We start from the raw sequence: 261,332 nt of genomic DNA, 5'->3' as shown, positions 1-261,332 counted from the left end.
ATAAAAACCACATTGCTACATTTTCTAGCTCATTAGAAGGAAAAACAAATTCCAAATGCAAAACTGTATTTTACACAGGCTCAACTTCAGTCTTACAGAAAATCATAGATTAACAACACAAAGGAAAGATGGATTTGATTTTTTTATATTGTTACCTCATCAATTCCTAAATTAAGCCTTGATAGAGTCCCTTTAATAAACTTGATCATTTGAACTAATCTTTTAAAAGCAAGGAATGAAAAAAACAATGTTCTCCTATGAAATTTATATTCACAGAAAAAGTAATATATCAGGCTTCAAATTTCATTTTGTGTCTATCCTCTGGGACAGAAGTAATTGTGAAAATATTTACTCATATGAATATTCCTGCTGAATTTAATGCCTAGAATCTACTCAGATGTTTTCAACATGATGGTTTTCATTGGGATGTAAATGTATGCAAGTAAACCAAGATGCACTTTGTTCCTGTCTCAAGCAGCAGCCCTTTGCATGGAAATAGGCTGGAGCATTAACCAGAAAATGAAAGGGATGAGGGGAGGTGTGCAGCAGCTCCTGATGAGCCCAGGAGATTTTGTAAAGCCAATGAAATGAAATACTTCCAGACAAATTGACTAAAATCTTAACTGCTTATTCAATTATGGATAACTGAGAGTGTGCAGCAAACACTCAGGAGTTTCAGTGCATTTGCAGTTATTACCTTTAATTATGTCTCAGAAGTCTATTCCAGCACAATGAATTTCTGGAGAAAAAAATATTCCAAATCTCTCCCCCAGTACAAAAGCAGTTTGATCAACAGTTGATGTGCTGTGGAGGATTTGCTCCTTTTTGGATGTGTGTGCTTGGAATTTATGGAAGAAAAAATATTAGCAAAACAGTTCATTTTAATAGTAAAATAGTTCCGTTTACAGGTGTGAAAAAAGTCTGTTACTCTCCAGGAAGTTAAATTCTTATCTTTTTCTTTATGGTGCAAGATCTGCCTCAGTCAACAGTTACACTTCTAAGCAGTACCATGCTGAAAGAAAACCGATTTCCCATATGTTTTTGTAACAGAGATCAGATAAACCTAATTCCTTCTGTCAGAAGAATACATCATGGATTTCCAGGGATCAGCACCACTGTGGCTGAGGAGAGGAGGTAATCAGTCTTTCAGAAAATGAGGCAGTGACACAGTGAGGCGTTGTAATGGTTTTAAACTGAAAGAGGGTAGATTTAGATTAGATATTAGGAAGAAATCCTCCCCTGGGAGGGTGGGCAGGCCCTGGCACAGGTGCCCAGAGCAGCTGGGGCTGTCCCTGGATCCCTGGCAGTGCCCCAGGCCAGGCTGGACAGGGCTGGGAGCAGCTGGGACAGTGGCAGTGTCCCTGCCAGGGCAGGGGTGGCACTGGATGGGCTTTGAGGTCCCTTCCAACCCAAACCATTCCATGCATCTGTGACAAATGTCATGGTTTCTCTTCCCAGTCAAGGCTCTTCCACCTTCATTTAAAGGTAACTGCACTGCTGGTTAGAAATCAATGTCAGCTATGTATGTGATATTTGAAGTGAATGCCAACTTCAGCAAAACCACGAAATGAAAAGGAGAAAGGCAGACAAAAAATCCAGGGATGGGACAGAGTATTCTGTTAATGAGCAAACTAACAGAAGAAAAGGAGGAAACAAATGCTTGTAGCCAGCTCTCTCGCCTTCCTTCAACCTTTGCAGGGTTTCTTTGAGAGGCCAGCAGTGCCACAGATGTGCCACAGATGTGCCACAGATGTGCCACAGATGTGCCATTCCTGATGTCTGTGTACAAAGCAGCAGTGCTGGTGTGCACTCGTGCCTTTCAGCCTCAGTCACCTCCGCACAAGGCATCAGCTCCCCTTGTGTCGTCAGTTTTGTTGTGATAAAGTTGGGTCCTCCTTACGGTCTTCCTCATAAATTTACAATAAATTACAGTTTGTATTACACCGTAGATAAATCTACCACTGTATAAAACAAGAAAACAAAAGGTCTAGGCTAATATGAGTGAAATTCTTATGTGGTGTGGCCTGTGTTATTTCATGGTCTGTTAAGCAGGTAAGTGAAATATACGTTTAGGTTGTGCTATGGCTATTCTTTAGCACACAACTCCAACAGCAAATAGAAGCAGCTCTACAAAATCAGATAATCTCAGAAATCTGATATTCAGTAAAATGCTGGTTTTGAGGGATATGCCTCAAACAAAACCCACTGTCAGTTCAAACCCCAATGCAAGCACACCCATACATATGCAGAAGGAGTATAGGCATTTTCTCAGCATTGTTGAGAGCAGCTGCTGGTGTAGTTTTGTAGTGTAATTTAGTTGAGAGCAGCTGCTGGTGTACAGCCTGGTGTAGTTTTCCTTCTCTACAAAGCCTGCTCCTTGTTCTGAACTCTGCTCCTTGCCCAGCCCCACAGGTCACTCACCTTGGCAGTGCCAGCACCTTCTGCCAGGCAGAAAACACCAAAGTTAGGAAATGTTTTCCTTATGTCAATGTTAAAGTTGGGTAGTTCAATATCCAGAACATATCTAATAAAATATTAAATGGTATCTTATTCCTTCTTTTCTTGAACAACTCTGCTATCATCAATATTCAATTTTCCTCAGCTTCTAGGATATGGAAATGCCAATGCCAAGCTGGGCAGGTACTCACAGGTAGCCCCAGGGGTACCCCCATCCCTGCTCCAGGACCTCCTCCCACACGGGTGTGAGGGGCAGCCCCACCTGCAGCCCTCCTGCCAAGGGAGTGGGAAGTTCACAGCTCCCAGCCCAACGTCCCTGTGGAGATCCCAGCTCACCTCACGCCTCTGCCCAAGTCCGCGACCAGCCCGCCATGTCACTGCCTCCCTCACGGATCCGCGCCTCAGTCCAGGTGCGCCAGGGGCGCGGGGCTGGCGCCAGGGAGCTCATCTCACACCTGGCACTGAGTCCCTCAGCACTGCCCGAGCCCTGGCACTGAGTCCCTCAGCCCTGCCCGAGCCCTGGCACTGAGTGAGTCCCTCAGCCCTGCCCGAGCCCTGGCACTGAGTCCCTCAGCCCTGCCCGAGCCCTGGCACTGAGTGAGTCCCTCAGGCTGCCTGAGCCCTGGCACTGAGTGAGTCCCTCAGCCCTGCCCGAGCCCTGGCACTGAGTGAGTCCCTCAGCCCTGCCCGAGCCCTGGCACTGAGTGAGTCCCTCAGCCCTGCCCCGAGCCCTGGCACTGAGTCCCTCAGCCCTGCCCCGAGCCCTGGCACTGAGTCCCTCAGCCTGCCCGAGCCCTGGCACTGAGTCCCTCAGCCCTGCCCGAGCCCTGGCACTGAGTGAGTCCCTCAGCCCTGCCCGAGCCCTGGCACTGAGTGAGTCCCTCAGCCCTGCCCCGAGCCCTGGCACTGAGTGAGTCCCTCAGCCCTGCCCGAGCCCTGGCACTGAGTGAGTCCCTCAGCCCTGCCCGAGCCCTGGCACTGAGTGAGTCCCTCAGCCTGCCTGAGACCTGGCACTGAGTGAGTCCCTCAGCCTGCCCGAGCCCTGGCACTGAGTCCCTCAGCCCTGCCCCGAGCCCTGGCACTGAGTGAGTCCCTCAGCCTGCCTGAGACCTGGCACTGAGTGAGTCCCTCAGCCCTGCCCAAGCCCTGGCACTGAGTCCCTCAGCCCTGCCCGAGCCCTGGCACTGAGTGAGTCCCTCAGCCCTGCCCGAGCCCTGGCGCTGCCCATGGGTGCCCAGACCCCTGGTGGCCGAGGGGCCATGAGGGCCGTGCCCTGACAGGGCCTGGCGGGCGTGAGGGGTCACGGCCCAGGTACCCCCGGACAGCGGGATGGCCCCTCCGGTTTGCCTTCACCAGGTAACGATGCCCCGGCTGTGCTGGGTGGGCAGCAGGAAGGAATATTTTCTTTCATTTGACCTGCCAGGTGAGCAGGAGTGACGGGGCTGACCGTGTGCCCGTGTGAGGGGAAGCCAGTCCGGCGAGGCCGACATGGCGCCCGTCGGTGCCGGTCTGACCTTACCCTGCGAGGGCAAACCCTGCAATCAGCTCGTGCTGGGCTTCATTTCTCTTTAAAACGTCCTTTTGGCCTGTTGGTAGAGTCACGTTTTATGGGACTGGTTCTACTTCTTCTTTGCCGAAGTAGATTTCAATTAAAATGGGAATTAAATTATCATTTCTGTGGTTTTCCTTCTACTTTGACATTCCAAGAGCAGTTCTTACTGGTATGACCATTTCTTACTGGTATGCCAAGGCTTTCTTCCTGAGTAGCTGGTTCTGAGCAAGTTGTGAGATTTATTTTTAGTAAGATACAACGTAAGCATCCCAGAAGAGAATGCTGTACTTGAGTGGATGATGTTCAAATGGTGAAACTTCAAAGCTGTTCTCTTTTCTTCAAGTGTGTAAGAGCTCTGTGAGCTCTCTTAACAGACAGCCCTGACAGATATGGCTTGGTACTGCATGTACAATAGAAATAAATGCTCCAGCAGCCCTAGTGTTTGTTTTTAGACTGCTGGCATCACAGACAGTTTTTATGTATTGCACAACAGGAAAGTCTGGACTCAAAACTTAAGGTCTTCTACTAAATAAGCAATTTTAACCTGATTTGCAATCATGCTATTTAGTCATATGGTGGCTGTAAGTGGTAAATAAAAGATTCCCCACTGAGAGAACTTCCTGAGCGCAATCACCTCTAGGACAAAAAGTTCTCAGGCAGCCTTGGGATGCTGACCCTCTGATTCTAGATGTGCAACCTTAATTAATTCCTATTTCTGCTCAATAAGGTTTTTACAGCTGATAACTACCTAGTTAGTGTGCTGCTTGGCAGCACTGCAAATGAGCAAATTAAGCATAGTGCTTCTTCCTAAGTAATTGCCATTTAATCCTGATTTTAAAAGAAGCAGTAGTGATTGGAAAGCAGCTTTAATTTTCTTAATGCAAAATTATCTTTTGGGAAAATAAATCACACAGAACATGAAAGAGAGTAGGTTTAGATTAGATATTACGAAGAATTTTTTTACTGTGAGGGTGGGTAGGCCTGGCACAGGTGCCCAGAGCAGCTGGGGCTGCCCCTGGATCCCTGGCAGTGCCCAAGGCCAGGCTGGACAGGGCTGGGAGCAGCTGGGACAGTGGCAGGTGTCCCTGCCAGGGCAGGGGTGGCACTGGGTGGGCTTTAACCCTTCCAACCCAAGCAATTCTATAATTCTATAATGGTTTGCTTACTTTATGAACTTTTCTATATCTGCTTGGTAGTAAAGGACTAGTATGTTAACAAAAATTTAATCTATCTGCATTGAAACTGAGATCTGACCTGCTGTTCATCTGTTTGGGCTTAAGATTTCATCAGGAGAGTTTTTGGAAGGGGCTGACTGTCTGTAAAAGCAGCCAAACCATCTTGTCTGGTAAAATGTGCATCTGCAGTAAATGGAAGGCAGAAAATACCAAAGCTAGGAAATGCTTTCCTTATGCCAGTGTTAAAGTTGGGTAATCCAACATCCAGAAAATATCTAATAAAGTCTTAAATGGTTGTTTATTCCTCCTTTTCTGGAACAACTCTGCTATCATCAATATGCAATTTTCCCTCAGCTTCTAATATATGGAAATGTCAATAATGCCTCCTTCTCTAAAACACATCAGACACTTTGATATTGCATTTTGGTTCATAAAAGTGTGCTTGAGCTGATAAACAACAGCTGTAGAACAGGTTCTGTTAGATCTAAACAAAAGGTGATTTTTTTCTTATTGACCAAAAGTTATAAGAAATAGGCCTGGGCTTCTGAGACTTCATTTTTTGTCAACAAAGTTTTGAAAGCTGATTGTCATGGTAGTTCTTGTCTTTAAAGTTGTTTAGAGAAAGAATGGGTCTGTTCTTTAACTGATCTCTCTGTTCTGAAATGTTTTGCTGTTCTAGGGTAGGACAGATGAAGCATTTATCTTCCTCTTGTTCTTCCCCTGTGCTCAGTCCTGTTAGATTGCACAGAGTAGGATTAACTTCATCTTTAAAAGGAAAATGAACTATTCTTACCTTGCCTACTCTGCGCCTCTAAGACGGTGCTAAGAGGCTGTAGGTGAATTTTAAGATCTAATTTCCCCTAAATAAATAATGAAACCAGATATTTCAAGCTTATTCTGGCTTTATGGAGTTTAGCTCCAAGTCTGAGGACACAAGTTTTTCTTTTCCTAGGGATATCTTCTAAGAATAATACTTTCCTTTGTCTGAAGAAATATTTTTTGACATACAAGGGACTCCAGGGGAAAAAATACAGGAACAGTAAATGTTTTGTTCTTCATGTCCTAAAATAGCTTTGCACTTTCTTTTAAATACTTACTACAAGTTAGGAAGTCTTGACTATCTCAACAGTGTATTTCAAAATGAATAAATAATTAATCAGTGTATAAGCAGTGCATGGATTTGGTGTGGGAATGGGATATTTCCAGCAGGTTTTTTCTGGTTTTTATAAAGCAAGTTGATGCACACTGCTTGATTACCTAATAGTAGTGTGACCAGAGGAAGACTGAAAGTAATGAATACAATCTTAGTGTGCTTTGTTTGGACATGAATGGAAACAGTGCTGGGGCTGCCCTGTGATCACTGACCAGTGCAAGGCACAGAAAGAAGCTGAGTTCAGACACAAGGTTATCAGCTGAGCTATAAAATAGGAGCAGTGATAGCCTCCCGCGTAGCACGCAAGATGAACCATGATTTTTTATAGTTAGGAAAATTTAAGCAACTTTTTTCAATAAATTTAAGTCTCAGTTGTCAGGAACAAGTTTTTTGTATGTCCCAGCTTGCAAATTGGCAGTTCCAGATGAAAACAAATAGTTGGCATATTAATGATAAATATCCACAGGCAGCTTTTCATTACTGGAAAATAATGACATTTTTCACTATTGACTGCATCCTGCAGAGCAGGATCTATAAAACTTGTGATCCATCATTCTGCTTTTTATGTACATGTATGTTTCCATTATTAATAAACTGCACTCAAGTAACGACTCAAGTCTTCTCACAGTAGCACTGAAGGCTTTGTAGAAATCAGAACTGTATAATTTGGGGCAGACACTGCCGTTATATTGGATTTAAGTGGGTATAAGTAGTTACACCGAAGTGCAAAGCTCTGGTAAATCAAAAATGTAAGTTGATTTCCTTACTATGGAAAGCTGAGGGCTTACTCTTGGATTTCCCTTTGGAGAAGCTCTGTCCAATTTCTGCTACAATCCAATGTTGCAGATATGTCAGAGCCAAAAACCACCTGTTCTTTTAAGCTAATATGTGGGGGTCACCCAAAAGTGAGGGTCTGGGGGGGTGAAACTCCTGTGCCCAGCAGCTGACAGCTCAGCAGAGGGGTCAGTCAGACCTTGCTGTTCTCTGGCCCTGCTGCTTCCCACGTCCAAACACCAGCTCACAAAGAGCAGGAGCCTGCCCTGTCTGTGAGGTGAGGGCTGCGCCGGCTCTCCGGGGTTCCAACAGCTGCAGGTCAGAGTAACAGCGTGGGTGCAGACCCTGGGGTGCTACACTGAGCCCGTAAAGTCTGCTCTTGTTTACTGTGTGTGCAAGTTTATACTGCAGCGTTGCCAGTTATCTCTCACAAGCCTGTACCTCGTAAGCACTCACCTCTCAGCTGCTTTCAAATACCCTGAGAATATTCTCATGGACATGCTGGAAAACAGTGTTTGATATTAATGGTACAAGTTCAAGGATGAAGTAATGGTAAACAAATTAATTTTTAAAACCTACAATAATTGCCTAAGTCAATACTGTTTACTAATGCATTTATTTGGCTTTCTGATTAAAATGTCACATGAACTTTATTGCCTTTTATTTTAGCACACATTATATTATGTGGTAGAGTTTTCAATTATACAGATGTAGTCTTGTATTAATTTGGATATCTCACTTCAGTAATTAAAAGAAAGCTTCTTTTCTGTTTTCTATAATGGCCCTTCTGAGTCTGCCTTTATTTCTGGTGCAATTATTTTGGTTTCTGACATGCAGGGATCTGATTTTCCACTCCAGCCATTACAGCATTGCCTGGTTCTATATTCAGAGCTTTAAAAGGATATTTCATGCGAGAGCTGCCTTAAGTGCTGCTGTGTCATTTGGACGTTAGTGCTGCACCTCGAACAGCCCCGTGTGACTCACACAGATTTACTGTGCTGTAGCCAGTTGTATATTCATGACTCAGTAGCCAGTTGTATATTCATGACTCAGTAGCCAGTTGTATATTCATGAATCGAAGGCATTAAAAGGAGGCTGGGGAAAGGCAGGAATGCAGGGGAGCTCCAAAGCACATTCCTCTCTTAGCGGTGGGAAAGGGCAACTGTAAATACTGCTGACTGTGAGCCTCCTCCCTGCCCCTGGCAGGCCTCTAGCCCTGCTTTAAGATGCCTCTGACATCTAATCCCAAGTGTTTTGCACTGCTTTACAAGGAGTATTAACAAGTGGTAGCTATTTACTGCATGAAGTGTTTGTCACTCTGGTATCCAAAAAGTGTAATGGAGTAAACAGCAATATTCATGTGTGATTGCCAAGGGGAAAATCCTAATCACAAACTGGGAAACCAGAATAACCAGACTCAACTTGTGTCTGATACTGGGCAGCCTTGAGCAGGACAAAAAAGGGGCAACGTTTAAGTATTCTGAATATACATACACACTTTTTAAAAAATAGCAGGAGCTTGGTTTTTGTCAGAAAACTGGTGTAATGATTCTGGCCTGCCTTGCAAGGGTTTTATCCAAGGCTTTGAAAGACTTTTTAATATCAACTAGATTTGCAGTTGCAATGCCTCACTGGCTTTTTTTTTGAAACCAAAGAACTGCCCCTCAAAAATCATGGGAAAAAAAGAATGATGGGAGATTTACTTTCTCTGATCTGACAATTAAACTTATTTGAATATTGCCTTAAAAACATAAGAAGATATTAATATTTAACTTTTTTCTCTTATAGAACCACTTTTAGAAGTACAAGAGGAGTGAAGGAAAAATGTTTTCAAACTTCTGTGAAAAGGTAAGAGTAGCTTTTACCAAAAGGCTCTTTAGATATTAATTAAACAGATTTTGGAAATAGTCTTATGCTTTTAACGTGCTTAAATACCACATGCAGGAAACCAGAATTTGGATTGCCAATTCTTTGCCTAAAACCAATGCAGAACATCTGACAATTTTTGACCTTTAGCCTAAGAAGGTCTTTTGGGAGAGAGAAGAAAAAATCTGGGTTCCGTCATGTTGCCTATCACTTTTTCTCCTTGTAAAAATCCTCTTAATGGTGTTTTCAGAAATAACTTCTTAATGGTAAACAATATTTTGGAAATTCCAAGAAATGTTTACTTTTTCTACCAAACCAGCTGGGTGGTTGATTAAACAAATTTAATTATCTTTAAAGCCTTCTAGTTTTCTAATAAATATCTGCTTTCTTTTCTATTCATGATAAAAGCTAGAACACTGTGTTATTAGGAAAGAGCTATGCATGCAACATTTGTCACTCATTTTTTTGGGAAGCACAAAGCTTTGGCAGCACCCTAAATCATTGCTAAAATGAAGTTGCCTTGCACTTTATCAATTTATATAGCGATGGATTCTAGCAAACTTCTGTCACTGAAATTCACAGTTTCAAAGTCCAGCAGCATAGGAGGCAAAGGGAAAAAAGACTGAAGCAGATATTTGCTTTTTACCTGTCTGCAGGCTCTTGGCCTGTCTCTCAGTCCTAGAAGAATAGAACGATTATGGTGAATATTTGCTAAAAACGAAGTTATTATGGCAGGGCTTTGAGCAGTGCTCAGTACCTAAATCCCTGGAATGAAGGTAAAAAGGGCAAGTGAGAAGACTGAGAGTGCTGCTGTCTGGTGAGTGTGCAGACGGGCAGCAGAGCAGTGCCCCGAGTGCCGATGCTCCTGCCGAGGCTCCAATGAGCCTTGTGGAACGGTGGGCAAAGCATTATCAGCAAAACCCTCCTGGGCAGCAGCTGCTGAATTGCAGAGGGCAGCAGTCACTCCGCAGCTCTGCTCGGGGGACTGATGCCTTTCTCCTTCCCTGCTCCCCAGAGGAGCTGAGGCTGCTTCTGCTGCTGAGCGGGAGAAGAGCCGCTTCAGCACGGGGCCCGGCCGAGATCCAGATGTTCCCCAGGTGTGCTCCTGACATCTGAATCCTCGCCGAGTGCTGCCTGCACTGACCCTGCCTTTGCACGGCATCTTCTCTAGGATCTGCACTTGCAGGGGAGGTTTTCCCCTCGAAGCTGAGCTGGGGTTTTGCCTGATCATTCCATATGTTGTGTATTCTGGACCATCCCTGTCACAGATGTTTCTCTCCACACATTAAAACTGGGTTTCAGCTCGTTCGGCTTCAGCACTTGACTTTAAAAGCCAAACAAATCAAATCCTTTTCTTGAGGGTATAATGCATCATTTTCCCCTCTTTGACTGTGTATTATCTTCTTTTACATATGATCACATCATCAAAATCTAACTTCCTGCATCTGTGCTGGCTAATTAGTGCCTTGGCTTTAAACCTCCTCCCATCAAAAATATACACTTTTCAAACTAGTCAGTATTTTTATTTATTTTATACAAAGTGTTCTGGGCATATTTAATGAGAAGAGGAAGAGTGGGGGCTTCTCTAAATTGGACATGCCAAAGAAGAGTGAAAAGATTATGGGATGTAGAAACAAAGAAACCAGTGAGCTGGGGGGGAAAAAGAAAAAAAAAAAAAAAAGGAGTTGTAGATCATTGTTTCTGTGGCCAGAATATATTCAAATGTTGCAGGCTGGTGGCAGTGTTATAGACCATGCTGTTCTGGTGTCTGGGTAATTCCTTTTGAATGACTGCAGCTATGGCCATGAGGAAACCTGTGTTGCACTGATAAAAATCAGTGAGAGTTTTCATATGAAAAAAAGTCACAAGGATGGGTAAAGTGGAAGCAAAAAGCTATGATGAGGCAATGCATGTAAAGGAGATGGAGAATTCTAACAGTAGCAAAGCAGAGTTTTCCATGCATTACCTTTTTTTTGGTAAATAATGTGATATTACACCTAAGTTTGAAAGAGTTTGTTTAATTCACCAAACAGAACCTCCTGTGTACTTTACTTATTTTGCTACCTTCAATAGCAAAAATTCTATCCACTAAGCACATGTAAATGCACACTCATGCCTGAAAATCAACATGAGTTGTAATTTAAAGCATACATGCTATAAAATCATATCTAATTAATGGATTTTAATTAAAAGCAAAATAGTATCTCCTTCTGCTAGGATATCTCAAAGTACATTTACTTTGTGGTTTTGAACATGACCCTTTTGAGTACGTAAATATGTTACAATAGAATAATTTTTTCTAAATATCTGCCTGTGAAGCAATATGCACAAAATTATTTTGTAGAGTGTAAAAGACCAGACAGAACTTGATGCTTATATCCTGCTTGTCTTTTCTATCTGAGAAAACTGTACTTGTTCAGCAGTAGAATTGCTTAATTTCCAGTTTAATTTTTTGTTCCAGGATTTCTAGTAAGAATTGTTTGTTCTGGATGTAGGTGTAGATCCTAATGCTCAAATGCCCAGGTATCAGAAGGTTTGTACTGTACTCAAGACAGCCAAATGAAATTTCCATATTTACCCCTTTTTTGAAGCATTTTCAGGAAGTACTGCAGTCATTTTGACTATGATTGTTCTGGCTGTGGTTCTGAACTCACAGCTAACGGCAGGAGAAAGAAAGATCAGAAGAGGTCAAGAAGAAACAAGTGTTAGGATTTGGGTTTTCAAAGCCTCGTGGTGGAGCTAGGCTTTGTGGAAGTTAATGGGACATGGCAGATGGCCCAAATTCAAAAACTTTCTGTAAAGTGCCAGTGGCCTGTGTAATCCGGGAGTGCCTCTGGCTGAGCTGCAGGAGTGCACTGGTGATGGAGAACAGGATGGGAATGGGAAATCCAGTGTAAACAAGGCCTGCAGTTCCTCCCAGGCCCCTTTTGTGACCTTGGGGATAGCGAGAATCAACACTGGCAGAGCTGTGGCACCAAGAAAAGCCATGGTACCTTCTGCAAGGTAATCTTGCATTCATTTTGGGAGGAAATGTTCCATAACTCAGCCATGTCCCACCAGCCTACCAAGATGTCACTGCTCAGGTTCCTGCCTGAAAATGCAGTCTTTCTTAAATAACACAGCTGAAAGATAAATGAATGGGCCATAATTTAATGAGATTAAATGGACAGAACTTTGGACACTTGTCACAGCTTCTGCAATGCCTCATATCTGAGCAAGGAAGAATTGCTTGAGTTCAGAAATGCCAGGATCATTAATCAGCCCTTTGATGCTGAGGTGATGTGATATACAGTTCACAGCTTGTAGAATATAGGAATTCGTTTTGCCCCGATCTGCCAATCTATTTTATGTTGGGTTCGGCCCCAGTGTAAAATCCAGAGAACTAAAGTAACTGAATTCATTGATCTATGAATATGATTTCTGAAATACCACATAAAACAACATAACAGGAAAGGATATATCTGGCTGGAGCACTTTTCATGCAAGTTGCAGAGATAATTCCTCCTTTGGCATTGGCTGAGCTGGGGGTGTCTCTGCCACAGAAGCCCAAAGCTGCCGTAAGTCTTGGGGCCTGACCTGTTGTCCAGGGAAAACAGTTAGAGGTTGGAGGGCTCGCAGCTGACTGTGTGGAAGAATACAGTTTTGTTCCTAAAAAAATGGCAAATGCTGCCATAGCCTTGTTAGTGTGGGATCACATGAAATATTGTTGAATAAATCTGAGACCCCATCCTGTGTTGTACACAATCCCAGATATCCACCAATGAGTCAAAATTAGGACAAGGATCCTGCCTCCTTTTTAAGAAATACAGCAAGGAAAGACCTCAAGGAATTGGATATCTCTGTGAGCAATAAGAATATCCAGAGATGTCACATTTAAGTCAATCTTCATCCTTTGAATGACACAAGATTAATTTGGCGGCTGGAGAAGAGATCCCACAAATCTGGAATTTGATCACAGGCCACTGCCAGAGCTAGCTGAATAGTGACAATATGCAAACCACACATCTAATTCAGTTTGTCCGTTTGTTTCACTCTGCTCTGATGAAGCAAGAGAACTTGAATTTTACAGAATTTTTCTCATAAAAAATGAGGTGCAGTTATGAGTCAAGATACAAAATGAGATTTCTCACTCTGGCATTCGCAGGAAAGTGAGGATGTGACAGGACAGTGCAAAAGTGAGGATGTGACAGGACAGTGCCAAAGGTGTTAGCACCAGGAGAAACTCCTGCTTAAACTCAGCCCTGTCACCTCGTGAGAATGCAGCTGTTTAACCTCCCTGTCCCAAAGGCTCGGGCTGAGCACGACTGCTCCCCACACACACAACAAAACTGATTGATAAAACAGATCAGGGTGATGCGGGGACAGCAGGACTGGGGCAAAGCCAGAGTGTTCGCGAGTGGCATCCTCATCCTGTCCCGCCGAGGATGGAAGTGCTGGGAGAGGGGATGGAGAGTCGGGAGAGGGGATGGGAGAGCCGGGAGAGGGGATGGGAGAGGAGGGAGAGGGGATGGGAGAGGAGGGAGAGGGGATGGGAGAGGAGGGAGAGGGGATGGGAGAGGAGGGAGAGGGGATGGGAGAGCTGGGAGAGGGGATGGAGTGCCGGGAGAGGGGATGGAGTGCGGGGAGAGGGGATGGGAGAGCAGGGACAGGGAATGGAGTGCCAGGAGAGGGGATGGAAGTACCTGGAGAGGGAATGGAAGTACCGGGAGAGGGAATGGAAGTACCGGGAGAGGGGATGGAGTGCCGGGAGAGGGGATGGAGTGCGGGGAGAGGGGATGGGAGAGCCGGGAGAGGGGATGGAGTGCCGGGAGAGGGGATGGAGTGCGGGGAGAGGGGATGGAAGTACCGGGAGAGGGGATGGAGCGCCGGGAAGGGGAGTGGAAGTACCGGGAGAGGCGGCTGCTGACACCTACCGGCACTGGGCACCTGCGCTCTCCTCCAGCAGTGCTGGCCGGGGAGAGCCAGGATTTCAGCGCCTCAGCTGCGGAATAAGCCTTGCTTTTAAAACTGCAGCTCCTTCAGCCCCCACTCCTCACTTGCAGCAGCTCTGTAGTGCCCAGCTGTGCAATAATTCTCATATTTCTCTTTGTAACTCACCTCAACAGCCTGTGGTCTAAACACTCAGCAAAAGAAAATACTTCCACCTTTGTGTCAGTTCGGCGCGTTAATGTGGCGTCTGTCTAAACGGAATGCAGTAGAACAGCCTTTAAATGGTCATTAAATTGTTTTATGCAGGACCAGAATGGTGCTATAGAGACCACATACAAAGCTTTCAGCCCTGACCAATTGTCGGATCATTGTGTTTCAAGGTACTGAGGCAAAACCTTGAAATCCATTTCAGAATAGGATGTTAAGAATGCCCATTGTCTTGCCAAAAGCAATCCTGGCACTACATGAATTTGGTATTTTGTCAGCCAATAGTGCTAATACTTAAAAAGCGACTGGACAAAACCATGCAGGAAACAACTGCCAAGAACTGTTGAATTCAAGCACATTTACTGGTTTCAAAGATCCTGAGTCCGAAATGTTTGGGAGCTGGTGATGACTGAGGAGCATCACTATCCCTGTGCCTTGTCCTCCTGCTTTTGCTGGGGCTGTGAGCAGGCTGTGAGCTACTGCACCTTTGGTGTGACCTAGGGAATCACTCTCTAGGGTTTGGGGAATCATGTTTTATGGCTTTTTTGTTGTAACACCCTTAACTAAATATCACAACTATCTTTCCCCATTTTGTTGCTTTTAGTGAGCTGATTTGATTTGAATCACAATTTAGAGAGGTACTTTGCAACTCTATCTAATGAATAAAAATCTAAAAAGTGTCCCAGTATAGAGAAAGGCAAAAGATTGTGTTGCATTTGAAATGCCACATAAATCCATATTTCCTGGCACGCATGGGCTGCTGATTTCAAAATTGTGTCTGATGTGATTAAGTATTTTCTTCATCTGTATTCTATTGCTTGTATTATGTCTGTTTAATTTCCTTCTTTGGAAAGAAATCAATGGGGAAAGGAAATACAGAGAATGTTGAGATGCCCCCTTTAGCATTTAATGTTGTTGTGTGCAGGATCTCAGCTAGCTAAAGCTGAAAAAAACAATATTAAATACTGCAATGTTTTAGGGTCAAAAGGTGCCAAAAATCAGGCACCTCACCTCTACCTCTCTTTATTAGTCATATAATTTTGCCAGGATTTTAGATCTGTTGCTGCTCTATCAGAAGGGATGTCAGCCACCTGTATTCCTTGATGTTTAAAGAATTTAATCCGCTCTGCTATGCCCTGTTTCAGAGCAGGGACACCTCATCTTACAGCAGTCCTGTGTTTGGCAGCTTTTAGCAGTGTTTGCTGTGTTGTCTTCAAGCAAAATGAGTCATTATTTCTGTTGGTATGATTACATGGATCACTTCAGTTTTTCCAACTTGGATCTCAAATGCAACTGAACTGCATTTTTATTTGAAACTGGTTATAGTGAATAATCTAGGTCTGGAAAGTGCAAAATACTCTGTGACGTATTGTTGGAATAGGATGGTCTGAAAAAATTGTGGTTCAGGATTTTCAGCATACATAAAAGTTTTCTAAATGAGCTCTATCTTCTCTGTTGCTCAGCAGAGGGAAACAGTGTCTGAGCAGTGAGATTATGCGTATGTGCTCCTATTCCCTGTCAAAAATGGAATAACTCGATGCTGACATAAGAGACTGGGGTTCAGCAGTGACTGTGAAATGAGGCAGTGGGATGAGTAAGGGCTGCAAGGCCAGCCGGTGTTTTGGAGCAGCCCGGAGCTGGGATGGGTAAGGGCTGCAAGGCCAGCCGGTGTTGTGGAGCAGCCCGGAGCTGGGATGGGTAAGGGCTGCAAGGCCCGCCGGTGTTTTGGAGCAGCCCGGAGCTGGGATGGGTAAGGGCTGCAAGGCCCGCCGGTGTTTTGGAGCAGCCGGGAGCTGGGATGGGTAAGGGCTGCAAGGCCCGCCGGTGTTGTGGAGCAGCCCGGAGCTGGGATGGGTAAGGGCTGCAAGGCCAGCCGGTGTTTTGGAGCAGCCCGGAGCTGAGCGCGGCTCTCTGCGCTCCGCGGCCGGAGCAGCCCTTCCAGCGCGCTGCAGTGCGCAGCCGCGGCCGCGGGGCGGCGCTGCACACAACGGTTGGAGCGGGAGCCGCGGCCGGGGAGCGGGGCTGGAACGGCTGGAGCGGCACCGGGAGCGGGGAGCCGCGAGAGACCCCGAATTCATCCCGGAACTCAAATTGTGACAGTCTGGGACAGCATCGGCACCGGCCGCGAGAGACCCCGAATTCATCCCGGAACTCAAATTGTGACAGCCTGGGACAGCATCGGCACCGGCCGCGAGAGACCCCGAATTCATCCCGGACCTCAAATTGTGACAACCTGGGACAGCATCGGCACCGGCCGCGAGAGACCCCGAATTCATCCCGGACCTCAAATTCTGACAGCCTGGGACAGCATCGGCACCGGCCGCGAGAGACCCCGAATTCATCCCGGACCTCAAATTGTGACAGCCTGGGACAGCATCGGCACCGGCCGCGAGAGACCCCAAATTCATCCCGGACCTGCGACTGTGACAGCCTGGGACAGCCTGGGACCAATGCGGGACTCGGGCTCCGAGCGGGCACCGGCGGCGGTGAGAGATGCCAAATTCACCTGGAACCTGAAACACTGACAGCCTGGGAGGGCATCGGGAGCGGCTCCTGCCGGGCATCCACGGCAGTGCTCGCGTTAGCAGGGACATGCCATCTTCACTCGGACCTCAAACAGTGACACGCGTGAGCGGCATCTGCTCGCCAAAGCTGAACCGGCCTCCACTTTCCAAAAAGAATCTGCCTTTGGTCTTGATTGCCGGGCAGCGTGTAACAGGATAGGCAGTGTTTATTTGGCAAGGCAGCTCTGAATTAGTTGCTAGAGAATATGAAATGTCACACAAATATACTGTTCTTTTTCCTGCCGTCAGTGTAATGCATATGTAGCATTCCAGAGCAAGACATCTACACGGTTTGACAGCCTCTTACAGTAGTGCCCCTGAGAACATTCTCACGCAGAAGGTCAATAGCCTGATTTTTCATGGAAGCTGTGCACCTGTAACTTATTTGTGGTTGCACCCACAGATAAGTGTACTCGTGATAACTGAGAATTCTTTGTTAGTCTGAAATTGATGGATCCTGACAAAAAGTATGTGGTTGAGTGACCTGAAGTAGGTCAGAAGTTGTAGTGCTATTATTTCTTGCTATTTCACTAGAGGAATGAAGGGTTCTGTTCTAGGACTGCATGTAGTTACTCCAGATTAGGTCAAATTTAGATGCAACATGGACTGCCATTTTTTATTTCTTCATGTACCTACTTCTAGTTTCAGATGTTCTTCAGGATTTTCAAGTGGAAACAAACCAATAAATATATTTACTATTCTACATAGCATAAACCTTTGATACTGAATCACCCTCAATCTGTCCAGTGTCTGGCAGACTGGAAGTGCAGCCCACAGGTTTGGCAGTTGTAACCATTTTAGAGCACTAAAAATGCATTGAATAAACAGTGCTCAATTCCACTGCCAAGCAAATTGTGGGGAAGTGTGAGTTTTGCATATTTCTGTGCTTACTGAAGTTTTTATCAGAGCAGATTTTGGGATGGAAGAAAGGTTTCTCTGTTGTATGGGAGTGGTTGAAGAAACAATGTAGAATTATCTTGAGGTTAGGGAAAAATGGTGCACCTGACTTCTAAAATGCAAATGCTGCAGAGATTCTCTGATAAGAGAGCAGATGTAGTTTTGCTGTGGAACCAGAGCAGTGTGTGAGGAGTGCAGCGTGATGAGACTGACACAGCTCAGACACCAAAGGATCATCAAATACTTGAAAGATTGGCAAAGAGAAAGGGATTAGGCTCCTCTCTTTATCCCCTACAGACAGCATGAGCAGCAACAGGCGTGGGTTGCAGCACAAAGCATCCAAGTCAGACATTGAGAAACACTTTCTGATGGAAATAGAATAAGCGCTGGAACACATTTCCTGCGGTGAAACTGCAGTGTCTCCACCGCTGAAGGCCTTTAAGTGCAGGTAGATAAACATTTGTCTGCCTGGAGTGACCTACGCAGAGCTGATCTTGCACTGGAGCAAAGGGCCTGGATGACCCCTGGCGTTCCTTCCAGCCATAATATTTTATGGAGGGCTTTGTGCTCAGGTTCCAGATGGGCTTCACCTGATTAACTGGAAATGACCCTTTTTGTAACTTTGGTGTTCAGTTCCTTGAGAGTTTGTTCCATAATCACTTTCATATGCAAAGCAAGAAGTTCAAGGGCTTTTGTGGTTTCTCATCCCTCTTGCATTCCAAGCATTTGCTTGCCTTAAACTTGATGTACTTTGTCCCATCTTTCCCCTGCTTTCCCCTTCCCGCTCCTGTGAGTGTTAATGCTTTTCCCTCGCTCTATCTGGCACACACGGGTCCCTTTTATCAAAGGACTTTCACACCTGAGGCCTCCAGTCACATACTTGCAGTAAAGTAACAGCTTAAAAGCAAATCCTTTTAAATCCTGCGGCCAAACACCCTAACAAACATATCTTCCCAAGGGATCAGTTTCCAAATGCGCTTTTGAACCTAAGTCCCAGCAGGCATTTGGCTTTAAGTGTGTGATAGGACTTTATTTGTTTATTTATTTCTTTATTGCAGAGCCATTCCCCCCCTCCCTCATTGTTCCCATCTCAAGATGTGCTATTTAAACCTGTACCTCCGGTGAATTCTGCCATTGAAGTGCAGATGAGCAGAGTGCTGCTGGGTGGTGAAACATTGCAGGACGAAAGGACATATCAAAATAAAATCTTATGAGAAAGTGTCGCTTCCAGGGAAAATGTGCCTCTGGTTTCGGGAGGGAGAGGAAGGAGAAATCATGGGTTTGAATCAACGTTTCTTTGGAAATCTGCTGTATGTGGGGCAGGGCGCTCAGGCTGTGGCAGTTTGAAGGACACCTTAGAAATGTGAGTGAGCTTTGTGAAATATTGTGCAAGATGTGCCATAAACTACTGAAGGTGCTCTGCAGGTCTCTTGCAATGAGGTTACACCTGAGATATTTATAAATAGGAGTGCCTGGATTCTCAGTTTGCAAACTGGTACCTGCAAAATGTACAGCTTGCCTTGGGAGACAGCAGAGTTCATTGTGTAGAATTGTTTCCTGCACTTGCAGATTAACACTAGCACTCCCCAGGGCCTGCTCAGACACGCAGCTCTGCAGTTTGCAATTAGCTGATGATTTCTGTATTTTCAGTGGGTATTATTGCCTGGGATGTCCAGCCCTGTGTGAGCTCAATGGGTTGTTTATATAATATCACAGTGGTTTCAGTCCACGCCAAACTGTAAAACAAGATCAGCCTCACATTCGGGAGCTCAGTTCCCTGAGGACAGGGCCAGGTACGAGATAAGGCTTGATTTTAATCTCTCTCTTGTCATCTGGATCTGCTGACAGTTCATTTTCAGGTGACTACGTACTCCAACTCCATCACTCACCTTCCCTTCCTGGCTCTCAGTTAAGCTCAGGCACATTAGGTTGTTATTCTTGTTTGAGGAAAGATATCGAGTAATCATCATAATGTGAAGCCTTAAATAAAAAATGGCACCACAGCATCTTCTTTTTGGATCTTTTTAATTCCTTGTAAATCAGAGCCACTCCAGAACTTCAGTATCTGCTTACATTCTCTGATTCTAGTAAATCTATCTTTTCATTCATACTCTTTTTTCTTACTTGTAAAGGAGGGTTTGTTTTTTCATGCTGTGGGACTTAAAGTACTAAGCAATCTCAGTTCTCTCCCTTTCCCTGAAAATTCCTTTATTCTCATTTTACTGAGAAGAGAAAGGGGGATTGTCAGTGGAGACAAAAGTTAGAAAACCCAGTTCTGTAATTCCGTGTAAATCTATCCCTCCAAATACCACTTTTCCATTTGCCCTACAACCCTGTGACACTTTCCAGACCCCTGACACAATTTGGTTACTCTGTGTCCTGTTCCCCAGCTCGATGGAGGTGTCAGGTGAAAATCTGGGGCTTATCTTCAGTACACTGGAGCCCTTCAGATTTGTTTCTAACTCAGCTCTCATTCACACATGCAAATCTCCAGCCCCGTTTATCTGATGCTTTAAATTCAAGCTAGTTAGTGTGTTGGAGAGAGAAGTTGAAGCTTTGATTTCAACTGATGCTTGATGTAATTGGCTCTCAGCAATTCAAGTTACCCAGCTTATAAAATGTTAATTTAGCTTCTCTTTGCAGACCAATGCTTTTCGGTTTATTCTTACCCAAGATACAATACTTTGAAATATGTTATTTCAAGAAAGTAACTCACCTTTGCTGTAATAGGGGACAAAAGGGTATTAATGCATCCACACACTGAACTGAGGAAAAGCAGGCAATTCTAAAGACAAATATGAATTTTATTACGATGAATTAAAATTGCAAAGCCTTAGAAAGGTACTATGAACTTTTTTTCTAAGGAAGGCAAACAAAAACAGATGCTTAAAGCTAAATGTGCCACAGATAATGTGATGAGTCAGGACCCTGTCTAAATTTTTGCTATGCTGAAGGTTACCTCAATGAAGCATGTAAATAATAATTAAAAAAAAAAAAAAAAGTTTTAAAGTGATTATTTATTCCACATCTTCTGCACCAAAGGAGGGTGACTATAGTTCAATCCTTTCTTCTTAAGAATCAGAACCCCAAAGGCAATCTAATGTAGCCTAAAGCAAAAGATTTATAATTATATTAATAGCCATATGCTCCATTTCAGCTGAGCACCCCCCGGCAGTGTGGTAATCCTCCCTGATTCTGAAAGTTACATAGGAGTCTGCAGATATAAAAACGAATAGCAATTGAATCTGTAACAGAATAGAAGAGATTGTAAGTAAGTTGAAAGCACATCCTTTGGGCACAATCAGCAGAGGGGATGTCTGTGGGACATTGAGATGGAAATGAGCCGAAGCACACGAAGCCCATTGTGCCGTTCATTTGTTCCACGCAGTTCAGATCCATGTGTCGGCTCACACCGTGTCTGTGCTGCTCCATCCCCTCGGTGCAGGCTGCTCTGCTGAAATGGCTGCAGCTTCGGCTAGCCCTGGGTTCATTACCCTGCAGAGGGAACATTTTCCCCCGGAACAGCTCTGCCCGTGAGCGGCAGCCTTTGACCTCGCCCACACCGTAATTGCCATCAGCTCCAGCGCGGCTTGTGTCCCCATCTTGTGTCCTGTCCTAATAAACAGAGCCACGCTGTGCCATGGGAAATGTGCTCCTGCCCTGCCTCGTGTCAGGGATGTCACAAACACTGGGGATTTCCACTCCTTTGGTCTGTTCATTTCTATTCCTTTGGTCTTGTCAGGCAGCACGAGCATGTCCCCAGAGGAGAGATCTTCCCAGTGCCTCTTTCAAGTCGAACAGTTCCATTATTCCTCTTCTGCAGATTAAGATTTTTTTTGAAGTTGCAACTAAGAAGGGTAAATTTTGAGACAAGTTAAATGCCCAGCTCACTGAACTCTGTGGAAGAATAAAGCCTTCTATCTGCTAGTGGCTATCTTTCTCTGGAAAACATTAATCCTCAAAACGACCGGGGAAATGGGAGTAAATAAAATCACTCTGCAAATTGTACAGTCAGCTAAAAAGGGGGTTACACGTTCAAAGCTTTGCATTTCCAAAACTGCCAAAACCCCCTTTGGATTCTTGTAGCAGAAGACCCTCTGGAAAAGTGTATTTTCTTTCCAGGTCTTTAAACAGTCCCCATATTCTCAAACTTGCTGCACATTTGCAGGTCAATTCTGCAGCACACAGATATTTCTCTGCTCGTTCCAGTGGCCATTTCTGAATTTGAGATGTTTGACAAGCTTATACATTGCCTGTAAAAATACTGAAATTATCAGCAAACTTGCAGTTTATCTGCAAAAGTGATGGGATTGATGTGAGTGAACACAGGTACCCGAATGGTCTTCATCTTTGCACGCAGGAGTTCTGCCTTAATTTTCTCTATATTTCCACTCTTCCAACTGCCTGTACATATGAAAGGTACAAAATTCAGGATTTACTTTCAGAAATTTGTATGGAGACTGCATTTCCTTGGTCTATTCAGTGTTCAACAGAGAAGTAGGATTTCTAATAAGGCCTAAGACGTTTTCGAAAAGACACAGGACTGTATTTAAGAAGTGTTCACACTACTTTCAGCTCCCCTGATCAGCGTAAAGCACCTGAGATGAGTTTTCCCTCGCTGTTACCTCGCACGGAACGAAGGAAGCCGGGGCTGTTTAAACCATCTCTTTCTCGTGCTGCAGCGTGGCCTCAGAGGGGCGGTGTGAGCATCCCGACATTCCCTAACGCTGCACCACTTCTCCCTGGATCCTCTGCTGCATCCTGGCACACGGGTGCTTTTTGCAAGGTTGATTTAAAAACAACTATACAAAGATGTATATAGAATTGTTCCTTCCCTCACGTTTCTCGCTATCTACAGGAGCTAAACATACCTTGGAGAATTCCACCTGAGAGCACTCGAGCACTCCGAGGCCACTGCACTTAGGGGTAGGAATGCCAGGCTGACCCCGGGAAGTGAAATTGTGCTGCGTAAATTAAAAAGTGAAAGCTCCATCTCCTGTCAGTGAATTTGCAAATTCTCTCCTGTGGGGTGTCAGGGACACGATTTCAGATAAAGCTGATGTAAATTAGATATTTAATAATCCAGCCAAACCTGCCCTTAATCCATATTTTGTGTTGATAGGCCAGTTCACAGATTATTTTTTTAGAAATTAATAGCACAATCCTTTTAAAAAGGGAAGTTTTTATCATGTTCAGCTGTTTCTCTCATGGCTGTACCAGCCCTTCTGCCCCAAACTGTGGAGTTTAATGTCATTGTATTTATAACGATGCTCCCTGCCCTTCTCCCACGTTCCTTTTCCTGCTGTCCTTCCTTGGATGGAGCTCATTTTGTTGTCATACAGACTATATGCCAAATGTTCCTCCAGTGATTATTTAAGATCAGAGGTTATTTTCCATTGGCTTTGTTAAAAAAAGATAGTAGGGGAGTAATTTTTTTGTTGGTTCCACCACAAAAGTGGCTGCAAAGCAGTAAGAAGAGGGGGTTCCACAAATCATAGAACTTTATTTTTCTTCAGCTGCCCTTATCAATGACTCTAAAGACAAAGGCAGAGAGACAAATAGAAAAGAGAGGTTTATTGGTGGCTTTTAGTTGAAGTTGTTTTTTTTATTCTTTAATGAAGATGTGGTATGGCAAAATTAATTAATTAGTGGAAATGTTGGCAGGCATTTTTAAGCGCCCAGAAACTTGGTAGGGTTTGATTTTTTTAGACAGATTTTTTTTAAGTTTCTTTCAGGAATTTCGCCTCTTTCTTTGCTGGCATTTATGCTGTTCCACACTGACTTACTTTTTTTCTTTTAAATTGTCTGGTTGATTATCATAATTAGGTTAAACCTGTTTTAGCAGCTTTGTTGTCAGAACTGATGAAAGGACCACGGCCCTTACATATTTTCTAGTCAGCAGATCCAATCACAGATACTGCTCCCTGCAAAGCCTGTGTTCAGTGCTGGCTCCTGGGGATTACAGCCCGGGCAGAATTGGGAACAAGTCAGCAAGAACTTGCCTGTGAGAAAGCAGTGATACACGACTGCCTGTTTAGAAGTATCCATTTGTGTTACCTCTTTTTTCTATTGCATGTTTTAATGTTTGTTTATACGCCAATATTATAAACAAGCTCACCAGCTCACTGGCTTGTCCTGCCTGTCAAGCACAAACCTTTGCTGCAGGTGAGCCACGGTCTGGGAGCAGCCAGAGCGACACTGCCCCTCACCCGGCAGGGGAATGGATCCTGGGCTGCTGCTGCCACAGGAAGAAGGGCCAGCAACTCAGAGCTGCAGCTGCCGTGCTTGGGGCATGTGAAACCGTTTTAATAAGAGTATCCTCCCACATCCATTCAGCATCTGTGCCTCACTAAGTCCTAATGATGTGTAATAACAGTTTCAGCCAAGCACAAACAAGTGTTCTCTCCTTATAAAACACGAGCTCCATCTTCCCTGTATTTAGGACTTATATCCTATTATAACAAACAGGGAACGATCACCCCGCTTATCTGTAGTAAGAACATTTCCCATTTAAATTATAAATCTTTTAGAAACCTAGGAACAACTGAAACCAGGAAATCATTCCAGACTTAGGCGTACAATGAATCAGAACCTGCATTATGGTTCTGATTTGCAAAGCTGAACTGAAGTCACTGAGCTGTGTCTAGTCAGCATGATAAGAGCGTGGCTCAGAAATGGTCCTGGATTAATGCAGCCTCCCTGGCACAGGCTCAGTGATTACTGCCAATGGGCACTGTTGATATTCATATCAGCAGCTCCTCGCTGGGGACCAGGACACAGCACTGATCAGACACCTTGGAACAGATGGTTTGCTAAAGTACAGTTTCAGAATCTAATTTGAGACAAGATCAACCAAAAGAGAAATCAAATGCCTTTTTTGAAAATAACCCCATACTGCAGTAATGTGAAAGATGGAGGAGAAACTACAGAACCACAGTGCACAGCAAGCCTGCAGGAAAGGAAGATAGATCACTTACCTCTAGCTGCTGAATGGCATTAAGGTGTCACAATGCCTGTGGCTAGCTGCACAGAGCCAGGGAAAGGAGCAAGAAGCTTTGCCACCCTTTGATTTCTCCATTTGTTATATATCATCCATTTTTGTTAGTCCTGGCTTGCTTTGATTGGAATCAGAAGCTGCCTTGTGAATGGTGCAGATACATGTTTGGCTTTTCTGCACCCTTACAGCAGTATCTACATTCCCCAAGAAATCCTCTAATTCAGAGAAATGTGACAGTGACATCTAGACTTAGTAGAAAACACTTCACATCCTTTGAGGGTTTTTTACCTTCAGTCTCTAAAATAAATCTAATTTTAAACCTACATTTCAGCCACAGTTTCTTTGTACAAAACCTCTGTATGTGGAAAGCAAGGGTTAGGCTGATTGCACCCACTTCACACCTGTTTGATTTACTGAGCATCCCTCGGTGCTCTGCAGAGCCAAATAAAGGGCTAAATTATTACAGCTCCATTGTGGAAGGGCAGGAGACACACACACACAAAAATACCTGTGAAGAAAATCGGGCCAACTGAATTTCTGACCCCAGCTTTACTGCTTTCTTGATTTTTCACTTTTCTTTAAGTACAGCATCCGTCTTGTATTCCTTATCCTCTCTAATTTGGCATTCACAAGGATCCATGCAGTGTACGTAGTACTTGCTTTTAAGTTTTCTAGAACAACACAGAAGCAAAAAAATCAGCTAAGAGAGTAACATTTCTTGATGGGCTGCATTTTAAGCCCACTTTTTGTTGGAGTGTAGAATAAATGAAAAGTGAGAATATTCTGAGAAAGTCCCAGTTGTAACAATACTAAAATTCCCAAGCAATAACTTGAGCTATTCTTGCTCCCTTTCCCCCATTCCTCCTCCTCCAGGAGCACCAGTCTTCCAGCTGCCCGATGTTGTGTACAAAGCCAGGGTCACGTTGATGTCACATCTTTGCTCTGTTCCTCAGCTTCTTTGCACGCTCCTCGAGGTTGCTAGGGTTTGGCATTTGGATGTTACCGATGTGCTAATTACAGAGGAATTCGAGCATCTCCGGCAGCCGGCTTTCTGACCGATTTCATTGTTGTAGCTGTGCTCTGTAATCGTTGTAAGATTTACCTCCCAAAATCCATGAAGTCCATCTCTTTCTCACTCTGTATGCAATAACCTGAAATATGGCCTTTTAAAAGAAATTACCAACAGTGGAAACCTCCCCACCAGAAAATGGTGAAATCCTGAAAGCTGGGCTTTACATGAAATACTTTGGTGTGCCTGACCTGCTGTACAGATCTAATGGGTGGATCCAAACTGAGTCCCATGGCCACCTTCCAGCGTTTTAGCATGGAATGAGTCTTTTAGTGGCTTTGGTTCCATTCTCTCAGGCTGGGTTTTTGAAAACTCCACGGATGGATTTACGGAAAATGTTGGAAATTGCATTTGCTTAATTGAGATCTTAATCAAATGAGGTGCTTACAAGTGCAGTTGATAGGATTGCTGCCTTCACTTTCCTTGGGTTCTCCATCTTCTTGGTGTTCTTGTGGAATGAGCTGCGTGGAGAATTCCTTCAGCTCTCACACCCACTGAAGTCAGCCCTGCACACATCTCTTCATTCAGAGCTGGCTCTGGAGGTCTGCACAGGGAACAGACTGGAGCTGGGTGCCTGTGACTGCCCGGCCTTCCCACCAGAGCAGGATCCAGTGAAGCTTACTAAAAGCTGGGCTCAGTGGTTCTTAACCAGTTTAAACCACAGACAGGTTATTTCTAACTTCAGCACAGTGGCCTGCACAAATCCTCCCCAGTTCACTCCTCGTGTGGGGTTTCACTCTGCACTGCTGTCCTAGTTTAAGAGGATACACACAAAAATGTTTGCTATGATCACTCTAAAAAGCATTCTTGCTTAATTCAATGATAACTTGTTTTTTGCTTAACAGCCAATTTTCACCTTTTTACTTGTATTAAAGGAAGGATTGTATACAGCCCAGGAGGTTTTTCTAAAAGTGAGGTTTTTATTAACAGCCTTCAGCTCTGTAAAGCTTTCTGTGTGTGCTTCATTTAACTGGCAAGTGGCATCTCTGGTTTCAGGGTGATTACCCCCACCAGAGCTGCTCACTGCATGTCAGGTGCACAAATCTAAAACATTTCCTTAACTTGTTTATTCAATACACGAGAGACTGGAGGTTTCTCAAGAAAGGTTTTTCAGAAAACTTCCGCAGGCCAGGTTCCCATCTTTGCAGAAGCCCTGTGAAATTCCCAGTGCTCTGTTCTCCACCATCCCCAGCAGAGCTGCAGCAGCTCTGGGATCAGACTGCCAGCAGGAAGCCTTGCTGTCCCCCAGACACCTCTAGCAGCAGACTCTTCATGAAGGTACATGTCAGGAGATTAAATTTTCTTGGCAAGCAAGGTAGCCCAGGGTTAAAAACATCAGAACATCTGCATGCTGGTGTCCTTCAAGTTTTAGCATGCTATCTTCAGGATTCTGCCCCAGATTAAAGAGTTTTATTTTACCATCAAAGTTCTATAACGAGAATCTCTTGGAACAGGAAACATGATCTCTTCTGCTCACTGCTCTAGGGGCTTTCTTCATCTTTTCAGGAGTTTGAAAACTAATGTTCTTTGACATTCACTTTACACTGACACTTGATATCCAGTAAATCAAAATAAAAATATAAATTTGATCTCTGGAAATCAAGATAATTTTAATGTTTACTATCCTGATGCAAATTTGATTTCTCTTCCTGTCTACAGGGGGTCAGTTTAGAGGTAGTACAAAGGTTTGTGTTGACATCTGACTAACTGAAACAGTATTTTGGCTAACAAGAGACTGTTTATTTAATGCCTCTCATTTCATACATATAGCAGAGCTTCTGTGTATTGTTAGTTTAATTTGCCTTCTGTTTCACATGTGAAACTGCAAGATTTATATTTTTATGACAAAGCTTTTCCCCCTAGTGAGAAAAACACAATGTATGTTGATGTAGCTGATATGCCTTTCTTTAGTTAATGACTCCATAACTTAAATTTTCAGTGTAGCCAGAAGCAAAAATTTAAGACTGATATGTTACATATATATTTAATTTTTAAAATAAGATTAAGTATCTCTATTGTGATCTGAGAAAGTGTTGAAAATTTCCACAAGCAAGCTGTGGAAAGCCTGGCAAACTGTTGAACCTTTTCTCTGTACCTTCCCATGCCGTTCATCCTCTGCCTTCATCTCTCCACCAGCAGCCCCATTGTCCAGTGTGCAGAAGGGTGGAACCCCAGCACCGAGCTGCTGGGAGGACATTCCCAGTGCCTGGAGCATCAGAACCACTCAGAACACTGACAACATTTTTTAATTTTGATTTTTTAACATTTTATTTATCTGGCAGACTCCTCTGAAGTGAAACTTACTGTATGTTCTGGCAGTGGAGTAATCCAAGTACTCTACAAGTAATGATACAACAGGTCGCAAACATGGACCACTGTGCTATTCTAAGACAGCTCGTATTTTAGAAAGACATTTTTCATACATTTGCACTACAATTAAAATTATTAAAATCACTGTAAGAGCAGAATTCCTTGAGGGTAAACAAGTAAAACAGGACTTGCTTTGTTAATAAGGAGTGAAAAAAACCCCAAGCAACTTCAATTCAAAAGCAAAAGCACACACACACACACACAAAAAAAAAACCCAGAAACTCCAAAAACACCCCACCCAAAAAAAAAAAAAAAAAAAAAAAAAAAAAAAAAAAAAAAAAAGTAAAGAAAGAAAAAATATTGTGTGGTAAAAACTTCAGCAGCTTGTTGTGCTGTGAAAATGTTCTTGGAAGCACGCTCGTTTAAAAGCAGGCACATAAACATCCCGTCTGTGATGCACGCAGATATGCGAGTTTGTGCAGGGCATTTTGACATATTCCTGTTTCTGTGCTGGCACCAAAAAGACCATTTGTTGATCTTGATCTCAGACTATTTTAGAAAATGTGCAATTAAAAAGGGTGTGTGCTGGGGAGGAGGTAGGATTGCTGGAGAGGAATCACTGCTAGCCCGGCTGCTAACCTACTTTTGAAAGGTGGAGAGATCTACTGCTGTACCCTGGCCACCAGCTCGTTAATAAAACTGGACGAAAGGACTAAAAAGCTTCAGAAAAGATAACTCGGTGGAGTTCCTTGCCTGATCCCCGAAGTGAGGAGGAGCAATGCCTTGGGGCTGTGTGCAGCCTGTGCTGGGGCAGTACCCGAGTTCCAGCAGCACCACGGCCCCAGGGAAGGCTGCAGGCTGCGGGGCTGGCAATGTTTGCCCCGGACCATGCACACAAAGCGTTGCTTGTGGCTGTGCCCGTGCACAGGGCACAGTCTCGTGTCAGTGCCACCGTCCTTTCCTGACCACGCTGGCACAGAGCACAGCAGGGCAGGCTCCCTGCGAGGAGCCAGCTCTGCGTGGGGAGCTCCTGCGTGCTCTTCAGCAGGGGCCGCTGGGGCTCTGCGTTTGTGCCACGTCCTCAGCCTGCCGAGGACAAGGGCAGATTGAAAGGAACTTGGGAAAACCGGAAAGTAAATATGGAAACTTCTGGTATCTGAGTGAATCCATTGCTAAGGGCAAATACCCCACCAAAACCAGTCCCTGTCACCCCATATTTCATTCATCAAGCACAAGTTCTGTTGAAAACATTCTATACAGAACAATCCAATTAATGGACAGATTCCAATGCAGAGCAGCTACTGTTATTTTCTGTTACAGATTTTCAGTACCTCTTAACTTCTTACATTTTCCTTTGACAGTGATTTAAGAACTACAAACAAACAAATATGTAAAAAATTCTGTTGTGTGTGCAGAAAAACAAAAATACGGACTCAGAGAGACACTGATTTTTTTTTTAAATTGTGTGTGTGTATGTTTGGATAAATGTTCTTAAAGTGCTCTAGGATGCAGGTTCCCAGGCTTTGTTTCCTGTAAACCCTGTGTTGTGGGTGGGCAATTTCGGGGGTTATCACCTCTCCTTTTCCTGCTCTCCCCTAAGTGGGACTTCCTCTGCTGTGGGCAGTGCAACAGCTCTGCTCTGCTCTACTTGTCGTGTCCCATTTGCTGCCACCCAAATCAAAAGCAGGGCGTTTGGCACATCTCTGAGACAGCTTTTTTTTTTTTTTTTTCAAAAACAACCTTCCAAGGACATAACTCCACTCGGTGCCATTCCCGGGAACCAGGCTGCGTTTCTAAGCCCATTTGCTTTATGTGCTGCTTCCTGTTCTTTTCACATTCTCCTCTCTTTTGTCTTCTAAGCCTAAACTGAGGAGATTCTCAGGGCCAGATTAGAACTTTCCTTCCAGGTGAGATCAAAGACGATCTGTTAGAGGCCTGGTTGTCTCTTTTGCAGCTGGAAAAAAAAAAAAAAAAAATCCAACTTCCCAACATCTGCTGAAGCCAGCACAGATGTACATGCATTGTACTATGGTAGAGGATTTAAGGCAAATTTCTGAAGCTGTTCTCAACACCTTTCACTGCCCTTAATATTTTATTTGAAAGATCTAAATGCCAAATCTTAGTTTGTGGATTATAACAGAAGAATCAATTAGGTAGGCATAACTGCTTTCCTGAAAGTGTTATCCTATCTTGTCCACTTTCCATCACTTTATATTTCAAAATGCAGAGATTTTCAGTGTCAGGGTCAGCTCTTTTAGGAATAGGTAATGGATGTAGGATTTGCTCATGGTCAGAACCTCCACACCAAATTTCTCCTATTTACTATTTCTCATCTTTTCCCACTGCCATTTTCCTATTTTCCCCCTTTCCCTTTAGGATTTGTATGATCTATTTTGGGTCCACATGGGATAATTTCCTCCTCAGCCACCAGCTGTGCCCCACTGTCACACAAATGTCACACACCAACTGAATTTGTGGGGTTTGGGCCGAACAGGGGGAAGCAGAACCGTGCAGTTGGTGGTGCTGAAACAGGCTAGTGGCACTAAAACACACATTATGGCAATTATGCCAGTGGTTAAAAGGAAGGAAAATTACAGGAACAGCATAAGGAGAGCACTGCAGAGTCTGCAGATTGGTTTGGTACAGGAAAGAGGAACAGGGCATGACAAAACTCTGACCTTACTGTCAGTGTGAGAACTTAGCAGGAGACAAGGCATGGAGCCTGAGCTGAGATTAAGGGAGCCTTCAGGAGAGAGATTGGAGAAGCACAGAAAACATGAAGTAAGAGATGGAATTTTGCCCTCACCTACACAGAGCCTTGAACAAGTATTTGATTTTAGTGCCGAGGAAAATGCAATTGGATGAAAGGATTGGAGAAGGTGGGCAAAGACACAGTGAGAGCAGCAGGAGCTTAAGAAAGCAGCCACGTCTGCAGGTGGTTTGGGCTGAGGAGGGCAGAGGAGGTGGCAGCAGCTCTATATTTATTCCTTCCCTATCATTACAGGTCATGTGTGTGCATGTAATGGCATTTCTCTCACAGCTTTTTCAAACCATCATCCTTGGCTGGTAGCATTTGTGCAACTTCCACATAAGATCAATAAGAAAACCAAGTTCCTGCTGGACTTCATAAAATCTCAGGAATGTCTCCTTTGGAAGGGTCGAAACTCTGCTGGGAAAAGACAGGAGAGGGGTTTGCTTTAGGGTTTTCTTATAGTTCTGTTGTTACTCTGTGGGAGTGCAGCAGCATAAAGGATGTTGGTTGGGTGACTGAACTTCTGGAGATGGAAAGAGTTCTTCCTCCTATCTATGTTGTTCATTTGATAAATTTGTAATTTTTATCAGCATTTGCTTGGTTGCACACTTCCAGAGGGGCAAAGTGTAGATAGGGCCAGGAAATCTTAGGGAAATTCTAAGGAAATTCTTCTGATTCTGGAAAAAATTGTTACAGAGGCTGAAAGTCCCACAGGGTGGTGGTAACTGTGGGGTGAGTTAGTAAGGATATTCTCCAAACTCCTCCAGACTTTGTGGAGGGTACCAGGCTCCAGCCCTATGACAGACACAGTGCAGCAAGCCGTGGTGGCTGGGGTGCACGCTGGATACTCTGGGGTTTTTCCACTGTGTTACCAAAATGTTTATGACAAAAATGCAAATTACAGCTGCAAGGCTTGCAAATGTACACGATGCTTTGAAGGGAAGTGTACTGTGTGAATTCCCTGCTCCAATTTATGCTCCCTCTTTTCCCCCTCAGGTACGGACTCCTGCAATTCTTCATCTGCACCTTCAGCACATTGTACCTCAGACTGCAAAAGAAAGTTTCTTCAAAGTTTCCTTTTTGTGCACTGAACTAGATTTGTTTGTTTGTTCTGCAGCCAAATGCAAAACCTTCTCCAGCCAGGGCAAGTTTAACTGAGGCTCATCCTTCTGGACCTGCTGCCATCTGGGACTCTGACATTGTGCCCTGCTGTACATGGGGATAAGAGGTGAAACACAGGAGATGTTGTTACACACTGGGTTTTCTTGGCATCTGACAATAACTGGGTATTGCTTCATCAGTTTGAGTTAATCAGTGCATCCTTCAGTCTCCAATGGCCCAGGTCATGCTGTGCATGGTGGGAGTATCCTCAGCTGCAGTGTGTGCCCCACAGCTTCCCTGCAGACTGCCTGTGGTACCCACCTAAAGACACTCCTGGTAATGTTCAGTGAGCAGAGCAGGAAGCACCACTCTGTAAATCCTGGGAGAGTATGCAGAAAAGCCAGTGTCACCTGTCTTCTGGATGAAGCTGCTGGGATATAGCTGAATTTTGCTCAGTTTCTGAATTTCTCGGAATTCTTACGTGAATAAAGATAGTAAGAGTTACCCAACGTGTATCTGAGAACAAAACCTGGATTCATAATGATTTAGACACACCTCTAGACCTTTTCCCCTAGTATTAGTTTGTGGGATTGCTTTTCCCAGCCTTTCCAGCACGTTAGGTCTCCACAGGGCTGGTTATTAGTGAGAGGATTCAGAGGAGATGTCCCTGGGGAGCCTGAGATTTCTGAGTGGGTGGTCACAGTGGTTAGAAAGGAACAACTGTTGTTACCTGTCTGTGCTGCTGGCAGGTGAACAGAATCATTCAGGCACAGAAAACATCTCAGCACAGGTTCCCTGAGCCTGGGGTGCAGCCCTGGGACTTGTCACGTTGTCACCTCAGCAAGCACAGGAATTGTGCAGCCACTTCTGCCCTTTCCCTGTCTCTCTTGGGCCACGAGAGCAGGCACTCAGCTACAGCTGACTGGAAAGTGGCACTTGGCACGAGGCCACTGCAATGGGCTGTTCTTGCTGTCCTGCAAAAGAAAAAGTGTTATGGCAGCACTTTAGTACAACGAAAATTTATATTTATGCAAAACGTTGGATGTTACAGTCAGAAGAAAAGAAATCTGTATGAGGCTGTAAGTAAAGGAAAGGACTTATCAAAAGAAGCACAGTATGAAAGGAACTGTAATTTCAGTTGCCATTGATACTCATTGGTGATAAACTCATCTGTTAAGGAAATAAATGCCAATGTACTTTTGTAATTTAAATGAGAACTTGTAATATGGAAAATACGCTTCCTGTTCAGATCCTTGAAGGTTTGCTTTGAAATGGGAGTCCCCTGTGATGTCTGTTTCATTTTCTTTTATTGTTAAAGTGTTGTGTCACTGATGACATTTCTGCTGAATGCTGCCCAATTATAACATTGAACATCTGCACGGGGACATTATCTCCTCCCAGAGGGATTGTGGGAAACAAGCACATTGGTAAACACAAGGGTAACTGAAATTGTTTGTAGGAAATTTAGTCACTTTGCTGGCTGCCAAAGGTTGAGCTTTACTAACAAAACAGTTTTTGCCTTTTATAGTTAGATCAAACGTTAAGGGAAAGAAAGCTTTTATAATAACTATGAGGAAAAAGTTGTGGCTTGCACTGTACTTTTAAAAATAATTTTCATGGGTGAGTGGGTGTTGGGGGGCCAATTTGCTTTGATTTAAGGTATGTGTTTGTAATATCCTTACTACATCATTTAGGGCAAAATTTAATTTATTCTTTCTGTGAAGTAAATGAAAATCTACTAAAATGCCCAGGATCACATACAATAGTATATAGATGTAAATGTCATATATTCAGTCTAAAGTGAAACCATATTATCTTGGTGCCAAGGTTCTGGATTTTTAACAATTCAGTTGATGTTTTAATTCCAATTATGGTTTTTGTGGTCAGACAGTGAAATGATTATGCACAAAATTCCCATCCAAGTCGGTGGGAATCTCATGTGTGCAAGTTTTGCAGGCTTGGGGGCATAACCACACACAGGCTATTTCCAGTAGAGCTTTCACCAGAACCCTTTAACCCAGACCTTTGCAGGGGAGGAAGGGAGGAAACAGGTGGAGCCTCTGTGTCCCCTGCTCAGTGTCCTTGGGGGAAAGGCAGGAGAGAAGATGAGATGGGATTCATTCTTGCTTGGACATTAAAGTTGCCTTGAGGAACTCGAATCATACTTAGCTACAGTAAAAGCCAAGAATTAATGTCTCCATTCCTGTTTTTATTTTATCTTTATATGTTGGATTAAACAATAGCTTGTTCTGATCCTGGCAGTATTATAAATTTTGAATTATTCTCTTTAATTCCTTTCAATGACCACTGAAATGATCTGCAGCAATCATCCAAAATGCTCAATTTAAAGTGTTATTGCAGTGCTTAGGACTGTTGCTGTGGAATGTTGTCCCTTAATTCTTCCCTGTTAACTTTTATGCCGTTGAAATGGGTGGGAGGGATTCTGTCACACAGGAAGTATTCTATATTTTCTTAATGGGTAAATATCAAATGAATCCTTTGTTTTGATTTATCTCAACAATATATCTGTCTGCAGCTCCCCCTCCCTCCCCAGCCCAAAATGAACAGTCCTGCTGTTGAAATGAGAGAAAGAATGTTTCTACGTCTTGAAAATAGAACTAAAAATACCTGCTTGACCTGTGGGCTTGCAGAGAGCTCGCAGTGGTGGTTAACACGAGCCCCCTGCAGAGATCAAAGCCTGGCCCCATCCTGCCTGCAACACCGCCTCAGTACCTTGTTGTTAGGCAAAAAGTGAGAGACTGCTCCCCTCTGCTGTGGAAAAGCAATGTTTATTTGATCTTGGCCCTCTTCTGAATAATTTTGCTAAATCTAATTGCTCTTGATGTTTTACCCAGTACATCATGGGCTTTTTCAAAAGTAGCTCTTTCAATGGGTGAAGCTTCAGAATACAGTAAGGACCACTTCAAATATCTCTCATCAAGGCAAAGAACTCTAGATAGATTACTGCAGATCAATCTGTATAAACCCTGCAGAAATACTGAGGCTCTTTTAAGTTAAAATGTACTTTACAAAGCCCTTATGTTGTGAAAGGTGAAATACTCTGCAATTATTAAGAGAGTTATCATGTGAAAAGACCTAGAGAGGGCTGTTTAATTCACTGGTTCCTGTCAATTTATGATGAAACAAAACATAATATTAAATTATTTCCAGGGTATTTATTACTGTGCATTAAGATTTTATGTTACCACAATGTGAACTTCCTGCATGTCGAACGGCAGCCCTGGTTCTAACAGGAATGCTGCTGTTTCTGCCATGTCTTGCTGGAGTGGAATCAAGAAACTTCTACTGACAGTCGTGAAGGGCTTTGCAGTGGGCTGAGACCTTTGGCTGCTGCTCACACTTCTGTGCCATGCAGGTGGCTTAAAAGCCTTGCTGCACATCCCTAAGAGGTTTCCTGGTGATCCCATGGATGGGAATGATGGCTGGCAGGTGTTTTTCAAGTAGAAATCTCTGTAAACTGAAATTGTGCTTCACTGAAGAGTTCATAGTGTATGATCCCACAGCAGGTGATGAGCAGGGGTGATGGTAATGCCTCCCTTTCCTGTGAGACTGGAGCCTTTGGGAAATATGGGTCCTCTTCCGAAGTCCACTGCAGTTGTGGTGGCTGACATAACCTCTGCGTGTTTTCTGTCACAGAGTTATTGAAAATCTCTCCTTCCTGACCCTTAAACACCATGCTGGTATCCAGTATGACATTCCAGTGAACCCCTGTCTGGGTGCAGAGGGTGCTTTAGGCAGATTCAGAACACGCAGGTGACAGATTGTCTTCCCTGGGCAGGAGGACACCAGCTGCTCAAGCACCATTTGTTGCCTCCATTTCTTTAGGTGGTGTAGAGTTGATGTGGGGAGGAGAGTGATCAGGAGCCGTCTCTGCAGCAGCAGGAGCAGTTGTCAGCCCCATCCTTTAGCAGCTGCAGGAGTAAAACCACCATTAGGCAAGGAAGGGCTTTTGGTTCTGCCTCACCCCCTCGCCCTCCTAGAGCCAGAAGTGGCTGATCCCTGCCTTGGCTCAGAAGTGGCTCATCCTGTGTCCCCACATGCTCTCATTCCATGGAGATGCCCCTCTCTGCAGCCCCCAGCAGGTTATTAGCTGGCAATCACTCCCAGCTTTCCTGCTCGCTGAAGACAGTTCTACTGTACCTGTGGGGCTTCATCAATAAGAGGAAGTTTTTAATGTCTGTGTGAGCTGCTGCTGTGCCTGGAGAGAGGATTTCGTGCGGATGGGCACCGGGGCTCAGCTCTGCAGCAGCACAGCTGCCTGGGCTCTGGCTGTGCTCAGGGCTTGGAGCACAAGCAGATCTTTTGCTGCTTCCGACCTCTGGGGAAAAGAAAAACTCTTCCCTGCACTGAGCCTGTCTATTTAATGGGTAAAGGAATTCAGATCAATAAAAGAAAATAGCAGCAGATCTGGAGGAATTCCCTAGGGCCAGAGGGGGCATCTCACATCCTGGTACACTGCTTTGCTTCTGTGCACTTCCAGAAGAGCTTTTCCACTGCTGCTGGAGGCTGTTCTTCCTCTCCACTGCTCAGGGCACGAGCCCTCTCTGCGCTGGCCTCTCTACAGGACTGAGTTTTGTTCTGAGGTGATGAAGTGATCCCTCCTTTACACTCCTCAGACTTTCACCTTTCCACTTTGTTTGATGGGAGATTTATAAAGACAGAGCTCCTCTAGTCATCATCCTTGGCATTTATTTCAACATTAGATAGAATTTGTGATTAAAATCATGACTCTGGCACATTAAACCAAAGTTCAGTGTGAAAAAAGCAGCTTTATCTTATAAGTGTTATGATGAGTTCCTTTATTTCTAGGTTTTTCAAAGCTCCTCCCCCAAAAAAACTTCTTAGTTTAAAGACTTTAATTTCAAAACATTTATTAATAATGTAAAGGGCTGCCTGCCACTCAAAAGCTATAAAGAAACTCTAAAATCAAAGTGAAATAGTTTCTTCATCAAAGCAAAAAAAATTCCAACTACAACTTCGGTGGTGCTTTGCTGTGTTTTTCAGCCCACTTAATAAATCCTTACCAGAGCCAGTCCTCAACACACAAATTTGCAGTCTGTCTCAGCTGGTACAAAATACTACATTTTAAAATTTCTGGATTGTGTTTCTAGTTACATTATTGATTTGTATGTGAGTTTCAAGAAATCAATTATGCCCAGCTTTTTTAGAAGGCCTCAATTTCTGCTGCTTTAAAATACGAGTTACCTGGGGAGAAACACCTTCACTCACTGAAAACCTGCAGCTTCCAGAGGGTTCTTAAGGACCCTGAACACCTTGCTGGGTTTGGAACTGGTGCCTTTGAGAAGCACATTTGATCCATGTGTACAATATCTCTAAGCTGGTATTTGCTGAGTGGTTGGAGGGCCTGTGAGCAAGGTGAGCACTGATGGCACAGGGGAGCTCAGCCTCGTTAACACGAGCTGAGAGCCACGGGGGAGCTCCTGCGAGGAGCAGACTGCACGAAAACCAAGTTAAGGCAACCTCAGAAGAAAAGGTGGCTGACAAAATGCTTTCCCTTGGTGGAAACGAGCCTCAAATTACGTTTCACTACTATTTGTTTGCTTTGGAAAGGGGGCTAGGGATTTTCACCTTGTCCTTAGGGCAGCAATTTGCTCACCTTACACCTTCAAGTAACATTTGTTAGATTACTGTGTTTTCCTTTGATTTGTTCTCTTGTTTCTATAGAGGTTGTTTTTACGTAAAATCAAGCACAGTTATTGATACAATTTGTTGTGCACTATAGATTCTATCAATCTGCCATGGGACATACAGTAAAAAATTGGGGGTTTTATGTTGCCTGAGGTCCCTCTCCCAGGAACTTATTGGGAAGAGTTCTGGGATAAGAACAGCAACAAAAAAAACCAAACAAAATAACCCAAATGAAGCAAACACCCAGACCCTGCCAACACATATCATTTTACAACACTGCATATATAGCCAGAATTTGAGATTTAGGTTTTTTCCAGAATATCCTTATTATAGAAGAGTTTAGGCCGCATACTCTGCTGAATAAACTGGGTAGCAGAGAGAAATCTCCTGGCAGCATTTCAGTCACAGTCACCTCACTCTGAACTCATGGAAATACAGAACCAAGGCTGCTATGCTTATAACCACATTCAAGAAAGTACTAAAGATTTTGAAGTGGTTTTTTTAATATTTATTTTTTATATGCATTATGTCAGACATATCACTGGAAGCTTTTTATGTAATAACTAAATTAAAATGCTGGGACTTTTTTCACATAATTTGGTTGTGAATGGTGACATAAAATACCTTTCAGAATGGCCGAAACCATCTATTCTTTAGGTCCAGCAACAGTTAAACTCCTAGCTGGCACTTTGTGAAGACATTTTTAAATTTGTGACTCTCTTTGTGACCTGCAAGAAGAGTGGAAATCATCAGAATGAATTTCCAGCACCAGGCTTCCTGTTTACATTGTTCAGGGGTAGTTACAGCTTGTTAACATGGACTTGCTGTTCATGGCTAATGATACAATTGAGTCATCTCTGTGCAGTTCTCAGCCATTTAAAACTGTCGTAAAATAACCCAAATAACGGGATGATCAAAGCAGTGCAGCCGGCTCTGCATGAGAGTGTGACTGCAGCATTTGCAACCATTGCTATGGAGTACTGTAAATACATTCACAGTAGTACAAAAGAGATATTCAGGTTACAAAAACTACAGTTCAGACGGGATAGAATCATAAAATAAATATTCAGCTGTGCTTGAGGTCCTTGAATATTCCCCTAAATGCCTTTGGGTGACTGCTGTGATGTGCCTGCTTCCCAGTGAACAGGTACCCAGCACTTGTTTGAGAATGAGGATTCATTAAAGCATCTCAAATCAAGCATACGAAAAGGGAGATACAAAGAATGATTAGAAGCCTTTGCTGTGTTTTGTTGTTTTGGTCTTTTTTCTCCTTCCAGTTGGCTGCTTAAACCAGGTGATTTCAGCTTTCTTTGTGAGAGCTATGGTACATATGCTTTGCTGGCTCTGGATGAATTCAGAGAGTGTTCTATTTTCCACAAAAAGCTTTTGGTTGTCATTGCACAGAGTGTTGCATAAGTCAGTGATAAATCAAACTAATATATTTTAAAAACTAAGCATTAGGAGGTTTTATAGTTTAAAAGAAATCACAAAAAGCACAAGGGCTGACTTTATATCACCTCTCCTTTGAGACCTAGTTTATTTCATCACTGATGTGAAGCATGTAGTACAAAACAAGATGACCTGTTTTCATCCCTGCTATAATTCCACTCCAGTAAAAAGCCTTATGCCAGGAATGAATTTGTCCCTATGTAAAAAAGGTCTTCACTCCTCCCAGGAGGAGACTGAAACTGCATTCTGTCTGTTTTCATCAAGTCTCTTTATCTCACATCAAGGGGAGCTGATTGAACAGAAGGAATTCCTAATATGAGTCACTTGTCATTCAAGCTCTTCAGGTTGAGATACAGCGTTTCCAGCTTTGTTTGGCACAGCCAAATTCACCTCTTGCAGCCAGCCCAGCCACTGAGTGCAGGGCTGGCAGCTGAGCCTGATGGGCTCTGTTGCTGTGTGTGACAAACACTTCGGAAGGGCTTTGAGATGTGACTAGAAATGAACCTTCATTACTGTGGTTCCTTCTAAACACACTCGGTGTATTGGGATGGATCTTCCACGTTTCACTCAGCAAGCACTCCAAACTAGGCTGCAGCAGCATCCCAGGAATAAAGCAGTGAAAGCATGGCTTTTAGAATTCAGTGAGCGTTTAGATGGAGGGGTTTGGATTGGTATGTACTCCAGAACAGTAAAATGTAGATCTCTGTATAGGTCTCTCAGCAAAGAAATTACAGCTATTTTCTAGGCATCAAAGTCATGGGCACTAAAATGCTTCACTAGCTTTTATATATATTTTACAGCTATTTTACATTACTGGGGGGTTTGCTTCTCTAAGTAAGTGGAGTTCTTGTAGCTTTCTCTGGGTCTCATCACAAAAATTCTTTGCATGTAACTTACAGGTAGACTTTCAGTTTAACTTCTAGGCATCAGTAGGGGAAATGTTCCGTAGAGGCAGAGAGTGCCTTTTTTTTTTTTTAAATGAGTGTACAAGAGAAGCTAGAGCCAGGAAATATGTAACATGATTGCAGTCATTTTCCTTGTCACTTTTCCATTGTTTTCATTTCTTGGTGTAGTGAGAATCCTTCCTCTGAAAAAAGCTGCCACTGCTGTTGGCTAGAGTCAGACACTGTCAGTGTCTGAAAGGGACATTGCTTAAAGGTACTGGGTAAGAAGAACAACTAAAATGTTCAGTCCTGTAATTTATTTCAGGTTGAGTTCAGGAATTTAGAGGGAAAAAAAGTTATCTAAATCATGCTGGGGTGATAAATCCTGTAAGTTTGCAATAGATCTGAATATTTTTTGTGTTTTCCTTGAGAAGAGCATTGCAAAGTGCAGATGTGAGGGCTGTTATCTCAGTGACACTGCAGAAGTCTGGGCAGCCACAAAAGCTTTCTCACACAGTCAAACTGTCCTGGGAGAATCTAATTTGCTGCTGAGGTATAATACCAAACAAATGCTTTTCATTAAGGAGCTGCATGATACAGGATCAGTCTAAGAAGAGGACTGAGCCTTTGAAATGTAAACAAAGTGGCTCCTCAAGGTAACATCCTCTCCTTTAATTGGATCTGCCTTGAAAACAGCACTTTCCTTGGCAGAAGAAAACAAACTTTTACTGGCACACTGCTGCACCCCTCCAGCTCCTACCTGACCACATTGCTTGTAAGAAAATGAGTATTTTTTCCTAAGTGCAGTGAGCCATATGCTGCTGTCACAACGATTGAGCTCAGCTGAGAGGTGCCAAGATGTGAGCAGAGGGTCTGAACGGCAGCAGCTCTGTCTGAACATCCCTCGTGGCCTCTGCAGCATCACCTGCTCAGTGCAAGCTGAGCACATCCAGGGCCTTGCAGCTCATGCACGAGCACCAAACCCAAACCTCTGGGTAGTTCTGACTTCACAGCCCACGCCTGTGCCTCGGTTCAGCCCTGAGGTTGCTCCAGTGAGGAAGACACAGCAGGGCTGATGGGATTTTCCTGCTCTGTGATTGTCTGAGCCTTGACTATCAACAGGTATTCAATCCCTGATATAGGAATAGATATTCATGTGGGTTTTTCTGTACAATCACAGTTTTACAGATATAAAAGTAACCAAGCCCAAGTAGTTGCACAAAATTATTTTACAAGATTCTGTCTTTCTTATGACAAAGAAGTACGGATGTTAAAGATAGGATGAATTCAATTTTTTTTTCTCTGGAAACCAAAAGTTTAGTCTCATCAGCTGAAGTTCTCTCTTTTGTGGGGATTTTTATTCTGTGTGCAGTAAATGCTCCAAGCTCCAAGCCTTGGTGAAGAATGTGTTTTGACTAATTTCAGTTTTATGGGTGTCAGTTAAGAATACCATGTGTGTCTCAATGTCAGAAGCTGCTTCTTTGTAATTTGTGGCCTCATGGCTCACATCTTGTCAGAGCAGGGGTAGTTTTGTCTGTCTGAGCTATGTCTAATGTTTATTGGAGATTTTGCACCTGGACCGTGAAAGCTCCCCAACAAACAGGGGCTGACTTCAAGCACAACATCCTCAGAATTTCTGTTTGATTCTTAGGCTCCTGTGTAAGCAGCAGAAGGGCACATGCCAAACCTGACAATGAATTCAAAAAACCACCTAGAGCTAAACCCAAATCTCATACATGTAATGGGAAAGGATTTTCCCAGCATTTTCTTTCTGCTCACTGCCATGGTTTACATCCTGTTATGGATGGGAATGTGCTTTCCCTTTCCTTTAAGTATGCAAAGTCTTGGTAGCAATTTTCTACTTTTTGGTAGCTTCATACTAAACCCAAGAGCTTTTGTGAACAGACTGGGAAAACAATTTGGGAAATGTGATCTTCAGTTGAACCCTAAGCCGAGAGTGAAGCAGAATCCTTGCTGTGTGTTTCTTACAGTTGTATGCAAAGGGGCTCCCTTGGATCATTGCCGGTGTTCTGGGGGCATCTCTCTTTGGCTGGGAACTGAAACAGTGAGAGCCCACAGAAAACAGAAGGTTCTTAAAGGAAGGAAAGAGAGAAAATGCCTGAACATTCACAGCACTATGGGAAGCACTGCCCAGGAATCTCTGCCTCTCTGGGGGAGCAGGAGCAGACAGAAGCTGCACTCTGCTGAGAGCTGCTGTGTCTGTGAGGGGGAACTGAACCGGGGCAGGTCCTCAGTTGCTCTACCTGAGCAGTTTAGAGTGCTCAGGTATGTGCTCAGGTGCTCAGTGCTCAGGTTGGACTGATCACTTGTGCTTCCTTGTCCTGCACGTTGGGTGTCCGAGCAGGAGGGCAGCCCAGGAGGGCTTACACTGCACGTGTGAGCTCAGCTGATATCTGATATCAGGCTGATACCTGGCACTGGTATTGCCCCAGCCACCAGAATCAGCCCACAGTGAAGGCTCAAAGGCAGCATTTTGGTGTGGTGCTCCTGGAAGTGCTCCGTGGAACCCCAGTTCTGAACCAGAACACCTCCATGGTGTGCTCTGTGCACGCAGTGGGGGAAGGGGGATGATCAAAGGAGATGATGATCAAGGATCTTATTTCTCTGCCTTATCTAGTTCTTGTTGCTACATAAATAATGCAAATATAAGTGCAGTCACAGGGATCCCAGTCTTCCCTCAGCTATGAATATATTCTAATAGATTTAGTCAATTATAACAAAAATACAAAAAGACAGAAGTCTTTCTTCATTACAGCAGAGCTTCTACAACAATTAAACAGCTCCAGTAAACCTAAATTCTTCTTTGAAAGGTTTATTGTATGAACACTAAGCTTTGTACCGTTCTGGGACCTGAATTAAAACCATCCATTGGGCAGTGGCATTTCTGGATAGGAATGGGAACGTGGGCAGCTTGAAAAGAAAGAACAAAGTCCTGGTTCCAGTGGCTTTAATTTGTTAAAGATCTTGTTAGGGCTATAAAACTTTACCAGGTACTGTAGTTGCTTAGTTTAAGGAGGGAGGTCTGGTCTGGCTATTCATACCAAGAGGTTGTTTCAATTCTCAGCCTTGATGTTTATAGGCTGTCGTGTATTGAGCTGGTCCTGGGCCATGAGTTTATTGAATATTTTGAGAGTTTTAGGTTGCCTTTCCTTTCTGCCTTGGATTTTTAGTAACTACTGGAACTTGAAATAGTTCAATTGAATCCGTAGGAGCATTCTGTATATTCTTTTGGAAGAGAGAAAAGGTTTTGTTTTCTTTTTCTACCATGTAATAATTCAAAAGAACAAAGCAGTCAGGAAGCACAGCATTTTTTTTCCCCTTCTTCTAAGCACCATCTCCTTCTAATAACATGCTTAATATCTCTAGCATTCATCAAAGGATTATTTAAAAGAAACAGAGCCTGTAGGTGTGATACTAATTACATATGTGAAGATGGATGTTATGCCAGTGCTAAGTGTCTGGATTACTGGTGATGAATGGGAGAGGGTAAGGCAAAGCCAAGGCCACACCAGGAAAACTCTTCTGCACCTCAACTTGCTCTTTGGCAATTGCACTCCCAGAGTTCACAAACAGACATTTGTCACACTCTGAACTGGGCATTTAGAGGCTCTGAGCTGTGGACAGTTCAAGGAAATGAAGAGACCCTCATTTCAGCAGGCTTTGGACAAAGCCCAAAGGCACAAACCAGTACAGAGACAGGTACTGAGTCAAATTTCATAAAAACATAACATTTGCACAAGGGTGTGCTGAAAAACAGCCTGAAGGGGCTAGTTCCTCAGCAATTGACTTTTTTTGGATAAATTTTGCTGTTAAATGTCTCAAAAGGAGCATTCTCCTGAGAGCCATGCCCACAGCTGTAGTGCTGTGACCTGGTCCTGCCTGGTGGACAGGGCTGTGCTCCAGCTCCTCACAGCTCCCTGGCTGAGGAGACCTTACCTTGGCAATGAGTGTGCAAAATACAGCAAGTGCACTTAGCCAGGAGTTACCCTCTGCTTTCACAAGTGCAAGAGCTTGCAAGGTGCTTCTCATCCTGAGGAAAAAAATCCAACAAACTTTTTGAGTTTTCCAGGAACTCTTACAAGTTTTGAAATCAGTTCACAGGCAATTAGAGCAAATAGAAATATAAATCTCAGAAAGCTAATAAATAAATAAAAAAAAAAAAAAAGGCAACTTCAGAGAAGTTGTAGCCTTTGGAGTGCTTTCCTAAATTCATGCCTTCTGCAGCTACTCTGGCTTCAGGGAACTTACAGAAAAAGTTAGAGCCATTGTTTAGTACATCTTGCAGTGGCATCTTAAGCTGCCACTCTGGTTCTCTTATCACCTGTGTGTAAGGAATCTGACAGTCTGTATTTAAAGTATTATTAATAGGACTTTTAAATTACACTTGTGCCTGAATGAACTAAATGCTTCCACATGACAAATTGATATGAATGGTTTTAATAAACAGAAAATGAGAAGTAGGCTCATCTGTCCCTGGGGGCTTAGCTGGCTCCATTCATTCTTCTCATTAAATCTTGTCTGTAGGGCCCTGTTGTGTGCATTGATTGATTACCTGGCTCACCCATAAACTCGGGGCTCTCCTGTGCTACCCCTTCACAGGGCCAGGGGATCCCAGGCTCAAAGTATCTCCAATAATAAAACCCATTAACACATACTCCACGGACCAAAACCTTCCCTGGCTACACAAAACTGTTTCTCAAGGGAGACTGGACAGCAGCAGATGAGTCAGGAGTCTCACAGCTTAGACCATACTTTGTCAGGATAAAATGCTTCCAGCTCATTTATTTGGCAAGAGATTAGAAGCAAAACAAAATTAAGTCCACGCTTCTTTTCTTTCCCTCTTAAAGAACCTCAAATAACCTAAACACTGTAATGTAACAGTAATAAAATCAAATTGAACTATAGAAACGAGAGCAAGTATTCCTCTATCCTCCACTACTTAATAGCAAGCTTTTGTTTGGAATGAATGCTATAAAGCTTCTGACCTATGTCAGCAAACATTCATCATAAGACTGAAGAAGGGATGTGTCTGTCCTCTGCTTTACCTTTGACAGAGCATTTTATAAACATTTGTTCTAGAATTGAAAGAAAGATTCTGCAGGAGTACCTGGGGCAAGTAGAAATGGGGAGGTGATGGTAACTGCATTATTTCACTGCTTTGAAATGGCAAAGTAAAACTGAAATAAGTAACCAATCTGATGGTAAATCTGTATTTACTCCAATAACATAAGCTATCATCTAATTGAATTTCAAGTTGAATTTTTAATAAATCCAAAAACCCAAAGCCAAGGACAGTGAAAACATTAAAAGCAAATTCTACAGTCCATAACTGAACAAAATTAGGGTTGCTGGAGCAACTTCCCATTTATGTTGTGGGCTTTGAATGGCTGCTTTTTAATATATTCTGTTTTACAGACAGAATTTAAGAAGGACCCTTTTTCTTCTGGTGAAATTCTCCACTGTGCACCACTTTGGCATTACGTAAAAAGCCTAAGGGATTCCCAGGCCTCGTTGAGGAATGTGAATTTGCAGTAGGGGAGTTATGCCTGACCTCCAGTAGACAATTTTGGATAATGCATTGCATGACTTGGGTTCTCCTGTCACATCAGGATGGATGCACATCTGTGCCACTGCAGCAGAGCAGGAACTGTCCCACCCAGCTGAATGAAGCAATGCTGACTGCACAGGAGGCAGGTACACCCTAATGACCTCAGGTATTGATCCAAGTATTGATCCGATCAGTGACTGATGGTAACTATGGAAACTATTTTAATTCCTTAAATCTTATCCACAGATGAGGGTAGAGACACCACTTTTCCTACAGGTTGTCAGAGATAACCATCTATCCGAGCCCAAGCATCACAGACAGAGATTCTCGTGTGTGTCTAAGAAAGCTCCTCTGTGGCCTGGGAGGGGAGCTGCATGCCCTGCTTTGCTGGGTCTGTCACTCACCCTTGAGCTGTGCTGGCACTGTAGGCTCCAAAGCTGCATTTGAACACGACCTCTCCAGCTGCAAAGTGCTGACTGTGTAAGTCAGCAAGAGCTCTGATGTTGACTTCCATGGCAGCAGGTTTGGCCTTTTTTGTCTGAAAGGCATCCCAGTTCCTCAGAAGGCTCCTGCTCCTGGGGCTTGCAGTGCTTGGTTCACACTTCCTTTGGCTCTGCTCCTTCCTTATGCTTGGACAAAGAAAACGTCAAAGGCTATGAAGTCAGAGATTTAGTATTTTACACTCGTAACATTCTCATCATGTGTGGGAACACTTAATGAAGCAAGAGGCAAAAAGCAAGAGTATCAGGCAGACTGAAGATAAGTAGCTTGAAATAATAATCATTGGGAGTGAGTACTTTGATATTTGGGTGGTAGTTTGCCAACCAGTGCAGTGGAGTGTTACAATGGAAAAGATGACAACATCAAGATTGTTGTGACAACGTCTGATTGTTATTTGTGTGTAATTGAAGGAGTAACCTAATCTTCTGTGCTAACACACATCAAAAAACAAGGAATCAGTATTGCCAAAGAGGGCAGTTTTATAATTTCCAGACTGTCCTTCTTACAGTATAAACAGCCATTAATTCTTTGTATAAAGTGCAGGTTCAATACAGCTCATTTGCCTTCTCTTCCTGACTTTTCTCCACCAACCTTCTGTATATGCATTAGTTTCATGTAGTTTATCTGTGCATCACCAGTAGTTGACAGATGCCATGTGACACGATTTATTACACCCTTGTAAAGAGATGCACTTCAGTTAATACTTGGTGAGATAAATGAAACTGCACTTTCAGAGCTATGGCTGTGCAAAGCAGTGACCAACTGTTTTCAAAACATTGTCCTGCCCATTTAAAATTATATTTACCAGTCTAAAGCTGCAAACCACTTTAATAAGCATGACATAATCAATCCCAGACTAGCAAGAACTTCAAGTGTCTACAAGTAGCTCACCCTTACCAAAAGACCCTGTAGGCATTTCAGTGCCTGACACATGTGCACATAGGTATTTATTTATAAGACACACATGGCTGTACATATGTTATAGGCGTCTATGTTACAGTGTTTAGGTAAACAGTTAATTCAGTTAGCCTTTTTGCTGTTGATGTATAAACAAATCTGCATCCAAGAGCAGGCTTTCCATGGACAAGGGCTGAGCAGTTCACTTGGGGAGTTAAAAAAGAGCTGGAGAGGGCAGGCCTTGGTCTGAAGGGCTGAGCAGTTCACTTGTGGAGTTAAAAAAGAGCTGCAGAGGGCAGGCCTTGGTTTGAAGGGATGCCCAGTGTGTGTACACAGGCAGGGGGATGCTGCTGTGTTCCAAACAGAACCTGTACAGGTGTGGCACACGCTTGGCACACGCTGCTCTGGGCATCCACGCTGGCACCGTTTGGAACGCGCCGTCCCAGGAGCAGCAGCGGTGCTGCTGTGGCCCCTTGGTGCTGCGGGGGCGTGAGCAGGGTTCAGGTGATTGCTCAGGGGCTGCGGGAGCCTGGAGGAGCTGAGGGAGCGGGCACAGCTGGGCACAGCCGGGCACAGCCTGGCACAGCCTGGCACAGCCGGGCACAGCTGGGCACAGCCTGGCACAGCCGGGCACAGCCTGGCATAGCCTGGCACAGCTGGGCACAGCCTAACATAACCTGGCACAGCTGGGCACAGCCTAACATAACCTGGCACAGCCTAACACAGCCTGGCACAGCTGGGCACAGCCTAACACAGCCAGGCACAGCCTGGCATAGCCTGGCACAGCTGGGCACAGCCTAACATAACCTGGCACAGCTGGGCATAGCCTGGCATAGCCAGGCACAGCCGGGCACAGCCTAACATAACCTGGCACAGCCGGGCACAGCCAGGCACAGCTGGGCACAGCTGGGCACAGCCTAACACAACCTGGCACAGCTGGGCACAGCCGGGCACAGCCTAACACAGCCTGGCACAGCTGGGCACAGCCTAACATAACCTGGAATAGCCAGGCACAGCCAGGCACAGCCTAACATAACCTGGCACAGCCTGGCCCAGCCTGGCCCAGCCGGGCACAGCCTAACATAACCTGGCACAGCTGGGCACAGCCTAACACAGCCTGGCACAGCTGGGCACAGCCAGGCACAGCCTAACATAACCTGGCACAGCCGGGCACAGCCTGGCCCAGCCGGCCGGGCTCAGGGGCACTGGGCAGACTCCCCCAGGTGCAGCCCGGCAGGTACCCAGGGAGCCTGTGAAGAACGACCTTCCCTTTGCATCCCAGCAGGGAATTCGGGCATGGGCTGGCACACCTGGCAGGAGCAGAGCTGTGCCAGGCCTGTCAGCGCCCCGGGCCATTGGGGGAGAATGAAGGATTGAGAGCTGTGCTGCGGGGATGATTCATGTACCTGAGGCTGAGACCAGGTGCTCTGCAATTAACTGCGTTAACCTGCAGCTGGAGAGAGTTCAGAGCCAAGGTTAGCTATTCTCAGTTCCATTGGCTTGAAATCTGTACAGGGGATTATATTCAGTTATTTACATGGCTGGGGGTTTTTTGTTTGTTTTTTTGGCTCCTTTTCTGTCTGGTTCTGCTGAGAGGATAAAAAAAGGGCGTGCTGTCTGTATGTTCAGGTCTAATAATATTTAATGCAGAGTATACAGCAATTCTCCTTCTAAACTTAGAGGGAGGGCACAAAACGACATTTAAAGTTAGGATGACATTTATTTGGAATATCCACTGACTTGTGGTAGGTGGAGGGAGAAAGATGGCTTTGAAAAGCAGAATGCTTACAGGGATAACCCTTTTTCAGTTTTACAGAACATGGCAGGGTTTAAAAAATATGCCTGCCTTAGCACATGGACAGACTACATGATCTCTTTTGAAATCTGCACAGGATCTTTTTACCCGCTGGGTTTAATTTCAGAATCCAGTAGAGTCATTAAAGAAAATAAAATTATGTTTGTTCTTTCATCTGGAGCACAGAGCAGTATCAATTTTTCATTCCCTCCTCCTTTGCATTCCCACTTTCAAAAAAAAAGATGCATAGATGGAAGAATTCACCCTATAGCTCCCCTAAAATTTCTGGTCTCCAGCAGCTGCTTTGAATTGATTTTGTATACATGGTTGCCTAATGTGTGCAGCATGTAACAATGTTCCTGTGCTCTGGAACAGGAGATTGCCAAACTCAAATATATGTGTACAGAGCTGGCAGTGAATCTAGAAAGGCCTGGCAGTATCTTCCCAAATGTCCGAGTTTTCTGATCACCCTCTCGTGGAGTCATGGGGCATTCCAACACTGCTGTGTCCCAGCACTTCCTGTTCACCAAGCAGAACATTCTTCATTTAAAGACAGGGCAAACACAGTTAGACAAGGGGCTGGAGGACACAGAGACATTTCCAACACTAATATCTCATGATACTTTACCACGCTGTTGTCTGTGCATTCCCTGATACAAGTATTTCACACTGAGCAGGTCTTTCCTCCCGCTGTGTTTTAATCACTTCCATATAATAATAATAATTTAAATAGGAAAAAAGACCTCTGAACATCTAAGAGTGATCTAGATGTAACACCTCCTCCCCATATTTACAGTGGTGTAACTCCACTGTACAGCAAAGTCTCCTGGCAGTTTGTGGGTTTGAGCCAGGTGGATTCTCTGTCCAATCCTTTGACATTTCTATCCAGCTCCTGCTCTGGCATGGCAAGTGCAGCCTGGTCATGTTCTGTATGATGAGGGTAAGAGAAGAGATTGTGTTTGGTGGCCCTGGGCTGGGTGTAGGCTGTGAGTGAATGTGGGGCTCAAAAGCCAACAGCCACTCTGGCCCGAGCTCAGCCTGAGTGGTCTCCCTTGTCCTGCAGCCTGACACTGAAATTAGAGGTGCTGCCACCAGCTACAGTTCAGCTTTAGTGGCATCAGGTGAGGGAAAACCTGGACTAGAAACACACCAGCCACTTTTGGATAGAATCAACTTTTATATGTGACCTTTGTGCTGATTTTGAGAAATGTGACATGCCTGCTTTCACTGCTGGCTCAGTCCCTCCTGTGCCTCTCGCATGCAACGTACACAGAGCATCTCTTTTTTGTGATCTGGAAATAATAAATAGCATTCCAAACTGTGGCATTCCAATTTCTCACTCTTCATGCTTCCTTCAGAGAACGTGTGATTGCCATCAAACTCTTCAAATTCAAATGCCAGATGGAGAAAGTGCAAGGGCAACTTAGAGCAGTGATTAAACCCATATCAGGAATTCCTGCTACCTGAGAATGTAAAAAGGATCACCAGGTCAGGCCAGGATATCCTGTCTCTGCCAGTGCCCTCTAGCAGAGTGGAGAACATAAAGCTGTGGTGGGATTGGTACTTCCTCAGTATAGCATAGTAAACAATGGGGGAACAAGATATTCCTGTGGGGAATATCGTATACATATGGGAATCTTTTAACTGCTAAACTTTGGTTCAGATCTGAACTGTGTCAAGGATTCTTAAAGGTTAAAATTGATACTATTATTAAGCCATCAAAATTACCTCAAGACAGCAGTATAAGTTAGAGTGAGTGAGAAGAATGAGGGTTCACGTAGCCAGGTCTGGAATTTTAGCTTGTGTTCCAAATCATCTTAAACCCACTGGCTGGCCTTGATGATCTTAGAGGCCTTGCCAACCTTAACGATCCATGATCCTAGGATTCCAACAGATGCAGGGTCACCACCGTGTCAGCTTTCCTGCATGGCACTTTGGAGTTACTGACAAAACTAAAATTGCTCTCTTCTTCATGGGACACAGGCATTACCAAGTGAGGCACTGTAAAAGTGTAAATATTCTTCTGAAGTGACAAAGACCACAGAAATGCCAGCAAAGCAATGAATGGGTGTGGAAGGATAAAGGGAACTGACACATCTACTGCAGCCCAAGTCATGCTGCTGAACAGCTGATGAAGCACAACAGGAGCTCCTCACCACGTTTGTGCTCCAGACCCTTCTCTGGACTGGCTCCAGCCCCTCAGAGCCTTTCCTGTCCTGAGGAGCCCAAAACTGAGCGCAGGTTTGTGGTCCAGAGGGCCAGTCCCTGCCCTGGTGCTGCTCCGAACCACGGTGCCCTCGGCCTCCCTGGCACCCTCAGCCCTGGCAAGGAGACGCTCACCTGTGGCACAGTGGTTCAGTTCTTCCTGCCTCGGAGGCAGGGATGGGCAGAGAGCATTCCTGCTCCCCCTCTGCACCCAGCTGGTGCACAGGGACAGTAGTGCTCAGGAGTGGCAGCAAGAGCCCTGAGATCCCAGGGACAGCTGGCTCGGGGTCTGGCTGCTCCTGCACACTGCTGCCTGCCTCAGTTTGCATTTGTGAGCAGGTGCAGACTCAGACCCGCATGACAGAGGGCTTAAAAAACTGGTTTTACCTTGAAAAGGAGCAGTGGAGAAGTTCTGGATGGAACTAAGGGAGGAAATGACAACAAGAGAACTAATTAATCCTTGCTATCATCTGCAGTTTTCACTGTGTTTATGCCTTTACAAGCCTAGATTTGGCTGCAAGATATGCAAACAGTGCGTGCAGAAAGACTGGTGAATGAAGGTTGTCAAATGGTGTTTTAAGAAAAGAAAATCCACACAGATTTTCTTTTTCTACTGAGCCTGTTCTTGTTTTTAGTGTTTGTAGAACTTTCTGCTGTGACCTGTGCTTTAAAATTATAATATTCCTGTAATAGTAGAGTATAAGTGAAAAGGATATTCTCCTGCCTTTATGTAATTTTAGCACTATCAGGTTTATTTCTGACCAGTAATTTTTTTTTTTCTGCTTTGGCTTTAGTTTTGTTCATTGTTTTTGTTCCTAAGAGCAGAAAAATACTGTATCTTTAAATTAGGAGTAGCTGAATAATGAATCTTGGGCAGTGAAAAGGCTAATGTGCTGTGGAAGAGAAGGAGTTTAATCTAATTTAGTTGGAGGGTGTCTGTCTGTGGTGTTGTTTTCTGGACTGTGGGAATAGAGGAGGGAAGCTGCCCCAGTGAATGGTTCCTCCTGAGCCAGAAGCAGTGGGGAGTCCCTTAGATGCCACTGATCCGAAGCCAGGCCATGAAAAGGGGATTAAAGAAATGTTCTGATTTGCAATTCACACTAATGCACCCCGTCGAACCTTTGGTAATATTTCAAACCACATTTCAAGGGAAGTGCCCTTAAAATAGCCAGCTAAATTGTATTAGAGCAATACTATACAACCCACTCATCCATTTATGATTTGTTTTTGTTTTTAATTCTTTTAACTCTTGGTGGTGGTGGCTTTCTAAGGCAATTAAAACTTTTGTGCATTGTGCAGATTTGCACTTGCATGGGAATATTTCTCAGTGTGCCTGTCCTATTAGGCAGACATGTTTACTTAAATTTTGGAGGAAAACTGCTACGGAGATTCTGTAGCTAGGAAAAAATAAACCCATTTGGCTTGGAAAATAAACATTTCTCTGCATGCCATTTAATTTTATTAATATCTAGCGGAAATTCAGTAAAAAATACAGGCTTATAACATTGCTAGATTAGCTATCAGCTTTCTTTTTCTGTGTGTGATCCTTTCCTTTCACAGTTGTTATCTGTATGGCTAACATTTTTTTAAATATATGTGTTTTAATACCTGTGGTTTTAATATATAAATAGAATTCATTACTGGAATAAAACTTGTGAGTTAGAAAGTGAATGAATGTCTAAAAATATAGATGAGAATAGCATTATTGAATGGGATTAACATTAAACTGATCTCTCTTTTTTTTGTGTAATAAATGGCTGGCCAGAAATATTAAATCTGAAAATCAGTTATGGCTACAGACTTGTTAAATACAGGATTGTCAACATCAGTTCACGTTCTGTCGTGACACACCATTGTTCCTCATAAGTAATTTAGACTATTTTACTAAAAATCTTTAATGTACTAATTAACTCTTCAACTCCCCGAGCTGCTCATTTCATGTCTCTTTACTGCTGAAGTGTCAGAACATTTTCTCTCAAATGGATTATTTGGGTCTTCTTTAATCCCATTTCAGAAAACCTTGCCTGGCTCTGTAATTTCCAATGACTCTAACATGGATTGAATGGATGCAACTTTGATTTTCACCATCAGCCATATCAAAGTGTTTTATTCCACTGCCACTGTAATAGATTATCCAGCATGAAACTTTGCCATTGCAGGGACGAGGGCTGGTGGTTTTTTTTTTTTTTTTCCTGGCTCGTTTATGGTTTGCTTTACCTACAAAATATTTAGTTATGGTTTGAATTATCACATGACTTATTAAATATTCAAGTTTTAAAATCTTTTCCGTATGGGACAGAAGAAGAGCTGGACTTTAAGATAGAGATTATTCCTCTGCACATTTTTGGGAGGTGGGGAGATGGATAGCTAGAGGGAGAAATGCATCCTTCCTGTGAGTTGGCACATTATTTGAAATCATGTTTAATTATAAAGTTTCATTAAAAATCTTTTGCTTAAAATTTTAGAAGCCTAATAAGATTTCCATTAATTTAAACATATCACTATTCCCACAACGGCCCAAATGCTTTCTTTCTCCTCTTTCATCCATGGTTAAATATGTAAATAAAATGTCTAAAGTCATTCTTCAAAGAAGACAAAAGAAAAAAGAGCTGAGGGAAAAGACAGCCATAAAATTCCTCCCAATTCTCCATAACATTTGCCAGAGGGGGGCCAACTCCTAGCCAGGGCCTAGCAGCAGGGGTGCCTGGCTGCTCCATAGAATCACACATCTCAAATCCCACACACAGGAGAAAAAAATAAAATAAAATATCTTTTCAGCTGGAGCCTTCAAAAGGTTCTTTTAATTTATTAGTTACAGAGGTATCTTCCAGTTGCTGATTTCTCAGCGCTCTCATTTTTCTATAATAATGTTCTGTTTGTTACTCTCACTGACTCCAGCTCGTTGAATGGGTGATACGTGTAGATAGTCCTTAAAATGTAGAAAGTAAAAGAAATTATCTAAAGCAGGATGCACTGGCTAAAGGAATGGCTAGAAAAACAAGGCTGATTTAAATTGGCACATGAAAGATCAATTAAGAGAAACACAACTACAAAGGTTGGAGGTTCCCCCCCTTCTTTTTTCTCACTTTCATTTGTGTTTCTTTTCTGCCTCTTAGGAGAAAAAGGTTGCTATCAGTGTTACAGAAGAAAAAAGGCCATGTTTTATATCATGTATTTTTTCTAGATTGCTTTAATGTCAATGGTGATAGAATATGCTCTACAAAAATACTTATTGGAAAAAAAAAAAAAGAAAGAAAGAAAAGCAAGCTCCCAAACAATCCAGTTGGATAAAACAAACATTGAATATGTGCCTGTTATGCATTATTTAAATTCTACTTTTTTTTATTATTATTTAAATTCTACTTTTTAAAGCAGAATTTACTTGTCCCTTGAAAAAGCTTTCCCCACACTTCCCTGCCACCCCCAGCTGAGCTCTCTAGAAGAGGAATCAGGATGAATACAAACACTAAGAAAACAGGCTTAGATTAATGAAGAATGGAAATGCCCCAGCACACCCTCTCTCTCTCTCTCACACACAGACACACTAAAATAAATAAAGCTCTTTTTCTGCTCATAACACTGCCCGCTTTTTTGATCCCTGAGGAATCTGAAAGTGTCCAAGGAAAGGCCGGGCCCTAAGAGCAGTACTTTATAAATCTAATCTCCTCGATGCACTGAAAAGCCACAAAAAGGACCTCGCTTTTCAAGGCACATTTTTATGATGGCTTTTACTCCTTGGCAAGAGCTGGCCACATCTTCAGGGCTTTCAGAGACAAGCATTAGCCCTGGTTTGTTGTCCTTGCTTGGATCCATTTCACCCTTATCACAACTGAGGAAGCCAACGGTTTCCTTTCTAGAGCTGGTGGGGTATTAACTCTGACCCTGCGGGATTTGGGAGTTTCCAGGAGAATCCGTGTTCTTTTCGATAAGAAACAGGCACTAATGGAGAGGAGCCCGGTTTGTGTGGGTGAGCATGAATGAAATGAAAGGGAGATTTTCCTTCTTCATTAATATGTTCGCTAAAACTGAGCTCAAAGGGGGGTGGGGGGGCGGGGGAAGGGGGAGCTGAGCAGAGCTAATCTTTGACTTCTGTTCACTGTGCTCCTTTCCGTCTGTAAAACTGCGAGCTCTAGTTTGGCTGGGGATTTAACTTCCTCCGTCTCTAGCTCGGAGAGACCAATAAGCAAAATAAATCTCAAAGCTTAACTTTAAAAGTAAACACAACTCAGTTTAGAATGATTCCCGTCTCCAAAAATCTGTAAGTATTTTTTCTGTAGTGGATGAAGTAACTTCCCCAAGGGTATGTCTCCTGTCCTCTTAGCATTTCTTATTTAACGAAGGGGAAAAAGAAAACGAAAAAAAAAAAAAAAAAAGAAAAAAGCAAGCTACTTTTCGAGTGATGCCATACTGTGATTAAAACCATAATCAGGTACTTTTCCAGCAATCCTGCCTGTCCTGTTCATTTAGGAATTCGAGACAAAGCACGACATTTGAAAAAAGCTGAGACTCCAGGCTGAAAGCAACCATATTTTATGACCCTGGCAGCGAAGAGTTTATAGCACTCGCCATAAAATGCATCCTCCTCCCCACATCCTCCCTGCTAAAGCTTTGCCCCCCCTCCAATAAAGGCAGTCAAGGAGGCACCACCTTCAACCCTCTTATTAGGAGACACGAAGTCTGAAGCCTTCGCTCTCCCTGGCTTCCTACCTGAGCGAGGGAGGGCAGGCTGACGCCTTCTAGAGAAAAGATCTTGTTAAACTTTCAACAGAGGGCAACGGGAGGGAAGGCAGAAAGGAAGGAAAGAGAGAAGGAGAGAGAAACAAATGGGGCTTTTTCTAATCTGTGCCGATCAAGGAGAACCTGTAGGGGTCCTTAAGGAGGTTTCAAGGCGTTCCGAGTGATTGGAAAGTAATCACCGTGTCAGCTTCACCTTTCTCATGCAAAGTGGATGTCGTATGCGAGGCGGATCCTGCACAGGTTTTTTTGATTCTTCTTGGGTTTAGCTTTTTTTTTTTTTTTTTTTTTTTTTTTTTTTTTTTTTTTTTTTTTACTTTATTTTATCCTCGGATTCAGCCGCCCCCAAAAGCCCCAGCTGCTGCTGCCCCAGGAGCTGGGGAGGCGGGGGAGCGGAGCCGGCACAGCCACCACGCACACTCCAGCCCCGCTCGGCACGGCGCGGCGGAGCCGACCTATTGCAAACCCGGAGCAGAGGGCGGCGAGGAGGGGGGGATTCTTCAGGCCCCCCTCTTCAATGGCTTAGATATTTCCTCCCCCTCCTCCTCCTTTATTCCGCGCTCGGATAAACCAATCTCCACCTCTCGGCAAGAAAGTGAGGAGCTGCGACCCGTTGGAAGAGCGGAGAATCCCCGGAGGCAGCGGCGGCACCGAAAGGCGCCCGGGACATGTGCGAGGGGACGCGGTGACCGCGCGGCTGTGCCCGCACCGAGCTCCCCGGACATCGCTCGGCCGGGCAGCGGCGGCGGGGCGCAGGAAGGAGCGGAGGCAAGGGAGGCGGGCAGGCGGATCGCCAAAGTGGAAGCCCGGGGAGCGGAAAGTTGCCGGGCTGCCCGCAGTAAGTTCGGCGCTTCTGCGCGGCGGGGGCGCTTTCCCCTGCGCCGGCCGCCGCCCGGGCGCTCCCCGCGGGGCCGCAGCGGCCCGGGCGATGCTGCCCCGCTCCGCCGGCCCCGCGGCCCCGCCGCGCTCGGGGCCGATGCTGCGGCGGGCAGGGCCCGGCCGGCCGCTGCTCTGAGCGCCGCGGCGCCCGCCCCGCGCTCCGGCCGCACGCCAGCCGCCACGATGGGCCCGGCGGCCGGCGGCACGGCGCTGCTGCTCTGCTGGCTCAGCGGCTGCTGCGCGGCCATCAGCTCCATGGACATCGAGCGGCCCGGCGACGGCCGCTGCCAGCCCATAGAGATCCCCATGTGCAAGGACATCGGCTACAACATGACGAGGATGCCGAACCTGATGGGCCACGAAAACCAAAGGGAAGCTGCCATTCAGCTGCACGAGTTTGCCCCCTTAGTGGAGTACGGGTGCCACAGCCATCTGAAATTCTTCCTGTGCTCCCTCTATGCCCCGATGTGCACGGAGCAGGTTTCTACCCCGATCCCAGCCTGCAGGGTGATGTGCGAGCAGGCGAGGCTGAAGTGCTCCCCGATCATGGAGCAGTTCAACTTCAAGTGGCCGGACTCCTTGGACTGCAGCAAGCTGCCCAAAAAGAACGACCCCAATTACCTGTGCATGGAAGCCCCCAACAACGGGTCGGATGAGCCACCCAGGGGCTCCAGCATGCTGCCGCCCATGTTTCGTCCCCAGCGGCCCAGCAGCGGCCACGATCTGCAGCAGCACAAGGACAGCCTGAGCAGAGCGTCCTGTGAGAATCCTGGCAAGTTCCACCATGTGGAGAAGAGCGCTTCCTGCGCGCCGCTCTGCACGCCAGGGGTTGATGTTTACTGGAGCAGGGATGACAAACAGTTTGCTGTCATTTGGATTGCCATCTGGTCCATCCTGTGCTTCTTCTCCAGCGCTTTCACTGTGCTCACTTTTCTCATAGATCCTCAGCGTTTCAAGTACCCCGAGAGACCCATTATCTTCCTGTCCATGTGCTACTGCGTCTACTCGGTGGGGTACATCATCCGCCTCTTCTCAGGTGCTGAAAGCATTGCCTGTGACAGGGACAGCGGCCAGCTCTATGTCATCCAGGAGGGGCTGGAGAGCACTGGCTGCACCATTGTGTTCCTGGTTCTCTATTACTTTGGCATGGCCAGTTCCTTGTGGTGGGTGATCCTGACTTTGACTTGGTTTCTGGCGGCTGGGAAGAAGTGGGGGCACGAGGCAATCGAAGCCAACAGCAGCTACTTCCACCTGGCAGCGTGGGCCATCCCAGCTGTGAAGACCATCATGATCCTGGTGATGAGGAGGGTGGCTGGAGACGAGCTGACAGGGCTGTGCTACGTGGGCAGCATGGATGTGAACGCCTTGACGGGGTTTGTGCTCATTCCTTTGGCTTGTTATCTCATCATTGGCACTTCTTTTATTCTTTCTGGGTTTGTGGCCCTTTTTCATATCAGGAGGGTGATGAAAACAGGTGGAGAAAACACCGACAAGTTGGAGAAACTTATGGTCAGGATTGGTGTCTTCTCAGTCTTGTACACAGTGCCTGCAACTTGTGTGATAGCTTGCTATTTTTACGAGAGGCTGAACATGGATTATTGGAAAATTGTGGCAACTCAACAGAAGTGCAAGATGAACAATCAGACTAAAAATTTAGACTGCATGATGAATAACTCTATCCCAGCAGTAGAAATTTTTATGGTCAAAATTTTTATGTTATTAGTTGTGGGCATTACTAGTGGCATGTGGATCTGGACTTCCAAGACTCTTCAATCCTGGCAAAACGTTTGTAGTCGGAGATTAAAGAAGAGAAGTAGGAGAAAACCCGCAAGTGTTATTACGAGTAGTGGAATCTACAAAAAACCTCAACATCCACAGAAAACTCACCTTGCAAAATATGAATCAACATTACAACCGCCCACTTGTGTGTGACCAGGTTTTAGAAAAGACTGTATCTCACATCACAGACTTACAAATGTCCACAGTAGCAGTCAGAAATTAAAAAATGAATGGTGCTTTTTTTTTTTTTTTTGTCAGAACATTTTAATATCTCAAGGCACAAAAATGTATCATGCTGAATTCAGGACCTGGTGAAACACTGAAGGTAAATGTACTCATGGAAAGGTTTTATGTGAAAGAAATATTGTGAATTAAAACAGTCTGTTCTGTTACTAATTTGTAGTTAAGAATCACATCCATCCCTCAGATTAAAAAAAAAAAAAAAAAAAAAAATCCACCAGCATAAAAGCCAAACCAAACACAACAACCAACACTTATTTAACTTCTTCATGTAGCTGGGCTGGGTTTTCTTCAGCTCTCTGAGTAACAAGGTATAGCCAAGTTTTATGGAGCAATGGTTTGATTTTAGAAGTGCCCAAGTGAGCGTTGGCTCTCCAGGGACACGGAGGAGGCCCATGCTGAGCGAGGATGCTCTCTGGGAAAACAACCTCCGTGCTAACTTGAAAACTCTTCACAACTCCTCTCAGCCCACTGGGCTTGGAGTGCCTAAAAATAGGCTCAATCTATAATGCTCACCAATATTCTTTCACCAAAAGAGAAACTTCCTGCACCAGACACAAACTTCGTGAATAAGAATAATGTGCAATACATTTTTTTTCTTACCATGACATGAAAAGAGAAACAAGTATTTTGCTGTACATAAAGACAACAAAAGAAATCTCTTAACAAAAGAACTAAGAGGTCTAGTCCTCAGAAACCCTTTAGTGTTACATTTTGTGGCTTTTTAATGGAAATCAAGCCAATGTTATACACGTTTGGACTGATTTGTGCAAAAAAAAAGGGGGGGATCAATTCAAAGAGACCCAAAGGGCTTATTGACTCTTTCTATTGTTAAACAAATTCTCACTATGAATAGATCAAGAAGCACTAGATTCTGCAAAGGGAAGCTTTGTATAGAGTGATGCTCTTTACTGTGCTGGGGGTGCACAGTTCTGTGCTGTATATATTTGTAATATACAATTATTTTTCATGCTCCACTATTTTATTAAAAATAAAATATGTTCTTTAGTTTGATAATTTTGTGTGTTCTAAACTTTCTCTGATGTGCTTTGCAGTTAATAAACTTGTTTCATGGATCATTTGATAAAAGCACACTTTGAATATAATAATTGTTGTTATACTTGCCTGCAAGTATAAATAGAGAGAACAGTAATTTACTCGAAAGAAATCGCAGGGTGAAATTAAATAAATGGATTTTGAAGGTGCCTATTTCTGTGAGCCTCTGCAACTGAGAAAACGGAATGGGCTTCAGTGATGTAAAAAGCTGCAGCGGTGTAGAGCAGGACGGTGTTTACAAAGCGCTGGGATTACAGCAGCGATCCTCGGCTAACAGCGCTTGAAAATCTGCATAGGCCACGTTCAGCGTGTTAAATAAAGATCGCTGCCTCACCTCACACAGCCGGAACACAATTCCGTCTCTGCCCTTCAGGGAATTTCCCCCCTCTCTAACACCACGGAAAGTATCGCCATTTGTGGAAAGACTAGGGGAGACCGGGAAATACAAACGCAGGATCTGAATGCTCCTTCAGGGAAGTTATCTGACGAAGCTCGAATTGTAAATACATTTTTAAGACGTTTTTAGTGGAGTATGCTTTTGTGTGGACCTGAAGTTTCCCCTGCAGTTTTCCAGGGGATGGCCAGGCTGGGTGATCAGCTGCTGAGGCAGGGATAGAACCTCCCTTTCTCACCCAGGCTGCTCTAGAAAAGCCTTTGTCAGGGATCTCATCACAGGAAGGACAGGTCACTGCAAGAGTGGGGATCCTTGTGACAGTCATGTCGTGGCTGGGAATTTTCCAACAAAAGGTTCTTTAGGAGTGGTTTGGTTTTTCAGCTTATCTATGCAGTGTGACAGATAAATTCTTGCCTTTTTGTACTCTTTTGAAGTGTTCCCAGCGGTGATGAGGAACTTGAGTGGCAGAAGTGATCTTGCAGGTATTATCAATAATCTTCATGCCTAAAGTGCACATAGATAAAGCAGTTTTGATACAAAATTAATCTTTTGAGGAAGAGAAAAGACCTTTTTTTCTCTTTTTGTGCCATTGTGCCACTCTTTGACACAGGGCTTTGAGATGCCCTGGAAGTTAATCCTGTCAGAGGACACTGTGCTGCAGCCAAAGCAGGACATTGCACTAAACAAATCCACTTGTGAAACTGTGAAACTAATGCCTGTGCTCTGGCTAAACCAATGGCATCAGATCCTGAGAAACACAGAGTTTTCAAAGAACCTGTGTGTTGCAGATTGCTGCAGGAAGCCTTCAGGTGTGTGTCACCTCACGAGGTTCATGCCTGACAGAAGGGTCAGTGCTGGCCTCACCGGGACACGTTTGTTCAGGGAATGGTCCCAGGCTTCGCTCCAGCCTGCATCAGTCACTGAAATAAACATCTCACTCTTCTCTGGGCCATAGGAGATTATTTGCTTTCATTGCTATGATGAACTCTTACAGCCTGCTATCAGGATTCTGGAAGAAATAAAAGTGAAGATAGATGTTCAGCAGTGGCTGAGCTCCTGCTGCCACTCTGAGTTTATTCAGTTGTCAGCTTAGGCCCTTCATTGCCACCAGAGCAGAACTGCACCTTTTCCTATGAAAATGGCAAATGATGCTTGGCTGGAGGCGTCGTGTTACAAATAGATCCTTGCTAAACTGTAAACCAAGTATTCAGGTTTTATTTCATGTTTGCAGTTATTCAGGAATTATTGGGGGGGGGGGGTCACTGGTAAGCAAATGAGATTCCTCAAGTACATAAGGATGCAAATTCTTTTCATCAGGACGAGTACACTGTAAGTGCAGCAGAATGTGATGATTGCCTTTGAGGACATCTTAAGAATTAATTCATTCAGAAATTGTGCTTCTTGCTGTCCCATAGATCCTAACAGTCTTAACAGTTTAATACTGAAGTTGCTACTTAAGGAATTGGAAGCTTATTACTGTTAAAGGAAAGTGATATACTTATTTCCAAAACAATTAATTTAATGTAGTTAATAATTAAAACAGATTTGTATTCTTGTCTTAGAAGGCTGCAAATTAGTTAAATGATAATAATACTAAAAGTCATTAAGGCAACATCTCAAAAATATTAAACTTCTTTATTTTTCACAGTAATTTTATATTTTAGTAAAATCATGTTTGGGTTTTTATTTGTTGAATTTGATAGGATTTTTCTTTACTGCCAAGGCCCAATAGGTATTTGCTTATCTCAGACTTTTAGGAAAAGTGCCTGTATGTGGTTATTTTAACAATCCAGTCACCCCATGGGAAACTTATTGAGGAAGAAATGTCCAGTGGCATTTATCAGATAAAAGTTATAAAAGAAATGCATTCTGTTGGTGTGTACATACACCAAATCAAGAACCAGATGTTTGCCACAGGCTTGTGAATAGGTAAAAGAAAGGCAGAAAGTTCCTTTTTTGTGGCAAAGGTAGCTTGGTAGAACAGTGTGATTTACTGGGGAGAGATTAATGAGGTAAGAGTATGAGATCAGCGGGGGGAAATGGGATTCAGGGCAAAACCCCACAAAATTCTAATTACGACGCTAAAAGTCTTGTTTCCCCCTGAAATGCTGATGCTTCTCATAAACAGAAAATAATGAAGCTCAGCAGTTGCAGGGTTTAGACCTGACATGTTGGGACACTCCGAGCAGTGCAGTGCAGGCACCACGGCTGAGAGGATGTGAGGGGCTCAGCCCAGGAATGTTCAGATCCCTTATCAGGTTTTGCCCAAAGAGCATTTCATGTGTCTGTTATTACGCAGCCATTATTCACATCTGGCTGTCATCCCGTGGCTGCAGAGAGCATGAACAGCCCAGGAACAGCCGTGTCTGACACACACCCTGCTCCCCCCAGCCCTAAACACCCCTGGCTGCGAGGGGATGGCTCTCTAATGATGGGATATTCCTGCTCAGGTGGGCTTTTGATGGCAGGTGGTCTCCAGCAACAGATGGCCTCAAAGGACAAGCTCCAGTGCGTTTTAGTTTAAAACATTTACACATTTTTTTTTAAAAAAAAAATTTGAAATGTTATCCTCGTGTAATGTTTTTAAGTATTTCAGACAGAGTAGCCAAGTTATTAACAGTGACAGATGATAAATCAGGGCATCCTTTAAAAGGTGGGTGATGGTGATTATGTGGTCTTGGAGCTTGCTTTGATCAGAAGTGACAGCCCTGTAAGGTCTGTGCCACTCAATCCCCCCTGAAGGGAGATCAGCACCTGTTTGCACTTTGAGGCTCCTCTACCTCCCACTGCCTTCCAGCACTATTTCATCTTTTTTAACACACTTGATGTTGATTAGCTTTAAGCAAAGTCATTATTCATTTACAAAACACTCCTTGATGGAGCTGGCTCTGAACTGTATTTCAGTGGCAGTGTTTGTGCTGTAACAGTTCAGGAGCCCCATTACAGAAGCTTTATTTTCAGGGAGCCACAAGTTACAATCAGTCTCAGTGCTAGTATTAACCTGGTTTCCATTTTTTTTTTGCTCCAGACAATAGCACGTGTTGCCCTTGGATCTGTTCAGCTCTAGCCTGCGGTATCTTCACGGGTTTATCCAGCAGAAGCACAGGATCAGCTCTGGGAAACAAACAGGTCCTGCTGTGGTAGATCCGATTTTAGCTCAGTAAATACTGCTCCAAATTGCTTTAGGTCTTGCTTGGGAAGTGGAATGGATATTTCCAGAAAACAGCACACAGGGCTTTCACTTCACCAAGGGCTGTAGAGAATCACAGAAATGAGTGCCCATGGTTACTGCTCGTTGTAGAGCAGGATTTGGGACGGTGCAGATGTGAATTCCCAGGCAGGAGCTGGGTGGGATCAGGCAATCCCAGTGCCTAAGAACAGATGTGGGTCCTGGGGCCCAGCTCTGCCTTTCCTGTGGGAGCAAAGTTAAAGCTTTGGGGAGCTGTACATCAAAGGCGGGACGGAGCGAGCCTTGTGTATGTTTGTAGGGCATTGTTTAAAGAGGAATTCCTTCAGTTTGTTGTCACTAGTTTTTTCCTTCCATTCTTCAAGATCTCCTCCTAGATCTGCTCCACTCAAGTCAATGGGTGTCCAGCTAAATTCAGTATGCTTTGAATCAAGCTTCCTATCTCAGGGAAAGCATGAGCTACCAGAAAAGTCATTATTTTGATTTTTTTTTCCCCCACATCAGAGAATCTTTTGAAAATCCTGATGTGACATAAATTCGTGATATAGGAAAAAGTATCAGTGAATAAAATGATTTCAATTATATTTTCAAAATGTGCTGCTGTGTTAGAATGGACAAAGCCCAGTATGTTGCAAAAGCACCTGTCATTTCAAAATGAAATTCAGAAATACTGGGTGTTGATAACGTTGGAATGAATGTTTATTTTTGCATTTTGTTTTAGCATATTTTGGCTTTTTGCGAAAACATATTTCTTGCAAAATGCTCAGTATTAATCAATCTGCATCTCCTGCTGGCGAGGCAGCTCTGCAGAGGTGCTTCAGGCAGTTCCCCTCTTTGCTGCTGCCTCTGCCTCGGGGCTCAGACCTGCAGCATCCCCGGGAGCTAAGGAGGAGCTGCAGTCTGCACTGGAGCCACGCTGTGCCCCTGTTCCCTCCTTCCCTCGCTGAGCAGCACCTCCGTTCCCCTTCCCCTCTCCTCCGGTGCTGAGCAGCCTTTCATCATCGGCGTGTGCCTGGCTCCCCTTCCCCTCCTCTCCAGTGATGCCTCCCTTCAGTCTCTAATCTGCCCACACACAGCTCTCTGTGCTACTGGCCGGGACCTGCCACCGCTTTGAGCTTCTTTTGTTCCACAGAAACCAAAAGAGATTTCAAAACTTGCGTTTCATCTTTCTTTTTTTTTTTTTTTTTTTTTTTTTTTTTGGGTAAAGACTGTGGTAAGAAGCAGAGATTCAAAGTTCTGGGCTACCAAAGGTGCTGATGAACACAGGAGACTGTCAAGAAGAGACTGCCAGTTCTGAGCAGGTGCCTTAAACTTGAAAATGCTCTTTTGTGGAACACAGGCATTGTTTGCTTCTGTCTTGTATATTTGTTATTTTATAGTTCCTTTCTCTGAGACTAATGTCCGTGTGAAATAAAAAACAGGAAAGGGACAAAGAACATTTGGCCTGCTGATAAAATGGGGAAAACAGCCCCCACTTTTCACCCCAAAGCTCTCAGCCTGAGGAGAGCTCTGTGTGCCTCAGAGCTGGTGAGTTTTTCCCAGCTACAGCCAGCTGCTCTGGCAGGAACATTGCACCTGCCCTCACCTGGCTCCTCATCTCCTGAGCTGCTCCCAGCTCCAGCAGCGCTGCTCTGAGCATCACAAAGGAGGCACACTGTGACTCCTTACGCTTCTAGAAACAAATCCCACACCTGGCTCACGATCACCACAGTAATTTGATAACGTTAGAATCATGGCATTGACATCTGGGCCTTTGATACTCTCTCAGTTATGCCATTTTTCATCCTTTTAAGATTTTAGTGGTCAAAATATTTTTATTTCATATTGACAACATTTTGTCTTGTGAATGGATTTTTAAAGGACAGATTTCTATTGAGGTTTTGCACCTTTAAGTACTGTAGGTGTTGGGGTGGTTTTAATCATGTAATCTTTTTTTTCTTTTTAAAATTACGTTAAAGAACATTTTTGTTCTTTATGATCCCAATTTTAACAATGAGATATGACAGTTTCCTTAGACTTCTCATCCTTTTGCAACAATCTTGATGCAGCCTTCTTGTTTCTTCAATAAACCTTTCTTGTTTGACACAAGACATGTCAGTAACATTTTCATAAGTTATTCATTGACAATTAGTAGAGAATAAAAACCAAGCTACATATCTACATACACTTTTTATGCTAAATTAATGGATTCAATTTGAAACCAGGTAAAAAATGCTATTTAATCAAGTATAGGCATGGTGATAACTATAAAGGTAATTTTAGGGACAGAACACAGCACCAAATAAATCTGAATTGTGGGATCTGGGAGATCCAGTATCACTCTAGATTGTTTTGTGCTTGCAAATCCTTTTAGGTGTTTTTAGTGGTTTCCCTGTTAGCAGTTTTGCAGTTGAGTTGCAGGATAATACGAGCCCCGGGAGCAGGGTGCAGTAGGACCACTGGGTGTCTTCAAGGCAATTCCAGGCAAAGGTGCAGCCAGCTTGTGGAACTTGTGCTGAGGCTGGATTTTCATTCCCAGCTCAGCTCCCAGGTCAGCTCATCTTTACACCTTCCTTACGGTGGTGTAAAGTGGGGTTACCTCACACAGAGTGGCTCTTTCCAACATGGTCATGGCTGAGAAGGGACAGACAAAAACCTTCTCCTACAACTTAAAGCTGGCTCCAGGCAGGGTTTTTGGGGGGCTCTCTCAAACTTAGCTTGCTCTTTCCCCTGCCTCTTTTAGGCCTTTATATGAAGACACTCAGAGCTGAGCCCTGCATCCCAGGGGCCATGGAACAGAGCAGCAGATATGTTTTGTTAGGTCTCGGCCTGTCACAACCAGAGGATCACCCAGCTAATTTCCTTAGGAAGGGTGAGCCTGTGTTTCAGCCGACTTTCAGCTCAGCTAGTCCGGAGCAGCTCTTGAAATGCTTGAAAGCTTCACCGAAACACACAAATAAGACTTTCCAGGTGCAGTGGAAACATCACCCACGGACAGCACAAACTGCTGCTGCTCAGCATTTGGGAGGTGTCTGACTAAACAGAGGCTGTTGTGCTCTAGGGAGCAGTTTTGTGCTTTGTTTCGGTCTCGGTGCTGAGATAGGAACATCAAGAGTGCACCAAATTTTATGTTTCTTTTCACACTCTGTAATAGCTCTTCAAGGACCTGCTTTGCATATCTAACAAGGAGAACTGTGGGAAAGAGACTTCTGAATCCTGAATGCTGTAGGGTTGTCTTTGATAGCGAATTTCACAAGAAAGTAAACACTGACTGAGTGTGTCTACATGGAGTGAGGTGAAACTTTGCAATCCGTGAGCTCCTCCAGAAAAGACAGGAGAAGGAAAATTGAGCACAGGTAGTAAACAGGCTAAAGATCCTGAGAACAGAGCCAGAGGACAGGAGGAAGGAGGAAATGCCTCAAGGGAGTTGGCATTGTTTAAGTCCTAAGGCTAGAGATGCACAAACTCAACTGCTTATTTTTGCACATTAATCTAATCTGGTGCCCAGGTGTTTGGTTTCCATTGCACTGCTCTGAGCCCCTGCTCTCCTCACAGATACAGAAAGGCATTCAGGGTTTTGATTCCATGCTCTCCTGGTTATCCTGGGTAGCTGTATCAATATTTGCAGTGGAATCCGGTTATCTAGCTCTAGGCACAGTATCTTACACAATTAGAAGAATATTACAGTGTGACAACTTTTGATAAACTGAAGTTGCCAATGTATGGTTTTTTGAAACAAATTACAACGCAGTGGCAAGAGAAGGTTTGAAGAATAATCAAAATCAAGATTCCAGCCATTACTGGTTTTGTTAATTAACTTATCTGGGGCAACAGGTTCTTCTGCATATTTCTTTGAAAATTCCATCCTTGGAGCCCACAGAGTCTGGATTGTGGAGGGGTGTATTGCACAGCTCTTTGATCAGTTTTGAAAACTCCTCAAAGCCCTTCATTTGCAGGATATGATAAAACCGAATTTAAGGCGGAAGAAGCATGTCCTTGACTCTTTTTTTAACTTCCAAATTTCACACGGGCTGACTCCCAGAAGCAGTGGAGGCTTTAAATACCGGTGGTGGCAGTGCCAGCTTTTGGGTTTGTCTGTGTTTGGGGAGCAGTTGGAAGCGATCCTTGAGGCAGAAGCTGCCTCGGTTGGGCAGCCCCTGTTACTGTCCCTGTCCTGCGAGGGCCCTTTGCTGCTGGGGACTCATCAAAGAGCTGCTGTTTGAAATGCAGCCCTAAGCAAACTCTCCGCGTCTCCAGCACAGCTCGGGATGCGGGACACTGATGTTCTGCTTCCCTGTTTGATGTGTTTAACACAACAGACATATCCACGACTCGGCATTTAAAAACAGCAACAAAAACAAACAAGTTGGGGTCGTTTACATAACAAAAAGCTCCTTGGCCTCGCAGGAGGTTCCTTTGAAATGTACGATTGTTTCTGGCACTGACGGGAGAGGACCTGCCTGCTTTGGAGCTCAGCCTCCTGTTCCATACACACACCAAAACGGCAACTTTTCAGTAAATGAGATCTCTTCCTTCCACAACGTTTAAAAAGCCAGACCAAAACCAAACCCGAAGCTGCAGGGGCTCCACTGTTCTCTGTTTTTCCCTAAAGTAGTATTTTTTTAAGCACTAGTGCCAGCTTTGCAGCTGATTTTAACAAGTGCAGAATCTGCTTGTGACTGATGTAGAAGTGTACAATTCACACCACAGCTCCACAGTGACCCTGGGGCGCTGCAGTGAGTGCTTCATGGCTTGTTTTCTCATTTTATCTATTCAAAACCACTCAGGACTGAGTTGTAGTCTGTGAGTAGTGTTGTAAATGTAAATGATGAAGTATCCTTTTCTATCATCACAATCTGGCAATACATAAAATTCTCACCAGGTGAATATTGAGCACGTTGATATTTCAGGCCATTAAATCATATTTCAAGGCAGGCTTAATCTTTTAGATTTGTGCTTTAAATGTACAAGCAGCACTCCAAGAACCTGTGTAGTCAGGTGGTTTTTGGTTTTTTTGTTGTTGTTTTTTGGGTTTTTTTTGGGTTTTTTTTTTTACAGGGAAGATCTCTCCTTTTAATTTTGATTATTTACAGAAGCAATGTCTGAAGACAACAAAACCAACCAGCAAAACAAATTCCCACATTAATTAGAGCTGTTTGTGTTAGGAAAGGAATGGCTGATTTCTATTTGTTTTCCTGTGGGATGAGTGACATGTGATTAATGTGTTAGTGGTGTATCCCAGACCTCTGACGGAAAAGAAATTGAATACAGGGAAAGTGACAGTTGAGTAATCCCTTAAAATATATTGTGGCACTCTAGTGCAGAACAGAACAGATCCACAGATCAGTTACTAAAATAAATGCTCACAATTTCATGGGTTTGAGTCGGCTATCCTAGGCCTTTATATGGCTCCTGTTGGTGTAATATCTGATCCCCTCAAACCATGGGCTTTGTTAGCCCAAATGTTGGCACCAGAGCTGTACCAGCCTGTCACAGATGGTGTCCTGAAAGGCACTGGGGTGGGGAGAACTGTTCCCAGCTGGTGGGGCAGGAAGGTGCAGATACACCAACAGCTTTGGATGCAGCACAGCTTTGGATAGAACACAGCTTGGGATAGACCACAGCTTTGGATTCACCACAGCTTTGGATTCAGCACAGCTTTGGATTCACCACAGCTTTGGATTCACCACAGCTTTGGATTCAGCACAGTTTTGGATTCACCACAGCTTTGGGTAGAGCACAGCTTTGGATTCACCACAGCTTTGGATTCAGCACAGCTTTGGGTAGAGCACAGCTTTGGATTCACCACAGCTTTGGATGCAGCACAGCTTTGGATTCACCACAGCTTTGGATTCACCACAGCTTTGGATTCACCACAGCTTTGGATTCACCACAGCTTTGGATTCACCACAGCTTTGGGTAGAGCACAGCTTTGGGTAGAGCACAGCTTTGGATTCAGCACAGCTTTGGGTAGAGCACAGCTTTGGATTCAGCACAGCTTTGGGTAGAGCACAGCTTTGGGTAGAGCACAGCTTTGGATTCAGCACAGCTTTGGGTAGAGCACAGCCTGGGAGAGAGCACAGCTTTGGATAGACCACAGCTTTGGATTCACCACAGCTTTGGGTAGAGCACAGCTTTGGATTCACCACAGCTTTGGATTCAGCACAGCTTTGGGTAGAGCACAGCTTTGGATTCAGCACAGCTTTGGATTCAGCACAGCTTTGGGTAGAGCACAGCTTTGGATTCAGCACAGCTTTGGATTCACCACAGCTTTGGGTAGAGCACAGCTTTGGACAGAGCACAGCTTTGGATAGAGCACAGCTTCACATAGAGCACAGGTTTAGGGACAGCAGCAGCAGCAGCTCAGACCTGCATGGAGCACAGGTTCCCACAGGTGCTTTGGGAACACAGCAGGAGAGGTCCCTGTCTCTCAGGAACCAGTTGGAGCTCACTGGTGGGATCTGTGTGCTCCAGTGCCAGAACATTCATGAAGCCACTGGACTTGTTGGCTCTTGTGGAGCGAGCTGATATCTTGTGGGGCTCCCACATCTTCCTGGATTCCTATAGCTAGAGGAACCAGCTTTTTTTGTATAAGGGCAAGACTGTATCTCACCTCTGTGCTGGCTCTTTCATCTTCATAAAGTTGGTGAGAGCAAAACCTTGAATACCCAGTCTAAAATGGAGGGATATATCTAAGGCAGAGCCTCAGAGGGATGTGACTTTTGGAGGGGAGGTTGAATGGAAGGTGCTTGGAAGAGACTGGAGCTTGGGATGTCTAACATATGGGAATGCCTGGTGACTTTTGGAATTCTCCTGTTTTATAAAATACAACATGTCAGTGGGTAATCAGAATTTTATTTTCTTATTTTGCAATCATTCATAAAACAGGGTCTCTGATGAGGTTTGGGAGCAATCAAAACTTAGTATCATGGACAATAAAAATTACAGATATTGTCTGTGACAGTAGGATTGCAACATACATCCCCACTTTAGCATTTCATGGAACAATTATTGCACCATTATTGCAGCTTTAGATGTTACAGGACAACTTTTCTTTGTTGATCTTTCTTCTGCTAATGTATAGTTACTCTATAGTCCAGAGATTCTGCATTACAGTCACACCTTTTTGCTGGAGGAGTTTGATTCATCTGCCAAATCTAGCATTTTCCATAGATTATCTAAGAAATCTCCCTTAGGAATTTAAGTCTGTGCTCTGCCCAGCTCCTAAAAATCAGACAACTACAAAAGAGATTTGAGGCAGCTGATACCATCAGCACAGTAAATCATTCTCGTAAAGTAAATAATTAACTGTAAGACAACATTACAAATTCTATTCTATCTCTTGCTCCCCAAGTAGGAATCTTTAAAACATGTTGGAAATGAGGTGACCACAGTTTATTTGACTGAAATGCTGTGTGTTATTTGAGGTTATTTTAAAAAACTAAGTTCTTTTTGTTTGTGACCCTGGCACAACCTGTGATTGGTCACCATGTTTTGAGAGTGCCTGTGCCAGCCAGAAATGGGGCTGATGCAACTACTGGAAAAGCATCTTTTCCTGTCAGTTAGGAATTCTGTCAGTGAGAAAAAGGAAAAAATGGCCCATGCTTCTATTTTTTCCTTTAAACTGCTCCACCTATGAATTAGGCCACTGTCGTGGTTTGACATGGAAGTGAATTTTTTCCAGGAAGTGGGCACTTTTTTCCAATTTTTTCCAGCCTTGGTGGGCACAGCATGGACAAGAAAGACTGGGCTCAGTGATGTGAGTAAGTGCAAGAACCAGTGTGTCTGTCTTGCTTTGGCTCCCACAGAGGGACGTCCGTGGGCACAGAGCAGCCAGAGCAAGCTCAGCTCAGGAGGAGCAGGGTCTTATCTCCGGGATTTACCAGCTACTGCTGAGATGGAATTGCACAAGGGCAGGAGGGGAGCAATGCCCCTTTCCAGCCCATGGCAGCAGGGCTGGAGGAATTTCAGTCAGGGGTAATTAAAGCGTTGTAATAAGTGCAGCATGTGTCACCCTTGCCTGCAGCTTCGCCACCAGCTCGGCTCACACCCTTCCCCTCGCTTTCTGCTCCACCCAAGCTTTGGTTTCCTTCACCCACTCATTGCTTCTGTGCTGCATTTCCATTTGCCTCCCACCTTCTGCTGCCTTTCCTCCCAGTAACGACTGCTGTGTACATAATGACTGAATGAATCAGTTCCAGCTATAACCAATATTCTGACCTGTAACCAACTGACCGTGCAGGGAGGATAAAGGGCAGGCCCCAAGTGCATCCTGCAGGGTGAGCAAACCCAAAAGAGCTGGGCATGTCTGCAGTGAGGAAACCTGGGGCCACTGCTCTGGCTGCTGTGCTGAGTGGGGGTGTTAGAAGCAGGGGGTGTTTTCCATCCTGAAGCTAGAGAAGAGGTAAAATGAAACAAGTTCAGTAAGTGTATGGAAGAGACCATGGCTTAGGACGGGACCTTGAGGTGGGTTTTTCTGGGGTTTAGGATTTACAGCCCTCCCCAATGGGCTTGAAAAGCTGCTTGAACTCTTCTTCATTTAAAGTTTATTTTTTACAAACATCATGGTCTACGCATTCTCACTAACTGTAAGAGACAGAAAGGGTGTCTCCATTTTGATGTACATTTTGACTACTTTTTTGCCTCTAGGGTAATCAAAGCTCACTGAAAAACACATTGTTTGGTTATTATTATTTTTTCATTTGGACTGACTATTTTAAACCCATGAGTATTATTTTTTTGTTGTTGTTGTTTTGCTGTTTGGCGTGGGATTCTTAACTCTTACAAAAGAAATTCCCCGCCTATCAAAACTAAAATCTCATCACATCTCTGACAGCAGTTTGCTTAGAACCTCTGGTCCTTCCCTTTTCTGGAGATAGAGTGCAAATATTGTCATCTTCAGGGTGTACAAGGTGAACTCTGTTTTGTACCTTTTTTGTGGTCTCTAGTTCATCACAACTAAATCCTGTGGAAAGCCCAGAATTTCTTCTTGCATCTTTCTAAAGCCCCTTTTCTATCTCCTTCTGAAGCACTGGAGGTTGGCCACAGCTCCAGGGTGGATTTGGCAAGGGGTATTAAAACCATGCACATGCCTGGCTGATGAGTCTTGCTCCCACACCCAGAGTTAGGCTGATTGCCTGATTTGGGGTCAGGAAAGCAGGAATTTTCTCTGGTTAAACTGGCAGTTTTTTAGATTTTTTCCCCCTCCTGTGTGTTCAGCACACACTTGGAACCATCTAAAACACAGTGACTGGGAGAGGCACAAATGACCTGTATCAGACTCCATCTTTTCTATTCCCTCTCTGACAGGGACGTGTCCCTCAGGCCCAAGCTTCCCTGCGTGGCAGTGGGAAGTGTCTGGGAACGTAGGGAGTGGCAGTTCTGTGGGCCCTTCTTGGCTTTGGTGACTCTGGCACTCTTTTCTAGTGAAAAGCTCCTGTGAGACAACTGTTGCAACCAAATACTGATCATTTCACTGCTAGGAAACCAAACAATTGATCTGTTTCTCTTTGGATTATAAGGAGTTTTTTTTTGCAGATATAATCTGTTGGCTTTAAACTCAGATGATACAGAATTTAACAGGGCAGGGTGGAGAACCTGGGTCAGCACTAGGGTCTGTCCTGCAGTAGAAAGCTTCAGGACTCCTCTGTGGTGTCTGTGAACTTGGCAATCCCTGTCCCTGCACACGAGCAGTTCCCAGGTGGAAATCTCTAATTCCCTTCCCTGCTCTGTGGCACCACAGCAGCAGAGGTGACCCAGCCAGCACAAGGACAGCTCCAGGCCCTCTGTGCTCCCTTTCCTGACTGACTGCACTGACCGTCCAGGGCACCACGGGAAAAGCTCTCAGCACCACAAAAATGCAAGCTGAGGTACAAAGGTTCCCTAATTACATATGCAGGCAGGTAATTTAGTTGGTAACTGGGGCAATTACAAATTCAGATGTGAGCTTCTGGGAGAATGTTTGCATTTCTTTTCCTTGAAAACGCTGCACTCAGTGTTCAGCCCTGCAGACACCTGAGGTGCTGCTGACACCTTGGCACAGGTCCTGTCTTCTGTGAGACTTCTTCTGCTTCTGCACTTTTATAGCTCATTTCCCACCCATAATTATGTGCTTCAAAGTGCATTTTCTGGGCCTCCAAGAATGAACATTGACCTCATTCTAGGGAATATAACTTATGTTTTTCTATTCCCTTTCTGTAAAACATAGATTCGTTTTGGGCTTTGATGGATTAAGAGAGCAATATCTCTTCTTTTCATCATTCTTAATAATGAATAATGAAAATTCTCAACATCATCTATGTTCTAAGAAGCTGAGCACTTCACACAAGTATTTGTTAAACAAGATTTTTCTAGCAGGTAATTTTTTGTTGGTTTTATCTACATTAATATTTCATCTGCCAGGTGATTTCTCAATTAATGGGGCGTTATGCAGTCCACATAAATAATACTGGGTTTCAACTATATTGAGAAAAAAAAAGAGAACAGTAAAGAGGTAACCAAAGCTTATTCAACTGATGAAAAGCTTTATTGATTTTGTAGGAGATTCCCCAACTTTCATCACCTGAACATTTCACTCTAAAACATTTAAATTAATTTTTCATGTGGTTTACTTTGAAAGCAGACACTTACAAATTGCACAGAATCTTCTGCTTTTTTTTTTTTTTTTTTCCCTGGCTCACTGATTTCCACAATAAATGCACCAGTTGCACAGTTAAATAAATAATGTTTTTGTAACTGCCAGTCCTCCACATGTAGCTGGGGCTGTGAGAGGTGAGCAGGATGATTGTCTCCACTTGGTGCATCACCACTGTAATTAAAGCCTCAGTGCAAGACTGTCCTTTCAGTCATAGCCCTGTGTTACTTGATCCCATCAGCACCTGGAAGGTTCTTTTGCAATTAATGATTTTGCATAAGCATAAATAATTGTCCTGTGATGGACAGGAAGATGGCAGCTCTGGTTTGCTAAGGCTGGGTGGCTGAAACAGAAATCATCACCTGGTTCCATTTTCCATTTATTCTTTCTTTAACCAGAATGTTAATTTTTCAGTTGTTTTTTTTCTTTTTAGCTCTTACAAAGGAAGGTCCCCTCGTATCCAAGCTGAAATCTCCACACTGGTTTCTGATGATTGCCTGGAAACTTTGATGCTTCTTCTTTTTCTTTCATCCTTACCAACCTTTGGGTGAACAACCTGAATTTTATTTCTGCCTTGTTTTCCCTCCATGGACCATCACATCCAAGTTGCGTGTGGTGGGTTCCCCTTCTGCTCACAGAGCACAGCTACAATCCTTCTTTCCTGCCCTGGGTCATGGGTGAAATGCAGGTTCCTCAGATTCCTCATGTTGTGTCTTGGTAGGTAGAACCTCTTTGTGCCCACACCAGCAAATGCCACCTTGTCTCACGTTCCTGCAGGGGTTATCTCCCCGTTTCTGGCCTGGATTGTGTCGTGGCACCGTGTGCTCATGTCCTCCCTTTGCAAGGTGCCCCCTCTCCACCACCTCAAACACTCCCAAGGCTCTTTGTGGATTCTGTTCCCAACGCCCTTCACGCAGCAGCTGGGTGTCATAGCCACAACTGCTCCTTGGGATGGCACCTTTATCACCTAATTGTTAGTTTTCAGCTAAGCCCCTGTGGCTTTGTTTGTCTTACCTCTGTGAGCAGGTGGAGCATCTCTGAGACATCTCCTAAGTAATGCTTTGTAATCCCTGTCATCCTCTGAAAACCTCTCCTCTGCCCTGCTGTCTGCACAAAACCAGCATTAGAGAAACACCTGGGAGGGCCAGTATCAGTGGCCAGGTTTCATGTGGTTTTCCTGCCCATCATCTTCCAAACAGGCCCTGGGGAGAGAACCCTGGGGTTTCTTATGTGCTGGGTCACTGCTAGGTGGGCTCTGATCCATCACCAAGGCTCATGAGCACAGCTGCAGTGCAAATAATGCACCATTATAATTGTTTAGGGTGATTGTGTGACAAGTGCATTGTGTTTTTTAAGCTGGGCAATCAAATCTTCAGGTTCAGGGTATCAGCTGACTGCCCTTTGGTTGTGAAAGAATTATTGTATCACTTGTACCCAACCTTACAAAACCAGTCAGGTGCATCCTTTCCTTTTTGGCTCCCTCTAAAGCATTCGTTGTGTTTCTGAGTCATGGCCACACTCCATCACATTAAATGCTTTTTCAGGAGTGACAGCCTCTAATAGCTCTTCCCCTATTGTCCCAACCTGGGCCCCATTTGAATCTGTGAGTTTTAAAAACACTTTGAAAATCCCACCCTTTGCATGGGACTTTAATCCTGTTCACGTATGTGGAAACAAACCCTTAGATATGATTCAAATATGACCTACAAAAACCTGTAAAAATGCTCACAGCTGTGTGAGTCTTAAGGTTTTGTTCCCTCTTGATTAAATATTTGGGGTTTTTGCTTAACATTCATTAATGCCAAAAAAGCCTTTGATCTTTCTTCCATGAGGGTGTGGAATCTGCCTTTTGTTAGCCAGCACTGAGGCTAAACAGGTACTGAATTACTTTTGATTGCACAGCCAAACCTCTTTAGCAGAAGAAAGATATTTTGTTTACTTACCTAGATCTGCACTAACAGTCAGGTGCATTTTATTTATCAAGGCATAAACTTGAGACAGAGAGTGGTCAATGCAGCCTTCAAGGTGGCAGGATTAGCACCCTGAATAACGAGCTCCATAGGTGAGGGAGAGCCACTGATTTACTACGAGCAGAAAACAATTCAAGAAGACAATTCATAGGGAACTTCTCCTGCCTTTGTGGAGCCACAGATGTGCACTGGAAGGTTTTGAGTCAAGCTCTGTTTGAAACAAGCTCTTTCTCAAGTCCTGTAGGTAAGAACTGCTCCTTTTACTGCCTGGCTTAGCACATGTGACTTCATTTCTTTTTCCCCCTGTAGTTAAAATGGGGTTATTAATGCAGGGGTACCTCACTGATTCAACCAGAGTTAAAATCAGAAAAACCATAGCAGGACCTGTGAACTCTTCAGCCTCGCTTCTGGGAGAGCTCTGTGCTCCTGCAGTTCTGCTGGGCACGGGGCAGTTCCAGCTGCTCCCGGGCTGTTTGTTTGTGCAGGAGCGTGTGCAGGGAGGCAGAGCAGCCTCAGCTCAGCTGCACATCTGGGGAGTTTCCAGCAGGAGCCAGTTCCGGCACAGCTGTGCAGACAGAGGTGTCAGCCCTGGGACAGGAGCGGCACCTCCGGCTGTGCCTGCAGGGCTTTCGAGAGATGGAACTCGGGGAGCCACAGGAAACGGGAGAGGCTCAAAGCGCCTGTTTGGATGGGTGTTTAACAGGCTTCTGATCCTTACTGGCAAACATCACTTTATAAGGCTTTGATTAATCTGTTTCCTAAATCCCTCTAGCAATAGTCAGCAAGGTAGCCATGATGTACCTTGTGGGTGTGATAGCCCTGCCGAAAGCCCTGGCTGTCGTGCACAAACGTGTATTTCACACATGCCGCGGGGAGAGAACAAGCGAATGGACCCTTCTGAGAGCTGAGGTTTAAAGGGTTTTCTCCTTTAACTCTGCAGAGAACTTGGAAAGCGATTAAGGACCGGCCCCCTCTGGTACAGTCTGTCCCCAGGGGGATTAATCTGAGGTTTTCTGATCACACTCTGGAACGGGGGCAGAGTGATTCCCTCCTTGAAAATATTCCGAAAGTGCCGAGCGCCCGTCCTGTCCGCCCCACTTCAGGCACAAATCAGATGCTGCTCAGATATACGAGCTCTAAGGATTAAATGTTCCTTTGTCCAAAATCGTTAGCACAGAGAAGCGATACTGCTGCAGACAAATGCCTCTTTCCAACCCCTCTGCGCTGCTGGTCAGCATTTTCACAGCGTCCCCTGCAACACTCCCCAGGCCAGGAATGATGGCTGTTTGTGCTTATGTGCTCTGGGTTTGTTTGTGCTGCACGGGGGCTCCCTGCGTCAGGCCGGGAGAAATGCAGTCAGCCTGGAAGGGCTGAGTAGCCCCTACAATGGAAACCTCTCAAGGAGCTGAGATCATCCATCCTGCCGCAGCCACTCACACACGCACTTGAACAGGGAAAGGGATCTCGAGCTTCCCGGGAACAAAGGTCGGTATCACATCCAGCAGGCCCATTCAAAGCCCTAGAAGAGGATGCTATCTAAATTCCTGAGACTCAAGCTCGTTTGTTGAATGCTGTGCATGCAAACAGCCCTTTGATGATACAGTCCCTGCACCGAGGGAAGGGAACCGCAGCTCTTGAGTCACTTGCAAGTTCTTCAAACAAAGCTTTTTTTTTTTTTTTTTGTGCCTCTACACACTGTTACCCTGTGGCTCTGTGTCCTGTTAGAACAGATTGCAGAAATTCTCATTCCCTTATTCTTGGCCCCTTTATTATTTTCCTCTGAATCACTGCTTTATTTTGGTTGTGTCCCAAAGCAGAACTGTGACATTTTCTGGTTTAAAAATAGCAACTGAGGAAAAAAAAAAGTAGAAGCAAGGTTTGTTTTTCATTGGTTTTGCTTTCAAGATTGCTGCAAGGTCTGGTAGAGAGCACAGCCATGCAAACACTGAATCAGCAGAAGGGCACAGATGGTGATCCGTGACGAACACACAGAAATTAGTGGCTGCTGCAAGGGAAACCAGGAACCTCTCTTGCTGGACTTGGGGCTGGTGGAACAGAAATTCAGATGTATGCATGGCCTTGTGCTGCCATGTTTGGGGATTGTCCTCTTCAGGCTGCTTTGGAGCACCAGAGTTTTTGGGTAATGATTTTAAGAATTGTTTCAGGGGATCATTACCATTGGTACCTGCTGCTACGGTGAGTAGCTGTGAACAATACACCAAGAACTCAGCAGCAAGAACTTAAGGGTATAGAAAGGCTGAGGAAAGGGGTTATAGAAGGGAAGGTAAAGGAATAGGTGATGTCTGAAAAAATAAAAGGGGGTAGGGTGATTATGGATCAGAAATAAAGAGAGTAAAGAAACAGTTTCCCTTCACATTCCAGATACATTTACCTTCCCTGTTCTCTGTACAGGGGTATGGATATAAATATGTTTAATCTCCTGCTACCATTCACATTGCAGCAGCACCTCTGAGTTTCAGTTCTGTCTCAAGACATCTTGTGTGCTAACACAGACCAAAAAGACTCTCCCTGCCCTAAATAATTTTTTTTTTTCTGACTAGTACAATGTGATATTAGCAGGGCTTTGCAGCCACAAGAATCAGCTGTAAAAGGATGTTAAATCTAGGCCACTGCAAAAGAATCTAGTGAAATAAGGGGAGGGATAGAAAAGGAAGGAAAGTGAAACAGTCAGAATTATCACTGGGAAAATATGTCCCACTTTTGGGGGTTTTCTTCCTTGTACTCCACTCAGAAAAGGGCACAGGTGAGGATGAACCACAGCACAAAAAGTGGCACCAGGGCAGCATGAAAAACCTCAGGCAAAAGGTTTGTGAGAGCATCACTGTGGCAATGCTGTGACACGTCAGCGCTGCAGACAGAAGTGTTCACTGAGATCGGGGGTGATGAAAGGCAGAGTTTGTCCTGCCTGACAGAGGGAACAAAGTGCGAGTACCAAAACCTGCTGTCCTGATGGCAGGACAAAACACGACGTGGCAGCAGCAGCCTCTGCTGTGTGCGTTCCAGGGGTGTGGTGATGTGACAAACGCTGAGCGGAGCCGCTGGGCTGAGGCTGTGACAGATCCCCTCAGGCAGGGCAGACAAGGAGCTGATCCAGGCTCTCTCTGGGATCAGCTGCCGAGCTGGCGCTGGCACCTGAGCACGGAGAGGCTCCGTGGAGAATCCCAAATGTTTGAGAGGTGCCAGGTTTGTTTGCACAGCTCAGCCCAGCCCAGCCAGGCAGAGCTGGGGGTGGCCGGTGGAGTGGGTGTGCTCTGGGCTACAGGAGTGCGAGGAGAGCACGTCGTGGCATGCCACAAGTCACCACGTGTCACACAGAAAGCACAGAGTGGCAATCTGAATTGGCCAGGGGATGGGCAGGAGCATCCCGAGCTGCCAACCCTGCCCGGGGTGACAGTGTGACACCAGTGCCCAGCTGGCCACTGCCTGGCACAGCCACCCTGCACGGCTGCGTGGAGGTTCCCTGGCAGTGGCTGCAGCTGCTGCACACCTGGATCAGTCACGGAGCACGGCTGTAAAGTGCCAGCATTCGTTTCTGATCCGGCTCAGATCCAGCTCTGCTCTGCTGGGAAATCCCGTGCAGCCTGGGGGAGCGAGTGGGGTGCTGTCAGTAAGGAACGAAGCTTTGAGAACTCAGCTGAAGCAGAATATTTCTATATTCAGCAGATTTTGCACCAGGATTTTTCCAGGTAGGAACCGGAGATTCCAGGCGAGCTGAAGAGGAGCTGGTTGGCCCTCGAGCACAGCCTTGCTTGCCTCCAGCTGTCCCGAGTGGTTCAGCAGGGCCAGTTCCACCTCCCGACCCAGCAGCTCTGCCCACAGGCCCTGCAGAGCCCCGCGGCTGCTGCAGGAGTGGGAGCAGATGCTGGGAAAGTTATTAAGTGTCACTTTCAATTCAGCCTGACAAGAATGAGTTAATGGAGGAGCCCCGTTACAATGGCAGACAGGAAAATAAAAGCCACACTGAATCCACTTTCCTTGTCTCCCTTGTTTTCAAAGACAGTGCTCCTGGCATAACACAGAATGCCCTGTTCATTCATTTGCTGATAATGCTGCTCCCTCCGGGGTGAGACACAGCTCCTTCATGGATATAGAGTAACTTATTCAACCACAAAGGGAAACCTCTTCCTTCCTTTAAATTGTTCACAGACTCCCAAAGCAGCTACTGACGATGACCTACATATTGCTGGCTACTTTTCTCCTAATAGCATTGAAAAACCGAGATAACAATCTTGTTTTTTCAAGTGCTTAAGATCTTATTGCTTCCATCCTTGTTTCTGCCAACTAAAACTAGGGGTTATATTGTACTGTGTGAGTCTACACCAGGGAATTTTAGAAAGTGCTCGACCTGGGTTGTGATCTCTATATTTATAGTTATAAATACAAATTAGCAGGTTTAATAAGCCAGACAGGGAGCATCAGACAAAGCTGGTCTTCAGTTTTATCAATGGGAATATAGAAATCTTGGACTCAGACCAAGAAGTTCACTGCAAAATGGAATAGCTGAGAGTAGGCTTTCACCTTCTAGTCAAGCTTGGATGAAATTGTAGGGTTTTCTTGTCATTTGTTGTGCTGATTTTAGATCACATAGACCCATGTCGTTGATTTGCAGGTTCCTGTCTTACTCTTTCCCAAAGTTCAGCCCCAGATTGTACCGAGAAGTGCTTGATTGTACTCTGAAGTGCTTGAGGAGTGGCTGTGTCTCGGACCACTGTCCTGCAAAAGTGCCTGTGTACATTATTTATTTAATATTTAACTAGTACTTCAAGAGACTTGAGAGAATTCTGTACATTTTTTTTTTTTTATTTAAAATTGAGTACATGCGCAAGAATTTGGAAGTGTGTGTGTGTGTTTATTGTCATATGCACGTTTTCTTTCTGCACCCCAGGGGTTTTATGTTTTAAAGTGAGAGTCTAGACCATCTACAGATTTCTACAGATCCTCAGATTTAGCTGGAATTGCAGCATGGCCAATGGCAGCATAATGCAGGAACAAGTATGTCTTGCTCTGGAAGTTTTCCTCATTCCTCGTACTCCAAAGCTTTCTTTGAAAGATGATTTGCTTAATGGCTGCCACTTCCACAGAGGTGCTGCTGAAGCGTTAGGAGTGCACACCGGGGCACTGGGCAGCATCAGACACAGCAGGCTCATCTCCCTGCTCTGCTCCTGTGTGTTCCAGGAACAGCTGCCAGGATCTTTCTCCACTACTGCAGTACTGGGGCACCTTGACACCAGCTTCTCTTCTCTGGTATTTCACAGATCAGGAAAAACCCTGGGAAGATCGCCACCCTCTTTGACCTTTTCTTGATTATGTCCCGTCCTTTGAGCTGACGTCCCCTAAGGACGGTGTTTTTATGTCTCTGAGCCTTTCTGGCTCTCTGTCTGAAGGAGCTGCACCCGTGCACATCTGCTGAGCCATGAAGGCAGCATCATGCACAGTGTTACAAGTACCACCTACACCGGTTGCTGCAGGTGGTTCTTAAATTTCAAAGACTGCCTGACGGGACTTCTTAACAACTGCCCTTCAGTTTCCAGCTAAAACTCATTTTCATCTCGTAGTTCATTCAGAGGCTCAGCTCACTGGAGGTTTTTTCTGGGGGCGATGTGCATTCAAAACCCTGAAAAAAAGTGAATTCTTTTGAAAGCAGCAACACCCCTCATCTCCCTTAGAAGTAAGTACATATAGATTCAAAGCCATGTGCTTTTAAAACTCTCTTTAGTCCCATTCTTCCCTTCCAAGTTGCCCTTGATTTTGCCTCTTTGTTGCTGATTCCTCCCCGCTCCCTTTAGCACTGTCCCTGATTTATGTGTCAGTGCTGAGTGCATCTGATCAAAACATGGCAAAGTTGCTGGTTCAGCACTCGCAGCAGGGGATGCAGAAATGGGCTGTGTCTAATCCCACTTTGTGCTCCTGCCACAGCCCCGTGAGCTGCCAGTTGGCAAAGGGAGCCGCAGCAGAGTTTGGGAGAGATAATGACAGGTGCTCAGAGCACATCCAGGACAGCACGGCATGCAAAACAAGCTCCTCACCCAGCCTGCTTAGACTTTAAAATGAAAAGTGCATTGGTTTCAAGCAACAAGCTGTATTAAAGTGTGCACAGTACTGCAGGGAAAGCGAGCAGGCTCCAGAGCCACGTCTGGGGATGTGATTGTACTAAATTATATCTATATTCACTTCTGCTTAGAATGAAGGAGCTCTAAGAAGCTGAACTAGGTAGGGTGGTGGTTTTTTTTTTTAACTTCAGCCCAAGAAAATTTTGTGGGAGGAGTCACTTTGGAAAGGTGGGAAAGCCTTTACCCTCAGGTTGCCTCAGTAAGAAGCTCCCGCTGTGATACTTGAAAGCCCAATAGACATGTCTGAATTTATAATACACTCTTGAAGTATTCATTCATAATCCTGTAGGGATTTTCAAAGCCACAAAGAGGATGTATTTCTTTTAACTGGCTACAGGGAAAATATTAGTTCCTGCTGTAATAAACAAATAGTCTATTTTGGTGCAAGAGGAAAAATTTGAAGAGTCAGAGCAATGAAAGGGGAACAGTTCTGACATCTTGGAAGTTCCTGTTTTTCTAAAATACATGATACACCATGAACTATTTTCCCCTCTTTCTTTTCTCCTTGAAACCTCACTGTTATAACCTGGTGCTCCACCAGTGTGAATTCAAGTCACTGCATTCCTACAGGTAAACTCTTTAGCCAGATGACTGTGCAATTAAAGACAACACAGAGATAGAAAAAAGAAAAATGGAACAGAAGGACTATTTTGCCCTTGTAAGGTTTGTTTCCCAGTCTCCAGGCACATCACAAAGGAGGATTTGTGGCATTGCACCTATTCTTCATGCAGCCACTTGTGTTTGGCTCCCCAGCTTTGTCTGGGCTTGTGCAGAGCAGTAAGTGTGGTCAGCAAACACAGCCTGCAAGCATAGGGCCAGAATGGTGGTGGGCAGAGGCTGGGAGCAGCAGAGTCCTTATACAAAGGGATTCTGTTACCATCAGGTCAAAACTGAGCTTTTGTTACTGAAAAAAAAAGAATAAAGTAGTAGTAATTTCTAATCAGTCATTCAGTTCCCAACCCTTGTCAGCACAGAGCTCCTGCAGACTTTTACCTCTCTTGCAGCATGCTGAGACAAGCCCTTAATGTACCCCGTGGATGTTGGAATTTCAGCACTATCCATCCTTTGTGCCTCATGTGCACATGAAGTGAATTTCATAAACAAGCACAGACCCTTGCTAGCAGCTGAGCTGCTTGCAAACACTTTACCCCCAGCTCACACTGTCATTCTGAAAGAAGGGCCCTATCCCACCCTCTCTGTTGTTGTTGTTGTGAATGATGAGATTTGTTTTAGAAACAAATTTCAATTTGTTCTTAAACTTCTCTTCTTTGTCTTTTCCATACCATCTCATATACTTCTTATTCTGTACTTCAGATGAGGCACACTGGCTGCTTAAATTCAGCAGCCACAGCAGCCAGGGGAGGAAACGAGAAAGAACAGTTCAGCTGAGGGCAGCCAAAGGAAGCTTAAAGCAGGCACAGTGTAAATTCACCCATTTTGGTGAGGAGAACCCAAAAAGCTCCACTCAGAAGAGTGTGCAGCACCGTGTTCCTGCTGGAAGCACCAGCGAATCCTCTGATGAGGGTAAGTGCTCAGGACCGAGCTGAACCTGTTACGGCCCCACATTTCCTGCAGCACAAGCTGGTTTTGCTAGAAGTCTGTTAATCCATTGTGGAGTCAATCCAGTTTTGTTAAGCTTGTGAAATCAGAGCCTGAGGTGGAATAGATGCAGATCATCCTATGTGCCCACATCAGAGATCCTTCCCAAGATACCTATCTAAGAGAAGATACTGGAGAGAGAATTACCCTGCCTGAATAACTACCGGGTTTAGCTACTCTGAATTACAAAAGCCTTCCCTGCAAAAGGGAACTCAAGTTTCCCTGGATGGCCATGCTTTAATTATACACAGAACAGGGCCAGCATTCTTATTGTTGTGTTGTAATTCCACATTGTGTCAGGCTTGATGAATTAACGTGCACTGCTGCCAGTGTGAGGGAGCACAAACAAAGATATTGTAGTCACCAAAATAAACGTGACATTAGAAAAGCTTGGGGCGGCACAGGGGAGATTGGTGGACTAAGCTGAGCACTGAAACTCCTTATCAACAGAGGGCAAGGTTTGTTAAATTTCCAGTAAATAACAAAGCCCCCAGAAAGCAGGTGAAGGCTGCACTGCAGACTGCAGCGTAAGCACTTCAAATTTCAAACGCACCACGGCAAATTCCCTCTGCCATCTGAACTCCCACCGCCCAGTCTGACTCACCTGATTCGGGAGCTGAGGAACAGCAGGGTCTTATCTTGGGAAGTCACTCTCAGCTCAGCTGGGAGCAGCACACTGAAGCAGCATTTTCCTCTATAAACACATTAATTGGAGCCCGTTTCCCTGCTCTACATGTGCAGAACTTGCAGTGCTAATGGGAGCTCTGCAGGCTTGTCAGCCTGCTGCAAACATCCCTTCCTGGGGTCACTGCCAGCTCAGCTGCCTTTCCTCATGTACACACTCATCAACAGCTTTTTCTCCCGGAAAATAATGTTCTTACTTCTCCTGTGGTAATGCAGGGATTGAGATGAAACCTGGTCTGTCAGGTCCAGGTTCAAAATGTCCAAAATGTCATTGCTGGCTGTTACAAAAGACAGAAGCAGGCACTTGGCCGTTGAGAGATTCTCGTATTTGCAGCACTGAACTTAATGAATTAGAGTGGTCAATGAGGAAGATAGGATTTTGGTTAGAAGACAGTAGAGGTCAGTACATATTTTATATATTGCAGAAATCAGTGCTTTTGCAGTGACGTTATAAACGAATGTACTTGGACTTCATTCTGGATTTTACAGTGTTTTGGATGAGTAGCAGGTTGAAAAGGGCCATGGAAATACAGATACAGGAAATCTACAGCAGATATACTGGTATTTATTCTGCTGCAGGTTTTTTTCCCAAACCCAGCTGAAAGAGAAGCTGGTGACTATGCAGAGTCCCAGACAAATCTGCATATACCAGCCTAGCTTTATTTTAGGAGATACAAAGACATTTTACAGCTGTGAATTTCACCTTGGCACGTTTTTCTAGACTTTATAAACTGGCACTTTTCCTGAATACCCAAATATTTAAGCTGTTTCTTAACTGCTGAAAGTCAGAAAGTTAGTAGTAAATTGTCCTTGTTTGTGAGCAACTTCAATTGTCATGCATATTTCATGTAATCATTTTCCATCTTAGTGAACTTCAGTCCACATTGAAATCCTCTAATATGAATTCTGCTATTTAATCTTCATCAGGGAGTCTTTTTTTTTTCTCTCTGCTTTAATCCACTGTGCATTAAAATAATTACTTTTGTTTAATAGGTGATCAGAGAGTCACCTGGCCTGTCTCTGCAAGCGCTTTGACAACGCCCAGGTCAGCGTTTGCCCCAGTGAGAAAGCTCCTTGTGCAGCTCCCCTGGAAGCTGTGCAGAGCCCGTGCCCCAGCTAAGAACGAGATCGGCTCTGCCATTTGTCACGTACAACTTCCGTGGTGCTTGAGTGGTGCAGGGAATTCCTGCCAGCGGGAAATGAACGAAGCAGAAAGGATGGACACTTCAAAAGACAAAGGTTTTCTCTGTCACAGCTGCCATGAGCTAATCGGACCCCATTGAGAAAGGGGGCAAATATCACTCGGGGAAGTTGGAGCCAGATTACAAAGGGAAAGCAAACTGAAATTTGAAAGGGAAAAAACAGCCTATAGATGTGGCAGGCACAGGTGCAGATGGGAGCTGCAGATCTGCTTCCAGGAATGCAACTCACCCTGTGGGTTCAAGGGCTGGCACCATGGGCAGGGCTGGCTCTGCAACCCATTATTAAAGGTGATCAGCATCAGCCCTGCTGTGATCTGTGCTAAGAAATGTGATCATGTTTACTTTGAAACGCTCTGGAGACTTTGTTCTTTGGAGTGAGAACTTGAAATCTGGCAGGAGGATGTTCTGCACCTCCCCTGTGGGGCAGCAGGGCCGGTCCCTGCTCCTGCACCTCCCTGTGCTGCTGCTGGGGCTGGGGTCACCACTGCCATGGCAATGGTCCACAGCCCTGTGCCATCACCCCTGGGACACTGCACAACTGGATCCAAATGTGCTGACCGTGGCTCTCAGTATTAGCTGGGAAACCACAGAAATGCACGACTGAAAGGCTTGACATGTCATCTTAGGTTTCCTTCTTCAGTCCTCAGTTCACTCTCTTCTGAGTGCTGTAATACCTTTTCCTTTGGCTCAGTTCCTTCCTGCCTTTAGAAAAATGATGCTCACAAAAACAATCTTCCTCTCCTCCTCCAAAATAGTAGAAAATCATGAGGTAGAACTTTGAACCAGGAGAGTGAGAAATGTTTTAGGACAGACATTGTAAATATGAGAGCCATGGCCCCCAAGGGTGATGACTAAAATAAAGTGTCACAGAGTTAAGAGCAACCTGCCATATCCATCCTCCAGGAGACAAGGTTATATGTAAAAAAACCCCAAACTTTAGAGCCACAGCAATGGGAGAAGCTAACCAATCACTCAAACAGACATGATATGGATAAAAAATAGCACCCGCCTTAAAAGGGGGTTGTGTTTGAAACATTTGTCCAGTTCTTACCTTTTTCTGTTTTGCATTATCAACTCTTACTGCTCTCAGTCACCCTTCCTAAGGCCTTTGTGCAGCCCAGCACATTCTGGCTGCACCTTTTGAAAGAGCTTTGCTTCAGGATGATGAGATCCCTCTTACCCTCACTGCAAGAGCAGCCTGTACCCTGTGCATGCCCAAGTGAGCAAATGGGATTGTGGGGAGTCCCCTCAAGTGGTAAACCCAGCCAAAGGGGGAACGTTGGGGCTGCTGACACTTTGTGCCCAGCCTGGTTTATATTCCTTGTGCCTGGAATCCCCCATTAATGCAGGGCATGACTCAAGGGCGACTGTGGAGGGACAGATGGTGCTGGTCTGACTGTGATTTAAATGAGACATCCGTGGAATGGGAGCCTTTTTGCTATTTCTGTACTCCAGGGTAATGACAGTCTCCTAGGGAAATTACATTTGGGACTCGCTGCTCCTGTCCTTTCCTGATTTCCAGGTGTTCCCTGTCAGATTAATGGTAGAGGAGGCTGCAGGTTGGGTCTTGTGCCCGTGTGATTCGGTATCACAGCGTGGCACTTTGAAGCAGCTTTCCACATGAAGGTATCCACGTCACATCTCTGGCTGCTGCCAGGTCAGTGATAAGTGTGAGGATCTTCTGTGCTGAGATAAGGGTGCTGTGCTGAGCAGGCTGCCACAGCAGTGAGCAGGAGGGAAGCCCGAGCTCTGAGATGAAGGAGTGCCAGCAGAGCTAACCCAGCGTTCACCGTGGGCTTCGCTCACCCCTGCACAACGAGGTGTTCCACAGCACGGGAATGTTTCCTGGGAAAAAGCAACAGGAGCAGAAGTGCTGACTGCTTTTGGCTTCTGGTCTCCTTTCTGTCTTGCCCCTAATGAACATTTAATTGGCTCAAGCTCTGATTATCCCTACGGTGAGCTGGCAAACCCAGATGACTGTGGAGATCCTTAGATGATATAAATAGGCACAGTTCCAGCGAGCGGAAGGGAGAAATGCTGATTTACCCAGCTGAAAGCTTGGCCTGTTAATTCAGTGTTTTCATTTTTTATTCATTTTTTCCATGTGGAGCTGTATTCCCAACTGCATGCAGATGCTTCCTAGCCCTCAGCTTTAGGATGGCAGCCTGCATCTACCTGATGTGTCTTCTTCCATCCTGCAGCATTTTAGAAGACAAAAGGAAAGAGGATTTCTTCTAGTTAGATATTTTCTAATAATCTTGTGACAGCGGGAAATCCCTATAGCTACAAGTTTGATCTCTATGTCTATGTGTATAAACTTCTAGGGAATAGATGAGAGAGCAGCAAATGCTATTCAAAAATAAATACTATAATTCCTGGGGATTCAGTTCTAGCAGAACTAGTTGTGTATTGGAAGCAGCTTTTTCTGATAGCACTTAGACACCCAGGTAATCTCAAGCTTCCTGCCAAATACACAGTCTTCTGCAAAAGATTTCTTTAGGGATACCAGTCTATATCCAAAAGTCTCTGCATGCATTGACTAATATTGGAAATTACTGACTTGGTTGCAAATACATGTGGATGCCTGTGAGTAGAATTTGATTCTCTTTTGATTTTTTGCCTTTAGATTTTTCAGTTGAAGAAAACCAAAATAAAACCCAACCCAAAAAAAGCACCATATCAAGTGAAGAGAAAGCAACGTTTGTTACTGTTCCTTTCCTCGTGTGTGTAAGAACAGCCCTGCCTGAGCAGTGAGCTGCAGGTTTCTGCAGAGGAGGCAGGGAGGCAGTCACAGGCTGTCCCAGAACCAAGGTGCTCGACTTTATGCACACTGGAGAAAAGCCTCCAAGGGAAGATTCTTGGTGGTGGGAGCCCAAAGCTTTTTGGAGGGGCAGTAAGCATTTCAAATGCTGTTACTGCGGTGTGTGCAGGAGGTTTGGCTGCTCGGAGGTGTCTGGGGAAGGAGCAGAGAGCTGCCCCTGCTGAGCAGGGACCTTTGCAGCCCGTGGCTGTGGCTGGGAGGCTCGGGGCTCAGGAAATGATCCTGCCGGCGCTTTCGCTGCCGCTGCGGCCGGGGAGCTCCCGGGGCAATTCCCTGCAGGAATTCCCTGGCCCCAGCCAGGGCCGGAGCCGGGCCTGGGGCTCACCTGGGATGGGAGAGGAGCTGCCCGGCAGGGAGCAGCTCTGCTCACGCAGCCCAGGCGCACTCAGGGAAGGCACGGAGCTGTTTCCAGTCCCGAGCACCTCCAGCAATCCCACTTTTCCAATCTGCACCCTGTCACTTCCCGGACTAATCCTCTCCTTAGCTGCCTTCAGTTAACAGCTCTTTATTTCAGAAATTGCCTTTTTTTAGATTTATACTCCACTAATTGGCTTTTCCACCTTCTGAACCCTTTCTGCTTCCTCCTGCATGCACCGCAGCCCCTTTCACCACCTAATCCCCTCTTTCCACACTTCAATCCCACCATTCTCTTTTCCCTTCTTTTTATTTCCTCCCCAAATGAGCTCGTACTCTTTTGCTACAACCCCTGAGGCTCTGGTGCTAAAAATCTCAGACTTATGTTTTGGTGTTAAAAAACTCTGACTTTCCCTGACTTTCATTACCTGACACTTGTAAAATAGGCTCTGATCCTATGAACGTGTATGGACACGCCAAGCTTGGTCTGGATGCAGTCAGACCCGTGCCTGTGTTACAGTTTTTATGGTTTTAGCGAGAGTTGCACGATGTTTATGTTTCTGTTTCTGAAAATCACAATTTAAGGAGCCCATGTTAGAAAGGTTCTGCTTCCCATAAGGAGAAAAAAAAAAAAAAAAAAGCAATAATTTCTAGTCCTCCTACTTGTAGAAGCAGATAGGAAGTGTAAATCATATAAATCTGAGAGTCAGAGGGAAAAATAAAAATAACTCAATTGTCTCTCTATATATTTCAAATCTCTTCCCTGTAATCTCATAATCTTATTGAAGCTGATCCAAATTTTGAATACCTGCAGTTGGCAATGCTGAGCATGCAGTTAAACACGTTTGGGATTATTTGCACTCACTTATTAAGTTATCACTGGCTTTTCCTAAACTGAAACCAAGTAAGTCAGAAAGATGGATTGCCTATACAGTAACAGAACAATGCTGCACCCAGTGCAGACAAAAGACTCAAAGAAAGGAAAACAGGGCACCAAAGCTGTGCTGTTCCAAAGGGATATTTTAGGAACATCTGGTCTCTACTGGAAGAAGCATTTCTCCAAAAATGGAGAAAAAAATCAAACAAAAAAGTAAAATCTTTACATGTATTCAAAAGCAAAACTTTAACGAACAGGCTTTGATCTGCAAATGTAATTAGCATTAGAATTAGAGATGGAATGGAGATTTGTCTAAAAGCATTAATTCAAATCCCACGCCTGATATTTTCTTATCACTGCTGTAATTCTAACAGTGCCTGTGGCAGATTCAGAAATCAGAAGAAAGGGACAAGGGCAGTAGGTCTCCCACTAGCAAAAAAAAAAGGGGGGGTGGTGGGAGTGAGGAAAAAGAGTGTGAGATGGAATTAATCTGTAATATCCCCAACCCAACTCTATTTCCAATGTATGAATTATTTATCTCCCAATCTCCAAACGCCAATATCTGCGTGCACCATTGCTTTGATCTCCTGCTGCTCCCCAGCCCTGCAGAGTGTGGGAGCCCAGGGGCTGCAGGTGGGGTTCCCTTTGCAGCACCCCAAACGCCAGCTCTGGAAAGCTCTGGGATGGCCTCTTTTCCTGAGGCTGCCCTGCTGGCTCTCTGCGGGCACCGTGTGCCCCTCGGAGGCCGGGGTGTGCTCGGGTCACACCTGCACGAGCCTGGCTGCCCCCAGGTGCCAGCTCGGTGCCAGAGCTCACCGGCCTGGCAGCTGGCAGGGCAGGGGGGCAAAGGGTCCCTCCCCCGGTGCTGTGGGGTGCTTTGTGCCAGGAGAGCTGAGCACTGCTGGAAGGGATGTTGGGCTTTGGGATGTTTGGGATTAACCGCGGGCGAGCCCCGCGAGCCAGCGAGGGTGGCACCAGGGCTGCTGTCACCCACAGGAGAGGTGGCACCAGGGCTGCTGTCACCCACAGGAGAGGGTGGCACCGGGGCTGCTGTCACCCACAGGAGAGGGTGGCACCAGGGCTGCTGTCACCCACAGGAGAGGTGGCACCGGGGCTGCTGTCACCCACAGGAGAGGTGGCACCGGGGCTGCTGTCACCCACAGGAGAGGGTGGCACTGGGGCTGCTGTCACCCACAGGAGAGGTGGCACCGGGGCTCCTGTCACCCACAGGAGAAGGTGGCACCGGGGCTGCTGTCACCCACAGGAGAAGGTGGCACCGGGGCTGCTGTCACCCACAGGAGAGGGTGGCACCGGGGCTGCTGTCACCCATAGGAGAGGTGGCACCGGGGCTGCTGTCACCCACAGCATCCAGGGGTGGCACCAGGGCTGCTGTCACCCACAGGAGAGGGTGGCACCGGGGCTGCTGTCACCCAGAGGAGAGGGTGGCACCGGGGCTGCTGTCACCCACAGGAGAGGGTGGCACCGGGGCTGCTGTCACCCATAGGAGAGGTGGCACCGGGGCTGCTGTCACCCACAGGAGAGGGTGGCACCGGGGCTGCTGTCACCCACAGGAGAGGGTGGCACCAGGGCTGCTGTCACCCACAGGAGAGGGTGGCACCGGGGCTGCTGTCACCCACAGGAGAGGGTGGCACCAGGGCTGCTGTCACCCACAGGAGAGGGTGGCACCGGGGCTGCTGTCACCCAGAGGAGAGGTGGCACCAGGGCTGCTGTCACCCACAGGAGAGGTGGCACCGGGGCTCCTGTCACCCACAGCCTCCAGGGGTGGCACCAGGGCTGCTGTCACCCACAGGAGAGGGTGGCACCAGGGCTGCTGTCACCCACAGCAGAGGCTCAGAACCTGCCCAGCCAGTGCCATCCATGAACTGTCCCAGGTTATATTCGCTCTGGAAGAGGTGGCCAGGCTGCTGCTCCCAGCCAGGGGCAGAGCTCATGATCAGACACCTCTCAAACTCCTTTCTGGCCAGTCCTTTCTGTAAATTGTGCTCTCTTTGAAACTGGAAGAAGACACATGGGGATTATGCACTTGTCAGAGGGATTTGACCAAGCATTTATAGTTTTCAAGTCATTTTACTTTTCAAGTATTTTAATTGTTACTACTATTATTAAAATTGCAGTTTTGCTTGATCTTGTTACAGTTTTTACCTTTTTTAAATTCCCTAAGAAAGAAAATAACTTTAGCAGGAACAAAGGCTGAGAGGCTGAGCAAAAGGCAGCCATAAGAGTCTTATCAAAGCCCCAACAGAGTGGGAATAATTATTCACACTCTGTTGGGGGTTCTAGAAAGACCATCTGAGGAAAAGGATCACTCAGTCTTTTCAACATGTGAAATTAAAGAAAACCACTAGAAATTCAGTACAGGCTTGGGAGGGGGAAGTCAAACAGGGGCAGCTGAGAGGAAGATGTGGCTGCTCCTCTGGCACTTGGCTCCTGCATCAGCTGCCCAGTGGCCGAGCAGTGCTGGGCAGTGCCAGCACAGCAGCTCTGCCACAGAGCTCTGGCAGAGCTTTAGGGAGAGCAAAAGGGCAGAGCTGCACACACCCCTGCATTATGAACCACATTTCCCTGGTGGGCTCTGTTCACTGGCTCCCACTGTCGTGCTAGTTGTTTATTCTGCATATGTACAAAAAATCTAAGCTTTACCTAATCAACCTGTTTGTTTAATTTCAAACACCTTTCTCCCACACTGGCCTTCATTCTTTAAAGAATCATGTCTTAAATATTCATGGTACAGCCTTACATTGCACTGCTGAAAACTTCCATTTTTACCTATTTGGCTTCTGCTTTTTGAAGATATAATTGGCCATGATTAATATTGTTTCATTATTTAGCTGGACTCCCCCATCTGTCTGTATCCATTTCTTATTTCACATGGATGCTCTCTGAGAACAAGTCCCTCATTTTCTTATGTTTTGCATAAACCCTCCCTCTGTGGAATCCTGACACATCTTCATGGACTTGTCACACACAGACTGTCACAGACAAAGAGCACTGTGCTCACCGTGTCCCCAGGAGTTAGGGAACTAATTTTATCTCCATTACATAAATGGGAGACTGAGGCAGAGTGGTGTGAAATGATTAACAGGGTCACACACAAGGTTTGAGCAGAGAAGAAAAACAAGTACAGCTTTTACAAACCCAGAGCTTATATACTGACCACAATGTCAACTTTGGGTTTATTAAAATAATAATTATATGTATGTATTATTAAAACTACTCAAAATCTGTAATTAGGGTTGACATTTAAAATGATGCCAAGAATTGGATCAGCTCTAGTCTCTCGTAAAGCAGGGTTACCTAACTGACTGGAGATAGCCTTTGGCACATCAGAGCCCTACTCAAACAACTGGGGAGTGTTTCTGCTCCTGAATTACCTCTCTGCAGTTCACCTCAGGGTAAAGCAACAAAATGCCCCACTGGGCAAGGCTGTGGTTTGTGTGAGAGCTCCCACAGCTGCCGTGCTGAGAGCCCTGTGCCTGTGGCTGCCATCCCTCTGCCAGTGCCCTGCAAGGAGAGAGGTGATAGAATGTCAGGATGGGCACGGAAGGGATGGGTTTGGGATCTGAGTGGGCATGGAATGGTGATAGAATGTCAGGATGGGCACAGAAAGGAAGGGTTTGTGATCTGAGTGGGCATGGAACGGTGATAGAATGTCAGGATGGGCACGGAAGGGATGGGTTTGGGATCTGAGTGGGCATGGAGAGGTGACGGCAGTGATGTCAGAATGGAATGGAGAGGCTGGTTTGGGATCTGAGTGGGCACAGAATGGAGGCTGGGTTTGGGATCTGAGTGGGCACAGAATGGAGGCTGGGTTTGGGATCTGAGTGGGCACAGAATGGAGAGGCTGGTTTGGGATCTGAGTGGGCACAGAATGGAGAGGCTGGTTTGGGATCTGAGTGGGCACAGAATGGAGAGGCTGGTTTGGGATCTGAGTGGGCACAGGATGGAGAGGCTGGTTTGGGATCTGAGTGGGCACAGGATGGAGAGGCTGGTTTGGGATCTGCTGAAGGGAAGTGCTCGCACAGGCTGGGCTGAACGCTCCACACCAGCCATGCCAGCAGCTCACACTTTGCTGGCTCAGCACATTGCTTCACTCAGGTTTATGTTTAGGAATTATTAATGAGGGGCTTGTAAGGCTTGCTTTATTTTAATGCACGGTTCAAGTCAACACTGGCAGCGTTCAGGTCTCCGTTCGGAATGAGAACTTGTGATTGGCTCCTGTTTGCTTGGCAGGAGGTTTTACAGGAGCTTTGCAGCAGGATTTGGGTTTGAGATGAGGCTGGTTCCTGCCCAGGTGACACGTCACCTGCAACTACAGCCACACCAAAGGCTGCTCTTGCTCAAACACCTTCTGACTGCAGTGGCCTTCGAACAAGCAGATGTAAAATTAAAGGTGATCTGTCTGTCCTTTGGGTCTCCAGTCTGTGTCTCCTTCTTGAATGTGTTAAGCAAAAGACACTGCACACTCTTCTGGCCTGGAGTTTTGAGACATTTGTTGAGAAGCAAGTTTAAAAAGTGCAGATTAAGTTCACAGATAAAGTACTGACCAGCTCTCTGAGTCACTGCTTCATCTCTGGCCAGCTCCTGGAGATAAAGGATCCTTGTTATTCTTCAGGAACAACAGGCCTTCACCAGTCTGAATTCATGAAAAAGAAGCCAGACCAGAGCCTAAAACCAGTCCTGCACTGGCCAAAAGCAGTGAAAGAGGTGATGTAATGAAATTCCCTACCTGTCCACATTTAGCAACCCCAAGAACAAACAGAATCTAAACCCTTCACTGATCTGTGTCTCATGGTACAGAATATTTTGCCGTTTCACTCTGTGCATTTTGCTGGTGGCTGGCTGCTCTGCTGTGCTTGCCAAGGTAGTGACAAATGGCAGGAGACAAAAGCAGAGGTTTGGGAAGAGTTTGTGGAGGTGGAGGCTGGAGGAGGAGAGCCCAGCCTGCCTCCCTAGCTAAACATCAACTGCCTTTGCCACTGTATGGACTAAGTCGTGTTGGGTTTGTGTTGGGAAAATTGCAGATCCCCAGCACAAAATTTTACCCGCAGGGCTAGCTGAGCTGTGTTATAAATGTGCTGTATACCAAGGGAAAAGTATTCTCGGGTGTCAAAAAATTGTTGGTGCTGCTTTGATTATTTTTTTAAAAAATACTTTCAAAGTGAAAAAGAGGATTTTTTTTTAATCTTAAAGGGAATAAAAAGCAGCAGGGAGTTGCTTTCCTTAGTCTATATGCCCTTTAAAATCCAGCACAGAATACCCCATTAATTTATCTCCTCTTTCCCAGCACCACGTTTTGAAAAACGCCCATCACACTGCAGCTGTGCTGACTTGTTATCAGAGCGATGCTGGAGGAACGAGGGACATTTGCCCCGAGCCCCCAGCAGCAGCTGGGCTGAGCACCTGGCAGGAGCCGTGCAGGGGGGAGCTGAGGCAGGGCAGGTCCGTGCCCGTTCCCGTTCCCATTCCCGTTCCCATTCCCATTCCCGTGCTCATTCCCGTTCCCATTCCCGTTCCCATTCCCATGCCCATTCCCGTTCCTGTTCCCATTCCCATTCCCGTGCTCATTCCCGTTCCCATTCCCATTCCCATTCCCGTTCCCATTCCCATTCCCGTTCCCATTCCCGTTCCCATTCCCGTTTCCGTTCCCATTCCCGTGCCCATTCCCGTTCCCATTCCCGTTCCCATTCCCGTTTCCGTTCCCATTCCCGTGCCCGTTCCCATTCCCATTCCCGTTCCCATTCCCGTGCCCATTCCCGTTCCCATTTCCGTTCCCATTCCCATTTCCGTTCCCATTCCCATTCCCATTCCCATTCCCATTCCCGTTCCCATTCCCATTCCCATTCCCATTCCCGTTCCCGTTCCCATTCCCATTCCCGTTCCCATTCCCGTTCCCATTCCCGTTCCCGTTCCCATTCCCATTCCCGTTCCCGTTCCCGTTCCCATTCCCATTCCCGTTCCCATTCCCGTTCCCATTCCCGTGCCCGTTCCCGTTCCCATTCCCGTTCCCATTCCCGTTCCCATTCCCGTTCCCATTCCTGTTCCCATTCCCGTTCCCATTCCCGTTCCCATTCCCGTTCCCGTTCCCGTGCCCGTTCCCGTTCCCATTCCCATTCCCATTCCCGTTCCCATTCCCATTCCCATTCCCGTTCCCATTCCTGTTCCCGTGCCCGTTCCCATTCCCGTGCCTGTTCCCATTCCCGTTCCTGTTCCCATTCCCGTTCCCATTCCCGTTCCCGTTCCCATTCCCATTCCCGTTCCTGTTCCCATTCCCATTCCCGTTCCCGTTCCCATTCCCATTCCCATTCCCATTCCCATTCCCATTCCCGTTCCCATTCCCGTTCCCATTCCCATGCCCATTCCCATTCCTGTTCCCATTCCCATTCCCATTCCCGTTCCCATTCCCGTTCCCGTTCCCATTCCCATTCCCGTTCCCATTCCCATTCCCATTCCCGTTCCCGTTCCCGTTCCCATTCCCATTCCCGTTCCCATTCCCATTCCCATGCCCGTTCCCGTGCCCGTTCCCGTGCCCGCCACACGCCGCGGGACACGCTGCCATCTCCCCGCGCCACGGCCGCCGCGAGCGGGTGGAAGGCCCGAGTGTCACCGGAGCCGCTGCCGCGGGCTCCAGCCCCTCCTCTGGCTGGAGCGCTCCTCGTGCCGCGCCGCCTTCACCTCTGGCCTCGCCACCCTCTCGGCTCCGCGCCTCAAAGGCTCCTGCTCGCGCAGAAAATGCCTGATTGCAGGAATGGCCAGAGCTGCACAATTATTTCAGAAAAACTCCACATTGTGTTTCAGCTGGGGACAGGAGAACTGGCCAAAGTCTGAATCTCTTTCAAGATTCAGATCTAAATCCTGAGGTTTAGAAATATGAAAGTCAAAACTACAATAGTCCAAACACACAGAGCCTATTCTTTGCACCTTGAAATGTGGAAAATTAAAGACCTGCTCTCAGTTTGACTACTCACCTTTCCATTTTCTGAGGCACCCAACAAAGTTCCCTCTGCTAATGAATACAGGTTTTGATTGTTGGATTACACAGATTATTTTCTGTCATCTTCAAGTCCTTTAAACAATTGCTGCCTTTGAAATCCCTTATGCAAGAAGCATATGACCTTACAACACTCCTATTCCTCTTTTGTGTTTAACATCACAGCCCTCTCTGTGGTTACACACAATGTGGGGAAAGCCGCAGGTCAGGGCTGTGAGGTGATAGCTGAAAACGCAGGGCGCCCAGCTATTGAAGCTGACACAAAATACACAGAAGAAAAGAGGCTGCATGGAAAAGGGTTTAAAAGTAAACATTATTTTTTATATCACATTTTGTTGCAGTTCCTAAAACCAAGGAACAGATGGTTGTACACAGGACAGGATATAAATCAAGGGACAACAGAAAATTAAATGGAATGTAAACTCGAGTGCTGAAGCAATCTCAAATTAAAACTCGCTTGAAGTGTGGTCAAGAATATCCAAACTGGGTGGAATTTATATGAGAACACCATTCCTGCCCCCCAGTCTTTCTCTTTGCCTCTCTCTCTTTTCTCTGTTCCCTGCCATGCTCTCCTGCTTGTGCACTGACACCAATCTCTCATGAATCTTCCATAAGCATTTCAGATTTCCACAATATCTTCCCTTTAACACAATACTGAAGGTCACAAGTAGAATTATCGGGTTTGGGATGTCTGTAGGCAGAGATAGGCAACACTCAGAGAAACTGAGGCACTGCTGATAAACACCAAGAAATGTCAAGTGCCTGTTAGGAGCTGAGGAGCGCTCTCAATTCCCTCAGAAGCCACAGACATGGTTTAAACACAAGGAAACTTTCACAGATAGTGGTGGATGGTGGATCCTTTTGTGAATGTTTATTGTGAGGTTTGTTGTGCAGCACAATTCCTAGACTGGGATTTGAATGCAGAAAATGCTGTGGGCACAACAGGCTTGAAACAATAAACTCAACCTAACTTTGTCCAACTCAGCATTTAGAAATTTTATTGGCAGAGACTTGCAGAAAGGAGCGAGAAATCATAATTCAGCAAATTCCTTCTATCACTGCTCAACTTTCCGTCCTCGTGGTAAATTATTCACCTCAGCAATGTCTCAGTTAGCAGAAGATTAAAGGCTGGATCCTGGCACCCTTGCTGTTCTTGGTGAGAGCGAGGAGCGCCCTGTTGAACGCTACAAACACGTTCCTGAGGGTGGCACAGCTCTGTGCCAGGAGAGCAGCTGGTGTTTGTGCCCAGAGCCCAGCCCAGGACACCCCCAGAGCCTTCGGTCACAGCTTTGTGTCACTGAGAGCTGGAATGTCCCCAGGCAGTCCCCGAGGAGACAGGGCACGGCTCCAGGCAGGCAGTGCCACCACAGCCAGGTCAGTCCTGGCACACGCCAGTCCTGGCCTGGCACACCTCTGTCCTGGCCTGGCACACCCCTGTCCTGGCCTGGCACACCCCAGTCCTGGCCTGGCACACCCCTGTCCTGGCCTGGCACACGCCTGTCCTGGCCTGGCACACGCCTGTCCTGGCCTGGCACACCTCTGTCCTGGCCTGGCACACGCCTGTCCTGGCCTGGCACACGCCTGTCCTGGCCTGGCACACCTCTGTCCTGGCCTGGCACACCCCATTCCTGGCCTGGCACACCCCAGTCCTGGCCTGGCACACGCCTGTCCTGGCCTGGCACACCCCATTCCTGGCCTGGCACACCTCTGTCCTGGCCTGGCACACGCCAGTCCTGGCCTGGCACACGCCTGTCCTGGCCTGGCACACCTCTGTCCTGGCCTGGCACACGCCTGTCCTGGCCTGGCACACCCCAGTCCTGGCCTGGCACACCCCTGTCCTGGCCTGGCACACCCCAGTCCTGGCCTGGCACACCCCTGTCCTGGCCTGGCACACCTCTGTCCTGGCCTGGCACACCCCATTCCTGGCCTGGCACACCTCTGTCCTGGCCTGGCACACGCCTGTCCTGGCCTGGCACACCTCTGTCCTGGCCTGGCACATGCCTGTCCTGGCCTGGCACACCCCAGTCCTGGCCTGGCACACCTCTGTCCTGGCCTGGCACACCCCAGTCCTGGCCTGGCACATGCCTGTCCTGGCCTGGCACACCTCTGTCCTGGCCTGGCACATGCCTGTCCTGGCCTGGCACACCTCTGTCCTGGCCTGGCACACCCCAGTCCTGGCCTGGCACACCCCAGTCCTGGCCTGGCACACGCCTGTCCTGGCCTGGCACAGGGATGTCCTGGCCTGGCACACGCCTGTCCTGGCCTGGCACAGGGATGTCCTGGCCTGGCACACCCCTGTCCTGGCCTGGCACACGCCAGTCCTGGCCTGGCACACCCTTGTCCTGGCCTGGCACACCCCAGTCCCCGCCTGGCACACCCCAGTCCTGGCCTGGCACAGGGATGTCCTGGCCTGGCACACCCCAGTCCTGGCCTGGCACAGGGATGTCCTGGCCTGGCACACACCTGTCCGGGCCTGGCACACCCCAGTCCTGGCCTGGCACACCTCTGTCCTGGCCTGGCACACGCCTGTCCTGGCCTGGCACAGGGATGTCCCTTGTCCCACAGCGCTGCTCTCACCCTGGCTCTGCCCTCTCAGCTGCTTTAGGCTCTGGTGGCTTTAGCAGTGCAGCTGTGCCCTGTCGTGACAGCACTTCTGGGGCTGTTTCCTGAGTTTTACCGAGCAGCAAAATCCCCTTAGCAGACAAAAGGGCTTTGCCTTGTTACTCCCAGGATCAAAGCTATCTGCAAAATGCAAAAATGTGACCCTTCCTCTGTCAATAGAAAGGCAAAAATGATATTTCAGTAGAATCAGCCAGGTGCAAGTCTCCTACTAAATAAATAAACCTCATGAACTACAGTTATGACTCTAAATGCATTTGACTCCACAAGCCTTTCATGAACTGGATACCTGTTTAAACTGATAATTCTCTGCATGGAAAATTTCAGGAATAATATTTTTTTTTCCTGCTAACAAGGCCTGAAAAAACAGCATGGAACTGATATTCTGTCACTGTACCCAGATCTGCAAAATTCAACAGGTGAAAGTTAGTGTGATAAAATTCCCACAGAATATTTTGGAATTCAGAACTGTCAGGCAAGTGACAGAAAACAACCCATATGCATGTAGGCACTGATGTTTCATCTCTCACTTCTCTCAGCTGCCCTGAGCTGAGAGTTATCATTTCAGCTTACTGGAAAGCACTTGATGCAGCCAGTTCCTTTTAAAATATATTTTGTTGGAAGTTGTTAGAAAATTCAATAAAGAGACTTTGATCATGATCCATTCATTGACTTTCTTGGACTAACTTTTATATGGGATTTAAAGTGGATTTGAAGCTTCTGTTTCAAAAGCAAAGCATATTTTCCAAATTCCTGCAGTGCCTCATGGCATCAGCTTTGCTTTTGAAATAGAGAATGAGGATGCAGAGATATTAAAGCTAAGCTCAGAGAAACATGATTTTCACCCCCTCTAGAAAAACAGGAAAGGAACATCCCTACTCTTCCTTTGAATACATAATTAGTGCTAATTGCAGACACATGCCAGAAACGTATGCAGCAGGCCAGAGTACAGAATGCAGAGCATAGAGTTTTCCTACCAGTGCCAGGGACAAGCAAATGAAAAGCTGCAATTTTTCCTCTTCCCGGATCCTCCTGCCACAGGCAAGACCTACAAGTGGCCAGCACAGAGGTCTCGAGGTGCTCTCCTGCCCCAGGCTGGGGTCACCCCCCAGCACTGCCTCGTCCTGTGCCTGACTCCCCCACTCAGGAAGAGAAGAAAATTGCATAACACAGAACTCCCATTCAGCTTTTCACATTTTCCAGCTGTTAAGCAATTCCCCGGAGCCAAATCAAAGTCTGCAGATGCTCTGGGGGTAGAATCTCTACTGGAGGAATAGCACTGGATGGAATTGCATTATGGAGAGCACTGATGCTCCACGAGTTTGCCTGAATGTGGATCAGCTGCTCCTGACTCAGTCACTTGCTACAGAGCCCTGTCCTTAGGTCCTTCCTGTCCCTGTTTTTGCTGGTATGTTGTGCTCCTATGGCTTATTTTGAAATTCCTGCGTCTCCTTCCGTCCCCCTCAGAGTGACAGCAAAACAGAAGAAGCTGGAAGGACACCAAAGGCCAGGAGGGGTTGTGGCCTGAAGGGGCAGGAGGCCAGCGGGGGTGGCTCCTCCTTGCACCCCCAGGCTGCTTTTATCAGCTGTGTCGTGGATTAAAGCAGTGCCCAGGCTTTCCTCAGGTAAATCTGGTAAATCAGCTGTGTCTGTGTGCCGACGGCGCGTCTGAACAGCATCCTGAGCTTGGGAAATCTTGTGTAGGTCTTCCTTACTATGGTGATAGCATTTTTACATTTAGGTTCTATACAAGTAATGATTGAAAACTGAATGCAGCCCTGAATTCTGGCTGGCACAGAGCAAGCATTGTTACAGAGCTGGCAGTCGTGGTTGTGGATGCCTCTCAGGGCTCCTTCTTAAGCCCAACAAGAAAGTGTGGAACATAAATCCAAATATTTATTCCCATTAACGTATGTTTTGCCCCAGCTCTGCCTTCACATGTTTAGACTGACTAATTCCATTCTTCTTTTGCCATTTGAAACCTCTCCCACCACAGAATTAGGCCATGCTGCCAGAAGACAAGGTAGGACTGAACCGTGGGTGAAAAAGCCCAGCTCCTTTTGCAGGGCTGGTGTTTCCTCTCAGGAAGGGTCTCTGGGAGGGGCTCACACGGGGGGCTCCTGTGCCTCTGGGGGCTCTGCAGATCCTGCAGCTCCAGGGGACGGGCTGTGCTTGCAGGGAGGGAAGTTGTGTCCTACATTGCAATGCCCAGGAGTCCTCAGAGCTCTGCAGTGTGTTTTATAACTGTTTGTGCTACCCAGCTAAAAAATTAACAAAACAAAACAAAAAGCTGGTAAAAGAGACAATTAAACGACTTAGGTTGAGATGCTCCATAATTTATTGCAGCTCTATGAGAGAACACTTGTAGAACCCATTTAATTCATTTAATAGTAATGCAAACATTGATATAAATTAAAACTCCAGAACGCTTTCTCACATCTTTTCTCTCCCCATGAGAGGTGAATGAAAATGATTTATTACCCATAGATTATAATTGCTTAAAATAGGTTATGATGTAAGAAAAAAATCTAATCCCTTCTACCAGGCAGGAGCAAAATTCTACAGACAGAGAAATTACATCTAACGCCAGTGCGTTAAGGAAGAAACATTCTTCTTCTCCCTTTGGGGAAACTCTAAGAACATCTTTTTAGAACTGTCAAAATTCACAAGCTGTAATAAATTATTCTTTTTCATTACCCATTTATTAAGCAGGCTGTTTGGTATAATAGCAGAAAAATTCTGTCTAATTTTTACAGCATTATGCTACTGTGATTTCTCATTGGAAACAGACGAGTTATCAAGAGCAGTGATGTGTTTTATTCCCTACTTTGGGACCATCTTGCCTCTGAATTCTGATGAAGACAACTTGTGAAGTGTGTCAGGCTCTGCTGTCAGAGGGCTCTGTGTCAGGAGGGCGCTGGCACTGCCAGGTGGGCACCTCCAGGATTAACACCAAAAATTCAGGAATGTTGTAAATGCTGGCTACAAGGTGCTGCAGGGATCTCATTAACTGCAATGCTAACGTGAAATTCTGAAACTTTGTGCTGGATAAATGGATAAAATCCTGGTTATGGAGATGAGAAATCTGGAACAGGGTTCTGGCTCTCTCACCAAGCTGTGTATGATTCTGAGAGAGTAATTTATTGAATATAGTCAATATATATTTAATATATCATAAGTATTTATATACTATAATGATATGGCTATGATTTCTATTTTATATGTGTGATTTTGTGTAAAGGTGCACTCAGGGCAAATCTGCCTCAGTCCTGGTGGTGAAACACCAATGACCTTGCTTTCATAAAATGAAAGTAAAAATACATATTCTTTTTCTTCTTCTGGTTTGCTGAAGCTGTAGTGAAAATGCACACTCTGCCCTGGGCTTATTGTGTGTAGAGGAATCCGAAGTTATAAACCACACTGTACGTGGCGATTATAATAGCTTTATTCAGAGCATCATTATTATTATTATTATTATTATTATTATTATTATTATCATTATTATCATTATGCTCAATTGTCATGGTCCTCATTGGATTCATCCTCCCCATAATCAAAATCCAAATCTGAGCTATAACACCAAAAATTGCAACTGCACTTCCACTTTTGATGCTGAGCAGGCTCAGGGGTGTGTCTGGCCAGGTCCTCAGCTGGCCAAAGGAAACTCTTGCAGGTCCCCCAATATCCCAGTGCTCCCCCGAGCTCACCACGTGGCTCACCTGGGGCTGCACACCTGGAACTACACAGCGCAGCCCAAAACCAGGGAAACAGGAGCAGAGGGAACAGATGGCTGCAATCGCATTTTTAGGAGGCATTTGTGAGCCCTGCTGTCCCCAAAAGGGACATGCAGTGAAAACAGAAAGAGAAAATAAAAGGAAATATCTCCTACACCCTGAATGGTGACGGCAAGGCAGGAATGCTGCCTTGTTGGCTCTGGCTGGAAATATATAAAAAAAGGGTGGTTCTAAACCCCACATTGTATCTGCACAGCCAGCAGCGACGTAAAGCTGCTTTCTTCAGCTAGGAAGTGGATTACATTTTTATAACTAATCCACAGCTCTTTGACTGAAAAGATTTGCTAAGTCCCCCTCGCTACTTTTTCTTTTAGGTCTGTGCACTCCAAAAGCTTCCTCCCACCTTCTTCCTCCTGCTTCCCAAAAGCAAATGCATGGCTATTTTTTTGAACTTACAGTTCGTAACTTTGTTTGTGCCTTGCATTGTTAAACAGGATTCACAGACGGGATGGGGGGGGAACCCAACACCCAAACAACTCAGTGCTTCACTGATCCATAAAATCATTATAGGCAACATTTCAGTTTCAACAAGTGCCAAAAATTCTCCCCCCTCCCCGAATATAAAAATAAAACAGAAACAAAAATAACAAGGCTATTAATCTTTCATTAAGTTAAAGGGATGAAAAGGAATCGCTTAAAGTATCATTCTTTACTTGCACCACAAGATTGGATGCCCCCTGCTAACTTCAAAGGCTCTAAAAGAAGCTGGTTAATATTGTTGGCACAGAACCAGATTGTGGTTTATTTTAGTTTTTCTGATTTTTTTTTCAACAAAAGAAAACATTAAGGCTTGGACACTGATTGCTGAGGAACAGCTATTGAGAGAGGGGGCCTTTTGTGCTGCTACCAGTAATATGTCAATTTTCAGACATGCAAAAGCTGCTCAAAAAATCGCTTCAGTCTCTGCACGAGGGTTGAAGTCTGTAACACTGCTCCTGTTTGCTCTGTGCTTTCAGCTCAGATACAAATCACTGCTTTCCCTGTGTGCCAGAGGGCTTGGACCAGCAGTAGCTCTGGTGAAATATGGACTTTATGCATCCCAAGAGAAGTAATAGATCCCCCACAAGCCACAAAGTCCCTCACCTGCTGCCCCGCACTATTGCTGCTCCGTTTCCATTCCTCCCAGCCCCGAAGTTTGTGTGCATTGCGAACAAAGCCAGCTGCTGCTGAGTGCCACCTTTCTGTGCTCAGGTCTCTTAGTGCAGGGGTTTGTGCACGCTGTGAGCTGCAGGCTGAGGCTGCCCTGCCTGGCAGAGGCACAGCGAGGAGCGGGCAGGGCACGGGGGGTGCCTGGCGTGGGCTGATGATGTGCTGAGAGCTCGGCGGGGCAGCCCCTGCAAATCCCTGCTCGGTGCGTGTGGCACAGGCAGGACGCGCTGCCCGGGTTTTCCTGCCTTTGCAGAGAAAGAAAGAGCTCAGGGCCCATCACACAGACAGCTCCAGCCTTGGCCCTCAGGGGCAGAGGGAGGAAATGCAGGCATGGCCATGCCAAGTGGAGTAATTCCTCGGGCTGGAGCACCTCAGATCCTCGGGCTGGAGCACCTCAATTCCCCAGGCTGGAGCACCTCAATTCCCCAGGCTGGAGCACCTCAATTCCTCGGGCTGGAGCACCTCAATTCCCCAGGCTGGAGCACCTCAATTCCCCAGGCTGGAGCACCTCAATTCCTCGGGCTGGAGCACCTCAATTCCCCAGGCTGGAGCACCTCAATTCCCCAGGCTGGAGCACCTCAATTCCTCGGGCTGGAGCACCTCAATTCCCCAGGCTGGAGCACCTCAATTCCCCAGGCTGGAGCACCTCAATTCCTCGGGCTGGAGCACCTCAATTCCCCAGGCTGGAGCACCTCAATTCCTCGGGCTGGAGCACCTCACTTCCTTGAGTTGCTATAGTAAAAAAGGGCACCCCCGACTGGGAAGAAATGCTGATGTCTGCTCCAGACCAGAAGGCTGAAGGACAGCTGTATTAAAACTGCACTATATTACATTATTATACTATTTAAAGAGATACTGTGCTATTCTACACACTCACTGCTTACTCACCCATCTAACTCAAACTGTGACTCTGCTGAGAGCCCAGCACAGCTGGATCCCACTGGGCACTGAGCCCAAACAACCTTCACCAGAATCCAGCCCAGCAATCCCTGCAGGTGAACAATCTCCACACCACATTCCACATGGGCAAAGCAAAGGGGCAGAGAGAAAGATTGTTTTCTCTTCTTCTCTCTGTGCTGCTCCTGAGAGACAGAATTGTGTCTCTCTGTCCAGGGAATGTGAATGTCACAGGTTGGAGCACTTCAATTCCTTGGCTTTCAGCTCCTCAATTCCTTGGGTTGGAGCACCCCAATTCCTTGGGTTGGAGACCTCAATTCCTTGTGTTGGAGCACCTCAGCTCCTCAGGCCTCAGCGTGGCTCGTTCTAGGCAGAGTAGCTGCAGGTCCAAGGAGCCTTCCCACATGCAGGGTTGCAGCTGCAGCAGAGCTGGAGCCGTGTGAGCCGGGCTGGACTCAGCACAGGTGAGACCCTCCTGGAGCAGGTGTGGGGCTGCCTGGCCGTGCCCTGGGGAGCAGAGCCCGAGCCCCCCGAGCCCCTGCCCGGCCCGGGGACAGCAGCCCTGGCACACAGAACCACAAACAGCCACGGCTGCGGGGCTGCAGGGGCTGCAGGGGCTGCAGGGGCTGCAGGGGCTGCAGGGTTCCATTGCTGCAGGGGCTGCAGGGTTCCATTGCTGCAGAAGTTGCAGAGGCTGCAGGGTTCGGTTGCTGCAGGGACTGCAGAGGCTGCAGGGTTCCATTGCTGCAGGGGCTGCAGGGTTCCATTGCTGCAGAAGTTGCAGGGTTCTGTGCTGCAGGGGCTGCAGAAGTTGCAGGGGCTGCAGAAGTTGCAGGGGCTGCAGGATTCTGGTCCTGCACAGGCAGAGCCCTCCCAGCCCCAGCCCTTCCCAGCAGTGCCTCTGGTGCTGCCTCCAGCAGGGCTCCAGGTCCTGCCACCTGCTCTCCCTGTCCTGGCTATGGGAAAGCACCAGCTGAGAATTTTATTGGGGAAATATTCAGTGCATCTAAAAGGAGCAGGTATTTTTAAAATGCAAACTGTACAAACACAGGGTAATTGGAACTATCTGTTTCATTTGATCCATTGTCATTTAGTCCCCTAAGGCAGCACTACTGGATTTGCCCTTTCCAATCCGTATTACCAAATAAAACAGATATATCCCATTTGTCCCTGGGAAGTTTTTTTCTTCTTACATCAGGCATAACAACTGCAAATAAATTTGGCTACATTCCCCAAAGTGTATTTTGCCCAACATCTCCCTGTCATGCTTCTATCCATTATCTCTCCCAACTCTTCCCTCTGGGCCACATTCAACATTCATCACAAAATTTACATGTAATCCACCAGTGTTTGCATAAGGTGTATGTACATTCCTGCATATGCCAAATATGACAGATGTCTTAAATTCCTCCTTAAAAACCCTTTTCAGGAGAAGTCTATCATACTGCTGCTGTGATGGATAATGTCCCCCTGACTTCTAATAAGCTATGTATTTTATTTGTCTGAGCTAGTCCATACATTTCTGGGGCAGGAGGAAAGGGCATGACCATTATCCTTTTTGGGTGCTTTTCAAGAGGAAGCACACGTTTCCTGACAAAGCAGCAAATGGAGCCAGCTGCACTGTCGGCAAGGCAGGTTGCCCAATGCCTCCTGTCATGAGGCACCTTTCAGTTGCTCATAGTTCTGCCAAACTGTGTCTCTTTGTCCTGAAATGTGTGATCTCTGCCAACTGCTTCAGTCATCTCTGGGACTAAGATGAAGGATCAAAAAAATTCTGGCAAACAAAGTGGCAATAATGCTGTTGTTTGTCTTCACAGAGCCTGCAAGTGTGAGCTGTGAGTTTAGAGTAAGTGATAAGTGCTGCAGGAAGGTTCTTCAGGGAAGGAATAATCCTGTCTCAAAGCCTGTCAGAGGTGTCCATGAAGTGGGAGGAACACAGGAGATACAGGGAGGCCCTGAACCACTGAGGGAGGTCTGGCTTCTCTGAAAAAAAATGCACTTATGTAATGAAAAACTCTGCCATAATGTATAGTAACAGCAGGAAGCTAATGCTGCTCCACCAGCAACCCAGCTCCTGGCATTTTCTTGGTTTTGAGTGCCTGAGTTCAACCTGAATAGTTTTCTTCTAATGTGTTCCTCTGTGTGTGTGATAAATAATGGCAACTGATGCAAGCAGTCCAAAATGCAATGATTCCATTTGGGCAGCTGTGTGAACTGCATCTGTCTCAGGTGGAACGGCTCGTACATAACAAAAGGAACTCCTGCCCTGAAAAATGAATCTGCTCCATCTCTCAGACCTTCTGGTGGAGTTCCCAGTTGGACAGGACAGGGAACAAATTCTCCAGCAGTGTCTCTGCCAGAACCTGAGCAGGCCTGCAGGAACAAGAGCATGCCCTGGTGTCCGTCCTGGACACGGGGTTTGTCCAATGGCATCAGCAGGGAATTTATTCTGGGTTTTGTCAGCAAACTTCCCTGGCAGAGGGACAGCTGCAGCCCCCAGCTGGCTCCAGGGCCCTCGGGACCAGCCCCTGGCCAGGAGGATTTCAGCCTCCTCTCTGCTCTGGCTGCATCCCTGTGACTCTCACTGAATTCATGCTTCACTTTGTGCAATGTTTATCTTGAAAAGAAGGGGTTTAAGCTTGGCAAAGCAAAAAGGCTTTTCAGGAGGGGAATGGCAGGTTCAGCTTGAGACAGCTGCCTGTTAAATGTTCTATTAATGATAAGATCCCAAAAGAGCTGGTCAGGGGTGAGCAATCTTGCTTTCCTTTCTTACACTATCTCTGCTGAAGTTTCTTTTCCGCTTATAGAGAAGGGGAACAGTTTTATTTTACTTTCTTTTTTCTTTTTTTTTCTTCTTTTTTTATCATCAACTTCAACCACAGGGTCAGCTTTGATTTGGGTGAGTCAGAAACATATTTATCTCTGAAATTCTCCTTCTGTGCCTGGGAATGAAGTGTTTCTCCTCATCTCGGAAGAAAGAGACGCACTTTCAATAATAGCAGTGCCAAAAAAGAAAATAAAAGATAATAATAGCTTTTGTTTTACTTGCTAGCTGGTAGGCCTGATTTATATGTTGCTGGTACATATATGATTTTAAGAGACTTCTTCAGTTTCTCCGTGACAATGTTTATAGTTTGTTTATAGAGAGAGATCTGTCCTCCAGACTTTGTTCTACACTCTGCTCAGCTCAAACAGTTGTTACAGCAGATAGACTTGACCCAGTCCTCACCCTGTTTAAGATGTGTTTTATTTTTGCAGGCATTCCATATTTGCAGGAAGCACTCAAGCCTTAATCTGGACCACTTGTTGGGTAGTGAAAGGAGAAAAACAACTTTAGGAACAATCCTCCTGGAAAGCCATCCCTGGGAGGCTCAGCAGGGCATGGGTTTTAGGGAGGGCTCAGAGTGCCAGGGTCTCAGGGAGGCTCAGCAGCCCCTGGGTCTCAGGGAGGCTCAGCAGCCCCTGGGTTTTAGGGAGGCTCAGCAGCCCCTGGGTTTTAGGGAGGCTCAGCAGCCCCTGGGTCTCAGGGAGGCTCAGCAGCCCCTGGGTTTTAGGGAGGCTCAGCAGCCCCTGGGTTTTAGGGAGGCTCAGCAGCCCCTGGGTCTCAGGGAGGCTCAGCAGCCCCTGGGTCTCAGGGAGGCTCAGCAGCCCCTGGGTTTTAGGGAGGCTCAGCAGCCCCTGGGTTTTAGGGAGGCTCAGCAGCCCCTGGGTTTTAGGGAGGCTCAGCAGCCCCTGGGTCTCAGGGAGGCTCAGCAGTCCAAGCAGGGGCTTGGAGCATCCTTGGCTTCTGTGCCCATAGAGTCTGGGCACTGCCAGGGCAGGAAATCCTCTGTGAATCTCGTATGGGCAGCCTGGGGGGAAACTCTCAACATTCCAAATCTTGGAGCCAGCAGCGTTTGCCTCATCTTTGTGTAGCAGCTAAACCACCAGTTCTGTTCGACACACTGTAGCTGCGTTCGCAGGAATCCGCGTAAACACTTCCTTTTTTCTGCAATACGTTTCCTCTTATTTGTTTGTCCATTTGGGGGCTGCCGAGCTCTCACTAAACATCCCTCCAGAGCACGAACATGCCAGTGCTCACAGAGCTGTCCCTTGCCGAGCCCTGCTTTCATTTAGAGGCACAGCAGAATTCCACACTCCCCGGCTGCTGCCGGAGCCGCCCCGTCTGTCCCAGGAGGGCTGCGAGCAGCTGCTGATGGGGAGAGAAAGGAATGCTGCAGCTCCCAGCCCAGGGTGACCTGCCTGGGGCAGAGATTTCTGCCCAAGCCACAACACTTGGGGCCTGAGCTATGCCCTGAAGTAGAAAGCTTCACATCCCTTCCAAAACTGCCATTCAAAAAAATAAACCCAGAACTATCGTGATTTCACAAAACTTTTAGTGAACTATCCATTTCTTCACAGAGTCCCATTAAGTTCTTGCCTGCACAGTTTGCGTGGTGACAATGACTTCAATAAGTCAGTTTTGCTCAGTTCTGAAATAGATTTCCCTCTGTCACTTTTCTGTTGGATTGATTTCAATTTAATTAAGTGGTCAAAATTTAAAGTATATTTTTTCCACCTTGAAAAAGAAATCCTTTATTGTAACTTTACAGAAAATTGTCTAGCTAGGTCTTTATTTTTCATTTGGAATAAGTCTGAGATTTTACGCACCTGAGAGATTGTTTAAGGCATCATCTCACTTACCTGCTGTAAAAACAATATTCTAAAGATGCAATTTTCTGTGAAAGAAGCTGGTTCAACATGTAACTCTTTTCTGTCCTTGATGGATCATTTGCTCAGACATAATGAATGCTGCTGGATCTGATAACTTTATTGCTCATGAAGTAATCACAGTGAAATAATGAGTTACTCTATCATCATTTCTGCTTTGTTTCTCATTGCTTGCCTTTTACACTTGAAAAAAGTCCTTGAGTTCTTGATTAGTCTTCTTGGCTTAAAGGACCTGTCTTTTGCCAGGCTGAAAGAAAAAATTATTCAGATTCTTCACTTTTGATTCACCACTGCTCTGAAATAATGAATGGTATCCTTCCTTATAATGACCCAAAACATCAAGGGTGGCTTCCTACTCAGTATGGAAAGACACAGGTCCAGCTTTTTCATTGGGATAGAGAACTTGTTAATAAAATCAGCACAGTGGCTCAGACGCGTTCCCCTGTTAGACCTCCGACAGCAGAGGCACAGATCTTAAGAAGAAGAAGAAAGGGAAGGAGAAACAGAGATTCATGGGAGAAAAAAAGGGGGGAAAATGTGATTTCAGATGGTATCAAATGAAAGAAAAGAATGTTACCCTCAGTCCTCTCCCACCAAATTTGCCTCTGCCCAGTTCAATGCTGGGCACTGCTCAGGTCAGGAATTCATTAAAATGCAATAAAGTGACAATATTTCTGAAAACACGGAGCCATGGTGGAGATACTTGAAGAATTCTCCTTAAAGGAACTGGTTCAAACCCAACCAGGATCTTCTGCACTGATTTCAAGAGGCTTTCAATTACACCAGAACCCTGCGGGGTTGAAACAAATGCTGAGCAGGTTGTTGGCAGTGTGTGTGAGGGAAGGCAACACTGCTGCTGCTCTAACAGAGTTTATCCTGGAAAGGAACACACCAGCACTGCTCTGACAGAGTTTGTCACTGACAGGAACACACCAGCACTGCTCTAACAGAGTTTGTCACACACAGGAACACACCAGCACTGCTCTGACAGAGTTTGTCACTGATGGGAACACACCAGCGCTGCTCTGACAGAGTTTGTCACACACAGGAACACACCAGCACTGCTGTAACAGAGTTTGTCACACACAGGAACACACCAGCACTGCTGTAACAGAGTTTGTCACACACAGGAACACACCAGCACTGCTCTGACAGAGTTTGTCACTGATGGGAACACACCAGCGCTGCTCTGACAGAGTTTGTCACACACAGGAACACACCAGCACTGCTCTAACAGAGTTTGTCACACACAGGAACACACCAGCACTGCTCTAACAGAGTTTGTCACACACAGGAACACACCAGCACTGCTCTGGCAGAGTTTGTCACACACAGGAACACACCAGCACTGCTCTGACAGAGTTTGTCACACACAGGAACACACCAGCACTGCTCTGACAGAGTTTGTCACACACAGGAACACACCAGCACTGCTCTGACAGAGTTTGTCATGGAAAGGAGCACACCAGCACTGCTCTGACAGAGTTTGTCACACACAGGAACACACCAGCACTGCTGTAACAGAGTTTGTCACACACAGGAACACACCAGCACTGCTCTGACAGAGTTTGTCACTGACAGGAACACACCAGCACTGCTCTGACAGAGTTTGTCACACACAGGGACACACCAGCACTGCTGTAACAGAGTTTATCCTGGAAAGGAACACACCAGCACTGCTCTGACAGAGTTTGTCACACACAGGAACACACCAGCACTGCTCTGACAGAGTTTGTCACACACAGGAACACACCAGCACTGCTGTAACAGAGTTTGTCACACACAGGAACACACCAGCACTGCTCTAACAGAGTTTATCACTGATGGGAACACACCAGCTCTGCACTCACTGCCACAGGATCAGCACCTTCTGCCCAGGAACTCTGTGCAAGGGAAACTGGCACGGGCCTGAGCTTTGTGAAATGCTTGAAGAGTTAAAATTCTTCACAATACTTCTCACCCAGTACATTTTACAAATGTAAATTCCAATGCCAAATGCCCTTGCACGTCCTATTCCCAGCACTGACCTCTGCTGTCTCTGCTGGACTTGGCTATTATTTTATACTAAAATGAGATCTCTTTAATCAGCTTTCAAACATTGTGAACTGAAACTGCTCTTATTTAAAAGTTTAACTTTACTTTCATCAATTTATAATCAGAGTTCCTCTGGTATGTTTGATTCCTGACAAACAAGGATAAAAGTCTTGTGCCCCCATTGCTAATGAGATGATAAAACAGCAGGGATCAAGTTTTTAATTACTACAGGCTATGCACTGGAGAGGTACCAGTGATATTTTCTATTGCATGTCTAAGTTGTAACTTCAGGCTTATGACAGTCATGCTGTGTTCCTCTGCCTTTGATGATCACTCATCTTTGTCTCCTGAGAACATACAAAAATTTCTGAGCTGGGCTCCTGGGGGCTTGCAATTATTGCTGTAACCTGGCACAGGTTCCAGGGCTGCTCAGCGAGGATCCCAGTCTGAGCCGAGGAGAGCTCACACACAACATGGGCAACTTTCCTTCTCACACAATCTAGATCCTCAATCTAGTTGTTCCTTTAATAATTATGCTTTTAATTAAGTGGGAGAATAATTTAATATTGTTCCCGTTTTTCCTTTTAGAAGCACAATCCATTACCTTCTCATGCATAAAGCATCAGGGCCACAGGCACACAGCAGTGCACGTTTTTGGCACTAGGGGACCCAGGTCTTGCAAAATCAGCAACACAAGCATGTTTTTGGAAATTATCATCATTCTTACCCGTGTTTATAAGCTTGTTGAGTGAGTTGTGTTTCCTTGGATAAAATTAATATTGATGCAAGAGATTAAAATGGATTTCTAAGTAGCAAATAGTTTCGTTACTGGGCAGAGAGCTGAGGCTGACAATGTTGCTGTCCTGCCCTCCCCTCCCCAGTGCTGCAGATCCTGAGCACACTGATCAGCCTGCACGGCTTTGGCCACCACTGTGGCCATTCCAGTGCTTCCTTCCTGGCTGCTGCACAGCACTGTGCCCCAAAGGAGGGAGGATTTCCCTGGCTGCAGAGCAAGGCAGGCGGGGAGGAGCCCTCAGTGGTGCAGGGCACTGCAGTCACCTCTCCCAGCTGCCCGGGGCCACAGCTCTGCTCAGACCACCAGAAACTGTGGGGAGGAAAAAACCTGAGCAAAAGCACTCCAGGTATCTCCTCACTGAACCTCTCTGAGTTTTTTTTTTCTCTGAATATGAAGTTTATCTTCTCATGAAGGACTTTGTGAAATCTGAGCATGAGCCCATCAGGATTTTCAAATCAAGCAAAGGCTGTTTCCACTCAGGCCACGTACCCCCAAAGCTTCCTCTGAACCCACCTCTGCTTTTCTTCTGCCACAGCTGCACAGCTCTGCCACTGTTCCATGGCATCCTACAGACATCATTTCCTTTAAATTCCTTTATGCTCAGAGAGCACTCTGTGAAAAATTATTTCATCCCTATTTCGCGTTGCCTTTTCTGTTTAATCTCTGCTTGATGTGAGAGATAGGTATGTCTCAGACTTTTATCCAACTAAAATGAAGCTGCCATTCCTTTTCTTAGTTCCTTCAGTTCAGACTTCCTCTCTGCAGCTAAATCCCAGCCCAGGAGAGACTTTTCCCTCTGGGGAAGGAGTGAGGACCACAGAAGCAGGGACATCTCCAGTGCATTCAGCAAGGGGAAAGATGAGCCTGGATTCAGGAGCAGGAGGCCCTCCTTGAGTGCTGAAATACAAAAAATAAGAAACTACTTTTTCTCTGCCTGAACTAAGATTGTACAGTGGTGTCATTTGTGTAAAGGTAAAATGCCAAAGGACGTGCTCATATTGCAAAATACTCGGTGTAAGCAACCCCTAAGTAATATATTCATTTCTGTAAGAACTGGGAGCTGTGATCTGACTTGGGCTCTCCAGGGACTGCATGTCAGACAGATGCTGCAGAAATCAAGAGCCCAGCTGACCCACTTCTCTCTAGCTTGAGGAAAAAACCCCACTGCTTTGGTAGCCCCATGCAGCCTGGCTGTAAATAATCATTCCTAAGGAAAACACGGGGGTAACACTCACTTCAAAAGGTACTTCACAAATCTGAAACTTCTATTAAGTAACCAACCATGATTAATGCACTTGGCTGTAGAAATCAATTATGTTTTAAAAGCAAATCATGAAGGAGACTTCATCCTTGTTTTCTCTTACAACTGATATGACAGATCAAAAATGCTAACGCTACAAATACTGCACTGACTGGGACCCAAATACAGCTGAAATGAGCTGATTTATTTTACAAATGTAGGACACCCAAGTACCAGACTCTTGTTGTGTGGAGGCAATCAATGGCACTTCAGAACTTACAGCTCATATCAACTCCAACCACTGCATAAACAGAATCAAGAGACATTTACTACGCTGCATAATAGGACTTGAAATGAAGTTGACCATAAAATGTGTGTAATCTAAACTGCAGAAATCCCTCCACTCTGATGATCTGTTCCCTAAAAAGAAAAATTTAAAGTCTTTAAAAGATTTAGGAAAATCTGTGCATAGATTGAATAAATCATCATGGGTATCAATTATATCTTAAAAATGGTGTACAGCTCTTATAACATCAAGGACTGGTGTTAATTATGGCCTCAGTGTAATTAATATTTTCTTAATTTTAATGACGGTCGTCCTATTATAGGATTAACTTTTGATGAAGCTGAAGAAGCCAAAATAATTTTCAATTAAAAGAATTGCAAAGACATTTGACAGGTACACCAATAAGAGCAGATTGTTTTGAAGTACGTTGGATTTTGGCCCAAATGCTGTTCCACTTTCTGCCTCAGGAGTCATCCCCTGGGAGTATGGCAGGTGAGACTGGGCCTTTTTTCCAGAAGTGCAGAAAGGAAATATTGCAATGGGCTGCAAGGGCAAAGCTGTAGTAAACTCCTGTCTGTACATGAGATGATGCAAATACCTCACTGCAGTTCTTACTAGGGAGGCACAGCAGTGACTGCAGCTCCTGCAGGTTCCTGTGCTCAGCTGTGCCTCTGCTCAGCTGTATTTACACTCAGTGTGAGCCACTCTGAGGGCACTGATGGAGCAGCAGCACTCCAGCAGCAAGGCAAGGTGTGCACTGAAATATTGTGTAAAGCTCAAAGAACCACCTGAAGGGCTCCTGAATCAAGAACAAAACAAAACAAAAAAAAACCTGACTTTGCACTTATCATAATTTCAAAGCATTTAAATGTTTTATTATTGAGGAGGGATAGAACTTAGGGAGCTGCAGCCAGGGCAGAGAACCAGGGGGCTGAGAAGTGCCAAGAGCCCATTTGTGGGCACTCAGTGTCCCCTCCTTGCCTGGCTTACCCAAAGGTGACCACAGTCAACTACCTGCTGTGCATGATCAGGATTTTTATGTGGGTCCATTCTTAGGCTACTGCTCATGAATGAGCTCTAATGTGGGACAAAAAGAAGCTGGAGTTTATGATCCACACACAACTTGAGGGCAGCAGCTGGGTTTGTGTAAACACATGAAGTGCTAGTGCAGAGATTAGGAGTCATCACTCAGCCTGGAAAATGGGCTTGGAATACAGGAGAAGCAACTTCACATTGCTTTTATTCTAGAACTCTGCTGCTATTAAATTCAAGTAAGAGTTCCGAACCGAAATATTCATGTTCTCAGAGAAATGAATGCAGTTCTTGAGGCTACACTCACCTCAAGCCTCATGATTTCTGCGTGCTACAGACAGAAACATTTGCATTTGGCATCTCACTTTTCTTCAGCAAATTTATTTCCTGTGACTCTTTCATTAGAAGAGCTGTAATGTGTATCAAGAACATTATTTTGCTTATACAAAAGGAAAACTGGATAATAGGTGCTTTTTATGTCTCCTGCTGCTGGAGAGCCATAATATTTAAGTCATAAATGGGCAAATGTCAAAGCAGGTCTCCCTCTGTGCCTGACTCCCTCTAATAATTAGGTGCTGGTTTATTGTTCTGTGACTGAGTTGTGAGTCCAGCTGTCAGCTGACATAACTGGTCATGGAAGGACCACATTCCTCACAACCAGACAACTCCCTTCAAAATCCACAGCACATTTACAGCCCTCAGATTTGCAGGATCAGGTTTCAGGCTATAGCTGTGCTCAGCAAAATAATATCTCAGCCTATGTGACTGCACTTTTAAATGCATGGATTTGACTGCAAGAATTTCTAGTCCTACAAAATAAGGAGGAGCAGACCTTCCACCCAGCTATGAGTGGGCCTTGCCTTTTGCTCCCCCATCCGTGGAATCAGAAAGAAGCCCCATGGAAAGAGGGCCTCTGTGGTTCCCAGCCACCACAGTAAGACATTTGCAGCAGCAACCCACTAAAACAATTCAGCAGCTTGCCAAAAAAGCAAGAGAAAAATGGGAAAAGTCAGCTGCAAGGTTGTTGGGAGCACACCAGGCTCTGGTTTGTGTTTGCTAAAGGAAAACAAACCAGCCATTTGTGCCTCATGTGTGTTGGAAAGGTGTTCCACATCCTGCCCCCCCGTCAGGCTCCTGTGAAGCTGCAAAGGGCAAAACCTTTCTCTTGGGGCTGGAGAACCTTCCCACCCCGAGCTGCCCGTCCTTGCAGGGCCAGGCAGCAGCAGCAGCTCAGCGCCTGCTGGAGAAGCTGCTCTGGCAGAGAGGTCTCCTGCTGAAGGGAAAAGGGGTTGGGATCCTGGGAATGAGGGGTTGGGATCCTGGGAATGAGGGGTTGGGATCCCTGGGATGAGGGGATGGGATCCTGGGAATGAGGGGTTGGGATCCCATGGGAATGAGGGGTTGGGATCCTGGGAATGAGGGGTTGGGATCCCATGGGAATGAGGGGATGGGATCCCATGGGAATGAGGGGTTGGGATCCCATGGGAATGAGGGGATGGGATCCCATGGGAATGAGGGGTTGGGATCCCATGGGAATGAGGGGTTGGGATCCCAGGAATGAGGGGTTGGGATCCCGGGAATGAGAGGTTGGGATCCCATGGGAATGAGGGGTTGGTGTCCTGGCATGGCATTCTATTGGATATAGAAATTATATTTTAAAAGTTAACTGAAAAGAAAGGCAATCACTAAATCAGTAAATTCTAGGGGTTTGCTAACAGCCATGTATTGACCCTAGTGAAGATGTTAATTCACTTTAGTGGTTATACAATTAGGGAAAAAGCACTGTGAAAAAAAAAAAAAAGAGGAAAAAAGAGGAAACAAGGTAAGATATTTTTCTGCTTTCTAAACACTAACTGATCAATCAGCCGAGTTTTTGCTAGATAAGAAAGTTCCAGTGGTGGCTATTTGTAAGATACTTAATGCACAGAGACTTTTTTCTAAAATTATTTTTGCCCAGGAGACAAATGTGTAACCATGTGATTTTTCCCCCTGCTATGTTAAAAATGCATTTATATTTTTTTCAAGCACACCCCGATTAAAGAGGGCACATCTGTTTTAAGTCCTTCTTTATGAAAATTACTGAGCTTCCTCTGAAAGCTTATCTTTTAATTTCAAAATTCTTTGTAGCAATAACTTAGATAATAACCAACCATATTTCTGTCTTCTTTAGAGGAGGAAAAAAAAAAAAAAGAGAGAGAGAGAGAGAGAAAGAAAGAAAGAACCATTTTGAGCTTTGAACTCCCCCTCCCTCCCCTCGCTGGGTCTCCTTTGAAAAGGCCCCCCTCATTTGCGTTTAAAATGGATGTTTCATACTGGTTGATTAGTGTTCGTGTGGGATAGCAGCCGCTCGGAGCGCGGGGCTCAGCTTGAGCCCTGCGGATTATTCATCAGCCTCCCCGGCAGGGGGGACCTGCCTCTCTCCCGCTCGGCACCGAGGGGCTCGGCTCTGCTTTTTAACAGGGCCTTTTTCTCCTTTTCACAAAGTTGTTTCTTTTTTTTTTTTTTGAGTTTTTTTCTCCTCCCCCCCAGTCCTTGTCCCCCATGACGGGGTCACCTGAGCGTGCACAACGCCAGGTCACCTCCCGAGGGCTCCCGGCCGCTCTTAGCATTGTCTGTCTGTCTGTCTGTCTGCTTCCAGCCATTGTGCGAGGCAAAGATCATTTAAATACGTAAACTGGGACCTGGGGAGGCGCTCGGCTTTAGCGTCATGGCCATATTATGGCATCTCCTGTTTCTTGTCCCCTCGGTCTCACGGGTGCTGTGTTTACCCTTTATTCAGTGAGCAAAGCCGTAGAGGACGTTAGGCTGTGTCTGTATCAGCAGTATTTCAATAACTTTTGTCGTGGTCGCTGTCAGCACTTGGAACACCAAGTCTAAGCCAGCTCTGAGCAGACTTCTACAAAACTGTTACTTGGCCTTAGCTACCTGTGCCTGTTTGTGATGTTTGGGTGCCGTTATTCATCATCCCTGCTGAGGTGATGCCTCAGAACCAGTGAAAAGGGTTTGCCCTTGTGCAGAACAAAAATAAATAGCAGGCAGTGTTGTGTGCCTGAGGTGTAGCCCCGTTTTGTGACCTCTGAGCTCACCACAGAGGAGCTCCTGCAGTCCTGGGCTCTCCCCTGGGCTCTCCGTGAGCCACGGGGGATGCAGGAGTCCCAGTGCCCCGGGAAGAGCTTGCCTGGACACGGGTGGGTGACACATTTCCCTGTGCTCCTTTGTCCCCAGGGAGCTGCCAAAGGCAGCCCTCCCTCCTGGAACACGGTGACTACACAGGAAATTGTCACATCTCCAGAAAGGCAGAACGACTGTCTTAGCTCTGCCCATCTAAGGCAGGCAGGAACTTTGACAATTGGTTTTGAAGAATCTGTTGTTGATGGAAAGAAACCAGCACCTGCAGAATGTGGCCATCCACAGCAACACTTGCACAGGAAAAGAATGTCCTGTACTTATGGTGTGTCCTGTTCCCATTGATGGAACACAGAAAGCTGGTCGGGATCAAGCTCCTAGATTTCAGTCAGCAGAGACTGGGTGACAATCTTCACTCTTACTAAGGCACAGGATGCTTTGGTGCAATGCTCACAATCATTAATCCTTCTTAAAATTAACAGCTACCACGAGCTGAATTGTATTTTTTATTTCCTTCTGCCATCCCTGAAAGTTCTGAAAAAGAGCTTTATCTGCTTTGTTACTTCTAGTGAACTGTACTTCTCCTTTGGGACATCTTTAATCTGCTTACAAGGAGGTTAGTGGGAGTAAAAGACACAGAACAGCACTAAGCAGACTTTGAAAACAAGAACTTCTTTACACCCACGTGGCACCCACAGCTCCCTCTTCCTTCGGAATGCAAATTAATGATACATTTTCTCTCTTTGTTACCTCAATTTTTGGTTTTGAGCCTCTACCTCCTGACTGAGCTGTCTCCCCATGACACCAGTGCACGTAAAAGAGGTGGTGTTTTAAAACACCTCACCCTGTGCCAAGCTCAGGGCTCGTGGTGTGTACCCAGATGCTGCTCCAGGAGCTGGTGCTTGGGTGCTCCAGAGGGCTCTGACAGCTGTGTGCAGAGCACCTCTGTCAGCACAGACCTGTGAGCATCTGGAAACTCAGTGGTCAAAGAATGGTTTGGGGTCTGGACAAATGCTAAAGAAATCACGCAGCCTGAAGTTGAGGATTGAGGTGGTTAAATCTCTCAGAAAGTTGTCTGGAGCACAGGAATGTTTCCTCAGAGAGCCCCCAGTGCCTCCTTACTCCTCAGTTTTGTGTCTGCCCCAGAGCACAGCAGCACTGAGCGCCAGCCAGAAGAGCCTCGTGTGAATTCTGCCTTTCTTCCTTTTCCCAGGAGGAACGCGTGTGACAAGCAGAGGAATTTAAATACATCCATGGGCAGACACCCCTGACTGTGCCTGGGCACCAGTGGAACCAGTAAGGGCTGGTGGCTCTGCAGGCAGGGCCAGAGGCTGTGCCCAGCACAGGAGCCCCGAGGAGGTGGGGATGCAGCAGGGCTGGGTGCCAGGAGATGGGAGACACACCTTGCAGGGGCTGCTGCTCCACAGGGCTGCACCCTCAGCACAGAGCCCGGGAATGTCCCCAGGGTGTCCCGGGAGTGCCCCTGTGCTGGGATTTCCCGGGGCCAGCTCAGCAGGGAGCTGTGAGGGGCTGGGCAAGCACAGCAGACACCAGAGAGAGCCCAGGAGCCCTCGGGGGTGTCACTGAGCTGTGCCCAGGCACCGGGACACTCCAGCCAGCCCCGGGGACAGGGCTGAAGCCCCTGGTGCCAGACTCCCCCAGATGGGATCTGCCACCTCAGTCCCTGCCAGCGCAGCCAGGCACATCCTCTGCCCGAGGGGAGAAATAGATTCTAATATTCAATATATCTGATAGCACACCTATCACAGGCACATGCCAGGGTGGCAGCACGGCTCAGAATCCAGGTCAGAACAGATTTTAAATAAAATGCAGTTATTGCATCTTGAGATTACTGTTCCTTTCACCAGGATCTTCACCACCATAACCACCACCCTTTCTCACAGGAGTCCATGTGCAAACCCATTCAGCAGGACCCTTTGTAACATGGGCCATCAGGCATTTGACATTTAGAAGTTAAACAAAAGAGAATTTTTAAAGTCAGTATCCACTGACAAATATTCCAAGGGAAGCAAGTGAAAAGGTGACAGATGTTCTGCATGTAAGCAAACACAAACTTGAGCACAACATAAAATGTGTGAGAATGACTTAAACTCAATTGCAAAATTAATTATTGGAGGTTTAAAATTGTGAAGCGCCATTTGGGCTTTAAAGAATGTTCAAAATAAAGAAAATAACTCAGGTATTTATTGTTTTGCTTCAATTTACATTGATGCTATAAATAGCTGACAAGAAATGATGACAAATCAGCTATTGTAACCCTCTGGGAGTTTATTAGGTCATTTGTGAGAGGTCTGAATAGAGTCATTTGTTGCCCTCAGGTGTTTGAGAGTCTCTTTACCCTTGGGAAAGGAATTTAACAAAGGAGTGTATTTCAAAGCAAGCACTCTGTGTTTTCCACCCTTTTTCTGAAGTGTTTTCAAACACACTCCAAGCTAAAAATTCTCAGAAGTGAGAAAAGGAGGTGTATATCAGATGACCCCTGAGGCAGCTGACAATCCCGGGGAGCAGGAGATAGGGTCACATTTCAGATGCTTGAATCCCAAATGCATTTTCACTATAGGAGGCCCTGATTTATTTTTGCCCCACCCACTGGGTGCAAACTTTGAAATGCACAATCCAAAAGTGTCAGACTAATGCCCTACTTGCATTTTTTTTTTATTTGGCTGAAATGTGACATGTCTTATTTCTTGTCTGCTTCCAAAAACACTGGGCAGGCCCTTTGTTACAGAAAGACATTGCATCTGCCTTCATCTACACATCTCCCCAACCAGAGGGAGCGTGAGCATTTGTTCAGGCTAGAATGGAACAGGCAGTAGCAGTACAGCCATCAAAATGAACCTGCCAAAACAGCTCTGGGAAAAACAACGACAGGTTGGATTGCCCAGGGAGCATCCAGGTAACCTCTGCTCCAAAAGCAGCGGCCCAGCCAGGCCCCTCACGGGATGAAGGAGAAAGGAAAAATGGAAGTTCATCTGTGTCTGTGGCTTTTTCCAGCGCAGTTTTGTTCATGGGTCCCAGAGTAAACAGTTTAACGTCGCCCATCTGGTCTGCAGCTCAGGAGTCGGAATGCAGAGGGCATTTCTGACCCTGGGAGCTGAGCACTGCCTGTCTGTGCACAACTCCTGCCAAAACTGTCTGTGCCCTCCCTGCTGGGGGAGGCATTTGTGCATTCCCAGCACCCTCCAGAGCTGGTTACAGAGCTTCCAGGTGATCCCAGAGATCTGGCTGCTGTACAACTCTTCTGCCACAGGAAGACCCAGTTGCAGCAGTTCAGGGCTGCAGCAGAAACGGACCAGGTACCACAGACACTGCGCCCCACTTCAGGCTCTCAGTGCAGTGAAGATGGCTGGGTGCTGGACTGAGCTGCCCTGCACAGTCAGTGAGACTCAGGAGGAGTCCCAGACCGGCCAGCCTCACACCTTGCAGGGCTGGAATCCCCGTGTCCCCATCCCATTCCTGGATGGATGCAGGCTGGCGCTGCAGGGAGGCTCTGCAGAGCAGCACTGCCTCAGGCCAGGGGCTGCACGAGGCTCCAGTCCTGCTGCCACTGCTCTCAAAATGATTTCCTGCCCTTCTTCAGGCCTTCAAGAGCTGACTGTCATCCACTTGGACTCCACTTGAACCCTCTGTCAAGTGAATGCCCTGCAGCTCTTCTCTTCAAACGGTGGTGTCCATCCTTTTTGATCATCCAAGGCGTGCAGATTTTTCAAAGGCAGAGCTGATGCTCACGGCCCCTCTCCTCTCCTGCTTGCTGATTTCTTGGCTGGACTCACTGTGCATTCAGTTCACAAGCCATTCATGCAAATAAGGCACTGCATACTCAGAAGGTCCAAGATGAGCAACAGCTGTGATCAGACTGCCCCTATTGGAATAATTCATGTAGCCCACGTATTTTTTGCTTAGGCTGAATCTGAGCGCATACAAAAACTTGTTTGTCAATAGGCAAATATTTTAACTGTGACTACAGCTTATTCTGGCTGCACTCGTTCCTGCTTACTCTGTCTCTTTGTGGGGCTTTCCATAGCTTGCCCATATTGTGCTGGATGTACCCACAGACCACATCCATGCAGCTTGGAGAGACTTACAGACTCCTAAGCAGCCTCTGGTGCAAAGAACCTGAGGACTTTTGTCAAGACAGTTTTTGTGCTGGAAATGTACAGAAGAGTAACTTGGAGTGCCTGAGGAAATCTATAACCAAAAGGTTCAGTGCATTTGAAACGAGGCACCTTCCAGAACAGAGAGCACCTGAGCAGGAGGTTCCAGCATCAGCTTGGTACTCAGTTCAAATGACAAATGTGACTTCACATTTGGAAATAGGAGGAAGAAATCAGGAACTTTTAAATGTCTTTGACACACTGCAGCGGAGTCTCTGAAAGCAACCAACCCTCAGAGGAAGTCAACAACTGCTGGCCAGGATCTCAGAGCATCCATCAGTCTGGAATCCCACAGAACGGAGGGTGGGTCAGCAGAGAATTAAATGTCCAGCCCTGTTTTGGTATCGCTGTAGCAGGGAATTCACAGGTACCTGAACTAAATCCTGCTGCCTTTACAGGCAGCCTGGGACAGACTGTGCACTGTGACAGCACACGGTGTCTCTGCTTGTGCAGGCTGCAGGAAGCAGCACCTCTGCCTGCTCCCCACCCAGCAGCTGCTCTGGGAAGTGCAGCCTTGTACCTGCTGCACGAGTAGCCCAGAATGCCAAGTTTGCAGGAGTACCACAGTCTGTCTTAGGAACTGAACTGTCTCTGCATCCCTTGTGAATGGAGCAGCAGGACGTGAGTAAATTCGGCCACGGGGGAAGAAGTACAGCTTCAAATGCAAATTCCTCTGGAAAAGGTCAGGGAGTATCAAGCGCTGGGATTTTATTTCCCTCCTAAATACAACAGCAGTTGCCTTGGTGCAAGGAAATGTTCAGATTAAATGAGCTGCTATGGAAACCCAGCAGAGGGTGTGTGGTTTGGCCAGTGCAGGTAACCAGGTGTACAGAGCGTGCAGAAACGTGTCTGACTGAGCTGAGCTCCTCCACCTTCTCAGCCCCACACCCCACACTCCAGAGCCAGCAGCAAAGTGCCTTTTCTAACACTTTACTACTAGCAGAGGAATTCCCTCTGCCTTTTGTGACTCAGGATATCACTCCTGGATTCGTGCTCTTGGTTGTCACGGGTGTGTGCTTGTCAGAACCTGACCCATCTTCCAGAAGCAGCGCTGGGAATGCTGAGGCTGTGGGTGCCCCTGCTCAGGCTCCCTCTGGGTGCTGGCTGTGGGTCTGAGCACAGAGCTGTGCCCTGCCAGTGTCCCCAGCACTGTGCCATGCACGGCCTCAGTGCCACCAGGCCGCTCGTTCTCACGCACGGCGCTGACACAGCTTTCCATGAAAACATTGCAAAAATGATTTTGCAGCTTAAGAAAACATACTTCAGCAATTACCATTTCCTTTACCATGAAACCAAATTCACTGTACATTACAGCTTTAAAGCTGAGATCTAAGGTTCAGATCAACTCTTTAATCCTGACTGTGGCTTCGGGTACTTCCTGATATTTATGAGAAATGCTCCAGGCCTGCAGCTGGGCTTTGAACAAAAAAATAATGAACTTTGTTGACTGTGAACAAAGTTCTACACTATTTTAAAGAAAGTTAAGCTGTGACATTTTTTAATCCAATACTAAATCACATAACCCAAATTCTCTGCATAATTCAGGAATGTTCACAGCAATAAAAAGACAATTAAATCTAACTGGGTTGCTAAATGAGCTGAAATCAATCTATCGACACTTGATAATTCTTGTTAGACTCTCTCCTGAAACACTCCCATTTTACTGTATAATATCTGAATATACACCAGCTCTCCATCTCCCTTCGCTGGTTAATATAGGTAATAAAGGATATCTTGGAGAATACACACCTTACAGAATTCAATATTATTTATTGAATATGGTTTACAGTATTAACTTCTGGAGGCCTTGTTCCCGTCTGTATAATGTGACCTCTCCATCTAATACAGCTCTTATTGAGAACTTTTGCCAAATCACTTCTTGCTCACTTCATGCAGGATTTGCACACAAAATAAATGTCAACTAGGCCTGATCTGAATTTTTAATATAGCAGGGAATGACAAAGTTTGAAACCTTTCTTTTCTCTCTTCTTGAGAGAAAGTACTTCCATTATATTTATGCAGTTGTGTAATATCTCCTTAGTGGCAATTTTTTTTCTGTCACATGCCTTTTTCTTTCTGCTTTGGGATGTAAATCCTGCCTTGCCTGTCCCCACACTCCGGCCAGGGCAGGCACGTTGGTTCCTCCATCCCAAGCTTCATTAGAGGAAATGAAATGTGGCACCCAAAACTTGCACTGGGAAGAAGCAAGGCTGTTAGCTCATGGTAGTATTTCAGATACCACACAGCCTTTAAAACTTTGCCTCTCTCACTTCAGGAAAAAACTAATTCAGAGTGTAAAAACACTGTGCTCCAGACTCACAGCTAGTTAATACCTACCCCAGGAACGTGAATTCCAATGCTTGTATTTGAGAAAATCCCATTTGAAAATTTCTTAACAAATATTTAATGAGATTCAGGTGCACCATGTTGGGCCTCTAAGAACCGAGCCCTGCATGCAAATTACTGAGTTCTGTTCTGGAGGACTCCTTGTTTCCTCTTGCTTCAGCACAGCAAATAATGGGCTTTACTCTTCTGCCTTGAGATAGTGCCTTTGCTGGGGTTAGGACTGAGAGAACTGGTGATACCTGGTCATGGTGCTGCAAGAAATACACGAAGGTAAGAGCTCAGCCTTCATTGTGAGGCATTTGTAACACACCCAAACATTACACTGAAGGCAGTGGAGGGTTTTCCTCACTGTGTGCACTGGAGTTTCTTATTTATTTGCCATTCAGGGTCCCAAAGTGCTGCTCACCACGCAGCTGTCTGCTGGTACAGTTCCTGCCTCCTACCTCCTCAGGCATCTTTTTCCTGTTTATACTTGTACATCAAATGGGCCTTTGGAAAAATCCCTGGTTTTCTTTTGTTCTGTGTTCTTTGTTCTGTTTCCATGCGGTCCTTTCCCCTTTGGAGATGACATGGATGGGAAATGGCTCATTGTAGCAACAGGAGACAGAAGGCAAAAACAATTGCATCACGGGTATAGCAAACATCAAAGCAGAGTCCAGGCCAAAGAGCTGGGGAAAGAAATTCATATATGATATTCTGAAATTCTGATATTCATATGAGTTGAAGTCTAGTTTGGGAGGGTTTTTGGCAACACAAAAAATGAAGTGCAAATCTTCCAAACCTTGTTTGTCTTGGTGTTTTGTGAACCAGCCTGGGCTAAGGACACGATGGGCCTGCTGCCTTTTCCACATTCCCTCTGACTGTGACAATCCTCTAAGGCCACCTGCACAGCCAGTTTTAACTGGATTGAATTGTTTAAAAAAAAGCAGGTCTGAAAGACTGTGAACCAAACTGGAACCTGTCTTTCACTAAGTACTAATTAACTGTCTGACAGCCCACGTATAAAAATTAGAGTGCTTATTGTTGATGTTTATTTTCACTTTAATAAGGAATTGCTGTAGGTAGCCAGCCTGATTAAGTACCTTTAACAACTCCCTTCTGAAGGTAATTAAGTTCTGCAGTGAAATGTAAGGAATTTGGCATTAAAAAAACCATTAAGCAGGCAGATATTTTAAATGAATAAACAAACATAACTCTTTCCAACACACACATTCTGCTTTCTCATGATTTACATAACGCAAATGACTTTGACAACATCTTTATATTCTGTTTATCTTAAAATACTGCTGAGCCAAAAAAATCTGCATATTGTGTTTCTGCAGCTTCAAACCTCTGACCTGCTGGAGAGTTCTGCAGGCTACAGACAATAAAAGTTGCCACTGTGGGTGAAGAGCCCATAGCAAGGAGTAATCACTGCTCTTAAAAGCACTGAGCATGCCCCATCTAAGTGTATGCATTGAGTTTGTTAAATATTTATCCAGATTTATATGTGAATAATGGAAATCACATGCTAAAAGTACTTCAGCTGTCTTTAAGCAGCAACATCCACACTTCCATAGTTTGAAAGCTCTGCTTTTTAACTTCTGAAAGAGAATCTGGATTCTTGAGTGGGTTGCTGTGCTGACATAGTAAGCACAAGAAAACTGGCTTTGAGGACAGACTGGCAATATAAATGAAACAAAAAGAGATATTCCTAATATTTAACTATTAACATCAACAGTATCACCCACTTCTGCCTGGAATAGCAGGGAACAAGGAAAAGGAACCTTGTTCACTGCAGGTACCTCAAAAATCGTAAATGACCTCACAAGGCCTGAGTGGTCTTTCATGAAGGTGAGTATTTATTAATTAGGGAATTTCTCTCTCGTCCCTTGAAGTCAGTGTCTCCAAACACATCCCGGCCATTTAACCTTTGAGCAAAGGCACACTTGCAAACAGAAATGGTGCATGTGAGCCCTGGTGCCATCTTTTTCATGGAAAAGCTTGCTGGAGAGTTAATTCCCACTTCAGACCACTTCCCCCCGAGTCTAGGATGTTCTGGTTCTGTTGTGAAGCCCAAAATACAAGTTGTGGTTCTCTGTCAGAGCCACGGCAATGGGGTCAGCCTCAGCACCCAGAAAAAGGAGCTTTTCCCCTCTGTGTGATTGCTGCTCTGCACGTCCCCCTGGGCAGGAGGTCACTCAGCGGGTTCGAGTGCTGATGCTGCAGCAGGCTGTGGCACATCACCCCTGCTGACAGCTTGCACCACGCTCAGCAGGGCCAGCAGGGTCTGTACCTCCGTGGCAGCGAGGAAGAGGTTATGCTTACTTTTGTTTATCATTTAATGAAGTCAAAGTAAAAATGTGTTTTAATAGATCAGGGTTGTGTTTCATTGTTTCATGGTCCCACGTCAGCTTGATTAGTCAGTTAAAAAGCCACAATTTCTAAGGACTGATATTTATTTTACTCCTGTGAGACAGAGAGCATTAAACACAAGCAAGTTATGTGCATTAATTGGAAGCACTTTAAAATGCTTTAAATGCATCAACAGCTTTCCACGTACCGTATCGGATTGATTCTAAATTTCCCAAAATGTATTCATTTGGTAAATATAGACGCTATCCACAGCAAGAAACCCAGGGCTGCCAGAAGGTGACCGGGAGCTGCGGGAGTGTGTGAACTGCAGGGCAGCGCAGCCTGGCCCTGGCAGTGCAGCCTGGCCCGGGCAGCGCAGCCTGGCCCTGGCAGCGCAGCCTGGCCCGGGCAGTGCAGCCAGCGCAGCCTGGCCCTGGCAGTGCAGCCTGGCCCTGGCAGTGCAGCCTGGCCCTGGCAGCGCAGCCTGGCCCTGGCAGTGCAGCCTGGCTCTGGCAGTGCAGCCTGGCCCGGGCAGTGCAGCCTGGCCCTGGCAGTGCAGCCTGGCCTGGGCAGTGCAGCCTGGCCCTGGCAGTGCAGCCTGGCCCTGGCAGAGCAGCCTGGCCCTGGCAGTGCAGCCTGGCTCTGGCAGTGCAGCCTGGCCCTGGCAGTGCAGCCTGGCCTGGGCAGTGCAGCCTGGCTCTGGCAGCGCAGCCTGGCCCTGGCAGTGCAGCCTGGCCCTGGCAGTGCAGCCTGGCCCGGGTAGTGCAGCCTGGCCCGGGCAGTGCAGCCTGGCCTGGGTAGTGCAGCCTGGCCCGGGCAGTGCAGCCTGGCCCGGGTAGTGCAGCCTGGCCCGGGCAGTGCAGCCTGGCCCGGGCAGTGCAGCCTGGCCCGGGTAGTGCAGCCTGGCCCGGGCAGTGCAGCCTGGCCCGGGCAGTGCAGCCTGGCCCGGGCAGTGCAGCCTGGCCCTGGCAGTGCAGCCTGGCCCGGGCAGTGCAGCCTGGCTCGGGCAGTGCAGCCTGGCCCTGGCAGTGCAGCCTGGCCCTGGCAGTGCAGGCTGGTCCGGGCAGTGCAGCCTGGCCCTGGCAGTGCAGCCTGGCCCTGGCAGCTCCTATTTCTTGTCGGACTGCTCCACCTCCCGGTGAGCTGAAACGCTCACCAGGGAAACGGCTCGGCAGAGCTTCCCAGCCGCGGCCGGGACACGGGATCTGAGAGGAAATGTGCCTTCCATCACCGGGACAGGGGATCTGAGCGGAAATGTGCCTTCCCAGCCCCCGCTATCCCGGTTCACTCCCGCTATCCCGGTACACCCCGCTATCCCGGTTCACCCCGCTATCCCGGATCACTCCCGCTATCCCGGTTCATTCCCGCTATCCCGGATCACTCCCGCTATCCCGGTACACCCCGCTATCCCGGATCACTCCGCTATCCCGGTTCACTCCCGCTATCCCGGATCATTCCCGCTATCCCGGTTCACTCCCGCTATCCCGGTTCACTCCCGCTATCCCGGTTCATTCCCGCTATCCCGGTTCACTCCCGCTATCCCGGATCATTCCCGCTATCCCGGTTCACTCCCGCTATCCCGGTTCACTCCCGCCGTCCCGGTACACCCCGCTATCCCGGTTCACTCCCGCTATCCCGGATCATTCCCGCTATCCCGGTTCACTCCCGCTATCCCGGATCATTCCCGCTATCCCGGTTCACTCCCGCTATCCCGGTTCACTCCCGCCGTCCCGGTACACCCCGCTATCCCGGTTCACTCCCGCTATCCCGGTTCACTCCCGCCGTCCCGGTACACCCCGCTATCCCGGTTCACTCCCGCTATCCCGGTTCACTCCCGCTGTCCCGGTACACCCCGCTATCCCGGTTCACTCCCGCTATCCCGGTTCACTCCCGCTATCCCGGTTCACTCCCGCCCTCCCGGTACACCCCGCTATCCCGGTTCACTCCCGCTATCCCGGATCACTCCCGCTATCCCGGATCATTCCCGCTATCCCGGTTCACTCCCGCTATCCCGGATCATTCCCGCTATCCCGGTACACCCCGCTATCCCGGTTCACTCCCGCTATCCCGGATCACTCCCGCTATCCCGGATCATTCCCGCTATCCCGGTTCACTCCCGCTATCCCGGATCATTCCCGCTATCCCGGATCACTCCCGCTATCCCGGATCATTCCCGCTATCCCGGTTCACTCCCGCTATCCCGGATCACTCCCGCTATCCCGGATCATTCCCGCTATCCCGGTTCACTCCCGCTATCCCGGTTCACTCCCGCTATCCCGGATCACTCCCGCTATCCCGGATCATTCCCGCTATCCCGGTTCACTCCCGCTATCCCGGTGCAGGCCCCGCCTGAGGCGGGCACGGCCGCAAGAGGCGGTGCCGTGAGGGCGGGGCAAGCACTGCCCTTCGGCTCCCTTCGGCACTCTCCGGCAGCGCTCGGCAGCCAATCGGCGCAGCGGGCGCCTTCCCGCCTCGCCGCGCTGTCGCGTGCCGTGCGGGCTCCGCGCTGAGGGCGCGGCGGGGACAGAACCGTGCGGGGAGAGCGGCTGTCTGTGTGTGTGTCTGTCTGTGTCTGTCTGTCTGTCTGTGTCTGTCTGTCTGTGTCTGCACGCGGCTAGGCGCAGTGTCCCCGCGCGGCCCCAGGGCAGGCGAAGGAGAGGCCGAGGGCAGGTGCGGCTCTGGGTGGGGATTTTGGCCCCACGAGCGGCAGCAGGGAAGCCGGGCCCGGGCCGGGGGCTGTGAGTGCAGGGGACGGGCAGGGCTGGGCGGGAATGAGCAGGCCGCGGCGCTGGCCCGTGCTCCGGAGAAGCGTGCTCTGCTCCCGGTGTAAGCTGACGAATCGGGCTGGGCCGAGCCTCCAGTGAAGCCTGAGAGCACCGTCGGAAGGCGCTGGGTTGCGCTCGGCTGAGGCCGCAGCTCCTGCCGTGCTCTCCGCTCTGCTTGACTCAGCAGCTTCAGCTTTGCGGCGGCCTGTGCCAGCCCCTGCAAACCTGACGCAAGGGCCTTGCCCACGCTCCCCCTACGGCTCTGTCGCTGTGGAGATCCCGAGCAGCGAATTCTGCAGGGATGGCTGTGTTCTGCTGAGCCAGTTGAAATTAAAGCAGGGCAAACGCGCTAGTGCTGCTCGTGGTATTTACTGGGATAAGGCTGGGAAGGAGAAGATAGAACACTAATGCTGTAGGTCGCTTGTTTTAGAAGATGACTGGAAGAGCCAGAGCCAGAGGAAGACCTCCCAGACAGGCATCTGCTGTAGGAGATGCACCTGTAAGTTGGTTTTCTTCTTAATGAGTGCAACCAGGATTTGAGATTCATGCCTCACCTACTTCCTATTTTAATATCAGGCAGATGTGTTATGTGTTTTATGTGAGTATGCATATATTCTGCTGGGTACACCCAGAGAATATGCAGAACTTTACATTATAGCTGTGTATATTATAGCTCTGTTTTATTAAGGGTATTTTACTAAGTTTCCAGTAACATGAAACACTGAATTGTGGGATTGCTCATGGCTTAAGGTTGCTGTTCTTCCAGCCATGACACTTTTTAATGTCACTTATTCACTAGACACTAAAATTACAAAAGATGTTTTTATAGAATAACTGGTCAGTTACTTGAGGTATCAGAGGGACTGTAGAAAATGAGAACTCCATAAATTTTAGTTACAGCTTGGAAAGAGGGGATTTGCATTAGCTATTAGTTAAATGAATAATAACTTTAAACATTTCCACACTCCAGTGATGTTGAGTTGCAGGTGTGGAATAGTCACTCTGCTAGTCAGTATAGGAAAGAAGGGGTTTGGGCGTAGCCAGCTCTTGCACTGGAGTGCGTGGCTGTGCTCTCCTCGTGTGCTCTGCTGAAGTGGCTGTTTGTTCCCAGCAGTGGCAGGTGCAGCAGGGCATGCCCGGCCCTCTGCGTGGCCAGCGGCAGCCCCAGCAGCCCCAGCAGCCCCAGCAGCCCCAGCAGCCCCAGCCCCAGCAGCCCCAGCAGCTCCACGCTCCTCCAGCACAGGCAGAAGAGCCCGGGGGCCACGGGCACCTGCGCGGCTGCGAGAACCCCCTGCAGGAGAGGAGGCCAGAAGGTCAGAAAGGTTGGGAAATCAGTGTCCGCAAGAGATGTTTTGAAGAGAATACAATTAAGGCATCCTTTAGACTGTGTTTGTCTTTTTTTCTTTTCAAAATCAGATTTGTTACTAAGATTTGGAAGATGTTTGCTACATAGCAAAAGCTGAAACTTAACATTTTGTGATTACTCTTAAATTTGTCTTAATGCCTTTCAAGATTTAATTGCGTTATGTATTTTTATTTGTTAATATATGATAGGATATACGTTATATATTATTTGATTGTGATTCTTGAATTTTAAACAATAGGGTTACAGGTTTCCTCAGGACTCCAGGATTTGTCTTTAAGAGATAGGGGTGGACGTCGCAGAGATTTCCATGATCTTGGGGTAAACACTCGGCAAGCCATGGTGCACGTTCAGGAATCCAAAACCGGTATGTTTAAATTAGACTCCAGACATATAAGCAATTGGAAATGGAAGATAGTTTCCTTTATTTCTGCTCTTAATTTCCTCTAAAGAGCCAAGTAAAAAAAATCTTTAGATTGTCTTAGAAAAAGATAAGAAGTTGTCGCTGGTACCTGAAGAGGAACATGGAGAGTTGTCCTGGCAGCTGAAGGCTTTACAGAAAGCTCCAGAGGGCAGATGAGTGTCTGATAACAGCGAGCGGGGTTAGAACAGATGAGGAGCACCACTGACCTCTAATCTTTGTCTGGCTGCCATAGCTTAAAGAGATGTCCCAGCGCTGTGGAATGACTGTGAAGGGGTAACAGCCTGTAACCACGTTTGCTCTCGCTATTTCAGGTTTTTCAGGAAAGGTGATAAAGCTGACCACCAACCACTTCCGGCTGACGTCGCGCCCGCAGTGGGCTCTGTACCAGTACCACGTTGGCTACAGCCCCGAGATGGAGGCGCGGCGCCTGCGCTCGGCTCTGCTCTTCCAGCACGAGGAGACCATTGGCAAGACCCATGCCTTCGACGGGTCAATACTATTCCTGCCAAAGAAACTCGAGAACAAGGTGTGACACCAGAATGCCGCTTTAGTTTTTATCGTGACTTGCATTTTCTTCTTGTTTCTTGCTAGCTAGGCCAAGTTAGGGAATTGATGTCCCACAAGCAGTGTTTAGATGGATTGAATAGATCAGTATAAGCTAATTTGTGCAGAGAAATTTGGTAATAAACTTCTGGTTCTAATGCTTAATTTCTGCAGGCTAGAATCACCTTCTGCACAGAAGTGATAATACAGACGACAGTCTTTCTCCTTTAGTTTCCTTTGTACTTACATCTTTTCATACCTTCTGTATTTTAACGCCCCACAGAATTGAAAGGGTGGATGAGTTGGGTGTATGTGGCAAGGTTTTGGTAGCTGGAGGAGTCAGGGTGCTCCTACAGGAAGGAGCTCAAGTTGCACACAGTCATTGCCAGCCAGCTTCAGAATGGACCCATCACAGGCTGAAGCCAAGCCCATCAGCAAAGTTGTTGGCACCTCTGTGTATTTAAAAAGCAGGGAAAAATTGCAGGGCAAAGAAAAATCTGAGAAGAAAGGAGCACAGAGAGGGAAAGGGGGAAAACACCTCTGTGCTGGTGGTAGTCCCTGCCCCGTGTGTCTTGTGCCACTCCTTGCTTCACTGCAGGGACTGGGTGTAACCAGTACTGTTCATAGAGGGGCCACAGGAGTCTGGAGTGAAGCTGAGTTTGGAAAAGGGAGCAGGGAAGTTGTTTTCACTGTGGGTGCCAATCTTCATCTTTTTGCTTCCCAGTACCTGAATCAGTAATTAAATATATATTAGTTGGCAATATGTTAAGTTTATTTCCTCAAGCTGAGTCTTTTTCCTGTCATGGTAATAGGTAACTTATGTCCCTGCCTTCATCTCGAGTTCAGCTGCTTTGGGGCTAGCCCCATGCTACCCCTGAGTAGGGTGAGTTGTCTTCACCCTGATGAGCAGAGTCTTTCAGGTTGTAGTTTACAGTCCTAGTGGGAGATGGACTCCACATTTCAGTTAGTCTTGAATTATTACTGAGAATAAAAATGGCTAAGTTTGGTATTACTGGAACGAAATCCAGGGACAGCCCTGTTTGCTGTGGTTTTGTTATCCTCATTTCTCTTTCTCAGGTTACTGAGCTGTTCAGTAGGACTCGAAACGGGGAGGATGTGAAGATAACAGTCACACTCACTAATGAGTTGCCACCCACTTCACCTACTTGCCTGCAGTTTTACAACATCATTTTTAGAAGGTTTGCTGTACAAGTTATGTCTTTATAAGAAGTTACTCTAAAAATATCTGAAGTAAGTTTTTCCATTCCGAGGAATAGGCTACAACAAATAAGTATTATAAATGTAAATTTTTAAGCCTTTCTGGCTACTGTTACTGTGGGGCTAACCACATCTGGCAATACTGTAATGTGCAGTTGTGTGTATTTCTGGGCCATGTCAGTGTGAAAGGAGTTCATGCTGTTGTAGGCAGTTGCAACACCCTACCCTCCTCTGTGTGTGTGGGTTTGCCTCTTAAAGCAAATAACAGAGCAGGACATGGAGCTGGCCATTTCCTTCTTTGTGACTGTAGTCTTTCCTCTTGCCCTTGGTACCTGGCCTGTGTGGTTCACCTGAGACGTAGCCTCTTTGGACTGCTACCTTCAGCTGGTTGCTGAAGGGTGGAGTTGGACGTGAACTTCTCACCTGATGGTTGTTAATAAGTGTCCATGACCTTTAGAAATTGAGTTTAATGGGAAGTTCACATTTTACCTAGTCAGATGAACAATGAGTTTGTGCACAGGGATTGGACCATGCATGATGTGATGATGATAATAATAGTAATAAGGCTAAAAAACATCCATTTTTCTCTTTTCAGGCTTTTGAAGATGCTGAATTTGCAGCAGATTGGACGTAATTATTACAACCCCAGTGATCCAGTCAGCATCCCTAACCACAGGTGAGGCAGAAAGCCTTGGCTTTCAGAGGGGTGCTGGGGCAAGGGCTGCTGGCTGTCAGGGCTGCCCTTGTTCCCTGCAGGATCCCTGCAGGGTGCCTGGTGCTCCTGGCTGCCCTGGGCCTGCTGTACAAGCTGGTAGGCCTGAGTTTGCTGGGGGCCATCATGTGGCTGTGGTGCACTCCCTGCTGCTAATCTAACCTGCACAGCCTGGCTGGTGGAAGGAACTAGGCAGTGTCCTGCTGGATAAACTGCTGCTCTTTTTCTTCTAAAAGTGTCCTGAATACCTACACACTTTGTCTGTGAGATACCTAATAGCATGAAATGGATTTCCTACCTGACTAAAGACAGCTACCTGTAAATTATTTTTGATTTTGTTAACCTTCAAGAGCTTGTTTATGTTTGGATAATGGCTTCATTGTGCCATCACTGCTCTCTGGTGTGTGTGACTGTGGGCAGGAATAAGGGGTGAGACTAAAGATGCTCTAAAGCACACTAAGATTTTGTGTGTTCTCTTTTGCCAGGCTGATGGTGTGGCTGGGCTTCACAAGTTCCATCCTGCAGTATGAGGAGAACATCATGCTGTGTGCAGACGTGAGCCATAAGGTTCTCCGTGGGGAGACAGTGCTGGACACTATGCACAGCCTTCACTCCCAGGTTGGAGAGGAGAGATTCAGAGACGCCTGTGCTAAAGAGCTCATTGGTTTAATTGTTCTCACAAAGTAAGTCTTCTTGGACTCTTGTTGTCTAGGAGAGCTCTTTATACTCCATGTCCTGAAGTAAGCAATAAAGCATCAGAAAGGCTGAAAATGCTGTCGTTGTCAAGCTAGCAAACTGATCAAGGTGACAGCATTTGCAAAAGCAGGAAGTACACATTGGTTTTCTTTGATTTTATTACAGTTCAGCTTGTGGTAGAATTGAGAGCCTATTACAGTTGAAAACTTGAAGTTATTACTTCTGAAAGGAGCAAAACTTCCAACTTGCATGAGTACTGACAGTAACTTTGTCATCCCAGTGTATTTCTTTTTTATTTGAGTTAAGATTTAAATAAAAAGTGATGAAACGTTTCTGTAGGTACAATAACAGAACGTACAGAATTGATGACATCGACTGGGATAACAATCCAAAGAGTACCTTTAGAAAATCAGATGGTTCTGAGATGAGCTTTGTGGACTACTACAAAAAGGTATGAAAATGTAACTCTGTGTTTTATGCTTGGAATATTCAGTCATTGTTACAGGTCTACTTAGGATGCATGGATTTGTAGTTCATAGTATTTTTAACAGAATTTTGTTTAAAGGGCACTGTGTAATCTGAGATCAGTAACTAACCTGCACAGCATGGTTTGGTGGGAGTAGTCCATCCCAGGGAGTAGTTGGTCAAGCAGAAAGGCCAGGAGGGCTTCGTGGATGAGCAAGGAGCTCTTGGGAAAGCTCAAAAAGGAAGCTTTGGGAAGGTGGAAGCAGGGACAGGTAAGGTGTGAGGAATACAGATACATTGTCACGGCGTGCAGAACTGAGGCTGGAGAGCCAGAGCACCTCTGCATTGAGTGTGTCTGTCACAGCTTGACCATTGAGGCCTCCCACTGCAATTGTCAGGTCTTCATGCATACCAGCTTCAACGGGAACAGGATGGAACTTAAGGTTATGGGAAGGTTAAATTTCAGAAACTTCACTTGGCAATCTTGTTTGATTCTTGTGATTTCTTAAATTAAATTGCTCTGTAGGGCAGGAACTTTGTCCATTGCTGAACTGGAAGGAGCATGCCAATTCTGAGTTAGATACCCAGATGATGATGCCTCAAGCAAGGCACAGGCTTTGTTTCTGTTGTCTCTTACACATCAGTAGTTTGATGGCATCAGTTGAGAGAATAGCCTTTGCCTTTTCTGACAAAACCAGTTCTTCTGAGATGTGCTAATTGAAAAAGGTTGCTAGTTGCTTTTGTTTGTTTTAGGAACAATGCTTGTTTTCCAAAGTGAGCATTATTATTCAGAAATAATAATGTTTGTTATGAGTAACTTGTTTGTTATGAGTAAATTAACATGCAGTCTGTATTTCTGATACAGCAATATAACATAGAAATTAGTGATTGGATGCAGCCCGTTCTGATCAGTCAGATGAAGAGGAAGAGAGGGAACATACAAGGATCTGTGGCTCTGATTCCAGAGCTGTGCTCCCTAACAGGTACTGTAGTATTTTTCCATGTCAAAGCATCTATCAAACCATAATGCCTACTGAAAGAGGTATTCTGACAGCAGCTTTCTGCAGAGTTGAGGAAAACTGGTTTGTTTGTATAAATGTGAGTTCAGGAACACATTTTGTAGCTAAAAGATTGGCTATTTAAATGGGACTGGAAAGTTTGATGGGGTTTGTTGTTGCATGGTGTTTAGCTATGGTGTTCAACATCAGCACTCTGATATCAAACTTGTAGAGAGTTTTGGTGGTAGAACTTCTGTTGAAAAAGAGCAATTTACTAGAAATGGATGATAATTTCATAAGATACATAAATACATGTTTTGCTCCGAGATACTCACTTTGCACTAGCAGTATCTGAACATCTCAACACTGTTTGTTTTGATTTGAAAATGAAACTGAAGAGCTGCAGTGCCTTGTGTGGTTTGCTCTCAAGTGCAAAAATCCAGGATTTTTTTCTGTGCCAGTGGGGATGTATGTACAGGAAGCAACTGAAAACTTTGGCTACTACTGCCACCACTTCCTGTGTCTGCAGGACATGCATCACTAATCTGCACGAGCTGCAAGTTTAATTTTCATAGTCCTTCATCTTAGCTTGGACTCAGGAAAGGCTTTGCTGTTGGCAGGACTGACGGACAAGATGCGCAGCGATTTCAATATGATGAAAGACCTGGCCATCCACACACGGCTGCCGCCTGAGCAGAGGCAGCGTGAGCTTGGGAGGCTTCTGAACTACATCCAAAAGTATGGCACCTTCCTGTCCTCTCTATTTCTGTCTCATGAAAGATGTGTATAACAAACTTCTCGCAGCAAAGCTTCTGAAATCTTACTAGCTTTAAAAAAGTCAGCAGGAACAAATTTCTCACGTTTTTAATTCAAATCTTGTTTTTAAACAGAGATGACAATGTTCAGAAGGAGCTCCGAAACTGGGGTTTAAGCTTTGATTATAAATCAGTGTCCTTTACAGGAAGAGTTGTTCAAGGAGAAAAGATCTTTCAGTCAGGAACCATGGTAAATAATAAATCAACTTCTAAAATCTTCTGGGTGCCTCACTGATGAAACAAGTTCTTAAGGAAGGAAATAGTACTTTTTGGTTTATAAGTGAAGGATAAAGACTGAAAATGTTACACACAAGTCTTTGTCCAAGCAGGAGAGTTGGAAATTTCTTAAGTTGTTCCCAAGCTGTGGTTGGAAACCCTTGAAGGCACTCCATCACAACAGGGTTGTCCCTGCAGAGCAGTGCTTCTGGTCAGGTACACGGTCTAGGACACCAGAGGTGTTTCTCATTCGTTTCCATCTATGAAAAAGGTACGAGGCTTTCAGGTGAAAAGCCCCACATGATTTCAGTTGGGTAGCTAGAACACAGGCAGTGTGTTCAGTCACAGGTAGAGTGGCCCATGTGAGCAGTGGAGGTGTGAATTAAGTCAGAGGTTGTTGTCAGACTCCAGCTCTTTGCTCTGCAGTTCGATTACAACCCTCAGTTCGCCGACTGGACCAAGGAGACGCGCGGCTTGCCCCTGATCCGCTCGGTGCCCATGGACAGCTGGCTGCTCATCTACACCCGCCGCAACTACGACGTGGCCAACACCCTGCTGCAGAGCCTCTTCAAGGTCACCCCGTCCATGGGCATCCACATGAACAGGCCAAGCATGTGAGTGTCCTCGCTAAGCTGAGGAAAAATTGTCACCGTGTTAGGGCTGTTCCGTGAGGGGAGGGTGCAGTGCCGATGTCTGGGAGATTTGTAATAAAGCAAAGTTGCTTTTGGTATGCAGATTGTTCCATTTTCTCTTGTGATTCAATTTCCTTACTCATACTTTTATTTCTGAGAGCTTTTCATATGCCAAAACTAAGAAGTATCAGACAGACAGTCATTGAGCAAACCCTTCTCTAACGAGTATTTTCTGCTGACTTAGGGTGTATTCTGATTCTGATCTCTTCTCCTTGCAAATATCCTCCCTTGAGTACCGTACTTGCCTTTAATTTTGAATTTCATTGTGTTTGGAAGCCTAAGTTTGGAGGTGATTCCTTTTAATCTTCAGATGTGTGAAAGTGGTTTGTTAATAGGTGTAAATGTGACATTTCATACACTATTGATGCTAGTGAGCTTTTATGCTTTTGCTGAAGTTTCAATAGGTGTTAGTTGTTCTTTTTCTGTAAGTATTTTCTCTCTCTCTTTTCAGGATTGAAGTAGATGACAGAACAGAAGCATATTTAAGGGTTTTACAGCAAAGGGTTACCCCTGACATAAACATAGTATGTATCTGAATCCGTAATTTCAAATCCTGTTTATCTCTGTAACTGGTGTTTAGTGGGATTTGTTCTCAGAAATGCAACTCTGGGTTCCTGAGAATCCACTACGTACCTGCTAATCCTGCTGTGCAAACCTAACACTGACCATGGGTATCCTTCTGGATAAGAGCCTTTGGTTCTGAAGTACAGACACTGACACTCTGCAGTTCTTTCTTTCACTGTGAACATTAGAATATTTCTCTTGAGCATAAGAAGTTTTTCCTGAAAAACTCTTTAAGTGCTGTATAACTCTGAGAATGCAGCTTCTTACAGAGATTCTTTTTTCTTCAAAGGTAGTTTGTATCTTGTCTAGTTCCCGGAAGGATAAATATGATGCCATCAAGAAATACCTGTGTACAGAGTGCCCCATCCCCAGCCAGTGTGTGCTGGCTCGCACTTTGAGTAAGCCGCAGACTATCATGACGGTAGCCACAAAAATTGCCTTGCAAATGAACTGTAAAATGGGTGGAGAACTCTGGAGTGTTGAGATCCCCGTAAGTATTTCTTTACAAATGGTAACTCCTCTTTGTGAGGCTTTATTTAAAAAGCGTGGTTCGTGCTGTGTGTGATTGCTTTGCAGCTGAAGAAGGTGATGATTGTGGGCATTGATTGTTACCATGACACCGTCTCTGGGAAGCAGTCGATTGCGGGCTTTGTCGCCAGCCTGAATCAAACAGTCACACGGTAAGATCAGCGTGCCAAAGGTAAAAATCCCCCAAAACAGTAAAAATGACCTTTCCTTGGGACTGAAAACCAGCTTCCATGTGGTGGTCCATCAAGAAAATTCAAGATTAGTTTGCTGTAGTGGTTGATATGAAATGTATTGTGAATTTTTCCCACTCCTTGAAGGAGTGGCCTTGTCCCACGTTGCTTAAGAGAGGGGTCAAGTGGTGGGATGAACAGAGAGCATGAGGGTGACAGGGTCTTTCCCCTTTTGACTAGTGTGAAAGGCTTTTCTTGGTTGCAAAGAATTTTAAGTCATGCTACGGCACCTCTACCACAGGGGGAATATTTTCATAAAACCCCAGCTCTTCCTTGGCTGCATTGACCCACAACACCCCTAAAGACTAAGTGGCCGTGGGCATTTAAAAATAACTTCATTGCAGTAAGCCTGGGAAATGCTTTGAAGGCCTCTTTCATTTTGTTCTTCACAGGTGGTTCTCCCGCTGCGTTGTTCAGAGTCGTGGGCAGGAACTTGTGGATGGAATCAAAACCTGCTTGCAAAGTAAGGGAAGGAAAGGAAAGTTCTGCTCTTGTGCAGCCAGATCTAAGAACTGACAACTCAGCTTCCTCAAAACCCTCCTCTCCTGCTGCCCTGAGGGGAGGCTTTACCAACCTGCACTTGGATAACAACAGATTAAACATTCTGTTGTAAATATTGCTGAAAATGAGTAGCGTCTTGTGTAAATCTTTCACTGATTCCCACATTCTGTTGCAATAATTAAAAACTACTGAGCGGTGCACTTCCAAGAGTGCTTTAAGGGAGTCTGATTTCAAAGAGGACAGCTCCTGCTGTGAGAGAGGCCAGCAGAGCAGGTGTGTCCTTGGGTCCTTTCTGGTTTTGGGTGCACAGGCAAACCAGAGCTCTTCCCTGCAGGTATGTTTGTGTAGCATGATGCTGACCCATTTCACTGGGTTAGTGTAGGATTGAGGGCCTTAGTTTTCCAACTTACTGCTGTTTTTTCTAGGAATAAAAATCCATTTTTGTTTTGGAATGAATTGTCATTACAACTAATGGCTTTTTCTCTTGTTTTTCTAAGCTGCTCTCAGGAACTGGTCGAAATGGAATAAGTGTTTGCCCTCTCGTATTTTTGTGTATCGTGATGGTGTTGGAGATGGACAGCTCAACACTTTGGTTAATTATGAAGTGCCTCAATTTCTGGATTGCTTGAAGAGTATTGGTACTGACTACAGGTAAATCTCTTTGTACCAACCCTCTTCTTTACACTGCCAGAGAAATAAACACTGGGATACAAAATGAGGCTATGGATGAAGACTGTTGTCTTTCCATCTGAGCTGATTTTCTGACCTGAGCTCAGATAGCTGCTTTTCTGATGATTATTTACATGATTTCAGATACTTGACTTGTAATATAATAGGAAAATTCTTTGCACATGCACCACATGACTGCCATGCACATGTGGGCACATCCACTCTTTGGGCATTCTTGATGGATGTGATAATTTACTTTTGCCCCATTGGTTGGTCATAGCCTGACTGTTATGTGTCTGCCAAGGCCATTTTTTTTCCTCTCCACTTCTTAAAGGAAGTTGTCCAGCCACTTACATTTTCAACTTTCTGCTTTGAAACTTATCAGCTGCAGTGACTTAATCTGCTCTGAAAAATAAAAATATTTCCTTACACTGCAGGCAAGCAGAGCAATTGAAATGCTCAATTCTTCTGTTCAGGTTTGTTAATGGCTTTACCAAAAATACTGTTAAGACACAGTGTTTTGTATAGGAAACAATGGGGTAGAGAGTAGAAATCCAGTTTTTATTTAGAAGATCCCTTTTTGATCCATTTTTTTCTCCATGAAGTTAAAGGAAAGTTGGATTGGTGAAAAATAATGTGAATGTTGTACCTCAACTAAAAATCTGAAGTTTTGAACAATGTCTTATTTAATCTGAATCAGTAAAGACTCACATGTGAAATGAATGCCCTGGAGCTCCAGCACATCTGCTCCTGAAATACTCCTGGTGCAGTTTTCTAGGACAGTACTGTTTGTTCCCTTTTCCTTTCTTTTAGCCCGAGACTCACTGTGATTGTGGTGAAGAAACGAGTGGGGGCCAGGTTCTTTGCAGAGATTGGGGGAGGACTCAAAAACCCTCCCCCTGGGACTGTTGTTGATACGGTGGTGACCAGACCAGAGTGGTGAGTTCCTGCAGAGGTGACACTGCTCCTGCCAGCAGCCTGGTCAGAAAGGAAATAGATCCAGCAGTGCAGGGACTGTAGGATCCAGTGTAAAAATACTTCCCACACTTCTGTGGCTCAGGGGCTGGAGAAAATGAGCAGTGTAAGCTAAGTGCATGTGCAGGGTGGTTATCAGGAGGAAAATGGGATAGAACAAGCAGTTAAGGTTGTCATGGTCTCAAGACCTGGTCCATGTAATAAGATTATTCACGTTCCTCCGGGTCTCCTTCCTTTCAGACACAGAGGGAGCTTTTGTGGCCAGAGCCTAGGCTTCCTCCTGGGGTTTACTCAGTAAGCATGAAGTGACTCTGAGAAAACAAGACAAGTAGACGGGGACTTGCATTTTCCCAAGGCCCTCGTGTAACAGAGTGCTGGGCGCGCTTTCCCCGCGGCAGGTACGACTTCTTCATCGTGAGCCAGACGGTGAAGAACGGCTGCGTTGCGCCCACTCACTACAACGTCGTCTACGACACCAGCCAGCTGAAACCCGACCACGTGCAGCGCCTCACCTACAAGCTGTGCCACATGTACTACAACTGGTCGGTGAGTGCTCCCTGCAGGGACAGCCTGCACTGGGCACCTACAGCCTGCAGGAGGCTTTGAAACCCCCTGCAGCTGCAAAGAGCTGCAAGGAAGCCTTGGCACCTAGAGCCGTGTGAGGACGGGATGGTTTATAGTTACCTGATCTCTCTGAAGGTTACAGCAATCTGTATTCTCCCTAGCACATACTTGTTGTGAGTATTGTTCCCAAATTCTGTGTCAGAAGCAAAACTGAAATAATTTCTCACCTGCAGAAGTATCCACTCCTGTATGTGGAGGTGGAACTGTGTTGCTGCACACCCAGCTCAGCTCATGCCTGAGGTGTGCTTCAGCTGTGTCACTTTAGCAGCCAGAAATATCAGACACCACTGAGTCCCACCTTCTGCACGGCCCAGCACTGAATGCAAACCTGTGTAAGAGGTGTCAGGAGGGCACTGGAGTTGGGAAGTTTGGGGTTTTTTGCATCTGTTCTTCTGTTGTGTTGGGTGTATGTAAAGTTACTTTCACAAATCAGCATAAACAACAGGGCACACAAATTTTACAAGTATGCAGACTTCGGAGGTCCAGGGGTCTTTGTTACAGTGACTGCATGCTTATTTAAATTACCTGAAATAATTGCCTTTTTTTTTTCTTTTTTCTCCTTTCTGCAGGGTATTATCAGAGTACCTGCTCCTTGCCAGTACGCTCATAAATTGGCTTTCCTCGTGGGTCAGAGTATTCACAGAGAGCCAAACCTGATGCTTTCAGACAAACTGTACTACCTCTGAAGCTGAGTTACCAGCCAAACAGAAGAGAGCAGTTCCTCTCTAGGGAATGTAGAATTGTCTGGGCTTTTGGTTCAGTTTTGGTTTTTCGTGAGAGACGTGCACAGGATATGTGCAGTTGTGGAAATTATTTTATTTTCATTGTACCAAGGAAAAGCTTGAGATTTGCATTTTGACCAGGTGTCTGCTTGCTAGAATAACTACACAAATTTTTATGATTTTTGATACTTATTTACTAAAGTTTTTCTCTGATTATTCCCAAAAGTTTATTGGTTGTTCTTATTTACATTTTGAGAAGTCTTACACAGAATTACTTCTTGCATGGGAGACAGAGAGTTACGCAGACCAGAATCCAAACTCTTCGGCTAGTATTTACCCTTCTAATTTTCAAAATGCTTCAATATTGTTGATTTCCTGTTTTCTTGGTTAAAACGAGGGCCAAATTTGCCTCCTGAACTGTGTCATACTGTAAGAGGAGGTGACCAGAAGCTCTTGGTTACCAGGGCTTTGTTTGAAGGCTGTACAGCGACGCAGAGCCTTGGAAGGGTTTTTAAGAGTTCCTTGCGAGGGATTTGCCAACGGAGCACGAACCCTGGTGCTGCCAGGGAGCAGAGGGGAGCGAGGGGCTGGGGGCAGTGCTGCGTGTGCCAGTTCACCCTTGGCTCAGCTGCTGCCCAGGCCTCCCCACAGCAGTGAGGGCTTGGGCTGCTGCAGCGGCTGGGGGGACAGGGACTGTCCTGGGCCCTGCTCCTGCTTTGTAACTCCGGGCTCACTGCCGGGTGGGAGGAGAGGGCTGGAGGCAGCATCACTGCACGTTCAGCCCTGGGAGGAGCTGAACTGCTGGGCTGCTCCTGCTTCACACAGGCTTCTTCACTGAGAAATGCCATTTCCATCAGGGAGTATCAGTGCGCTGCCAGGCTCGGGGTTTTTGGTTTTGTAGTTCCAAGCAGTGGGGAGCAGCCCTGGTTTGTTCGTGTCTGAGGTTTTCACTGGTCACGGCTGTGCAGCCCGTTTTGTGAAACTAACAGCAGGTGTGGGGATGGAGGTGGATTTCAGATTTTTGCAGTAGCACTGGCAAACTATTGCACATGGAGAAATTCAGATTAGTGCTGGGTTTCTTAACCACCTTGTTGTGAACCTTGTTGCTTTTCTTTGTGAGATTTAAATAAAGTTGTTGCTGTAATCCTTGCCCGTTTGAGCCTGTCCTGTGTATTTTGTACTTCACCACTGGGCTTTGGGCACAGATGGGACAATTGCTGGAGTAACTTTGCAACCTTTTTTTACCTCTGGGGAGCTCCTGCAGTCGTGCAGATAGAGGAGCCTTTCTTTATTCTGCAGTAAACTTCAGCGGCCATGGACAGTTCTGAAAAAAGGCTGACACAAGAAGCCAGCAGCTGACACAGTGGATTTATGAAACATACTGCACTCTACAAAATATCAAATTATTTATTTATATAAAATATAATACACAACGACTGTACACATGCACACACCCACACAGTACTTTACCACAAACGTAGGCCAGGTATTTTCTTTAATTAAATGTTATAATCTAGCACACAGTATTTTACAGTAATTTACATTGTTATCTGAAGACACAATGGGGAAGCTTTGATCATTCATTTATAAACCTTCCATAAATTACAAAAAGAAAGGCAGTCTGAAAAGTATGTATAAACAGTAAAAACAATTTACAAATGGACAAGAATTACAAAATAGTAACAGCCAATGACTGCCATCAGTGTGTGGGATTGTTTTTTGTGATATGCCAATGTTGGATTCTGATTTGATCAGAGCCTGGAGCAGCCCGCTGGGGCTGGGGCTGGAACCCAGTTTGTCCTTGCACTGTAGATGGACTCGAGCCTCAAGCTGACAGCAGCAGTATGAAAATGCCTTTTAACCTAGGACTGAACCTCCACAGGGAAAAAAACTGGGGCAGTAAAAAGAGGGTTTGGTGTGGAGTTGGTTTTTCCCCAGCAGCTTAGAACAGGGAACCAGGAACCCCAGGACTGGAGGTTGGAGGGTTGAAACGGGGTGAGGTTCTGAGTAACTTACGCTGCCTGGTCCCAGGGGAGTGAGAATGACAAACCAGGACAAGGTTTTGGTTTTCACTGGGGGAGCAAAAACGGAAAAGCGTTTAGCACAGCACTTCCACACTCCCAGGAGTCACCAGACATGGGTGGGGTCAGCAACAGTACTCATCTGGAATTAGGTGGTGGAGGGAGGATGGAGACAGCCGAATACACAGTACATACAAAGGATACGCTGCATATTTATTAGACAGTACAAATCATTGTGCATTAATAAGGCAAACATCAAGGCTGATTTAACTAGGAGTTTCAAGACCATTTTTGTTAATGACTGGACACAGTGGGGTGATCTCTCTGAACTAGCAATCAGTGAAGAGAGTTTTCTCCCCTCACTCATGGTTAAAGGAGGCTAAAGGCTGAGATTTTTCCAATGCAGTTGCAGGTGTTGAGATGATTTCAAATAAAACCGTGTTCTTCTGGTCTTAATCCCACAATTTTTTTTTCTTTTTTTTTTTTTTTTACTTTTTAGAAAATGTTTTTGCAACAATAAATCCATTTCCCTTTTTCCTTGCTGTTTTGATTAAGCAATTGGCATGATTCTATTGATGTCAAAAACGCAAAGGTCTGGTAAAGTACTGCATAGTCATGAAAGCCCTAGTTTTGACTTTAAAAAAAAAAAAAAAAAAAGAAAGTACACAGACTGGAAGCTTTACAAGTTGTCCAGGAGCACATGACTCATTTCACTGCACCAAGCTTTTTCAGCAGTTTCTTGCCTTTGGAAAGCAGCCCCTTTTTCTTTTTCGAGGCCATATCCCTGCCTCTCCCGGGACTACCAGAGCCCATCACAGGTGACGGAGGTGACCCGGAATGGAGATGAACTGTGGGGGATGGTGCTCTCCGGGGTGTACCTGTATTCTCAGGAGGAACCTAGTAGGTACATTGTTATCATTTATTCAATCTTTGAAAGCTTCAAAGCCGTCAGCAGCAAGAAACTTGGTAACATCACTTCTCCCATTACCCACTTAAACAAAAGGGCTGGTTCCTTTCTTCTCTCTGGCTTAAAATACTGCGTGGGCTTATGGAAAATACATCAATTTAGAGAAAAAAAAAATAGAAATAGAGAACCCACCAATAAAGCCCTGTTTTGGTTATACCTTTTTAAAGGAAAAGTTGGATACACTTGCTTTGCCAGAATTCTGGCCACAAAAGCCACAAAACTGGCTTTGGTTTTTCATTTCAGTACTCTGATAGTACTAAAATGGAGAGGGATACTTTCAGCTATAGATTTAAGAAAAATAAATATGTTAATTACTACAGATTAGCAATCTATAGAAGCCAAACTCTTTTCAGAAGAAATTACTTAAAATGCTATATGATCACTTACTTTTTAATGTCCTTTAAATGCCTTTTCTTTAAAATTGGCTAGCAAACTTTATGTACAGATTAGAGAAGATGGCACACTGGCTTAAAAAAAAAAAAAAAAGTAAAAAGAAAAAGCTAAAATGAACCTTAATTGCAATCAAAGAAAGCTTAAAGACCCTGAGTGCTTGATGTGTATGCTGCAGCTATGAGGTTGTTAGATGACAGCATTCCTAAATATTTTGAACAGCTTTTTTTTTTTTTTCCAGTCATCAAAAGCACTTGGATGAAAATGCTAAAATTACATATACTCAGCCTATCCTAACTACAGTGCCCAGCTGGCAAAATGGTTACTATCAATTAAGATGATATTTTCGTAGTAGAATCCATGCTGTAGGGAGGCCTGCTAGCTTGCAGTTCAAGTTAAAACATCAGCAATTTACTGGCTTGTTGTGCAACAGTGAGTTAAGCAAAGGGGCTTCAAGCCTACTTTGATTTTAAATCAAGGTCTAATTCTAATGAAAAAAAAAAAAAAAAACCAAACCAAAACAACTTGGTAAAGCACCCCAACGTACACCTGAAGATACCAGATATCGAGTCTAATGCATTCCTTCAGTGAGCTGCATGTTTCAGGTCAGACTCTTATTGCATTGGTAAACCAAACAGTTGCTAATGTTGCAAATGTACACTCGCTAGGAAAATCCCAGTAAATTGTACCACGGGGAGGGATTTTTTTCAGAAGTGTTGAATAGTTGGTCTTAGGCAAACTGGGGTATAATCGATTGTGGAAAACACATTTTAAGGCAGACAATTTAAGTAGCTGTGTTTGAGTGTAGTGAGTTTCAGAACCAACTATCCCCTTGTAAACTACCGTCCGTGCCAGCGGCACTGCTGGTTCTGCAAGGGCTGCAGCTGTTGTGCTTTTCTCTTGACACAGGAGCTTGGAATTTTTACATCCCAGCTTGGCTAGCAATGCAATATGCAGCTTTGTTTGTAGGGTAGTTAGACATCAAACTCTCCTCTCTATGTAAACATAAACACTGAGCTCGGGAAGAAATATGTTCCAAACGCTGACCTTCGTAAAGGAGGGCCGATGGATTTCAGAGGGTTCCTGTTTTAAAGGATTTGTCTCCCAAGAAAGGAGTGGCCTTGACTAGGTACAGCAAAGGCATACAGCCTGTTCTTCTGTGGCCAAGGGGTTTGGAGACATATTTCTTTTCTTTTCCCCCACAATTAAGTTTCAAGACTTGCATTAGATAGCCAGGTAGCTTTAATTGAAATCTCTATTGGTATCTTCAGTTGCTCACTTACGTGAAGGCTACATTGCCTTATTAAGGTGTGAAATGAACACTCTTCTTCTGTTTCCAAGCAGATGAGCAAAGAAATAAAAATATATATAAAATATATAATATATAAAAATATTGCAGTGATGAAACAAAACCAAAAATGAGATACTCTAAACATGATTATTTCTTTCATGAAAGAGAAGTCTCTGAGCAATTAATTATCGCCAGTTGGAACAGGAAGTTGTAAGGATTAAGAGACGAGCACTGTCAGTCCATCAGCTGCAGTTACAGTTTGTATTTAGAGGAACACTGGTACCAGTCTTTTGTGCACAAGAACTTGCTTAGTAAGAGCAATTTAGAAGCTTTGGGAAATAACTATGGCCAGGAAGGAGCTGCTGAAGCTCAGGTTATGAAGGACGGTACGGTGATGACTGCAATCAGTCAATTTAGTTTCTCCATTTACAAATGTAACGAGCTAACGAAGGCTAAAGTCATTTTCCCTCACGTTTTATTTTATATATTTGAAAGATAACTTTAAATGGGCAAATGAATTTAAAAGTAATGTTAAAAGTAATGTCTAAATTATACATGAGACAGAATGAAATGGAAAATGAAAATTCAAGTGTTTCTTAGTGGGTTGCTTACCCTTTTTGCCTTGGATCTCATGGGCGTGTCATGGGCGTAGCGCGAGGGTGCGTCGGAGAGAAAGACTTCAACATCGTCAGGCACTTCTTCGAGGAAGTTGGAAGGAACCAGCCCCTTCTGTCCATTGAGCTCTCCCTGTGAGAGAGGGAGGCTCAGTGAGTGCTTTCATCTCACCACATTTATTCCCAAGGGGGCAGGGACATATTTTTCACAGAATCACAAGGTTGGAAGAGACCTTCAAGATCATCAAGTCCAGCCCCAACACCTCAACTCAACCCTGGCACCCAGTGCCACACCCAGGCTTTGTTAAACACAAACCCAGGGATGGTGACTGCACCACCTCCCCGGGCAGCCATTCCAGAACTTTATCACCCTTTATCACCAATTCCAGTACTTTATCACCCCTTTTGGCCTATTTCAAAGCTGGCAAGGAAGAGGAAATTCCTGGGGACGCTGAGAGCTCACACAATTCCACATCCCCTCCCCAGGCTGGTGTTTGGTAGCTGGTGAAGCTGGGAGCAGTTTGGGGTGAGCCAGCAGACCCAACTTACATAGTAAAATCCATCTTCATCGATCTCACCAAAGACAGTGATGATGTCCCCAGTGCAGAACGTCAGCTCGGCCTGCAGGGAAGGAGCAGGGACAGGCAGCTCTTAGGCACAGTTCAGCCTTTTTTTTCTCAGTAGGGAATCCATTCAGATTTCTCCCCACTCCTTCATGTTAAGACACTGGTGAAACCAAATTGATCTTTGAGAGCCAAACCTCTTGTTTTTTCCCTTGGGGTTTTTTCCTCAGCTTGCTAAGCCTGGCCCCTGTCCCGCTGGGTGTGGACACCCCCGGGGCTCCCTGTGACCAACACCCGACACATTCAGGCCGTGAAGAACCTGCACAAGCTTTGAAGCTTTGAACTGCAGCTTCCAAGGGCCCCTAAATCCATCCTGGTGGAGGGGGAACAGCTCAGGGGTGGGACATGCTCAGCCCTGCCCTGTGTGAGTGCCAGCACTGAGGTGCAGAAGAGCTCAGGGGGTGCTCAGGGCTGCGAGGCACCTCTGGACATCATCCAGCCCAAGCCCTGAGGCACAACGTTCCTGCACTGGATTCTCTTCAGCAAAACCTTCACAATGGGCAGCTCCACTCTCATCAGCACACAGTGCACTGGGCTCTTCTAATTGTCTGTGGCTTAAATGTAATTAGGGCAGGGCTTTTAAATTATGTTTAATTTCCTGTGGTCATGGGAGAGAGAACAAATAAAATCTTTGCAATACATCAGCACAATTTATTTGATTTGTTGGCCAAACTACTTTGAAACACCATAATTTAGAAAAAGATTTGGTTCAGTAAGAAACAGAAAACAACCCAGGCTGTGTTTTAAAGCACTAAGTCCCACATATACCAAAATTCACTTTCTCGTTTAAAAAAATCCCGGTTAAAAACACCGGTTAAAAACACAGCCAAGCAACATTTTAAAGGATGGCCGAGGAAGCTCCCAGGTTCCGTGCCCCCGGGGTGCCCCCAGCCCCAGCCCCTCAGTTCTGCCCCTACCTCCACGTCCACGTTGGGGGAGCTCTCCCTGGGGTCGTAGTCATAGAGGGCCACCATCCTCCGGGTGGTCAGCGGCTGCTGCCGGCCACCGCGCCGGCCGCGCTCTGCTCCGGCCGGGGCAGCAAGGCAAGGACAGAGAGTTACTGCCACGGGCACTGGGGCTGCTGCTGAAATTACTGCAGTTATTGGTACTGCAGTTCCTGCTGAAATTACTGCAGTTACTGCTAAAATTACTGCAGTTATTGGTACTGCAGTTCCTGCTGAAATTACTGCAGTTACTGCTAAAAGCACTGGGGCTGCTGCTAAAATTACTGCAGATATTGGTACTGCAGTTCCTGCTGAAATTACTGCAGTTACTGCTAAAATTACTGCAGTTATTGGTACTGCAGTTCCTGCTGAAATTACTGCAGTTACTGCTACAGGCACTGGGGCTGCTGCTAAAATTACTGCAGATATTGGTACTGCAGTTCCTGCTGAAATTACTGCAGATATTGGTACTGCAGTTCCTGCTGAAATTACTGCAGATATTGGTACTGCAGCTTCTGCTGAAATTACTGCAGTTACTGCTACAGGCACTGGGGCTGCTGCTAAGGGCACTGGGGTTACTGCTAAAATTACTGCAGATATTGGTACTGCAGTTCCTGCTGAAATTACTGCAGTTACTGCTACAGGCACTGGGGCTGCTGCTAAGGGCACTGGGGTTACTGCTAAAATTACTGCAGTTATTGGTACTGCAGTTCCTGCTGAAATTACTGCAGTTACTGCTACAGGCACTGGGGCTGCTGCTAAGGGCACTGGGGTTACTGCTAAAATTACTGCAGTTATTGGTACTGCAGTTCCTGCTAAAATTACTGCAGTTATTGGTACTGCAGTTCCTGCTAAAATTACTGCAGTTCCTGCTAAAATTACTGCAGTTATTGGTACTGCAGCTCCTGCTGAAATTACTGCAGCTCCTGCTAAAATTACTGCAGTTATTGGTACTGCAGTTGCTGCCAAAGCACAGCCCTGCTGCAGCTGCTGCTCAGGGCCTCCTCCTGCAGACGGCAGAGCAGGAGCAGTCTGGGCTCTGCTGTGGCACAGGGGAAAGCCACAGTGGCCACAGCAGGCCAGGCAAGGGCGTGCAGCCCCGCTCGGCTCGCCAGCACTGACTAACAGGGCTCTGGCTCCTCTGCTCCGAGGCACAGAATCCCCACTCACTGTGCACAGCAGACTCCACAGCTCAGGGACTGTGTTCTGCACCCAGAAATATTTCAGGACACAAAACCCACTTTTTTTTTTTTTTTTTTTTTTTTTTTTTTTAATCCGAAAAGAAAGCAACAAGTGGAGTGGTGAAGCTGCAGGTCCCCATTTGCAGCAAAAGCTATCACCAAGATTAAATATTAGTTGTATAAAGTCATGCAGACACTGACACAGAATGCATCCCCTGGGGCAGCAAATGACTGCAAAATGTAGATGCATCTGCACAAAAACAAGAGGCAAAGTGGAGGCAGCCAAGCTGAGAGACCCAAGAGTGTGAAGTCTGTATTTTCCCTTACCAATTTTCTCAATTGGAGTGTTCAAAGGAAGGAAACCTTGTTTAAGGAGCTGATCCATCATCTCTTCATCATCTGCTTGTATCTCAGAGACCATATTACATGGGATAAGGCCAACTCTTGCACAGGTTTCTCCACGGTAAAATCCATCAGCATCTTTGTCCCCATAAACCTGATATTCAAAGAAAGATAATATTGGTCAAAAAGGTTTTAGCATTTAGGAACTTCAGTGCAGGCTAAGGGTTACTAAAGCATAGATGACAACTGCGGTTTAGATGTCAAATTATATTAATTTTGGACCTCTCTGACTTGGGTTATAAAACTGGAATTCTTATAGTTATTTGATTTGTGACTTCAGATACATAAGCAGAATTTGGACCTTTTTTTTTGTTGTTGTCAGTGAAAGGGACAAAAAAGTACATTAAAAGCCATCAGTTTCTCACTGTGCTGAGCCAGATGTTTACTTGATGTTTATGGAATTATTATGGCACTATATTCAAAATGAAACATTTGCAAAATTGTGCCAAAATATTATTATTTTGATTCAAACGACTTTTATATGATCAAAAATGCTTATTTCATACACAATGTACTTAAGCTCTGCTATTGTCTTTTGATTTAATTTAAAAACTTGACTTAATATATTAAAAAAAACCTGAATGAAATGCACGTCCTTGCAGAGGAAAAGAAACTCTTAAACTCCTAAAGTTCTTTTTCTTTGGCATAAACCACTTAACACGTGAGGTAAGCAAAACACTGAAGGAAGTATTTAACAGCACAAAGACTGTGAGTTAGGTGCAGACATTTGTGTTAGGACCCAGCCCAACACAGCGGAAGGCATTTTAACAGTTCTAATTACAATTTAATCTCTGAAACGGGTGATGTCCAAAGGACTGGGTATTTTTCGGGGTCCTGCCCCAGTTGCCCTGGGCTGGCAGCACCCTGCCCTGCGGTGGTGGCCAGCAGAGCAGCTCCCAGGCTGCAGCAGAACCCGCTGCTCCCCGGGCACAGCGGGACAGCTGGGCTGGAGGGAGCTGCACCCTGAGAGAGCCCAGCTGCCCCAGCCCTGCCCCAGCCCTGCCCCAGCCCTGCCCCAGCCCTGGCAGAGGCAGCCGTGGTGTTTCACACCCAGCTGTCAGGAAAGGGAACAGAGACACCCGGCCCAGGGCTTGAATTCACCTGGAGTGTAGGAGAGCTCAGCATCCACACAACGCAGCTGCCCTGGTGTGGCACAGCCCCAGCACTTCTGGGGCTCCTCTCAGCAAAGACCCTCTCTGAAGCAGCTCTTCCTGCAGGGTTTGTGGCACTGGACATAGGGAGCTTCAGAGTCACAATTCTGGCCTTAACCTAAATCTTTAATACAGACTGGCCCTAACTCTCTCCAGCGACTTCGAGATTTTTGCCCATTCTGTGATTATTTTTAAGCCATTAGCACTAGATATTAATTACCAGGCCCGGTGAGACTTACAGACTGAACCTCTGAAGGAAAAGCCCCTGGACTCTGATCACACAGGCAGCTTTCCCCCAGAGCACAGAGGAGAGCCTGTTTGTAGAAGTGTCATTGCTTCCTTTGCTTTCAGACCTCACCTTGATGATCTGTCCTTCCTTAAACGGCAGCTCCTCCTCTGCAGCATCGGGGTTTGGGGACATCGTCAGTGGATCGTAGTCAAAAAGTGCAACAAATATTCGAGTAGAGAGATCTTCTGTGCCAGGATCTGTTTCAGATTCCTCATAAATGTCTGGAGAAAGATGGTCACGACCACCGTAGCCGTCTGTGAAAGCAAATTCAGAAAAGAACAATTCAGTAACACAAGCTGGCCTCATCACCCAACTCTCCCAGTTAATATTTGAAACATGATTGGCATTTCAGTGAAAATAACCCCAGACCTCACTGCATGTCCCATAAAGCTTGGTGGGTTTTTTGAGTTTTTTTTTTTTTTAGCAAGTCGCTATTTAAAAAAAAAAGCTTATAAATCCTGCAGGGGAAGTTGGGCTGATTTCCTGTACCAGACTGACATTTGCACAGCTCACGTAGGAAAGCCATTTTTGTTAGGTTTGCAAGAGTTTGCCATGAATTAATGATAAAAGTAGCCAAGAGAATGGCAAGTGAACACAACATGATGGCTGATGAAGGGCAGGATGCATGGCTGGATGGATGCCTGGACGGCCACACTGATTTCACTGACCATAAAGTAACCTGCCAGCAGGTTTCCTCTGAGGTGAGATCCAGCTGTACCTAAGCTTTAGCGAGCTTAAACACTCTCAACAGCCACTAAAGGAATGAAAAGGCTCCCAGCAGTGCCACGACTGCTGACTCACGGCCCTGGGAAGCCCCAGCACACTCATTTCAGCAGAGCTGTCTGCAGCCCGTCTCACCCCCTTCAAACCAGGAGCAGCCTGGCTCCAGACAAGCCTGCTGCTCGTTTTTAAGGATTTCCTTCCCAACTCTGAGGCTGCAAAGAACAGGAATGCACGGATCTGTCCAACTAACCAATGGAAGGGACCAACAGGGGCCGAGACCTTTGTGGCACTGCACTGCCATGGGAGGACCTTCGTCCTGCATGCTCCACCCTGTCAGGCCGTCCTGCAGAGGCTGGGTTACCTAAAAGCTAAAAAACAACAACAGAAAGAACAGGGTTGTCAGTTCCATGCATAGCAACATCGTGGTTACACGGCTGGACATTAATCAGGTCAATCACAATTGGAAGCATAAGCTCTAAAGGCAACTAAACTTAGTTTTTAACTGAAAGGTTAGCTGAAAAGTGAGCACTGCTGCCTGGCAAACCTGCAAAAGAAAAAAAATGGTTCCCTGATTTATGGCAGAGCTTTGTAAACCAGCAGTCACACACCAGAACAAAAAAGAAAAGAAAAGAATAATTTTGGAAATATTCTTTTGCCTTTGTTGTTGCGGCTAAGGTGGCGTTTGAGGGTCCCGGAGAGTGGCGCGGGCAGGCTGAGAGCTGCGCAGGGCAGGGCAGGGCACTGCCAGCTCTGGAGGTGCCTCCCGTGCAGCAGGAGCCCGGGCAGTCCTGGTGGCCCGGGCTCGGGTCCTAGCTGGCCGCGGCTGGCACGCCTGCGGGGTGAGGGCAGTGCCGGAGGGCTGCAGGCTCCGTCTGGCACAGCTGGCTCTGCTCAGCACAGCTGCTGCCCGGGGCGGTGCTGCAGGGGCCGTGCCAGCTCTCCAGAGCTTCTCCTCCTGGCACTGGCACGGCCTGGTCACCGCTGGTGCTGGCAGGATTGCAGGGGGGCATTCCAGCCCGAGCTGGGAGGCTCCAGGAGCAGCGGCCGACCTCTGCTCCCGTGTGGAACGCGCCAGAACGGGGTTTGCACCCTGGGCTGCTGCAGGCAGAGGTACAGAACTGGCTCTGGTCTCTGGGGCGCGTCCCTCACGCCTGGAGGCTCCTCTGGACATTACTGGACAGAAATGCAAACAGGCAAGGTCGTGCAGAGCATCCCTGGCAGATGTGAATGGCCCTGGGCTCCCCTTGGAAGCGGCTCTGTGCCTGCATTCTCCTGCAGAGATGCAGTCTGCAACTTCAAAGGCAAGAGGAGATGGTCTAACAGGGACGCAGCGTGGTGACAGTGCAGAGATAAGGCAGAAAATGAAAATGATGAAGCTGTGACTCCACAAATCTGGGTCACTGTCACACTGGGGGACAATCTTGATTCTTGTCTTGAGATGTTCCATGATAAAGAGCATATCCTGAAAATTCTGGGAATGAGATGGATAAAAACAACACGATGAAATGAATTCCTTGACAATAATAATAATAAAAAAAAAAAAAAAAGGATGAAACATTTCTCCAGTTAAAAATGCAGCTTTTTTTTTTTTTTGCTTTTTTTTTTTTTTTTTGCAACATTCAGATGGGCAAAATAAAGAAAAGCAATCTTTTGGAAAAATTATAGTTCAGCTAACCCTTAATTAAAATTTAGATTCAGTTGTCCTTTAATAAAAGCAGCCATCATTGTAATTTGTTTGGGGGGAAAATCATTGCAAAGCAAATTAATCTGATTTCAGCATGACACAAAAGAGGACCATAAATGAAAATGCAGAGTAATAAACCAAAATGAATGGGGAAGAAAAAAAATGGGGGGAAAATGTAGCAGATGGGTCCAAAGGACAGACTTTAAAAATCAATTTGGGAAAAAAAAATAAAAAATAAGAAAAAAATATAAAAACAACAACAACAACAACTAAAAAAGAGAATAAAGAAAACAGACTGATTTGGCAAGCAGATGTTAGAAGGAAGATACTTCACACACCAGAGAGTCTTCTGCATCTCTGTGGGCTGGCTTTGCAAGGACAGCAGCTGCCCTAGGCTCTGCAGGTTTAGGGTCGCTCTTCCAGCCCCCCTGCGGCTCTGGCTCAGCCGAGCGATCGGCGCCGCGGCCCCGCGGAGCCTCCGGCCGCCTCCCGCCGCCGGGCCCGGCCTCCCCGAGGGCTCCCGGCTCCCCGAAATCCTCCTCGATGCTGCTCTGCCGGGTCAGGGTCCTCCTGCGGGCCAGCAGCGGCCGCGGGCCCCTCCGGCAGGGACAGGGCTCTGGGTCCTGCTGGGCTCGGACAGCGAGCCGGGACCGCTCTTCATCACTGCCCCGCTGGGATCTGACACTGTGCCGGGGCTCCTCTTCCTCACTGCCCCGCTGGGATCTGACACCGAGCCGGGACCGCTCTTCATCGCCGCCCCGCTGGGCTCGGACACCGAGCCGGGGCTCCTCTTCCTCACTGCCCCATTGAGATCTGACACCGTGCCGGGACCGCTCTTCATCACTGCCCCATTGAGATCTGACACTGAGCCGGGACCGCTCTTCATCGCCGCCCCGCTGGGATCTGACACCGAGCCGGGGCTCCTCTTCCTCACTGCCCCATTGAGATCTGACACCGTGCCGGGACCGCTCTTCATCACTGCCCCATTGAGATCTGACACTGAGCCGGGACCGCTCTTCATCGCCGCCCCGCTGGGATCTGACACCGAGCCGGGGCTCCTCTTCCTCACTGCCCCTCCTGTGTCTGACACCGAGCCGGGGCTCCTCTTCCTCACTGCCCCATTGAGATCTGACACCGAGCCGGGGCTCCTCTTCCTCACTGCCCCTCCTGTGCCTGACACCGAGCCGGGACCGCTCTTCATCACCGCCCCGCTGGGCTCGGACACTGTGCCGGGGCTCCTCTTCCTCACTGCCCCACTGGGATCTGACACCGAACCGGGGCTCCTCTTCCTCACTGCCCCTCCTGTGTCTGACACCGTGCCGGGACCGCTCTTCATCACTGCCCCTTTGGGATCTGACACTGTGCCGGGGCTCCTCTTCCTCACTGCCCCTCCTGTGCCTGACACCGAGCCGGGGCTCCTCTTCCTCACTGCCCCTCCTGTGCCTGACACCGAGCCGGGGCTCCTCTTCCTCACTGCCCCTCCTGTGCCTGACACCGAGCCGGGGCTCCTCTTCCTCACTGCCCCTCCTGTGCCTGACACTGTGCCGGGGCTCCTCTTCCTCACTGCCCCTCCTGTGCCTGACACCGTGCCAGGACTCCTCTCCACGGCTGCCCCACTGGGCTCTGCCGCCGAACCAGGACTGCTCTTCATCGCTGCCCCACTGGGCTCTGCCGCCGTGCCGGGGCTCCTCCTCCTCGCTGCCGCAGTCCAGCCCGCTGTCGGGGCTGCGGGACAGGGACTGCCGGCCTTTGCATCCTCGCTCGTCCGGGGCGAGCTCCTCCAGCCCCGGCACCGCCCTGGGCTCGGCCGGGTACCAGGGGCTGTGCTGCTGCTCTTGATTGCAGGGCCTGCGAGCTCTAGGGCCTCTAGCTACTCTGGGGTTCTTTTTATAGGGCATACCTAAACCCTGCTTGTACAGCAGTTCAGAGTATTCACCGTCCTCTTCAGCCACTTCTGGAATACTGAAAAGCCTTTTACTGTGGTGTGTCTGCTGGGGAAAGCCAGGCTGTTCCAAAAAAGTGGCTTCAGTGGTCTTATTCTTATCGTACTCCTTAAGAGCATGTAATGTTAAAAACCAGACAGGGAACAAAGAGTGTGTGACAAAAATAAAATGGGAGGGAAAAGGGAGAAAAGAAAAATAAAGACAGAATTAGTTTTAGAGCAATGGCAAATGTAAGACATGCAGCTTATATTATGAAAAGGATGTCATGCTTTGAATGAGGATCTGTGAAAAATAAAGACGTGATTAAGAAGTTGCTGGGTGCCAGGTACAACATGAGAGGCCAGTACAAACTACTGAGTGATGCTCTTAACAAGAATAAACTCATGCATTTGAAATGGAGTAATGAAAGCCACATACAGGCTCCAGCATGGTGGATGAGAATGGCATTAACACTCCTTCCTTGCCCCGTGCCAAACTGCCATCTGATTTTCTTTGTAACCAGAACCCATATCTGAGAATGACAGCTCTGCCCTAGCAGGCTTGCCTGCTTTGCATCTCTTAAAGCTTCCCATATAAGTACTAAATATCTTCAGTCTCCTGTCAGAGGAGAGCTATTCCACAGCCATCATTAAAGGAGTTCTGGTTTCCTTTCCAAAATTCTAAAAAAACCTGCACCACTTTTAAAGCTTGGCTTCCAGGGAAAGCCCCCTGGCACACAGGCTGCTCTCTGATGTCACTTGGTCTGCACTGCCATCAAATCTCTCATCATGATCTTGTACCTGCTTCATAAAACCTGTGCTTGAAAATCAACCTATGAGCAGAAGTAAAAGTCTCTGTTTGTGCCAGAAGCAGGTAAAAACTATCCCAGCCTGGGTAAAACAAGCATTCTGGACATGCCAGATACATTTAGCAATTTTCCTATTCCATTTCCACGAGGCACAGGCTGGTCTGACAAAGAACCCTGGGGGTGCCTTGGCTGGGCTCTGGAAGAGGGAAGGGAGCACAGGGCAGGAGATGCTGGCTCTGACTCCAGGATTATTGGTTCTGCATCAGAGATCATCTCTCCTTGTGCCTCATGCCCGGGTCAGGGGCACCTCTGGGCTCAACAGCCCCCCGAAATAACAACAGGTCCTCCAGGAGATCAGCAGCATCTCCCTCCCAGCATCTCAACTTAGCTGCTCTTTGGACGTTGTCCCCTTCCAGGCAGAGGGAACTTTCTAAATTACTTTAGACTGTTTCACCTATTTTCCTTTGTTTTTAAAATGTGTGTAACACCTGTGAAACTTGAGATAAAGCACCACAGAAGTGGAAAAAAGATCAGTAAGCATGAACTACATCAAGAGAAGCCTGCAAACCTTAGCAGGTCAAAAACTATTTCCTACACCAGTTAAGGCTCTGGAACTTTCTCACTATCAACACTGGTAATACTAATTTAAATCCAAGAAGTAAGTACACCTTCTGATGCATAAAGAACAAGAAGTCTGGGGATTATTATTTTTCCAGGGGAAGGGGATACAATGAGCACGCAGAAGGATTTTGGTTTCAACCTTCATGTTGGTGCAGTGTCATGGTTGGACACAAACACTGACAATTTCTTCTTTTGAAAAAGTACCTGTCTCACTGCAGAGAGTACCAGAATAAAAGGACTGAATTTACAGCACATGAAAGCAGTCATAAGAATGGTCAGAATTCTTGTATGCATGACAAAATAGTATTGATTTTAGTTGAGTATCAATCTACTGGAGAAAAAGTTAATCTGTGGGATTGTGCTTTCTAAGAAAACACAATTTGTGTAATTACTGCACACATAAAGAAGCAAATACAATTTACATGTCCAAATACAATATGGCAAATATATATTTAGTATTGGGTGTGTTTAGTGTTCTACATATGCTTTAGCTGTTCACTGAATTTTCTTTCTTGATGAATATTCCTGTATTAAAGCAATATTTCTGGAACATATTTCCTACTCTCTCTGGTGATTCCCTAAAATTCAGAGCTCAAGGAGCTCTGACGAAGCACTGATCAAACAAAGCTGAAACCACTCCCTTTCTTACAGGAACGCTTTAAGCCCGTGGAAGGGAGGGGCCTAGCACTGGGTACACGGACAAATCACTCAGACAGGAAAAACATAAGTTGTTTTATAAGTTTTTACAAATCTTGCTCAGAAACAACTCATCTTTTGGGGTAGCACATGCAGTATATCTTCACAGAGACAGGGGAAGGGCCCCAGATGCAGAACAGAAATTGCAAGTGCAACAGTCACATATAGGAAAGTGGTCTGTTAGTCAGAAGTCTATCTGTCAAACAATGGAACCCAACAAGGTAACAGATGCATCAAAGCAGCCCAGCTCCAGTTCCCTAGCACAGAGCGAGCTGTGATGCCTGCAGGCTCTCGGGGGGGCTGAAGGAGGCCCTGGGGGCAGCACCCACCTGGGTGCCCGAGCCCTCACCTTGAGCGCGCCGTGCGAGGTGAGGCTCAGGCGCCGCCGGCCGCCCTCCTCCAGCTGCATCTCCGAGTAGAGCTCCTCCTCATCCTCCTCCAGGATGTCCGACAGGTCCGAGCCACGGCTGCTCTCCGTGTGGTACTCATCCCCCAGGCAGTAGTGAGCCTGGGAGAAGGGCAGCAGAAAGATCACTGCTAAAGCTGCTAATCCTGCCTGACCTGGGCATCTCCTGGGCTGCAACGGCACCAGGAGCCACAGGGAGTTACATCAGGGCTGGGCCCTGCTCTGCTGGACTGTCACGTGGAAATTCTGGTTTATGATCGCAATTCAAGAAATCCAGTCTCAATCCCAGGTGATATAATAAAGAATATCTCCTTTCACAGCACCAAAACTAGTTTTAGTCTTGATTAAATTCCCCGTATTAAAGAGGTCCTTCATGCATCAATGGACTTGCTGACCAAATTGTAAAAGCCTTAGGATAATTCACATATCATCTGTTCTTTGCAGCTGTTTGTTACATCACATTATAATTTAAAAGTGATCAGCATTTAATTCTTGCAGCATATTACCACCATTGTGGACCTTCAACACAGGAAGCCAAGTCTTTGACTAACATTTTTTAAACTATGCCAAGACATAAAAAACCCATCTCTTTTCTAGAATTCACATCTCTCTCAAAATAAATTATTTAATATTTGTTTTCACTGGGATCAGACTAAAAGCTGTGCAGTTGTGCAAAATTCTTCTGCCAGCATCATTCTATTCCTTGGAGGCAATCCTACACCACGCTTGTTTGCTGTCATTAGGGTGTAAGGTTACAGGGGATGCCCTTATGGCACACAGCAATCCTTCCCAGCCAGGAGCAGGCTCTCACATGCAGCAGGGACTCCTCACACAGAAAAGGCCCAGAGCCCAAACAGGACAGTCCAGTCACATTTTCTTCATTCTTTGCCATCTTCATGTTTTCAGTTTCCAGTGCCTGGGGCTGCTGGAAGGGAGGATGCTCAGGAGATCCCTGTGCCAAGCACAGGGACAGGGCCAGGAGCATCCCTGCCCACGGCTCAGCCTCACCTGTGCCACCTGTGCCACAGCCTGTGCCACAGCCTGTGTCACAACTTGTGTCACCTGTGTCACAATCTGTGCCACCTGTGTCACAGCCTGTGTCACAACTTGTGCCACAATCTGTGTCACCTGTGTCACAGCCTGTGTCACCTGTGTCACAGCCTGTGTCACAACCTGTGTCACAATCTGTGCCACCTGTGTCACAGCCTGTGTCACAACCTGTGTCACAACTTGTGTCACCTGTGTCACAATCTGTGCCACCTGTGTCACAGCCTGTGTCACAACCTGTGTCACAACCTGTGCCACCTGTGTCACAACCTGTCACAACCTGTGTCACCTGTGTCACAATTTGTGTCACCTGTGTCACAACCTGTGTCACCTGTGTCCCAACCTGTGTCACCTGTGTCACAATCTGTGCCACCTGTGTCACAGCCTGTGTCGCCTGTGTCACCAGCACAGCCAGAGCCCTCAGAGTGACCTGACAGAAAACACCTGGCTCCTGCCGAGCACCTGGTACAACAACAAAGCCAGGCTACTCACTTGCTTTCCAAGCTCTGACTCTTTCAGGAAATCATCAACCGAGGCTCCCCTTCGCTTGACCTTGGGCGAGTCGTAGCCATCCTCCTCCTCGTCCGAGTACGGGGCCGCGCTGCTCCTCTCGCTGAAAACGCTCCTCCTCTCCACCTGGGGGAGGAACAAAGCCAGGAGCTGTGGGGGACACTGCCCCTGCACCAGGGACACAAATGCAATGTAAACACTCCTCCTCTCCATCCCACAGACTGCAAAGCCAGGAGCTGTGGGGGACACTGCCCCTGCACCAGGGACACAAATGCAATGTAAACACTCCTCCTCTCCATCCCACAGACTGCAAAGCCAGGAGCTGTGAGGGACACTGCCCCTGCACCAGGGACACAAATGCAATGTAAACACTCCTCCTCTCCACCTGGGGGAGGAACAAAGCCAGGAGCTGTGGGGGACACTGCCCCTGCACCAGGGACACAAACACAAATACAGAGACTCGAGCACGCCACATTTACATGTACTCATGGTTTAAAGCACTGTTAGTTCCCCCCGGCTGGAACCTTTGAGGAGCTTTTCAAGAAGTTTCTGCCTGTTTTATAACCTCACTCTTAAACAATTACCTGGTTCTATGTGCTTATCAGATGAGCTGCCAGCTCTCCTCCCTGTGCCACCTACCAAAATTCTCAGTATTCTGCAGTCAGAGGCTGCCAGCAAAGACACTCCTTTCCCCTTGGCAGAGGTAGTGGGTGATCAAGCCACAACAGCATTTGTGACCTCAATACACAAAAAGCCCCCGAAGGAGGCTGTGGGCTCTTGCTGTGCTCTGAGGAGCCTCTCGGCCTCAGCAATTCCTGCTGGCTCTGGTGACAGTGCCCAGCAGCCACCAAGAGGCAGGGGCAGGCACACAGCTCCTTCTGCAGCACTTACCATGAGTGAGGAATTCACACCACAGGGGACTAAACATGACAAATATCCCTGGCAGGATTTGATTTAATTTAGAATTAATTTGTCTATAAACTTCTATCCAGAGTCCTGAATAAAACATTTCAAGCGTCACTTAAACTAATGTAATCAAACATGGTTCAGAGCACATGTTAGGTCAGCAATTTTCCAAACCAGAGAAAGCATTTCTGTTCTCTTTCCTCTATGGTTCTTAAATCAACTTTCACCTCACAGGGCCAAAAAAACCAATTGCCTCTTCTCCCTCTATTACATTCCAGTCTTATTTTTAAACAAAAGGACGATAGATACAGATTCATACATATGTATTTATCAGACCTTATTGATCCAGAGTTATTCAGGTTCTCAAAAGCTGGCTCGATTCACCCACTGTATCAAGTGCATCCCAAAACAGGAACAGTCAATAAGCTGGGGTATTAAGGCATGTGTGAACTGTCAAAATTAATGCAGTTATTTTGGAGATACAATGGGAGACTAAAAACTGGACATAACTGATGACTGCCAGATGAAGCACCAAGAAAATCTATGGCATAAGTGACACCTCGGCTTGTGAGAAGTTACAGTTGTGAGCAGCTTGTGATGAGAAAGGAACTGCCCAGGGCACTGGGAGTATTTAAATATTGCATATTTGTGTGGAAAACCCACAGCACGTTGTCGGGATGCATCCACATCAGCTGCACTGACCCCAGAGCCCCAAATGTGGGATTTAAATCAACTGGCAAAGATCTGAGTCAGTGCAGCAGCCATGGGTCATGGTGGTTCCACAGGGGTGGCCTTGGGCAGCAACACTGCTGGCAGCTCCAGGAGGAGCTGGAGTGAGAAGCAGCTGCAAATGTGTGTGAAAAGGCAGCACTGAGAAGGACAAATGTGCAAAATTCCCTGTGGATCCACGACAGCAGACACAGGAGGGCTTTATCAGCCCAGAATTTCAGCACTCTGCTTCTCAAGCTATGGCTCTTCAGAGCTTAGGAATGATTACCCGCTCCCTGAGCACACGAGGAGCAATCTTTGACGGCAAGTGTCACCATGAACCAGCCCAAAAAAGCCCTGGGAAGGAGTTTGCCTTTACCCTGTTGCTCTCTGCCACTCTTTGTGCAGCTTCTCTTGCCATGGCTTTTGCGACGGTGTTGGGGACTGGAGTGCCTTGGGGCTGGGGCAGGATCCTGTTGGGGGATGGAGACCTCCTGCCCTGGAGCGGGCCGTGGAAGCTGGGTGGCTCCAGCATGTGTCCGTGGACAGGGGACACCGAACGAGTCTGCTCCCACGACTCATCCCTTTTCAAATGCGGGCCTAGGTGCTCTTCTTTGGTTTCTGGGGCTCCGGCACTTGCTAATGGCTTAGATTTGGGAGCAGTTCTGGGGTGAGGGGTTGGAGGCACCAGGAGGTCGGATGGAATGGCAGCAAGAGGAGAGTCCACGGACTCGCCCTGCGCAGAGAGCGTCCGCACCGTCACCTCGCGGGCGTCCAGGCCACGCAGCCGCAGCAGCTCCACCGGCGTGCCCTCTGCTGCTGGGAACGTCACCTCGGCCACCTGCGGGCACAGAAGCCACCTGTGACACCCGGCCAGCCGCTGGCCTCCCCTCAGCCCGCCGGGCACAGCCCCCGGGCGGTTCGGAGCCAGCTGCTGCCGGCACGTGGGGCTCCCCACCAGGGCTGGCCTTCATCCCTCCAGCCCCTCCGGCCAAAAGGGCTCCCAGAGAGGAGCAGGTTACGCCCAAACACAGGACAGGCTCCACCTGCGGCTAAGGAGCCCCTGCAGGGCCGTGCCAGCCGGAGCTCCGGCAGAGGGGGCCAGGAGGGGACTCACCCGCTGCCCTTTGGCATAGACACCGTAACCCGTGACGCTGGCACCGTGGGACGTCCCCGTCGCCGACAGAGCCGGGGGCTTCCAGGACACCTGCACGGTCCCTGGCGTGGGCCCCGCCCGGACAGACACGTCCTGAGGTGGAGCTGGAGGACCTAAGAGAGATGGCAGCGGTCACTCGGGAGCCTCGGGCCAGGAGCAGTGAGCTGAGGTGCAGCGTGGGCTGCAGGCTGCAACTGCAACCTTTTCCAGCAGCTGAATAAACACAGCTGGGCCCGCGGTCCTTCCTCTGCACTGAGTCAAAAAACACACCCAGTAACCTCCTAAGGCATTTACAGTGTGTTAGTGTAACAGCACACCACATACCTCCTTAATTAAAAATCATTACCCTGCTATAAATAGCTCTACTTTGGCCAGAAAGCCAAAGTAAAAATATCACAGAGATTATTAGTTCATAAATTTTTCAAGCATCCTGTCGTGCTAATTGAACCAGCAAACCCTGAGCGGAGGCTGCTGCTAAAGCGTGTCAGACGCAGGGCTGGGCTGCAGCCGCCTCTGCAGAGCAGAGCACAGACCTGGCTGCTGTGAGATTGCTTCTCCCAGCGAACTAAACACAGCCTGATCCTCTTCATCTACCAAAAAGGCTACAAACACTTCAGCTGTGCTTGACACGTGTGCAAATATCACACGGACCACTGGCAAACTGCCAGTGCATTTCACTGGCTTGCTGCCACTGAATTTTGTCCTCTAGTGGGCACGGAAATGAAATCGTGGTCATGTTCAGGACAGTAGAGGCATGACAGGAAGGTTTTGCTCATACCATCTATACCATGTTTTGCTCAAATACATCTATAAAGTATTTTTATCTTGCAAGTTGAGAGTATGCAAATTGACCTAATACTATTCTTGGCCAAGAGAGATTTTGGTTCAGGATTGAATTTCAGCTTTCCTGGTCATCCTATTTTATTGACAGCCAGCACTCCCAATTCAGCAAGGCTGCTCAGCTTACAAGGAAGAATGCATCTGATCTAACCCAGCATCTCGCCAACGACAATGCCATTAATCTGCTCCTGCAGAAGTCACCCTCCTTTCATTCTCCCACACCGAAGCAATCCCCAGGTGTCTGTCTCGACCTTCACAGGCTGTGCAGAGACAGGTTTAACAAACTGCAACGCCCGAGGCTCAGCATGGCTCCTGTTTCCCCCCATCATCAAGTGGGAAATTATTCCTGATGATTTTCCATGGTCTTGGTCATCAACATAAATGTTTGTTTGGGGATTCTGCTACACTTTGCTCCTCATGGGGTTTTTTACATGCATTAGCTCCACAAACTGCAGCAGCCCCATTGGTCCTGATCCTGTACTTATTTCTATTTTTAGATCTGAGTGCCCAAGAGAGGAACACTTCTATTTTTATGTGAGCAGCTCCATTGCTTTGATGAATGAAGATGAGTTCAATGGCATGACACTCTGTGATGGTAACTCCCATCGCTGACTCCGAATTCATCCTTTTCCTCTGCTCCAATGACTCTGAAACCAGGCATCAGCCTCTAACCACGCCAACAGCTGCTGCTTTGTTTTCCCTACGCAACAGTGAAAAGTTGGCTTGTGTTTCTAGAAGTGCTCCCAGTGGAACGAAGCAGTGGGGAAGATTCTGGGAGCTCTGGCTCCAAAAGCTGAGGCTTCACTGCACCTCAGCTCCTCGGCAGAGAGCAGCTCTGCATTGCTCAGCAGACTTCACAGCCAGAGGGGATTCAGCATGGGCAGTGCCAATTCACCACCTTATTTCTGCTCTAGTTTTCAGCGCTGCTTCAATGTTCTTGAATCACGGCAAATGGCTGACAACACTTACCAGCACTCCTAATGTAAAAGCCAGGTGGGGAAAAAGCTCAGACTTTCCAAAACACAACGAATCTGTTGACTTTACAAATTCAGATTGTACAATAAAGTTGATTGCACCATCACAACCAGAATGAACTCACATTCCCTAAACGCTGTGTGGGTTAAAGTATTTTATCTGGTATTTTCAGAGAAATTTAACTGAAGAGTTTTGGGGTAGGGAGGAAAATATCAAACCTGCTGGCAATGTAGAAAATTCCACAAAGGCTTCCTTTTTTTCTCTTTGTTCCAAGGGAAGCTGCCAGGGCATCTGGTGGGGCTTTGCCATGACCTTCACCTTGTAGGCCATATTGGGCTTCAAATTAAAAAAATGGTACTTGTAGCTAGCAGCCTTGACAATGTCAAATTCCTCCTCGTTCAGGAAGATGACATGACTGTAATTACTGTTTGTAGGGAGCCAGGAGAGCTCAGCAGAAATCTGGGTTATGTTGTCCACGCGGAGGTTGGAGGGGGCCACGATGACGTCCTTGCCCACCAGCAAGGTGCACTGCAGCTCGTCGGAGTTGCCCTTGTTGGTGATGCTCTGGATGGAAATCCGGTACGTGCAGGTGGAGGTGTTGAGCTTTTCTATCAGGGCTTTCGTCCTGCTGCCCAGGGCTATGTTCATCCTGACCTCCTTGTCCACCAGGACGTTGTAGCTGCTGACGGTTCCCCAGCCGGGCGGCACCACCGGTGGCTCCCAGCCCACAATAACACTTTTGGCTAGTTGTTTGATGAGGGTGATTTTTCTAGGATAAGGCACAATGTCTTCTCCGATCTCGTCGATGTTGACGTCCAGGCTCCCCGCGCCGTTGCTGACCACGCTGGAGTCGATGTGGCTCGGGGGGCTGATCTCCAGCTCTCCTTCCAGGGCAGGCCCCGAGCGGTTGAGGAAGTTCTGGTCCTGCTCGCTGCTCAGCGCGCTCGACAGCCGCGCCTCGTTGTCCTGAACAAAATCCACAAAGTTGGAAGGGACGAGCCCTCTCTGTCCATCCAGCAGCTCTCCTGCAGAGACAGAGCAATGCCATTAAAACCCCCGAAGGGGAATTTCCTCGTCCCTGGCAGTGCCTGAGAGTGGACAAGATAAGGGCCGAGGGATGAGTGAAAGCAATAAAAAACATCCCCAGCTTGGGAACACGAAGGCTTATTAAGGGAAATACCAGAACTGCCAGTAAGCTTTTTTGTCAACTTAAATCTTGCCAGTAGGAAAAGCTGACACTATAAAATATTTTATAATTAGCTCTGCCTGCAAGGAGCGGCTTTGCTGGTGCAGAAACTCTTTTAATTAACACCACGATGATAAAGCTAAATTTAGCAACCGATTTAGGAGCAGACGAAGGAAAGAGTTCGGAGCGTCTTTGACAGACAAACTGATTTCAATCTGCATGAATTAGCACGAGTTCACGGATTAAATAAGAAATACCTTCATAGAAGCCATCCTCGTCCATGTCTCCGTACACATAAAGGTACTTTCCTGCCGTGAGAGGGAGCTCTGCCTCCGGGTTCTCGTTTGGTCCATCGAAGGGGTTGTAGCTGCGGGGGAACGCAGAGTGCAGCTCAGGAGGGGGCTGCAGCCCCACGGAGGGCAATTTCCCCGGGCAGTGTCTTTGCATCCCTTCTGAGACACCCGGCTCGGTCTGTGAGGTCCCCTCTGCCCCTAAACCCACGTCCTTTCCTGCAGCATTTACTTAGACACTTCTCACTTAGGGCTCTTGAAAAACACTGGCCAAAATTCTCTTTATTTTTTAGAGTGAATTAAAGCAAACTCAGTTGTGGAGGGTCTTTTCCAGTTGCTGTATTCAATTTTAGGTTCCCTTTATACAAATTCATCAAACTTCTACAGAGGCAAGGTAAAAGAAGCCAAAAACAGTGAGCTACATCTAAGAGAAGCTACTGAGAGACAGAAAGTACTTATTAAATACTTAAATCTATATCCATCCTGAAAGAAACTGTTAGCCACTGAAATTTTTATCATGACAGTCCTTCATGCCTGAAATTTTAATGTGCAAAGCAGTGCTGGACTTCAAATCTTCTCTTGCTTGAAGAAGTAATTGGAAAGAACAGACTGAGACCTCCCCTCTGGAGCAGGAGGTACCTGTTTAATCTGATTTAGACACTGGGGACAGGAATGCAGGGGCTGGGAGAGCTCAGCTCCCTCTGCCAGCTCGGGCACATGGACAGGCCCTGCTCTGCAGCCAGTGCAGACTGCACAGGCCCTCCAGAACATTCTTTCCATGTAATAATTCAGTGCAGGAAAGAAGCGGGGCCAAACCTGATGCTGAATATTACAGCTGTGTGTGATGTCTGTAACCAGATGGGTGCTTTACCTGTAACGGGCAATGCAAAGATGGACTTTCCCAGAATATCTCTGCTTTGAGGTATTGGAATTCTGATCATTATCCATCTGTGGGGAAGGGAGAAAAAAGATAATGTGATTACAAATAAAGAAGAATGAACAGTCTTCCTGACAGGTGATATGAAGCAGTGAACACACAATATCAAGGAAAAAAATTAAATTCTAACATGGAGCACTACTGATTAATTTTACTTAGAAGGGCAGAATCCACTGTCTAAGCACTTAAAACAAATGCTGAGTTTAGAACTGGTGCAAGTGTCAACCTCCAAACACCTGGAAACCACGAGTACCACACAAAACAAACCCCTTGCCAATCCATCCAACCCAACCCAATCCACAGCATCAGCATCTCTTGAACGTCATCCTTTCCACTGACTGAAGGAAATAACATATTTTACTCTGAATTTCACATCACATTTAATTCAATCCTGCAAAGCCACACGTTTATTCTATTACAAATCTGGTCTACAAATCCTGGAGATTTAATGGTGGTGTTGAATCAACACAGACTCTGCCTATTCTAGCTCTGCACGAGGTCTCTCACTGGTAAAACAGCAATTTCAGCTGTGCTTTGAGCTAGTAGAGGTTTTAAAGTGAGGGATGAACTTCCCTGCACTCATTGTACAGTCTGCTGTGAGCCATTTCAGAAAAAATTACCAACTTTTTGCCTGAGCTTGAGGAAACTTTAATTAAGGTAGAAATGCTGGGTTAACAGTGGGATCAAATAAAATAAACTGTCCAAAAACTGAGCAAAATTTTACAGCCTAGACAGAGTGAACACTGAACTGCAGCTGCCAGGTCTACACCAGTCCCTGCCAGGAGCACACCAGGAAAACTCTCAGTGAAGTCCCTTTTCCTCTGAATTGACTCCTGAGGGTGGCTTAGCCCAGCACACACTGCTCTGCCAGAGTATCCCTGATTGATTGGTTGATTGATTGGTTGATTGATTGGTTGATTGATTGACTGATTGATTGGTTGATTGATTTCAGACTACCCCATGTTATGTTTCATTTTTTAGATTTTATTCATACACCTCCTTTGGGTCTGGGTGCCTCTAAAGAGGAATGGAGCTGAATTTCTGTGAGCTTGCATAATGTGAGAGTGTATCACATAATTACACTCTAGAAGGCACAAAACGCACAGTTCTGCAAAAGAGGGCTTGACATCCTCAGTGAGAGATAACTCAAAAATAATAGAAAAGGGGAATTAAATCTGACATTTGCTTCTCCTGTTCCTTGCTGTTAGTTCTGCTTCCCTAAGTCTCCTTGCTAAGCTGCTTTTTCTGTGGCCTCTTCAAAGAGCAGTGAATGTTTCCACTTTTCAATAATGCTGCTACACAAATATACACAAATATTTCCTCTGGATAATCCTCAGATATGCCCATGGAATTCCCACTATACAAGAATCCAGTATTTTGTGGAATGCCCTCAGACTTGTGATCCATTTAGAAACATTTTGATTCCATCAATTTTCACATTTTCATATCAATTAATATAACATAGATAGAAAATATGCACACGCTTGCAACTTATCTACTCCTGTAAAGATTAGGAAGGGGATTTCCTGAAATGAGGGGTAAAATCTGAAGATCATTTCCTCATGGCTATCTATCTGCCCATATAAACCAGGGTATTTAATAGAAAATAATACCCTTCTGCAGAGTTTCCAAGATTTGTTCTACACAGTTTTTATATTTAATATTTGTCCTAACTATTAAAAATCAACTTGTTATGGCACCTTTGAACAATTCTTCTGAGCTTCCCATTGGGTTTCTACTGGAATTCCACCAAAAAGCAGAAAAGCTTCCCAAGGAAGGAGGAACAGAACCCTTCAAAAGCATGACTGAGTACAAAATGTGGAGCTGCATTACTTTAGTGACAGCATCCTGCCATTTCACTCCCATTTTCCAGGCTCAGAATCCCCTGGGAGAGGCTGGTGGTGCCTGCCCTGCTGCAGGGAAGGTCACACAGCACAGCAGCCAGGCAGAGAGCGAGTCCTGCAAAATGACCCCAGCGTTTTCTGTGCCAGGGCAGGCACGGAGCTCCTGCTGCTGTGCCCAGCCTGCAGCAGTCCCCTTCTGGAACACAGCTCTGCCTGCCCCAGCCCTGCCCCAGAGCAGAAATGCTGCTGTGCCCTCACCCAGACACGCTCTGCGTGCATCACCGACACCTTCAGAGAAGCTGGAGTTCCTCACACAGCTGGTTTTCATCCCGTGTAACTGGGACATCAGCTGCAGCTCCTTTGAAAATGTCACTTAAATTCCCACTGATCATGTTCCCAAGTCGCCTCAGAAAATGAGAACATCCATGTCTTGACTTCTTAAAAGCAGGTGGATCAACCTGCAACTGCCTGCTGGAGCAGAGGAGCCTCAGCCCCAAATCACTTTTTCAGTAAAAAATTCAAAAGGACTCACGTCTGAATCAAATCTGCATCTTGGGGTACCAGATCTTGACTTGGACAGGAATGTGGGTTTGACAGACAGTTGTTCTGGTTTGTCTCCAGATATCTGAAGGGGTCGGATAAACTCTGAGATCACACAGCGACTTCCAGAAGGGCTTTCATGACCTGGCAGTGAACAGAGCACACACGAGGATCAGGAATGGCTCCCAAGCAGAAACACTGCCAGGGCACAGCAGAAGGTTCCTTTCCTCTCCTGTCAGAAGTCATTCAAGAAGAAGGCTGTGGTGGGTTGGCTGCAGAGCGTGGACGTAGCTCAGCCTGCCAGCTCCCAGACTTTGGTAAATTGCTCAAGTCAACAACATGTAACAAAACATTACAGGAGTTACAGGCAGAAAGTGAAGGCATTTTCATTCAAAGAACTCAAGGTAAAGTTTCCCCCAGTGAAAAGAAGCCACCTTTGTCCTGAGCCCCTGGGTGTGTCTGGGGAAGCTGAGGCACGCTGTGTAACACACCTGCCACTGCAGAGCTGCTGCTGGAGCCTGCATTTCTTCTGGGGACTCTGTCATAATCTGGAAATCAGAAGCAAGTCATACATTTGTGTTCCAAAAAAGAGACTGGAATGCTAATGATGCAGTTGGCAGGATATTCATTTTGCAATGAAGCTGTTTGACTTTTGGCAGGCAGGAAGTGCCAGCAGCACCTGCCTTGTATTTCCAAGGAGTTCCTCACTGACACCAGCACTAAACCACATTAATTTGATCCCAGGGCCATCCCTGCAGTTTCTAAAACATGAAAACTCAGACTGTGCAGAAGGAAAAATCTCCAAAACTCCTTCTGGAGTATTTTTACTGTGCTTTTTAAAAAGAGTTTAGAAGAAAGGAAAAGAGAGATCACGCTGCACATTGAGTAGCCTCAGGAGAGGCTGAACGCTGTCCTCCCCTCCTGGCTCAGGTGAAAACCAGAGGTGAGACAAGAACAACGTGGACCAGGCTGCAAGAGAGACTAACAAAGCTGAGTGAAAGCCACGTGTACATTTTGCCTTTACTGCTGGCTTGGTCCCCAGAGCAGGAATTGTGAACGCTGGGTTTTACCTGCAGCAGAGCAGGAGCTGCAGCGGAGCACAGCGAGCTGCTGCTGACACGTTCAGATGTGCAGAGTGCATTCTGCCTCTCATCAACATAATGAGCCTGTGCTCTAATTTTTCAGCCCCTGAATATGTGTAGGTTCAGCATTTCCTCTCCTGTTCTGCCAGAAGTCTGGTCACCAATGTTTTGCTACTGAATTTCAAGATTCCCAGTCCAGGTCACCAGGAATTATCAGAGGAACCTCTTTGTTCTCACTGCACAGGAGAAAAAGCTCCAATAATACCATCAGAGGGTTTTCTGGTGTGCTCATTAGTCCAATATGATTAATTTTCTCTGCATCACTGTAATTTACAGCAGGCCAACTTCAGCACATTGACAGCAGGGAAATATACAACTCACCACACAAAAGATTAATTACAACCAGCCTCACTTAGAGCAATCCCCAGGCTGGGAAAGGGCACATTTTTTATTCTTGGAACCTTTCTCACATCTATAACAGAGAAGTCCTCCCCGTTCAGGAACCTTTAGCCAATTTAGCTCCTTCTGTTTGCTGTTAATGTGTTTGCCATCTCAGCCTGCCAGTGCCAAGCTATAAATAATTGGGCCAACTGTGATTATTCATTCAAAGGAAGCCTCTGGTTGGGCTCAGACCTCCTGCATTCTCCAGGCTTTGTTTTCACAGCACTGGCAGTAGGTACAGAATGTGGAGGAAGGTTCTGGGGCAATGCAGCCCTTGCTCTGCATCCACACAGGACAATACCAGCACAGGAACACACGTTATCAGGAACTCCAGGAATATCAAGATGCTGGAAGATATGGGCCTGTCTTATGTTTTTCACTTGGAAAATCAGGTACATAAAATTTACCCTGAGTCCTTAACACACAGGAGAGAAAGGTGTGTGGTGGCTGTGAGTGCAGGAAGGGCCCGGGCTCATCCCTGGCCCCAGGTAATCACACCCCTGCTCTGAAGAGCCTGCTGTACTCCACATCGTTATTGCCCAAGGGCTGATTTCAATAATTAGTGCTGCTAACTCCACGCACACACCTCCCTGCCCAGCAGGGGCCCTGAATATCCAACAGCAAGAGGGAAGAACAGATCTTTGTGCCAGAAATGTGCCCCATGAAACAACTTCAGCAGTGAGCTCCTGTGGATTCTGCAGAGGAGCCGTTCGAAAAGGCTATGAGACAAATATTCTGTGTAAACTCAGGTGGTTCTATCTATACAAAGCCACAGCTGGACTGAAAAATAAACACAAGCATCATCCAGTAATGCCTCTGCAAAACAAAAAAACCAAACCAAAACTGAGATTCAGAGTGCAGGATGCACATTCCTCCTGAGTATCTGGGACCTCCTGATCCCTCCTGCAGAGGATTTCTGCTCCTGCAGGTTGGGAACACAGGAGTACAAAAAAAAAAAAAAAAAAGGCTGCATTCAAAAACTGGCCTAAGTTTGCCTCCAAAAAAGGAACTGATTAAACCTGGCTCTCTCATTCACCCAAGGCAATTACACTGAGGGCCCTGGGCTTGAGCAGCAGAATGAGGGGAATCAGATCTGCAGACTGGTTTAAAGCTTGTTAACTGGAAACCTACAGAAATGAAAACAAACAACAACAACAACAACAAAAAACCAAAACCAAAACCAAAACCAAACAAAAAAACAAAACAGTAAAACACCTTTCCTTTTATATTTCCCCTCTGGAAAAAAACAGAGTTAAAAAGAAAATATACAAGAGGTCAGCTCATAAGAACACACAGCAGCATCTAGAATTGTCTTTTTCTTTTCCATTAAATACCAGAGAAGAATCCTATAAAGCCACAGGAATTTTGTCTATGAAGTCCTTTTAAATCTATATATGCTTTATATGGCCTTTATTTTCCTGACTGACAACTATTTGTTGATGAAGTCTGAAGAGCACCCTATCAAGGAAAAGGGAGAGCACCAGATCTAATTGAAATGTTTCAGGAGAATTAAATCTGTCCATACTTGCATTACAATTAGACTCTCCATTTTATTTATTGCAATTGCTGATTCCATATGGACTACCTAAATCATCTAGAAGGACCATTTAAATGAGCCTCTTAACTGATGGATAACAAATCTTAAGGCTTCTACATCTGATTGTGACATTATTGTAGGTTTAAAGTGAACTTTTTATGCTGTAATCCACCCTGGCTAGGTTTATTTCCTCTCCTGATACATTCAAACATCACCAATTAAGGCAAAGCAGCTGGCCATAAACTGATCTCATTTCCATCATTTGCTCTGCTTTGAAAGCCATTCCTGTGTTCCCTCTGATGTTCTTTCTTCCTCACACATAATAAAAATAATTACACTTCTGGTTTGAAGAACTTGCTGTACTCCACCATCATTCTAGAGAGGGGGCTGATTTCAGTAATTAGAAATCCTGCCCACTGGCTCAAACACAACTTTATTGTCATCCCTGCATTCACACTGAGGATCAATGTTGTCCAAGCACTTCTGATGTTTAGACACAAGTGCTGCAGGCCCTGAATTCCAAGTCCCACAAAAATCAATAGGTTTTGAGAAAAGGCTCAGAGAGGATGGCCCTTAAATGCCCTGGGTGCAGACCTGGCTGTGGCTGCTGTGGTTTCACTCAAGGGTTACCGGGGAGATTTCTGTTTGGCACGTTTTGAAGTTTTTAAAAAGGTTTTTCCATTAGCATAAGAATCAGTATAAATTAGCTTGGAGAGTTTGACTGGGTACCTAAAAGATGCTCAGCTGATTTTCATTTTTCATTAAATCAATTGCAGTGATACAGGCTGGACCACCTCTTCTGCCTAAAGGACAGTCCAATACTTAATTACCTTTCCTTTTAAATTAATTGTTGCTTTGAGAATCCAGTCCTGAGAGACACGAGGAGCTGTTGCTGTTGGTATTTAGGAAATTTCTACTAAATCCTTGTGTCTGTCAGGAAATGCCCTGGGGATTCTGCATTAGTGCCTTTAGCATCCCCTGAGGGCAGAGCTGCAGCACAGAGGGCATGGCCAGCAGCCCCAGCCCTGCCCAGGAAGCCCAGGCACACAGATATTGGGGAAGGTGAAACAGGAAAGCCTTATAAATATGATTGCCTGGCAAAAGATTTTGAGAATATGGGAGCTATGAGCGAGATTGAAATGAAAGCAAAGTTTGAGATGCCAAGCCTTGGTTACTGAACAACTGGAAAACAATGGCATGGCTGGCTGAAGGTATCCCCCTTTGATTAAACAACACCCTCTGCTTGCAGACAGCTCCAGGGGTCAGAGCAGACCCTGCCAGCTTGGCAGAAGGGGTCCAAAGAGAAGTTTTTAGGGTTTAAAATGTACCACAGTATGGTAATGTCACGATTCTTCTAGGCTGTGGGTAAATGCTGTAGGATTTGCATCTTGTACTAGATTGGTTAGTGAAAATTAGAACATTCAGCACAGAAGATTTATGGTATTGTAATGGGAACTTCCCTCTCTTGCTCGTTGGGGTCTCTCTGGCTCTTTCAGGTCCCTCTTTGGGGTCTCTCTCTCAGACTTGCTCCGAGCTGTGGCTGGCAGCCCCAAGCAGGGCCCTGCTCCCTTTGCAATAAACACAATTTCCAAGCCCTGGCTGCAGAGATCTCTGTCAAACTCTGCCCTACCCACCGTCACTGCCACGCACAGATCCGAGCCAGGGCTGCAGGGACACGGGGACACAGGGATGTCACCTCAGCTGCCCCTGCCCCGGCGTCACACCCAGCTCAGCACCCTCCTCTGCCAGTAACTGCTCGTCTGCAGCAGCAGGGAAATCATTTCTGATCTGCTGCCCCCTGGGCATCAGGGCTTCTCTGCTGGCTCAGGAAAAAAGGGCAAGACCATTTAACTTTTCCTGTTCCATTTTAACCTATTTCCAAACGACTCTGGGGGAATTTGTAAGTAATGAGAGTGACCTGACAACTGTTTCTTTGCAGGACAATTGAAGTGATCCAGCCTGGGTGATGCTGATCACACTCCTCACATGGGATAACACACAATGTAGCACGGGATTCACATGGGATAACACACAATGTAGCACGGGATTCACATGGGATAACACACAATGTAACACGGGATTCACATGGGATAACACACAATGTAACACGGGATTCACATGGGATAACACACAATGTAGCACGGGATTCACATGGGATAACACACAATGTAACACGGGATTCACATGGGATAACACACAATGTAACACGGGATTCACATGGGATAACACACAATGTAACACGGGATTCACATGGGATAACACACAATGTAACACGGGATTCACATGGAATAACACACAGTGTAGCACGGGATTCACATGGGATAACACACAATGTAACACGGGATTCACATGGGATAACACACAATGTAACACGGGATTCACATGGAATAACACACAATATAAAGTGTGATTCACGTGGAATAACACAATCAAACGTGTGATTCACATGGAATAACACACAGTCCAGCGTGTGATTGACATGGAAGCTGTTTTTAAATGTCCTCAGGTAACCTCTTGCCTCGAGCTTTGTCATTTTCCTATGAATAATGGGTCGTTTACAAAGCTCAGCACTTGGAGAGCCGTTGCCTCTGGCAACAGGAGATGACCTGGTGAAAGTTCAGCACAGATCTTGGATAAACACACACTGTTGACTGTAAATGTAAGAACATCAATACAGATATAATTTTTTAAATTACTTTATGTTCTCCATTTCTCCTGAGACTATTTTTTGCTTTTTGAAAAGTTTTACTTTCAAACTTTCATGGAGAAGTGCATAATTTCTGTTGCACAAAAGAAACGGAGCCCAAGCCATTTTGCTGTCTCTCAAAATACTCCATTCAGTTTCCCCATTTTGTACCCAGCTCTGTTTAAATGTTTTTTTTATGTAATGGCCCATGCAGTGTGTGGGGTCTCTGTGCTTCCTTTCCCCATTAACTCCTCCAACAAGAGAGCAGACCTGCTCCTGTCCCTGGGACAGGGGAGGGTTTCCAACAAAGCCTGGACATGCAGACAGGTGCATTTTTACATGAAGAATTTTAACTCTGAACTCTTCTTATCTCTACACTCAATAACAATTAGAGAGAATTTTGCTCACAGTGACGCCTGGAGAGGCTCCCTGGAACAGAGGCTGGACAGAGTTAAAGGAATAAAGCAGGGATTTACTAAAAGGCCTTCAAAGGATGCACCTGGGGCAGTGCAAGAGCCCAGCCATGGCTCCACCCAAGGTGGATGGCATGTCATGAGTTTTCACACTTTTATAAGTTTTGGTCCATTTCTATATATTATATGTTATTTTTTGGTCCATTTCAATATATTATTGTGGTTAATTGTCCAATCCCAGCTCCAGGTTGTGCAGTCCCACCCTCCCAGGTTGCTCTCCTCCATCCCCTGCTGTTTGCACTTTTTGGGCTGAAGCTGTCACAGTGTCCTTGGTTCTGGGGCTGGAAAAGGATTGTTCAGTGTGCCTGAGCTGTGAGGAGAGCTGCTGGCACTTTGTATGGAGCTCAGAGTCACACAGCAATGCAGTGCAGAGTCTGGAAAACTGGATGAGAGCTCAAACTGAAGGCACCAACAGCAGCACCCAGATGAAACTGGAGGGGGCTCAGAGGAGGGACAGGGATGCTCTGCAGGGTGAAGGTGACCCCAGACAGACCCAGGGCTCCGCGCTCCCTCTGCCCATCACGGGCTGGCAGCGGGCAGCAGCCCTGCCGCTCCTTACCTTTGCCTATGGAGGTGGCTATCCCGTTCATCAGCTGGGCCAGGGATTTCCCGGGGGGCCCGGGGAGCCCCGGGGCTGCCAGGGAGGTGCCGCTCAGGAGGTCGATCTTGCCCGCCTGCTGCCGGAACCGCTCCAGCTCCCGCGACAGCAGGTTAAACTGCTCGCTCTGCGTCCGGCATTTCTCCTCCAGCTCCCGCACCTTGGCCTGCAGGACAGCACGGCATGAGACACGGCAGCTGGCCGGCTCCTGGGGCCAGGGAGCCAGGGCAGACTCGGCATTTGGGATGGGCAGACCCGGCATTTGGGATGGGGAACCTCCCCCGCGCTCGGAACACGACCCGCGGGCAGCCCTGCCCCACCGAGGGGATTCCTGTAGGTTGCCCCACCGAGGGGATTCCTGCTTTCCCCACCGCCTTCCCCAGGGGAAACCCCTCATCCTGTACTCTGGCAGCGCTAAAGGAATCGCTGCCCAGAACACCTGCAGGGAGACCCTGCAGGGCCGTGACTCCTTCGCACACCTGGACGTGGGTTCTGGGTGCTTTTCCAGCCTCTCTAGAAGGCAGGTGCATCTCTGAGGTTTGCCCATCTTCTGCTATTAAGTTGAAGCCTCCTAAACTGCTACGTTAACAGCTGTGTATTAAAACCCCACAAGAACAAGGAAATCCCCAGTGACTCCTGCAGGACTTGGGCCCAGCCACTGGCTGAACTGCCCTAAGAACAATGCTGCTCACCATAAAGCCAAAGCACACCGAGGTGCTCCAGGCACCAGCCAAGAGGGGCTCTTGTTAGCCTGGAGAAGTACCAAAACATAACATTTTGTTTGGATGCTGAGGCATGAGGCTTTAACAAAACAGAACCTAAAAGGGAAGCGTGTGTTGTGAACGTGCCCACACGGGATGAACGATGAATTAATGATGAGCTGCTGGTGTGATGGGGGGATGTCAGACACGACCCCTGGCTGCCAGCAGAGACAAAGGGCACAGGGAGCTCTGGGCTTTCTCAGCTTTGACTCCAAACACATAAAGAGTAGTGAAGACACTTCAGCATGAAACCCCCTTTTATACAAATCTGCACATTCACTGGACCAGCTAAATTAAAGCTATAATAATGTATCCCAGGCTGGTGCTTTATGGTGAGCAAACATCACCTTCCTTCGTTAAAAACCCCTCTTGTGCTTAGGTGAGCAGCTGTACTAACAAAGGAAGTCTGGATAGCAAATAAATTCGTTCAACTGAACTGGGTTTTTTTAAAGGAAAAAACATTCCCTGTTCGTGCAAGAAAAACTGTACATTTTATATATCAAGAAAACAACACCTATTATGTACCATCTATAAAAAGATCCTAGCTGAAGGAAAATGCTTACAGACCCCAGAAGAACCCAAAAATCCAAATACAATATACAAGGTGGCACTGTTTGCTCCTTTTCTTGTAACAAATACTTTTTTAAAGTTATAGTGAATTTTAAAGATATCATTTCCTTCCATTCACAGCACACAAATTAATTTGTTTCTGCCAAAGAAGTCTCAGGGCATCCATCTGATTGATTATGGAAGGAAGAACAGCAAGAATCAGACATCGTGGGAGTTTTACACAAACATGAAATGCTCGGGCTTTTTGTCTTTCATTTTTTTGCTGTGGTTTTGAGCAAATGAACTGTCAGACTTTGCTACTTGTTAATTTGCTGCATGAAAATGGCATCTATGCAGTTCCAAAAGGACATTAAGCAAACAAAGAAGAAAACTGGGTTATTTGGTTCCCACTTTCCAATGGAAAGCTTAAGGATGAGCCATTCAACTCTCTAAGAATATTACTGACCTTTCCACAGGCACTTATGGAAACTCTAGCACAAAATAAAAAATAAAAGCATCACAATCCAGACCTCAACAGGAAGCTAAGGCTGCCTTTAAAGTATTTTTGGAAAAGCATTATTTAATAACTTAGACATTATTTGTATTGCAGTAAATGCCTTGTCTTCTGAGCATGCAGAGATTTCAAGTTCTCTCATGACAGTAGGAAGTCTGGAAGAAAAAAGCCTTTACTGCTGTATTTTTAGTGGGGGTGTGAGTTAGAAGTGAGCACGAAGCTGGCACTTTATAAAGAAAATTTGCCTTAAGGGCCACGATGGAGCCACCAGGAGGCATCCCCATGCTCATCCCTGCTCCTTGACTCCTGGCATGGGCTTTGCTGTCAGCCAGCCAGCCTCACCTCACTGCAGAAAATCCACAAATTTGGGTCTGACCCTGCAGAGCAAGACAGGCTCACAGGCTCAGAATTGTGGATTTTTACCCTGTGCCATGGTCCCTGCCATTTGATCTGTGCTCACAGGCTCAGAATTGTGAATTTCCCCTCGTGCCATGGTCCCTGCCATTTGATCTGTGCTCACAGGCTCAGAATTGTGAATTTTCCCTCGTGCCATGGTCCCTGCCATTTGATCTGTGCTCACAGGCTCAGAATTGTGGATTTTTACCCTGTGCCATGGTCCCTGCCATTTGATCTGTGCTCACAGGCTCAGAATTGTGAATTTCCCCTCGTGCCATGGTCCCTGCCATTTGATCTGTGCTCACAGGCTCAGAATTGTGGATTTCCCCTCGTGCCATGGTCCCTGCCATTTGATCTGTGCTCACAGGCTCAGAATTGTGGATTTTCCCTCGTGCCATGGTCCCTGCCGTTTGATCTGTGCTCACAGGCTCAGAATTGTGGATTTCCCCTCGTGCCATGGTCCCTGCCGTTGAGCCTGTCCTGAGCAGGCTGGCACAGGGGTGTCCCAGGTCTCCCTGGAGCTGGAGCTGTGCTCAGGGGCTGGAGATGAGACATTGCTGCTCAGAGCAGACTGAATGTCTGCTGCTGGCACTGCCCAGCTCCTCACACAGCCCCGGGCACTGCTGCTGAAATTCAAGTGGCTCCAGGGATGGGAAGTGAAGCAGAGCCCACCCATCACAGACAGAGACTGCACACAGGACAGGTGAGGGGAGGAGCAGCTTTCCAGGTGGGCAGGTCTGAATTCAGAGCAGTAATGAGCACCTTCTGCTGTGCAGGTGTCATCTCACAGCCCCACTGCTTACAGAGCAGCCGTGGCTCCCACTGGGCAGCTCAGAGCAGCCTCAGGTGTAAATATCACATCAAACAGCCTCTGCATTAGCAAAGGAACAGTCTGAATTCAGACAAAATCCACAGTCAGAAAGTTACAGCCTCGAGGAAACCACCAAACCATTCCTACTGGGCATGCTCGTGAGGAAGTGACTCTGGAAACCAGGATCCAAGCTCTGTTAAACCACGCCAGGATTCATTTCTTGTAGAAGTTTCCTGATTTGGATGCTTTGGTATTAGGCCAATGAATGCAAAGCATGCTTGCATAGCAATGGTTCTAGCACGCATCCCATGCAGGGGGAGGCAGGGCTCTGGGACTCCTTTCCAAGGGAGAAGTGCAGGATTCAGGACAGGGAAAGGAGAATTTATGCCCTAAAATACCTGCATGCTGTCCAAGGTGTTCTGGGTGAAGTGCAAAGCAACAAATCCCAAACAAGACACAGTAAACAAAGAGATGTGAAATAAACAAAGAAATAAAAACAGTTTTGAATCATTTTTTTACATTTCACAGCAGTCTCTTAGAACAGCTACACGTGTAAAAACATGCATCAACACAAACAACACTATAGAAATCAACACTGCTGCTGATCTGAAACTGCAAAAGGCACGCTAAATAAAATGCTAAAAAAATAAATGTGCTTGTGGCAATAAAAAGCAAAAGCTTTGGAAATCTCTGCGAATCAGAGGTTGCAGACAAATCAGCTAAATAAGAATTGTGCTCAGCTTGAGGGGGGTAAATAATCTCCTCCTTGTCTTGTTTCTGTTTTCCTGTGTCATACACTTTCCACCAGGCATTAAATAATGACTTCAGCTTAGAGTCTGGAAGCTAAAACAAACTTAATATATATGATGCTAATGAAAGCCTATGAGTAAAAAACTCTGTGGGAACATTAACTTTTATAGGTAATAATAAACAAATGCCTTAATTTATTTCTTTTTCAAGTTGATCAATGCACCAGGAAAAATCCACCTTTCACCTGGCATGGCCAGCAAGTACCTATAGAAATACTGTGGGAAGGTAAAAAGACTGGAAATTACCTTTAGATGAAAGCAGATTTCTAAATGAAGTATTGACAGTGCACTTGCTATTAGCTATCATATTTTTGCACGTTCTTTAGGATATATACTTTAACACTTAAAAAACCATTTAATGCCTTTTCCTCAGGCAGAAAAATGAAAAATGAAGTGTTCTGTTTCCAGCACGCCCTTTGACGGTTTTTGAATTCTTTCCTTAGGTCTACAGTTTCTGCTTCTTTGACACGTTGCTTTATGTTTAGACAGTATTTAATTAGACAGTATTTAATTAGGAACCCTAAGGTAACTGATTGGTATTTGCTGCTGTATTTCCAGCCTAATAAATCAAAATTCTCATCATTAATCACTCCCTTTAATAGTATTTTACAAAAAAATGGTACCAAAAGAGAAACATACATCACTTCCAACAGCTCAGCTTAATGCTCTCCTAACTGAATTATAAATCTTAAAGGATGCAATTATATCAGAAGAGGAAAAAAAAAAAAAAAACCATTTGCCTACATATTCCTTGCAATGCCCACAAGTGGTGATACTGCAAATGATCCTGTTCAGAAGGGACCTGAATTAGCCGAGGGAACCCAGAGGATCTTACCTCTAGCAACTGAACTGCTCCTTCATGTTCCTTCTTAGCTTCAACCTGAGCCTTGTTTTTGTGGAAAAAGGAAAAAGGAAAAAAGAGGGAAAAGGAGGAAGGAGGCAAATGAATTAGTCATGCCACATACAGTCTGCTCCAAGCACACAAACCCGGAGTTCCCATCCAGCAGGGGTGGCTGTGCCAGCTCTGCTCCGGCACTCCCAGCCCGGGAATAAATGTTTATTTTGGGAGGCTGGACCTCAGCGAGGCTTCAGAGCAGGGCTGCTGTGCTGGACCAGCAGGAGCACGCTCACCACGCTGCAGCAGCAACTCCAGCCCTCCCTGGAGCCCTCCAAACCCCAGCTGAAGTGCAGTTTGTTGTGTACATTGCAGGGCTGGTGGTGCAGGAGCCTCCCAGAGCAGCTGGGAGAAAGCAGCGCAAAAATTAAGCTCATTCTTCTAATGAAGCAACAGGATCTATCACCAAAGTAAACAGCTCACAAAAAAAGGCAACCACAAGACTGGCTGTTTAAAGAGGAGAGCAACATTTTAGGTCCAATCAGCTGAGTTAAAGACAAAAGAGATAATAAATAAGGGCAGTGAAGTGTCTTTTATTCACTTTTATTCATTATTTACCAAATTTTGGTTGGGAAAAGTCTAAACCTTAAAACCAAATAAATAGCACTCAGTAACATTGAGTTACCTTCATTTTATTTCTATTTACATTTTCACTGTCTCCTTCATTGAAGCTGGCCCAAGATAAGCAGAAACTTTGTTAACCACAGTTCATTCTGCACATTCCTCACCAGAGAAAAGTCATAAATCCTCCTGCTTAGTGGAGGACAACACCCCACAGACTGTCTAATTTCATGTGCCAGACAGTCCCAGCATGGGCACGGATGCAGCTCTGTTTAACTCCATGGCTCAGGGCTGCCCTAAGCCTTCACTGGGACCTGGGTCAGGCCATAAAGTCACCATCAAAACCAGGGACCCAAATCCACAAACCCAAATCCACGGCCCCAAACCCACAGCCCCAAATCCACAAACCCAAAACCACAGGCCCAAATCCACAGGCCCAAATCCACAAACCCAAAACCACAGCCCCAAATCCACAAACCCAAACCCACAGCCCCAAATCCACAGGCCCAAATCCACAGGCCCAAATCCACAAACCCAAAACCACAGACCAAAACCACAGACCAGAACCACAAACCAAAACCACAGCCCCAAATCCACTGACCCAAACCCACAGACTAAAAATCACAGCCCAAAACCACAGACCCAAAACCACACCCCCAAACCCACAGCCCCAAACTCACAGACTCAAATCCACAAACCCAAACCCACAAACCCAAACCCACAAACCCAAAACCAGAGACCCAGACCAACAACCCCAAACCCACAGCCCCAAGCCCACAGACTCAAACCCACAATCCCAAACCCACAGCCCCAAACCCACAGCCCCAGACCCACAGCCCCCTGCCCTGCCCGGGGGTGGCAGAGCCCCCAGCCCTGCAGTAGCCCAGCCCTGTCCCTGCAGTAGCCCAGCCCCGTCCCTGCAGTAGCCCAGCCCTGTCCCTGCAGTAGCCCAGCCCTGTCCCTGCAGTAGCCCAGCCCCGTCCCTGCAGTAGCCCAGCCCTGTCCCTGCAGTAGCCCAGCCCCGTCCCTGCAGTAGCCCAGCCCTGTCCCTGCAGTAGCCCAGCCCCAGCCCTGCAGTAGCCCAGCTCCAGCCCTGCAGTAGCCCAGCCCCGTCCCTGCAGTAGCCCAGCCCTGTCCCTGCAGTAGCCCAGCTCCAGCCCTGCAGTAGCCCAGCCCCAGCCCTGCAGTAGCCCAGCCCTGTCCCTGCAGTAGCCCAGCTCCAGCCCTGCAGTAGCCCAGCCCCAGCCCTGCAGTAGCCCAGCCCTGTCCCTGCAGTAGCCCAGCCCCAGCCCTGCAGTAGCCCAGCCCCGTCCCTGCAGTAGCCCAGCCCTGTCCCTGCAGTAGCCCAGCCCCAGCCCTGCAGTAGCCCAGCTCCAGCCCTGCAGTAGCCCAGCCCTGTCCCTGCAGTAGCCCAGCCCTGTCCCTGCAGTAGCCCAGCCCCGTCCCTGCAGTAGCCCAGCCCTGTCCCTGCAGTAGCCCAGCCCCGTCCCTGCAGTAGCCCAGCCCCGTCCCTGCAGTAGCCCAGCCCTGTCCCTGCAGTAGCCCAGCCCCGTCCCTGCAGTAGCCCAGCCCCGTCCCTGCAGTAGCCCAGCCCTGTCCCTGCAGTAGCCCAGCCCCGTCCCTGCAGTAGCCCAGCAGTAGCCCGGGCTGAGGGGGCACAGCCAACACGTGCCAGCAGCTAACAGAGCCCAGAGCCATCCAGCAGGACACGTTGAAGAAAACCCCCCAGAGCTCTGGTGAACGATGGCAGAACCTGCATCAACAGCTATCTCTGCTGAACATCAAACTGCCTTGTGTTAATGTTATCTCAAAGGAAAAGGCTGAGTCCCCATCAGCACAGAGCCTCGATGGAATATTGTGTTCTTCCTTCTAGGCTGAGAAATCTGATCAGTCTGTGCATGTATTAAAAAGAGAATGAACTTTTAAAAAGAGTATTAAAAAGAGAATGAGCTCTCATTTCCACTCAGAACGTGACAGCACAGGCAAGGGGCTGTAGCAGGGACTGGCTCTGCTCTGAAGTGCCCGGTTTGGTGGTTCACCAGCCCTTTGCAAGGGACCAGGGTGTGCTGTCAATGCCATCCTGTCACTGCCCACACTTCCTACCTCCCTTTGGAAATACTTCTTCAAGTAAAGACATCTCCAGTAAAAAAAAACAAAAGGGAAGAAAGAATTTAACACACACGTACTGGGTCCATTGGGAGGCCAGCTCTGGATGAAATGTGAGCCAGCAGCTCCTGTTAAAGCTGGCAGTGATGTGTTATAGCTCCTTAGATAGCAGAATTATTTAAAATATTTATCTGCTGAGCTTGTTGCACTGGGTGAAACACCAAATCCAACCTGGGCTGTGCCCAGTGCCTGTCACTGCAGCTCAGCACAGGGGCTGCAGAAAGAGGAGCACACAGATTTGCCTCCTGCTGCCAGCCCAAAGGAGGATTTATTAGAAGAATGTTACAAAAATTAGCAAGAAATGCTGTATTTCTTTGATTTACATAGATTTCTTTCCTTTGCCAGGAAATTTAAGCCCAAAATTTATGAGGCAGTTCTAATAATAACAGCTGAATATAACTAGAAATGGCATTTTGCAACGTGCCTAAGTACACTTACTGAGAAAGACTAAAAGAAAATTAACTGGAAGATTTCATTTGGTCAACTACAGCGTTCTATTTCAAGCAACTATATTAGATACATCTTTTATTCTGCTGAGAAGGTCCCTCCATGCCAATTCTCTACCAAATTATCATTAGCAGCATTATTCCTGTGTTTTAATCTAGTCCAGCAATTGGAAAAATCAACATTAGCCCTGAGACAATTGCAGCTTGAAGTGACTTTGGCAAAACTGAAACTCAGCATCATGGTTTTTGTATTATAATGAATACTGAGAAATTGCAGTGTGAAAAAAAAAAAGGCTTGAAGTGATTTGTGAATTAGAGAATGACCTTGGAAGTGAGGTGTTTAAGCAACTGTTCAGTTTCTGTGGTGGGCTGGTGCTGGCTGGACACCAAAGCCTTGCCACACAGACGTGACCCATTCTTGAAAAGGAAGATCAACTGTGATGTGTCAGTACCCTGACAAGACTTTCTTTTTCCTAATTTACTGGAGAAATGTAGCAAGAATTGCATGTCTGGAAGAGGAGGCCAAAGAAATCCTACCAAGCATGGACGTGTCAGTGAGAACGTTAACAGCATGCTGGAGATGGCAGAGACCTCGGATTCGGAGTGTCAAGAAATTGAGATTGGATTCCTTTGTGACACTGAAGAAATGCACCAAGCCAAACAGGGAGGGAAGCAGTGGAAATGCAAAGGAAATCCATGAGACCGTGCCACTCCTATCCCTGCTGGGAGCAGGAGAGCTGGGGCACAGCGGGTCGGGTTCCAGGAGCATTTATCAGCCCTGCAGCACAGGCAGCAGCGCCTGCTCCAGTGCAACCTCCAGGGCAGGGACCAGCAGGGAGCTGGCTGGGAACTCCTTCAGTCCAGGGCATCCCACCAATTCCTCTGTCCCTGCAGCCCGTGGTCCCACCTGCCTGTCCCTGCCCTGTCCCTGCCCTGTCCCCGTCCCCACGCAGCTGCTGCAGCAGCTCAGTCTCCTGCCTGCCCTGTCCCTGTCTGTCCCTGTCCTGTCCCTGTCTGTCCCTGTCCTGTCCCCGTCCCTGCCCTGTCCCTGTCCCCACACACCTTCTGCAGCAGCTCGATCTCCTGCTGTTTGGCGTTGAGGACAGCCAAGGCTTGCTCATGCTCCAGCTCCAGCTGTTGCCGCCGCTCCGCAGCCTCTCGCATGTGCTGTGCAGGGAGAAAGAGAAAGGAGAAAGGAGAAAGGAGAAAGGAGAAAGGAGAAAGGAGAAAGGAGAAAGGAGAAAGGAGAAAGGAGAAAGGAGAAAGGAGAAAGGAGAAAGGAGAAAGGAGAAAGGAGAAAGGAGAAAGGAGAAAGGGGAGCTGTCAGGCACTGGGACAATCCAGCTGCAGCCACACGAGCCACCACAGCCAGGGATGCTCTGTTCCCCCCAGAGGAACCTGCCTGGCATCCCTGCGAGGCAGGAGGGAAACCTGGTGAGGTTTGAGTTTGGTCAGGGCTTCAGCCAAAGGTAACTCAGGTACTTGGACATCAGCCCCTGCCAGGACCCAGGCTGTGACCCTGCCAGGACCCAGGCTGTGACCCTGCCAGGGTGCACAGGTGAGCAGGAGCCATTTCACCCAGCAGGCACACATTCTTGGGAGCATTTTGCTGACAAACCAAAGCCTGGATAAAAATTACCTTGCCAATTCCCCAGGTGCCCCTTTATGTGGGATGTGCTGCTGTGATTTGTTTTGCAAATGCTGACCCAAAAGAAACAGCTTACCTTTGCTGATCTCTGCCTGTTATCTACAGAAAATGAGGCAGAACAGAACCAACACAGGTGGGTTTGGACCAAAGGGACTACACAGAACTCACAGACAGCTTCTGAAGTGTGTTTGATGCTAATGACTCCAAGCAATATGAGAAAGGTTCCTGGGAAGAGCACAAGCTGCACAGTGGCAAGACACCCTTTGCAGATAGAAATCTTTTTCATTACAGGTTAATATTACTCCCCAGCATCACTGTAACTTTCAAACACCCTCATAATAAATGGGAGTTAAGAAAGATCTCTTTCTAGATTCTGATCTCTTCCCTGGTGAACGTAGTATTAAAGATTTTTATTTTCCAAATTACATACTGTTCCCATAATAGTCTCAGAGCAGAGGCACAATGCCTTATCTGCAGCATGGAGTTATTACACACAAACCTGCTAGAAACCAGCACTTGGGAAAACAAATGCATGGAGAAAATGGACAAGAACAGCCCAAAGCATCTCTTCTTGTCTACAAGAGAGAAATTAATCAAGCACATTTCTAACCTGTAATGAGCAGTCATTACCTGCTGCACATTACCCACAGCACAGAGGGACAGCCAGGGATTTATTCACTTTTTGTTTGATTATAAACAACATTTCCCACTTTGTAAGTTTTCACCCTCAGGCTTGTTTCCTAGGGGTTTTGGGAGGGTTTGATGTTTGCCTGTAGACATTTCTGCACTGCGTGCTGTACAAAAGTTCATGGGGAATGTCTGTTCTCAGAATTTTATAATGACCAAGAAGAATGGCTCTGATTCTCATCTCACCTGAATGAACATCACCCATTTTACCACCCAGTCTTCCTTGTGATTTAAATTATCAGGAAAAAACCTCTCATTTCACTCTGTCAAGATCTAGGATCAGATCTGGTACAGCATATTTTGACACTGTTGAGCTCTTGCTATTTTACACAAGCTACTACAGAGCATTTCTAGCTTTGAACTTCCTAATGTGTAAAAAAAGAGAGGAAAAGGGAACAAATCATGTTTTCCACAAGAACTGATGCAATTATTGTCAACCTCAGGATCTTTTTCGGTGCACGGATTTTGCTTTTCCCTTCCTCTCAGTTCTTTATGACAAAACTACTAAACAACGGATTTTCAGAATCTATTAAATCTGCACTTCCCTCTTGCACCCTTTCCAGAGCTCCTAATAACGCTGTTCCAGCACCAGAAGGGAAACCCACAACTAAAAGAGCATAGAAAAAATGCAGCAGGGACTCGCCACCTCAGGGCAGTTGTCAGAGAATGCTCTGTGCTCCAAAGAGAGCGTGCAGAACTCGCCCTGGCTCAGAGGGGCAGAGGCACGAGTCCTGCTGTGCAGCAGAGAAGGAACAGGGCACGTCCTGCATTTATCAGCTTTCTTCCAGACTCTGGAGAGAGCGCTGTGGGTGCAAGCTGCTGCTGGAAGAGCACCTAAGAGCCTGCAGCAGTGGCTCTCTTTGCCCTGAGTGGGTCTGGCAGCCCGGCCCAGCCTGGCTGCAGCTGCAGGAGGAGCCCCATCCCCGCCAGGGCAGGGAGAGCACAGCCCCAGAGGAGCAGGGCTGGGGCCAGGACAGAGGCACAAGGCCCCAGAGCCCAGCCCTGGGTGCAGGGCAGAGCTCACAGCAGGGCTGCAGCAGGGCCAGGTCAGTCCCTGCAGGGCTCTCATCACAGCCCTGCAGCTGTGCTGGCAGCTGGGTGAGCAGCAGCACGGAGTGAAGGAGCTGCCTGCACACGTCAGGAAATCAGAGCCCTCCACAGCACAGGCACTGCCAACGCTTGCAGAACCAGCCAGTTCAGCACTTCTCCAAATTCCCTTTTGTGCTTTGCTGATAGAGCCCGAATCTCTCAAAAGACAAACGGAACTGCTTTGCAGACAGGGAAACCAGGCTAAATATTTCTCAAAACTTTTCTGCAGTGGCTGGAAAGCTGCAAGCCATTTTTCCAAACTACTGACTTGCCGAGCATATGAGGACACACACGAAATACACCACGAGCTGCATCTGTTGGGCATGGCTTAGTGCTAGAAAGGAGCTGTAGGGCCTCAAGGTGCTCTGCCAGCTCACAAGGGCTCTGCTCAGGGGAGAAAAGCTCTGAACATGAAAAGCCAGGATCTCTGTGTGCACCAGAAAATGTTGGTTTCAGCGAAGGAAAATTTTTGAAGTTCTTAAGCAGAACAGTGAGAGGTACAGAATGTAAAGGCCACAGTAATATTCTGCAGCCAGTTGGAGTGGCAGACACGGCTCTCTGAAGTCAAATATCTGGGCAGTTTGTTCCTGCTCTCATCCTCTCTTTCTCATTTTGACTTAAATAAGTGTACAGTGCAAGGTACACACAAGTGCCTATAAAGTGCCAGATAAAGGTCTCTGAGTGCCTCTGTGCTGGTTTGAGACCCCTGTCAGTGCCTGGTGCTCTCATTCCAGAGCCCTGATCTGAGCTGAGAGGGGCATTCAGTGCCCAGGTTTGCAGTGCACCCCTGGCTGAGCATCAGGAACCACGGAGGAGCAGGGGAAGGGCTGGACTGATGGGGTTTGGGATGTATACACACCTTTAGGACCTGCTCTAAGTTCTCCAGCTTGGCTTGGAGCTGGTGTTCTCCCCTCACAGCCAAATCTCGTTCTTTGGTCACTCTGAGAAGGGTTTCTCGAAGATGGTCATAGTCTGGTTTTACCTAGGAAAAATATAACAAACAATTGTTTGGGTTATTGCCCCAACTGCAGTGAACGCAGGCAAAAGCACACCCGACACAAATCCCTCTGCATGTCAAAGTGAAGGGAGGAAAAGGTTCAGAGGGAACAGGGAAGAAGCACAGAAGCTCAGAAGGGAAAGCTGACTGAGGACGCTGTGCCTGTCTCATACACACAGAGCTTTCTCTCAGCAGGGACTGCAGTCTGGCAACCAAAGTGGAGCTACACACAAGTCATGTCAATTTAAACAAATACACTCTATCATGCACAGAATGAATGACAATCCAAACATTTCTAAATTCTCTGCATCTCAGGGGCCTCAGAGATGGGTGTGCTATACAAAGAGGCAGACATCTAACATATATATATTTATTTATGTAACAAAACTCAAATTTGCATTTCTTCTGGACTTCTTTAAGTGTAAACTGACTTCAGAATAAACTCAAATACACATGAACAGCCTGTGTTAACACTTGAAATCAGTGTACCTGCAAGTCAAAAATCAGTATTCTTCTGCAATAAACCCCTTGCTCTCCCTTAAACATTTCTATACAGGAGATATCTAAAGGATCAGATACTCATAACATAAGATTTGTTTTATGATTTAATTCATTTGGTCCTATGTTAACCAGTTCAGTAGGATCAAGTCTTTTTATACAGGATTTTGTGAATCATCAGTGGCAGTGACTGCTTCATAAACAGACACAGAAAACAAGAAAATACATTGAATTACTTTACACTGCCACAGAAAAGTCCTTTCTTTAAATCAGATCAGCTGAAAATTTGATTTCTTAGCCCTGATCACTCTATGAGCTTGAGATCTGTATTGCTGCATAACAGGATTATTACAGCTTGGATCATACCAGAAACTGCATCTTTTACATGAAGAAAAAATCAAGCAGGAATAAACACCTGGGTAAAAAACCCAATATTATTTTCACATACGTTGCCACTTTCCTGCAGAGTGTGCAGCAGGTGAGGAGGCAATAACATTTCTGGTGAGCAGCACCTGATTTCCCTGCAGCACTGCAGGGTCCAGCCCGGGCTCAGCTGTCACTGGGCTGGCTCCACCCGAGGCACTGCCAAGTTCCTTCCCCCTTCCCAGTTTAATGACTGGGGCTTTTTGTTTGTGTTTGGTTGCTTTTGGTTTTGTTTGGTTGGTTTTAGGTTTGTTTTTTGGTTTTTTTGTTTGCCATTTTCTAATGCAATGTTTTGGAAGCTGATTCAGCCTCTTTATTTGCCTTCGGGCTGCAGTTTGTTAACTTGCAAATTTTGCCATGGACCAAACAATCTAAATGGTCGCAGCCAGCCCTTGCACTCAGCCCTGCAGAAGGGCTCTTTGGAGTGCAGTGGACTAGAAAAAAAGAGAGGAAAAGGGAACAAAACATGTTTTCCACAAGAACTGATGCAATTATTGTCAACCTCAGGATTTTTTTGTGTGCACAGATTTTGCTTTTCCCTTCCTCTCAGTTCTTTATGACAAAGAAAACTATTAAGCAATGGATTTTCAGAATTTATTAACTCTTGCATCCTTCATATTGCATTGCACTGCTCAGACCAGTCAGTGGATATTGCTGAGGAATAACAGGGGGGGAAAAGGAAACAGTGAGGCATCAGGATCAGTGCTGCAATCCTCTTCTTGTCTGGGATTCTCAGCTCATTTCCTCGGCATTAATGAAGTACAATATTTTGAACAAGTTCCAAGAAGAGGTTAATTTTGTCAGACTTTAGATTTCCCTGTCTCCAAAACAACTCATCCCAATTGACCACCTCTGGAAAGAAGTTTTTCTAAAACTCACTAGCTGTCATATTCTGAATATTTTTGGGAGCAGGGTTCCCTTCTGCTCTGAGCTTCCCCCTGCTGGCAGGGAAGGGGCTCTCGGAGCAAACAGCTCTTGCCAGGCTGCTGATGGAATTTTGGAAAGAGATGGATTAGAGACAGGCAGAACTGCAGGTATTTCACATCTCAGGATCTTTCATTTAGGATCCCATTGTGCCTTTGGTCAAAGCTCAGGAACACACCAGTGATGTGTCTGATAATTCCTCTACTTTCTCTTCTGGCAGATCAGCTTTTGAACAAGGTTTTGATTTTCAGTACTGGAAAGAACAGAACCAAATCTACCAAACTCCTTCTGATAATTACTCTTGTTACTTCCAGAAACACTGATATATTTTAATATTTCTGCAGGATATTCTCAGCAGGACTTCCTCCTCTGGAGATCGTGCATTACATGGAGTGCTGTGATACCCACATTTATGTAACCCAGATGGCATCACATAGCTTGATGAGACTATCATTTCCTTTTTCTCTTTTAGACAACATTTGTTCCTAAATGTGACTTCAATGCTCCCTCCAAGGAGGCTGCTTAAGAGCATATGGGCTATACATGAACTTGAATTACTCCTGGAGCATATCAAAACATCAATGTTCCCAGTGGCAAAAGCAGCTGACCTAAATCGAGTGCATCAGAAACAGCCCTGACTTCATGACACACACAGGAACATTTTGATCTGTGATGCTGCTCTGCAAAACTCGTCAACCAATTTGTTTTGCATCCTTTATCTTCACACTCACTAACTGTGCCCTCCTTTGAGTCAGTCTGAGGGCCAGGGTTCTGTGAAGGGCCCTTGGCTTCCTGGACACGAAAACAGAGGTTTTCCCCCTGAAATCCATCCCCAGGATCCTGCAGCTCCCAGAATCCATCCCCAGGAGCCAGCAGCTCCCAAAACCCATCCCCAGGAACCTGCAGCTCCCAGAATCCATCCCCAGGAGCCAGCAGCTCCCAAAACCCATCCCCAGGAGCCAGCAGCTCCCAGAATCCATCCCCAGGAGCCAGCAGCTCCCAAAACCCATCCCCAGGAACCTGCAGCTCCCAGAATCCATCCCCAGGAACCTGCAGCTCCCAGAATCCATCCCCAGGAACCTGCAGCTCCCAAAACCCATCTCCAGGAGCCAGCAGCTCCCAAAACCCATCCCCAGGAGCCAGCAGCTCCCAGAATCCATCCCCAGGAGCCAGCAGCTCCCAAAACCCATCCCCAGGAGCCAGCAGCTCCCAAAACCCATCCCCAGGAGCCAGCAGCTCCTGTTCTTGCTGAGAAGCTCCCTCAGCCAGGTCGCCCAGCACAGCCCTTTGCTCCAGGCCCCAGGGAGCTGCCAGCTCCTGCCACAAGTGCCCTGCTCAGGAACACCACTGGAAGCACCCTGGGAATGCTCTGGGGTGCTGGAAACCCGCGCTGGGGGCAGAGTGCCTGCTGGGCTCTCCCACTGGAGCACTGGCTGGTTTGTACTGGGATGGACGCCAGGCAGAGCCCAGAGCACACCCAGGACACAGACCCTTCCCACAGCTCTCCACTCCTGGATACGATTTCGTCTCCCCAAACCCACCAGAGGCAGGTGCAATTCCAGCTGTGTGCGGTGGGCTCGGAGCAGCCAGCCCCTCCCAGAGCCACCTTTCAGCTGCACCTGGTGCAGGAACGAGCAGAGCTTTGTCACATTTCACAGACACAATTCACAAGTCACAAACTCTCCTCCAGCCCCATTTGCTTGGATGAAGTTGGCCTGTTTTTCAGGCCAGCTCTCAAGGGTGATAAAGAATAAATTAATTTAGGCAGGTTTTCCCCTTCAGGGCTGAGCCCTAACTCTGTCAGAATTCTGCTCTAACCTCCACATCTAAAGCTGCAGAGTTTCACACATTCTGAACAATAAAATGCAATCTAAACTGCACAATCTATTCTCAGCCTCTGTGTGAGGGGTAAAAACCTCAGAAAATCTCTCATGCAAGGGGGGAAACAAAAGGTTTGTTAACATCCAGGGTACCTGACTAGGATTGCATATTGTTAAACTTGTTACCAGTCAGACAGCACTCTCATAATGAGCTTCTGGTTGGACTGAGGCTGCTGTATGGGATCAGCAGTGCAGGCACCCAGAATTTCTGCTCTCTGCCTTGCACAGTATTTAACAGATGTGAAGAAGCAAGTGCCCACAGCATGATAAATCCTGACATTACCACAGTAAGAGGGAATGCTACTTCTGCCTTAGTGGCTAATGTGACCAATGCTGACCTCTGTATTTCAAACTGCTTTTAGCAGACGTTCCCAATGCACCTCAAGACAAACATTACCTGTAATAAAGCATTGCCAGCCATGTAAGTTGTGCACTTGCTGATGGTCAGAGGACTCATGTTTTTAGTGTCACCAGAGGACTGAGCCTTCACAGCATTAATGATGCACATTATTGTGTGCCAGCTAGAATATAAACTTGCCCAAGTGAGACTTTATGTGCCTCGTGAGGCAAAGAGCAAAGGTGATGTGTAAACAACAATAAAGAGAAGAGAACCACATTAGGAAAGGGAGAAATTCATAGGCAGATGGATGGATGGAATTAAGTGATGCAGGGATACACACAGCTGCCTCCTATCACAGAGTGCCATAACTCTGCTTTTTACACAAAACCAATCCCCATCCTCAGCCAGCTCTGCTCCCACACCAGGGGCTGCACACAAAATGCAGCCAGACACAGAGCCAGCCCTGAGCTCTGCTGAGGGCACTGCCCGGGGAGCCACTCACCCTGTGCCAGAGAGCCACTCACCCTGTGCCAGGGAGCCACTCACCCTGTGCCAGAGAACCACTCACCCTGTGCCAGAGAGCCACTCACCCTGTGCCAGGGAGCCACTCACCCTGTGCCAGGGAGCCACTCACCCTGTGCCCAGAGAGCCACTCACCCTGTGCCAGGGAGCCACTCACCCTGTGCCAGGGAGCCACTCACCCTCTGACAGAGAGCCACTCACCCTGTGCCAGGGAGCCACTCACCATCTGCCCAGAGAGCCACTCACCCTGTGCCAGAGAACCACTCACCCTGTGCCAGAGAACCACTCACCCTGTGCCAGGGAGCCACTCACCCTGTGCCAGGGAGCCACTCACCCTGTGCCCAGAGAGAGACTCACCCTGTGCCAGGGAGCCACTCACCCTGTGCCCAGAGAGCCACTCACCCTGTGCCAGGGAGCCACTCACCCTGTGCCAGAGAACCACTCACCCTGTGCCAGGGAGCCACTCACCCTGTGCCAGAGAGAGACTCACCCTGTGCCCAGAGAGCCACTCACCCTGTGCCAGGGAGCCACTCACCCTGTGCCAGGGGAGCCCAGCAGTGCCCACGCCTGCCCAGGGCCAGCAGCTCCCAGTGGCCAGCAGCTCCCAGCTCCCAGTGGCCACACCTGCCCAGGGCCAGCAGTCCCCAGTGGCCACGCTGTGCCCAGGGACACCTGGGACAACTGAGGCATGTAGGGCACACCTGGGCACACCTGGCACAGCACAGCACACCTGGGGACAGCAGGGCACAGCTGGGGGCAGCAGGGCACAGCTGGGGCAGCAGGGCACAGCTGGGCACACCTGGCACAGCTGGGCACAGCTGGCACACCTGGGCACACCTGGCACAGCACAGCACACCTGGGGCAGCAGGGCACAGCTGGGGGCAGCAGGGCACAGCTGGGCACACCTGGCACAGCACAGCACACCTGGGGACAGCATGGCACAGCTGGGGCAGCAGGGCACAGTTGGGCACAGCTGGCAGAGCTGGGCACAGCTGGGCACAGCTGGGCACAGCTGGCACAGCAGCTGGGTGTTACCTGGCCGTGCTGCACTGCTCGGGGGCACACGCTGGCATGCTGCAGGCTCAGGCAGTTCCCCTCCTGCACAGCATCCTTCAGCTGCTCCTCCTGCAACAGAAACAAGCGTGTCACAGCCTTGGCCCCAGCACAGCAGAGCCCAGCAGGTGCCTAAGGAAGCTGTGCTTTGCCATTATTTGCTATTAACCAACTGGTAAGAGCAACACCAGGTGCAGAAGCACCAGATCAATTTGCAGTTCCAGGCAGCTCTGCCATAAACCCCCGTGTTTTCAGCAGATGATCTGATTAAAGCTGTGCAAGCAAAGAGAGATGACCTGGCTTCACAGGCCTGGTGCCTGCAAAAATAAAAATACAAATCTCCCTGGGAGGTAGCAAAGAGCTCAGACGTGGCTGCCCCACCTGACCCAGAGCTGGGAGGAGAGAGACTCAGCTCCCAGAGAATAAAGCAATGGAGGTGTCTGTGACAGTCACATTCCCTGGACAGAGAGATGTGATTCTGTCTCTCAGGAGAAGCACAGAGAGAAGAAGAGAAAACAATCTTTATCTCTGCCCCTTTGCTTTGCCCATGTGGAATGTGGTGTGGAGATTGTTCACCTGCAGGGATTGCTGGGCTGGGTTCTGGTGAAGGTTGTTTGGGCTCAGTGCCCAGTGGGATCCAGCTGTGTTGGGCTCTCAGCAGAGTCACAGTTTGAGTTAGATGGGTGAGTAAGCAGTGAGTGTGTAGAATAGCACAGTATCTCTTTAAATAGTATATTAATGTAATATAGTACAGTTTTAATAAAGCTGTCCTTCAGCCTTCTGATCTGGAGCAGACATCAGCATTTCTTCCCCGAGCAGGGTCACCACGTTTTTACTACAGGTGTCCAGAAGGCATTCTGAGGGCATTCTGAGGGCAAGAGCCAACAACTGGAATGTACACACTTTTATATTCCCACACTTCACCTTACTTTTAATGCATATTTCTTTCTAATATGAGCAATAGCCACATTCTAATTCAAACACTCAGAGCTGGGTAGAGCCTCTCTGTCCTGCAGTGACAGGCAAGTCAGAAATGCAGGCACTCAAAGGTGAGGAACCTGTGCTTAAAGATCAAGGTCTTAACTGCAGCCTCAGGAATGCATTTTTATGTATTAAGACAGCAATATAAGCTGGAAAAAAAAGAACAGTAAATAAAACTCAAATATACAGCCAAAGGTCAAACTAGCAGGGTGGAAAGGCTTTATCAGGTCACTCAAATCAAAATAGATGGAGCTCAGGAAAAGCCAGCAGCATCCTCTGACACTTGTGACTATTTTATTTTTGCACAGGCTCCCAAAGGTAGCTGTTGGAGGCTTTCTCTTGAATTCAATTGCTTATGCAAGTTGCCAGTTGTGAGGTGCCAGGCACTTCTGAAAGCAGAAGAGTCTCAGAGCTCACATTGTATTCTCAAAGGTGCAAATTAAATCAGTAAATAATTTCATGATAACAAGGAGCTGCTCAGAGCAGCTCCTGGGGATGCAATAAATAGTTTTGTCCCAGTGAATGTTAAAAGCCACTCGTGGGGTTTGTGTGCCCTGGGGTCTCTGCTCTGCCCCTCACGTGGGCCCTGCCAGCTCTGGGACCCTGGCACTGCAGGTGTGGCAACCTGGCTTTAAGGGATCCATGTGCAATTCTACAAATCAATACTGCTCAGCTGACTACCAGGGGAACAAGCAATAATGGCTTACCAGGCTTTAATAATGGTATTAAAGGGAATTGAGCAGAAAGGGAGGGGTGAGGAGGTGAAAGGAGAGGAGTAATTGATGGAAGTTTAGGCCAGCAACTTTCACACCCTGCTTAAATTCTGCAGAGAGCAAAACAGTTTAGGAGAGAGAACACACTTAGTCCCACCCAAGGAAAATACATTTTCTCATGGTTTTGAATGCAGCTAGGGCAGTGACTGTCCCACCTTCCTTGGCCCTCAGTTATAAGCCTATTTCTTTTCACTTACACCTCTGCTCATCACAGTGGCAATTTCTCTCAGTTTCCTTTCTCATGAGCCAGGATAAAGCCCACCTGTGCTCCCCATCCCAACTGAATCCATCGAGATGAAGAATCACCTGAAACAGTACCAGGGGTTACTGGACACCTTCAAGCCTAAGAAATACACAGGCAGAAAGCCAGCAAGTAACAAAAAGGAGGTTTGAAGTCCTGTAATGTCCTGCAGAGACTCAGTTTGCTTCCCAATAGGTGGGACAGTGTTTTGGGTTTAGGATGAGAACAAAGATGAGGACACACTGGTGTTTGAGCTGTTACTAAGCAGTGCTTTCTCTAAACCAAGGAATTTCCATTTTCCCAAGCTCTGCCAGCGAGGAGGTGCCCAGGAACCTGGGAGGGAGCGTGGCCATGCCAGCTGACCCAAAGTGGGCACAGGGATACCCCACAGCACAGAGCATCACTGGCAATGTGAGCTGTGGGGATCCTGGAAAAGCTTTGAAGCTTCCAGCACATTCTCAGAGGGACAGAAGCCTTCTGACAACCCCCTCTCCCTGCTCACAGCAGCTTCCCTTCCTGGTGATCAGATAAACAGAGCATTTTCCCATCTTCTCTCCCGTGCTTGGCAGCCAGCACCAGTGTGTGAGTGCGTCAGCAGCAGGGCAACACTTCCCCCTCGAGCTCTCACACTGCCAGCTCCACACAGAACCTCCACGTCAACAGAGCACGAGGGCAGCAAACACACGGGGCAGCCACCAGCCCTGTGGCACCTGCCTGGGGCTGCTGGCACCTGCCTGGGGCTGCTGGCACCTGCCTGGGGCTGCTGGCACCTGCCTGGGGCTGCTGGCACCTGCCTGGGGCTGCTGAACCAGGTTAGGGATGTGCTGGTACCAGCCTGGGGCTGCTGGCACCTGCCTGGGGCTGCTGAACCAGGTTAGGGATGTGCTGGTACCAGCCTGGGGCTGCTGGCTCCTGCCTGGGGCTGCTGGCACCTGCCTGGGGCTGCTGGCACCTGCCTGGGGCTGCTGGCACCTGCCTGGGGCTGCTGAACCAGGTTAGGGATGTGCTGGTACCAGCCTGGGGCTGCTGGCTCCTGCCTGGGGCTGCTGAACCAGGTTAGGGATGTGCTGGTACCTGCCTGGGGCTGCTGGCACCTGCCTGGATGAGCTGGCACATGCCTGGATGAGCTGGCACCTGCCTGGATGAGCTGGCACCTGCCTGGGGGTCCACTTTTCCATCCTGTGTTAACTCAACCACCACACTACTCAAACCCTTGTGGTTTATAATTCCTCACACAGAGCTGGCAGCTTTTTCCACGGGCTAAAATGGAAGCCACAGGTGTTTTTGACTTTGTGCCAGGGTCTCTGAGCCCCCTGCCAGGGTCTGGAGCCACCAGGGCAGCCAGAGGGATGTGCTGGGCTCCCACAGCCCTGGGGCTGATTGCTGCTCTCTGAGCAGGGCCCACGTGCTGTGGATAGTCTGGCTTCATCAAGTCACTGAGTCCAGGACAGGATAAAGGCAAATGCTGGCCAAATTGAGCAGACTAAAGTGCAAGTGCAAAGGAAACAGTACTGCATGCTTCCCAGAGAGCTTCAGAGGCTTGGCACTGGGTTTCAAAGGTTAGCTGCACAGTCTGGCACCCCCTTTCTCATGATGTTGCTACACAATGCTCACTAAAAAAAAAAAAATAAATCAAGGGCTTGAAGCAATCTAATTACTAGTCTTGCATGAATCCAAAAATTTTACAGATAAATGAATGTGGAAAATTAACTATAAGAAAATAAGCCACAGAAGGTGCTTGTAGAACAATTTCACTTTCCCCCACAAAAAAAAGCCCTGAGAGTACTCTCCCAGGTTAGCATCAACAAACAAATCTACAGAACAAACAAACCCCAAACTTCTGCTAATGGATAGAGGCAGAACTTGCACTGAGCTTGTATTTCCCCTGCTGAAGCTTTTTCACCAAGTTCACCACAAGAAGCATAACCCATACTTACATTTATACACGTGCTGACACCTCAGCCACGCTGCATCATTTGCAGAAAGAATCTGCAGTGTCTTGAGCATGTCAGACAGAATTCCAGCCAGCAGGGGTATTTCCTGCTGGATGCAAGGAATGCTTCAGGCACTCCCAGCTCAGACAGGCATTTTGAGCTAAGAAAACAACACTCAGGATGATCTTTCTAGAATCTGAAGAGCAAACCCCATCAGAAAGTTGACAGCCCTCCCAAATGTACACCAACAGTGTTGGTTTCTGGGGGTGCCAGAGCCCTGCAGAGATTTAAAGGCTCACACACCAGCACATACCTCACAGGACACGAGGCAATTCACAAAGAAACAGCTGGGAAAAATTAAATAGGAGAGACACTAAAAGCAAATAGTGTTACCTCATATATAAGTTGCATCTTTGAAAGTGCAGAAATGAAGGCATAAATGTGTGCTTGCAACAGAGCAAAAGTAAAAATTCTCCTTTGGATGTGAGGACTGACTAAAACATTCCCAGTAGGAGGATGGCTTTGGTAGATTTGATACAATCTGACACCACTGTCTGGGTAACAAGGTTCTACATTGCCTGGAGAAAGGCATCTGTTGCCCTGTGTGCTAGTTTGCTCATCCATCAATTATTTTTGTTTAAAAAAAAAAATCTTGTACACTATTCGTTTATTTGCAGCTCTTTTTCTTTGAGAACTCCTGCTGCCAGTAACCTGGGAGGGCTGTGCTGGAGCCCTGTGATTCCAGCACCCTGGGACAGCTCTGGCTTTGGATGATACACGGGCAGAATTCATCCAGGAGCAAAGGGGAAACCTGCAGGCTGCAGGGACGTAAGAGCAGAGTTAAGAATCATGAACTTTCCTCCCGTATTTTGGCCCTGTAAACGACTCCCTTCAAAGGTCAGGCTCACCACCTCCAGTTCATTTTTCACTTCTTCCAGGAGCTGGATTTGTAAGGCAAAGCTGACTCACGCTCAGCAGCAGAACTGGAGGAGCTCCCGTGGCCGCGGAGCGGGGCTGGGGCACAGCCTGTAGCAGCCCTGCTGAGCCCAGCTTTGCCATCAGGCCCTGCAGGAGCAGCCCAGCCTGCCCTGCACAGCTGTGCCCACAAGGACAGAGCAGGGCAGGGAGGAACCCGGGCCAGGCAGAGGAATGGACCTCAGGAGCTGCTGCAGTGCCCAGGCTGTGCCAGCCTCCCTGGCTCTGACCCTGCTGGATGCTCAGCAGCACCACACAGGGGGCAGGGGGTGCTCAGTGCCTGTTGATTTCTCTCGGGGTTTTGATGGTTTGGGTGACCCCGAGAGATTGTGAAGAGTCCTTGTTTCTTTAGTTTGATGCAGCTATGGAGGAGTTTGGAATGTTTCTGATTGCGCTTTTAAGGTTGGTTGTTTTTTCTTACCCAAACATTTTTTTTCTGACTTGCTGAGTTCTGGTTAGTAAGGAAGCCATGGCCACCTGCTCTTGAGCTTTGGGTGGCTCCCACCTTATATACTTAAAATTGTCTATGTTTACGATTTTATTACTAATTTTTGACATCTATGTCAGGCTGTGAATCTCTACTTTAAACTACTAGAAAAGTGCTACTATCACACTAAGATATGGAGGACAAGACAAAGGAGAAGAAGGCTGGGACACGCTCAAATTCTTCTATCTTGTACTCTCTTGAACCCTATTGTAAAAATTCTAAAACTTCACCTTTCCACCCTGTGTCAGTTTAAATATTACACTACTCAAACCCTTGTGACTTGTAATTCCTCATACAAAATTGATAGCTTTTTTTGCAGGCTAAAATCGAAGCCACAGATGTTTTTCCCTTCTTGCTAAGGTCTCTGAGCCCCCTGCCAGGGTCTGGAGCCAGCCAGGGCAGCCAGAGGGATGTGCTGGACTCTCACACCTGTCCCCTCCCTCCCCAGGACAAGGACAGATCTGTGCAGCACTGCCTGCCACAGGCACCAACTCCCACAGCCAGAAAGCTGCACTTACAATAAATGACATTTTATGGAAAACTATCACATACAACGAAAAATAAACAAACAAGATAGTCTTACTTTTTTTAGGTGTTTTACTATTTCCATTTGAGCCTTCCTCTCAATTGCCATGGTGAAGCACATGTTAGCAAGTAGCACAGGAAAGTAGTTGGACATTTTCTGATGTTAACACTTAAAAACTGATGAATTCCTACAGAGACTCTAACAGACATGAGTGTTTTCCACTACCACTCTTAAGGTAAAGGAAGAGCTCCTCAGAAACACTTGCATCTTAAATAAAGTCACAATTGGATTTGCTTTGTTTTAAAAATAGGAACTTTTCCGTGCAAATTATACTCTGTTCTAACAAAGGAAAACAAATGCAGCTTTACCCTCTAATCAGTAGGCTGAATTTAGCATAAGAAACACCACATAAAAATAGCACTTCTTAAAAAGCACTGCTAAAAAAGGGACACAGGAACTGCAGCAGTTTCTTGGCCTTGGAAACCACGAGTGTCCTGGCAGCACAGCTGGGAGCAGATCCTGGGGAGGAAACAAACAATTCCTTCTGGGGAGGAAACACAGAAATTCCTTCTGGGGGAGGAAACACAGACAATTCCTTCTGGGGGAGGAAACACAGACAATTCCTTCTGGGGAGGAAACACAGACAATTCCTTCTGGGGGAGGAAACACAGACAATTCCTTCTGGGGAGGAAACACAGACAATTCCTTCTGGCTGCTGCTTTTCCCTTTGACAAAGCCCCGAGGGTGAGAAGCCTTGCTCGCCCAGCTGGTTTCACTGACACTCCTTTGGGTTCCTCTGGAGCTCTGCCTCCACCAGGGCCAGTGGAGCCCCAGGGCCACCTGAACCTCGTGAGGTTCCCCTCTTCTAGGATCACACGGAACCAGGGTCAGAGCAGGGTCTCTGCCTTATTCTCTTCACCTCTTTTCACTTCACTTTCTCCTCTTCACCTAGTTTTCACTTCTCCATCTAATTTTGCCTCGCCTGTGGCACACAGTATAAACATGACAGGAGCCTCTCAGCTCTTTCAAAAATGAAAATGGGTGAAGAGATACCTTCAGCTATATCCAGGTGCAGTGGTTTTATGGCAGCATCCACACAGGAATAAATACCATTCCAGCAGCCATTCCAGATGCAGCTCTTTGCCATGAAGCACCAAATATGCAAGTTCTCCTCAAGACATTGCCTTTGGACTCTACACCTACTGTGGCTGAAGGAGGGGTCGTTTTACAAAGTTAATCAATTGCATTTGTGGGCTGAAGCAAAATCAGCATTTCTTCAGGGGCTTTTCTTTCAGTTGTTTTTACACTCACTTCCCAGCACATTAAAATAATCGCTGTATCTGAAATACAGAGGGTCTAATTCTCCTTTACCATGGCATAGTCCTACTTCCTTCAGGGACAAATTATACCCAAGGGAAAGAAAAATTACCCACTGCTAAGGGAGAAAGGAATGAACAACGTCCCTGCTCTTGTGGAAGGGCACAGAGGCCACACAGTGGGGCTTAAACATTAACTCCTCTTGCAGGCTGGTGTGAGGCTGGCACGTTCTGAAGGGGATATTCCCTAATGTCCCCTGAACAAGTATTTTCTTTTCATCTTACCATCATCCTACATAGCTTTTGTTTCACAGCTCCAGTTGGTAGGAAATGGTTTTTTTTTACCTTGAGCCCAAAGGATGAGTGAAAGATCTAATTCAGTTCTGTAGGTCAAACCAAATATTGCACCAAGTATTTTGAAATCATCTGAATGCAGAGTGTGGTTTTAGTGGCTCCTGCACATGCAGGAACTTCCCCTCACACCTGGAGATAACTCATTAGAAACTTCTCACCCACATTCTCCACTCGCTCCAATCTCTCTAGTGGCAGAACAAACGAAAATCACCAGCTGGAAAACACCAGCAAAATCGTTCTGGTAACTGCAGAGCTCGTCAGGGACAGGCTGCAGCAGGAGCACCCTGTGGCCAGTCACCTGCAGAGCACTGGGGCTTGCATCTGCTGGGCAGCAGGCAAGGGCAGGGGATGGATGAGCAGCCCTGGGAGCTGGGGATGTCCCCAGAGGGGACCCTGGGTCAGTCTGTGCTCCCCTGAAGCAGGAGAGCAGCCCTGGGAGCTGGGGATGTCCCCAAAGGGGACCCTGGGTCAGTCTGAGCTCCCCTAGCACAGGCAGGGGATGGATGAGCAGCCCTGGGAGCTGGGGATGTCCCCAAAGGTCACCTGCAGCTCCCCCTGAGCCTGGGTCAGGCTGTGCTCCCCTAAAGCAGGAGAGCAGCCCTGGGAGCTGGGGATGTCCCCAGAGTTCCCCTGAGCCCGGGTCCCTCTCTGCTCCCCCAGCCCAGCCCAGCCCAGCCCAGCCCCTCCATCTCATCCATCTGTCACCAGGCTCGTGCTGCTCCCCACAACAGACATTTATTGCCCCTCTGGAAAGGGAGGGAGCCATTTCTTGGTCTGTTTTGCTGATCCTTTCGCTGCAATTAGTCAGATTGGCCTTCGCAAACGTCTCTCAAAAAGCTTTTCCTTCTTGCCATGCACAAAGAGCAGAGAGCAGCGAACAAGATCAGCTGTTGTCATGGTAACATCATGCCCCAGCAGGTGAAAAATTCAGTCTTGTGGCACAAAAAAAGGATGAAAATGTACTGAACCTAAGCATAACATCAAGCACAGCTCAAAAAGCTTCGTGTTTTTTCCAAAGATTGGCAGATTTTTTTAGCAAGAAACGTAGAGATGCAAATGTTAAAAACCCTTGTGTCAACTCTGGTGACATCAGTAATTATTCAGCTGTCCCAGAGTAATTTTATTAGGCAGAAACCTATATTAATATATTGCATAAGTTTGGAAATATCTCTGAAAAGTTAAGCCCAATTTTTAGAAGTTATAAGTGACTTGAAAACAGAAGATAATTTTTCATTTCAAGACAGACACGAGAAAAATATGCTGAATAATTTTAAGGATTAGGTGCCAGAAGCATCATTCAAAAACAGATCTTCATGCTCCAAAAATTCTGTTTTCAGAACAGATAATACTACAGCCTTCAAGTAAGACTGCACAATGCATTTTCCATCTGCTAAGCTAAGGTGGTACACAGAAACCCTGAACAAATTTATGAGCAAAGCAAAGTGGTTTGGATCAATGCTTTCCCTGCATTGTTCTTTTCAGGAAAGATGCACAGAACCTTACATTTCCTGATATTTAACCAAAGTTTTCTGTTTCAAATACAAGGGGCCCAGCCCTGAGTCTGAAGGCCATTAGGGCAAGCGAGCAGGAAGGGTCTGCTGGGAGCACAGAGCCCATTTCTGCACAAACACCAGCTGGGCAGCAGTAACTGTGCTCAAGGAGAGACAGGGAAAGGGGAGGAAAAACGGTGCAAAGCACCCTTGATCTGTGAGCTGACTGAAAAACAAATGAAGCAGAAATAATCCCCAAACCCAACCACCAGCTCTGGCCAGCGACAACAGCCCCACTCAGGGAGGTGTCTGCAAACTGTGGGGCAGAGTAAAGGATGAACTGCTGCTGGAATACAGGACTCCACAAAGTGAAATGCTGAAAATTTCTCCTGCTGAACTGAGGTTATAAAAAAATCATCCCAATGCTAATAATATTGAGCTTTAGGCCTCGTCATTTTCAATTTTTTCATTTCATAAAAATCAATTGTTGAGGCAGCTGTAAATGGAAAGCTCTGGAAGCTCTCAGGAAAGGCTGTGAGGAGAGGAAAAAAGAAAAAGAAAGGAACACTGAAAAACACCAAGCATTAAGAATCTCCTATAGTCTCTATTTCAAATTGCTGCTTATCAGAACTGAACAAAAAAGACTGTACTTGATTAAAAGAAGCCTCATGTGTCATCTTTGTATAGAACCCCCTGAGCCATGCACAGACAATATCAGCACCATTTCTGAACTCTCCCAACTCATCAGTTAAAACCAAACCCATGGTGGAAAATCTATTCATGAAGAAAGACATGGATCTCTCACAAGGTAATTGTAATTCTCTTTGCAAAACAAAACCTTGGAGAAGGTTTTTAAACTACACAAAAACTTTCCAGCACTTCAGACACCTGAGTCCATTTCCTGTCAACCATATTTGTACCTATTATCAGTTTCATTAACATATATTTTCTATTCCTATCGAACTAATTTTCAGTTGTTGCTTATGTTTTCTCATGATATATTAATTTGTTCCAAGGAATGCTGACAGATCTTCAGTCTTCAAGCAAACTAATTTGTTTTAATAAAGCCAGAAGAAATTAGTTTGGGTTAAAAATTAACAGATAACAAATTTAAGTGATGCTTCTGATTCGCAGTGGGCTGAGAGAGAAGGTTAATCAAAGGGGAGTATCAGTTTATCTCCCATTACAAATAAAGGTTTTGCAATTAGGCAACATCTCTAGGCACATGAAGAAATCACTGAGTTATGTGTTCATAGGATGGCTATCAGAGAACCTCAGGAAAAAAACTCTGACAATAGGTCTGTGTGCATCTGAAAGGGCTGGGAGTGGAGGGATCCAAAGAAATTATTCCAAACTCTTCTCCTCTGGAGATGGAGATGAAATCTCCCCAGCCCGACACTGAAATGAAACTGAGCATCCCCGAATCTCCCCGGTGCAGCTATCAGCAAAAGGAGGGATGAAAGCGAAAATTAAAGATAGCCCCAGATGGCTGCACATTTATGAGGTTTTCTAGAACATAAATTTCATATCATTGATTCTTTTTCCCAGCTATCTGCTGGAGAATGACTCCTGCCTGCAGAAGAAGGGATTCCCAGGCACGCTGAGGTGGCAGGGGTCAGATGCCCTGCTCTGTTCCAGTGACAAAACGTCTGCCTGAAAGAGGCAAAACAGCACAGGGAAGATTGGTATTTCTCATGATAGCCCAGTGCAGAATATTGAGTTCCAGGACTGCTACCCAAAGCATTCCTGCTGCCTGTGGCACCAAACCCAGCTGTGTGTTCCCAAAATCACTCTGCCAGGAGCCCCCAGCTCTGAAAGCATTTCCCAGCACAGAACCCAGAGCCCTGCAGCTGGGGAGCTGCCCTTGCTGAGCCTGCATTCCTGCACTCACAGACAGCTCTGCTGTGCCAAACCTGCTGTCAGTGTGCAAACCTGCTGTCAGAGTGTAAATATCCTGTCAGAGTGCAAACCTGCTGTCAGAGTGCAAATCTGCTGTCAGTGTGCAAACCTGCTGTCAGTGTGCAAACCTGCTGTCAGTGTGCAAATCTGCTGTCAGTGTGCAAATCTGCTGTCAGAGTGTAAATATCCTGTCAGAGTGCAAACCTGCTGTCAGAGTGCAAACCTGCTGTCAGTGTGCAAATCTGCTGTCAGAGTGTAAATCTGCTGTCAGTGTGCAAACCTGCTGTCAGAGTGCAAATCTGCTGTCACTGTGCAAACCTGCTGTCAGTGTGCAAATCTGCTGTCACTGTGCAAACCTGCTGTCAGTGTGCAAACCTGCTGTCAGAGTGCAAATCTGCTGTCAGTGTGCAAACCTGCTATCAGTGTGCAAACCTGCTGTCAGTGTGTAAATATCCTGTCAGAGTGCAAACCTGCTGTCAGTGTGCAAATCTGCTGTCACTGTGCAAACCTGCTGTCAGTGTACAAACCTGCTGTCAGAGTGCAAATCTGCTGTCACTGTGCAAACCTGCTGTCAGTGTGCAAATCTGCTGTCAGAGTGTAAATCTGCTGTCACTGTGCAAATCTGCTGTCAGTGTGCAAACCTGCTGTCAGAGTGCAAATCTGCTGTCAGAGTGCAAACCTGCTGTCAGTGTGCAAATCTGCTGTCAGTGTGCAAACCTGCTGTCAGTGTGCAAACCTGCTGTCAGAGTGCAAATCTGCTATCAGTGTGCAAACCTGCTGTGAGTGTGCAAATCTGCTGTCAGCGTGCACATCTGCCACGCCTGAGCTGTGCTGTGCTGGGACAGCCTGCAATGAGGGGATTGTGTGGAAGGGCAAAGCAGGGCAATTCCAGAAAAGGGAATTATGGAGACAGGAGCGTGGCCATTCCCCAGCACGAGCCAGGCTATCCGCAGCACGTGGGCCCTGCTCAGAGAGCAGAAGTCAGCTCCAGGGCTGTGGGAGCCCAGCTCATCCCTCTGGCTGCCCTGGCTGGCTCCAGACCCTGGCAGGGGGCTCAGAGACCTTGGCACGAAGTCAAAAACACCTGTGGCTTCCATTTTAGCCCGTGGGAAAAGCTGAAAACTCTGTGTGAGGAATTACAGCCACAAGGGTTTGAGCAGTGTGGTGGTTGAGGTAACACAGGGTGGAAAAGTAGAATTTTGGGATTTTTAGAATGTGGTTCAAGGGGACAAGATGGAGGGGTTTGGGTGTGTCCCAGCCTTCTTCTCCTTCTCCTTGCCCTCCATGTCTCGCTGTGCTGGTGACACTTTTCTGTTGGTTTCAGGCACAGACACACTGCCCAACATCAATGACAGACATTGGCACGTTATTGCAAACACAGCACACGGAGTTTTGGGTATAAAATGTGAACACTGCCCTGAGGGCAGACAGAATGCCATGGCCGAGCTGCTGGACAGAGCTCAGCAGGGCAGAGAGAGAATGTTCTAGATCAGGGAAATAAACAGCCTTGAGAAGCCGACCCTGCACATTCAGACTCCTCCTGTGGCTGCAGGGCTGGGAGAACAAGGACTTTTACACTCTGGGGTCACCTCACACCCAGAGCCCCAGACAGGGCTTACAGCACCTGCTGTAGCCTGCACTAGAGCCCAGCTCTGCCAACCCAGCAGCAATCCTGTCACAAAATACGCCACGGGCAGGACCCAAACACCTGTCCCTGCCTGCAAGGTGGAACTCGGGAGTTTCCCTCTCCCTCCGTGGGACGCTCTGGGAACTCCCGGTGCAGGGAGCGAGTGCAGGGCCCAGCACTGAATTTCTCCTTCAGCACAGCAGCAGTGAGAGGGATTTGATTCTCTCCTGAATCCCCGTGTCCCTCATTAGCCATCCTTCCCCTCCATTAGGGGCTTGCTGTTGTTCTATTTTCTAAGCTCCCAGCAAATTAACACTAAATTGAATTCTACAGAAAAGTTGTTACAGGCTTTCTCCCCCACGCCTGATTTAATCGCATTTTCTTCTCCTTCAATTTACGCTACATTTAATCGTGGAAATTATTTCTAAGATTGATTTCTGATGATAATACTTATCACAGTTCAGAGGATTATTCTTCCTGTCTATTTTTAGCCAATTCTCAAAGAAAAGATTTAATCTGGAACAACTTGTGAAGGCCAAAAGTGATTTTTAAACAAAAGATAATTTCTTTTCCCTTCTGCTTCCCCTTTACAGCACTACACCCAGCCTGTGGCAGGAGACACAAAGTCCTCACATATTTCCTCCTGTCACAAATAATGCCAGCAAATGGGGGAGAATAGACAGAAGAACTAGAAATAAATCAGTATAATTCATATGAATTAGATGTATAATAAATTATTTTCTTTATGGACAAACCTACACATAAATACATTCTTCTACAGTTTTCAAGTGCTCTGAAATTCTTTTAAGAAAAGAAAAGTATTATTTATTGGTGCTATGTCATGAATATAACCTTCTGTTTAAAAACATATTCTCCATATAAAATTATCGCTATTTAAAGCCTTATGCTTCAAATTGTTTGAAGTATGATGGGAGATTAGCTGCTTAATCCATTTCTTTCACTTGGGCATTTCAGATTTCATGCAGCTATGCAAAGTTAGTTCTGCTTAACAGACCTGTGAAGCTCCTCACGAAGCAGAAAAGGAGTCAGGAGAAAACTTATCCAGCCTTAGGGTGGTTTAAAAAAAGGGGAATTGCAGTGAAATGGAACTGCAAGGGAGAAATGCCGAGTTTCAGCTCTCTCTGCCCTGTAAGGCCGGAGAATCCCTGCTCCCCCTCTCCTCTGTGTTCTGCGGAGAAGGCAGCAGCGGAGGGAAGCTTGCAAAGTGCATTTCTTCCCGCTCGGATCCCGTCCCAGCCCTGCCCCCGGGGAGCTGCTGCTGCCCGAGGAGCCCCGAGCACTGCACCCCAGCACTCAGGGATGCTGGACCCAGAGAAACGCAGCTCCCTGCCAGCACCTGTGGAGCGTGTGCCTGGCTCGGAGGTTCAGAACCCGAGCCTTTTCTTTGCTGCTCTCGGCACAACTCAGCGCGGCTCGGTCTCGGTGCTGCCCCAAAAGCGCTTTAAGCACACCATTAACCAAATGAGCTAACCTCCCCTAATTCTCCTTTGTCCCCTCAGCTCAGTCTCCTGCTGCGGGCTGAGGCACGCGGGGGATGCAGAGCAGCAGTCCCGAGGCTGCCAGAGAACCCCGGGCAGGGATGGGCACTGAGTGCGGCAGCCCTCAGCTCTGCCATGGAAATCCCTGTCCCGCTCCCCCGGCAGCCTGGGAACAAATCCCACTTCTGAGCATTTCCTCCCTGCCAGATTGTCAAACGGCATTATTTCTTCTTATGTGCAAAATGTGTGCTGGAAGTTGCTCAAATGCCAAAACTTGTCTAATCCTGCTACGATGTAGTAGAGAATAATTTCTAAATTTAGGAAGTAATTGCTTTGCTGTCCAGTGAAACGTACACTAAAAAAAAATAATTTCCTCTAGGCAAGTCCTCATTTTAAACACCAATTCAGCCTTCAGTGACACAAGCACTAAACCTTTGGAAAAATGAAGCTGTGCAATTCCATTGTTGCTGTTTTCTGTTCCCTGGCTGTTTCACAACACAATCCAAATAACAACAGCAGTGCTCAGATGTCATCCAATACATACTTACAAAGTGCTTGGCAAATAAAACCACTCTGATCTCTTGGGTAATATTTCTTTTTGTGGAGGATTCTGACTCCCCCGGTTGTGGTTTTATTAGAATCCTGAACAAAAAGCTGACATTTCGAACTCCTCTGTGCAAATGAAAGGAAGGAAAGGCTCTAGTTTCAGGTACAGTCTGCCTGCCACTGCTGCCCTAGAGCAGTTCCTTGCCAGCCTGGATCTTGGGAGCACCGAGACTTTGATTCCAGGAATTTCAGAGGCCTGAATTCCCAGCTTCTAAAACCTGAGAGGGGCTGGAGTGAAGAGCCAAGCAAACAAGCTGGCAACAGAACAGTTTGCTGCCACAAGGTGGGTTTCAAACCACTGCCAAAACCCCAGCCAGGTAACTGGGACCATCCCTGCTTCGAGCAAGCACCAGCCATGCCCTGCAGGCACTCAGCTCACACAGGTCTGAGCCCCACACAGCTCTGATACTCCATGAATGACTTCCGAATTAAAAATTCAGCGCTAGACACGTCCCACATTTCAACTGTGATTTCACAGCTCTTCAACCTTGGCACCAATCCCGACAGGGGAGAAAAGTGCAAACCAAAAATCCCAGAGAACCAAACCCGCCATAAATTTTTGTCAGTGCTCAAAAAGAATCAAGGGGAAAGCAGGGTGAAGTTGCACAGAGCAGTGTGTGAACAGGAATCAGAGACAAAATAAAGAGAGACCAGAGGCTGTGCCCAGCTCCCAGAGTGCCTCGTCCCCTTGGAATCCTGCTGGGCTGGGGGAAGGAGAAGACTTCCAGTCCTGTTCCCAGTGTGGGCCCCAGCTCCTTCCATCCCTGCTGGCCCCAGGCAGGACACAGCCACTGCAGACAGAAGCTCACTCTGCTCCACAGGGGTGAGATCTGCTGTGATGATCACCCCACTGCTCTGTGCTCAGACCTCACACGGCAGGGGATCACTGCCTGTGGCACTCCACACAGAAAATCTGATCTCAGCTGGGGCCAACCCTGCCACACAAAAGCATCAAGGCCATGAAAAGCATCTATCAAAAATCTCTTTGATTTCTTCTGTTTGTCATGAAACCACATTCATTGAAATAACATTACTACAGAACTATGAAATACCACAAATCATGGCTTTGTAGAACTCTACTTTTGTTGTTGTTGTTGTTTTGGTTTGGTTTTTTTGGGGGGTTTGTTTGTTTGTTTATCTGAATGGATTTCAGGTCATGGCCAATGGCAATCTGAGCATTACCAAACAATCATAGAACATTTGAAAATAGGACCCACAATGCACAGTAATTGTGTGTCAGGGAGTTCACAGATGGCACAGATAAATACAAGATATGATCCACCTCTGCTTAAGCTGAGTGTCTGGGGTTAGCACCCCAGAAAACGCATCCAGCTGATCTCATTTGCCAAACAATTCCCCTTTTGCACAGGTTTTGGTAGGGAACAAAGTAGAACTCACTCAGCACACTCAAACTTCTGGCCACTAACTTGGCAGATTCCCCCAGATCCCTTCCTCTGAACCGTTCTCTTTTTCTCCGTTTGAAAATCAGATTATTCCTGTACAACTGAAGGTGAGCACTTTGCTTCAGTGCTCAGTGCTTTCAGAATTCACCTCCTGACAGAGGAGCAGGGTGTGCCAGCAGCCCAAAGCCAGGGGAACACAACAGCCTGCAAAGCCTTCAGCTTCCAGGTGCTGCCACTGCTGGGGTGGATGGGGCTGCCTGCAGACAGGAATGTTCTGTGATAAATGAACTTACTGAACTGCACAGACCATTCCAGCTTGGCCTCTGCGAGGCTTCTGGAGCTTGGGAGCTTTGGGTCGGGCTTTTTTCTTTTAGTTTTGAGCATCTGAGTTTCTTGAAACTGTACTAGAAAGTTTTGATTTGGGATCTACCTAAGGACCATTTGAGCATCATTCATCTGGATTAACCCCAGTCCCCTACAAATAGTAAATCCTGAAAAGTTAAGATCTTTAATTGGGTCATTAGTATGCACCTAAAACTTCCTACCAGATTAAGCCAATCACTTCTTTTCCCCCTCAGTTTTGGGGGATGACTGTAATCTCACCTGACTGAAATTCATCCTAAAACAGAGACAAAGGGAGAGAGGGGAAGAATAACAGAGTAAGAAACTTTGCTTTGCTCAGGATAAATAACCACAGAAGGAAGCTCTTACCCACACAAGGTGTTTGAGGGGCAGCACAGGGGACGGAGACGCCAGGATCTGCAGGGAGTGGTTCTGAGAGCAGGGGCAGCAAGCCCTGCCTCAGACCCACTGCACGCCTCCTCCCCTGAGAACTCTTCTCTGGCTCAAAGCACAGCCTTCCTGTGGGCACACCTGGCACTGAGACAGATTCTCAGCCAAATTCTGGATGAATTCCTCTTTCCAGCAGGACAAGGTGCATCACGGAGCTCCCAGGAGCTTTTAATGCACAGCTTGAAGGCTCACCATTGCTCTCAGTCATCCCTGGCAGCCTGGGATCTGATAACCAATTTCTGGGGCATTAGAACTCTGCTTTTCTGCTTTCTGCTGCACAATTGTGGCACTGCAGGGGAGCCCACGAGTGACAGCACACAGGAGCTCAGTCCTGAGGGAAAGAGGGAAACATCCACCCCTGCTCTTGGCATTTTTAACATGGAACTTCATCTGCGTCCTCAGCATGAGAATCTCAACAATCTTCAAAACCCCCTGTATTCTAAACTTCTACAGGATGTTGATGGATTTTTGAAGACTAAGCAAAAGAGAGGTTGCATTTAAAACATGGCCCAAACTCCCAAATTCAGTATGCTACAAAATCCCTCACATTTTCAACAACATGAGCAAGGAAGCCAGTGCTGGCACACTGGTGTAACACAGCACTGGCCATTTCCAAAGCTGTCAAGAAAGGTACATTAACGTGACCTAAATTTCACTGGTTTTAATCAGCAACTCTCCAAAAGAACAGGGAGTACAGGGGGAATGGGGGATTTTCCTGTTGCTCTGGAAGGGCTTTGCTCCCAGCCTGGGTTACCCCACACAGGGACAGGCAGCTCCAGGGGCACACAGCAGCTTCCCTCTGCCCCTGGCTGAGCTGAGAGAACAGCCTGCTGCAAATAACCTGCTGTGTTCAGCAGCAGCTTTTGTCATTCTTCCCCTCTGTGCTTTTGCAGTCTGGGAGGAAAGGTAATTTTTCCTCCCAGATCTCTGCGTGTGTTCTAACAGCTCGACCCAGGCTCTGATTTTTCAGCCTGCTTAGGAGCCAGAAGAGGCTTTTACAGGGTGGGAGACATTAATGTCACTGGAATCAAACCTACTTGAGACTCTTTTATTGCCATATTCTGAAGAAATGATTCAAAACAGGAATTGTGGGGGAAGAAAATGGGAAAGAAGAATATTAAAGCTGTTGTTTGTTGGCAGAAATAACCATCCTGCTTTTATTCTGCATGTTTGCAACTGGAAAGAGCCCGAGCACTGCTTGTTCCCAGGCACCCTCAGAGTGCAGCCCTGCTGCACACGCTGGGAATTCCTGTCTGTGCCTCCCACCCAGCGGGGCTGAGCCCCTGCCTGGCCAGGCTGCTGCCCTGCAGGGCCTGCTGCTGCACCAGAACCTGCAGCAGAGCCTGCAGCTGCTGCTGGGGGACCCCAGCCCTGCACAGCTGCACCAGAACCTGCACCAGAACCTGCCTCAGAAGCTGCAGCTGCTGCTGGGGGACACTCAGCCCTGCACAGCTGCACCAGAAGCTGCAGCAGAACTGCTGGGGGTCACTCAGCCCTGCACAGCTGCAGCAGAACCTGCAGCAGAACTGCTGGGGGACCCCAGCCCTGCACAGCTGCACCAGAACCTGCAGCAGAACTGTTGGGGGACCCCAGCCCTGCACAGCTGCAGCAGAACCTGCAGCAGAACTGCTGGGGGACCCCAGCCCTGCACAGCTGCACCAGAACCTGCAGCAGAACTGCTGGGGAGCACTCAGCCCTGCACAGCTGCACCAGAACCTGCAGCAGAACTGTTGGGGGACCCCAGCCCTGCACAGCTGCAGCAGAACCTGCAGCAGAACTGTTGGGGGACCCCAGCCCTGCACAGCTGCAGCAGAACCTGCCTCAGAAGCTGCAGCTGCTGCCTGCACACCTGCCCTCCTCCTGGCCCCGCAGGTGCTCTGGGCACACCAGCTTTGGAGAAGGACGTGAGGGATGGAAAGCAGGTGGAGAAATCAGCAGCAGCCCAGAGGACTCCCCGTGAGTCTCAGATCACACTTAGCTGGCAACTTGGCCTTGGAAAATGATCATGGGCACGTTATTACAGGGCTTCTGGAGCTTTTTCACCAGCACTTTGGAACTGTGGAGCTTTTTCCTTTTCCATAAATTTACTTTTTGTACCACATATCCATGAGCAGAGGGTTCCCAAAAGTCAGGTTTACTTTTTGCAATACACAAGAAAAATGAAGCCCCTTAAATACATGTTCGGACAACTCAGAATATTCTTTCAGTTACTATTCAAGGTGAAACAGTTATTTTCAATTTGCCCAAAATAAAAATTGGAAAAAACTTCTGATTTTCTTCAAAGCCATCCTCATACTTCAGTATTGACCACTGTGCATCTCTCACTTTAAATAAATTAGAAGTGTCTATATCTGAAACTGCAAACCAAACCTGGCACTGGACTCAAACATCAGCAAATTTCACTAAATACATTGCCAATTTCAGTGACTAAGCACCTTTTTGGATTTTTTCTTTTTTCCTTTTTCGCTCTAACTCCTCCTTCTGACAAGAATTCACAGAAAAATGTGACATTTCCAAAGCTGTGCTTTCTGTGAGAGGAACTTCAGCCCAAAGCCACTTCATGGGCTGAAGCATGGATGCCTTTGCCGTGCTCCTTCCAAGACAGGATTAAAGTCCTGAGTGGCTGCAAATGGTTGTGATTGGCCTGAGGGAAAAGGGCTTCACTCCCTATAACTTCAGGTAAAATTTCTAATTTAGCACATCCTGCAGAAACCCCACAGAGCTCAGGTACTTAAACATGCTTTAACACAGATTTCACAGTGCCTCCCTGCCTATTCTTTCCAGGTTACTAAATGTGGTGTTACCTCCCCACAAAGGTAGAGATTTCCCACTCACACTCGAGGGGTTGTCTTGGTTTTAAAATTAATTATATGGTAATGTGCTAAAAATGCTGCTACATGGGAGGAGTGCAGCCTTCTTTGTTTCATAGATAAGGACACAGTCCTATTTCAGGGAAATTATTTCCAGAATCTGAATAGTTGAGATCTTGCAGTCCTATTTCAGGGAAATTATTTCCAGAATCTGAATAGCTGAGATCTTGCAGTCCTATTTCAGGGAAATTATTTCCAGAATCTGAATAGCTGGGATCTTGCACAGGGTATGGCCCAGCTCATCCATCAATCTAAATTGCCTCATGTGACGAGAAAATGCTCTCACAGGGCTAGGATCCGAGGAATAGAACTGAAATTTAAATCCAAAATTGAAGTCAAAAAGCCCAAAAAGCCTCCAAAACCCTCCTACTGCTACAGCAGCAGAGGGAAATGGGGTGGGGAAAACTCACAGTAATGTTCTGTATTGGTGATGCTTTGCAAAAGTCGATTTCTGCCCTCAGTTATGTGCCAAGGGGAAGCACAGGAATTGCAGCTCCCTGCAGATGACTGCCGAGGTCAGGCATTGCTCACCCCCTGCTCCCGTTGTCTCCCCTGCTCCAGTGCAGGCAGAAAAGCAGAATTTCCGTGGCACACAGCAGGGCAGGGGCACGAGGAAAGGCAGGCAGGGTGCCCAGAGCGCTCCCAGCCCTTCCCCGTGTGCCTGGGAATTCCTTCTCTGGAGGTAAAGCCCAGCTGCACCGAGAGCTGGACGAGAAATACCCTGCAAGGAGGAGAGAGAGGAGCAGAGGAGGCAGCTGGGCTGGCGTGGGCAGGAGTTTGTGTCCTGTGTCCCCCGTCCACCCGTTTGGAACTGCAGCAAATCCAGGAGACAGCTGTCAGTCAGCCAGCCAGCCTGTAAAAATCACGTGACTTATAACACTCTTTTTAATTGCTTTTAATGATTAACATTTACGTTGCCCTCGAAATGACAAAGTGTCTCAGCTGGAGTCACGGATAAATTTTTAATAACGTTGGGAAGCAAAGCAACAAATCTCAGAGTGTGGACTTCAAAGCGACCCAGTATTACCTGTGTGTGTATTTACAGCAGGTGAAAGGAAGGTCAGGCTCCCTGTGGAAGACTCAGAGCAGTTTGCAGAGCTGGAAATATCTCTGAGTGCTGAAGGCACCAGGAACTATTCTGCACAGGCAAATAACACAGAGACGCTTGCTTCTGTCTTTAATGAAATTAGGAGCATTTAGCCTTAAAAAGGAGCCAGACTCACAACTGTCAAACGCTCTGGTGTTCAAGGAAATGGGAAAAGTATGGAAGAAAGATGGGAAAACTGACTTTGGTTCAGAACTGTGGCTGGAAAATAAGCAAACCAGGTTTGAGTTTCCTTCTGACCCTTAGGGAGCAAACCTGCAACCAACACTTCCTGCTCCAAATGCAAACAGTGAAAACCTCAGGTGACAACAAATGCACAGCTCCATCTCCACAGGGCATGATCAATCTGCCAAAATTAACTGCTGAAGCTGTAAAGTTGGATCATAAGAGATTAATTACATGAATGAAAAATGCCCAGAATACATCTTCTCATTATTGTTACTTTTCTTCTATTTAGGGCTTTAAAAATTTTTTCTACATTGACTTCAGATCAAACTATTTCCAAATTTGCAAACTACACAACATTTTTATGGAGAAAAATAGGAACAGATTCTCTTATGAATACATTTTGGTCAGTCTTTATCTTTTACTTACTCCCAACTTCACAACCTTGGTTTACATTTCAGAATCTGACAGGAGCAGGGCTTATTCCAACTAAACCAAATTACAGGTATTAATTAATGGCTCATGCTTGTTTGCCAGCTCCTGCAAGCAGAAGGGTGGATAAAAATGTATTTACAGCAGAATTTAATTACCCATTTTCAAGCCACTGGCCTCCTGGCAAAAGCCTCCTGATGTAGTGCAGAATAGGACTTGGATTAAGAATTAATTTACTGTCAGGAGTGATCTGCAATTTAACAGCTTAATCGAGTTTGCTGTGAAATTGGTCAGGAGCTCTGGAGCCTGAGCTGCCCCAGAGCTGCTGCAGCCAGGCAGGGTCAGGATCCACAGCTCAGGCAGAAAACCAGAGCCTGGGTCAGGAGCTGCTCAGGATCCACAGCTCAGGCAGCAAACCAGAGCCTGGGTCAGGAGCTGCTCAGGATCCATAACTCAGGCAGAAAACCAGAGCTCCTCCTGTGACCAGGAGATCAGGAGCTGCTCAGCATCCACAGCTCAGGCAGCAAACCAGGACCTCTCCATGACACTCTCCCCCATCCTATAAATCACTGTGCAAATAGAGAAAACTGCTCATAAAAGAGGACAAAGGGTTTTAGCACAGAAATGCTGCTCTGGGCTGTATTCAGAGCTGTCCCTACTGTGGGCAGTACACAGAGCTCCTTCTACAGTAGCTGAGGAGGGAAATAGAGAGGAAAACTTTGACACCACAGCTGAGATAAAATCAGCTATGAACTGAGCCTTCTGATTGGAAAAGTTTTGAAATGTAAAAGATCTTGATTACCTTTAAAAATCAAATCAATCCACGTTTTCTCCTAGAAGCCAACTGATAGAATAGTAACAGCCTAAGTGCTGAAATAGAAAATGTCATGCCAGAAATAAGGGTATCAAAACTGGTCTCCTGAGCTTTCAAAGCCAGATTTTAATGGTCTCAGAGCCTCCAGCCTTTCAAAAATATGAATAAGCTTCTCACATGGGGTATTTAGCTGGGCTGAAATACTCCAAACGAAGTCTCTGCAAATTATCATTGGTTGTCAGAATCCCTGGTGAGAACTCCTAGAAGTGCTTTGAAGACCACACCATCACAGGAGCTTACCTTTATATTGCACTGCTTTTTCCCTGCTAAGACCATGAATCATCCTGGTGCCTCCATTCTGCCAGCCAGGGATATTTAAATCCTGTCTGGCACAAAAGCACCAGTACCTCCAAACTCCCTTTTTCAGCACTGAGGGCTGCTCCCTTTCCTTCCCCTCCGAAACTGGCTGAGGAGAGAATTGTTAAACTCTTCAGCATCTAAACAAGTTAGGGGGTGCTCCATGAGACAAGCAGAAAGGTCACGCACAAAAGCGCTCTAAAGATCTCTTTCACAGGGTGACACCTTCCCTGTGTCACCCCAGTGCAGGACTGGGCTCACCTGGAGGTGGCAGGGGCAGCCAGGTGAGGTGACAGGGACAGCCAGGTGAGGTGGCAGGACAGGGACAGGCAGGTGAGGTGACAGGAGAGGGACAGCCAGGTGAGGTGGCAGGGACAGCCAGGTGAGGTGGCAGGGATGCCCAGGTGAGGTGACAGGGACAGGCAGGTGAGGTGGCAGGGGCAGACAGGTGAGGTGACAGGCATGCCCAGGTGAGGTGACAGGGACAGGCAGGTGAGGTGGCATGGCAGGGACAACCAGGGGAGGTGGCAGGACAGGGACAGGCAGGTGAGGTGGCAGGGATGCCCAGGTGAGGTGGCAGGAGAGGGACAGCCAGGTGAGGTGACAGGGACAGTCCTGCTGGGTCCAGCTGCTGTTTTTTGGGTTTTTTTATCCCATCACAGCAGGAAACTGGATGTTTTCAAACTCCAGCTTTTTCTGGACATTCACCTAAATTTTTAAACTGTCAGCTATTTAAACACAACTTACACTGCCTCACATGAAGTCACTCCGTGCTGGATTCCTTTCAGCATCAGACAGTGCTAGGCTCAATTCTTCACTTTGTGCACTCAGAACAGAATCCTTCTCCTGTGCAACCATCCTTCCATGTCCCTGGATTCCTGCCCAGGGTGAGCTGTTGGGAGCAGGCATCAGCAAAGCCACCCCCATCTCAAGTGGGAAGCCAGGCTGCAACCCTCGAAATGCCAAGGCACAAAAAAAGCATGCTTGTCCCAATTTCTTCATGTTATTTTGGTATACTTAAGGAAAAAACCCAACAACACGTAACTCATTAATTATAACCTTTCAAAAGTGCTTTCCTTCCCCCCCAAACTGCTAAAATTTAGCAGAGCTGCAGCCAAAGTTCTAATAGAACTATTTTTAGCTTTTGTCATGCACAGAACTTCATGAAGTAGGTCTCATCCTTCTATTAATGCAAATGGATTGAAGCAGTCAGTGCAGGAAAGTTTCAAATATGCTAATCACTGTTTCTTTGGTGTCTGTGCTGATGTGTGCTCACCACAGACAGGCCAGGTGAAAGGAACACCAGCTGACAGTGCCAGCAGGTATGCACACTCCACGCAGCGACAGCCACGTGCAGATTATTGCCACGTTTCTGTATTTCACTATTTCCACACTCAACAACCTTTTAATGCATACTGGTCTTCCTTCCCGCTGTCTGAGCTGAACTGCCACAGTGTTTTAAAAATGGAACTGCTTTGGATGATCACATGCACTGGCTTTCTTTGGAAAGTGGCTCAGTGCTGATGAAAGGGACCAGATTGGAGTTCCCTGATAATCCACAAGGAAAACAAGGCACTGGCAGGGCAGTAGCTCAGCTTCCCTCCAGTGCATCTCCCCTTAAATCCCTGAGAGGAAAACTAAACCCAACACCACTCACATTTCTGAGCCACAGTCTGGCCCTGCCTGCTCGGATCCTTGGCCTTGTTTCTTATTTTCAGTGGCAGGGAAGCAGTGAGACAGCAGTGCCTTGGTGGGCTGGGCTGTGCCCTGGACAGCTCAGCCAGCAGCACACACCCCTGGCACCTCAGGGCTTCAGCTGAGGGGCTGCCTCTCTTCTCCAGGAGCCCCACGGGAAGGAGATGCTCCCTGCAGCATGTGCAGTGATAAGGACAAAATGCCAAGTCAGAGGTACACAGCTCTCCCTTTCTATCAGTACTGAAAATCAGTGGTTTTAATTGGCAGCCTGATCAAGATAGCAGAAAAATCTTACTGTGAGCTTGGCTCATGCACCCAGAGTGCACAGCAGACAGCATCACCTCTGAGAGACAAGGCCTGGGGAGCTGCTGAAGCACTGTTAACACCTCACCTGCAAAACTGAACTGCAGCTTAAGGAATGAAGACCATTTCTTAATGACACACAAATAAGTCAGCAATTAGAGGAGAATTTGCTAGCATAGACATAAATAAACAAGTAAGAGCACAGGATTCTAAAGTGACCAAAGTAACTCAGCCAGAATACTGCAAAGAGGCACAAGGCTCAGTCATGTGGCACAAAACCACAGCACGAGCAAAATCTGGGAGGGTTTTACTGGGCAGTGCCAGCTGGGAGCCCTGCACCCTCCTCAGACACCTTCCTGCCACGGGCAGGTGAGTCCTGCCTGCCCTCAGCTCACAGATGGAGGATGGCTCATCCCCATCCTAGCAGGTATCCAGCCACAGTCCTCTTTTCTTACCTTGTAACATTTCATCAAAAATATTATCCTGAGGTTTCTGCAAAAGATCAAATCCCATTAAAATGCATCTTCCGGGTACCTGTGCAAATGTTGCTTAGGTCTAGAGTTGCATTTTATCTTCTATTAACTGAAATGTTGCAGCAGAATATTTGAAGAGTTTGCACTCATCTTCTCTCCAGGGCAAGGTGCCTGTGCCCCTTTGATTCTGGAATTTTGCCTGTTAGAAATGATCTGCAAATCTTCATGGCAACTACACAAAACATGTCATCTGCTGCTGGGGGAGCCAGGGAGTTTCAAAATATGCTCACGAGTGGTCTCAACGTGTGTCACGTCCTGTTCCTCTGGGACTGCATCTCACATTTTCTGAATTCTGAATTCCACACAGAGCAAGAGCTAAATTCTCTGTGCCTTGCTGAAGTGAGTAGTCTCAGATACGTCTTTGAGAACTCAAGCCAAGATGCTTCTGGCTCTACACAAGCATATCTTTAAAATGTGTTGCTAATTATTTGTATAGCTCATTATCTCCTTGCTGTGCTGAGCAGGACTCCTTCCCCTGCTCCACCCACTGCCTCTCAGGTAAAAGGTTTGAAAGGGTCTGAAACTATTACCTTTGTGAAAAGGAAAAAACGAACCAGAGCAGCCACTTTGGAGGAGGTTTCAATGAGATCCACAATGAGATCTCACCACCTTTAGGTCTTGGAGACAACTTTCCTTCAAAACACAAAAACCCAGGATTTCTGCACAGGCAATGCAGGTCCCTCACAGACAGCTGTGAGCACAAGGGAGGAGCAGGGGAGAGCACCCCACGTGCTGATCAACCCAGAGCTGATCCAAGTGCCTGCAGCCCAGCCCTGGGAATGGCTGGTCCCAGTTCCTTACAGTGGGAAATAACTGGAATTCTGCTCCACTCCCACACACACCCCACAGCACGCCTGGGTGAGCACTGAGCATCTCCAGGGGTCTGAAGGCACTCACAGCCTCCCACACTCCATTTTGACCAATTAAAAATGCTGGGTTTGGAGGGCAGGATGACAAGTGCCTCTCCAAATCAGAGATGCAACCTCCAAACTATTAAAACAGAGGAGCAGGAGTTCCTCTGCCTTTAGTGCCTGCTCTGGTCTGACTCCCAGCTTCACCCTCACCACAGTGCCAGGAACTTTCTCACTGTCAGTTCCATTTCCTGACACACAGCAAATGCTCTGAGCTGCAAGGGAGGTGCTGAAGGACAACGCTGAGAAATGTGGTACTTCCCATTTCCATGTCAGCTTAACTTACCATAAGAATTAAAAACCTGGGACAGGAGTTTGTAGCTGTGTAGTTACTTCTACCTAAACACCAGCATTCTGCATGACTTACCTTGTCAGCTTTAAACCCTTCACAGAAGGACTTTATTTGGGTTTTTTTCAGCCCAGCATTTGTCAGTAAAGCACCTCCTGCATTTGGAATCTGTGCTGAGATCCCCAGGCAGAGATGCAGATATAAAACATGCATGAGTGCTAAGCACGGGATGGGACAGCAATTTGTGAACGCCAGTGCTCCTGTTCACACGTCTCAGATTTGCTGGCTGTATTTGATGAAAAGGGACAGCTCACAAATACAGTTTTAAACATCTTTTTGACAACCAATATGCTTTTCCCCAGCACACCATTTATCTCTGATGTACATCACCAAGCCATGGGCTCATCACAGCCCCTAACAGCCACATCCAGAGAGGGATTTCATTTAAAATATCCTCCTCCCAGCTGTGCTGGCTTTACAAAGTGCTGCACAGAGTGTACAAACTCCATTTGTATAAACTGGAGTTCTGATCCAACACTTCTGACAAGGCTGTTTGTGCCTGCACTGCTCAGCCCTGCTGCCTGCAGTGCTGCTAACCAGCACTTGGCCCATGGGGAAGAAAAATGAACTCTAACACTGTCAAAGGGGCTTGCAGGTGTTTAGGAGTGGAATGCAGACCCTCCTGGTTCCAGATCACCAGTTTTAAGAGAACAGGGACTGCTCTGCCCCTCCGTTTGTCAGAGCAGTGAATGCAGTCCCCAGCCTTGTGGAGGCTGCTTAAAACCCCTTAGAAATGCACTAAGGGACTCACTCCAGTTCAAGAATGGGAACACAGCCAGAAGCTGAAGAATCAGTTGTCTCATAATATAAAGCTTTACAAAAATCAGAATTTATTTTCTGAAAGCCTCAGCGCAGCCAGAGACAGCTCTGGACCTGAGCAGGAGCTGTGAAGAACAGAGGTGTTACAAGTGCTCCCACTGCAGAAAGCTCTGATATTCCCCAGCATTTTCCTCACCTGGGTTTGGTGTAATCACTGTTTGAAAGTAAAATCTAAGTCACCATACATCCTGCAAAAAGGAGTCAAGCAGTCCCCTAAATAATTTGTAAATTAAGTCTCAAGCCAAAGTAGAAACCTGTCACATAATACACCTCTGAATTCAGCAGCAACACCACTGGGCCTAAAGGTTTTTGTATGGGGTTTAAGATTCACATTTTTCAGTATCACCTGAATAATTTGCCTCCAACCACTGTACTGGACAAGAAGCCTTGAAAGATTCTGCAGGCTGATTCATTAGGAAAAAAGTTAATTAAATCACATTCTCTCCTCAGACATACTATTTTGTCTTGAAGATGATTAAACAAGAGACAAATGTAATTAGGGCAGGAAAAAGTACAAACCAAAACGTTAATCTTATCATGTGTTTTAGAAAAATGGAGTAATAAATCACCTTGCCTTTTGCTTTGCAGTAAGTGATAACACTGAGATCCCCCAGCCTTCCTGTCTCCTGCAGGCATTAACTTGATGAGGCAGTTTGGAGGGAAGCTGGGGCTGTGGCAACAGACTTCCATTCAGGAGAGAGAACAGATAAGCCTGGCTTATGCAGATGGAGCCTTCCAGAGAGCAATCAGCACAACACCGGGTGGTGAGGGCCACGAAAATACAGACTGCATCCACCAACACGCAGCCAGGATGTGAAAAAGCACACGCACTGTCTCTGGGCTGGAATCCCAGCTCAGGTTCCACTGCAGAAGCGCCTGACTGAAGGGAGCAGAGGCCCTGACCGAGTCGCTGGCTCCTGCTGGTCAGATGTGTCCCCAGGACAGAGAACAAAAGCCACTGAAAGCACTGCCGGGGCCCCAGGGGACCTGTGTGCCCCCCCCGAGCGTGCCCCTGACCCCTCGGGTAGGAAGTGGCTGCTTTGCTCCGCTCCTGTCGCGGAGCAGAGCGCAGGTGCCGCTGCTGCCGTCAGCCTGCTCGGGCTCTGCTCAGGCTCCTCGGCCACCCCGGGTCACTCCGGGGTGTCTCAAACCCCGAGCCACACAGCCCAAAGCCCAGCGTGCAGCTGTGCACAGCTGGAAGGCGTCCTGTGCGGGAGGGGCCAGCAGCAGGCTCAGAGCTGGGCTCTGTCCCGCAGCAGGGCTCACAGCAGCATCACCCTGCACAGCCGGAGGGCTGGGCAGTGCAGAGCCTGTCCACTCCAGAGCCACGGCAGGGCAGGAGTGCGTGGGGCAAGGCAGGCTGCTCTGCCCTGCCCCTGCCCCTGCCCCTGCCCCAGCACCTGCTGCTGTCCCTGCTCCTGCTGCTGTCCCTGCTCCTGCTCCTGTCCCTGCTCCAGCCCCAGCTCCTGCTCCTGCTGCTGTCCCTGCTCCTGTCCCTGCTCCAGCCCCTGCCCCTGCCCCAGCACCAGCACCAGCTCCTGCTCCTGTCCCTGCTCCTGCTCCTGTCCCTGCTCCTGCTCCTGCCCCAGCACCAGCACCAGCCCCAGCTCCTGCTCCTGTCCCTGCTCCTGTCCCTGCTCCTGTCCCTGCTCCTACTCCTGTCCCTGCTCCAGCCCCAGCACCAGCTCCTGCTCCTGTCCCTGCTCCTGTTCCTGTCCCTGCTCCTGCTCCTGTCCCTGCTCCTGTCCCTGCCCCTGCCCAGCTCCTGGGGCTGCTCTGAGCCCTGAGGGTGCCCCAGGGTGGCTGTGACCCCCAGGATGTCCCAGTGCCCACAGTGTGACCCTCGGGATGTCCTGGGATGGGTGTCACCCCCAGGATGCCCAGGGTGAATGTCACCCCCAGGGTGGCAGTGACCCCCGGGATGTCCCCGTGCCACAGTGTCACCCCCAGGATGTCCCCGTGCCAAAGTGTCACCCCCAGATGCCCCTCCCCGGGTGGCTGTGACCCCTCTGCAGGGCCCAGGCTGCAGCAGAGCCTCCTGCTCTGCCCCTGCCCTGCAGCCACAGCCATGGGATGTGGCACTAGGAGTGTCTATTCCAAGGGCAGTTTCGAGTCAACAAGCTCTTTAACCAGTGGCAGTGAGAATATTGTGTTCTAGGGGAGGAAGAGGAAAGGTCAGCCTGCTTTCATGGCTGCTAATTTAATCCAGTCCTACACTGGACATGTCTCATTGTTTGGGCCTTTAAATATCCTTTCCTGCTTCTACTCATTCAGGAATGTAATGACCTGCTTGAAATATGATTAGAAAAAAATGCTTTTAAAAACCCCATTAAGATCTATTTTTGATGGAAGTTTCCTCCATAGCCTGCAGCTAAGAAAAGCTTTTATTATGCTGGCACTGTATCAATAAACTCCAAACAGAATTCTGCATTTGCACAGGTAACAGCTGATCTAGAAAATACCATTAGAAATGGAAAGCTGTACAAGTCATTGCAGTGATACAGAGAGAAAACTGGTGACAGAGTAGTAAAGCTCACTAGGACCCAATGGTTAAAAATGCTGAAAGGAGAAGCCAAATTAGAAAAAAATCAGATACATTCTAATCAACATCAGCGTTTTCCAAGGGCCAGATGCCATCTTTGGCCATGGATATTGTTGGTGTCATTGCTAAACATCTCCCACGTGCAGAGGGCACACAAAGACAGGCACCCAGAGAAAGTTCCCTTCCAGCTGTCTGGGATCATTCCAGGCAGAAGAATTCCTGGTTTTTATCACTGTGCTGGTATCCACACTCACCATCCCTGGCAGGCTGAAAACCACCTCTCAGCAGCAAACAATGAACAAGTTCTGTTCCTCCCAGCAATTTAAACACCTCCTGCTCTGAGCTGGGCAAGCAAAGCAGCACCTGGGGGAAGCCCCAGAGGTTCCTGCTCTGCACAGAGGGGCTCAGAGGGAGCACAGGGGGATTTCAGGAAACCTGGGATGTCAGAGAAAACCTGGGAGGTCAGAGAAAACCTGGGAGGTCAGAGAAAACCTGGGAGGTCAGAGAAAACCTGGGATTTCAGGAAACCCTGGGATTTCAGAGAAACCTGGGGTTTCAGACAAACTCTGGGGTTTCAGACCACCTCTGGGATTTCAGACCAACTCTGTTCTCCCAGGAGCCTGAAGCAGCTCCAGGTGCCCACGGAGGGCTGGAGCTCAGCAGGGCTGGGGGCTGCCCTGTCTGTGCATGGAGAGCAGCAGGAGCCCTGCCCTGGCGGGAGCAGCTCTGTTCTTGCACAGGTAAAATTTGGTTTACTGAAAGGGAATGCAGCAGGCTGAGGGAAGCTGGCTCTGGAAGGAACAGAGCAGGTTTACACTCAGGTGGAGTTGGGTTTGCTGACACACAGGCTCTTCCTCTCACAGCAAAACCCCTGCTCAGACACACAGTGCCAGAAGGAAAAACTGCACCTGGTTTTCCTGACCTGCAGTGGAAATGGCTAAAAGTTGTTGTCATTGATACAGCTGCAGACGCTCATTAAAAATTAAAGAGGAGAGAGCAGTAGGTTCAAATTTAGCCCCAATGTAAGTACAGTATGAAAGAAACATTATTTAATATTTTGTTGGGAAATTTGAGTTCTGGCGTCAGAGTTCCTGGCTCTCTCACTGTCCAAGCTCCAAAACTGGTGCTTTAATAGAGGCTGGTTTGGGTGCCCAGTTTGCCCTTTGCCCAGCAGCCACCTGGATTCCATGTGTTCCCCCAAATCCTGCACAGGGAGCACTGAGAATGGGCTCTGGATGGACTCAAAGCCTGCCTGCTGCAAACAACCATTTCTCTCTTCTGCTCTCAAGGCCCAAATCCAAACCAGTCCAAAGCTTTTTGCTTTGCAACACGTTTTGCTTCTTGAAGGCACCAATTCTCTGTGTGAAGGAAATAACCAGGGCAATCCCCCAGGTTTGCCCCAGGTGGGTTTTTGTAAGGGAGCTGGGTCTGGGTCTGCAAAGAGCCCCCTCCTTCCCAAAGGCCTCGTGCTGAGGGAAATCTGACACAACAGGAAAAGACTGACTCCACTCTTTTCACCAGAAATGCCTTTCACCAGACCTTAGCATTCAGTTCACATCACTGCTATGCAATTATTCTTTTCAGAAGCAGAGATGCAAAGAAGGCATTAACAGCCGTTCAAAATATCACATTTATGCACTTTTCTCTTGTCATATTAAATATAATTACTTCTGATGCAATCAAACTCATATCCTTCAAATGGATAAATCCAGAACCAAATTTAGAACCTCAAGCTTCAAACATCAGGCTCTTAAAGCAGAGTTTTAAGCCTTTACTTTCAGTTCAGCGAGGTACAAAGAAGAACAGTGAGAGCATAAGGTTTAAAAATGGTATTTTAAAATGAAATGTCTTTAAATTATTCTGTTAGTTACTGGTGGCAAAGTGCTTTGAAGATCAAAGGTGATATATGAACTACATCCCATAGCTCAGCACCAGGAGATGGGAGCCAGCTAACTGACCAAGCCTGCTAGAAGTTTCTTCTCTAAATTCAAAAAGTGCCCGAAAATCAGAGCATGTGCAAAGACAAAAATGCACCCAGAAAACATCTGCTGCTATTCAGAGTCGAGTGTCAGGATGGATGCCCCAAACCAGAGTGGGATGTGCTGTCAGAGCCACAGGCTGTGCCCAGGACCCTGCACTTGTTATTCATGCACCTGAACTCAGAACTCAGCCCTGGAATTATTTATGGCACGTTCTTGGCCTTTACACCTCATTTCAGGCTTGGGCTGCATCACAAGCACACAGGAGCAGTTAATGTCAGTCCTGCCATGGTTGTGCAGCAGCTCAGGAATTCAGAGCAGAGTACATTTGAGGGGGGTGCAGCTAAACCCTCCCAAAAGCTCCCCCTCAGAAACCCCCAACCCCCTGAAGCTGTGCACATGCAGACAAAACCCACAACTGTGGCAGCACATTCTTCTCTCTCTCAGGATTTTTTCATAGAGGAGCACAGAGAGAAGAAAGAGAAAACAATTTCAATTTCTGCTCCTTGTTTTTCCCGTGTGGAATGTGCTTGGAGAATTGTTTCCCTGGGGTCATTGCTTGGTTGGGTTCTGGTGAGGATTGTTTGGGGCTGGTGGCCAATCCAACCCAACCCAACCCAATCCAACCCAATCCAATCCAACCCAACCCAACCCAATCCAACCCAATCCAATCCAACCCAACCCAATCCAACCCAACCCAATCCAACCCAATCCAACCCAATCCAACCCAACCCAATCCAATCCAATCCAACCCAACCCAATCCAACCCAATCCAATCCAATCCAATCCAATCCAATCCAATCCAATCCAACCCAATCCAATCCAATCCAATCCAATCCAACCCAACCCAATCCAATCCAATCCAACCCAACCCAATCCAACCCAATCCAATCCAATCCAATCCAATCCAATCCAATCCAATCCAACCCAATCCAATCCAATCCAACCCAACCCAATCCAACCCAACCCAATCCAACCCAATCCAATCCAATCCAATCCAATCCAACTCAATCCAACCCAATCCAATCCAACCCAATCCAATCCAATCCAATCCAATCCAATCCAATCCAATCCAATCCACCTGTGGCTGGACTCTCAGAGAGGGTCAGGAGTTGTGAGTAGTTAGATTTGGTAGTTAGAAAAGCAGGTTTGTAGTTTCAGTATCTCCTGTAAATAGTATGTTAACGTATGATAGCACAGTTATAATAAAGAAATCATTCAGCTTCTGAGCTGGAGTCCCACATCAGCATTTCTGCCCACCAGGTTCACCTGCAGTTACAATCCACAACCAAGCCAAAGCAGCAAACAAAACCCACAGCCAGCCCAAAGCAGCAGCCTGCACTGCAAAACAAAACTTCTCTTCAAATGCAGCAGCTGCCACCAAACTGTGAGAACAAAGCCAGGACTTACCAAGAGCTGCCAGGGATGAGGCTTTGGATCTAAGGTGGTGACATGAGACTTGGAAACCTGTGTCTCTTCTACAAACCAGGTCTGATCAAATATTTTCTGTGAAGTTGCAGGCTGCAGGCATGATGGATCATTTCCAAACTGTGCAGGATAAAAGAAAACAAGTCAGTGGCCAGTTTGTTACAGCTGCATTTGCACTTGCTCTTCCCACTACACAGTGAGCTTCGCCTCATGTGCCCCCAAAAGCTGCAGGAAAGTGATGGTTAATTATCCATTGCATACAGTAAAAACAAATTAATAAATTCAGCCTTGCTGAATAAACATTTCTGTCATGGCAGGCAACAAGACTGAAGTCCGACAAAAAACTCCAAAATAAGCCTTACATGGTGTCATCACTGGTACACTGAAAGAAAATAATTTCACAGGGCAAATGAAAAAAAATTCAGTCTGAAAAAAATTGAGACTGAAAAAAATTCAGTCTCAATATCTTCTCTAAGAAATGCAGGGACAAAGAATGAAGCAGAAAAATTGTGTCCCGTATTTATCATTGCAGTCTGCAAGTTTGCCAGAATCTCTCTTTATATTAACAACAAATTTCCAGCAAAGGTTGATAGAAGGCACCATTAGAAATCCTGGAGGGTTTTTGCTGTCTCACCCACTCAATTCACAGTACTCCTTAGCTTAATAGGGATCTTTAGATTTGGTATTTCAAACCTTTTTGGATGGAATCAGTGAAGACAACATTCTCAGTTTCATTTTCAGAAAGGTTTGGGAACAACCCCCTCAAAAGCACTACATTTTCATGCCAATGTCCTTTGAAGTCCACGTGTTTCTGAGAAAACTGGAGGGATCCTCACCTTGGGATAGCTCAAAGCCACTTAATGCTCTGCTAAGCATTTTTTGTTCTGGCCAGCAATCAAACACCATTTGCAAATGACCCAGTGGAGACCACGGGCCATTGAGGGAGATGAAATCCCAGCCATGGGGAAACTCCCCCCGGTGTCTGGCTCAGATCCCAGCTGGTGACAGCTCAGCTCCACAGCCCCAGAGGAGATCCAGCAATGTCCTTCTGCCCTGGGCAGAGCCAGCTTCCCTCCCTCACACCAAGCCAACCCATTCCAGGGCCACCTGCAGCGTTTGAAGCTGCTTCCTCAGGAAACACGAGAACGAGGGGGAAAGTTTCTTCAAAACAGAGGGACCTTTGCCGTTGATTTCTGTGAGGACTTTGCTGTGTCCTCGCTTTTCCACTGAGTCTTCACACCCCTGAACCACATGCTCTATCCTCACTTCCCTCTTTTTGCAGGATTCAGGTCAGAATAACCAAGTGCAAAGTCGTTTGAGCTACTGGAAGAGAAGTTTTGGAAATAAATTGTCTTGCAGCTAGGGCTCTGAAGCAGTTAGGCACCTTTCCATAATGTTTGATTTGGGCTGCAGTTCACTAACCAGAAAATAAACTGAGTAGAAAGATCTGCTGATGAAGCTCAGTAAATAAAATTCTGGTGATCCCCCAGCTTTGCAGAGATGTTTTCATTTCAGCTGCACTGAGGGGTGGGAGGGAATTCGGAGACAGCAATAACTCCCTTCCACCAGCACTCAACACCTGGAACCTGTCCTCTCTGCAAAAAACACCGGGGCAGCAGCTCCCACCTCCCCTCCTCCCACACAAACATCTCCGTGCCTCCCCTGAGCCAAGGAGATGCCCCGTGGCTGTGCCAAAGGTGTCCAAGTGCCCTCCTGAGAATTCCCCCTGCTCTGGTACCCGGGGAGGCTCAGGACTGTCCAGCCAGGGGCACAGCAGGGTCACAGACCTTCCTCCCCCTGTCCCACCAATCCCAGCCACCTGCTGAACTGCAATGATCACCCTGCTTGCTACACAAGGGCAGCACAGCACCCTCTGAGTTGTGCTAAAACCCAGAATGGAACAGAGGAGGGGATGAGAAGCGTGAATCAGTTCTTCCAAGGACTTTATTTCTTCCCTGGAATGGAATTCTAGAAATACCTCTGGATGGTGTCCCTCCACACACAGCGTGGCAAGGCATGTGAGCTGCATCCCGTGTGCACGAGCGAAATACCAGAGCTGCAGTCTAACAGATTGCACCGAGTTAATGGCAGACACTTCCACCCTTACCCCCACGTTGCCACCTACTTTTAAAGGCCTTTACTTACATAATGTTTGGTGTCTTCATCAGCACAAATCTGACTGCGATGCCAGCACCAAGGCAGTGCTGGTGGGACAGGGGAAATCACTCAGGAAGGGATGCATCCTCCCACACCTGCTGGGCTGGGGCCTGCAGCTCACAGCTTTCATAATTCATGACTTTCCTGAGCAGAACCAGGGCTGCCTCTGCCAGCTGCACAGGATCGTAATTCAATCCTCCTGGAACCTGTCTGGTGACTCACCGAGGTGCAGGCTGACTGCTAGAGAGCTCTGTGACACAGCCTTTGCTGGGGAAAGATCTATTTTGAGGAGTCACTTCGTGCAGTGCAAGTCACCCCCGCTTGCTTTGGAGATGTGGCATCATTCCTGACAGACAAAGGCAGCGAAGCACAGCCACACCATGGGGGTGTTTGTGCAAGGATTGTGTCCCTGGCCACTGGGATGCTGGATGGGCACGGGCCTTCAAAAGGCAAGTTCACAGCTGCAGCTTGGCATTCCTGCACAGGATCTGCAGTCAAAGTGTTGCTTTGCAAAGAGTTAATATCATTCCTGTGGAATTCCAGCCTTCCCTTAGGGCTCTCTGAGTATAAAAGATCAAGAGGTCCCTGCAGAAATGGGAAGCGTTTCACAAAGGTCCAGCTCTGGTGCCTGCAGCGTCTATAAATGCAGGTAAAAGTCCTGTCAGAGCCATAACCTCATGATTGTACCCCTTACAGGGCTTTCCCTGGGGAAAGCCTCGGGTGGCAGGAGCAGCAGGAGGAGCTGACCCTTCCCAGAGCCCGCTGCTGCAGCACACACAGGCCAGCAGAGTTTGCTGAAGAACTGACAAGTCTTTCTAGGAAAATCCCTGCCAGGAGCTGGAGAGGCAGGCTGCTGCTCCTGCTGGGCTCTGGGCTCAGCTCTGTGGGACATGAGCTGCACAGCCAAGCCTGGAGGAGCCAAATCCCTGGCAGGTCACACTCACAGTTTGTTTTTAACATTTAACAGTGATTTGAAAGATGCTGTCACTGTCTTATCTTGTATGATCTCTAACTGTGCATTAAAATAACTCAGCAATTGTCTTTGGTGCTAGACTGCACATGAGGAATGCCTGGTGATCACAGCACCAGCAGCCAGGCTGCAGAGGACAGCAAAATGCAAAATGCCAACAACTGCAAGTTGCCACTCCACTGAAGCAATGCTTAAACGTTGAGCTTCTAATGCAAGATACTTCAGTAAATCCTGCACAAAGCACATTTCAATCTTTCCTCTTAAATTGAAAGGATTTTCCTGACCTGCCTCTGCTTTTAACGTGTCTTTTTCCTTTTGCCTCTATGAGAGTATAAATGAGAGTATATTCAGTATTAGTGAAATAATCAGCAATATTACAATGTGCAGTACTTGTGCAGCTCTGCACTGTGTGGGTGGGTGCAGAGACTTATTCAATACAGATACTAACCAAGCTGACATCTTTTATTTACTGTCTATAATTAATCTATTACAATTTATTACTGTCCTATTAAGTATAAGCAGGTAACAATAAGATGAGCCTTGGATTAGGAGCGCTGTGGATTTTTTAGGTTAAAGTTCCTACAAACCCATCACCTGCACTGTGGTAATGCAGGACAGTGTGGCAGAGGTTCAGCCAAGGGAAGTGACACCATGCAGCACCCAGAGCACAGAAAATGCTGCAGATCTCAGACCTCCACAGGCTCCCAGGGAGGATTTGCCCTCAGCAGCTCTCCTGCAGCCTCCATGCAAAGACAAAAGGCAGCTGGAGGAGCCCTGTCCTGGAACCTCCCCGTGCTGGGGCTGGACCATGCAGGATGTGGGTTTGACATCTCAGTTAAATTAAATATTATCCCCAGCCCTGTTACAGCTGAGAACACGGAATTACTTTGATGATATTTGTCTTCCAATTTGAGAGCTTCTTGGTGTGTTAAACAATCACCAGTTTCGTCCCATTACATCACATTTCAAAGTCACAAACCAAATTAATTAGCAAGACTGTGCCACCTCGTCCTTAATCTCATTAGAAAAGAGTAATGGCTACAGAATCAATTATTTCATACAGATTACTGCCTCAACACCATCAGCCTTTACATCACACAGGCTCATTCTGAATTTTCAACTCCACTGTCATTTCCTCCACTAGTTTAATTACAACCCTTAATTAAGTCCTTTCTTTAATCAACTTTGTAGCTATGTCCATTCATGTATGGCTGCATATAAAATAAGAAACAAAGAGCAGCTAACAAAGCCATAGGGCCAGCAGCAGAGCATTCCCAGGATTTGGCTGGCCCCAGCCTCTGCTCCAGGAACTGCAAGCATTCCTTCCTTTGAAAAATCCACAATAAGCTCATAACAAATACAAAGAAACCCACATGTTTTGGCAAAGGTTTACAAAAACATGATACAATTTGCATTTTGCAGTTCCTGAAAATCCAGTGGATCTGTGATTACATTGACACACTTCATTGTTTACTCTTCTGTCAGTTCAGTTTCTGGGGGTCTGCAGGTGCTGTATTTTCCAGAATAGATCATTTCATTTCCAGAGCAATAATTGGGATTTTCCAGCTTCTCCCTCCACTATTATCATAAACAGTTTGCATTTCTTTCCAATGCAGCATGGGATAACAAGTTTCTCCATTGTTCTGGACACATTTCTACTTTTGCTTTTTTGCTGATTTTTTTTTCCACTATGGTAAAAATTTTTCTTATAATTTCCTGATAAAGAACCCAAGTGGTTTTTTTCTTCAATTCTATCTTTCATATTCTCATGCATAACTGATAAAATTATCCAGTGACGTTTTTCTTTGAGATCTACTAGAACAAATGTACCAAAAGGAAATTAGCAACGAAAATTAGAAAAGCCAACACCCTCTCTGTATGCAAATTTCTTCTCTTGAATACAAAAAATGAGACCATGGGAATCCTATTTCACTGAGCAAATTAACAAAAGGTCAGAAAGCTTGATCTTTGTCACTGGTGCACTCTGTCTGAAAGCTGAGCTGCCATTTAAATATTTATAAGGGAGAGCTGTAACTGCAGGTTGAGAGCTCTGTATGCACAGAAGGGGAAACTGAAAATATTCATGACATGGGAGACATTCCACCAAAGGAAAGTTCAGGTGAAGGAAAGGAGCACTAACCTGGAATTCTGGTAGTTTATGGATCCAGACACATCAGGAAGTGTCCTAAAGCCTTTTACTTTTGGGGTCTATTATGGGACACAGACACAGGAGAGAAAATCAGAGTTCACCAGCCACTGGAAACTGATGAAAAATGTGGTTTCAAATGAGGACCACAGGCAGTACACGGAACCATGCTTCATTTTTATGAATATTTTTAATGAAATAAACAGAGGAGGAGAAGCAGCTGCACAGACATCCAAATGGGGAGAGCAAACAAAGACGTTCAGCCCCTGCTGATCTCTGAACTGGGCTTGCCACCATCAACAGAGCCCCCTCCCAGCAGATTAAGGGTTCTTGCTACATAATCTCCCTGCCTGATTTTAGTGCCTTTAATTAAACTAAATTTATACTTCTCCCTGTAGTTTGATACCCAGTTTATTGAAGTTTCTGTTCAAGTTATTCTGTTTGGCACCACAGGAAGGCTGAGATTTCCCAGCCAATTCTTCCTACAGAAACCCCAGATAATACCAATGGTCCTCTCTGCATCCTTCACCTGGGCTCCCTCCAAGCCCAAAGGTGCTCTTCACACACGGGGAATGTTCCCCTTTTGGCCATTTAGGAAATTCCCTTCAGCCACAGGCAGCCCCAGCCCAGAGCTGCTCAGAAGGAGGCTCTGCAAAGGGCAGCATGGCAAATGCACACAGGTGAGATCATATTCTGAGAGAAAAACGCTCAAAGAACTGCCTTGCTACAGCCTGGAGGCTTGAAAGGGGAGTAATTACAAGATAAATAAAATCTGAACTCTACCAAAAATACACACAGTGAGCTTGACAGGAATTCTTGTGAACCATCTGAAGAGAAAGAGTATTTGGCTTTCCAGAAAGGATAACTATCTGCAGGATCCCTACCTAATGATCCCACGATACTGACGTTGTGAAAGCAAGCTGTCATTGGAAAATGGAAAGTGGGCTCCAAAAGAAAGATTCACAACTTCTTGTTAAATAATTTTTGGAAGCATATAACAAAACATGCTCATTGGTTAGACAAGGCAACATCCCAAAATACTCCACTGATGACACCTGGTGGAGTTGCACAGCTCTCTGAATACACTTCAGACTGCAGGCAACCAGGGTATCAAACTGTAGGACAGTGGGCCATGCCAGTGGGGTGTCACTCTGAATGATTTGGGTGTTTTTAAAAGGATGTTCTCTCACGTTCCTCACGCTCCACACCCACCGCTGCCAGCTGTGCCCCTGGTCAGCTGCAAACCCCAGGCTGGACTGAGCATCCCTTTTCCTGCTCAGAGTTTCAGTCTGGGGGCTGTGGAGCATTTAAAGATTGCCCTGTCAGGTTCCTGCCTGGAGCATCCATTCAGAGCATGCCCACACTGAACCTTCAGCTGCAAAACCTTCACCAAAACTCGGTGTTTCAAACTCATAAAACTTGGTGTTCCAGACTCACAGGACTTGGTGTTTCAAACTCACAGAACTCTGTGCTCCAGACTCACAGAACTCAGTGTTCCAGACTCACAGAATTTGGTGTTCCAGACTCACAGAACTTGGTGTTCCAGACTCACAGAACTTGGTGTTCCAGACTCACAGAACTTGGTGTTTCAAACTCACAGATCTCAGTGCTCCAGACTCACAGAATTTGGTGTTCCAGACTCACAGAACTTGGTGTTCCAGACTCACAGAACTTGGTGTTCCAGACTCACAGAACTTGGTGTTTCAAACTCACAGATCTCAGTGCTCCAGACTCACAGAACTCGGTGTTCCAGACTCACAGAACTCGGTGTTCCAGACTCACAGAACTCGGTGTTCCAGACTCACAGAATTTGGTGTTCCAGACTCACAGAACTCGGTGCTCCAGCCTTTCACCAGCTCTGCCCTGCTGAAGGGAGCCCCCACGGCTCGTTGGGCAGAGCCACGTGGAAGGAGAGGTGTCCTGGAAGGGGACGGACAGACAGACAGATGTCTGTGCTCCCTGGGGCTCTGGGTTAGCAGGAACCTGCCAACTGCACTCCTCACTGATCTGTTCAAGGGGGTGGTCCTGAATTTTATCTCCGTGCTTGCCATGCAATGAAGATGGGCAGGACAGTCACCACCACGAAAGAGCTGAGTGACAGCTGGGGGCAGAGAAGTGGCCTGGGCTTCCCGAGCAGCTGGCAACTCAAAGCTGCAGATTTCAGCTAAAATAAAAACCCTTCTTCCTTCTGAACCTGAGCTCTGGTGATGGACACAAATCTCTAGCCTGAAACGCAGACAGGGTCACGTTTCCTGGCCTGGCTGTGGAAGGTTGCTGCTTTAACAATCCTGCTTCCCCCACTAGTCTGGGCTGCCAGTGAAGCTACCCTGGTGCCTGTCAGCTCTTTCACAGGATCAAGAATAGATGAGTAAGATGTGTTTGTCACCAGACAAAAAACTCCTTGTATCTCTGTTCAAACTTCCTTCCAATATTAGCCAGACTGAACAATTCCCACCACGACAGCAAAGAGGAAACACTACTGAAAATGCAGAGTTTGGCTTGTGGCTAATTATACAGATCTAGCTTTGGGTGAATGGTGATCTTGATTGTCAATGGGAAGACTGTTGATTTGATTTTTTAATAAATAAATTTAAAAATTAGAGCTCAGTTGTCACTTGCAGCTCAAAGTAAGAAAGAACAATGGGCAGTACTGGAGGCTGTCCAGGCATGCAACCCCAGCCCTGGAACAGAAACATCCAGAGCCTGCACCACCAGAATGATAAAGTGAATGCAGACAGCTGACAAGAAAAAAGCCCTGGTAAGCAATAAAATGCTCACACCAACCAATGGAAAACACTGCAGAAAAAGTATTATTTACTTTGATTTGATTGGTAAGTGAACTATGTGGCAAAGTGAACTATTCCCTTCAAAAATCAGCTAAGGACTGGGCTTTTTTTTTTCTTTTTTTAATTGGAACAATAAAATCTTCAGCAACTATATTAACCATATATGAACTATAATCTGTTAAACTTTATATACATGCATATAATAGAAATGATATTAACTATAAACTATTAAACTACTTTTCCACACTTTTTTCCATCTAAGGTCACCATGGCTCGGTGCTCCCTCTCTTTGAAGCAGACCCCCTGTAACCTCCTTGGCACACAAACCCTTCCTCCATCAATGGAACTCTTCACAAAACCCAGCTCTGGTGGGAGCTGCACTGAGCAAACTCCTGCTTGCAAAAGCCTCTTCTCACTTCTCGTGTCCTGCCCCTAATTCTCCTCCTCTATGCACTCAGTATCACACTGGCCTGCCCTCTTGGTTTAAACATTTCAGTCACTCTGATTTTCATCTTGCCTCTTGCTGTAGCTGACACCACTTCTCCAAAGCGCCGCAGTCTTGAGGGTTCCCATATTTTTAGTTGCTGTGCCAAATTGCTCTGAATTTAATTAGTTAAACACCTATCTGCAGAAATCTATCCCAAACTCAAAGTGAGAGTCTGCTGTCAAAGTTTTTATCATAAATTCAAAGCAAGTTTGGTACCTTCTGGGCAGGAAGCTCTGATGCAAATGACTCATGTTGCTGTGTTAGTCTAAAAACCACTTCTATCTTTAAGTCTCAAAAAGCAGAGTATCACAGAAAGTGCCAATAAATCCTGTGGCCAGAGCAAGAAGTGTGATTCTTGGGAAAATACAAATCTGGCTATCTAGATGGAATAATTGCTTTGTTTATTACTGTTTAACACTCTGATATAAAACTTACAAGGATAAGCTAAGATAAAGAGACAGGACACGTCCATACTACTGAGCATTTCTTCCATAAAGTATAAGTGTCAAATAATTTACCTCATTTACAAGTTAGAAAAAGGTTATTGAGCATAAGACTGGCTGATATCCCCATTTGATTCATGCTGCAAATATTGACACCCTCTGTGTCCTGGAAAAGCAGGGTAAGAAATCCCTCCTGTGCTTGGTGTGCACAGAGCCATTCTGCACAGGCTGCAAGGAAGCTTTCACTGACCCTCAGCTCAAACCTGCATAAACCTCCTGGCTAAGGAAAGGAGCCTTAACGAACACCAGACACCCATTAATGTTCATCTTCTAGAATACTCTTGTCAATAGTAAAATTCACATCATCTCTTAGTGACACAGACTTCACATTCGGGTTCCATAGAAGTGCACAGGATGTCCACATGACAAAGCTGCCACAGCTGCAGCCCCACTCAGCAAAGCTTTTGTACCTCAGTTTTTAGCCACTCGTGTGAACAAGCCACTGCACCACTCTGCAGGAGCTCCCCACCAGCAAACATAACACCTATCTTTTCCGTGGGGCTGTTGATTTTTATGTAAATATATCAGCCAGACCAGTTCTTCTTTCATTTCACACATGTAACTAATATATTTCTCACTGGAATTATCCCACAGTGATACTACCACAAGTCTAAGGAGAATCAGGCCTTTAAGCCCTAAGTATTATCGACATAAAATGTAAATCCTTTAAAAAGGATTTGAGGTGGCTTTTTATGCGAAAATATCAGTCAGGAAAATGTCTGACTGCCTCTGACATAAACAACAGGACAAGAGCTGAAGATTCCTCTGTGAAGAAATCTGAAAGCCAAAGTGAAGCCAGAACTCATCTGATAGCAGCTGCTCTCTCTCAATAGCCAAACCAGCCCGCTTTGACTTCCCCGTTCTGGCAGCAGCAAAAGCATCATTTTGGCAAAAACAGAGCCTCTCCTCACGAGGCAAACAGCATCTTGAGCCTGTCTTGCACAGCCCAGGATTCCTGCTCCCTGTCCCAGGGCAGCCTTGGAGCAATTCCGTGCAAACAGCAGAACTGCTCCTCTGACTCCATCAGCAGCCTGCTGATAATTATAAACGATGTCACGACCAAGTTTAAATGGATCTGCCAGAACAGAATTGAACCTGCAGAGAGAGAGGATTTTTTTCTTCCCCGTGCCAGCCTCTGCCACAAGCCCTGCTGGATCTGTGCCTGCACAGGCAGCCAAAAGCATGAGCAGGCAGAGCAGCCCTGCAGCACGGGCACCTGAGCCCTGCCCCTGCCTTCCAAAACCCTGCAGTCACAGCTTTGGCTCTCCAGGCGAGGAGTCTGGCAGCCTGGCAGGCACTAATGGGCTCATCAGAGGACAGGCTCAGCCTGTGGAGAGGAACCAGGCAGAGACAAACCAGGCAGAGATAAACCAGGCAGAGCTGTGTCCACGCTGCCCTCGACTCTTCACATCCAAGCCACCCTCAGTATAAAAAACACAACTTTCTTCAGGCAGTAAGAGTTTGGGATCATCTATATGGAAATTATAAATGATGCATCAACATTTTATGAACATTAAGCATTTTCCAGCATGGACTCCTCTTACTGAGATTAAAGTTCATAATTAAAAATGAGTCCATTTATTATACAAAATCGAAAATATAAATCTTCATGGGATTCTTTTGTTTATCATTAGAGGTGTATGAACATCTACACTCCAGTTGTCTGGGCCCTCTGTCACTCAGTGAAGAAATGGGCACTGCAAGGTGTAATTTATATCCAGCCTAAGACAGGTACTAAAGATAGAAAGCTTTCTTTCTCCATCTGATTTCTGGAAGTTATTACTGCTGGGCATTAGTCATTCCTCATGGTCCTGTGATGGTGCTAAACCTGCCCCTTTCTGGCCAGCCTCACAGCAAATTTCCCTTGACTTCCCCCTTGCTTTTCTCATCTAAAGCTCACTGGACCCCACACACCTGTGCTTGCACCTTCATTCCATGAGGAGCTGTGCCTGGAACTGCTGCTGCCACTTGCCCTTCTCCAGGGGAGCTCTTTGAACAAAGGCAAGTTAAATAACTGAATTATCACAGGTCCAGAATTTAGCCCAGGAAGTGAGAATCAATTTACTTTGACTTTCCTATTAAGTGATATGAAGATTAGTTAAAGGATTTTCTTTTTCTCCTGCCTCCATCTGCATCCTGAACCAGCAAAAGGCTGGAATTGATGATATGCAAGTCACATCTATCTTCCCCTTTGATCCACTTAATGAAAGTGAGACTCGTTGCAATTTCCTGCTTTCCGTCTTTTAAGGAATGTGGTTACTTTGAAGATTCCTTGAAGCTTACAGTGTTTTTCCTTATAACTAAATTCTGTTTCTCCTGGATACCTTACCTCTTCATCACTGCCACTATAAGTTGTTCACACACATCTGTCCAAAGCATTCTGGACTGACTGAGCTCCACAAACTCAAATTCTGACTTCAATTGATATAAAAACTTTTCTAGAAAACGTTTTTTGCTTTCTCTCTCCCTCCATCACACAAGAATTTTGTATTTCTAACTGCCGGTGCAAGCACTGGAGTAGCATTTAAATGATGGCTTCAAATATGCTAAAATGGATGAGAAGGTGTCTTCATCAAGGTAATGGACAGGTTGTGCTGAGCTGGAGCCCAGTTTGGGACAGACTCTGCTGAGCTCGAGCCCAGTTTGGGCAGGTTGTGCTGAGCTGGAGCCCAGTTTGGGCAGGTTGTGCTGAGCTGGAGCCCAGTTTGGGCAGATTGGGGCAGGTTGTGCTGAGCTGGAGCCCAGTTTGGGCAGATTGGGGCAGGTTGTGCTGAGCTGGAGCCCAGTTTGGGCAGGTTGTGCTGAGCTGGAGCCCAGTTTGGGACAGACTCTGCTGAGCTGCAGCCCAGTTTGGGCAGGTTGTGCTGAGCTGGAGCCCAGTTTGGGGCAGGTTGTGCTGAGCTGGAGCCCAGTTTGGGCAGATTGGGGCAGGTTGTGCTGAGCTGGAGCCCAGTTTGGGCAGGTTGTGCTGAGCTGGAGCCCAGTTTGGGCAGATTGGGGCAGGTTGTGCTGAGCTGGAGCCCAGTTTGGGCAGGTTGTGCTGAGCTGGAGCCCAGTTTGGGACAGACTCTGCTGAGCTGGAGCCCAGTTTGGGCAGGTTGGGGCAGGTTGTGCTGAGCTGGAGCCCAGTTTGGGCAGGTTGTGCTGAGCTGGAGCCCAGTTTGGGCAGGTTCTGCTGGGGCAGGCCGTGCTGAGCTGTCCTGTCACGGGGTTCCCAAGCCCTGCACTGCCTCTCCCTCCCAGGGGAAGGAGAACACCCAGAGGGGTGATGGGTGTACACAACTGCCCTGGAGCTATTTCCAGCCTAAAGGATCCTCTGGTTCCAGGGCTCCACGGAGCAGAGTCCCACCTTCACCCTGACCCTCCGCCCAGCAAAGCAGGCACGCTGCAGAGCGGCTCTGCAGGAAAGCTGTTAGCACAAACACTGGACTTCATCCTTCCAGCTGAACACAAACCAGAAAACCCCACACCACCACATCTCCTGAAAGTCTCTACCTTGCATATTCTGCTGGCAAGCTTAGATAAGCACACTGGAGGGAAGCTGAGAGAGCTCCAGACGGGAAAGGTTAATGTTGCTGTGCTGTGCCTTGGGTTTGCACAGTGATTTGGCTCCCTGCCAGCCTGATTCCTTCAGTTTTTAACTATCTGCAGCTGAGTGATTACATTAATAAACTTCCAGAGCACACAGTTCATGTAGGAACTGTTCATGTAGCCACTGTTCATGTAGGAAGAGAATGGATGTCTTTAAATACACTTTCTCTTCTAAACCCTAGGAACAAAAAAAAAGCAAACCCTGGCCTGATTTTCTCTGAAAGAACCCTTCCTTAGAAACCTCCAGCAACCTCTTGATTCTCAGCAGGATTTTTAGGACCAGAAGTATTCCCTCTCAGCTGAACAAAGAATTTTTTCTTTATTTTTAAGGTGGTTGCAGCAGATCTAACATCTCTCTCCATCACCCATCATCACAGGTCTGCAAAAGTCAGATCCCAGTCAAAACATCCCCAGAAATTACAGTTTGAAGACCTTAAGGTCAAAAGCATTCACCTGTACTGTCCAGGCTCAGAGAATAAATCATCAGCAATGATTTATAACCAGAGAGGAATAGGTGAGACCAGAAATCTTCAGGTCAAGTCCACCCCAAGTGCTCAGACTGGGCCACACAAAATCCCAAGTCTGCCTTACAAACAAATTACCAAGTAAGGATGGGGAGGGAGTGAATCCTGTTATGTAACACACAAATAAGAATATTTTCACTTTTGGATAACAGGCAAAATGTTCGCTGGCAGCACAGAGGGAGAGTTTTTAGCAAGGTGTCACAGCCACGATGTTTCCCCAGTAAATCCGAGGCAGCCCCAGCGAACGCCCCCTGCAGCAACAGGAACAAATGCACTTGGCTTTTCTGCAGCAGGAGCAGCTCCCCGCCAGCCCCGAGCCTTGCCTTTGCCTGCCCTGTACCCAGGCAGGGGATAAAGGAGGATGTGCAAAGTGAGCAGGCACACCTTCCTGCAGGGAGCTGCCCCACCTCTTACAGCAGCACTCAGAGTGTTGGTGTCCTCTTCCCAAAATGGTCTTTCATCCCTCCACTTGCCATATACAACTGCTGGATTTTTTTTTCTGCTTTGGTTGCTCATTTATTTTTAATTTGTGCAGCACTGAACCTGCTCCATGTGCACTGCACAAAGCCCACACATCCCCTGGTGAGCTCACTCAGGAGCAGAGCTGTGCAGTGCAGCACTGCCAGGTTGGGTCCCCAGCTCTGCCACTGACTCATGGCAGAAATTTGGTGAAACTCTGTGCCCTCCTGAACAAAATGGGGATAATAATCATTCTTACCTAGGAGATGTGCACTAAGACTTTGTTAATTAATGTCTGTAAGGACTTTGAAATCCCAAGATGAAAGGCGAAGTGCATCACATGAATCCATGGAACATAAAGCAATGCGTGAATGGAATAATGCCTTCACCACTTCTTTAGAGCATTTAACACTTGTTAACCATTCACCCCGTGCTTGCAAAGGCAAACTGCTGCCTCTGCTCTCCAAACAGCCCTGCCCAGGGAGAGCCAGGGGCCAGCAGCAGCTGTGGACTGTGCCTGCACACTCCCTTCCCCTCCTGAGGAGGAATCCACCGAACCCCCCGGGATCAAAGAGCGCTGCCCGCAGACAAACACACGGAAACAAAACAGCTCCGTGGCTGGGAAACAAGCGAGCCAGCTTTGTGTGTGCCTGGCATCCCCGGGGGCTGCAGCAGAGCTGCTCTGAAACCTCCTGCAGGCTGAGCATCGTCCATCCCCAGGCCAGGTAACAGCACTAAGCTAAAAGAACACAAAATAACGGCAAAATGCAGATCTTCGACAGGGGGAGCTTACCCCAAATGTAGCCATTTGTTAGCATGGCTTCCTGTTCTATCTTTATGGAGGAAAATGGAGTATCTGATACTAACATTCCACCTGAAGCACGTGTGAGGGACTGAGCAGGTATTCTTGAGGCAGCACAAGGAATAACCCAATGTATTGGGCCCCATGGGAATAACAATTCAAAATAAAATTCTGCTTTTCCCAAGAACCCTTCTGGGAGAAACCTAAAAATGAGTAGCAGAACTATTCACAAATATTATGGCAGTGAGAGATTAGGAGAAACCTTGGGCTTCCAGAGCAGACAGAGCTTTTAGTTAGGAAGTCTGAACTGAAAAATATTCAGTCACACTGAGAAAAGTACCAGAGGCACCATGTAAAGACTGCAAAAGTAAAAAGGGCTTATTTACATAAAGAACATTCATGTAGCACTTGGAGCAAGGGTTCATTGAGAATTACTGAATTCAGACAGAGAACAAGCCCAGGAAGCACTTAGACACGGTTAAACTAAAGCTGGGTTAAAGCTCAGCCAGACAGATGCTGTGGAAAAGCTTCTGGCATTTCTGAGCACTTCCATTGTCTTGGCAAGCTCTGGGTGTTTGACCTGGAGCACTCAGCACTAAGTCTGTGCCTGAGTCAGCATTAGTGATGAAATCAGACCTACCTTGTCATTTTGGCACTATTAGACAACAAAGAGTAAGCTCTTTTAGTGTTTCATAACATAAGCTCCCCAAATTCCTGGTTTATTCACACAGCCCTTTCTTCTGGCTTGCTCCTGTTCCAACCCATCCTTCCTGAGCACAAATCCTACACTGACACAAAAAGCCAGAGCTTTAAGATGTGTTTTAAGAATTCCACACTCTTTGTAAATGGTTTTAATTATTGATGATGGAAATAATGGGGCTTGTTTCTCACCCCTCTCTCCTGCCCTTCCAAATGGGCCAGGTCGTTTTCAGAGACACAGAGTGAGATATTGTGATATCTCCCCTGAAGTATTTACTTGCTGGTTTTATTATTTATGTAACAGTGGTCTATTATCAATCCAACAGTGATGGATAGTGAGAGCTGAACACTCCTGTGGGACTTCATCCCTAGAGCAGGTTTGATGGAAGTATGAAAATCCAGCTGCATTTTTCCCATGCACACCTGTACTGGACTGCAGCACTGGGACTCGTGCACGAGGGGATTTGCCACAGCTCTGAATGAGAGACATTGCACCAACCCCTGATGAAAGAAACCCATTTCAGCCCTCAAATTATTCCAATAAATTAGAAATTCTGATAATAGGAATGCCATGGACCCTCAAAAGCACTGCAGCTCACAGGCATGCATTACTCTGCCTAGTTAATGCCAGCAATTATTCTTTTAATGAACGTTGCAGAGAACAAAAAATAAATAGTGCTACATGCCTCAAATCTGCATTTTTCTAACAGCCATGATTGCTATGAAAATTCTGTTCTCTTGGCAATTGTTACACACCACAAACAAAATCTCATTTTTACCCCCAGGCAATGTGGTGTCAAGGACAGTCCCTTTTTGCTTACTTGTGAGTAGTCCACAAATGACAAGCTTGTGAAAAGCTAAATTGTGATGTATTACTGAGGACAAAGCCAGCACCAAAGACAAGGAATTAATAAAACTAATTAGTAAAACTCACCAGTGTTTAACAAAGAGCACTTCTGAACTCACATTTATCAAATGATTTTAAGAAGCAAGCCCAAACACAGAACAGTAGAATCCCTTTACACACATGGAAAATAAACAGATGCTACCTTTTAATTCTTTGTTTTCCACTCCACCTTCTCACTGGGTGGTTTTTAAGCCTCTCCAGTTCTTCCTGCCTCTTTCAGCGGCCTGGGAAATCCTACGGGATCTGATCTAACTTCTAAGGAAGCACACAGAGCTGAAGTGGGCAAACTAGGCTGGTAAAACCCCAAAGAGAACACCAGGGCACGTGGGTACTTTGCCCAGACACCTTTCCTGGGGTGAAAGACCTTCTTTCAAACAATAATTTCCAGTGCATAACCCAGCTGCACTAGGGAAGATTTCCTGTTACTTAGTTACAGCAGATGAGAGTGAGACAACATCCTTCTCAACAGCAGCATGGCCCTCAAATGCTATTAAATAAAGTGATACTAAAAAATCAACAGCACGCTTTGACTCCATGTTCTGGTAGCTTTTTACACGCCTAAATTTTAGTTCCACGAAGCGCAAGGGGGCCAGGGAGGGGAAGGAGCTCATCTGAGAGGGGTCAGGCGTGGGGCAGGGAGGAAGGAGAAGGTTTTCCTCAGCATCCTCTGCCCTGCCCAGCTGGGGTTCAGGCCTGGCAGTGCTCAGTGCCTGCCCTGGGCTGGAGCTCTGCAGAGCAGCAGGGAGTGCCCAGTGCCACCTCCAGGGTCACACCAGCGTTGTGGCAGCACTGACAGCCGTGGCCAATGGAATGTGTTCATGGGCAGGACACAAACACTGGGCACTCAGTGCTGCTCTCTGCTCTCTGCCCAGAGCAGTTCTCCCACAGAGAATCCCTGGCACCACCTGAGCCCCACAGACTGCGGGGTGGCACACCAGTGGGGTCAGCAGTTCATGGCTTTGCTCTTTCAGCTCTCATCACCGTGGGCAGCCTGTTTTCCTCTCCTGTTCTCTACATTGCTCTGTCTTATTTTAAGACAAGAAAAAGATCACGTATTTACAACACTTTTATCATAATGTTACAAAAATATCAGCAGCTTGAAGCTTTATGCACTTCATTTCCTTGTAGCAGTGTTTGCAGAAATCAAACAGACATTTTTCAAAAGGGAAGTTAGGATGCAAGCCGAGCACAAGGTTTGGGGTTTCTGATAATTAGTAACTACCAACATCGAGGGTGGCAAAACTCTCACTTGCATGGGACAGCTGGGATCCATATCCAGAGTCACTGAGCAGGGCTGCTTCACTCTGGCTGCACGAGAAACGTCACCTTGTGGAACTCTGAGGAAAAGCTGGAGCTCCCACCCCTGCAGGAGTGAGGCTGAGGCTCACTGGAGCCACCAGAGCTGTGGCACTACAAAGGACCAGCCTTCTCCCAGCCTTATCACCCTCTTATCAACCTCTCTGCCTTATCACCCAGAATTTCATCCAGTTCTCCCTCATTTCTCATTACAACTTTCACGTCAAGACCACAGCAGCTCATTGCCACCGAGCCTGCCCAGCAGGTAAAGACAGGAGGCAGAAGATGCCCCGTGGTTTATCAGAGAGCACAACAGAGCCACAGACAGACAAAACTCACAGACAGGACTCAGCCCCCAAGGCCACACCCTGGCCAGGAAACCAAAATGAGATTTATTTCCTTCAGGGCCCAGGCTGGTCCATCCATGGGTGCTCGAGCTGCACTGGATAGTGGAGAAGGATGTACAGGGATGATGTACGGGATGTACAGGGGGGTACAAAGATGATGTACAGGGATAATGTATAGGGATAATGTACAGGGATAATGATGTATAGGGATAATGTATAGGGGTGTATGGGGATCTTTTAGGCACCAAGAGTGTGGGACTGTGTGTGACCAGGACTGAAGTGTGACCAGGAGATGGTCCTGGCCTGGAGGAAGGAGGAAGAGCTCTTACTCTGTGAGTGGACACGTTGCTGCCATCTACAAAGTGCTCCTTTAGCAAGCCAGAACCTAATGAATTACCCAGCATTAAAAATTGATCGTCCCTACACAGCATTTTTTAAACCTGTATTGATTCACGTTTTCATTCTGCAGAAAGCACCAGGGCCCAATTAAGATCTGGGTGAGGTGAAGGGGTGGGGGGACGAGCTGAGAGGTTCCCTGGGTTTGCTCTGTGCTCGGGTCACTTCAGAACTGGGATGAGCAAAGCTCTCAGGAAAGCAGAAAGGCTCCGAGCATCCTGCATTTAGCATTTATTCGATCTGTGCCTGGCGTGCCAGTGTTGAAATCCGAGCCCTGCCTGCTCTGCCCTGCAGGGAAGGCAGACAGAGCCGACTGCAAAGCGTCTCCGCCAGGGAAGACAATTGACCTGACAGCCGAGGGCACAAATCTTGTGCCAGAACAAACCATCCACAAGATTTCTGCAGTCATCCTACATAAAAAACCTGATCAGGCCGCTGGCTTCAGACAGAGCCTTATGTCAGGCCCAGTATGACACAAGCACATTTTCCCAAACTACTTAAAGGTTATGTAATAGAGATCTGCAGAGCATTAGCAGTCACATGACACGTCCCACTAAGATTTCAAACTGCCACCTACAAAATTTAATTAGCAAGCAGTAAACAAGAGAGAGGGGAAGGAATACACTCCTGGAGCTGGTAGGGAATATTCCTGAGGTTCTAAACTATGTGCAGGACTGGGGCAGGGAGGTGGGGATAGCAGAAAGTCAGACTTTACCAGGAGGGGGAACTGTGAGTGCCACAGAGCAGGGAAATGCAGGGCACAGGGGCCAGAGCCAGCCCTGAAGTGCTGGTCACTGTGACAGCTGAGAGCTCCCTGCCCTCAATCTGAGCTCCAGCAGCTCCCTGACCCTATCCCTATCCCAGCTCCAGCCATCTCCAGCCAGTGCCCAGCCCAGCACACGCCCAGGCACCTGTGCTGTGCCCCTCTCCGGCTGTGGCTGGCACAGATCTGTACAAGTCCTGGCTGACTGACACCAGAGAACACTCTCAGTGAGAGGGGCAGGGCCCTCCCTGCACTTCCCACACCAAAAAGGCACCATGGCATTCCATACTGGAGTAACAAAGAGCATTTTCCCAGCTCTGTAAGAAGGAGGTACAGAAATATTCAGCAGGAGCTGAAAAGGTAAAGTCACAGAATAAATTCCCTATTCTGGCAGAATTCAGCCTTGATTTAGGATTTTTCTAAGCCAACCCTAAACAAGTTAACCTGCCTCAAGAAAGGCTTATTTTCCTTTCACAGTTGACCAGGGGGGTTATAATTGTAATTTTTTCCATCACACATCCAGTGTAAAAACTTGATGAGGCTGTCTCATAATAAATAATGATAAATGATTTATGCTCCTCAGTGAAAGGGAATAAATCAGTCTAGTTCTAGGGGAGGTGGAACATGGAAGGAAAGGGGTGCATGTGAGCTGCCCACCAGCCCACCATGTTCACATCCAGCCTTGAGGAAGAGGGGCTGGCTGCAGGATGATCTCTAAAGGAAAACTGGAAAAGGGTTTCTAACTGTCCTGAGATGAGAGCAGGGAAGAGAATCCGTGCCATGCTGTTATTTTCTCAGTGCCTTCCTCCTGCCTGTTCACAGGAACAGCCTGCACTGCTGCTGATCAGCCAGCACTGGGCACAGCAATCCCTGCTGCTCTAGAAACCCAGCCTGTGTGCAGCAGAAAATAGAAAACTTTATGACAATTACATATTTTTAAAAAAGCAACCCCCCCCCCATCCCATTCCCCCTGTCCTGACCCCTGCACTGTAAATGTTTGTCCCAAACCACTGCCACCAGCAGGGGAATGAGGCTCTCCACTCCAACCTGGACATCCCCACCAGCACAACACAGAATTTAGCTAATCAGATGCTATTCCTGAAACCCCAGAACAAATTCAAATTTTTCTGGCACTCAGCAATATTTTCTATAGATCAGCAACACACAATGCAGGCTGTCAAGTGATTTATAAGTAGCATCTAGAAGCCTCTGCTGGGATTCAGCATCCTGATGGAGAAAACAGTATTTGGTCTGAAAATCTCATTTCCTAAGCAGATAAAATAAATAGAATGTAGCGGAAGGAGTTCATTATTATTCCCATTTACATAAGAAGAACAGAGCCCAGGTGCTAAATGCTTTGCTCAGGGCCATTCACAGAACCTGTGGCAGAGCTGGAAGCCCCACTCTTGTTTCCTGACCACGAGCACGAGCCGAAGTGTGGAGCCACGAGCCTTTGGACCACTCTCATCTCCTCACCAAAATCCAGCCACAGGTGGCTTTACAGCCATCACTTACAGGATGAACACACATCATTTATCAGGATGGGTGCAGGAAACCTCAGTGCCCTCTCAAGCTGCAGTCCCCAGCTGCTGCAGGGCCAGGGCAGCCCTGCCCCTGCCCAGAGCCTGGCAGGGACCCTCTTCTCCACCACTGAGCACAAACTGGCCCCGTGGCACCTTGTCTGGGAGAAGCTGCCTTTTCCCAGCACAGTGGCTACACTCCAGTTCTATTTTTATTCATGATATTGGGGTATTTTTATTTCATGATATTTGTCAATTCTAACAGCAAATGCTGTTCTAACAGAGGAAATGCTGCTGCCAGCAGCACTCTGTGACAATCCTCATCTGTGCTGGACAGGCATCTTACACAGAACATCAACAGTCAGACAGGTAATCACCAGTGGCACCAGGTGTTTTCCAGAAAATCTGAAGCAGATTTCAGTTCCTTGCTCCTATGCACAGAGACTTTCCAAACACCAGAGAGGAACTGGCATCTACACAGCTTGACATTCGATCAGAATAGGATATACAGGCTATGAGAGGGGCAAACAAAGGATTTACACAAAATTCCAGTTTAGTCAGAACCTTTTGCTGAATAATAACCCAAAAATAAGCCCCAGGAGAAAAGTCGTGACTAACAGATATTTCAGCTGGTGTGACATATTCCGTAGCAGTGATGAGGGCCCGAAACAGTTTCAGTGAAATGACAAACAGCCTTGACTGTCAAACCATGCTTCATTCAACATGAATATTGAAAGGACAGGACATGACCAGCTGCTTTCTCATTACAGAGCAAAGTCAGCGTGGTTTTGGATATTTAATTTTGATCTGTGGTGGGGCACTTGACACACGAAAAGGAACCCCCCTAATACCCAAGGATGTTAATTTTCAGGGATGACAGGCTTCCCATTTCTCTTGTGGCAGCCCAGAGAGGTTCAGAGTTTTGTAACAAGAACACTGCTGTGCTGGAGTATTGATTTAAGGCTCAGTGTCACACAGCTCTCCAAAGGGCAGTGGTCACACACACAGGTGTGTGCACACCTAACACCTAAACCAGGGACACACCTGCACAGTCTGGCAGATGCAGAAGTACATCCATGGCTTGTACAGGCAAGGCACGGGTCACATCTACAGAGAGATGCTTCAGGTTTCTGAGCTTGCAGCTCTCAGTTAGCTACAGCAGCACTTAGCAGCTATCCAGACCATTTTCACACAGAAATCTGGGGCACTGCCCTGCCCCATATTTTGTTCCACCTCACTTTTCCTACCCCTAAAACCCACGTGGTGTTTTAGAGCTGTAACTTGGTTTTAATTCTAGAAATTTCAACACGCTGCCTGTCTCCAAAAGGTGCTCCAGGTAGAGACAAATACATCAAGTTGGATGCAATAGCAGAGCCCCTCTGTTCACTGCCTCTAGCATGCAGTCATGCTGTATTTTAGCAGCTGGAACCCACTCAGGTACGTAAGCAGGGAAAATCAGAGCTCTCCAGCCTGCAGACAGCATGGCCACTTGCCTGGTTTCATTTAGAGTCGGTCTTTTCCCTTTTTAAAAGGGAACAGTCTGCACAAAGCCACTGACCAGGACCATCAGATCAAAAAGGAACAACAAAGAGGCACCTAAAAAAACCCCAAACTCCTTTAAGGTACTAGAAGCAGCTCAAATGTGTTTCAAAGGCTGCCTACAGTGGTGAATCCTGGCTGACATCTGTAATATTTGATCTGAATTACCTTCTTCATTTGTCAGCTGGGCAGACTTGAAAGCCCTCCTGTAATAAAAACGCAACACCTCCCATCAAAAATGCCAAAATACAAAGTGACTACAGCAACTTTCATATCAGTGCCATATACTGCTATTTTTTATCATATTGGCTTTATGGGGATGCTGTATCTTCCCCCCTACTGCTTGGTCAGTGTTTCAGTATTTCGTGCTGTTTTCTTAAGGCAGCTCTTCTATCTTTCCAAGCAATAGTCCTTATTTTTATTTGGATGATAACAATCATGGTATTCTTCCCCTGTCACAGAATACATGGTGCAATTCTTGATGTTACAACCAGTGCCTTTGAATTTAGGTATTTCTTCAAAATATATCCAATCCCTTAAGAAGCAGGCTCTGTATTCACCAGATGCAGAGTCAAGCCTCTCTAATAAGTTATTCTGCTGAGTTATTTTGTATACAAACCCTGCATCGCTACCTGCCCCGGACAGAACAGCCCAGGCAGTGTTTTACCACTAAAAAAACCTGGCAGCAGTAGCTTAACAAAGCAAACCAGAAGCTTTAATGTGCGCTGAGATTCTCCTCGAAGCCCATGTACAGCTGTAATGTCGACCATCACATCACTCTGGGAAAGACACACCCCCGTGCCCAGCGCCGCCAGCAATGGCCAGTTTGGGGGAGAGGTTACTAAAAACCCTGCAGTACCCCCTGAACACGGAGCACAGCGTACTGCTACATGCTAATTCACTGGCATTTGCGGGAATTTGCAATCGTAAATGTCATCATTCTGTTCTACGTGATCGTCTGCAGAACAGACATCCCCCAATCCTGCTATCCAGTGTCCACGTATCTGTCTGTATCTGTCTGCGAATCTCGCCGTTCGGTGAAAAAAGGATGAGGAATTTACTGGCAATTGGTCTGGTTCAGCTTCAGATGCCAGACCAATGCCACGTATTCGCACGGGCAGTGGCTGTGTGGAGGAGCAGCCGGCGATGACTTTGCCGTGACACGACAATCCACATTTGCAAAGCAAACACATTCTGAGGAGATGCACCGTGCCTGGGGCTGGGGGCAGGGACAGCCACAGCCACCGCCACCACCAACTTTGCCCACAGACACCAACACGGAACAGAATCACAGCCATCAAACCTGCCAAAATGGCTTTTATTTTATTGGAAACCCTAAAAGCGACTGGGAAATGACATCAGATTAAACATCAGTCGCAGGGAGGATGGAATAATCTAGCAAGAGTTTAATCCCTTTACCTAGTGCACGATGCACATTTTATTATTCAGAGCAGCACCTAGAAGGGAAGATGCAGTGAAGGGCATCACCGAATTGCTGCAGAATAATAAAGTTTGCCTGCCTGCGATAAGAGTTACCGACGCCGGAAGGGGACTCTCCTCCCGCACACGCATCCCCATCCCCTTCCCCATCCCCTGCGGCCCCGCAGAGCGCGGAGCAGCCCCGGCTGCTCCCAGGGAGCGATCCCCGCGTACCTGCGCTCAGGCGGTGCCGAGGGCGAGCGGGCTCATGCGGGAGCGGAGAGGAGCGGAGAGGAGCGGAGAGGAGCGGAGCGGGGCCGGGCAGAAGCTCCGGGTGTCGGCAGCAGCTCCGGGGCCGGGCAGAAGCTCCGGGTGTCGGCAGCAGCTCCGGGGCCGGGCAGGAGCAGCTCCGGGTATCAGCAGCAGCTCCGGGGCCGGGCAGGAGCAGCTCCGGGGCCGGCCGCAGCCGCAGCTCGGGGTATCGGCAGCAGCTCCGGGTGTCGGCAGCAGCTCCGGGTGTCGGCAGCAGCTCCGGGGCCGGCCGCAGCCGCAGCTCGGGGGCCGGAGCGGAGCGGGGCCGGCCGCAGCCGCAGCTCCGGCGGCGCTCGGTGCCGGCGCTTCACGGGCGCTTCACGGGCGGGCAGGCGGGGAGCCGAGCGAGCATCATCGCCGTGCACGGCCGCCCGTGAGCCTATGAGGCGCTCGCAGCCGCCCAAGATGGCTTTCCCGGAGCCCGCGGCCGCTCACATGGCCCGGGCCCCGCGGATGCGCCGCCCGAGGGGCGCGGGGAGCGGCTGCGGGCAGAGCCGCGGTTCTGCGAGCTGCGCTAGCGCAGGATCTGCTGGCGAGGTCAGCCGTGGCCTGCTGGCACGAACCAATGAACTGTAAATGCGAGCCGCAGGTTTTTTTTTCCGCCGCCCGGCCTGCCCAATGAAGGCGCAGGAGCGCCGGCGCGGAGGGGAATTAAGGCAGATTACCTGGAGCATCCCAACCGTTCCGCCGCTCCTCTTCCCGAGCAAACTGGGGGCAACGCATTCCCACAAAACTCCTAAGCTGCAGCAACATCTCCCCAGCAGGCAGAGGGAGACGCTGTAAGGGGATACAGGGAAAGATTTTCAATAAATCAAATTTTAGAAACCCAGCTTCAGTCGTTTTCTCATTTTTTTTGCTCCTAGTTCCTCCTGAGCAGAGATGATCCGAGTGACAGAATCTGATCACTTTGGGAGTGCATTCACTACAACATAACTGAATTCCCCAGGCTGATGAAGGTTAAATCATCAAGAAAACATCTGAATTATATTGAGTGGTATTTCTGTATTTTCCTTTTAGTATTTTACAGGAGAAGGAAATATTGCATTCTCAAGGCACTATTTTATTGAATTCTGCTAAAGTATCTAGAGAGATACATCCCTCAAGTCACTAATGTCTTTCCTACAGTTCCTTTTCAGATACCAGCCTTCCTCCCATGGTTTTACCCACAGACATAACGAGGAAGAGCAGGAGAATTTTGGGAGAAATTTGGCATTAACAAGAGAAGGCAGATTTCCCCTCAAGCCCAATGGTTCCTTCTGATGTTGAAGTGCATGGGGAGTACCCTGCTCTCCAGGAACTGCCAGCACCTGATGCTTCTCTGGAAGGAATTAGGAGCCATGGAAGAGGGATTTCTCAGATGATCTCTCTCTCAAGTTTTGTGTCGTGTGGATTTCCAGTTCACGCTCAGTGTGAGCCCCTGATGTTTACTGAGCTGCTGGGGAGCCTCTCCCAGCTGGCCTTGTCTGGATTTCTGGGTGCAGCAGCTCCAGCATCCGCCTGTTTGAGCCCCCAAAGCTCCCAGAGCCACCACTCCCACTTGCATGAAGCACATTTCTCCTCAGAGGCTGGGGATTAAATCACAGTGTGGTCACAGTGTGACCTGCAAAGCCACTGGCTGCTGCTGGAAAACCTGTCCCTCACTGTATGAATGAAACACCCAGATCTGGCCCTGGGGACGTGGTATTGCAAGAAGAACAGATGAGGAGAAGGTTTACAGACAGTCTGTGCTTTCTTCCCTGAAGATCTGCACTGGCACCATCTAGAAAGACTAGAGTTTTCTGAATGAGAAGTCCAAAATCTAAAAATAAGGTCCCCGAGACCCCTCTGTTGTGCAAATCTCAGCCCCAAATGACCTTCCCTGAGATCACTCATGACTGCAGCAGGAACAACGAAATTCTGGCATTTTCTGAGGGAAAAGCTGTTCCTAGCCAGGTTCATATGTTCATTCCCAGATTAGATTATGCCTCTGATCATCAGGCAAGGCACTCTTACTTTTATAACCACTTTGTGGCATAAATGGCTTTTTTTTTTTTTTTTTTTTTTTGAGTCTAATTTTGGCTAGTCAGATTTTCCCCCTCAGCTGAGCCACATGGAAGCTTCAAACTGAAATGTTCCTTCTGACTGTATCAGCCCTGAGCACGCTGTGCTCCAGCACCAGCACAGAGCTGCAGCTCGTGACGTGAGCAGCACCAGAACATTCCAGCTGGCACATTTTGGAGATCTGGCTTGCCCAGGTTGGAGACTGGAGGAAGGTGGCTGTTCCTTTGTGTGCATTTGTACAAACAAAACAAAAATTTGCCAGGCCAGCCTGATACTTGAAAGTCTGTCAGATGACTGTAAAATGGTGTTATTGAGGTGTCAGACTGAGCCAAACCAGCTCTGCTCATCCCTTATCATGGGTGGGTTTCAAACATGAATATCTGCACGGGGGGGTGTGGGTACATGCATGGATAAAAGATGTAAATTATCATAAACTTTCTGAAAGCCTTATTTTAAAAATATGCAAAATTATATGAATAAATTTGATTAAGTCACTCTGAAAGTAAAATAGCAAGTCGTTTTTTAATCTACCAGTGCAGACTCTCTGCTATGAAGGTTTTAAATAATATTCTTTATCTCAAGAACATGTTTAGCAATTTGAGTAATAAAAATTTGACATATGCAACTTATTATGCAACAGCAGATGAGAACCGACATTTTACTGGAACTGTAAGATGTTAGGATTTATTATCATAAACATATTATTGTTATTATTTTGGTAGTTTGTGTGGCCAAACACCAGCAGTAAGTATATAGCTTGATAATAATTTTTCCTGGCTGCAGTTGTGCTGTTGATGGCTACTGGCATGTAAGAATATACACAACATATAGAACAGTTCTGCTGAGAGAAGAAAGGGAACTACAGCTCTGTGAGCCATGGAATCCCCCAGGATAGGAATCCCCAAGGAATGACCCTCCCTTCTGACAGACACTCTTTGGAGAAGGAGGGAGAACAAAAGACATCTTTCTGTAGATGATAAGGGCTCTATGAAATACCATTTTAACCACAACACTTTTCACAGGCTATAATGAATTTCACGTTCTTTCCATGAACATGAAACAATTACATGGAACAATTATTCGAAATATGTCCTAAGAGCTGGGTTTTCCTCCCCTCAGGATGAACGGCCAGTCCTGCAGGGTGTTGTTTCAATAAGCAAATGGCAATGAACCCTCCCGTTCCCAGCTGAAGTCTGGAATGAAAAGCCACGGAAGGAGCTCCCCTGTGCTGCTGCCAGGCCCTGCCAGGGATGGAGGAGAGCTGTCCCTGCAGCCTCAGCAGCTCCTGGTGGCCCTGTGCCAGCAGCTGCCCCGTGTCCCTCTGCCCCTCCTGCACACGGGGCTCTGCTGTCACACCCAGGGTGACAGTGACACGGGGATGTCACAGGAGTCTCTGCCTGAGCAGGGCTTGGGTGCCTCTGCTGCAATTCCTGCAGTCACTGTGTGTCTAACCCTGCTGCAGCAGGAGCTGCATTGCTGCAGTCACTGTGTGTCTAACCCTGCTGCAGCAGGAGCTGCATTGCTGCAGTCACTGTGTGTCTAACCCTGCTGCAGCAGGAGCTGCATTGCTGCAGTCACTGTGTGTCTAACCCTGCTGCAGCACCTGCTGCCCCCCGGGCTCAGGGAGCTCCTCTGGCTGCTGGCCCAGCCCGGGGAGGTGGGACACGAGCCGGGCCCTTTGGGAACTGAAGTTGTTCCTCTCGCAGGGTTTGCTGCTGTGCAGAGGGTTGTTGTTCCTCTGGGTTTGCTGCTGTGCAGAGCGCTCAGAGATGCTGCTGGCAGGGCACAAAGTCAGTACAAGACAATGCCAAGGAGAGCTGGATGTTGGGGTAGAAACACAAGCACAGGAATGGCACCGAGTACTGCAAAGGACCAGGCCACATCCTCAGTGGAAGTCTCCAGTCTAAACCAGAGGTGTTGTGGATTCAGACCCAAACTCTCCTCCACACAGGACAGCTTATTGGTATTAAATGTTGTGTAAATTATCTGTTTGAATGAGAAATGGACAGATACATATTTTGGGTTTAACTCACCTATCAATAAACCATTTTCACTGTAACTGTTTGCCAGCACAGTTTGATATAAAGAATAGAACTGGATTTTTACCCACCCTCAGGCATCCCAGCTGATTGTGGAGCTCTTCACACTCCCCTTGAAGCAGTTGGATCTCCAGATCTTTTATGCTTTTGGATTGTTTGTTGATATTTTGCAGATGTTGAGACTTAACATTGACAAAGTGCATTTTCTGCTGTGGAGGCAGCGTTCTGGTGATTGTTTTTGTGATGACAGCAGTGTTATTGGATGACAGTGTCAATGAAGATGAAGGGTTGACAGCCTGGAAAGGAGAAAATACATTTTTCATGACATTCTTGCTAAAGCTTTGTCTGAGGGAAAGAATTTAATTCAAATTCTTTCAAAAATCATAGCATGTTTTATTTGAAAGCTTTCTGCCTCAGACATTTCATTCAAGCTGTAAGTGAATAAGAGACAATCTTGCCTGATCAATCACCGGTAAAGAGAGAGGGATAACACAAAGAAATGAAAAGTAGGCAATTTCTTTTTCCTTTCCCTTTCCTTTCCCCTCAGCGAGCCCAGCCAGCCACGCTCGGGGGCCCTGGGGACACCGATGTGTTTGCCACTGGATGGCAACCGAGCGCTGCTGCTCCCGCGCCTGCCCGCAGCCCGTGCCGAGCCGATCCGTGCCGAGCCGATCCGTGCCGAGCCCACAGCCCGTTCGGAGCCGATCCGTTCGGAGCCGATCCGTGCCGAGCCCATCCGTGCCGAGCCCACAGCCCGTTCGGAGCCGATCCGTTCGGAGCCGATCCGTGCCGAGCCCATCCGTGCCGAGCCCACAGCCCGTTCGGAGCCGATCCGTGCCGAGCCCGCTATTCAATCGGAACCGATCCGTGCCGAGCCGATCCGTGCCGAACCCACAGCCCGTTCGGAACCGATCCGTGCCGAGCCCACAGCCCGTTCGGAACCGATCCGTGCCGAACCCACAGCCCGTTCGGAGCCCATCCGTGCCGAGCCGATCCGTGCCGAGCCCGCTGTTCAATCGGAACCGATCCGTGCCGAGCCCACAGCCCGTTCGGAGCCGATCCGTGCTGAGCCGATCCGTGCCGAGCCCACAGCCCGTTCGGAGCCGATCCGTGCCGAGCCGATCCGTGCCCGCCCGCGGCCCCCCCGCTGCTGCGCTCCCCGGGGTGCTGGGCCACCGAGCCCTGCCGGGCTGAGCCCGGGAAGCTGGGGCTGCTCTGGGCTCCGCAGCGGGCGAGCCCCGGCTCGGGGCCACCCGGGACGAACCTTTCCGTGCTCCATGGCTCGGGAAAATCGCTCCTGGCCAGAGAAAGCAGCGCTTTCTCCCAGCCCTTTGCCGGGCTGGACCTCACTCCTCGCTCCTTCCTTTCCTTCCTTTCCCCTCCTTCCTCCCGCTGCTCTCCCTTCCCCTCCGGGGATGGGCTGCCCGGGGCTCTCGGCTCCCCTGCCCGCACCCGCGGCTCCAGGGCCGTTTCCCTCCGTCCTCCCTCGCCCTGGGCAGGTCCTGCCCTTTCCTGGGCACCGAGGGCTCGGCTGTGCCTGCCCTGGGATCGGCTGGAACCCGTGCCGGCACCGGGCACTGCGGCCATCCCATTCCTGCCTTCGGGATCTGCCCAGGGATACCGGGCCCGTCCGGGCCGCCCGTGCTGGGATGTTCTGTGTGCTCCAGCCCAGCCCGGCCCTGCACAGCCCAGCACAGCCCAGCCCTGCCCTGGGCAGGAACGGGTCGCTAAGGTGAGCGAGGCGCAGCTGTGCCGCTGCCCCACCTCACACTGATTCGGCATCTCTAAAGCACGGAAGCCTCCGAATTTTCGGTGACAGAAACTTCTGGCCCAAACTGGAATTTGGCAGATCCCCACGAGCTGCTCCTGCCTCGGGTCCATCAGCACGGTTCTGTGCAAGGGAACAACTGATTTTGGTGTGAATGAAGAGTCAGAGGAGCAGAACCAACCTGAGGTGTGTTACATCTGCTAAATCTGCAGATGAATGTTTAACCGGTGAGTTTCTTCTATTAGGCATTAAACTGTTGAGTAAATGATCCAGTAAAATCCTGGGAGTTGCCAAACACTTAAGTGTTTATTGATTTTTTTAAAGCATTTCTTATCGTGTTTGTATCTGCCGAGGGGAGAAGCACTGAGAGCCCTGGAGAGTGGATCCATTAGCGAACAGAAAAGATGAATCAGAGCAAACATCAGGTGAAGCTGCCTTCCACTGAGGCACCCCAATGTCACCGAAAAGCAGTTTCTCTACAGGCAGATGGGGCTGTGCCTCCATCTCCAGGGCATCCTGGGGCTGTCCTCACTGCTCCTCCTTCAGTGCCAGCCTCAGCTCAAGGGGATTTGGAAAGAAGTTGATCCCCCTCTCACACAAGCCACACGTGCAGACAAATACTCCAGAATCATCACAAAAGGCATTTAACATCAGCATCTAAATTTTGTTGTTGTTTTTGTTGGGGGAATCACTTGAAATTGGCCAATATTTTAAATTAGCTGTCTTACAATACAAGCAGTAAATTACCCCAGTTAGAAGAGTAAAGAAGAAAAGTCACAATGGGTTAGTCCTGATACTCGTTAACATTCACAACGTAACTCCTAAAACTGCAAAGAGTTACTTGTAATTTGTGTAATTAATTTGTAATTTGTGCTGGACCATGAAACAAACCAGAGACACCAGGGAAGGCAACCCCGAGGTCACCCGTGTGCCCTGTGCTGGGCAGGGTGCAGAGGGCTCCTCACCTGCCATTCCTCACCTCTGCATGGTGCCAGTGCCACGAGAGCTGTCTCAGCCCCTGGCAGGGAAGCTCTGGAAGCTTTTAGAGCATGGAACACTCACCTTGCTCTTCTCAATACCTACTGAGCTGCTCTTCTCTTTGCTGCTGCCCTCAGCTCTGCAGCGTGGAGACTTTCCAGATGTTTGTTTTGCTTTCTTGTTGCCCTCTCTGGACTGTGGAACAAAATTCATCAACAGCTGATTACAATCCTTCAGAACAGACCGGGAAGGTCTCGGTGATGCTGCTGGTCTGAAATCACTTTGTTTGTCACCGTGCAGCCGCGGGGAGCTCCTGGCACAGGTGAGAGGTGGCACCAGGCAGGGCAGAGCTCAGCCCCTGCTGCCCTCCTGGCCTGGCAGTGCTCGCCGTGGGGTGACGAGGGGACAGGAGGGGACAGCCCTGCAGCCCCAGGGGCTGGTGGCATCGTCTGGAGCAATTCAGTCCTTGCACGTGGTTTGTGTCCTGGCCAGCCCCGGGAGGAATTCCCACTGGGAATTTGGAGGGGGGGCAGAGCAGCAGGGTGTCAGTGGCACGGGGGTGGCACAGGCTGCTCAGCCACGGGGGCACCCCTGCAGCTCACAGGGAGGGCCCTTTGCTCCTCTGCTGCTCCCCGGGGACCAGCACAGGGTGCAGAGGGGGCAGCCAGTGCTGCCCTAAGTGGGAAAAACATTCTAGCATTGGCTCCTCTTTAAAATGGGGAGATACTGGTAAATCACGTCAGTGTTACAGCCTGTACAGTCAGTGCGAGCCAGCCTTGCCTGCCAGAAGGTACAAACCCAAATAAACATCCCAGAGCACGTGGGCAGCTGGCTCACAGCACCGGGGCAGCTCGGCCAGGGCAGCTCAGCCCTCCCAGCAGGGCTGGTGCCTCTCTCCTGGCCCAGGGCTGGTCTCTGGTCCCTCTCCTGGCCCAGGGCTGGTCTCTGGTCCCTCTCCTGGCCCAGGGCTGGTCTCTGGTCCCTCTCCTGGCCCAGGGCTGGTCTCTGGTCCCTCTCCTGGCCCAGGGCTGGTCCCCTCTCTCCTGGCCCAGGGCTGGTCTCTGGTCCCTCTCCTGGCCCAGGGCTGGTCTCTGGTCCTTCTCCTGGCCCAGGGCTGGTGCCTCTCTCCTGGCCCAGGGCTGGTCTCTGGTCCTTCTCCTGGCCCAGGGATGCTGCAGAAGCTGCACTCTGAGCTGCCCCTGCCCCTCGCTGCTGCTGGCTGCAGGCACTGCAAAGCAGCTGCTCTCTCACTTTACATAACATTTAATCTTGTGTAACCAAGACCGCTCCCACAGGGTAAACAGAGAGTGAGATCTCTTTTTTCCAAGCACCACCACCCTTATTTTCATCTCCCCTCTCTGCTGGTGAGTCAGGCTGGCTCTGCTTGGCCAGCAGGACGGGGTGTTCAGTCCCATCTGAGTGTGGATCTCGAGTCTGAGGGAAGGTGAACCTTGCAGGACCAAGCAAGGAGGTCTCTTTGGAAAAGGAAGTCTGGAGTTCGTCAGACCTCAGAATTATCCAATTATGACCATTTACAGCAATTCAGTTCAGCTTTTCTTTTTCTCCTGTGCATTACTGCTCTGTGCTGTGGCACTGTGGGTGCTGGGGTGTGAGAGCAGAACTTCTAAGGTTACACCAGATGTTCATGAAACAGCTCCCCTTCAAGCACAGAAAAGATCTTTTAATGCAATTAAAATAATGCCACATGCACTTTTCTAGTTTAAATGGAAGTCAGCAGGGCACTTATTTATATCTGTGTAGGATGAAAAGAATGCTCGGTGGAAACCCAAGAAAAGCATCCTGGCCCACAGGTCTGAGTCACTCTGCTCAGCACAGGCTTGCCTTAGCAATGAACCAGCTTTGAGGGGGCAAAACACAGAAAGCAGATATGGAATCTAAATCTAGCTCTAGTGTGGATTTGTGAGCCCAGCTGGATTGCAGGCAACAGAGATTTTGCCTTTATTTTCTTATATCTTGCCTAAAGTTTATAGTAATTTCTGTTATTTTAGGGATTAAAAAACCAAATGTATTAGCTGTGATTAAAAATACATGTCAACACTTGCTGAATGTTATTGTCCTGTGAGTTTGTGTTTTGTTTCTAAGACTGGTTTGTTCCATGGTTTTATTTGCCTCATATTGGAAGGAAAACCATGCCCAAAAATCCATTAGGGGGAACTGTATAAATGGGAACTCTGACAAGATCTATCTATAAATAGTTTCAAAGCCCAGCTGTCAGCCCTGGGCCTGGGCAGAGCTCTCCCAGGCTGTCCTGGCAGACAGGGGTGACCTCGGGCTGGATGGGAGCAGGATTCCTGTACCCCCAAATCCCCTCCAACCCCCCCAGCTGGCAGCTCTCCATGGCACACGTGCCCTTCTCTCTGCTGAGCACTTTGGAAACCCGCTGTGCACACTTGCTGTGGTTCCTAGAGTGGTTCTGAACCTAATTTTAGGTGAACTTTTTTTAAATCCTGCCATCAGTGGCTATTGAGGAACTGTGTAAATAGGTGGTGAGAAATAGCTCTGCATTGTAGGAGTAGTCTAAATGTGCCCTTCCACGCATGCAAATTAATTTATTAAAAGCAGTGTAGCTCTTGGTGGGCAGCTCAGCAGGCAGGGACTGTTTCTAATGTAGGGACAGGAAAAGGAGCTGTAATATTTGTAA

At 47.0% G+C, this 261,332-nt stretch overlaps 3 protein-coding genes and 1 long non-coding RNA gene across 15 annotated transcripts; 3 read left to right on the top strand and 1 right to left on the bottom strand.

The window, feature by feature from the left end:
* Positions 1-2,762: 2,762 nt before the first annotated feature.
* LOC128816455 (uncharacterized) lies at positions 2,763-32,312 on the top strand. 5 transcript variants are annotated; one of them, XR_008439914.1, is made up of 3 exons: positions 2,763-2,867; positions 8,900-8,959; positions 31,820-32,312. It is a non-coding gene; the product is annotated as an uncharacterized LOC128816455 (long non-coding RNA). The 5 variants fall into 5 exon arrangements; XR_008439912.1 differs by lacking the exon at positions 2,763-2,867 and adding an exon at positions 3,718-3,813; XR_008439916.1 differs by lacking the exon at positions 2,763-2,867 and adding an exon at positions 3,718-3,813 and having other exon boundaries at positions 31,699-32,312.
* Positions 32,313-56,569: 24,257 nt separating this feature from the next.
* Positions 56,570-59,573, top strand: FZD10 (frizzled class receptor 10). Its single transcript, XM_053994089.1, has one exon. The coding sequence runs from the start codon at positions 56,570-56,572 to the stop codon at positions 58,316-58,318; it is 1,749 nt and encodes a 582-aa protein (XP_053850064.1). The 3' UTR covers positions 58,319-59,573.
* A 69,736-nt stretch (positions 59,574-129,309) lies between these two features.
* Positions 129,310-143,708, top strand: PIWIL1 (piwi like RNA-mediated gene silencing 1). 3 transcript variants are annotated; one of them, XM_053994100.1, is made up of 21 exons: positions 129,310-129,509; positions 130,035-130,103; positions 130,716-130,917; positions 131,209-131,334; positions 131,703-131,917; positions 133,012-133,133; positions 133,748-133,828; positions 134,350-134,547; positions 134,900-135,011; positions 135,891-136,008; positions 136,644-136,761; positions 136,914-137,028; positions 137,481-137,668; positions 138,198-138,270; positions 138,600-138,800; positions 138,887-138,990; positions 139,461-139,531; positions 140,067-140,220; positions 141,052-141,177; positions 141,612-141,759; positions 142,407-143,708. In XM_053994100.1, exons 2-21 carry the CDS (start codon positions 130,038-130,040, stop codon positions 142,521-142,523), a joined length of 2,655 nt encoding a protein of 884 aa, XP_053850075.1. In that variant the 5' UTR covers positions 129,310-129,509; positions 130,035-130,037; the 3' UTR covers positions 142,524-143,708. The 3 variants fall into 3 exon arrangements, with proteins under 3 accessions (XP_053850075.1, XP_053850074.1, XP_053850073.1); XM_053994099.1 differs by having other exon boundaries at positions 130,716-130,926; XM_053994098.1 differs by having other exon boundaries at positions 129,312-129,509; positions 130,719-130,917.
* An 89-nt stretch (positions 143,709-143,797) lies between these two features.
* On the bottom strand, positions 143,798-251,867 carry RIMBP2 (RIMS binding protein 2). Of its 6 annotated transcripts, XM_053994096.1 has the most exons (23): positions 228,205-228,339; positions 195,000-195,089; positions 189,240-189,362; positions 186,019-186,123; positions 181,724-181,774; positions 177,010-177,214; positions 170,224-170,375; positions 167,782-167,858; positions 166,878-166,987; positions 165,653-166,459; positions 163,581-163,732; positions 162,843-163,304; positions 160,832-160,975; positions 159,236-159,394; positions 156,475-156,890; positions 155,178-155,502; positions 153,406-153,523; positions 152,502-152,686; positions 150,918-151,086; positions 149,383-149,486; positions 148,392-148,463; positions 147,841-147,975; positions 143,949-145,477 (listed from the first exon to the last, which is right to left on the bottom strand). In XM_053994096.1, the coding sequence occupies exons 4-23, from the start codon at positions 186,118-186,120 to the stop codon at positions 145,286-145,288; spliced, it is 4,137 nt and encodes a 1,378-aa protein (XP_053850071.1). In that variant the 5' UTR covers positions 186,121-186,123; positions 189,240-189,362; positions 195,000-195,089; positions 228,205-228,339; the 3' UTR covers positions 143,949-145,285. The 6 variants fall into 6 exon arrangements, with proteins under 6 accessions (XP_053850067.1, XP_053850071.1, XP_053850066.1 ...); XM_053994091.1 differs by lacking the exons at positions 155,178-155,502; positions 156,475-156,890; positions 195,000-195,089 and adding an exon at positions 251,768-251,867 and having other exon boundaries at positions 228,205-228,342; XM_053994095.1 differs by lacking the exons at positions 155,178-155,502; positions 156,475-156,890 and having other exon boundaries at positions 228,205-228,326.
* Positions 251,868-261,332: the final 9,465 nt, after the last annotated feature.

The sequence above is a fragment of the Vidua macroura genome, chromosome 18 (genome assembly GCF_024509145.1).
Source record: "Vidua macroura isolate BioBank_ID:100142 chromosome 18, ASM2450914v1, whole genome shotgun sequence".
Classification (NCBI taxonomy): domain Eukaryota; kingdom Metazoa; phylum Chordata; class Aves; order Passeriformes; family Viduidae; genus Vidua; species Vidua macroura.
The sequence above is the reverse complement of the archived record's forward strand: the minus strand, read 5'-3'. Positions and strand labels throughout refer to the sequence as shown.

Excerpts from the sequence above, each read along its gene's own strand:
- FZD10 (XM_053994089.1), top strand. The coding sequence starts at position 56,570 with ATGGGCCCGGCGGCCGGCGGCACGGCGCTGCTGCTCTGCTGGCTCAGC.
- PIWIL1 (XM_053994099.1), top strand. The coding sequence starts at position 130,038 with ATGACTGGAAGAGCCAGAGCCAGAGGAAGACCTCCCAGACAGGCATCT. Across the intron at positions 137,029-137,480 it reads TCTTTCAGTCAGGAACCATG|TTCGATTACAACCCTCAGTT; the intron begins GTAAATAATAAA and ends TTTGCTCTGCAG. Across the intron at positions 140,221-141,051 it reads AGTATTGGTACTGACTACAG|CCCGAGACTCACTGTGATTG; the intron begins GTAAATCTCTTT and ends CCTTTCTTTTAG.
- RIMBP2 (XM_053994096.1), bottom strand. The coding sequence starts at position 186,120 with ATGCGAGAGGCTGCGGAGCGGCGGCAACAGCTGGAGCTGGAGCATGAG. Across the intron at positions 181,775-186,018 it reads AGATCGAGCTGCTGCAGAAG|GCTCAGGTTGAAGCTAAGAA; the intron begins GTGTGTGGGGAC and ends CACAAAAACAAG. Across the intron at positions 177,215-181,723 it reads GAGCAGTTCAGTTGCTAGAG|GCCAAGGTGCGGGAGCTGGA; the intron begins GTAAGATCCTCT and ends GCTGTCCTGCAG.